This window comes from Aptenodytes patagonicus, chromosome 1 (genome assembly GCF_965638725.1).
Source record: "Aptenodytes patagonicus chromosome 1, bAptPat1.pri.cur, whole genome shotgun sequence".
Taxonomy (NCBI): Eukaryota; Metazoa; Chordata; class Aves; order Sphenisciformes; family Spheniscidae; genus Aptenodytes; species Aptenodytes patagonicus.
Window position 1 is genome coordinate 90050453 of NC_134949.1, and position 234839 is coordinate 90285291.

At 46.7% G+C, this 234839-nt stretch overlaps 5 protein-coding genes across 8 annotated transcripts; 3 read left to right on the forward strand and 2 right to left on the reverse strand.

Annotated features, from left to right (window-relative positions):
* Positions 1-12131: 12131 nt before the first annotated feature.
* On the reverse strand, positions 12132-66878 carry GTF2E1 (general transcription factor IIE subunit 1). 2 transcript variants are annotated; one of them, XM_076348436.1, is made up of 6 exons: positions 66803-66878; positions 66293-66370; positions 58360-58837; positions 22222-22423; positions 17166-17413; positions 12132-13885 (listed from the first exon to the last, which is right to left on the reverse strand). In XM_076348436.1, the coding sequence occupies exons 3-6, from the start codon at positions 58805-58807 to the stop codon at positions 13455-13457; spliced, it is 1329 nt and encodes a 442-aa protein (XP_076204551.1). In that variant the 5' UTR covers positions 58808-58837; positions 66293-66370; positions 66803-66878; the 3' UTR covers positions 12132-13454. The 2 variants fall into 2 exon arrangements, with proteins under 2 accessions (XP_076204551.1, XP_076204558.1); XM_076348443.1 differs by lacking the exon at positions 66293-66370.
* Positions 66879-67013: 135 nt separating this feature from the next.
* RABL3 (RAB, member of RAS oncogene family like 3) lies at positions 67014-79110 on the forward strand. Of its 2 annotated transcripts, none has more exons than XM_076348466.1 (8): positions 67014-67254; positions 67725-67768; positions 69005-69134; positions 72062-72176; positions 73738-73888; positions 74549-74620; positions 75691-75729; positions 78380-79110. In XM_076348466.1, the coding sequence occupies exons 1-8, from the start codon at positions 67209-67211 to the stop codon at positions 78443-78445; spliced, it is 663 nt and encodes a 220-aa protein (XP_076204581.1). In that variant the 5' UTR covers positions 67014-67208; the 3' UTR covers positions 78446-79110. The 2 variants fall into 2 exon arrangements, with proteins under 2 accessions (XP_076204581.1, XP_076204573.1); XM_076348458.1 differs by having other exon boundaries at positions 67018-67254; positions 67725-67816.
* Positions 79111-90543: 11433 nt separating this feature from the next.
* Positions 90544-116381, forward strand: HGD (homogentisate 1,2-dioxygenase). Of its 2 annotated transcripts, none has more exons than XM_076348491.1 (14): positions 90544-90657; positions 96146-96217; positions 98746-98834; positions 100584-100689; positions 104617-104676; positions 105144-105235; positions 105891-105925; positions 107097-107176; positions 107306-107405; positions 109754-109878; positions 110481-110585; positions 111784-111910; positions 115244-115425; positions 116016-116381. In XM_076348491.1, exons 1-14 carry the CDS (start codon positions 90643-90645, stop codon positions 116145-116147), a joined length of 1320 nt encoding a protein of 439 aa, XP_076204606.1. In that variant the 5' UTR covers positions 90544-90642; the 3' UTR covers positions 116148-116381. The 2 variants fall into 2 exon arrangements, with proteins under 2 accessions (XP_076204606.1, XP_076204597.1); XM_076348482.1 differs by lacking the exon at positions 90544-90657 and adding an exon at positions 90680-90705.
* A 3288-nt stretch (positions 116382-119669) lies between these two features.
* NDUFB4 (NADH:ubiquinone oxidoreductase subunit B4) lies at positions 119670-122238 on the reverse strand. Its single transcript, XM_076348505.1, has 3 exons — positions 122005-122238; positions 121581-121727; positions 119670-119827 (listed from the first exon to the last, which is right to left on the reverse strand). The coding sequence occupies exons 1-3, from the start codon at positions 122203-122205 to the stop codon at positions 119768-119770; spliced, it is 408 nt and encodes a 135-aa protein (XP_076204620.1). The 5' UTR covers positions 122206-122238; the 3' UTR covers positions 119670-119767.
* Positions 122239-175758: 53520 nt separating this feature from the next.
* FSTL1 (follistatin like 1) lies at positions 175759-232096 on the forward strand. The gene is made up of 11 exons (XM_076348518.1): positions 175759-175835; positions 175942-176001; positions 216488-216592; positions 218441-218570; positions 219771-219803; positions 221435-221565; positions 224390-224508; positions 225292-225404; positions 226613-226723; positions 228447-228544; positions 228807-232096. The coding sequence occupies exons 1-11, from the start codon at positions 175833-175835 to the stop codon at positions 228849-228851; spliced, it is 948 nt and encodes a 315-aa protein (XP_076204633.1). The 5' UTR covers positions 175759-175832; the 3' UTR covers positions 228852-232096.
* Positions 232097-234839: the final 2743 nt, after the last annotated feature.

Here is a 234839-nt window from a genome sequence, read left to right on the forward strand (position 1 = left end):
ATCAAAACTCTAGGAGTTGTTAGCCACAGATGTTGCTTGGGGGTGTTACAGCCAGGCCCCAGGCTCCTTCTGGCTCCAGCCCTTTTCTTCAGGAGGCTGTACAGCAGGCATCCAGGCACAGCAATGCATCCTTCCCTGCAGAGCCACCACAGCATTTTCTTGGTGCTGGTGTGTATTCAAGCCTCCCTCCTGTGCCAGGTAAGCTGCCTCTCTTATGAGCAGCCACCACCCTTCCTCCGGCATCTCCTAGAGAGCTGAGGATGGACCAGTAGCCCCTTCTTTCTCCTTGAAACCTCTCTCTGGTTGGACTGTGTCTGGCAGCCCTGGCCCCATGTGGAGATACCCAAACCACAGCATTGCTTTAACTCTCTTTCTCACCTGGTTGCAGGAGGACGACATGACCCCCTTGCAGCAGCCAGCTGGGGACCCCCCCACACCACGTCCAGAGAAAAGGGAAGGCTGCAGAGACACTGGAGAAGCAAGAGCAGAGAGCACTTCTCCCTGCAAGGCACGATGGGAAATCCAGCACTTGCAGCCATGGCACAAGGCGCTGGACGAGAGACAGGCCAACACTGAGTGGAAGGAGGCTTTGGTATCTCAGTGACAGGCTGACAGCATTACAGCAGACCACCACTCCTTATCCTCCCTTCCTTCATGGCTCATAGCAAGGTGGGTTGGTCCCATCTATCCACGCGGGTTTTCCAGTACGTTGACCAGGACTCCCTCTGCCAACCCTGTTCCCCAGCTGTGTCACCTGCTGCCTTTCCTTCATTTCCCGTGGATCATTGTTGAATACAGAGCTGAGTCCCCTGTCTCACCTCCTGCAGAGAGAGTCTCAAGGTTGCCCCACCTTCCGCCCCCCATCTTGTTTCCAGCCATTTGGGCAAGGAGAGCTGTGCAGTGTCCTCCACCTCCATGCAGGAAGCCCCCGCCGCTGATCTCTCCATCATACATGAGCTCACAGGTGTCAGAGCCTCTGAGAATAAATTCACCTGAGATCAAAGTGGAAATGAAGTCTCAGTGTCCCTTGACTCCAGCTCAACACCTTTCTTGAGCTTTCCCACCATACCAGCTAGTAGCTCCCCAGTAAAACATCGCTTTAATATAATTTCCCAATTGTTAGTGACTATCTCCTGAAGGATTAGAAACTGGGGAAAGCTTTAATGGAATGCAAAGAAGTTAAGAAAAAGAAAAGAGCCAACACCATCTTCAAGGAAAAGCTCAAGGAAAAGCGGGAGAGCAGACACGTTACCGTGCATCAGCCGGAGCAGAGTACCTGTCCATCTGCCTGCTACTACCCTGTGTAGGAAAGCAGGTATCCCAGCAGAGCTGCAAGCCCTGATGGAAAAATTGTACCGTAATCCATGTTACCGTGGGCTTGCCCGGGGGCAAGAGCACAGTTACACAGAGGTGTTGGTGCTCGGTTCATGCGAGGTGCCTTCCTACCCAAGGCAGTTTGTTTGTGTGCCTGAGCCTCTAGTGCTTTTAAATTGAGCTCCAGAGCCATTTCACAACCTGCATCAGCTGCGGCAACTCTGCCTGCTGCCCCTGCTCTCTGTTCATGAGCTTGTCTCTCTGCGGGAAATACTCCTTACACAGATCCCTCCGCTCCCCATCCCTCCTCTCCCCCGACTCCCACTCGCTGGAGACAGGACGGGATCCAACTGTGCTCTGCCAAGTTACAGGGGCTGCCTGACAGCCACAATGAGGGAGCACTTTATATTTCAGAGCTCTGCGCAATGATTGCCTAATTAATCCCCATCCCCCACCCCTACATCCAGTACAGAGTGAGGACAGCTCGATTTTCTCATTCTCCCGATGGGGGGAAGCTGCAGCACGGCAACCTTCGGTGATGCACTCCCGGTCAGCACGAGAAGGGACCTGGAGAGAGGAAGCTAATGCCGAGACCCCTGCCCCCAAAGTAAAATACAAGGGAATAAAGAAGCCAGCTCATGGGAAGGACTCCTCCTCACCAGCATCCCTCTCCACCTCGCTGTGCTCGGAGGACAATTGAATTACACTGCTGCTTCCCTTTCATTGTGATCCAATTAATGGGGGAATTAATGGGGGCAGAGGAAGAGGCCGCCTTTTCTTTTCCAGGCCCGCATGAAGCCAAAGCCAGGGCAACTGGCAGCTGGGAGCCTTCCTGAAAAACGCAATGCCAGGATGTCTTTATTAGAGAGGAGAAGGGGGAGAGGGGACAGGGCTGCTGTAGGAACGAAGGGCAGATACAGATATCAGCCTTGTTTACAGCAGGATTTTGCACCGGTGCAGCTAAATGCTTCAGTTCAAAGTCCCCCCACAGGCGTCTGCCACCAGCATAGGCTGGAAAAAAAATCACAGCTGAGACTTCTTGGTGGCTGCACGAAGAAGCAAGTCTGCAATACAAGAAGGGTGTTTGGCTCGCTTGATCACGCAGCTCCAGAGCTCACGCAACACCTTTGAGTGATGATTTCCCATTCTTCCCTAAGGACCCACTCCTCCCCTGAGCTCACAGCATCGCCGTCCCCCTGGAGCAGCCTGCAGCAGCCCTCTCCCCTGCTGACAGTGCCACCCCGATGGGTGACCGAGCATGCCACGGTGCCTGTCACCGGAGTGGGACAGCAGGCTGCCAAAAGAGCAGCAGCAGCGAGCACAACGTGGTTTTGTCTAAAATGTAAGGGGCGGTGGGTCTGCACTCCCAGTAATGCTCGAGCAACCTCTAATGACAGTTTGGCACCTAATGCTTGTATCACCCAACCAGAAGGTGTTAATGGTGTGTATTAATGAAGTGTGACTTCTGCTGAGGTTTTATTTAGGTGGTGATGGCATGAGGGTTGTGGGAGACAGACGTCCTAGCCAGTGACCCTCTGAAAGCAAGAGGAAGTGTGCTAGGAAAGGGAGCTGGAGCTGGAGAAACTAATAATGTCACTGACTTCAAAGATGAAGGATTCTCTTTATGCTCTGAAAGTGACTGAATAAAATGACTGATATCATTACTTAGCAAAATAGGATTTTCTACTTGTGTTGGATTATTTTAAAAATCCATTTGATTAGCCTGATTGCTGTTGATGTGTCCCTAAGAAGTGTATTACATTAATTTAGCCTTATATCAATAAAATACTTTGAATTATGATATCATTTATTAACATGATTTGCTTTTTCCCAAGAGACCTGTTAGCTTTGCCCACAGCCCTTGAAGCTTAGTTTTTGGAGATGAGCTCACAGTGTTAAGTTTCAGCCGTGGGCAGAGCTGCCCTCTCCATGAACACCTGCAAGCCACCTGGCCATAAAGGGGCTCCAACCATCCTGTCCACTTAGTACAAGAGAAAGCAGCTAACCCCTCATACCCAGCCGCACTACAGTCACCTGAGGGGCAGGGCTAGTTCACAAGTTTTGGATAAACCCCTGAAATGATAAAAAGCACTGCTTTTCCTAATGTTTTTAAGGAGGAGGAGTTCCCAGGAGAGGAAGGAGGAGGAAAGCTTACTGCAACCTCGCTAAAAGCACCACCAAAGGTGAGATCCTATGGCCCGGGAATGTAGCCAGCATTTAAACCCATTGCACCAAGGTATATGATTAACAATACGTTGTTCCACCTCCAGTTCCTAGTTGTGAACTGTGCTTTTACTCACTGAAACCTTCCTGGTGAGCTCCCATCCGCTCATGGCACCAGGACAGAGATCACCCCTCATCTTTGGCCACAATTTTGGAGCCTGCCTTCTGATTAAAGGGCACCTAGAGACCCAAACAAGCATTTTAAGGACACCCCTGCATGATTCTGTGCAGTTTGTATCAATAACTGATCAAGACACCTCGTAGGATGCTGCTGTAGTCTTTGGCTGCAAAAAAGCTGCAGCTTTTTGCTCATGTGCCTCATGCGTGGGGCCCAGCCCTGAAGGTGGCCAAGCATTGCAGCGAGTACCCATAGCAAAATAAAACACAGACTGACCTTCTCCTCAGGCTAAAAGCAACTTGAGAAGGAGCACCCTGTTGAGTCCATCTGGAATTGCTGAAGGACATACTCAGAGAATGGATTTCAGGATTGGCCTTGGCACCAACAGAGCCAACCCAGGTTATTAAATCCCACGGCCAACTACAAGTGACTGTGGACCTCACTCCTTTGGCTGCCTCTTATAGCCCAGATGCACTGGGAGTGTTCCCTTGTGTCGTCAGCTTCTCGGTCCTGCCAGGTGAGGGAAACATCTCCAAGATTTCATTTAATACCTGTATTTAATCCATTAGCTCTCCCTGCAGACCTCCTGAAGGCTGGGCTGTGATTAAGGAGGAGATAATGCCCTGTTTATTGCTCTCCTGATACTTCTCCAATTTCCTCTCCATTTCCATGGGCAGTTTTTACCCGGCAGTCGTGCAGTGCCTCGGAAATGCGTGTGGGTACCCCCCGCCCCATCCCCTCGGGACAGGTTGAAGCAGGGAGACCCCCCCAGCTCCAGCAATGCAGCTCTCACTCTCCTGTGCCTGCACCAGAGTAAGATGCTCCACTTGTCACAGAGAGGGAAGCTTCACAGGCCATGCCACCAGGCAGCAAGGGGTCAGAGCAGGGAGCAAAACCCTTGCTCCAAGCATCCCTACCTCTGAGCAGACATCCGTATCATCAGGAGTAGCCAGCGTGGATTCACCAAGAAGTCATGCTGGACCAACTTGATAACCTTCTGTGAAGAAGTGACTGGCCTGGTAGATGAGGGGAGAGCAGTGGATATTGTCTACCTGGACTTCAGGAAGGGCTTTGAAACTGTCTCCCATAAGATCCTCATAGAGAAGCTGATGAAGTACAGGCTGGATGAGCAGGCAGTGAGGTGGATTGAAACGTGGCTGAAGGGCTGGGCCCAGAGCATGGTGATCAGTGGCACGAAGTCTAGTAGGAGGCCAGTAACTAGTGGTGTACCTCAGGGGTCAATACCAGGTCCAAACCTGTTCAACATCTTCATTAATGATCTGGGTGACAAGGCAGAGTGTACCCTCAGCAAGTTTGCTGATGACACCAAACTGGGAGGAGTGGCTGATAACGCCAGAGGGTCATGCTGCCATCCAGAGGGAGCTCAACAAGCTGGAGAAATGGGCTGACAGGGACCTCATGAAGTTCAACAAGGGGAAGTGCAAAGTCCTTAACCTGGGGATGGACAACCCCATGCACTGGTACATGCTGGGGGCCACCCAGCTGGAAAGCAGCTTGGCAGAAAAGGATCTGAGGGGTCCTGGTGGACACCAAGTTGAACATGAGCCAGCAATGTGCCCTTGCTGCAAGGAAGGCACGTGGTATCCTGGGCTGCATTAGGTAAAGTATTGCCAGCAGGTCGATGAAGGTGATCCTTCCCCTTTATTCAGCACTGGTGAGGCCACACTTGGAGTCCTGTGGCCAGTTCTGGGCTCCCCAGTACAAGGGAGAGATGAACATACTGGAGAGAGTCCAACGAAGGGCCACAAAGATGATGAAGTGACTGGAGCATCTCTCCTATGAGGAGAGGCTGAAAGAGCTGGGGCTGTTCAGCCTGGAGCAGAGAAGACTCGGGGGGATCTCATCAATGTGTATAAACACCTGAAGGGAGGGTGTAAAGAGGATGGAGCCAGGCTCTTCTCCAGTGACAGGACAAGAGGCAGTAGGCACACACTGGAACACAACAGACCTGAACATCGGGAAATGCTTTTTTACTGTGAGGGTGACCGAGCACTGGCACAAGTTGTCCAGGGACATTGTGGAGTCTCCGTCCTTGGAGATATTCAAAAGCCATCTGGACGTGGTCCTGGATGCAGCCTGCTTGAGGTGGCCCTACTTGAGCAGGGGTGTTGGACCAAATGACCTCCAGAGGTCCCTTCCAACCTCAGCCATTATGTGAGTCTGTGATTTTTGTATAGTTACAGCCCTTGGTGTGAGGAAAAGTTACCAGCAAGACGGACCAAGAGTCACCTGCAACCATCTGTTCTCCTTGATTCCTTGCCATTAAGCTATAGGCTTGAGTATCATCTGTTTCGTTCTCCCAGTTTAAAGGGCAAATTAATTTTTTCCTATTTTCCCTTTTCAAAATAAAGGGGAGGGCTGGGGGAAGGGAGGGGGAAGTGGCCAGGCCCGGAAGGAACGAGAGTAACCATCTCCAGCAGACCACGCTCTGCGTACGGGTTTTTCTGCTAACATGCTCCATGAATCCTGCAGCATGGCCATGGCTCCTGTAAAAACCAGAGAGGACGAGCATGAGTGTCTGAATCACAGCAGCTCCCTGTGCTTCTGCAGCTGTTGCTGCTATGGCACAGACAGCACTGGTCTCACTGAACATTTGGCTCCTTCCAGCGCTAAAAAATGCTGGATTTCCCGGTCAGAGCAATCCATCAGCAGCCGTGGGGTCAGAGCGGTTCCCATTTCTGCTTCATTGTTACATCCCCAAGTGCCAAGGGGTGTTTCCTATGGGACAGAGAAAGGTCCTGTTTCACTGCCCCTTTCTACTCAACAAAGATTATAAATAAAACCTTAATAACGCTAGATTTATTTCCCTTCCAACATGGATTTCCAGTGTTGATGCTCTTTTTATTACTGAGATAGACATGAAGCAGTTTTTATGTCCACTGCAGACTTGAAGTGCGCTAGACATTTTCTGCAAACGGAGCCGTTCATCTCCTGTTCATTGTTTTTGACCACCTGAACAAATGTGCTTCCACGCACAGTATTCATTTGGCTTGTTTTCGGTATTTCTAATGGCTTCACTCACACCTTTCCCGGGGCAGACTCCATTAGCATGTGAATTAGTAATCCCACAAGGAGCTCATTAGTACGGTGCCAAGCCAGAGGTCTTTAGTTCATGGTAGCATCTGGTCCATTGGTGCACTGAAGATGCTAGTGCCCCCTGCATGAGGAGCAAAAAATGCAGAGTTAAAAAAAAAAACCAACAACCAACAATGAAAGGGCTGAAAATGTGGCGGTTTGACACCTGAAAGAATCCACATCTGCCGTCTATGGAGATAAGCTCTTTCATTCCGGACTTCAGACAGGCTGCAATGACGTGACTGTCTAGATAACAAAAACTTCAACTACTATTTGCTGCTCTTGGCAGCAGCTCCTACCTAAATGGTACAAAATTCCTTATCTGTTAACATTCCCAAAGGGAGACATGTTTCAGGAGGGCTGGGCAGCCCTCTACATGACCTTATGTACTTGTTTCCCATACACAGACATAACAGCACACTCAGATGAAACGTTCAAAGAAAGAGGGACTTTTTAATCTGACACCGAACTCATTTTTAAAACTCATTGCTGTGAGGTATTCTTGCACCAAACCTTCCAGCATGGTGAAAGCAGGAGTCAGATCATTCGAACGGACCTGCAGGCTCCTGCTGAAGTTGATTGCTAACTTGGGACCTTCCTGATGCCTTTGTATAACTTCCAAGAGGTTGGCACACTCAGAGCCCTTCCTAATGGGCTCTGAGGAAAGGATAAAGGCACCATGAGCCAAGTCCCTCTTCAACATATTGTATTTTTCTTTGCTTGGAAATGGGACCCATGTGGCCTGGGAGAGTGTGCGAAAGTGAAATTTCTCTCAAGATGCGTCATTTTCTAGAGGCCATATTTCCCTCTAACCCCATTTCCCTCCAATCCTCCCTGTTGTAATGGGGATAGTTTTAATCTCCTGACATCACCAGAAGGGCTGAGAGATGTTGAAAGCACTTCTTCTTGGAAGAAAGCATTGTATGGCAAAGGAAGAATAATTGTGGTGACAGCGCAGGGAGCGCAGATACATCTCCCTAAAAAGATCTTACAGCCTCATTTGCATTAAAAAAAAAAAAAGATTTTTTTTGTTAGAAGCAGCAGGGAAACATCATGAGAAATTCAGCAACTCAAAACATTGCCAAGGGACAAAAGGAACAAGGGTTTAAAAAAAAAAAAAAAAATCAAATCCAGTCCTACCAAATCACATCTACTTCAAGCAGCAAAGATCGCGTGTAAGGGAGTGACCGGCCTGGGGCTGATGCCACTTCTCTCTCCGCTGTAGGAAATTAGGGGGCCTGGTAGGCATTGCCCCCGAGCCCAGCCAAAGCCTCATTTCTGGAGAAGGCATAGACCTACCCCATCCTTCATTAAGCCTTCTGCCAGGACGGGCTACAGCCAGAGGCAGTCATGGCTGAGGCCCGCGTGGTGGACCTCTGCTGCAGCGTGACAGTGCCGCATACCCCCAGAGTGGATGTGGCACAAGCCAGAGCTGCTTGTGGTGGTGGTGGTGGTGCTGGTGGAGAGGGGACTGAAACTTCATTTTAAATTGGCACCTGTGTGTGACTGCAGAGGGGTTGAGTTTATGGGAGCCCATCAGCACTGACCAGGAGAAGCAGAACAAGAAGCACCTTTGCAAAGAGCAGGTATGGATAATCTGACCAAAATGACCCAACCTATGGGACAGGGCTGGTTCAGACACTGCAACCGAAGCGTACGCAGGTCAGCTAGTAGCAACCATTAAATGGTGCTTGGCATACTGCTCTCCCTCCTCCCCCTCAATGTATGTTAAGAGGACATCGGAAAAGCATGGACTCTGCTAACAATGCCTGGCAAATCTGGCATTGGATCAGGCAGATTTCCATTGTCAGAAGCACAGAAAAAGAATGTTTAAGGATAGGAGGTTCCCTTTACCAGGTGGAACTGAGCCAGGCTTCTCAGCTCTACGCACAATTTTAGCTTGCTGCAAAATTACCACTGCTCACCCTCCTTCTTCCAGCAAGTAATGGGATGGCAGAGGCTGGCAGTATGGATTCCAGGTGAAAACTAAGCAGAAGTAATATGCCAGGGCTTTAATCATATCTGTATGAGATGTGATTTTTCCTCCTTGCCAGACGTACCTTTTTTGTACACAGACATTAATGCTCGTGGAACAATATTAGATCAGCCTTAATTTTCAGGCTGGATCCCTGCCTGTTTCTCCGGCTGAGCAGCCCAAGGTTTCCTCCTGCTGCTGTGGCCAGCTCTCGGCAGGATTTGCACATTCATTGCTACGTGCAGCCGGGGTGAAGCGCACGCAGGGTCTCTAATGCACTGCAGTGGAGCCGAGTCGCTTCCGATGCGGCTGGCTCAGCCTCCTCTCTGCCATCCCTGGCTGGTTCATTAGCTTCAAACTGTTCAAAGGGATGTAAATTAAATTATATTTAGGTCAGAAACATATTTTAAGCAAAAATACCTATTATATTTAAAGTATGTTGTTCTGAGACTTTCTGTCTGCTGCTTCCAGGATGGCTGCACAAATACTGCCCTTAATATGTTTTTTAATGGTACAGCAGGCGCTTCCAAAATCCGATTTTTGTTTAAATATAAATTAGGTTCATTCTCTCTCTCAATCTAATTAATGCTGGTAAATAAGAAAGCACCTTCTGGCAGCTCATTTAGGTATCCCAAACAGGCAAAAGACCAGATGTCCCTGGGTAACTTTTAAAGAGGGAGAACATAGCTCTGCCACAGAGAGTGAGGGGGTTGTAGTCCTGGACAGCCCGGCGCTGCCGGTGCTCTCCTAGGAGGGAGCAGGCAGGCAGACAGGCAGCTCTCCAGGAGCACCAGCAGTCAGACGTTGCTCCCCACACTTTGGGCTGCCGCTCCTTTTAGCGTCAGCCTCTCCATGACTCTCTGTGCAATCACATCTTAAACAGCTTCAAGCATCTGGCTACACCTCCTATCAAGGCTGTATGAGCGATGGTCTCCCTGGACTTTATAAATACTGATCGTTATTCTGGAAGCAGCTCAGCAGACAGAAGCTACTCTTCAGCCCCAGCTCCCGCACTCCTGGAGAAGAGGCTGTGTTGACTCACGTTCAATACAGTTTAAACTGGAGTGTATCGTGATGCTTAGGGATGCTTGGCTGTCCATGCTTAGATCAATACTCCAAAGCCTCCTGCGAACCAGCCAGGGACATGGTTACCTCGCCCAGGGCTTCCAATGGCATACAGCAATACCAGTCCTGGAGCAGCCCAGAGCTTTTTTTTGCAGCACTGCGTGACAACCCCCTCCTCCAAGGGACCAAGCCCACAGTCTCATTTGTTTATGCTGATGCATACTAGGGCAGAGGAACGGGGCTGCTGCTGCTGCCTCTCCTCCACAACCCACCCAGGAGAACACACCAGACAGCCCGCTGGCTTGCCCCTCTGCTGACAGGCCTCACGTCCTTCCACCTGCTCCTAAACTTTCCATTTCCATGAAGGCTTTGTCATGCATTTGATTCCTGAGACAATTTTCTCTCTCCTCCTACGGGGCGCAGCGGGAGACAGTGACCCAAGCACAGCTGGCTGCTCCCCACCCCAGGCCCTGTCAAACTTCTCCGCAGCATGCCCTGGCGCTGCAGGCATCACCGAGGCAGGGCTCCTTAGATGTCAGGGAGGAGGTGACGCTATTTTTCCGCCCTTCCTCCAGGGGATCTTCAAATCCCTCGAATCTCACAGAGCAACAGCCTGCTTAATCCGAGTCTGTTTGAAGGAGGCAGGAACACAGGAAAAGAGGAGTTGGATAGACAGGGATTCCCTGGTGGAGGAAGCCGATTTTCAGGAGCTTAGTGAAAAAGATTAAAACATTCCTGTTTTCCAGTGTTGACAGTGATCTTCCCTTCCATCAGCAGCTTCACTGATCTGCTCTGGCCTCCTCTCTGCTGGGCCAGGGAGGATGTCACTCTACTGCGGTTTCCCTGACCCACAATGGAAGCAGAGACAGAGGCAGTTCTCGCACGGCTGCAGAGGCACCCAGCACCTCTGACCTTTGGGGGAAGGAGGATGAGCAGCATGAGAAACACATTTTTCTTTCCAGCCTGAGCTGCAGTGCCCTGGCCTCAAGCGCACTCATCAGATAAAATGCACTTTAGTCTGAAAGCAGACACAGAAACTGGTTTGAATGGGGTTAGACAGAGCATTCACCCAGGAAGGCTTCAGCGCTCGACCACGCTCACGGTGTTATTGGGTTAGTGTTAATGCAGCACACGTGGTCCAGCAGCCAGAGGAAATGGCTGGGGCCTTCCTCAGAACTGATGGCTTTATCCCTTGCGTTAGCACCGACCTGCTGGCAGTGGCTGGCTTTGCTTGCAGCGGCGGCCATCCTTCCTCTTTTGGCATGTGTGCAGAGCCCTGCTTCAGTTGCAGAAAAAAAAAAAAAAAAAGAGAAGAAAAGGCGCTATCGGTTGTACATGCTCCTGTTCACTCAAGCAGTGCTTGTCATGACAGGGCAGTAGCAGCGTATAGTTGTCCTTCGACAACAGCCCTAACCGGCTGGAACAGAGCAGAGCAGCCATCCTTACCGAGAGCCAGAAGCTGTTAGAGAGGGCAGGAAACAATGACGGCATCTGCTCGTGTATCTTGACCTCACCCGTCCTCCCGAGGGCTGCATGTGGTGGATGAGGGACAGAAGGCATGCCCTGCAAACCACCGTGCCGATTCCCTCATGTGCAGGACTTGATGAATGACAAAAATTACAACCACCATACAAACCACAATTAAATGTGTTTATTAAGTAAACCCACTACTTTATGCTGGATATAGATGCAATATCAGTGCTCTTATAGTAAAACACAGTATTTCTTCACTTAACCTACAGCTTGATTTTGCAGGCTAAAAGCTCAGTTATAAACTACTGGTGAGTTCATGAGCATAAGTATCCGCACTGTATTCAGGATTAGCTCTCAGTTTCTGTCTTCGGCTCCTTGTCTACTTGCTTTTCTCCAGTGCTAACCTTGAATTCAACCAGATTAAATCTAGACAGAATTGGTACAGCGCTTTTTTTCTGTTAGCTGATCACTGAATCTGACTTACCAGCTCTGTGGCTTGATATCTAGAAGCTTGATACCAGATCTTGGAAGTCTGTCTACACAAGAGTACCATTTTAACTAGCAATATGACGTCTGCGAGACCTCCGCCATCAGCCTACGGAAGGAGGAAAGGAATGGAAGTTCTGATCAAAAAGGGCCTCCCACAGCACCAGTGTAATAAAATACCCTTCCTGAGAGTGCAGGAGATTCCACGAGGCATTCAAGGAAGCTCTGGCGAGAAGAAACAATGTGCAGTGGGATTTCAAATAGTACTTCCCTCAAAGGAAGGCCTCAAATTGTTTTTTTTTCTTGAATCGAGTAAATCAAAATAATAAGCAAACAACATTCCCAACTAGGCACATGACAAATTGGAATATGACAACGGGAGAAGTTTCTGTTTATTTATTCCTCTTTAAAATGACTTAAAAGCAAATTTAAAACACTATTTAAAGAAAGAGTGGATTCAAAATATCAGGAAGCTGAAAATAAAACCACAAAGGAGGCATTACATGGTTAGCAGAACACAGAAAGCATAGTTAGTATAAAACAGATTTACAGTCTCAGTGAACAGCAAATTCATGCTGCCCATGTAAATGGAACAGCACGTAATACGGCCCCTACCCTCTGGAACACCAAATTCTTTCATCATTTTGTTTTATTGTAGTACTGGATAGGAAAACACAACAATTTTAAAAACCAACATTTTCAATTGAAAGAGAAAAACATTAAAAATATGATATTGCTCTGTAGGCACCGATGTATGTTTTTCTATGGTAAAAGAGCGTGCCAAAGCAGAATTCAAAATTGCATAATTCCTCTTAAAATGATACAGCCCTGGTGTGACTGCAAATAAAAACTAGCTACGCTATTTCTCTGGCACTGCCTGACTGTAGCCCTGCCCACTACGAACCGTCTGCAACACTGGAGTTTGGACAGGGCTAGGCAGAAGCAACAGGCAGCAATACTGGAAAATGAAGGTATCTCCTGGTAAGTCAGAGCGCTCTGACAGCTCAGATCCACGAGGGCTTTCGTTACACTGACAAAGAGCGACTATGTGTGCTTGCCAAGGCTTTCACTCTGCGTGTTTCAAGTTACACCTGACTTTGAGGTGCTGAGACCTAGTAAGGAGCAAATGGGAGCAAGAAAAGGTTGCTGCCTACAGGCCTGCTTAGAAATAGCCACTCCAGTGGCCAGTGGCTGCAGGCAGGAGGTCAGCTACAAGCCCTGCCCAAGCTTGCCATCAGCAGACGAGTGCTTCCCTCTCCTCTCCCCTCACTGAGCACGGGCAGCTGTAACATTACTTACACCCTCCTCTGCAGAGCACTCTCATCAGACTACAGAGCCCTCACGTCCTCTGAGGGCAGGGATGTGGACTTCACTAGGATCTGCAACAAAAATCAACCCAAAGCAATCGGGGGGGGCAGCTGCTGGGGCCTTGAAGAGGGTTAAAGTAGTGCCTGTGCAGGGCACCCTGAAGCAGATCTTTATCTTGCAAGCATCCTCACTTCTGAGACTCGTCCTCCCCTACCTGTTTTGGCACATGCAGCCTTCCTGCTCCCCTCTCTGGTGGGCAAGATGCCTGAGATTAGCAGTCCCGAGCCCCAGTGTCCCTGCGCACAGGGGAGGAAAGATGCACTTCAGTCTTCTGTTTTACTAGGGAGTCTCTGGCTTAAAAAGTCACTTTTTAAAAAATGCCATGGCAGGAAGCAGTTAATCAAACATATCCTCAAACATGCGTCGCCCCATGGCTATGTAAACCTCTTTTTCTTCCGGTGTCATCTGGGCCACCAGCTCAGGGCGCTGGCTCACTTGGCTGTAAGAGTGCGGACGCCCAGCCACTGTGACGGTGGGGTCCTCTGCCACCACCTCAAACTCTTCATCGTCCTCCTCATCCTCCAGCCCGTATGTTGTGGTGGCCGTGGTGGGAGGGCGGGGAGGGGATTCCTCCTCCGACTCGCTTGTCTCGCTCTCGGAGTCACTAGCGTTGGCACTGGAGAGAGGAGCGGCACCTCCAACTGTGACTGTTGAAGCAGAAGGTGTCTTCTTCTCGTGGATAAGCAGGGCACGCATCACCTCCTCGTTATCATCCAGAGCTGCCCGGCCCTCCTCACGCTCCTGGAAGGCATCCAGGTCCCGGCTCCCTGCAAAGAGACACAAGAGAATGATCGTTTCCTCACAGAGATCTGGGTGACGGCCCTGAAGGCTTTCTGGACCCGTATTAATTACTGCCACTGAGCACGCTTGGCCAATTCACATCCTTTCTCTATGTCAGCTCCTCCTCTCCCTTAAAAGTCAAAGAAAGTTATGTTTTTTCTCGTAACAGAGGAGCAAGTATTGACATTTCCTAGGAGCTGGGAGGCCTGGAGTCACTGTGGCTCCCAGCTGGGAGCCTCAGCCAGCAGCACATCGCAAGAGAAGGCAACAAACGCGTGATGGCAGGCACTTGGAAAAGACCCTCCAGGGACTCAGGTGCCCCTCAGCTGGGCTGATGCACTTCCTTAGTGTGGAGCAGAAAGCAGTCCTTGGGACCTAAATCTGGGCTTCCCAGATACACAGACTATGCACCTAATGATGACACTTGTCTGAGATACAGCAAGTATCTTGGTGCTGTTTCACAGGTGAACAAGCACAGGCTGTTTCCTTCTTGTCCCTTTGTTTCCAGGTTGCATGGCCACAGCCTGAAGGACTTGCAGTGATGACCAAGACCATGGGGTGTTGCCGGCACAGACCATAAACACAGACCCAAAACCAGGCCCTGGCCTGTCGAGCTCCCCATCTATAAGGATTAAGACAGAGAAGCAGATGAATCCAGGCAGACAGGGAGTATGCAGAAACCACGTGTTATAAAACAACATTCAAAGTAGCCACGTCTGGTAAGCTCAGAGGTCCACCTACCAGGCAGGAAGGGGAAAAGCTCATTACTGGAACACGGTGGTAGCGAGCAGGATCTATCTCGCAAAGCACATGCAGCTTACAGCCTGCAGCCAAGCCGCACAGCGCAGCGTGGAAGGCTGCGTTAAAACAGCTCCTGCTCTCCAAGCTGAAAAGCAGCCCAGCCAGTCTCTCTGGCTCCCTACCTGGACCTCTTATTTGAAGGGGACTGCAGTTTCCCAGCTGACAGACACACGGCCTATGCTCCTCTTTCAGTAAGCTTGGCTGTACTGTAGCTGGGAGGGTTTGACATGGTTTGGGTAGGCAGGGTGTCTGCAGTTCACAGATTCAAAAGGTAAAATTCTGTTAAAAAAGTGGCATTCTGCAGAAAACTTCTCTTAATCCTATATTTGATGAGAGGACTGTGAGTCCACCCAGCACCAATAAACCTACAGGCAGTATGGAAAAAAAAGAAAAAACCCCAGAACAAAAAATGAAATACGGAGAACCTTATGTAAAAACAAGGCCTAAAAAGTAAGACAGACTCCCCGTGGCAAACTTTCTCTCTTGCACTTAAAGACGCTGCCTATGAACAATTGCTGGAGCTGAGGTGACGGCATTCTGCCTTCATACATTAACGCCACTTGCCTGCTTCTCAAAGACCTGGACCCTCATGGTTTCAGTACCACATCCAGGCAGTTGGCACCCAAGCCTTTCCCCCAGCATCAAAAATGCACTGGTTACCGTTTTCAACTTGAGATGAAAAAAATGCTGAGAAACAGGTGAACTAAGGAAGTAGGTTCTGCATTTAGCACTAAAAGCCAGGGGAGTTTGTGGTCACTCCTTTCCTGTGGTAAAATAAAGGCCAAAAGACCCACCCCTAACTTCACTGGACTCATGTTTTTATTGTAAATGAAGTTGTAGTAACGGGTGATGGCTGCAACTACTATTATTAATGCACTGGCAAAATTCTTGAAAGAAAGGAAGAATGAAGGCGTTGTGTGTTGGCAGCCTTGTGCTCAGCTTGTTGCTTGTGACTGTAGAGCAAAGAGGCTATTGGAGAGCATCTCCAAGAGATAATATCGTAGCTCATCACATTGAGAGCTGTGAAGTGATGACAGCCTGGGGTAGCTCCACAAAGTCTGACTTTTGTGGCTCAGGAGCGGGGCTGTCTTGCTTGCGAGAACTGTTCCTGCCAGATCCAAGCAGTGAATCTTTTCTGTCAACAGTCCCAAGTTTCCTTCCTCCCTGTTGATGTCATCCAAGAGCTATAGAAACGTCTTGCAGCAGCAATTTCAGGCTATTTCCACAAGTCCCCTCTTTGATCTCCAGTAGCGGTGAAGGTTAAGCAGTGACGCCCTTGTGCTGTAAGGTGATATACTCCCCATCCATCTCCTTCAGTGGCATCTGAGAAACATTTATGCTGTGTACACCAAAACTCATCTCAAGGAGCCAATTTAAAACTACAGGTGAATTGAATGTCTAGCAGAAAAACGGGGTGAGAACTCACCATGGCTGGTGAGTAACAACAAGATCTGCTACAGACTGCAGGAGGAGGTTGTTTCAATCACCTCACTTTGTTTAATCTATTTGGAAGAAGTTTTGGGATCTGTACACTTGAAAGGCATTACATGCAAACAATTGTTTCACATTATTGTGAAATCAATGTTCTTCACTTCTGCTATACCTACATATTCCACTCCTCTCCTGAACACTGCACTGGTTCCAGGGTCTCATGCTTACACATGCGGTTCCCTTTTGCCATCTTCTCTTCCTAGGGCATCAACAGTTTCATTCTATAATCCTCAAATGACTTGGAATATTGCATCTATTCATTCACTCTTGTAAAAATCAGAAGGTCTCTACTTCCTATTTTTAGTGCATAAGCTTAAATAGCACACTTACCAAAGCAGAATGTTTCTACTAGTGGTTACAAGATCTTGACTATTGTCTATGGACAACCTGACCCCAACATGAATGAAATAAAAGCAAGGATCATGAGAAACAAACAGAAAGCAATGAAGACTCACCTGCCATGGTGACAGACCTTCCTACTGTACTTCCAGAAGCTTTATTTCTGACATATTCTTCATATAAAACACATTTTGAACAACAATTGGCAAGAAGGCGGCTGGGAGCACAAAAACACTGCTGGTAGATTTGGTAGGCTTCAGAGTGACCGAATGTTAATAAATGTTATTTTTCAGCAGTGACCTATTAGGGGGGCAGCTTTCTAGATGAGACTGAAAGACCTTCGTCCAAAAGCAATAAACTCTCAAGATGGAAGACGTAACAGATAATTAACATTTTAGAAGCACAAACAATTCTGTGGGTAACTCAGCTTTACTGACCTAGATTTCAATCCTGGATCTAATAAACCAGGATTTTTTACATCTGCCTACACATAGGTGCTTTGCACAGCAGAGGGGAGCAGACAAAATCTGGAGTGTAGGGAGCAGCAGCTGTACACACACAGGGGAAACATTTTTGACAGCACTCTAAGAGCATCACATAAGCAGAGCAGTACTTCTGCTCTGTGAATTTTCTTACCATCTTTGATTTCATCAGGGTCATAAGCCCCCTGCACCGTGCTCTCCCGTAGCCAAATTGGTCTCTCTCTGGCCAGCTTTCCTTCACTTGCAGACCGGTTAAGATCCTCCTGGTCCTCCATGCTGATGACAACGTTCTGGGTGTACAAGTCCTCATATGATGGTCCTTTTGTAGTCCATGCTTCCCGATGGTGCCCACCTGCAAGGCCAGCTGCTGTCCCTGAACCAGTACCAGCTGCACGCTCCTTGCTACATAAAAGTCAAAGAGAGAAAAAACAGAGCACTCAGGACAAGCCCTTCCTTGGCCAGCATTGCAACACTTAAACTATGATTAGTTATCTCCCATGATCTGCACTGAGAGCTTGCATTCTGACTTCTAACACGTGGTGCCAGGAATTTCTACACCAGCTTGCTGGTTTGGGGAACTTGGGGGTCTCTAATGGGAAACCCTGCATGAGGCCATGGCAATTTCCACAACAGACACTGAAAAGAAGAGATGGCACTAAAGCTGCTGATGCACTCATGTGAAAACAAACAAAATCCCAGAATACCCTGAAATAAGTGTCACAGCAGCAAAACACAGTTGAACAGTAATCTGGTATTTGGAAAAGTCTCTTTTTGGCCTTTTCACAGCAACCCTATACTGCGTTAAAAAAAAGCACTAAAGTTTAAACAAGTCAGATGATAGGCCCAGAGTCCCAGCATGCTCAGATCTGTGAACCATTATTAATCACAGGACTCGTGAAGGAGTTAACTCACCATGAAAAACACAGTTCAAACCTTTGCTTGAATTGTGAGTGACAATGCCAGTGGTAAGTCACATCTCCTGTGTTACACAGGAGAGCCGTACTATCCACAGGCACAGCCTTGGGAGGACTGGGGAGTCCAGGCAGAAAAGAAGAAAAGACGAGAGGGCACCTTCAAACCAGAGGACTAGGGCTGGGCAAAGGGCTTTGTGTGGTGATGGTGTGTGGGAGGAGGCAAGACAGAACTGTCTTCATTGTGGAAAAGCTGGAGAAAGAAAGGCGATGACTGCTGCGAAGGGTACGGCAGTCGAAGCCTAGCCCTCCCTTGTTTTCTAAGAGGAGCTGCAGCCAGCACATTTTCCTCCAGGCTCCTTTCTAGCTCAGGAGACTGATGGAGAAAAGAAACATTCCTGCTTGGATCCTTGGAAAGAGGACATCAGGTGGAGTATTTTCTGCATAGCAATGGCAATAAGCCTAAAATACTCTCTCTGGCCTGTGCTGCTACATATGCATTGACCAGGGAAAGCAGCTGAATGGAAACTCACTGCTGTCTGGGTGGGGAAAGCCAAACGCGACCGTTCCTCTACTTCAAAATCATATTTCATCTTCTCAGAGAAACAGATCCACTGCAGACTGTGCCCACCCTCAGCCATATAATTTCAGTCATCTGACTGCCAGTGGTACCTAAGGCTTTTCACAGGTAACAGACCTGCCGGGACTCCTCCTCTTGTCCAGAGCAAATCCATCCAGGATACTCACAGTGTTCCTGCTCTGCTGCCAGCTGAGTTGACAGAAGTTGTCAGTGAGCACGGTTCAGTCACTGCTATCTACCCAACGATCTTTCCTCCAACCGAGAAGCTTAAAATAAGGATGCAGCTGGAGAAGACCTGAGTAATATGCAATTTTTTAATTCAGCAAGGACTTAACCGCTGCTTGATGAGCTAATTCTGCTGGATTTTTAGGGGTAAACAGTGAGGGGAAAATACGCAGGTCGGTGATCATCTCTCTTTCCCAGATAAAAAATATTGGTGTGTTCAGCCGCATTGTGGATTAAGGGCTACTCACAGCCTCTCAATAGTGAGTTTACTGGGGTCTGTTAGCAAATACTTCAGAGCATCCGTGTTAACATGTGTCCACACACTAACCAGTTCTCTCCTGCAGCCAGCCCTGCCAGGAGAGCTTCACAGCAGCCTTGAATTTTGGGGCAGAAGACTCATGCACATGTATTGCTTATATAACCTAAGGAACCACACAGAGACCTTCTTCCCAATGTGTAATTTCAAGTGTTGGTACCTTTCAGCTCCTCAAGACAGGCGTGTGTTCTGTGAAAAGCACCACTCTGCTTCCCACACAACAGAAATCTAACTAGCGTTTCCCTGACGATTTTATGTAATCCACTTTCCTCACAAGATACACAATGCAGCTCTCCCCCAGGCTCTCCCTCCCCACGACTGCAGTGTGACAGCTAAATACTCGGTAGTGCCAGGAACTGCCTAATAATACTTTTGCACAGAGGTCCCCGTAAGTGTGCCTGAAATGGACTTTTTTTCCTACACGGTATCATTTAGCAGCAAAACACTTATTCCGTGACATCAGGAACATTTCAAAAACGCAAGTAACAACTCTAAGAGACACCTACAGTACTAATTAATTTAAGCCATCTACTGCAATGTCCCACACTTAGGTGGAACCATCTAGACACTTTCTGTCTACTTTCGGACCCTGGTGAGCTTTGAAAATGTGTCTCAATTTACTTCCTTGTTTGTGGAACTGCATCTTCAGCAACACTGTTGGTAGGAGTCAGCAGCCCCTCAAGACTATGTTAACAGGGGAATACTCCTTGCTGCCAGAAGAGATCTTCAGTGACCCTGTTCCAAAGTATAGGATTAAACACCATGGATCAGGCACCAGCAAAAGGCCAGATGTGCGAGTTGCCTTACAGGCAGCACAGAGCAGATGAAGGGAGCACGCTCTTAAATCTCTCTCTCTCTCTTAGATCCAAGATCTGCTTTTTCCTCACCTAGGTCTAGACTTTGCACGGCCATCCTGCAGCCAGGAACTGTGGCAGTTCAGTGGCCCAGATGTGGCTACATTTGCTCTGTTACCCATCGGTTGTTTTACCCTGGTGGAAATCCCTTAATGAGTGGTTAGCTGCCTTTAAAGGCAACATAAATAAACCTTGACATAGCTGAGGTATAGCCCACAGAAACCATACTATGCAATGTGGAAACAACTTGAAATTTCCATCTCAATCCTGCCCAGACTATTAAGAAAAGGTCTTGCATAAAGGGGATAACTCTTTGTGCCGTGTTTGAAATAAAGCACTTTTTCACTTAGCTGCTCTTAAGAGCTTCAACTTCACAACAGACAACCCATGGTCCTTGATAGCATGACCACAGAAAATTAATTCTGTGAAGATTTTTGTTATATAAAATCATGCAATTCTGACATAAGAAAATGGAGGGGATATTAAAATCCATCTGTTTTAGAAAAGCACAGAGAAGGGCTTAGGTAAAGCAGGTTTATTTTGAAACCTGTGGGGCTAACTCATGCTTTGCCAAGATTAAGAAAATTAATGGCCTCCTAGAAAGATATAAACAAAGATCTGCCCAGTTTCCCACGGCAGGTGAATGACAGTTATGCAATGTCAGTGTGGTCGCTTAGAGCTGTAACTCTCCTGAAAAGACATGAAGTTGTCTGCATTGGTGCAAAGAGACAATGAGGCACTTCGTGACCTATTCTGTTTGTTTCAGAATCACCAAATGTCAGTTTTGTCAATGATTTCAGTCACTCAAGACTCCATAAAAACAGAGGGAATAAATAACCCAGGGTTTGACACTTAAAAAAAAAAAAAATCTCACAGCAGCGCTTTCATTCAATTAACTGCTTTGAATTAATAAGAGTTAATAAATAATTAAATCATCGTATGTGCTGAAGCAAGTTGTGTTCAAGTAAGCATTTAAAAAGCCGCCTATTTATTTTGTCATTCCTTGCACAAAGTAATTAATCATTTACAATGTTTTTTAAGTATTTAAGAGTCAAGTAAGTGGGTGCTGCTATTTAATCATGGGACTGCACCAGGCTTCTGCTGTGATAATTTCCTGTGCACAGAAGGGGAAGACTGAGAAATGACTCTCTTTTTGGTGGGGTTATCCCAGTTCTACTACTCAAACTACAGAAAAGGGTTTTTAAAGCAAAGGCTAGTGATTCAGCTTGGGCATACAGGCTTCAAAGACTCCCCATATCACCAAAGACATGTTGAGTGACCTTGGAAAAATCTCTTCCCCTCTCTATATTGCTTCTGTTTTTCTACCAGAATGATGAGGAAAATTAGCTACCTTCTTGGCTAGAAAAAGACTATGAACAGACAAAGAATTTTTCATTATATTAATTAGAAACTGTCCAGCATGAATATATGAGGAACATTCTCTCTCAAGGTTAGCCTGAGAGAAAAAAAAGAGTATCCTGCTTGCTCTCCCATTAACTAAAGCCCAGCACCCCAAAGCACTGTGGGAATGCTTCCCCCTGTGGTACATTTTGCTCCCCCCCATGTGTTTAATTAATTTTTTTTAAACACAGAGAAGTGCATCATATTTCACCACAGCTGACAAAACTGACAGCTCCCCACATCTTTCTGCATTATTTAAACATCATCTGTTTTTGTACAGCTAGGAATGTTCTGAAAGAAAGTGTCATTTCCCATGGGTAGGAACATTTTAAAGAGTTTTTGACTATAACATGGCCTCCTCCCGAAAAGAAGAGGTGTGTAACAAGTAGGAGAAAATCAGAAGAAAAAAATACCCTTATTACAAGTAATGCCTTCGAACTAGAATGCAAAGCGTAGAATGCAGATAGCTTAGTTTCAAAAGCTGGGTAGAAGCAAAAGGAACAGATGAAAGACAAGGGTTTGAGAGAAAGACAACAGTGTAGAGTAGATGGCACCTTCAGAGCTTTGCCAAATGGCTGCAGTTTGCATTTCTTAAATACTGGGGCAAGGGCTTGGTAAATATACCAGCTGCAGCACAGCAAGCAGCAGGTAATTCGAGTACCCCACCCCACAGAAAACGACATGCAGGAGGCCGACCAGAAGAATAGTCATCTGCCTTGTTTAGTAAAAAATGGTTACGGCCCTTTGTCTCCTTATAAACCGCACATTCCTTGGGGAATCTGTCAGTTGCTTGCACAGTTGGTGCTGAACAAGTAAGTCCTCAATGCAGCCAGAGGCTGCACAAGGTTTGGGAAAGCCTCACAGAGCAGACGAACGCACTACAAGGAAGCAGCGCCGTGAAAAAAGACCAGGCGCATTCCCACCTCTGCTTCAGGGCAGGAATCTCTGTGGGTTCTGGCTCGAGGATTTCATAGGCTAAGTTAATGTCTTCCGTCTCACGAAGCAGCGCATAGATGGGCTCAATCTGCTCATTAAATCTTGCCACGAGTGTCCTTGCATCCTTTTTGGGCATCGCCGACTCATCTTCTTCCACTTCAGTCTCACAGAAAGTACAGCGGAAAGTTCCTAAAATGAAAAAAGCTGCTAAGCATTGGAAGGAAAGCAACAGGCCTGGCTCTTTATACAGCCTTTTAAACAGCACTGCTTTGCTGTTTTCTTAGCTTGATGCTAAATAGCTTTTCTCCCCCTGACAATCCCTTCCCACACACAGCGTACCTGGTTATTATTTAAGCAGACAACAAAGCAAACATTTTGATGCCATCCAGTGATACCCAGTTGGGTACAGTTTCTCGCTCTGAAAAGCCCAGATGGGCTGGAGTACCTCTACTGAGACACCTCCTAATCTCACTCCCTCTTTCTTGCTTCACATTTTAAATGTCAGCTGCGACTGGGCTGTGATAAAAAGCTTCACAATACTCTCAGGAGTTCAAATATCGTCTGTTTCAGGTGCTTGCACTGGTGTCTCCCAGGCCACATGAACTGGCTAATTTCACAATGAAGTAGGGTGTAGTTTTACACTGCACCAACCACTCTGCAGTAACTGCTAGTATAACCATTTTCACTCTGCAACTGATGCAAAAAAGATGGCTGCTCCTTCTGTTCCAGGGCCAAAACATGCAAAATGGTCATTACTGCAGAGCAGCAAATGCAAAAATTTATCCCACCTAACCCCCATATTAACTTCTTGAAATTAAGAATGGCAAGACAAGAATTGTATGAATGGCAATTAAGAATAAGCTCGTTTTACAGACCTCATCAGGATTTATAAAAACAGGTCAAACATAAAGGCAACTGAAATGGTTGCATGGCAATGCAGTTACAAAAAACCTACTGAACTCCTGCACAGCAGGCTTTTCAGTTTCATCTGTGAGTAGGACCCTTAGGGCAGTGCATGCACAGTAGGACCTTACCATATGGTCCACTACGAGGAGAGCAGCACAGTGTAATGACTTATCCTTGCAAGTACTGGGCTGAGAATGTACCTCTGCCTCCTCAGAACGCTTATATCCAGAGCAATGCTCACAGGCTTCTCGATTTCTCTTGTCCCTGTGTGATTTTTTAATTTATCTGTTCTGTGACACCTATACACATCTAGCATCATCTCTCAATACCCCAATGAAGAAAGGAAAAGATCTTTTTACTAATAGGGAGCCTGAGGATAGGTCATATCAGGGAAATGATAAGCTTATGTTTAAAAATCAGTATTAGAATCAGCATTGAAGCCTGCTGTATCACCAATGCTATGTACAAACACAGTCGAAAGAATGGGGTTTGCCCAGGGCACACAGGCATGATGTAGTGAGACAGGCTGGCAAGCCAGGGCTTCTGGTATCTTGTTTTGCTGCTTACACAGATTTGCCAGTCTTGTCACTTCATTTTTCAGTGTACCTCTTTCTCTGCCTGTAAGACAGCGATAAAAACAGACCTAACTTCTTCACTGATGGCTGTGAGGGCTAGACAATGCTTGCACACTTCTTGGAAAACACACAAAAGCACTGTTTATGACAGGAGGTAGATCTGTTGCCTCTCACCACAGTCTGTAGAGATGCAGTTTGCTACCTCGGCACCATCTGAAGTAGCTTTTGCTCATCATTACTCATAAATTAATGCGACTGTGTTGTATACGTGGCCTGTAATACATACACATTTCCTGCAATAAACTCTCTCTTTAGAAAGTTTGTCTTATCTACACGTAAAAGCTAGAGCACCCAAGAACAGTGGTATGCAAAGTAAAGGATAAGTGGATAAAGTGCTCTTCTCTCCCATCCAAGCATGAAACACTCTGCTTATTTTTTCAGGCTGTAAAAATTGCCCCTATTGATTCAAAAATTGTACATTATATAAGCTGTCAGCCCGGCAAAAATTGAAGCCAAAGTTTGGTCTCCTTATCCCACATCTGAGGCTATCGGCATGACAAATTGGCAACCAACTTGAATCAATTTAAAATAATTAGCACATCTCAGTTCCCATAATGGACTTAGTGAACAAACACAGGTTAATGAGGAAAACTCCTCTTTTTACATCCCCCCCAAAAGTCCTGTTACATGTTCCTAAGACAGCTCAGACTTTTCACGCTTCCATCTGTGAACCCCATGAGTATCTGCAAAAGATTAAGATCGTAGGGAGAATGGTTCCAATTCAGAGTATCAAAAAATCAGAAAGTAAATACAGCTCTAATGAAACGGAACTCCTAAAGCTATCATGGATTTGCTGCAACTTCCACCCCTCAGGGTTCTTAATTAATCTATTAACTTTTTTTTTACTTATTATGTAAAGAATCTGGGAATGAGTGAAATGACAAGCTTCCTCCATTAATATGCTGATTTTTTTCGAGGTGATGCAGCATTTCACAAGAGGCATATGTGATTAAAGAACTGGGAAGTTGCTTTGCCATGACAGATGGCATTTATATGTTGCAAACCTCTTCTGTTAGACTTTAAGAGGTCACAAAATGTCACCAGAGCTTTTATAACATGGCACATCCCATCAGCAGTAGCACATGTTCCTTGCAGATATGAATTGCATGTGACAAACATGAAGTAGAAGTCATCCAAAGGCTAAGAATGGCCATGTTCCCACTCCGACAATGTATTTCTTCCTTCAGCCCTTACACAACTGATAGTTTTCCATTCAAATATGCTGCATAAACCAGGACAAGTAGATATCCTGGAGCAAACAGACATGAGGCTTTCCTGCATCTTGGAAATGCTAATGGAGAGCACATACATCCCTGTCTTTCCACACATGCTCAGGCACTCAACAGACCTCTCTGGCTGCACGCTGAAAACCAGCCATCTGAAAGAGATCTCCTCATCTGCTCCCAGACTCTCCAGGGCAGATATGCTGGTAATCTGGCTCCCCAAGGCATACTAAGATTAAAGCAGCTCAAGCTCTGAAGTATAGGGCCAGAGTATTTAGAGATAATTCTTAATGACTTGATTTCACTTGAAAGAAGGAAAAGGTCAACTGCCCACACGCATTGCATGCACGATGTCCAAGCGTGCATGCTACATCTGCTATAATGAACACATTTAACTGGCTACAGCCTCCTCAGTCTGAGCCCAGGTCCTGCTTACACCCTTCTCAAAGGGTTCAAGCCTCATCTCCAGCCTGACAAGGTGTCTTCCTTCCACTCTGTCCTTTGGGATACTGCCCCAGACTCTCACTACTCTGACACTTACAAACTATTTAATTTTCAACCTAAACTTATTCCCATTCATTTCAAAACTATTTACGGTTGTACCAAAACCTGTACCTCAGCTCAGCTAGCTTCCATCTTGCTGTTAATCCTTCAGGCATATTTACAAACTGCTGTCTTATTCATACCTCCCATCTTCATTTTGCAAGGCTCAATAAGCCACACATTTTTCTTTGCCTTTTAAAACTGGACACCCATTCCTTCGACCATGCTGTCAGCCTCCTTGAGCACTTTCTCCAGTTTGCTCTCATCTTTCTGCTGTGAAGCTGGAAGTATATACAAGCGTCCAGATGAGTCTTCCCAAAAGCCCAACGGCATTAGTGCTTCTCTGATAGCCATTGAGACCTTTTAAGATCACAGTGTAACGGATCATGAAAGTGCTGCCTCAATTATCACAAGATCTAGCAATGCTCCCAGACCTTTCCGCCTCCTTTGTAGTTTCCAGTTGATGAGCTCCACATTTATAGGAGACATTTGCATTAGATGCTAGGTGCATGACACCGTACATTATACTATAATCTTTCAGCTCCTTTTTATTCTTCCACCTTCATCCTCATCCAATTCTTTATTCTTGACTGCATCACAAAACATTAAACTAATTTATTTTCAAAATCTCCCACAACCTTCTTTTAGAAGTAGCATTATTACCGTTACATGGAGAGTGAGCTAAGGCACAGATGGCACAATTTCAGAAGTATCTGCTGATTTGAGCAGTACTTGATTCGACATGCCTAAGAAATGCTTTTCGGAAACTTCTGTTTCAGCAAAGAGCATGCAGTATTTTTATGAATCTTCTTCCAGGCTCTAGAATCAGGCATCTCAAACGAGTTAGGTACAACAGCTAATGATAGCCTTTGAAAAGTTTAGCTCAAAATGACTAGTCCAACAACACACAGAAACTCAGCCGGCCTGGAGGATCAGATCATGTTCCTGTGGCTACTACAGCCATTTTCTTCAAGTAATTCCCTGACTCTCACACTGCATGTTTTTCCTTCTTCTGCAGCAAGCCACACGAAAAGTGCTTTATAAGCGCACAGCTCAGCTGTCTCACAGAGCAAAGCACATGTTTTGTGGGGGAAAAAAAATTATGTCACAGAGAAAAAGTTACAGGATGCATAAGCAACTTTAATTTCAGCACTCTCTAACCCTGAATGCTTCATTTGATGTTAAAAAGAGAGTATTAAGACCCTGAGGAAAGGACAGGAGTTTCCTAGGTTCCTACCAACAGGAAGCCAGACAAATGTCTCCCGCTGTGTGATGTTGTGCCGACAGCCATATGGTTAATCTGCAGACCTGGAGCCCTCAGTTCCGCACAGGCCTCCACCATTTGACTGAATGAAATAACATGGAAGATGACAACCTGCTAGTGCTGCGTGGATCAGCTGCAGTGGGAGCAGGATGCCTTGCCAGCTTCCTTCCTGGCAACAAAGGGAGGATGAGAAGGAAACACCTCAGGGTCCTGCTCTAGCTTCTCAGAAGAGATGTGCTTTGTGGGAATCTGCTATCCTACCTGCTAGCCCCAAGCCTGAGGTTTCCTACCCAGCTCTTCCCAACTGCTCCCACCCCAGTTCCTGGCTTTTCCCCACTCTGATGGTCCTGTTCTCCTTGCTAGCAAGTCCTGGTCTATCTAGTCCTGCTTTCTCAGCCTGGGCTTCTCTCACTTCTCAGACTTCCCTGTCCGTCTGACATGTCCATCCTGTCCACTCCTGAGTTGCTTTTTCCAATCTCAGCCTCTCCCCACTCCCATGCCTCTCTGCCCCACGCTCTTTGACCAGTTAATTCTGCTTCTTAATTTGAGCCCTGGTCATCAGATTAATTTCCTGTTTCAAGCCAGAGAGGTGGAAGATCTTTTCACAGCACAACCTGTCATTCAGAACAATGTAACACAAGCAAAGGAATATGCACTTCTCCAGTCTCCTCTTCCATTTCCTCATCAGCCCATTCTTCAAAATGGCCAAACTGTTTTTCGATTACATTTTCCTAAGCAAATTAAACTTAGTTGGATGCACAGAATGGGAAAAACTCAGCATAAAGTAAGTGTCTGACAAAGTTTTGAACAGAACAAAAAACACAGAGCAATTCCTATGCCCGCCCTCCACAAACGATCCAAGCTCATGTAATGGAAATACTTAGCAACCTAAGTAATAGGCAGTGCTGTCAGTACAAGTTATAATTAACTTCCTTTCATTTCTTATTGATTTTCAAGATTTAGAGGACTGTTTACAACAGCACCTAAAGGCATTTCTCTCCTGAATCATTAAAGACAAAAATAGTAGGCCGAGTGGCTACAACAGACCTGGATCATTAGTTACCATAACATACTCCACATTAGGATATAAGGATACTCACCTACTAGAAGTAGCAACTTGAGGGGTTAAATTGAAGCAAAGAGAGTTTTAATGACCTTAATGGACCAAGCTAGTAACCGAGCTAATTGTTAAAACAGTTGATTGTTAACTGGATTAATGATAACGCAGATTAGACTGTAGGAGCTGTTGATCTTTAGTGATTCCCAGACTTAAACAGACTTCTCAGCCCTCATTAAACTGCCCTTATCATCTCAATGAGAAAGCAACCTAGTGTGTCTGAGTGGGAAACGCGCTCCTGCCCCAAGGAAAGATGAGTCTCCTTTCGATTTTATTGGGTAGCCTTCCCTGCCCCATCTCTCTTTTCTCCCCATATTGGAGACCTATAGTCCCAAGTACATTTGTATTCACATTTGACTTCCAAAACCCCAGTTGTTTTAGGCAAAAAAATAGAGAAACCCACTGATAAAATCTGTCTCCTGAACACCACAGCAATACCATTCTCTCTTGCAAGTAATTCAGTGTTTCTACAGATGCATTAAAAGAGCCAATTACAGAGCACAGTGTATTACATAAAATGTAATGCCACATCTCATCTTTCTAAGACAGGTTTCATGGTCCACTGGATCTCAAGCTCTTGAGGACACTCCACAGCCCAGGGCTGACTGCAGTACTCTATCTTGAAACGTGACAGAGAAAGTGTATGTTTTTATATTAGTCCTGTTTGGGATAGTCCAGAGCAGACGCTGTTGTCAGAGCTGCTTACGGCACAAGAACAAACACTGGACCATGTGTAGGAAACGTCAGCATTTTGGGAAGATCTGCTAACCCCACTTCTGGAATAAAACATCCAGCTTTGCCATTGAAACCCAAAAAGCGTCAGGCTTCATCCCAACAGTCTGAAAAGGCTCACTTTAAAATTTCTAACTATAGAGAAGATAAGGTATATTGCAACTGAGATGTGTAACATTGGGCAGAGACGGTGACGGAGCAAATCCGGAACATGCGGGTGATATCTGAAAGGAGAGAACTGAACAGTACACAGGACGACGCTGACCAGAAGAGATGGTCAGCGCAGTGGCTGTAGTTCGAAGCCAAGTATGCAGCACCCCTGCAAACAGCACTGCAACCAAATCGTGACACTCGCCAGATGAGGCCTGAGCAGACATGAACGTGGACTGCTAAATCCAGCATCCTGCCCCCAGAACTGACAGCTCTCTTCTTAACAGGCTAAGAAAGTACAGCATCTCCTCTATCCCTCTCTGCCTTTCCTGAAGAGGTACTACCAGGTACACACAATTAGGATTATGGGCATGAAGGATAGCAATAACCAATACTAAAGGCTGCCTGACACATCCTATTATCAGATCCTAGACTGCAATTTGCTAAAACATCTTTTATATCACAATTCTGCCTCAGATGACTGAGGAAGCGTGTGGAGTGCGCGTTTATAAAATGTCAAGCACAGCAGTTCAGCTAGAAATGGGGCTAGGAACAAATAATGTAACTAATACTGTTATCTGAAGAGAGATTTTAATCTCTTTATGAATTTTTCTATGGTATCTGAATTCCCAAGAAAGTTGTTTTATCTACAGTTTACAAATGAGATCGAGAACCTAAAATGAAGGAAAAAAAAAATTCCTTTTAACTTTATATGCCCCAAATCTAGACCCAGTTTCTCCTAGGTACATACATATTCTAGTACAAACCCTACTGAGTCAACAGCTATGAGATCAATACTTCTCAGTATCAGACCATAAGGTTTTAAGACAGTTTTCTGTGAATTAGAGAACAAGCACGGATCATTCACCTGCAAACAGCTTGTTTTCACTGACTTCAACGTCATATGGGACTCTACAGTGGAGGCAGGAGGATAAAATAGAGTTCAGCAGCAGCATTCAACTGCCTAGCCCACACATACAGCATGTTTGGGAAGGAGTCTTATATACTTCTACCCTCCAAATCAGCCTTCAAAAAAGGTTTATTTTATGAATTCAGTAAGTGCAAAAACCAGCATTTGATCATACAGCTCAACAGCAATTCATAATATATGCACACCAAGATACAGCTCTGACTTTTGAGTACCCGATTTAGAGCCTTAACAATGCTTCTTAAACATTTTTCTTGTTTAATACAGATTCAGAGTATTGAATTGCCCACCAGGTATTAAACAGAGAGTAAACATTTTATTTGGGATTAACGTCAATCAGTTTTCTTTGCAAAGCTTCTATTATTGTAATATAGATGTAGCAGACACAGCATTTAAGGGCACTTATGCAGTAGCACTATTTCTGATTCAGATGAGGTAATTCTGCCAGAAGTGTGTTCAGGAGGGTTCAAAACTGCAACTGCCAACATATGAAAAAAGATCAAAACAATCAACAACAAAAATAAAAACAAGATGGCAACTTATAATAAAAAAAGAGATAAAGGCATACTCCTAAACACACAGCATGATTAGCAAAAGGTGAAAGAAATTTATAATTGCCATTAACCACTGTCTCACTAAAATCAGAAGGAAATTTCACTTAGCCAGTGCATATGTTCATGTATTATTTATTCTCCCTGAGAGCAGTGTGTAAATGTATAAAAATTGAGGGACTGGCAGTCCTGGAAACAGAAGGTCGCTCTGTTAAGCTGCAGAGCGGATTTTACTCAGGCAGTTACATTATCCTAGACATAATTTGGAAAAATGGTGGTTCTGGAATGTTATTACAGATGGCCAAGAATAGTGTCCAGCACTTGTTCTGGACCCTCTCGGCACAAAATGAACCCTGCTATTAACAATAAAAGTAGGAACTGCTAAGATAAGACACCCTTGGCAACACCTTCGAATATATAAGGACAGCGTTTTTCTTCCCTGAAAATCTCAAGCATTTAGGGACAGGGAAACAGAAGTAGGAAAACATTCAGAGAGTCGCTCCAGATTCCCTTTTTTCAGGCAATGGCAAACATTAAAGACTTCCCATGCCTGAGATCTATTTGTTAAACCACACCAGCACTTCTGATTTTCTGGAAGAGATCTATCCTTCAATGTTCGCTGTCACCACTGAATCCTAACATACAACAGATTCCCTGAGGAGAGAGGTTTACAACTCTGGCACACCTACTATGCTACTTGTAGTCAAAAAGGGCTTCAAATTCAATAGAAGGCGGCTCAGAAATGCCAACAACTGAAACCCTTTACTTTCAAATTTCCTTAATGTGTCGCAAGAAAAATTCCCTACTGCATGAGCTTTCTCCACAAAGCTACTAGGGCCACCAACAGAGAACAATACAGATTAATAAAAAAAATTTAAAAATGTCATTTTCTCCTCATTATAATAAACTCCAGTTAAAAAGAAGGGTACCCAAAGGAACATGCCATGGATGCTGAGACTTTGCATTTTAGGCAAATCTGCTCATGTACACACAAGAAATCTATTTAAGAACAAAGAGCAAGAATGAAATCCTTAAACCATTGTCCCAAGGCAGTATTTGAAAGGCTAAAAGGGCCAATGTCAGAAGCATGTGTTTCCATACCAGTGCTTCAAGCAGTGGCGGGCTTTGAGATGGCAGCAGCTGGCAACGGCAAGAAAGAGGAAACAAGGCAGCGAGCTCCAAGCCAGTACATTGTTTCCAGCCTTATTTTCAATAGTGTCGCACGATGGGCCAACACCAAGAGGACAAGCTGCTCTTCAGTCTACTTTTCCCTTTTTGTTTTCCAAGAAGCTTTGGAGGCCCTTCACAACGAACAAAGCAGGTTTTTCAGATGCTGGTTACTTAAGAACAAAGATGGTCTATTATCAGAACAGATGTCACGTTACCCTCCTTCCTGAAAGTCTGGAATAGCTCATGGGCAACACTCGCCAGCTATTTACTGGTGTAAGAGATCATGCTCCTAGCCTGCAGTTTTTGAAAGGTGCCCCAGCACTAAAAAAATATACAACAGTATGTGATAAGAATGGTTATTGCCCTCCAATTGACTTTATGTGATTTACTTTTTGCTGGGAATACTAAGGATGATGCAAACTAGCATTTTCTACTCAACTAACTTGTATTCTCAGCTATACAAAAGGTAACAGATCCCCTTCTGAGACTTGTGCACATACCCCTTGCCTGGAAGTCCCACCTTTTAACTGCTGCCTTACACAGTATTTTTATACATCTATTGATTCTTTTCATATTTCTCACATTTTATCACATGAAGCCTCACTTGTTACCTGCCATCAAGAAAACTGGAATATCCATGTATTCTTTTTTGTACCTTTAGATAGTCTTCTGGATAGTCATGCCACCCCCTGTTCTCTTCTTCTGAATGCTATGCCTTTTAAAAACTCCTTCGTGCAGAAGTTCTTTCTTCTTGGCACTGGTGAGGCCGCACCTCGAATACTGTGTTCAGTTTTGGGCCCCTCACTACAAGAAGGACATCGAGGTGCTGGAGCGTGTCCAGAGAAGGGCAATGAAGCTGGTGAAGAGTCTGGAGAACGAGTCTTATGAGGACCAGCTGAGGGAACTGGGGTTGTTTAGCCTGGAGAAAAGGAGGCTCAGGGGAGACCTCATCGCACTCTACAACTACCTGAAAGGAGGTTGTAGCGAGGTGGGTGTTGGTCTCTTCTCCCACATAACTAGCGATAGGACAAGAGGAAATGGCCTCAAGTTGCACCAGGGGAGGTTTAGATTGGACGTGAGGAAAAATTTCTTTACTGAAAGAGCGGTTAAACATTGGAACAGGCTGCCCAGGGAAGTGGTTGAGTCCCCATCCCTGGAGGTATTTAAAAGATGTGTAGATGAGGCGCTGAGGGACATGGTTTAGTGGGCATGGTGGTGTTGGGTTGACGGTTGGACTCGATCTTAGAGGTCCCTTCCAACCTTAATGATTCTATGATTCTTTACTCTCAAAGGAAATACCTTTCCCCCCTTCCCTGTGAAAACTGGGCATGCCAAATGAGACACCCCAAACTGGTCCAAGTAATGCTGCATGAAGGGCCACCTCTCATGGCTGGGAAAGGATTACAGCTGAGCCAGATCCCACCTGCAGGACCCCCTGTACATAACCTGGTGCTCAGCGCCGTGGCCAGAGCTGGCAGAAGGGAGTGAAGAGAAGTCAAAAGAAGTGAGATGGCATAGCTTCCTCCAAAGACAGTGCACTCAGTGCCTGACCGCCCTCCTTCCCTCTCTGTCCATATGGAGCCATTAGAGTGATGCGAGCGGCACTGAAAGCTTGGGCAGCACTTCATGGCTGAGGCAGTAGCTGGCAGGAAGGACCCCTTTTCTCATTAAGTAGAAAGAGAGAGCAAATGGAAAGAGAGGCTCCCCGGGACTGAGCTGAGCTCCAAACTGCGGGAAGGTGCCAGAATTGCCGTGGAGAGAAAAAAGTTGGCAGTTTCTAAGTGGCAGAATTGCACAGATGCCAGGAGGTAACCTGGAACAGAAAGGGAAGCTAACACACACTAGGCCTACAAAAATGTTGGAAAAAGAAATTAGAGGGGGGAGAAACGTGCAGGAGAAACTGCTGAGGCTGCTCAAATCCTTGCCCATGATACTGGGCAGGATCTCTTGTGAAGCTGGGACTGAGGTCTGGGTAGCTCTCTCCCACGCTGCCTCAGAGAAAGAAGCAACGGGCGAGATTTATTTTTTACCTTCCCAGAGAACGACCTTATCTATCCTATTTCTTTTGACTTGTGCATTGGGAACCACATGGGCCTACACAGGTGAGAGAGACTAAAACAACAGCATGGCCTAGTGAGACAGTCGCAAGTGCCATGGGCACATGTTAAAAAACAAGATTTCTGCTAACAATCCTTCAAAGATCAAATTCCCAGCACTCTCACCTTTACTACCTGCTTGGAAAGGAGGTGCTGTTTTCAATTACTGCTCTTTTTAGAGGAAAAATATCTTCTACAGCTAAGGGCAATCTTTGCCTTCTGTACTGCAGTCTCTCATCACAGGTTTCATGATAAAACTGAGTAACGCTCACCGATGAAGCCAGGCACCTCTGCACTGCAGGGTTTGTACATAACCCCGTCTTATCAGCATCCAACCACTTAAAAAGATTTAAAGAGCAAGCCATCCCATGTGCACATAACTTTCTTTAAACCGTCCTCTCACTCCAGCAACTTGCATGCCAAAAGAAGCAGTTTGGAAGGGCAAGGACAATGAAATAAACTGGTTCCTGAGATTATTTCACTTATTAAAAAAATAAGTAAGACAGGACATTTCAGATGCTAGAGATGCAAAATACTAAGAGTCTGACTTTCCTGCAGTGGCACACAGGAGAACTGATCAGAAACAAAGCCAGCCAGACTAGTTTTCCAGTTCAGCCTGACCTATGCATAACAAGAAATATGCCAGTAATTTATTTCCATTCTCATAATTTGCAACACCAGCAAGAGAAAAGGACTTGTTAGTATCAGGAGTATTTTAACAGTGTTTCTGACCTAAAGATTACTGCTGTTGCAGATAACGCAGTAGTGATTTGCCATCTCATTATGGAACTGTTAAAGAGAGATATTGATGAAGCTTATAGTAATGCCAGACAAAGCAATAAAAAGCTTCCTTGACATCTGCAAATTTTGAGAGTCCAGAGGGACCACCTCTCTTTATGTCATTCTATCTTATTTCTGCTTTAATTTCTTCTTACTGCTAACACCTCAAATTAGATCACCTGAAAAATAAGCCCTGAAGAAGCTTAATTCAGCCTTGCCTTGTCTTCCACTCACTGTTAGATACAGACAGAGCCCTCAGATTATTTTGCATAGAAATACCTCTGCCTGGATATTATCCATAGCCTGGATAATAGAAGCTGAAGACACAAAATAAGACATTTAGTTTAACAAACATTACTAGGCTAACAAAATAGACTGACAGTTTATCTAAGTGGACTAAGTGATTGAAATTTACTGTTGATTTCCATTACAAAACAATAACCAAAAATGCACTCCCAATTTTATGTCTTAATTTGATCAAACAAAACATCTGTTAATGCTTACACCATTTCATTAACCTCTTTAGTCAAACAGAAGAAAAAAAAAAGGTAACACGGATAAACTACCCTTCAGATCGCTAAAGCATCAAAACTCTGAGTTGTACCTCTGATACTGCCTTTCAGCTCAATGGGTTGAGTCCACTTTCGCCTAGTCTGTTTTGTGAGTGTATAGAGAATTAATGTTTGTGAAGTGTTTTGAGCACAGCAAGCATCAAGTCCTTTCCTCTGACACAGACCACAAATCCCAACCAGGCGCATCCATGGATAATGTTTCATACTGTCCATATAGATAGTGCTCATGAAGGTCCTATAACCTCTTAAATGTTTTTATCTCTGATGATCTACAATTCCACTGAGACAAAAGCAAGAAGAAAGTGACCAAGTTTTCCCAGTGGCTTTTTAGGAGCTAGGCATACCTGCAGATATATAAAAGAGTGTGAGTACATTTAAAAAAAACCCCAAACCCTAAAAACATTCCTGTTTTTCTTTTTATATAGTCTTTTCTCCATCAGAAACTTGTATCTTCAAAAACAAGTGCTTCTCCAATAACTCATTTTACAGAGCTGCTTCTCTGCTCTTCCTTCCCTTTTCCCAGGGGGAGCAGTGGCTTCACTGATCATGTGCCACAACAGCTCCTGATTAATTCTGATAGACAACCAGCAGTTAGCTGGCAGATCATCATCACTGCCCTAGGATGAACAATAATCTGCCTCGCCATCTACTCCCAAATTTATTTTTAACTAGTCATCGCTCCCTCCAGTGCGGCGAGTGTGGCAGGAACGGCACCCTTCCCCCTGGAAGTGTTGTGCTGCAGGGTGGTGGCAGGGGGCGCGGGGGGAACATCCAGTTGTGTGCCCCTGAGCATCATGGTGGATAGGAAACAGATGGATAAATGCAGGGTCAGAGGAAAGAAAAATTGCTTCTTCACCACAGGGGCAGGCAACTGCCTGTTCTCCTCCAGCACACAGGGAGTGCCCACTGTTTTTTCAGTTCTTTGGGCAAGTTTGATAGGGTTAAATGGTCCAAGGTGGTAGGAGTAGTAGGGGGAGGTGATGTGTGTTGACCATTTACTGATGGTAATACGCATCCCTGCATTTACTGAGGCCCATGCAAAATTTCAACATAAAAGCTTTTTTGATCACCTCTGAAAGTTAAACCTATACAATGTTCACAGACAGACACTGCCCCAAGCAAGCTGTGCTGTTGTGGCAGTTAGTCTCAACCTATGACATCCCTCGTGTAGCGTGGACTCAATTCATTAACTTCCTTTGAAGAGGAGCACCAAGATGTTACATCAGCACAGCAAGCTAGCTGGAAGCCGTGGGAAGGACATGAGCACAGGCTTGATAAAATCGTAAGGCAGTGAGGAGCTTCATTTTGTAATGGCATGGCCCTGCTCGCTGGCTTCACGCTCACTTTCAGGTACAGTAGTACAGGCCAGGAGGTGACAATTACAGTGTCGCTGTGGCTATGCCAATGCTGAGAAGTGACGCTGTCACCAGCAAACTGCAGGTAGACAATGACATATGTGAGAACTGATGTCATGTTGTAATAGAGACTTAGGAAAAAATCAGGTGAAGCCTAAAGCTTTGTACAGCTGGTAAAATGAGCTATACATCTTTGATATACTGTCAGCAAGATCTGATGATGATTACCCCACAGAAAACAGGGAACTGTTGAAAGCAGTCTCCGGGATATGAATAATTGTCAAAATCTCAGGACAAATACAAAGGGCAAAAAGAGAAGCTCTGAGGGATCTGAGAAAGAGTAGAAACATAGAGGGACCTTAGCAGGTCTCTGGTCCAGCCTCCTGCTCAAACCAGGGCGATCAGACCTGAATGCTCGTGACTTTACCCAGTCATGTCTTGAAACCTTCCAAGGGTGGAGACTGCACAGCCTCTCTGGGCAACCTGCTGCACTTGCTTGACCATCCTCATGGTGAAAAGGTCTTACATCAGGTTGGAACCTCTCGTTTCGATTTAAACCCATCACCTCTTGTCCTCCCACCAGGCACCACTGTGAATCCTGGCTTTGTCTTTCTGGTAATCTCTGGTAAGTGACAGAAGTGACAGCTACTAGATGCCATGCAGTCTGATGCTGGACTGTCCTGCAGAACATCCTCATAAGCAAGCCAGGGAGAAAGGCTAAAGGTGAATTGACAATAAGGAGGATGCACAAATGAAAAATATTCTCAATGAGTAGGTATCAATAATTCAGTATCAGCTGGGATAGCCCTATGAAGTGAGGCCCTGATGACAGGTAACATTTTCTAGTGACTGGCAGATAACTAAATTCTGTGAATGTAGTTCACGGTTTAGAGGGCAGAAGGGGTTACAAATGCTTTGGGAGACAGGATTGCAATTCCAAATGGAGAAATGCTTGGAATAAGTATTATGAAATTCAGTAGAGACAGGTAGAAAATACTGCACTTCAGTTTTAAAAAAAAAAAAAAAAAAAAAAAGGGGGGGGGGGGGGGTGGCCAGAAGGGGAGAATTGTTTCGGCAGCTCACTGCAAACAAACTCAGGTTTATAACAGAGGACAAAATCAGGAACCAGTAGTGGTGTGCTGCAAAAAAAGTAAAAGAAAATCTGGCTGCTATGTATATTAATAACTGTTGTGCAAAGCATGAGACAATAGTATGTTATCCTGCTTTATTCTGCCTTATGAGTACCTCTGCTGATAAACTGGGTGCAGCTTCAGATCCCATATTTGAAGGCGGGGACTGACTATAACGATTCCAAAGGAACAAAATGACACAGCTTAACACATGTTTCATTAGGGAAAAACTGGAAAGACAGACTTGTTTAGTTTTAAGGTGGTGGTGGTAGGAAACAGCAAATTTTGGATATTTAGTATGTTACAGTAATGAAAACGGTGATAAACTGTTCTTCAATTTCACACATATATACAAAAAATTACTCACAGCTTTAATCTGGGGTAAAAACTTTCAGTTAGGGTATTAAGAAAAACTGAGGATAAGCAGCACTGGAATATGCTAGCCATGGAGGTTAACTTGATCCTGCTTCAGAGTAAGATAATGGGCTCTCTCTTCTAGCCCTGCACTGTATCTGAAAATAGCCTTCAGCATATTTGGAAATGCAGATATCTTTTATCGTATACTCATTCCCTACTTTGTACCTACTTTTCAAAGCAAAACCAAACATAACATTTTTAAAGCTGCAACAAACATCCAGCTTGAATTCATTTAAAACACAAAACTGACAACCGAGTAAGAAAAATTCAGACAAAACTTACCTCCCACAACTGAGGGCTGTTTAATAAATAAGATTGCTAACAACAGATTTCCTTGGAAAATTTGATTCTGCATCATCGTTCTGGTTCACAAACAAATGCTTTATCTCTTGTTTTAGGCTTTCTTCTGTACATTTTAATCAACAGATTGCCAATTTTAGGATACGTTGTTCCACTACGCTTATGCTGAAAGCCAGTAAGCCAGGGTCACGGTAACCGAAGGGTACCAAACTGCACACCACCTCTGGAGCCCTATACTCCTTACCGAAACTAACCCATCAGTGGTACGAAAAGTGTCCAGAAAGAACTGGTTCAATATGCAAACTCCATGCAACAGTGTGCATACAGACAGGAAACGTGGCCCTTTTAGAAGACACTGGAATCACTGCAAATGATCAGGTCCACTGCCCTTTTGCAAGCACAGCAGTCATTTGAGAGCCGTGAGATATACCTTTCCCTTGCTGCAGGAAGGAACAACGCAGGCTGCCCTGTCTGAATGGCTGTGTACTGTAGTGATCCTAACCAGGAGGCTACTGCACACAGTCGGTGATCCACAGAACAGTTAGCCTGAGTAGCTGAGGTCTGTGCTGTGCTATGCTATGCTGCATAGAGCACTTGGCCTTCAGCCCTGTGCTGCACATATACCCTGGCCACAGGATAAACTTTGCCAGTTAATCATACCAGAGGACTCTAGGCAGCTCTCATACCAGCGATTACACCACCATGTCTTTATCTTAAAGTGAAGCAGCATGCTCTCATGCAAACTGTCTTTTGCTCAACAGCAGAAATTATTAATAAAATTTTCATCTAAGAAACTCCTGTAAGAACGCTGAAGAGCATCATGCCAGCAAACCTCTCCACACATGGGGTTCTGCACACTGTGCTGTGCCCTGACTGGAGGTCTGTCCAATGCTGCACAACGTGGGATCCCTAGCATCGGAAGGGACGTTAAGATTATCCATCCTCCCTTTCCTTCTTGTTAGTTCCAATAAATGATATTTTAATCAATACCTCACAGAGTCTGAGTGCCTTTCTTACTGGGATCACAGCAAACACTTGTACCAGTGCCTTACACATATGACTGACACAGACCATCTGCTAACCTGTTTAAGTGACAGTCACAGCATTGTTTTTTACTCTAACACAATATTTCATGTCTGACTCGGCACTGAACATCTCATGATGCTCTTGTCCTGTTTTCCCAAACTCCAACACATGCAGGCTGAAAGAATAGTATAAAATTGCAGGTTGATTTCTGTGAGAAATTCTTGATCCTGACATTCTTTTCTATTGCTCCTAGCACACTCACTTACAAGGTACACTGTAAGGCACACACTCACCCTTTGGGAGATGCTGGATAGTGAACTTGCCGATTTGAAAGTGGGCTGGAAGAGAGCTTAATCCAGCTTGAATTCATTTAAATGATCACCACTAAAAAAACCAATCCAGTAACATTCTTGATCCTTTGCACTTTTAAGCACTTTCCGGGGTGAACACAAAAATTTACAAATGAGGAATGTTACCAAAAGCTACCTTCACACTCAAAACGCTGTCCAGAATCTGAGCCAAGATATTTGTGATCTCAGTTTGCTATAAGTGGTTTTAATAAATCAAAATAAAGCAAAGTAGAATAATAATGACTAGCATAAAAAATATTTTAAGATCAAGTGATAGAGGGGTTTTTTTAGAAATAACAAGTTTTTTTAATGAGTAGTTTTCTTAATGAAAAATAAAACCTATTATTTTTGTAGGACAGTTCAATGTCTCTCCTGGATTGGACTGTTCTATACAAAAGACAAGTTTAACATACACCAGACCATATGTAAGCTTAATTTTAACATGTGCCAGTTTAATAGGTCTTCCAGAGTCACAGAATGAAACTGGCATTCATATGGTGCACATGACAGCTAGAGAGGGCTCTTCCCACTGGACTTAAGACACTTAAAACCAGACATAAACCTAGGGGCTACTAGTCAGCAGGGCTCCCTTCACCAGCAGGAGAGAGAAAGAAGCTCCATTACAGACCACTTCTGCCTTGGGTGTCCATGTCTGGTCTGTAAACGCTTTAAGTTAGGAAAGATGAATACCTTGTCTAGTATCAATGCCCATGTTTGGGAGGAATCTCTCTCCCCCACTCTCCTATTTATCCAGTTGTATTATTGGAACATTTCTAAGGTCCTGCAAACACATTTTTAAACAAAACCGGTGTTGAGGCTAATTTTGGCTTCCTTCCAAAGTCTTCAGAAGAGTAGAAAAGTTATATGCATCAGTTTCCTGACCTGCGTTTTATTTTTATTTTAGCAGTATTAACTAATGAAGAGTGCCACCCTACATTTAATATTTTGCAGCACAGGCAGATTAAAGGTTTTACAGTTTCAAACTGTGACTTAAGAAAGAAAGTAACAATACCTCAGCCTTTCAGGTTTTCTCTGAGGATGAGAGTTTGGAAGTCTGAACTCAGAGTCTCTTCCTAGGTTTGTCACCAAGTTATTTCCAATTAGGAACACATCTTATACATATCCATGCAACTTAGGTTTACACATGTATATAACTTCACAAGACCTCACGGTAACACTGACAGTTATTGCCATTAGAGAACAACATTATTCACACAATTATTAGTTCTTTTTAATAAATTAATTTTGCTGCCAATAAGTGCCAGCATATTTTAATATTATACATGAAAATATAGTTTAGTGCAAGCATACACTGTCTGATACACCATACAAGGCAGTAAACTTATTTTCAGAAAAACAATATATTGCATTTCTTTTGAGAAGAAAGGGCGTTTGCATATTGTGTCAGATGCATATGTACAGAAGTAAGAAATAAAGTTGCAAATCTACCTTAACATTGCTAATTTACTGAGGTCTGAGTATCAGTTATCCATTCTTTTTCAATCAAAGCCAGAAAGCTCGAGCACTGTTCTGTTTAGATCTTTTATGTCCATCACTGCAGTAACTTCTAGAGTCTGGTGTCAATAAGTTTTCTTCTCTGCTCTGCCTTGCCTCCTGGAATGTATACATTTTTGAAAAATCTACCAGAAACAGTATTCTGAGTACTTCTCTATTCTTGTATTAAATATACTTTTTTACAGAACAAGTTTCCATCACAAATTTCTCTTCCCACTCAGATCAAGGGTCTTTCCTTATTTACACAATCCAAGATCCTCTCTATCACTTTTGCATCAGCTTTCCTTTTAACAAAAAGTCTGACTTTCCTAAATATTTTCAAATGAATTTTGCCTCATTCACAACAATTTAGGGAATGAAGCAATTTGTTCTGGTTCCATTTGAGCACACGGGGACGAAGGGATGTTTTGCCTTAGAGCTACAACTAAATGAGGCGAACAGAGAATAAAAACAAAAGCAAAACCCCAAGCCACATAACCTCGCTCTGCTGGCACCTGCACCAACCACTTGCTGCACTAAGAAAAGCAGAGCTTTTAAGGGGAAGCGGGCACAAAAGCAATCACTTGTTACCACTGCAATCCCAAACCAGAATACTCTCAATTCTCCTTGGGCACAAGATGAAGAACAGCGCTACAAAGTTTGTGGCATCCTCTTCTGTGTGCTCCAAGGACTACCTTTCAGCTAGTTTCAGCTAGTTCATCATGTAAAAGTCACAGCCATCCCCATTTAATCTGCTCATTGTCTGCCTGATGCACATCCAAAGAGATTCACAAAAACCCGGCGACAGAGGTCAAAAGATGCAAGAGAAATCTCTCTCCATTTCACAACAAAGTATTCAGTACTTATAAAGGATTTACTTCAGGGTCAAGGACAGCCAGACAAAAAATTTCAGTTGAAACAAGAAGAAACATTCAGATTTTTGACAAAAGCAGTCAGCAAGAGATCAAGGTACTTTATTAAAATCCATGCAAGTCTTCTAAAGAGCACAAAACACTGCCTTTCAAATTTATAAACAAATCCAGAGTCTGATTTAACCCTTAAATAACAAAATGATAATGCTCTGGATTTAAAAAAAAAAAAAGGCAAGTCAAAGATCTGGACACTGGGCAAGGGACTGGAAGTTATCTTTGCGAGGGAAGAGAGGAAATTTGAAGCTCCAGATCATCAGTCTCCAAACTTTTTTGATTGCACACCCCATCAGTAAAAAACTTTTTGAGCACACACCCTCAATATAAAGATATTTACTTATAAAGTACATACATGTACTACTGTACTAATATATTATGTACATTATAAAGCTTACATGAAAATAGAAATAGGATGAGATAAATATGGAAAAAATGGTTTACAAGTTTTTTATTTTATTAATGGTGCAAAAAATACTTTCTTCATACACCCCAATGGATTGTTTTGCATGCACCCCACTTTGGAGACTGCTGCAGATGGCCTTTTCTCCTCCTTCCTACTCCCAAGAAGAGTATCTACTCTCTTGCAGCCTATTGAGGAACAGCGTTTACCTTGAGCTAATGCAGAGACAAACAACTATGATGGCAGCAAGCCCTGCGACTGGCATTCAGGATTTGGGGAAGGGTGGAGGAGAGCTGAAACTCACAGCTCATTTTGTTAGAGATTACACTTCATAACACACTCAAGGAAAACTGGAAGTTGGTGGAGGCCAAAGCACGGAAGAGAATTTACTCGTATGGAGGGAACTGAGCAAGAACATGAGTTATTACAGGAAAAAAAAAGTGAGCCCAATCTTAAGTTTTGGAGAAGCTAAAGGATAATGGGAAAAATGGGAAGCAATTATTTTGACTGGGGGAAAGGAGTATGTTCAACTGTTTTGTATGCTCATCAGCAAACTAAAGAAACATAGTCCACATAAATTCATCAGAAAATGATTGCATAACTGGTGGAGAACAATACTTTTAGAAAAAAATCATGGTTCACTGTCAGCCTTAGAGGGTGTTTCAAGGGTCTATCCTGGTTCACTTCTATTTCATACTTTCTACTAAAGATTTTGATTGTAGAATTGTATCTGCATATGCAATGTACTAATGAGACAAAATTGGAAAAGGCTGCAAATCCTTGGTAGAAGACACAATTGGAATGAAAAACTGTCTTTATAAACTACAGAAATTGTCAGCAGTCAACAAGATGATGTTTACTGAAGTCCAAAGCATCAAGTTTTTTATATTATTCACCTATACCAGCACTTTACCTTCTATACTGCCTACAGAACACTATTGTGAGCCTTATAAAGGCACCTTTGGATTGGCAGAATAGGGATAAAAGCAAGATGTCATCTCACTGTTCAGACACTGCAATATTGGGGCACTTACAAGGACCTACACAGGCAAGATCAAAGTGAGTGCCTATGCTTGAGACTACACCACTATGGATATTCTCAAATAAGAGAACTTCTGAGTAAGATACCAATTCCAAGCTTTAACTGCTATAACCTGAAAAAAAAAGCATATCACAAAATATATTAAAGGATTTTGCATCACAGCTGACAGCAGTTCCTAAATGAAGAGTCATCACAAGTTGAGGAATCAATGTTTTGACACTGGGAAATTGTATAGCATACCTGCAAGCAAACACTGCCATTACATTAAAGAAAGTGTCTTTATATAGCCTTCAAAAATTAAAAAAGATCAGCAAATGCATATCTGAAATTTTTTGTCGCACAAATTCTGGTACAGGCAGTGATCTGAGAAGAAAAAAACAACTACGTAAATGAATTCTCAGATTTTCAAAACCAATTTCCTGTCTCTCAGCATTAGGAAGCTTACAGGGTCTTAATGCTCCTTTCAAAACTGATTATAAACAAACATACGGACATTAATTGCAAACCTCTCGGCTCTCACAGGGAGTTTCAAATAGAAGGCCCGCCGTGCTGTTTACTTGCTTTTGCTTTCCCTCTCTTTAAGTACGCACTCATGCTTGGTACCACAAATGCTTCTATTGGAGCAAGCGGAATTGGCACAACTCCAAGGTAAATTGCCATCTTCCTGTTAGAAATGCATTGTGCACAGATTTAACTTGTATTTTACCAGATTTGATATAAGCGAGCTAATAAATTAAAATTCAAATAAAAAGGGGCTAAGAGAACCAAGCTCTTATTCCTTTCCTTCACAGGTGGAAGAGCAGCAGCACACCAATGAACTTGAATTTGTGATGTAACTCATCACCTGTACTCTGAAGAGGGAGAAGCAGGGTATAAAAGATTCATTTTTGCCAAAGATAACAAAGTCTCTTTAAATCCAAGAGAAGCGAGAAAGGCAGAACCACCTCAGAAATTTGTAAACACTTGTTTATAATTTTGTCTTCTAGTTAAATATAAACTATAAAGATGAAATTTTGGAACAGCACTGAAGACTAGCAGAGACTCATTGATATTTCTGAGGCATCAGTCCTACTCATGTGGGATATAGAGGCTCAGAGTTGCACAGAATTGGAGACCTGCAAAAAGTACTTGGTAAGAAAAATTCTGCTTCTAAAGCTGTTGGTCTAACCAGACAAATCAATCAAGTGTGAAAAAAAGGTGTTATACATTTCCCATTTTGAAGATGGAGAACCTAAGTAGTAAGTCATAACGCCATACAAGTATGTGGTAGAAGGGGGATCTCTGGAGCTCATGCCCAGTATGTCAACCTGCAAGTTTCTGCTGTGGTATCTAAATGACAGTCACCCAAGGAACATTTAGGAGGATCCAAAAGTTGCATGATGATGTGGGCATGGGTCAAGCTCAGGCTTAGCCACATCATCTTCGGTTCCACAGCTGAAGCTGTCCCTGCATTAGACTGTAACCACTGCAGTCTTGACAACACACAAGGCGGCAAATCATTAACACTCAAATTCTTGAATGTATACTACAGATTCAGATGATGATTAAGATTACATTTTGGAAGCAAATATTAAACTGCTGAGGAGCACAGCAGCCTTCATTGCTTGAAAGCAGGAAGATCCTGTCTGCTTTACAAGTTACTACTTTTTGAGTCATTGACTTTCAGCTCCAGGCAGATTAAGATGAAACACCAAAGCACTTACCAGTGGCAAGACCCTTGGCCAAGAGGAAGGACTATAGGCAGGACTGAGGAACTCATTCCTCAGCAAAAACATTCCAGTCTGGGCACCCAATGTTCAGTTATCACATAAAAATATTTGGGTGACAGTAAGCAGCTTGACTGTGTGTTGAGCACACACAGATCTCCTCGAGTTAAATACTTCAAAATCCCAAAAAGGGTCAAATCAAGCACAGAACCAGCCCAAAGTTTTAGCTGATACAACATCACATACAGCAGGTGAGGATTATTTCCTCTTCTTTCATCAGCTTCTCTGACGTTTTTAAGATTTTACATCAATATTTTTATACACACATCAGCCAACTTAATTACGACTGTTAACTGACTTCTCATATGAAAAAAATGTGGGTTTTTGTTTTTGTTTGTTTTTAAATTTGGTCTGTTCCCATCAATAACCATATATTCCTGTGATCTTGTTCACATAGCAGGGAGAACCACTGAGACTGCCATCTCTCCATTTCAGCTTGAGTGAAGCATCACAAATCACCTAATCCTATGTCTTTTATGGTCAATTTACATCCTTGTCCTCCACTCACTGCAAGATCCTACAGCTGCTTCTTTTTAGGCTTGAGGGTAGACAAGCAAACCCCCTTTTAATCAGTTTCACCAGCTCAGTGCAATTATTATGGAAATTAAAAAGCAGGTCTCCCTTCTCTCAACTCCAGTGAATTACATTCAGAAGTTGCTAATCTTCTCTTTGCAACTTAAAACTACAGTATTCAAGTAGTCCCATAATCACAGACTTTAGAGTTAATATACTCAAGTTGTGCAGTAAAACTGCTAAATGCATTTATCTACTTGTCAATAAGATTGTTTTCAGAAGCAGAGTGGTTTAACCCTTTTTCTCAACCTGAACTCAGTAAGCTGGATCATACCATTTCAGACTAACAGCAAAGGTAATCCAGAAAAGACAGCCTGCCTTAGCTCCACCTGTAAGCACAACCAAAGAACTTGTATTAGCCACAGTTAAGTCCCCAGGAACAAGCAGGAGAGTAAGAATAAAACTATTAAACAGCCCAGGAGGAAGAAAATTTTTGAGTGCAAAGAGGGAAAATTCTTCCATGATGCAATTTTAGACTGGCATTATCAGAGCGATTTTGTATTATTGAGCTTTCTCCTGTTCTGCCAAAGCAGCTGCCTATTTCCTTCCTACACCCAGATTTCCTTTAATCACTGAAGACAGGATGCTGTGTTCTGACGAAATGCCTTTCCTGGCCATCCCTGGTGGAGGGAATTAAAAAAAGCCTTGCCAATCCTTTTGAAATGCAAATCTTCACCAAGTAGGTTTCATGCCTCCTGCTATTGTTGCCTCTCCCTGAAGAGCAGGTTAGGTGGAAGAATGAACAGTGGACTGTTTACTTATCTTCTAAAATGAATATTGTCTTGCACTTGCAATCCCCTAATCTCTCCATTTTCATTTTCCTCTTTCCTCCCCCCCAAAATCTTACATTTTTCAAGCAAAAAAGCTTGTTACCTCTAGATGGCAAAAAAGCTTGATCCTCCAGCAGCAAAATCATTAATTCTCTTATCTGCATAGCCAATATGGCTTGATAGAATTTCTTTCTTCAAATATTAACTATTTCTTTTACCTGTTGAGACCTTAACAGTATAAACATTCAGCCCAAATGCTTCTTTTCGTGTTATTAACAGAAAAATTCTTCCTCTGTCCCTTTTTGGAGAGCATGGGCAGGGGAACAGCATTTTAATTAAAAAGGAGGAAGACAATTAGAATGAGTAAGAAGCACACCGACCAATAATCTAATATATGACAGGAGAAAAGAAGATACTGAACCTGACCCTCCCAGGGAGCAAGGAAGTGTCAATATGAAGACTCCTAGCATAGTTTTGTTCTTTTGGTTCAATTTCAGCCCACAGTTGTGGGGGACGATGCAGAGAGAAAGATAATTACTTTCAAAAGTGAAAGATAAAAGTTTTGTGCAACAGGACAGAGTTCTCCAGATAAAATCTTCTATGCTGCAAAATATTCTGAAGTCAGTGATAAGGGCTGTCTTGAATCACTAGAATGGTTAAAGCAAAACTGAAAAATACAGTGAAAATACATATTTATGAGCAACTCTATACTGATGGAAGTGGAGTTCAGTGGGTTGTTTTTTTTCTGTATTTTAGGAACAGAAATGAAGAATTTTACACTATTCGACAATGATAGGTTAGTATCAGTAAGAACTTACAGACTCTAATATCAAACTTCCAACAAATTCAGACAAATTTTAATGTTCATAGCTGATAACTGATTAGCAGCATGCTTAACAACACAAACCTTACCTTATTTTTGGCTTTATTTTGTAATGGGACTCAAGAAAAAAAAAAGCAATGGGTATATTACCTACATGCATTCCCAATTGCACCTATTCCTCAGAAAACATGGTTAGCAAGAAACAGGATGAGCACTATTGCTTGTGGAACATTTTTGTTCCTTCAAATATTTTAAATACAAATCTGTTCAACACTGGCGTATACTGTGGGTTCTCCATTTCAGTTGTACAAGTTTTAGAAGTGCAGACAGCCAGGTGCATATCTGAGTAAAGAAAGCAATGACAACCAACATACGGTCTGTACACAAGGAAGGACTCTAGACTAAAAATTCGCACTTGTGTTCCTCCTGCCATCTTTTTTCAACAGTCGCTTTCCCACAAGCATGTGTATCAGGCCACATTTAAGTAGAACCACCAAAGTATAGATCCCTTGAGTTGGCTGCCTCAGAGGCCATGTGACCACATTCAGAAAGAGTATTTCTGAGACAATATTCCAATTCATACACCTAACCTTTTTGAAATGTGCAATAGCTTCAGACACAGTGGACAATCAAGCTCTCTTGTAGCTCACCAGAAGGCTAACAGAAGCAAAGAACATTTGCTTCTCTTCTTAACTTTCTAATCCACTCAAATCTCTGGACAAGTCTCCCGAATGCTGTGCCTACATTTCTCCATATACTATACTGACATTACCTTTATCTACAACACTGATGTGCACACAGCTTCACAGCAGTTGGCCACTCTTTCGGAAAACCACCTGTCGAATTTCTTGCCCCAAAATGTCACACAAGATAGAAGGAACCAGCAACTTTCTATTAAAATGAACTTCAGTATTGCTTTGAATTCGAGATGGCTGTTGGTAACCTCAAACCCATCCACCACATTTAAGAACCACATTCAATCTGACGGGGACACAAATAGTTCTTATTCTTGTAAATGAAGGAAAGCAGATTTTGTGCACTGGCAGGTCACATGTGGATGGCAACTGCAAAAAGTATATGTTTGGCATGTAGGGGGATGGCATTACTGCCAGCTATCAAGCACTTCCATTAGGGCACCTGCTGCAGTTTCACTTGGCATGCTCCTGCAAGCGACTCTGTCCTCACAATACTCGGCTATTGTGAAAACTGGCTAGCAGAAACCATCCCCCTGCAGCACAATTGATCAGCTCGCTACAGAAACCCCATGTTTCTCACTCATTCATACAATTGATATTTCTTGGGAAGTGGAGAAACCAGTCTGAACTGACATGATAACAGAAAGAACAGCTTGAATGTTGCCAGAGGGGAAGTTGTTAATTTTTCAGACAATGTAACAGATTAGTGGAAAAGGATATTTGTCCAAACTCACAGACCAAGGTTCAACTGTACACCTCTTGAGTACAGAATTAAGTGGCAATAGGGACCAACTTTGACTGTCTTTTCAACACATGACAATGCATTCATGTCTTTAAAGTGTGAAAAGCTAAATGCAAAAAAAAAAAACCAAACCCCAAACACCAAAAAAACTCTCCAAAAAACAACCCAAAGCCAACCCACCAAAAAAATCTCAAAACAAAAATGGACACCCCACCCCCAAAAGCAACAACCCACACCAACCTAAAAGGACTTTACCCGACTGGCAAGAGAAAGAGTCTCTTCCCTTGTCTTCCCATCCATCAAGAGTAACAGATTTCACTCTTCTGCCACAACTGCTTTTCATCAGGTTATTCTCATATTCAGGCATCGGAAAAAAGATCAAAGAATAGAAGATTACTTCACTAGACATACTGAAAATTAGGCCCACCTGAGAAGGCATCTTCCTTTAACAAGAAGCAGCTGAACTTGGAACACTTTACCTTGCACAAGGTATGGTATAACATCTTACCTTGCAAGTTGTTACAATTTCTATTTCTGTCTGTAGAGGACCTACTTTTCATCCTCAAAAAAATACTATAAAGCTCCAAACACTCAAACCAAGTAAGTCAAACCATGGAACTGGCTTCAGCAAACCATCTGGGCACCTTTCATTTGTCTTCTAGAGTTTCTGTACAGCTTAGTAATGTTTTCAAGTCTTCTACATCTGCTTGTTTAAATCACATTTTGGTCAGGGCTCCCAACAGACTCCTTCAGATGGGCAAAAGTTTCTGCTGTGTGCCTCACAGCAGAAAGACAGACGTATCTCTGGTGCATCTGAGGTACATGCAGAAAATGGAAAAAAAAAATCCTTAAGTAAAATATTTCCTCTTAAAAAAATACTTCCTCTTGAAGAAATACCAGATGACCACAGATACTTTGCCTTCCCACTTCACCCTCTAGAACTTGTGAATAGTTGAAGTAAAGCTGATCGAATCTACCTAATGAAGCATCTCATGGTAAAGCCCCTGTTGCCACCAATCTTACAAGACTTATAGACTCACGAAGGATTCATACAGATGCCTACTACATTTCACTGTTACTTCATCGTGACCTACCATTTTTGACCACCATAATTATAGTATTACTATGCCATCTCACCACCCATCAGGCAACACTGACAATGCATCAGCACCATGCCTGACCTGCAGTGTGCGTTGGAAGATGTATTTCAGTACAAGATGGACACACTTGGGCATCTAACTTCTACCCTGATAGCACTTTGGGAGAAAACACACCATGCTGTATTACTCTGATCTTAATTTGAAAAACAAAAAGACACTAGCTTTTTCTGGCCAAGGACAAAGTACAGCTATACAAAGACAGTCCAGGGGCCCAATCAGCAGTTTAAAATACATTTCTCTAGAGCACTGTATGGGATACAAGCTAATAAGCTCTGCCAGGGGGCCACAAGCAGGTTATCAGTGGAGAATGAGGCATGCAAGGTGCTCTAAGGGCATAGCAGTGCTGTAACTCAGTTGTGAAATAGCAACTTGATCTCAGCCTACAATGTATATGCAGAATTGCCTATATATATTTATTTCTCGGGCATGGTTTAGGTAGCAAACTCCAGAAAATTCAAAAGATATCAACTGAATTTGCTTCTGCATTTCACAACAACATTAATCTACATTTCGTGCTACAGCTTCCCCTTCCTGCTGACCTGGGTTTGCAATTAGAGAAGGGAAGCAATTTAACATTTAATGTCTTAAAAAGAAAAAAAAAAAAAGAAGCACCTTCAGAACCACTTTATATTATCTAGAGGAACACTGAGCTGCTCATTCATCTCAGTGTGCAGACCATTTTTAGCCCAACTGAATTAAAAATACTGTAACAGAATTTTTGAGCATTCAAAGACATTTCTCTTGAAAAGGTAAATTAAACGTTCAAAAAATGGACTGCATGAGACACATCAACTTATTAATCATTCAGAAGCGCCAGATTATTTAATACATATTCAATATAAAATTGGAAAAGAAGAGAGGAATCCTTTCCTCCTCTCAGTAAGAGATATTTCTGTTCCAGCTCATATGCACAACCTCAGCAGCTCTGAGCTGACAGAGTTCTTCCTTCTGTCCCACTGTGGGTAAATTAAGCCAGACAGTAAGCAGAGAAAGATGCAACTGGACAGAGGGAATATCCAAAGGAAGCTCATTAGGAATTAAAGAACGGGTTTTTTTTTTTTACACTTCAACCAAGAAGACTATGCCAAAATACCAACTGAGCCAACATACTATACCCTCAAATTGCATCCAACAGCAGAGAGACTGCAACACAAGTAACAGGATTCTCCATGAGCTCCTGATCTGACTTACAGATACCCATGCCTAAAAGGATGACACACTTTGCAGATGGTATTACCAAGGATGCAGTTTCAAAAGAACAGCAAATTACTAGAGTAAAAGATAGGAATGCTGCAGTCTAGCTTTCATCACTGCAAGTGGCTTAGCAACATTCACAGATTTTACAGAGATGATCTTGCTGTTATCTATTTCAATTTGCAAAGCCAAGAGAAAAGTTAAAGTGATAACCTTTACTTGAAGGGCAATTATTTCCTACACTTCTAATAATAAAATGTCCTTTGCAGACAAAAAAAATGGTATCAGTACTGTAAGTCAGGGCATGTGTTTATCAGATACTTTTTTTTTAATCTAAGAGACACAGCATACCAGCCAGAGGTCAATGTGGAATACAGGGAAGTGACCAGACAGCACTCTACAGGCAACAGCTTTTCTGAGTTACTCCAGTGACTTACAAGCCTCTGGTCTGATGTTCTGCATAGCACAGGCTCTTAACACTACCTTCACCTGTTTGTCCACCAAGCTAAGAGATTCGTGGTTAGACTAGATGTTCATCTTTCAGACAGGGTGTCCAACCCGCAGGGAATGAGTTCAAGTTACAGATGTAACCTACACAACCCTTTTAAGTCATTCTAAAGAGTATTCTTACTTTTAGAAAAACACGCATTAATTCTGTTATGTTTTTCTCAGTTTGCCCTTCCCTGTGGCTCCAGGCCTTATCAAGCTGAAGCAGAGTAAAGCTGACAGGAATAGTCTTGGAGCCTTTGCCAGCAATTTGAATAGAAACAGAGAAACTAAGCAGAACATGGGCAGTTTCCTTCTGTGGGTGTTTGCCAAAAGCTCTCAGTGGCAGCACAGACAAACAAAATGTGCCTGTAAAGTCAAGAAAAATCACACTGATGGGTTTACATACACTTGGAAAACTAACAACAATAAAAAAAAAATCTTCACAAAGCTTGAAGTTCTTCAGAACGGAACTGCTTTGAATCCTTTCTTTTTCAATGGAAGCTTCTGGTATGCCAATTCACAAAAAGACTTTTTAAGTCCTGATTTTGGCTGGTAAAAAGCTGTGAATTGTTGTAGCAGTAATATCATATGGCACATGCATGGCAGTACATGGTAGACAAAGCTATCCAGAATGTCTATTCTGAAAATCGTTGAACCTAAGGGACAAGAATCAACAGCATAAAGATCAAATAGGATTGACTACATAGTGTGAATATATAGACTAAATAGCTCTAAGTGATTTATTTTTTCTAATGGTTGGAAGGGACAGAACACAAAAAGAGATGTACCAGAAATGGACACAAGAGCTCCACAAGAAAAGGCAAGGCAAAAAACAGAGAGAAGGGGAAGCATAAGAAAAAAATTAACAAAATAGATAGGACAGGCTCAAAAGTAATTTGAATCAGATGAGGAATATTTGAAGCTAGTGTAGAACTTGCCTGAGGAAGTGGAAATTCAAAACAAGAAGAGAAGACAGATGTGTTCTGAATAGCTCACTGGGTATGAAGTGAGAAGCTGAGCACTCAGAAGAAAAGGCAGTAGCTCTAGAAGTCAACACATAAGACCAAAGTAAAAAAATCAAAGACTAATCAAATTTCTAACCTCAGTAACAGGGCCCAAACCATACAAACGCTCAGCTGCATACAGGCTGCCTGAATGCGATATAAGGTGCCTTGTGACAGATACAGAAAACCAGCCTCTGAACACGTTATGTGCAATTCTCTTATGAAGTATACAAATGACATGTGAGAGGCTGACAGTAAAACAAGTGGGGTTAAAATGAAATTCAAGGTGTTGTTTTCCCTTCTATAAAACTGATATTGCCACCTTCAATCTGTTCTTCCCAAATTAAATTTCTTATCAGCACACAGAATAAGAAAGGGGTCCAGAAACACAGTATGTTACTATTATAGTGCATCTTCAGGAACAGTAAGATAGCTATATCCAAAATCATTCACCAAACCAAGAGCAAACTGTGGGAGGGCAAAGAGTAGACAAGTAATTAGCTGCTATGATTTCCAATAACAACAAAAGACTCCAGTGATTACAACTGCAATTAAGAACATCCCAACAGCATAATCTTCCTGATTCACATTACCCACTTATCTTCCATTCTTTTCTTTCCACTATTATTCATGTCTTAGCTAACTGAATGTTACGGTGAGGACACTTAATGTATAGATGTATGTAAGAGAGACCAGTACGTAAGAGAGACCAACTGTAATTACAATTTACTGTTAACATCAAGGTTTTTCTTCACAGTGACAGAAGTGAAAGAAACACAAGACTGGATAAAAATTATATTGCAAAGGTAGAAGAGAACAGAGGAAAAACTACTTCATCTAGCCTTATATTTTCTTTCTAGGATCAAATTCACCTACTACGCTGGTGAGTATCCTGATACAGTTTGGTATTTAGAATACCTAAAGAAATCCAGGGCTGAATAACAGTGTGATGCACTGCGGGATCTCATTTCTGTCACTCCTTCACTTCAACCCCACTCTCCATTTTGTAGTTTCTAGTCACATACTTTCTTTCAAATTGACCTTGAATTTGACAGTCAACTCCAACACCACACTAGATTTACAAATATGATTAGGGTATGAGAACAGGATACATCAGAGAGACCTCCCCCAACCAGACCCAGTTAATCACGCTACAGAACACACATCCATGAACATAATTTCCAGTTTTGTGACATTCAATAAATTAACCAACCCAAGCCCATATGTATAGAGAAAAGAAGACAGCTCCCTCTACTGGGTGAGACCATGCAGCTCCTCCTGTCCTTCCTCCCCCTACTCCGCACAACAGACTTGTGCATACTTAATTCTCCAATAATTTTTTTTTTTTTTAAATCCAATCCACAAGATAGTATCGAGTTGTTTAGATTACTCTGCAATTTGAGGAACTGGCCTACAGAAACCAAATTTCTGTAGTTTCTACATTTAAAAGCACAGAGAAGCAAATTCTTCCCATAGGTCTGTGTAAGAGCCTGATGAAATAACATCCTATCTCTAGGTGAAACACTTGAAAACCCAGTGTCCTTTATGTCAGTGTCCACTGTCAGCCCAGGTCTGGGAATAGACAGAGTTCAGCAGTGTTACTCACAGTATACATTTAACATCTGGCTTCCCTTACTGCTGCTCAATTAAAACTCTTTCTTGTACATCCCTGCCTCAAGAGATAGCCCTTACCTTATTTAAGGGAATGGCTGCAGCTTTCCACCTGCATGAGGCTTCATCACAATGTCAGCTGCATGCAACTGCTAGCATGCAGAACAAAGAGTGATGAAATATCACAGCACAGGTAGACAGCAGACAATGGCACAAGTGAAAGGCAATGATTTTGTATGCATGTACGTATTTCAAGTGCTCATATTAGGATCTTCTAGGAAAATGACAATCTTTTTCCTTTCTCAGTCATCCCATCTGAAACACAAGGCTAGAAGTAACACTTTTCATTCACACAGCATTAGTGTTTTTCTTTCCGTAGATCTCAAAACACTCACAAAAGTGGCTAAGAACCATCCTCTCAGCCTGAAACAACCCAGCCTGCACCAATTCCCGTCAAAGGCACTGCCAGGTCAATAGGCAAACTGCAAATATGCGACCTCTTGAATCACAAAGTTCTTAGCTTTGCTACAAGTTTCCACAGCAAACTTTTGCAAAATAAAAGCACACTGTGTCCAAGCTGTTTGCCTCTAAAAGCAGAAGTTAGCTTCTTTGGAGGCAACAGTAAAAACTGCCAGTGAGGAGAAAGTGTGATCTCTGGAGATCTATTCAAGCACTTCATTTAGAGCAGATGGGGCTAAAACTCATGACCTGGGCACGCCATGCTTAGAGCTAGCAGGCACCCACTGGTCATACAACCAAGTGACTCCTCCAACACGTGTTTCTTTCTTTTCACTTTTCAAAAGATCCCTTTGTGAGTGGAAGAAGAGCAGCAAAACTCTATTTTTTTTCATCACCTTGACTTTCACCATCTGACAGTTTCTTTAACATTACATGATTCCTGTCCTTGAAATTCCTACAAGTACCAGACAATACTTGTTCAACCTTTCACACTATAATAAGTTTTTGGAGCTTTTTTGGGTTGAGATGTTTAATGGCAGAAAAAGGGATGGAGAAAAATCACATAATACTTTTAAAAACAGAGCGATCACACTCTCAAAGTAACATTTATACCATTTAAAATCTACATTTAAAATTACCTTAGTGGCAAACTTGCTGCTCTGTTCAAAAATATTTTTCCAAATTAATTGGATGAACAGCAACCAAAGCACATCTATACCTATGTGCCCTGAAAACATACCCTTCTTACTATCAATTATTTTCTCTCAACAGACACATTTCCACCTTCCAAAAACACCAATAGTCACATCTTCTGATGAAAACAAACACATCAGTTTATTTCAAAATAATGGACTCAATTTACTCCATTTACTCAAATGCAGTAAAGCACAGAGCTAAAAAAGCCTCCATTTGACAGCTGGTAACCTATAACAAACAGACCTCTGCTGAAGCCGAGAGACAGACACAGATGCTGTGGTAAAAATTAAATAGCACTACAGATCCAACTTATGGACAGGCTCTTCACAAGCACTCTTAATTCACAAATTGCAATAGAATGACTACAGTCATGGAGAGATTCTGGAAACCTCCTCACCATCACTGATAAGGAAGGGCAAGAGCAATAACCTCCTCTTCCAACCCTTTCATTCTACAACAATTGCTCAGAGTTTGCATTTGAGTTGTAACTACGGAAGAGGAAAGCGAAGCAGAAGAAAACACAGGACATCTAAACCATCCCCATCTCTGAGTGACAAGGACAACAAGGAGACAGTGAAACAGGATGTCTTTTAATAGATCGCCAATTTAAGTGCAGCCTCGTCTAGACTAGTGCAGAGAATGCCTTCCATGCTCTACCTGCTCCATGGACTAGCAGACTTTGGCCCTGCAGGCCTTTTGATTCACAAAATTTTATCAACATGACTGCAGTCCAGGAGCAGCAGCTCAGGTCAACCGTGACCGAAATTCATGCGGCTTTCAGCTACCCTTCAGCAGTTGTACTGCCATGAGTTTCAATGAGTGGGAGAGGTTTATGTATAGCACTGATAAGGGCTAAAGACATCCTTGGAAAAGGATGGCTATTCACTGTCTCATAAACTTTGTTCCTCTACATGCCTTGTCCTCACGAGCTCCCTCTGTGAAGAGACCCAAAGGTGTCTCAGTTCTTTTCTAATACGAAATTCCAGAGGAGCAGGAAACATACACAGACAACACAATCCACTGCAATATAAAGCAGCCATTCTCACTAAAAAAACAAATTGCTCACTTATTTACCCAGAACGGAAGCAAGCAGTCTCACGGTTTGGAGACAGTATGAGACCTTCTTAAACAGTAAACTGGAGAGCCTTATCCAAACTGGTATTCCATGTAAAACCTCTTGAGAAACAACAGTATCATCATGCACTATCTAGATGAAGCTATCATTGACTTAAAAGTTATATAAGGAGAAACAGAATATACATAAATTCTAGACAGGTATGTTCTTACTGAAAGTAAGTGAAGGTAAACTCGCTACCTTGTTATTTGTATTAATACTGACAGAAACCAACTGCTGGGAATTGCTGGGAAAACAGCACTCAACCTTTCCTTCCATCAGCAAAACACTCCATGTGCCAGTGAATGATTTCGCATTGTGAAGGCAGCCAGTACCTGTACTGCAGACAAACCCTTGGTTGACCTCATCAGTTCCTGGAGCACAGGCCTTGCTGTCAAAGCCGAATCCCAGCATTATTGTTTTTCTGCATCTTCTTGACAGCCAGTTCTTTGCTCTTGGAACTCACCGCCCACATGCCGGGAGGATTCACCTGCGAAGTGTTACAGGTCCCCTTCGGATGAGTGTCTCATGCCCCCCACTATGTTCTCTGTACAGGTTCTCTACTCTTTCCTTACTGAAGCAAACTGCAAAAGCACTATTCCCCTTCAGCCCGACACCCACAACTGTAGCTGCCACAGATAATCGTTACTGTAGAGAGCATGTGTAGTTTCTATACTCAGTGGTGAGTATAGAAAATCTGTGCTGGCACTGCTGGTTTTGGTACTCCATGAGGGAGAGACTCCTACTTGGAGAGCTGCGCTGGATTACAGCAACGATGGTTACTTGACATAGTGGATTCTGCTTCTCTAGTACCAAATATCATTTTCATGGTTGTTCAAGTAAAAGGAGTTTCACAGCTCGTGACCTTTGGAGGCAGGAAAGAGGGAAAATGACAGGCTGAACATTTGTTGGGTGTTTGCCCTTCTCCAAAGCAGATTAGACATCAGTAACCCTAGATTAAAAGCTTCAATACCACTGAACAGTGAATTTTTAGTTTCTCATTATGATAACTGACACAAAGCACCACACTCCAATGTTTCCAAGAGCTCTCCTGACTTTTGCTCTTTTATTTTTGTGGAAAAGTAAGATCAGGACAAAGAATTCAAAAGGAAAAATTAAAAAGTAAAGAAACTAATTCAGAAGGTGGAAGCCTAACACCCAACCCCTGCTCCCTGCCTTGCCCCCAAAATAATCCCAGATTAGACTAGCAAAATAGGATCTCATCAGGTGCAGGTGTTCTTCCTTTTCTTCCCTGGCACAGAAGCACAAAGTATTTGGACTGCCCCTGTAGACAATGGCACCCAGATTCTTATTTCATATGCATGAGACAGATATGCACCTCCACTGAGACTGAGACACACACTTTAAAAAGAATCTTGTTTACTCCCAATCAGACAAGTCTGTAATTAATTTCTCTTAACTTTTGTGAGACTGCTTTACACTGGGGAAACAAAGTTGTACAGTATAATGAAGTGGCTAGAAGAAAATTAAACAGTAACAACTCACTCCTTGCACGACCAAAATTTTTTGCATACCAAAGTCAACTATACATATGCCCTCTCTGCAAACTACCAGTAAGTCATACAGTTTACAAGCAAGACCAGGTTATACTGAAAAAACATCAGCTTCCAACAAGGACAGACTGCCTTATTCACCCTTGAATTCAATTGCGATAAGACCTCCATTTCTCTACTGCTTGTCACTCAAGCATTTTATCAACATTGCTATTTGCTGTACAGACTGTGTAAGTCTGTATACATAACTTTTGTATTTTGCGCAAACATTTACCACCTGCAAAAACAGAGTGCCCTCTAGCTCCGGCCGAACTCAAAGAGAATTTTCCTAAGACTGTTTCCTTAAAGTCCAGCACTTACAGACAAAGGAGAGAGCAAGAGCATTCTGTTACCTGTAACTCTTACCTGTCCTGGGGTCAAACAGCTGGTTGGCCTCCAAGTCTGTGAAAGTGCTGAAGCAAATGGGGCATTTAAAAGAGGCGCGATTGGTGGAGTCTCTTTCATCCGTCTCAATCCTCCTCCTCATGTGGTCCAGCTTGTACTTCACCACATTAACCAGAAGGCGGTAGTTGATGAAGTAGTAGTTATGACGGGTGGTTTTGCCATCTGGAGCCGTCTCTACCCTCATCCTGCATTTGATGAACTTGTCACCCTTGAGGGTGTTGAGGACAGCCCTCAACTGCTTCCTATCAAACTTAAGGAGCTCTAACATGTCCTCTTCCTTCACGCAGGGGTTCCTGATGAGAATGTCCAGAGCCAAAGCATGTTCAATGCCATAAAAGCCACGCACCACGTATTTGGCAAGGCGCTTGAGAGCTGCTGGGACCTCAGTGAGGACGTCTGGGTCAGTCATAGCAGGTTCAGATCTTGAGCTTCATGTATACTGCAATGAAAAAAGGCAGATGGATTCTTAGCTAGTCTTCCGACTTCAGAAGTTTTGATTTATCTCACTTAGAGCTAAGAAAAGGATGGGGTGTTTTCCATTTCTCTTTCCCAAGCCCTGCACTGTCTCCTTAGGTGTTAATAACACCAATGCTACGGAAGTAGAATTAGGAAATAGTACCTCCATTCAAAACAAAATAATGGAAAACTTTAAAAAAGTGCACAAGAAATTGGTACCATAATATACGGCAGATTTCATTTCTACTCAGCCACAGCCAACAGAGCTGGAACAAGAAAGCTGTCTTGAAGCTGAGCTCCAGTAGACAGCTTCATGATCAGCTGAGACTTGTAGCTTGGGAGAAGCAGAAAAAGGCTACAGCAAGAAAGGTCCTACGACAGCCCAAGAGTGGAGTAGTCTTATGGCCCCAGTTGATGTCACTTGATCACATTGTAAGTAGCCCTGCCTGCTTCTACTCCTCAGACATCACTGGGCAGTGATATTGTATGAGGACAGCTTGCTAGTACAGCCTGGTATGCATTCAAGCAAAAGCTCCCAGTGGCACAATGAGAACAGACAGACTTTTTCCTTACTTTCTGATAAATAGACCTTAGTCAACCATCTGCAGCATGAAAACTGTTAGCACTACCAACTCCTACATCACAGACTGCTTCAGCCTTGATCTTAGATGAGCAAATAGGTCCTTCCAAAGGACTGATCCTTCATTTTAAGTGTCTCTCAGGCCTTAGAAGCCCATGGATAATACAGCATGATAAATGAAGTAAAAATCACGACTTAGTGAACATGAAGAGACGATGTGTTTAAAAAGAAAAAAGTATTCCATGAAGTATCCTTTGAGTTACTTGTCACAGACCACACAGTAAGTCGTGATAAGACAATAATTTCTAAATACATACTGTATCTTCACTTCATTTTTCTCCACCTTAACATCAAATGGCACACATGGTCATGACAATTACATGCTTCTGTGACATACACAGGATCATATATAGAATTGTATCATGCAAGGAATGCCTCATATTGTCACCCCTGCCACAGACATAGCCAAAAATCAAACCCCAGCAGAAAACTAACAGCAGTGACTCTTCTGAAGCAGCCAGTTTTGTCCAGCGGAGAGAAAAAGTGAAGCAACTCCATAAGGCACAGAGCAAAGGCTTACTCTCATTTCACAGGGTGGTTTTGCGCATTTTCCCTCCACTCTTTCAAATCTATATGTCTGTAGGCAATAACAAAATTCCCCTCCACTCATAATGCACTTGGATTTCCATGTATGAAAGGTTCAAGGTAAGCATGAAGTAGTATAGGTGCTTTTGAAATACCCATTCAGGGGGTTGTACTTCCAGTTAACTTCAAATAAAACTTTGAATAGCCTTTTTCAATATAAGACTTCTATGCTAGTTTAGGATATGAATAACCATTTCTTAAGCAAAAGGTTCCTTCAACTGAAGAAAAACCCCACACCTTAATTTGTTTGTTCGTCATTGCTAAGCAATTTTTATCTGTGAACTAATATCATAAATAGTAAAACTCTGCCAATCTCAATTTTCATTCCCATCAGATGTTTCACACACTGTATATGTACCTCCCCAGAATTCAAGTCTCAAATAAAGGAAAGAGGAGAGCAACAGCAGAAGAAAGGATCTGGACGGGTATCCTATTTTCTTCATCGTTATCGCAGAACCTGTAATATCCTTTTTGACAAACACCCTTACAGAACTTTTCTATACTCCCCACATTAAGACACCCCCCTGAAATCACCAAGCTCTACATGTAACCAAGCAGCTGATGACTCCTTCCATCAGCTAAGACTACTCAAAAATCTGTGATCATTTATCACAGTAGCCTGCTTGGATTTTTTTTTTTTTTGTATGAGAAACACTGCCCTCTCAAAAAAATTTAAGCAACATTACCCACTGAAGCTTTACTTCTCTCCAACCCCTACCCTCTTCTGCAACTGAGGAGGTATGTTCCTCTCAAGGGTTACGGCCAGTGCAACTGCAAAGCAATTAGGCTGTGGATTGTGGAGTTTAACAGTAAGTACATTAAGATTGTCCTGTCTTTTCTGCCTTTGGGTAAGAAAAGAACCACCTTCATTCTTTTCTTTTAAAATGCTTCCCTGCTTGAGCTTTTCTTTTTCTCTAACTTAGGGCCAAACAGTATTCACAGTGCTCAAATTGAAATGAACAGAACATTTGTTGACTGCTGGTGTGCAGGCTGAGAATAGCTTACAGAAAACAATGCCTGGATGTCCAGCTCCAGCTTCCCTTCAAGGAAATTAAATTAAAATATGTTTATCACGGCATGAATTAGCCATGAAACAAGTACTTCTAGAGTCAGCTTTCTTTTGCATGCCAGATACATAATGATTTATCTCACACAAAGGACAGTTTTATAGAGCTTTGTGTTAAAGGTAAAAGCGTTAGCAATAAAGGATGCCCCATCATGAATTAGCCATACAGTATTTTTGAATCTCTAAGTCAGACCCAATCTGAATACTGTCACAGGACATTGTCCTCGAAAATCAGTTTCATTCTGTTGGTATTTTTACAGTCTTTCAGTCACTTAAAAGATAAATCTTGCTTTCGACTGCATCTGTCAGCAACATACTGATACTATAAAACAATGTCAATGCAGAAGCTGGCCAGAAGCCTTTATTTATTCAAATAGATTAAATCTTATTCAGAGTTTAAGCACAGTATAACATTAATGTAAAGATCAATTTTAAATAAAACCTGGCACCCCAGAAGAGATTTAAAAAGTCAAATTTTGAAAGTCAAAAGGTTTTTAAGTGCTGATCTCAAAAACAAACAAAAAAACTTCTCTCCTCACCAATTCACTGTCCCCTAAAAATTCCTTGCAGAAAAACTTGGCGACGCAACTTGCAGTGGGCAGTGACCTTCAGAACATCAGTTGTAACAAAAAAAAGGAGAAAAGTGTTTTTAAATAAGCACATCTCACTCTGGATACCTCATCTGAGAGCTGATGGAAAGCATTTTCTCTGCAAGAATCTCATTGATAAGACAGCTGCAGATTTCCACAGCCGCTTTCACAACAGGTTTAAGGTACAATTTCCCAAATAATGCACTCAAACAACTTAAACTGAGACCTACAAGGGACCAATAAATAAAACCACTTCTAAAAGTATACACTTTTCCCTTGGTTTTCAGCAATAGTTAGAGATTTAACAATATTTCTTAGTGTCAATCACTAGAAAAAATTTTTTTTTATCTAGTGGAACCGGGAGTTTTTACACAATTATTTCTTCTGCTCTACTGGAGATTTTTAGTGATGTTCAAATCTTCTATATCCTCAGGTGATAGTGGGCATTTTGAGTGTAACACTGGTTGTCTTCCAGGCGTGGATATATGGAAATACAAGCACCCTGAAAACACCACAAACCATTCTTTCTCATTAATCTCCACCTCAAAAAGTTGATTAACAGGGATTAAATTCTAAATCCTGCAGAAGACAGCCTTTGGGTGAGACAACCAACTAGGGTCAGCTTTAAGAAAGAAAAAAAAAAAGAATAAAGCCGCCAAAGAACACCCTTGTCAAACTTTGCTACATGAAAATCAACAATGCTGAACACAACTAACAGCTCTAAAAATGAGCATGGACACATGTTCAGCAAACACCAGTTTTTATATTACATTGAGGCCCAATGCCAAACTGATCAAAAGCAAGGGCTCAAACAAGATCTATATGGTTGGATGAAGGACATATTTTACAACATCACTGTTGATAATCATGTTCTCATATAAGCTACGTGATACAGAACGATGGCACAAGAGTGAGCATATATCGCTGCCAGAACTCACCAGGCCAGGGGCTAACAAATTGTTTCTCTAGAAGCTGACATCTGGCCCACAATGAATCCCAGGCTACAGGACATGAGTGCAAATCCTTACTACCCTTCACCAGGCAAGAAAGACAGTGATCCAGCTCACAAATTGTAATCCAGTGCCACAAGAATATCAGTTTAAAATTCAAAAGCAGGGGACTTTACCACTGCATCCTTGAGCAGTAATTTCACCTTCCATCAAAGCAGTAAGTCAAGCCTGAATTAATTATGTGTGCAAAGAAATATGATAACATCTCCTAACAAGGTTTTAATGGACGTGCATCTGTTTCATAATAATGTCTGTACTGACCTTAATAATGTATGAACATCAAGGGACATTGTCAGGGAAAAAAAACAACAGAAAAACAATGGCCAAGATACACCACTACGCAGTAAGCACCTACAGCACCAATAATAAAGCATGCTGGACAGGATGATATTCAGAAACACCCAGAAGAAAAATTTCAAAATTTAAACATGGGCTTTAATAAAAGAGAGAGCTGTTGGGGAATTGTTCTGGGTAATTACATGAATACAATTCAGTATTATGTGTATAGGAGGAAAGTAGATCTGTCTATGTTATCACAGTAGGACAGCAATCCTAAATACACTTTTTTTTTTTTTTTAAATGCTCTAAATGTAAGAGTAGATATTGATGTGGCTATAAAAGACAACACTGGGAAGAAAGACCTACAGTTACACAATACAATCAGATCTGTTGGGTGAAGAAACTCAATGTACTGTCTGCAAAATGGAGATCATACCTCAGGTTGAGTAAAATGCACGAGGCGTAGGTCTTGAGCATAACTAGAGATGTCAATAAAGAGATCGAGAGGAGAGCAAGTGCAAAAAAACATTCAGTATGATGGAACCAAAGACAATATAGAAGCCAGAAATTCAACTGAGCAAACATCTCCACTGTCAAGACCTTCCTGATGCAGCATCAAAGCAACTGAACTTTTCTTCTCTGTATAGAAAGATTTCAAGAATTCTTTTGAGATCTTGAACAGGAATTGTGCTAAGGATTGTTGGATCTGCTTTTCTTCCTGTTTTTCCTGACTAAAGCTGAGACAAAAGATGAAAAGTGCCAAAAAGGTGATACCTAGAAGCCACAATGTAGCTGAAACTAGAACTAAAAGTTATGAAAATGTAAGTCAGCCAGTGAACTAACCTGAATTTTTATCCAATACTGCAAATGAACATCACCTTGTCTTAACATGTAACTTGGAGGCTTATATTAATTCCATTAGTAATTTTACCTTAAAAAATTTAATGAAGTCTCACTGTTGATATATTTGACAAGGTAAACATTTTAAAAGCAGGATCTTGAAAAAGGAAGCAGACTGCTCTTCAGACTCTTTTGGGTATACAAACCCTTTATAACACCCCAGATCTCTTTTGGAGGAAAACTTGGAGTTGCAGGGTTGGCTGGGAACCTAGGTCTATCAGACATACTGTCCACACTTAGAAAGGTGTTTCCTATTTTCCCCCACACCCAATTTAAATTGTTAATGCTCTTTTTCACTAAATCTTTGAGGCCACAAGGTCTGACCATGCAAGGCAGAAATTGAACAATGCAGGCTCAGGATGTAATTCTCAATCACATTCATAATCTAAACCTGACATAAACAATAGCAAGATGTCAGTAAATTAAAGGTCTACCTATGTACATGTATACAAACAGATGTAATACTCAGAAGTACTTCAAACACACATTGGCGTTAACAAACTTTTTACAGTGGTAGCTGCAGAAAAAAAATGGAGCATACTACTTATGGAAGGCCAAACTTAGTGGCTAGAATGGTGAAGGTACAGTTTCCTGTTACAGCTTAAGTCAAATTGTACCCTCCCTCCCATAAAGAAGTCTTTCTTCTCCTTCCCAGCCTTCAGCCACAACCCCCACCATTCTGTGTTAATTTTGACAGTTGCCTATTCATGTAGCAAGGTGAATCAAGTTGATAAAAAAGTGAAAAACTAACATGCCAAAAAAAGTAGGGTATTTTAGAGGGAGGGCAAGGGAGAAAAGTTCAAGAACTGAATCATTTCTGTTACCAGACTAGAGCCTACGCAAAGCAGAGAGAAGAAAGCATGGCTAGGGATGTAGAAGAGCGAGCTTTCCCCACGTGGTGGCAAAGATGTTAAATTGACTCAACTGTAACGTGAAGCCACTAGAACATTTTAACCACAGACACCAGAAACTCTTACAATTTACACTCCGATTTGAACATATACCAGCAGAAGAATATCTGTTATTTTGGAGACGTCTCAACATTGGCCCTCACATAATGAAGTTGTAAGGTTTTGGTGGGTTTTTTTTAAAGGAAAAAAAGTAAGAGCATTTCTCACAAATATCAAGCCTAAGAAGTCATGATCGCACTGAAGTACAGCATTCCTTGTTAAGTTTCTGACAGGAAGAAAGCAGTAATTGTTTTTCATATCCTGGATTCAATGAGACCTGGAACACCACACTTCTCATCATGATAGATGATGTGAGTGGTATTATCTGACTTTCAGGAATTGCAGAAAGAAGTAAGACAAAGATTTATGAAAGTATTAGGTTCAGAAAAGTTTTAGTGCATCAGGGTGTAGCAAACAAGTGTATATACTGTGGATGTAAGCAATAAAGAAACAGAGAAGCTAAACAGCAAGATACCAGGTTAGCTTTAATTCATGTAGTTTTTGTTTAGAATTCCCTAAAGCATCCTGTGTGAAAACGAGCTGTAAATAGTATCTTAAAGGAATTGGAAGGTAGTAATGAAACTCCCATCATCCCTTTTTGCTGCCAGAACGGTATTTGCTCCTCTCCCAAGCACATGGTTCTGCCCTCTCCCATGCCAGCTCTGGCACTCATGAGACCTTCCTGTGCATCAATTTGCATCACTAAAAGGCAGAAAAATACCTTTTCTTTTTCTTTTTTTTTTTTCCTTTTACTAGGTTTTTCAACAGTTTAATCAGCTAGTGGAAAAGCCCGATGAGCAACAGAACCAGCAGATGTGAGAGGATGCCAGTTCAGCGGAAGAGAAAAAAGAAGAAACTCCACCTTTCGTGGCTGAAAAATGTTAAACCACCTATATTTCATGAAAGTGTACCTTAACTGTGCACTGCTGAACAGCCTTTTCAGAATGCCTATCTTCCTTACTCATTCTGAGCCACTTGTAATGATACAAGTTTGACAGTTGGACCCATTTAAGAGCTTAGTGCCATTATGAGATGTGATGTTCATCTGCTTCTCAGGGAACCAGCAAGCTCATGAAGCCAGAAAACTAATGCACAAAAAGAAAATATCGTGCTGACCTGGAGAACTGAATGGTATCACTGTATGGCCTCAGCCGATGGCCAAATGTGGCACAAAAGAATGAGCTTAAAGATGTCCCTTTTGACAGCAGCAGGCTGTTGACTCGATACACCCAGCCCATTTCACTGCACCCTAGATTTTTTACAGTGTCAATTACTCCTCAGATTTCCATAATCTTGCAGCTTCCTTCAAATCACACATTGCACAGGCTTCCTAGACTATAGTAGCAGACTAAGCTTTAAAGCCAAGCGAAGTAGAGAACCCCTTATACTATTTGCATGGCTTCCTATTCCCTACCCACTTTTATGTGTTGAGTTTTGAACATCCGATTGTGTAGGCTCCTGTAGGGCGAGAGACTTGAGGGGCTCAGCAGTATCTCCTAAAAAAAACAAACAAGAAAACCCCCATAAACAGCAGACGAGGAGAGGCAGACGCTGGTTTGGAGCCAAAGGCGAAGCAGGGCCCCAGGGCAGCGGCCCAGCCGGACAACGTGCGGGGAGCACGGACCCCCGCGGGCGGTGCCGGCGCGCCCGGCCCGCCAGCAGCGCTCAAAACAACTGGAGGGTCGGAGAGCCGGGCCGGGGGGGGACCTCCGCGGGCCGCAGGTATCCGCCGCCCACCGCGGCGAGGCCCCCAGGAGGCGGAGCGGGGGGAGGGGGCGCCCGGCCGTTTCCCCTTGCGGCACCGCGTGAGTGACCCCGGGCGGGGCCCGGGACGGCCGCTGGCTCCGGGACGGCCGCTGGCTCCGGGACGGGGCCCCTCTGGCGCCGCAGGGCGGGCACGGCCGCCGCCCCCCGGGGCCGGCACTGACCTGCCGCCGCTTCCAGCTCTCCCCGCTCCGGGCGGCGCTTTCGGCAGCTCCGCGAGGGCACGTCAGAGCCGCGCGCGCCTGTGGCGTCACCAGGGCGCCGGGCCCCTTGCCCAACGGCGCTGCGCGTGCCGCGCATGCGCGGTTCCACACACCACACACACACCCCCCCCCGTGCCCGGCGTGCATTCCGCTCGGTGACCGAGCGACAGGAAAACGAGCCAATCGTGTCCTCACAGAGCTCCTAGCGTTCCCGCCCTCACACGGGTTAAACCGATCAAGAGTGAAAGCGACGCCGGTAGCTCGAGCAGACAGCCAATAGGCTGAGTGAAGCGGAAGGAGCGTGCGCCGCGATTGGCGGCGCCGGGAGAGGGCGGCGGTCTCCGGGGCTGTTGCTAGGTAGAGTAAGATGGCGGCTTTGGATAGGGTCAAGGTGCTGGTGTTAGGCGACTCCGGTGAGTGTCCCTCCCCCCCCGATACGCGCGCGCACAGCGAGGGCGGGGGGCGTCCCCCTTCCCCCCTCCCCCCACGCTGCGGAGCCGCAGCCTCCCCCTCCGGAGTTCCCGGGCGGCGCATGCGCGGTGCGCCGCCCCCCCTCGCCCGCCCCCTCCGCCCACCCCGCCCGCCACCTGGCTGGAAGCCGCCCGACGGGAGCCCCCGCTCCCCGTGCTGTGCTGCCCGGGGGCTCTGCCCGCCTCCGGTCCGGTACCCTGGGGCCAGGAGTGCGGGCCCCCCCGCTGGCCCTTGGGTCTTTGCTCCTTGCCCCCCTTCCCCCTTTGCCCCGGCCGTTGGGCACTGACCGGTGGCCGTTACCCGCCCCTGTCGGGACCATCCGCGTTTAGTTGGTGCTTCTGCCCGTCACCTCTTGGCCTTTTACCTGCCCTTGTGTGTTCTCCCAGGAGTTGTCCTTTGTGTGCTCTTGCAGGTGTCGGAAAATCTTCGCTTGTTCACCTCTTATGCCAAAACCAGGTATTGGGAAACCCGTCCTGGACAGTGGGCTGCTCGGTGGACGTTCGAGTAGGTGATGTGCCAGACCTCTTTGTAGCCCTTGCTTAACGTGTAAGGGAAGGGAAGGGCCTTGACATTTTTTTCTTCTTTTCATTACTTTTCGCCCCAGAAAGGTGTGTTTCAGGGTTTTCTTTTGCTGAGAGCTTAATCTTTTGAAGCCAGTAGTATCAAATATGAGCCGAGCACTTGTGTGAGCAAGTTTTGACCTTAGAAGGTTGTCAAAAGCTGACAAGATACTTGTCATTTGTAGCACCTCTCCTTACCACAGTGGCCACTGGTGTGTTACAAGTCATGGAGCGGCCAGTTTAAGTCAGAAGGCACAGAACTTAAAGCACGCTTCCCTGAGAAACACTAATGCACAGCTAAATTGTCAGGCAAACATACTGGGGAAAAACAATTTGCTTGTTTAATTTGAGGAGACTGAGCGTGACCATAGGATTGCTTCTCTTCCTCTCTGCTTATTGCAGGACCTGCTATTAGAGGAATAATGATATTAATCTAATAGTTTTTTGGCCCAACCTACAATCCTCATGGGGTGGTGATAAATGCTTTCTTCCTTCATTGCTCTTTGCTGCATTCTCCTTGAAATGCATTGCCATAGGTTAGGAATGATCCTGTCTTATCTATGAGTTTCACCTCAAAGAATGCTGAAACGTATTTCCAAAGTTTCGGGAAAGAAATGCGGCAATCCTGGTTGACTGTGAAGCGAAACTGCCTAGCAGATACTGGGGCAAAAATTGTTGATTGATTAATTCAGTTGAGAAGTCAATGAGAATTTGGAGAGGAAAAAGATGTGGTCAGTTGGAATCTGATGTGGTCACCTATGTTAATATTCTTGCAGTACTACCACCTGGGTTTTAACAACTGTAAGAAGTCATGACCTTACTTTTTCATCTGCTTTAGCAACATGCCATTTCTAAGCACATCATGAGGCATTAGGTTTGTTAATATTGAGGTGGAAAGGATACTCCCTGCTGACTCACCAAGCTCCACCTCATATAAGAGCTGTGGTATCCAGTGGCCACTGCTTGACTCATTCCATCTCTTCTACTTGAGAGATTTGAAATGGTGTCAACATGAGAATTTACAAATTTCTATCCAAGTACAATAATCCTTTCAGCTGAATGTGTAAGTGTTGTGTGGATTAACTCCCGTGAGCTGATGCGGTGGTTATGTATGATGTGAATTTTTCATCAGATCCATGACTACAAAGAAGGGACTCCAGAAGAGAAGACCTACTACATTGAGCTGTGGGATGTTGGAGGTTCAGTGGGTTGTGCCACTAGTGTGAAAAGCACACGAGCAGTATTTTATAACTTGCTGAACGGTAAGTTTGCTTGGTGTAAATCTGGTTTTATCACTGTTTCTGTTACGAGCTGTCTCTTGGTTCTGGGGCAGGATTCCTTTAAGTCTGGCTGAGGGCTATATTCTCTTTTCTGATTCCAGCACACTTATACAGGAAAAAACCTGATACTATTCGTAGGCGGAATTTTATGGATGCAGTTTTGAACTGGAAAGCTATTTTAGGCAAACCTGTGCAGATGAGCTTCATCAGCCTTTCACTTCAGTCTTGTGCAGCTGGCACAGCAGGGAGTCTTTGAAGTTGCAGTGAGGTCCCTTCCAGCTACACTTGCAGACATAAAGGTTGCCTTCACCTTTCCAGGCCTGATACACATGCAGAAATATGATTTATATTTTCTTGTCTGTTTGGTTCCAAAACCTACAGCAGGGAAATAATTATTTGAATTTATATGACCTTTCATAGTTATATCCTACCCTGGCAAATTTGAACTGTTCTCTCATAAAATTGCAATGTGCTGATAACCATCATGCCTCTGCTCATTTAATTTCCAAAATTATTTTTAATAATTGAATCTTGCAACTTGCTGTAGATAGAAAGTAGTATTTTATGCCTTCAGTTGAGATACTGACTTAAAAGCCTACTAGTTCATCTGTACCACTAATAAGAGCAAATAAGAGATTATAAACTTAATAATGCAGTATTTCAATTGTTACTTTTTGGCATCCAAGGATAGTTCACTAAAAATAGATGTATACTAGATTAACAACCGCTTCTGAAAATTCGTCTCAAATGTTCTGTTTGATTCTCATTTCTTGTTCCCAGTCATTTGAGGGCCTTTCAATAATGTGTTTAGCCATACAATAAACATTTTTGCTCTGTGATTATTTAACTAGTTATTTCTTCCTCCTTTCCCAGGAAGAAAACTGTGTTGTAGGTACCTCTTGCTTATATTGTTAACCAGACCTCTGTAGATAAGGTTTGAGTTGAGTTGTGTCCTCAAAGCAAGCCTCTTTGGTGTATGAAAAAAATGTATTTCTTTCTGACACCACATCCAGTGTATGCCAGTGAGTATGGGTTAGACTTGGAAATATCTTAGAGCAGCCCATTAGGAGATGAAATCTTGAACTTATGTGTCTGAATTATAATTGATGATGTATTAAAATAGTTATTTATCTCCACTGCCCAAAAGATATTATTAGGCAGCTTGCATATGAAAACTGTTGACTTTGGTAGTTAGCCTTGGCTCTGGTTTCTTTCATTACATTAATTCCTTCGTTAGAGGAATTTGTCTCACAAATTGCCTCTGTTTGACCTGATTTAAGACGAGAAGATGAATGCGTTCCTTCTGCCTGACTGCTTGTGCTTTCTGGGCTTGCAGTGGTCTGAAAACTGAGATCAAAAGACAGTTAATGTTTGGTTGTGGCAGCATCTGTGCAGGCTGTCAGTGAGACCTGGTTGTTGACAAGGTTAGGTACGGTTTGCTTTTGGTTTGACTGCAGATCTTCTGCTTTGGTGTCCCTGCATCTAGTGTGTGGACTCCGATAGTCTAGGACAGTGACTAGGCAGTAAGGCTGTGGCTTGCAGACCTTAATGGGGGAGGAACATTTCCTTGAGTAGTCATTGGTCCTGCCTGCCCTTTTTTGATGTTGACATAGTCTTTTTCTGCTGGTGCAACTAACTGTGTAGGTTTTCCATGAAGCAGATAAGGGAACTGACCAATCAAAAACAGAACCGAGGAAGAGTGTCTGGAGGTGGAGAGCATTTCCCACAGATGATGCAGCAGTGCCTCTGAATCTGTTACCGTAGGCCAAGTTATGTTGTATCAGGCTTTTTCTCCCTACGCTGGGGGTGGACACGCAGTTGAGTTGCCTTTTTATGCTGTTACTGAGACAAATGCTTTGAAATAGGGCTATGTGATATGCTGGGAACTCTCACAGGAGAGTCTGTGCACAGTCGTGTGGGGTAGTGGAGAATGGTTGTGGAAATGTGGTTTGTTCATAGTTTGTACAGTGGGTGGCACCTTTGGAGTTAAGGTGAAAGATTAAATTAATAAGTTTTCTCCACCTGTGGGCTGTGAAGTGTGCTGAGAACAAATCCTGATGAAGATAAGGGGTATAATTCCATTTTGTCCTTGAATTAATGATGGTTTGAAGTCTGGAGGAAGTGGGAACATTCCACAGGTTGCAGAAGGTGTGAATAAATAGAAGAAATTTGCTAGCAGGAATTGGTAATTGAGTTAGGAACTGTGGTTATCAGAAGTGGGTGTCTGTTAATAGCACAGCTAGGAAGTTTGGCTGGCTGTTTTTCTATCTTAGAATTTACATTTTGAAGGATCATGGTAATGAAAAATGCTAGAAGCTTAATCTTAAATACATTAAATCTTATTAATTCATGTTTCTACCAGCCATTTGGTGGACTGTGAAAGTTTATCAGAATCTGTTTCCCCTTTGGATACCTCCCCAAGTATGTAGCATTAGTTCTTGAAAATGCAGGAAAGCAATAGTGCTCTCTAAACTCTTTGAAACAAAGAAACAGCCTTTAGACTTCTTAGATGGTGTGACAAAAAGATAGCTATGTTTACCAATTAGGTAAAACAGAGAGAGGCTAAATTCTCTGCTGCAGTAATACAGAGTTTCAGTATCATTAGGACTAGACAGAGCAGAATCAGGGAATGCCTGCAAGCCTCTTGCAGGTTGAACCCTGAGGTGGCTGTTCATTTCCTCCTTTCATGAGATTTTTCTCTTAGCTCTTATCCAATTCCTGATAAGCAGCTTTAAAAAACCTGTTGCATACTGATATTTTCAGCTTTACTCGTTCACTGTAACTGAACTGGTTTTATTTCCCTTTCTTCATTCTCACATATCTGGGAACCTGCAGATGTCATTCTGGTAAGATAATGAAAAAAATATATATCATTAAATAGCATCTTGCTGCCTTCTCTTTCACTTTAGGAATAATTTTAGTGCATGACTTAACCAACAAGAAATCATCCCAGAATTTGTATCGCTGGTCTTTGGAAGCACTCAACAGAGATGTCGCTCCAACAGGAGTTCTCGTGACAAATGGGTGAGTGAAAAACATGTGCAGGGTTAAGACGCAGTAATTCCAAGCTGTTATGGAAGTCTTTGTTCATCCCTAAGGCTACTTGAAGGCCATACGAAATTAGATGTGGCTAGACTTTTAAAAAAAAGAAAGAAAAAAATGGATATCAAAGAAAACCACTGTTCTTTTGTTTTACACTGCCAATCAGGCCATTCTGCCAGTAGATTCCCAAACTGTATGGCAGAGACCTTGCTTTAATGGAAAAGATGTTTACTGCGTCCTTCATTTGTCTGAGGCATCTGTGAGAGTGGGTCCAGTCCCTGATACCTGAAGTCTTGTGTGTCCGTACTGAGACATGCAAAGCCCTTGTACAGGAAGTGTCATGGGCTGGCGTGTCTCTGTTCCAAAAGGCTTTCCCTCAATGCACCAAGACTGAGGAAGTTCACTTAATTATTTTTTGTTTTGGGTGGTGAGGGAATTATTTCAGGAGTGTGGCTAAAAAAAAGCTTGGAAAACTCTGCTTAAACAGCATGTTCATAATTAGCTTTCCAACATCTTGTCAAGTGTTTCCTCCTGTATCTCCATGCTCCTGTTATACACGTAGTCAAGGAGGTTTTAAGATAATTGATAAACCTCACACGTGAGCAGGGAAGCAATAATAAGGGGTAGCTTTTTGTGGGAAGAATATCAATTGTTTATCTGCCTGTGCTGGTACACAGGCGTTTCTGTAGAAACATGGGAGAAGGGAAGGAGGGTTTGCACTATATAAACTGCAAACTTCTCCAGTTTTTCCACATACAGGTTCTTCACAATTGTTTTAATTTTCAAAAGCTTAACTTCTGTCAGGGACAGATGCTCAGCCACTAGCAATTGCTTGGTCAAGTTGTTGCTGTTGGTTGTAAAGTTACTTTCTAGAGATCTTGGTTCAGGTAAAAATGAAAGACAAGTGTGAGGGGAATGATTGGAGCTTGGATTTGTGAGGACATTTAATTGCAATATTATTTATTTTATAAAGGCTATCTTTGATCATTATTCATATCTGAATGAAAGCTTGTTGGCATTCAGCTTGTAGTTGCTACCTTTACTTGAATGTAGAAGAATTAGTAACTTGCCGCCACAGAATTGTTATTGCAACCCTCGTTGATCTAAGGTGGAAAGGGGTAGTGTTTCACAGTTGCAATTTATTCCATTGTCCCTCCTTAAAAAGTGTATATGTGTAGGGATTTTAGATGTTCAGAGATGCCAGCTCCCTGATCGGTCTCTGGTGGCTGCACACACTTGGTACAGAACTGGAATTCCTGTTTCTTTCCTGCTTGTGTTAGCATTTCTTCTGCAGTTCATCTATGCTGAGAAGAAATGCAGCTCATGTGGTTTCTTTTCTCTTTCCTTTCAATCCCTGTGTAGTGACTTAGATGCAGAAGCCCTTCCTTAATTTACAGATACAGCACATTCTCACTTAGATAAATAATGACCCTTAATAAATAAATGACCGTTACTTGAAACGGACAGGGGAGCTGATGGCACCCCTGTGCCCATTTACATGACCATCGCTTCATTTGGAATTGTATTTGTTTCCCCTCATCAGTGACTATGACCGTGAACAGTTTGCTGATAACCAGATTCCGCTGCTGGTAATAGGAACAAAGCTGGATCAGATCCCAGAAACTAAGCGGAATGAAGTTTTGACTAGAACAGCTTTCTTGGCTGAGGATTTCAATGCCGAAGAGATAAATTTGGTTAGTATCCTTGTCACCAGTGTTGTTTTTCTTTTATATGGGAATGATTCCGATTTTTAGTAAGTAGAGATGTTGTTACAAAAATCGGGCTTTTGGACATTTTCTCAGTAATGCTGGAGTCATGCACATTTTGATTGGCCATCCCCCTTGCTTGATGAAACGATCGTCTTTGTTTCACTATAGGGAGGTATAGGCAGTGTTAGATAAGGTCACTGAAGCTTAGAATTGGTGGTTGGGAGTTAAGTTTTCTCTTCCCTGTTCTTAGTTCTGACACAGACTATCTTTGAATGAAACATCAAGATCACTTTTTATGTATATATAATGTGTATATATATGTATAAAAATACACGTGCTGTGTGAGTGCTTGTATATATGCACACAAGCACTGTGTAACCTGTACAAATTATTAGCTGACTGTATAGCTGGTGGCAGAAGGAAGATGTGGAACACATAGCGGGGCACTTAGAATTCTCCGGTTGATTCACAGAACAGAAGTTGGGCTTTTCTCTCAAATGACTGTGGAGCAGAAATCAGCAGATATTTTTCCTTAACCGATCCCATGTGCATGTGTCGGGAAAGGGTATGTTGATTTCCACGTGTATGGCTTCCTTGCATTGATTTCTTTGTGTTTGGTTTGTTGTTGTCTTTTGTGTGTTCTAGGATTGCACCAATCCTCGTTACCTGGCTGCAGGTTCATCCAATGCTGTCAAGCTAAGCAGGTTTTTTGATAAGGTAAATCAAGTCAATTAAATTATGTTTTATTGTTCTATGGATTGAACGCTGCTGTTCCATGTTCACATCACAGACAGATAGCTGCTCCTTTCACATTCCATTTTTTGAGTTGGTTCAAGCCAGGTGTGGGGACGCCAAAGATTGGTCTGCTTTTGGAAACTTCCAGAAAATAGCTGATCTGCTTGAAGGTTTGATTCTTGATCTGCATAGAGCAATGAAACAGAACTCACAGATGTGCAAAGACACTCTGCATATGCTTTTGGAGTCCTTTGGCAGGCCAGAGGGTTTGCAGTGTGCTAAGGTGGTAATGTGGGGAGTTACAAGACTATGGTTAGCTCTGTTGCTCCTGGTTAAAGCAAACCTTAGGAATTAAGAAATTTGGCATATTACTCTCCCTTCCTGCGCAATGAGCATCAAGGCCTACTGTGAAAATGACAGAAGGAATGCTCTGGTTTAAGCATCCCCTGGACAAAGAAATCATAGTAGAGCTGATCACCTCCTGTAACACATCATGCTTTAGAGGAAATTTGGCCTGAATTTTCTTTGGAGGAGGGCATAGGTCGTACAGGGTGATACAAATCACTTTTTGATTCTTGGATTGACAGTACTGCCTCCATAGATATCCTACAGGACAGACAGTTTGTGCATCATTCTCAGAGAGCAAGCCAGGCTACCTCTTCTCAAGCATCACCTATGCCCAGGGGCTTCTCAGAACCACTGGAGTTGTTATGCACCTGCAGAATGAGCTTTTGCTAGTGCTCAGAACTGCTGTGCCTGCAAAGAGGGGTGGCAATAACTGACACTGGTGCAGTAAGGAGACACCCAAACCATCACCTCCATTACTAAAGAGGGCTAACTAAATTAGACATGTAGAAGTTGGGGATAACACAGCTTTACTAAGAATTGCTGGAGGTGGCAACTCCTTCTATGTGTAATAGAGCTTTTCACTTAAAGCAATAGGCCTGGAGCAGGGGACATGGGTTCAGACCTTGTCCCAGTGTGAAGTGTTGATTGGAATCTGAGGTTATGCATATGCTGTGCCAGCTGAGATCATTCTCTGTTTTTCCCAGGTCATAGAGAAGAGATACTTCTTGAGAGATGGCAATCAGGTTTGTCATTTTTCCTCCTTTTTTGTTTTGTTTCTCCCTGTGTGATGGGAACTGCTGACAGAGTCCTCTTTAAAACATGGGCTTCATGTGACTTAAATGATAATCTATGCTGGTAATTGAGTTTTTAAATCTGTGGGAGCACAGCTGTTTTGGATAGACAGAAAAATGGCTGACTCTCTTGTCAGTGGAAGTGTTTGTAATGTGATTGGCAGTGTAATAATTAAGTATGCTAACATAGTAGAAGTTGCAAGAGTGAGGTAAAATGGGCAAATATGATCTCTTTCAGATCTGTCAGCTTCAGGCTGCTTGGTTGCAGATTTAGGCCAGAGATGCTGTCCTGAAGGTCAATGAAAAGGCTTTTTTTGCACAGCTGGGACTAGCATTTGATGTTTTGTACAGGTAGTTTTCATAGAACCAGTGGAGCCACAAGGAAAGTGGCAGTATGATACCAGCTTGTAATTAATTCCTAAATGGCTGAACTAACTGTTTTCAGTACAGCTGGTGAAGAACTAACAAAAGGACTCTCCTGGTTTGGGCAGGCCACTTCAACTTTTTGTGCCCCCCACCTTCCCGTGTGCAGTTTACTATGTGGGGAGTAGCGAGGTTCCGCTTACCGTATCTGTGCGGTGCTTGCAAAATACCATGAACGGCACCACTGAAATACAATTGAACGTATCATTAGATGTATCTGTGCTGAAAGCCCCTTAGGGAGAGTGGGGAAAAAATAGTCATGAATTACAAAATGCTTACTTTCTTTGAGCGTTTTTTTTATGCCTCTTAAAAATAAATTTGCTTTTTCCTCTTTCAGTTCTGCATGATGCCATTTTTCTTCCCCTCTCCCCTCCTCCCCACATTCTAGTGAAAGGAAGTCTCCCTTTCATGGGGATGATAGCTTAATGCAGAAATCTGCCTGTGTGCTGATTGTCTTTCATGCATGATGTAAGAATGTTACTTTTCTTATTTGATCATTTTTAGTGGCTAGCCAGGGATTAACTGTATATTTCTCATGGCCGCGTGCCAAAGATTACAGCCTTCTGATGACTACTTTCATCTGCCTCACTGAAAACAGCTCAAAAGCTTAAAACAAATCTCAAGTAGTGGACAGTCATATTTAAAGAGACAAAATCCAGATGGGAACTGGAGATTTCGTTGTGACCTCTTAATGTTATTATTTGAAATTATCTACTTAATGTAAATCTTACGAATGTATTTGTGGGTTTTCTACGATAGGTCTCTTCGATCACTCGTGTTTTGAGGTATTTCTATTACAGACTTCTTCAGGATGAAAAGAATGATAAGTTTCAAATTGCTTGTAGCTACGACTTCAATCAGATCTCTGATAAATAATTGTTACTCTTAATTAGTGACTTTGATATAAAAAAAGCTAAAGCAGATAAGTTTTTAGCTATGGTGTCCTGCTACTTTTTCGTTATAATGATTGCATTTTTCCTTTTCGAATTCCCAAAGCAGTTTTGATGAGACGAACCTTTGTGCAAAATCTGCCTGATTTTACCCTTAGAGATGATTGCTTTTCAGAGATGAACAAAACAATTCCTGAATGAATACCGTGCATATCTGTCTGAGTTTTGGGCCTGAAAACCCTAACTAAATTTAGGTTGTGCTTTTTTAGTGGACTTTTATTTTGGGTAAGCTCTTTAGCTTTCTCAGTTTACCAATGAAGTATGTAACCTAAGCAATCTACTTTGTATTATAAATTACATTTTCATCCCGTACCATCCATACATGCCCATGTTCTCCTGGCGTGATTTGTAGTGCTTGGTTGATGCCTTCCATTTTAATATACTGTATTTCCTATGAGAGTGTGGAATTGTTTTGGGAGGATGTGTTTACTGGGTCTGCTGTTTCTGCTTGTGTGCAGTTAGATATCTAAAAGTTATTCTGGACTGTAATCAAATAATTTTATGATGCCACCAATAGGACAGACACATGGTATTAGAAAGCAGTGCATCTCTTTCTTATGGGGGATTCACAGGTGCATCGGATTGCAAATCTGTTTGAAATACCCTTAAGCCAGAGAAGCTTCTGATGGTTGCAAGTAGACTTTCTTTGTAAGCACTCATTGTCACGGTGTAAGCAGCGTCTACAGATTGGCTGCAAAAGCAGGAGTGCTAATCCTTTGCATTGTTGCAGCCACTTTTATTCTGATGGTTTTCTTAAAGCTTTCAGCAATTGATAAAACTGTACTTTCAACTACCAGTGAAGGGCTGCTGTCTCAGGTTAGAAGGCATAAAGTCTCAACAGCTGTTTAACAGAACTTGATAATACTATTTAATAGTTTTAAAGATGAATGGAGGAGAAATTCTTGTATGCATTTGAATGTGGGGGGAAATACGGACTTTGAAATCTGTAATTAACTGGTTTAGGATTTGCCCAAGAAATTAAGGCTTTCATTGTAACCCTTGCCAAAAAGCCTTAAGGAGCTTCATAGAACAAATGAGCCATACTCAAGTTTTGCATCTCGTTTAATGGATGGTGCTCCTCGAGCAGTAAGCTGAAGCATTTTAGTCCTGATTCTGGAGGCAGCGTGGAAGAGGCATAGCTGCAGTTGGCTTGGTAACAGGGACTCGAATGTGGGCTAGTGGGAGCTCATGCTGATTCTGACATGACAACTTACGTTTCTTGTCTCTAGATTCCTGGCTTCTCTGAAAGGAAAAGGTTTGGAGGAGGAACACTGAAGAGCCTTCATTATGATTGAATACTGAAGAAGTGGAAGATGACTTCTCTGAGTTCCTAACGACACTCCCATTCCGACTGGATGCTTAAAGACAATAATGCTTATGTCAAGCAGAGTAAAATGATACTGTGCTTTGGCCGGGTAGACTGCTGAAGCTACTTTTGCTGGGGAAGACTTGGGGAAGAGTCTAATCTGAAGCCTAGAGTGTTTCTTAGGATTGCAGGCTGTCTGGATATATGGGAACATTTGGGGAAAGCGTGCAATAAATTGAATGCCTCTCACATTGCTGTGGGAAACTTTATCATACACAGCACGTATACGTGACATCTTTGTCTCCATTTTGGAAAACTTATGGACAGTCTTTGCAATGAATTACATTCATCTTACCTCTAAAGGAAAGATGACACTGAGCAGGCTTCTCATTTACAGTAAAGTGAACAAAACAAGTGAGCAAAATTGTCAGGATGGGTAAGGAATGGTCTGGAAAATAATAGAATGCCTTCGTTAAATGAATGGTGTTGTCTCACCTGGAACACGCTGTTCAGCCCTTTTCAAAAGGGATAAAAGAAATAGGCAAGAGATGAAAAGAGATTTGAAGCCTTAAAAAGAAAATCATGAGTAGAAAATAAATGGTATTAATTCTGCTGCTTAAATTAAAATTGTTTACTTTGGAGAGAACAAAGGAATCAGGTACTCCTGTTTATCTTTTCATAATTGAGTGTGGTCTTGTTCTTAAATGAAAAGGCAATGCATGGAAAGCTGATAGAAAACGTATGCTTTTATACAGTGCTTATTTGGAACAAATGTGACGTGGTCTTACTGAGCCTGAGAGCTTAGCGGATTCAGAAAACAGGAAGTGTAAGAACATCCTCTGAATTAGAATGGATAGAAATTTAAAAGAGGATATAAAGCCCTGTAAAAAGTAGGAACTGAGCATGATTAGAAGGAAAGTTCTGTGATAGGGATGTTTCCTTGTCATATTTAGCACTAAGGATAAAGGAGACTTGCCCTGGTCTGATCTACTGTGCAAGGTATTGTCTTCCTAAATAGCCCAAGCTTTGCACAGTTTCTCACCTCCCCATAATTATATGGAGTGGTAAAAGCCTGATTTATGGCAGTTTCTTCTTTCCCCTCCTTCCTCAGTTACGTCTAATGGTTAAGCCTCTGGCAAAGGCTAACTAAGAGCTAGAGTTAGATATAAATACAGATTAATAATAAATGGGGATAGAAGAAATTAAAATGCTGGTGTGAAATTGACAGCGAGCAGAGTTCTGCAGTCTCCAGATTACATCTGCCTGCAGCTCTTCTCTAGCAGCTGCTTGGAAAGAAATAGAAAACTGCCTATTGCCACTAATCAGGCACAAAAATGACAGCTAGGTGCACCAGTCAAACTTACTAAAAATATGGTTACTGTGCTTTTCCTTAGGCCATTTCCAGAAAGCATTTGCAAACATGAGTGCAGTGAGTTTTTAGATGCCTGTATGAAATAGGTTACTAGTTTGCATTTACTTTACAACCAGGGAAAATAAGGTCCCGAAATATTCATAGCAGATAACCCATGTCTGAGCTGTGCAGCTCATGACAGCACCAATGTCTCTCTGCTCCTTTGACAATGAAAGCTGGAATTATTTTCTCAAGGTCAGGTGCTGTCTTAGGGTAATCAGATCTGGGCTCCCTCCAGTTACCAAGTAACTGCAGAGCAGAACAATCAAGCAAGGGCTATTTCTTCCAATTCTCCTAAAGAAGCCATAGGGTGAAGGAAGTGTTGGAGAATAAGGGAGGCCATTTAGTTTAAGATGCTGCACGAAGCAGTGGTTGTACAGATCTTTGATTTGGAGGAAGCAACTACCCTAAGTAGCCCTCTTCAATTAAAAAAGGAACATTGCTCAGCATGCTGTAGGGTGACCTAAGTCCTAGTTACAGCTTATCTGTATTTGTGCATTTCACTCCTGAGGCTCCACAAAGAAGAAATGTCTTCACATGAGAAATCTTGTGAAGATCAGTTCACACTCCAGGAAGAGGAGAGAATGCATAGTTCCTATGCATCAGTGGGACTGAAGGTGATGACAATCAGGATTTAGAGGCAAATTAGAAAAAGATACTGTTGTGATAGGAGGGAGGCAAGATAAAGTGAATAGTACCGAGGAAAAGTAGAGCACGTGGGCAAGCGGTAGAAGGTTAGCAGATTGAGAGGGAAGTTTGCTTGAGGCTGGGGCTCCTGCTCTAGGCTCAGCTAAGTCTGGACGCATTCATACAGCTGTAAGCCATAAAATTCCTCCCAGGATATCTCCATCCACTCTTGAATTGACCTGCTGTGTGGTCTGACAAGTGACTTCATGGTCAGTCCCACTGTCCCATCTGCGAAGTGAAGGAGGCTTCCCTGGAGGCAAGGCTCTGACGTATCTGTTTATCAAATTGTAGTGCTTTCACTACATTGAGAATGACAGAGTTTACCCTTTTTCATTTTAGTCTGGATGTTTAACTTGAAGAAAATGAGTACCAGAGTTGTTCCAAGCTGTTTATGTTGTCGCAATATTTATTCTGATATCACCAACCTTAACTCTGTCCTACATAAACAAATCATTTAACTGCAATAGTTAGTTTTAATGCACTGAAATCCTTTAGGTAGCTGTCACGGTTATAATTCTAAAGGGTAAAGGCTAAATTTCTGTTCTGTACTCTATCAGTAGCCCTGAAAAATGGTTGCAGACCTGTCTGAGCAGGATTACAGTGCTTTAGCGTTTCTGTCCCTGATTAGAATAGATTGCTTTGTAAAACACCTGTGTGGGTTTTTCCATGTATTTTTACCTACTTTTCTTCTAGTATTTCATCAGGGCCGAGTTAAGGATATTAGCATATTCAAGTTATGTTTAAATATAATCCTGAAATTTCATGGTTTTTGCATGCTTGGGGTTTGGATAATTGCAGTATCCCTGTTTTGTAGTTTTCACATTTACATGACTGGCACACACTGTAGCTCTCTTGAAATAGCTCCATACATTTTTTGTTTGGAGTGGTAGCTTCTGTTTTCCTAAATGTAATGCAGAGGCAGAATGGACTGATAATTATAAATAAGCCAAACCATGGGAATTGGCAGAAGCTGTTGCAGGCACCTTTAACCTGCTGACTAGGATTGATGTGTGGGATTAGGTGCATCTTAATCAGAGATAGTGGCTCCATACACAAGTGCCACCAGTTTAGCACCGTACCTCGGTTGTACCCATATTGGTTTTGTGTGTAGAGCAAGAATATCTCACACTTGCTGTGGTATATATCAAATGTCAGGATCCAGCAGGTGATGTGGAATGACCGTCCCAGTTCTTTGCATTGACTTTACCCTTACTCACTGCCCCATCCCTTCCGTGCTTCTGCTTTACTTCTGTCTCAGAATGTCTGAACATCAGTTTTAAATTGTCACTAAAAAAAAAGTGTTGATCTTTCTCCCAAATATTCATTGTCCAGCCAAACCCTGTTTGCTTTTTGGATCACAGGCTTGAATGTAGTGGTTGTCTTACACCTGTGTTAATGTAATGTTGTGAATCCAACATCTTAGCTATTTTAATGCAAATAGGTCTCCAGTCCAGGTTAAGTATCTTATTTGTTTAGATCTCAGCAGGTAACCACAATTATGTATAATTTTTCCTCTTAGGATAAGGTGATGTGTAAAGGAGTTGTGTATGTATGTTGATGATGTTACATTTATTTTTAAAGGAAGTGCTAGCTTCTCATCAGAACCAGGAGTACGTGAGCAGCCGGAGTCAGTTGCATTGCTGTTTGCACCTCACCTGTTTCAGCTGCCCAGAAAAGGTTCACCTCCAGTTTTGGGGCTGTGGCACCGAACACTTTCTCTGTGCCACACTTCACTCCTCCATCTATGTTGTTCATCTTTCTTTTCTCTGCTCCCCCCCCAAGCCCCATGCCCTCTATTACCCTTCTGTCTGTCTTGCCTGTGTCCACCCCCTTCCTCTGTCCCTCCAGCTCCCTTTCTCCCAATTTCCATCCCCCTTTCTCTCCCCACTTCCCATGTCTCACCCCTCCATGTCACTGGGGGTCACAAAGATCCCTCTCCTTGTGCTCCCCCTGTTCCGCCCTCTGCTTCCCATTTTTCTGTCCGCCATGCTTTGTTTCTCTTCCTGTACTACTTGATTTCTCTCTCTGTTCGTCTCTCTCTGCGTGTCTTTGTCTCTCTGTTTTCCTACATCTCTCCTTCTCCTTCTGTCTGTCTCTCTGTCTCTTTCTGTCTGTCTCTTCTGTCTGTCACAGGCACACGCATTTCACTTCAAAGTACTTTTACCCAGTTCCTTTAAACTGGAGCTACTCGATCTCTCCGTGTTATTTCCCAGGCAGAAATACATGCCCAGATGCTGTGTACCAGAGGTGTCAGTGAAGATGGCTCACGCAGGTACATTTGAGATGTGTTAGACTTCCCATGTGCACACAGGTGAAATGTATAGCAAATAAACAATGAGCCTCCCCTCTTCCCGAGGGGCTCGGCAGAGCTTTCTGGTTGATTTATGACCAGTTTGATGACTGAGGGGATAGTCAGAAGCATGACTATGTCCTAAACATGGAAAATCCCCCAAATCTGCCCCTCTTGATTTCCATGCAGAAAAGTAGGAAGCCCATGTGTACAGTAACCTTAAAATCTTAAGTATACGTTTTTGTTCTTGTAGCAACAGGATTGCCGGCTCCTTGCAGCAATCTTTAGCAAAGGTGCCACTGGCTTTAAGCATGTGAAACCTATCCAGTAATGGGGGTTTGGGTGCAACCTTAATACAAATTTTCATTATTGATAATATTTGCAGAGGCAGCTGCAATATGCTCTATTTATGACAAATGAGATATGAACTGCTGTGTCGTAGCCTGCAGTCAATAGATTTTTCAGTGAGGTATAGTGAAGTTGGGGCTTGAATCCTCGTTTCTCAGTTGTTAAGGAGGTGACAGACTTCACCGATCGAAAACCTGCTTCTGCTTTTCAGCAAAGGGAGCTTAATCCTTCTATTTCTTTTGTTAGTCAGCTCTTTCCATTAGAAGTCATGTTCCTGTCTCAACTTTCCTTACAAGGATGCCGGTTACTTTGATTCCTACAGGGTTGAGCAAGTCTGTGGCTCAGTGCAGTAGTTTTCTTTGACAAAAAGCCGTTATCATTATTGATGAACCTGTCACTGGCTGGCAAGTTACCAGGAAGCGCTCAGAGGTAAAGCTTTCCTTAGGGTGTGCTTTGCTGCAGCACTGTGCGTTAGGTCCTCAGACAGACACTGGTTTTGGAAAAAACTTTAGGTAGGTGTCAGGTAGGAGAGGGGAAGGAGAACAAAATCAGTCCCAATCCTCTTTAATTTCAAATGTCCAATCAACTGCAAAGCTCTCCTACCTAGTGAGGGCCTGACAGTGTGGCCAAAAGTATTGTTCTTGGTATTATCCACTTGTGCTACTGTGGGTTTATTCTAACATCTGATCAATAAACGGGGAAAACGTTTCTTTATGATAGATGAGAATACACAGTGAAGAAATTAAGAAGAGTCTTCATCACTAACTGTGGGTACATGGGCAGTGTAAGGGCTTTCCAAATGTGCAGGCAAAGCTGCAATAAACCCTGATTCTCAGGACCTGAGTCTAAACGGATCTTGAAATTAGATGTCATTCCCTAACAGTGAGAGTGATGACACCTGAAATGGTTAATGGAAGAAAGCAGATTTGTCATCGATTGGGGTTTTTCAGGGTAGAATTAGTAGTTTTCTGAAAGATGTGCTTTAACACAGCTTTGAGGAAAAGTACCCCAGTATGTTTGTAAGGAAGCTGGTTTAGATGATCAGAGCTATCTGTGGCAGCAAAGAGACTGTGAAATCTAGCTTTGGCAGTTTAGCTGCTTAGCCAACCCCTGCTGCAAATACTGTTAAGTACAGAAATGTGTTCTCTTTCTCCTGCTTTTGCATTATATCACTGAGATACAGCTTGTTGTGCCCCTTGGGCTTACCAATGCACAGAAACTCTGGTTCCATGCCTACTGAAATTGCACAGGGAAACTTGTTCTCAGCATACCACTACGGACTTCTCTCAAAAAGATGCGGAATACAAGACAAAGCTCATAAATAAAAACACACACTCTTTCTTAACTAGATCAACCAAACGGAAGTCTGGGCTGTGTGGGCAATCCAACTCGAAGTTCAGTCATTCCTTTTGACTAGGAGAAGGAGCATGAAGTGAAATAGTGTGTGATTAACCCATGCTATGTTCCCTTTGACCCGAAAGTTAACGTTTACAAAGTGGAAACACACTGCTGGCTTTGGGTTAAAGATTTATTAAAGGACAAGGAGGCCCGGTAGCTTTGAAGGCTACGTTCAGAGTTTTTTATCTTGATGTCTGAGACCATCCTCTCTTCCTGAGGCTTGTTCTGCTGTGGCTTACGTGGGCGTGATGGCCTGTCCTACCCTTGATGAATAAAAGGTCACATCACAAAATTCAGTGACTGTCCAAAATTAACACTCTCCTTAACCGTTGCACCGGAGTGAGGAAGGACAGAACCAGGCAAGGTGACTAAATTTTCTCCTGACTCCTAGGAGTGGTTCTTCTAGCCTGAAAGCAGAAACATCACATCAAGGTGAGCAGGTAGTTTCTCCAGCCTCTTTTCATGCAGCATCTGCTTTTTGGCGACAAGGAGTGTGTGCTTTCCACTGCAGACAACTTTTATGACCTTTCCTGCACAAATAAATGATTAACCTGTCTGGCATCTGCTGCTGAATGGTCCCAGAAAAATGACAAGGACATATTTCATAAGACCTACTCTACAAAAAAGTACATGTTATTAAAAAGACCCTTTTTTGCCGCAAAGCTGTTGGCAGTGATAAAAAAGTATAAATATTATTGCTTTATTGTCTTACATTGTGATGAAAGGTTCAAAAAAGAGGTTAAATCCCCTGGTACTAAGTAGTACACTAGCAGATAAACAAAGACAGCTGCTCTAGAGAGCTCCTGTCCCATTTGGCAGTGTGTAAAGGGTTAACAAACGGAGAAGAAGTGCCAGTTGGGGAAGCTGAGATCGTAGAGACAGGAGTGAATGAATACATTCATGAATATGTAAAATGAATGCATTTTGTCTGGATAAAGATCGGCAGGAGAAGTGGTTGGTCCTTTTAGAAACGAGATACATCACTGTGAAAAGCAGTGGGCCGCTGCAACAGCAGGTCCGTGGCCACATCAGAAAGGATCTGCCTCTCTCAGTTGCCTCTTACATACGTTGTGCACGCATGCTGAATCTGGCAATTTAGCAGAGTAAAATTCCCAGACGTTTCAAATCATTCACTCCGAGGCAACATCTGTTGTGGTTCTGACTATTCTGCAACATCCAGTCGAAGACGTCGCACCGGCTTTCTGGCAGGGCTTGTTGCCTTCACCAGTGGCAAAACCCATCAGTGCTGCTCTGTGCTGCTGCATCAGCGGGTGGCCAGCTCGTTCTGTTCTGCTAGTCCCCTTTTCCAAGCCTTATGGACGTGTTCAGATCAACACGCACAGAACAGAAGAGCTTTACTTTTGGGATTGGACAACCACCCGCTACAAGAAGTGATGGGGAGCCGTGATCCAGTAATTGTACTCATCATAGCAGCGCTGGCAGACTACCATTCGTGCTGGGAAGCACTGTGCTAAGCACAGAGTAGAAATTTGTGAAGATGTAGGCCCTGTTCTGGAAAGCGGGTACTCTAATAGGCAAGTATTAAGGTAAAGGGACAAGGAAGAATATACAGCCTTGCCTCTGCCACGTGGCATGAAATATGCATTGCATAGGAAAATGCTAATGGAGAGCATAGGGAAGCAAAGGGACTACCGCCCCTTGTCCTTCCCTCCCTTTTCTCTCAGGAACCCAGGTCATTCACCCATGCAGTGGCCCACCACCTGGACTTTTAAATGGCAGGAAGCGAAAGGCCTTTTAATGCACATGCTATGAAGTTGAGTCATTTGAGTCCCCTTTGTCTATTGGATCAAATATAAGCTGCCTCATCTTCTATTTGAAAGGCTTCTTCCATTCTCCTCCTCGTCTTTCAGTCACCACTGAGATGTTGAACACTAGATGCCATTTTTAAGCCGTTAAATTTTCAGTCAAGCCCCTTGGTACTTTCTCTCATTCTGCCTCTCTGACTTAGATGAGCTCCTTTCGTATCTCCATCACGATGCCTGTGAGAACAGTTCACGTCTAATACGCTGCTGGTATGAAGGTACCATACAGTTGCATATACATCACGTGGTAGCAAATACTGTTGCATTGATGTCGTATGCTTTTTTACGTACCTCTTTTGGGTTTTGTTATGTATTTCAGCTGGAATCTCTTTGGGGTAAAGGCCATGTGAAGCCATGCACTGCACAGATGTCATAAACCCAGAAAGATAGCTGAGAAGACACTGGACGCTTTTAATGCTCATTCTTCCACACTTAATTCATTGTGTTTATGAATCATGTTCATGTGATAACGAAGACAGTTCTAAAATATTAATGAAGTACATCTATACTTAATGTTTCATAAGATCTATTTTTAAGAGCTGCTGCAACTAACTAAAGGGGTTGTTTAAGCAAATCACAGAATCACAGAATCATTGAGGTTGGAAGTGACCTCTGGAGATCACCTAGTCCAACACCCCTGCTCAAGCAGCATCAGCTGGAGCAGGTTGCCCAGGACCATGTCCCGTTGGGTTTTGAATATCTTCACAGCTGGAGAATACACAACTGCCCTGGGAAACCTATTCCAGTGTTTGACCACCACTTAACATTCACATTTAAGGGCAAAAAGGAAAGTCCACAGAACTACAGGCCGGTCAGCCTCACCTCCATCCCCGAGAAGGGATGCTCCATCCCTCCAAGGGATGCTCCATTGCTTTGAGGCAACTAATCTTGGAAACCATTTCAAGACACATGAAGGACATGAAGATGATTGGGAGTAGTCAGCATGGATTTATGATTTCCCTCTTAAATGGGATGGGCTAGGTCAGAAACACCACAGAAGTGTTAAGAAACCTTTTCTGTATTTCATATAATTTGGAGGTCAATAAATCAAGTTTCAGTTCAACAGGGTCTCATTAAATAATGTTTTTCCCTGTATGGAATGGAAAAGCAAGGTTAGGCAGCCTAATAAGCTTTAAAACATTTACATGGCTGGCAAGTGAGTAAAGTGATAATATTTTGTCCTTTCTTAGGAAAGAGAACAAGCAGGAAGTAGGTCTACACATAATTAAAAAGCAACACCTTTATTTTTACCTGTCCCACAGAAAGAAAACAAGAGAGCAGAGCCTGTAAAGAGGTGTGAGCAAGGTGAAACGTAGGTTCTCAAAGGGGAATGTAAGCTAAAACGTGCTGTTATCTGTCCTGCTGTGTGGCTCAGGGGAAGGGGAATCTTGGAAATCCCTGAAACTTTGCAACTTCGGTTTCCAAAACTGTAGTCAAATGTATAATTCTTCACTGTTGGAAAACAAGTGAGATGAACTCTTTACTCTTAAATATTGTCTGGTAGGAAAGGAGTCTCAAGGGTAGGTGGCACGTGCTGGGTACTTTATTTCTTTGGCAATGATGAATCACTGCTCAGGGTGAACTAACATATTTGCAATCTCTGCCTTGAGCTGGAGAATTCCCCACTGCTGGTGCGGTTTTTTATGGCAAAGCTGGAAGAGGCCAGGGTATGGAGAGAGCCTTCCTGGGCAAATGGGAAGATGGCAAGCAGTAACGGAGACCTAAAGAAGACTTATAACTTGGAGATTACTCAGTCTATATTCTTCTAGAGCCTAACACAAGGGAGGCCAGGTCTACAGTTCAAGACTTTCAGGTACTGCTGTAATAAAATGACGGAAGTTCCCAGTTGTAGTCATCCTCAGCGCACCCACATTATAATGGGGCTAAATTTTGATCCGTTTTAGAGAAAACATTACCTAATATTGTAGAGCCAGGTTAGCTGAGTCTGTTTCTGGTGACTATGTGGTAAAACCATTAGTGTCATGAAAACAGAGGAGCCCAGCTCAGCCCCTGAACTGTCCCTAAGCTGGGGGAGTTGGAGGCAGTGGGTGAAGGTGGCTCTCAAGCAGGCAAAAAGTCCCGCTAGAGTTTAGGAACGGATGGGATGCTTGCTTTCTCAGGTCATCTCTCCACAACACTGTTGCTTGTTGGTTGTGAGGCACCAGCTCCAGCCAGTGCTGCCAATAAATAAGTCTCGCTACTTTCCAGGCAAGTCTTCAACTGCAGCTCTCTATCTCCATTTCCAAGTAATCCCCCCCCCCCCCCCCCCCCCGCCATGTCTCCAGGGCTCTATCTGTGCTTGCTGTGTTGCTATTTGCTCAGTGTTTGTCCTGCGTGAAACAGTATGCAAAAATGACGACAGAACTGGCTCAAAATGTCTTAGCTGTGTAGACAAACGAATGAAGAAAGAAAGAAGAAGCAGGTGAGGTGTTGTGGCCTGCCAGGGCTGTGGTGCTCCTGCTCTAGGGAGACAAGTGTTGTAGGGGAAGTGGAGATCCTGTGTCTGGTTTTGGGGTTTCCAACACAGGAAAGACCGATCAACTGCAGCAGGTTCAGCAGTGGCCAGCCACGCTGGTTGGGGGCTGGAGCCCACATCTTGCGAGGGACTGGGCTTGCGCAGCTTGGAGAAGAGACGGCTTTGGGGTAACCAGACAGCAGCTACATAACCTACGGAGAGGTTACCAAGAAGATGGAGCCTGGCTCTTCACAGCGATGCATGGCGGGAGGATGAGAGACAACTGCCATCAGTCGAAACAAGGGAAGTTCAAGCTGCATATAAAGAAAAGCTTTTTGACCATGAGGGCAATGAAGCAGTGGAACGATCTGCCCAGTGAGGCTGTGCAGTCTCCATCATTGGAAGTCTTCAAGACAAGACTGGATAAAGCCCTGAGCAGCCTAGTGTGATCTCAGAGCTGACTCTGCTTTAAGCTGAAGGTTGGACTAGTGACCTTCTGAAGTCCTTTCTGACCTGAATTATCTTATGACCCTGTGATCCTAAGACCAGGGGGGACAGCCAAAGAAAACTAGCTCTCCCTCTCCCCTACCAGTAACCACTGTCTCTTCATACACCCCATCTTCTCCCTTGTAGCAGCCAGCCTCGTTTGCCAGACCTTAAAAAGCAGCAGCTCTTGGTGGCTCTGATGTATTACTCAGGGTGGTGTAAGGAGGTGCCAGTTTTAGAGAAGACAAAACAATTAAGACCTGTCCCTCCTGCAGCCCGAGCTCTCGCTGGCTGCTGTGGGGGCCATGCGAACTGGTGACTGCTTTGGGGAGGGAAGGCTTCCAGGATGCTCTAGGAGAGGAGGAGATGTTAAGTCCAGGGTCACGTTCGAATTTCAGCGCGTGCCTCCTAGAGATTTCCTCCTGGCAGGACTTATAGTAGAGCAGTCGCGGAAAGGGAAAAAAAGATTGCCTTTTTTTGGTTTTTTTTGAGGAGAGATGAGAATTCAAAGTAAAAAAAATCAAATAAAATAAATTGATTTTTCCCCCTGCAACTTCTGGAAATGCAGAGCAACTTTCATTAGTATTCTGTAGCTAAATGTTTGCTGCAACTCCTTCCTCAGCAACAGCTTTTGTGAAAAATATTAATATTTCAGAATTTATAAGTTCCCCTCACTAGCTCTAGCCACAGGAATACAAAATCCTCCCTTACTTTTGGCCCCAAACTCCTGTGTAATGTTGCCACACGGTGTTTCACAAATATCACTACCTTCACCAGGACAGGGATGTAATCCTTTCTATCCCCAGTGTAACACGGCTCAGAAGCATAATGAACAAATATTTGTTACACATTTAGAGGGTTGTATATGAAAATTGCTAGAGGTATAATTTATGAAAGAAGCATATAAAACAGTTGCAAAAATGGCTTTTCTTTGTTCTTAAACACCTTGTTCTTTTTTCCCCCCATGTGTGGGAACTACGACCCCTTTTTTAACATCTAAGGAGGAAAAGGAGCTGTGAAGGAACCCAGTCCCCCTCACCCCCCGTTTGTTACCTTCAAATTGATCCTGAGGTTGGTTCTGCGGAGAAGGGCTGGCATTTGGTTAAACACAGACTGGGCTGAGCAAACAGGTTGAAAACTCCCTTGGACTTTCTCACTTCCAGCACTGTCAGCCTGCCACCAGCCCGGCTCAGTCGACCAGCTAGCAGGCTTTGCTCAGCAGGCTGCTTCGGCCAGATACCTGCTCGGGGTCTGTGTCTGCTCCAAGAGGAGGAGGACCAGGAGGAGGATGACGGGCTTGCAGGTAAGGGGTCGGGCGCGGAGGACCAGGAGGAGGATGACGGGCTTGCAGGTAAGGGGTCGGGCGCCCACAACCCACCAGTGCTGGCTGTGGACGCCCCTTCTCTGCTGACACCAGATTCTTGGCATCTGTTTCATTTCCATGTGCCCCTCTTTTGTGTTTCAAGGTGTGTTTTTAAAGCTCTCTTGGGATAAAGGATTTTGCTGTGTTTTGTCTATAAACAGGCTTTTCTCTCCCTGTTCTCCTTTGGAAATCATTCTTGGTCAGGCTGTCCCAGCACAGGACCTCTTAATTTGGATTTGTCCTTCCCCCACCCTCCGCATGCACCCCTCCTCCTGCCCTGGCTGCCAAGGAGGTGTTTCCCCCTCAGCCTATGAAATCTGGCTGGTAACATCTGCCCAGATGTTGCAACCCTGGCCGCCATCTTCCCCAGCAGCCCAGGGGAGCAGCGTCTCCATCCCAGGGCAGTTTCTCAGTCCCACACAGAGGGCATGCCGGCACACCGGGGCTCCGGCCGTGCCCTCCTCTCCGAGCCCCAGTGGGGCAGCCAGGAGGAGCTTTCCCTGCTGCCATTTGCCAGAGCATGGGGGAATTTGGGGAGAAGGGAGGGACGTGACGGGTTTATGGTTCATGCGTAGGACTGCCAGTATCACAACCCCGAACCTCATCGACACCTCGCTGTGGCAGCACAGGGGGCCAGCCACCCCGGGGCCATCGGGGCATGTGAGAAACGCTGCAGCAGGCAGGAGCGGCAAGGGCTCACCCCAGGACCGCTGCGGGTGTCGAGAGCTTGTGCAGGACCATCGTGTTTCTCCCCAGACTTCGGGGCTGTCATTGTTACTAAGCCTTTTCCTAGCTCTGGATATGCCTGACACATACGTGTGTGGTCCTTCACCGCCTTCTGCGATGTTCATTATTTTACATAGTGGTCTTACAAGTCTTCTTATTCATCTCTGAAGAGTCCTGCCTTCTCATACAGTAAAATTTCGCCATGCTTCTTCCTTGCTTGTCCCTGACCCCCCCCAACTTTCACCATCCTCTTTCAGCAGTGGGGCAGCCTAGCCCCCATACCGCTCCAGATGAGTGGCCTGACAGCACCCTCTGTCTCTGTCTCCGACTCATTCCTAGCAGACCCTAACACCTTGTTGGCCGGTGTGACTGTGGCTCCAGGTTGAGCATAGGTCTGCCCAGAGCTGGCCATGGGAACGGGCTGCTCTGCCAGTGCCTTCTCTCCAAGACATCATATGCATCCATACCCCATCATCACCTCTCCCTAGCCCATCTTCTCTTTGCATCTTTCCTCCAAAAGTGTTGCTTCACCCTTCCTCTCCGCTCCTTCTGGCATCCATCCTTCTCTTCCCTCCTCCACCAAGTGCCCTGACCCACCTTGGAGCTGGGCAGGTCCTTTCAGGAAGGGTCTGGCCCTGGACCATCCCCGGCACTTTTGGAGCAGAGAGTTGGCGAGACGTCAGGGTGATGGCAGCTCCTGCCGGGGATGTTGGCCCTGCGGCACCAGGGCAGCATCGGGGCAGAGCTCCACTTTGGGTGCTTTGGTTTTATCCCACAAGGAGGCTGTGGAGCCCCACGCAGAGGGTGAAAGACCCGCCCTGCTCGTTGCCCCGAATGCTCATGTCCCTGTTTCTGCGGGTTTGTGTTAGACGCTCCGGTGTTGACTGGTCTGAGCTGATACAAAGTGCCATGCCTTTTGTCTAGAGGTGAATGTTGTTTTCCTGTGTCCTGCAGCAGGAGCTGATAGAGGAATGTATTATGCAGCATTTGAAGAAGGGCCTTAATTATTTTGCAGTCTATGTGTTCAGACTTCAAATGCGTTTTTCCCATGCCTGCTGTCTAATCCAGTGAACAAAAGGTTATGGTTTATAGGTCAGAGCACGATACCCATTGCGAGCACTCTGCTTTGCATCCTGGTTATTCCAATCAATGGGTTTTGCTGATTTTCTTATGCTGTGCTGGGCTTTTATCTCTCCCATTTTATTGAAAAACAACAAAACAAAAAACAAAGTGGAGTCAGATGAATTCCTAAGATCCCGTTTGCTTAAAAAGCAACAGAATCACAAACAAAATAACAACAGTAATTAAAAGCAGAAGTGAAAACAAAGGACCACAGAGAACTCTTTGTTTTACAGAGAAACCACCTGCCCAATTACCAGAATAGTGCCCATCAACCTACCCAACCTGGAGATACTTAGAACATGGCTAGGAGCTGTGGAGACCAGGCGGAGACTTAGAGGGAGGTCACTTTGGACTAAAAACACAGTACCATTTCATGGAGAAGGGTCGGTTTCCATCTTTCCAGATTTTTTTCGCTCAGGAAGGATGCTCTGGTGCGGGTGCGGGGCGGGCAGAAAGGGGTCATTTCCCCTGGCTTGGGGCCACCCTGTGCAATGCAAACTGAGAGGTGGGAGGTGGGCTCAGAAGGTCAGCAGGGAGAAGGGCCATGCTGTGCCTGGCCCCTGTGCCACTGCTCCCGACTGACCTGCATTGGCAGGGTCCCCACATGGTGCTCCAGAGCCCTGGAGCACGACACCTCTGCTGCACGCTGGGAGCTGGTGTGGTACAGCTATTTTTGGCAGCTCAAGTAGTGTTTGACACTGACCCCTAAGGACATGGAGAGGAGGGAAGCCTCTCTGAGGTCTGCCACAGGGAAAGACAAAATGAGTGAATGAGAAAAGCCACACCGAACATCCAGGCAAAGCCTTGGAGCCACACTCAGGGTGATAAATCACCGGCAGGACGACATCCCCCCTCCCGCGGCTGCAGTCTTGCCAATGTCTTTTTTTCAGCCCTCAATGCAGTTACCTGAGGATTAATTTTTTTTTTTTTCTTGGCAAGGAAGAATTGATTTGACCAAACAATGATGCAGCAGCTTCTGCCACCACCCTCAGGGCAGCGGGACGATGCCACCCTCTCCCAAACACTGCCTCTTCCCTGCCTCAGCTCCCCTGCCCCAGACCACCCAGCCTCCTGCATCACTGGACGGTGACCAGCGGCTCTGCAGCCCCCGGTGATGCGCAGCCGAGGAAGGCAGCGGCTCTCCGTCCAGCCCAGGGGGAAGCCGCCTGCATCGCTGCACTTGGGAGCCAGCCACCCGTGCAGGGCCAGGCGAGTTGCTGTGCAGCACCAACGTGGGCACGGAGCAGCTGCTGGCACGAGATGCTTGCTGCCGAGTTGGTTTTCTTTCCTTCCCCTGGCCCAGCAAGCAGAAGCAAAGGGGCTTTGGGGGATGCGGATGGGCAGGCCAGCTGTGCAGGTCGCCAGCTTTTTAGCCTGAAGGATGGGGGATGGATTTCTCACAGCAAAATCTCTGTGCCTCCTTCCCCCCTTGCCCCCAGTGTGGCAGGGGGCTGCCGGGGAGCACACGCTGGTTACCAGATACACAAACCCACCAAAGAACCACAGGCTGTGCCCTCCCAGTTCTCCACCAGCTTTAAGTTGAGCATTTTGCAGGTGATGCTCAGCAAAGCAGCCTGCATGTTGCATTAACCCTCTCCTTGCTGTGCTAATGGCAGAGCCTGCTGGGCCTTGCTGGCTATGCCTCCAGAAAATCAGCATGCCCCCCTTCTCCTCCTCTTCCCCCTTTCCTCCCCTTTTCATCAAGGCTGCCCCGCAGCAAATGCTCCCACCACCTTTACGTTGCTGGCAGAGGAAGATGCAGTGCAGAGGTCTCAGTTAATTCTGGAACTGCTGCAGTCCCATCAGATATTGCTGCATTTCCGTTTAAAAGAGGGGAGGAAAAAAAGAAAAAAAAAAGAAAGAAGTGCTCCAGTACAATACATTTGCCAAGGCTGCTTAGGTGACCTGCTGCTTTGCATATCAATATACTTCTTGCAGAACCCAGTGGAGAGCAGAGTCCTAGCGATGTACGTTCATTTGTAAGAAGGAGAGAAATATCCTCCCTGAACCAACGGAATCCGAGATGTTTTCAGGTTCAGGCTAAGCAGGGCTTCCAGCCAGCCTGGCTCCCCCTGGGAATGGACGTTTCTTGCAGGTGCCTGAGGAAAGCACACGGAGGTTTCAGGTTTGCTCTCTGAGCGTCTGCTACACTGGGAAATTTCTAGGGGGGCTGCAAATTGCACAGGGCTGAGAACCCCTGGGGGAAATAATCCAGGCACTATAATAATATAATAAACCAGGTATAGGGTCTTTGTCACTCCACCTTCGTGTCAGACCTCTGCCTCCCGGGGTGTCGCACCGTACTGAGGGTGGGTGCCTGCTGCTTGCTGGGGTTTCTCAGCGCTGGAGCCCCCCAGCAGCTGCAGGGGCACAGCAGCACTGCAGTGCCGCAGCCACCCCGTCGCAGCAAGCGTGCATGTGTCAGCCAAGTGTTGGGACTCCTGGGCTTTGCCATCCCAGCGCCGCTGTGTGAAGGCAGACAAGTAGCCCGGCTACTCTTGCAGTTGATAGAGGGGAGTATTAATATTTAACTCTCTCCCCAGGCCACGGAGCTGAACCATTGATCGCTGCCAAAACACCTCTGCGTTCACGCAGAGTTCAACAGAGTTGCTTCATGCCTTTCTATAGCATCTGAAGGGACGGTATTTACATTTCTGTCAGTGCAAAGCTAAGGTCTCTGTTATACCTGCTTCCCTTGTGTGTCTCAGGTTTACTGTGGGGCTTTTCTCAGTGCCGCAAAGCTGAGAGCCGCATCCTCCGGGGTCCTGTGGCTTTTAGCCACGCTCTCCCTCAGACCACAGCAGCTGTAGGCAGAGCAGGGATGGGAGCAGGTCTCGTCCGTCCATGAGTCTCTCAGGTATACATCGCCCTAGAAAACCGGATTATCACCTGGTAATGGATTACTTCTTGCTTACTACCATGGTGGACAGTTCATGCCCAACTGGGCGATACTCATTTAGGGCAAATCAGTGACATATAGTTTAAGTCCCAGCCGAGTTTCCTTTCCTCCCCCATCCCAACTGCGTCCTGACCTTTTTCTTGATGGTCATGGGGATGTATCACAAGAACCTGACAACGAAACAACTCCCAGTTTCAATCCCTGAGCGTCCGAGGGCCATGACTCAGTGCACGAATTTGCAAAGCAGTCTGCAGATTTTGGAAAATCCGTGATTCAAATGAAGTCAGATTTAATTCTGATGGTGCTAGCACACCTCCATAATGTTGTTGCGCAGTTCTTCTTCCTATACATCACCCTGTTGTTCTTGAGTCTGACTGTACATGTGATATTTGGCTTATTTCTCAAGTGCCTGCACGGTGCAGAATGTGGTCAAAATGTACATGCAGATTTAGCAGAAGAGCAAATCCTGTCTCTGCTTCTCAGTCCACCATGCGGTTAGCTAATGAAGCGAACCCAGGAGCTGTGAAAATGGTCTGTGGCAATACACAAGTAGATCACTTGAGAAAGTCTTAATGCATACAAAGAGCCTGAAAAAAAGCATGGGAAGTGGTGGATGGGTTGTCTGGAGAGGTTTTGCTTGTGTTTTCAAGAGACTGATGAGTTGTGTGGTTTATTTTACAGTACATGTCGGGATTTGGAAATGAACATGTTTCTGAGGATCCACGCTGTCCAGGAGCTTTACCGGAGGGACAGGTACTGAGTTTTTTAAAGCGCTTTACTAAAATGACATGGAATAGAGTGAATATCTGTTCCCTGGGCTTCTTTTCATCTTAACATGTTTCCTTTCTCTCTGCCACCACAAAAGTCTCTAGGAGCCTTCTTTATGCAGGACTGGAATAATAAGATGCTGGCAAAAATCAGAATTAAAGATTTCCATTCATACTTTCTATTTTTAAGTTACTTGTGAGCTTCCAAGTTTCACCTAGGGGGTTATGACCTGCCTAAATTACCTCCGCTCAACACCATTTTTTCCAAAAGGAGTTTGCAATAGAAGTGGCTCAGCCACACTGAGAAGGAAGACATCGGCTCTGGAATAAACCGGAGCAGAAGTTTGAAGCTTGGCAGAGAGACATGCTCACGCAGGAGAGGCGGCTTTTGGGATTTCTGTAGTAATTGGGTTCGATGAAGCTGGCTTATAAGCCTTTGGCAGGAGAACATCTTCTTTGCAGGGAGGGGACATGAATGCCTGTAGTAATAAACCGACAGATTCACTCGTAAAAGTAACTTCTGAGCATGTTAGATTAAAATAAATTATGTTGAGTTTTTCTGTTTTAAAGAAAGGAATCACGACCCATGTGATGCTAGCCACTCAGTCTGCAGAGGCAAGAACGAAATCCTGAAGAATTAGAGCTCTCTCATCTCCTTTACACTGGTCTCCTTTACACCAGCACACATTTTGAGGCTGACTGTGCCCTCCCTTGGATGCCCTGTAATCTCTTGGACTTGGATGGCAGCATCTTACGCTCAGTCAATGACATCCCTTGGTGCAAGTCAGCTCCTCTTCAGCCTCTGTGCAAAGAGGCCAGCAGAATTAAGGTCAAAGAGCGAACTTCGCCCTTCGCTTTTCCTGAGTTTTCTGGATCTCCCCAGTTCTGATGTTTTACATGTTGTGTGCCAGTGTGGATAGTAACACACAACACTAGAACACGTTAAATGCGTATATATGTCCCCTAGGTCTGCATTGCAGACTATGGTGTGCCCACAAGAAAGAAAAACTGCTGTGCTGGATCAGACTGATGGCTCAGCTGGTGCAGCGTCTTGTTTCTAAGACTGGCTATAGCAGATGGGTGCAGAAAAGATGTAAGAAAGAGGCACCTTAAAACTGGGAGATCAATAGCGGTGACTGCTGGTCGGAACAGGCAGTGGGCTGTGGTGGATGTGCTCCTCGTGATTTCCCAGTGCAGCACCACTTTCCAGGCGAGGAGACCCCTCGTGGGGTACCCTCACATGGACAGAGTTTGGACTCGGTGTCAAAAGAGTTAATAGAAAAATCTGAAAACAAGTTAGACAAAAAAATCTCCAGTCCCAGGGGTGGATCCTTTCTCCTCTGCAGTATTTATAAGACTGGCATCTGCGGTAGTGCTGGCTAAGATAAAAATGACAAGGGCTATTGATCCCCCTGCTTCACTGCATACCCATACTGACAAGATGGAGTTTGAGGGCTGGAAGCTACGTGCGTTATGAGAGCTTTACCTCTTCCTTCTGCCCACCTGTCAGGGCAGTGTTTGATACTGTGTGGATGGCTGATCTGCTCAGCCGCAGCAGGATGACAGGATGCTAAACTAGACCTTGCAGGAGGGAGATGGGATAGCAAATGGTGTATGACTGTCTCACCGGGGTATTTCCTGCAGTTCTTGGATGCCTTTGCTTCTTGCTGATCTCAAACAAATAGATGCTGGCCTACTTAGATCAAAATGTTTAGTTTCTGTTCTCTGAAAAGGAGCAATCTGTCCTTCAGTTATGAACTCACAAGAGCTGCTAAACCTGTGCTAGTCACACCTACGGCTCTGCAAAGGGGAAAGTGCCCCCTTTGTACTCCAAAGGAGGACTGTCACTGTGCAGAAGCCCTGTGGAAAAGCAAAGGCTCCCACACAGGTCACTCCCGCTCTTGGGCAGCAAACAGCGCTGGCAGGAGGAAGCAGCATGCCGCCGAAATGCCTGCTCTGGGCATCCCTCCCAGAGGGCAGGAGAAGAAGGGGGCATTTAGTGCATAGGAGGGAAGAAGCAAAGGTGCAGCTGCTGCGAGTCTTTATCAGCCCTCCGGAAAGCCAGACAGACATGATGCTCCGCAGCAACCCATCTGAACACTTGCTCTCAAAAAAATTTGAGCATAATAATGGTCTGCTTTGCAGCCTGCAAGCATTGGGAATAATCCCCTTTTCCCTGACATTCCTGTCGCCGACCCTAGCGAGCACTGCTCCATACAGCTTGCTCTAGCAGCGGGCGTGTTGCCCCAATGGCTGTTGCCGACTCCTTAGGGCACTTCTGTAGCCTCTTGCATATGGGAATGGGTTTTGGGGTCTGGCTGGTACCCACGGGGCATCCAGCCTCACGGGAGCAAGAAGATACGACTACCGGGGCTGATGCACAGACTCAGGAGCACAGTCCTCCCCATGGCATCGGGGTGCTGGGTGCCTGCCACAGCCCTCTGCTGGGGGTTCCAGAGCTAAACCCTGTGCCGATGCCTCTCACTCCTTATTTTTCCTTCTCTTCCCATTCAGAATAACCCACAAGTCTGCCCGTACGGCCTGTACGCTGAACAGCTCTCGGGCTCTGCCTTCACCTGTCCTCGGCCCACGAATAAGCGAAGGTATCGTGACCCCTGGCAGTGGATGGGTGATGTGGGGCACTTGGGGCGAGCAGTGGGCAGCGATGGAGAGACTACCTCTGTTCCACCAGCGCTTTCTGCGAGCCCGGGCGGGTGGAGGCGGTGAAGGATGCATCCGAAAACCTCCACTGTGTGCTGGGAGAGGGGCAAGGGCAGAAAACCACAGGAGAGGGAGAGGATGGTCGGGTGGGGCGAGTGGGTTGTGAAAATGCTGAGAAAGAGGGTGTCAGGATGGGGAAGAAAATGGTCTTCTGAGCGAGGAGAGGAAGGGGAGGGTATGTTCACGGGCGCCAGATGGTCCTGAGGGGGCTGTGTGCTGTGCAAAACAACCTTGGGGTCTCAGCCCTGATGCTACTGCGAAAACATCACCACTGTGACTGGCACTGGTAAGCACCTGATGGACAGTGTCAAAACCAAGCCTCTGAGCAGGACTCTTCCCTCCTCCTAAGGGATGCTCCTGCATGCCGGCTGGGGCCGGTGAGGTGTTAGCTCAGGTTGTACCTGTTTTGGGGCTCAGACCAGCGCCAGGCACCCAGCACGCTGCTTACCACCCCACGTTCCCAGCAGTGCTAGGGACAGCTCGTTCCAGCTGGCAGCAAACATCCCGGAGCTCTGTCCTGGTCATTGTGCTCCAGCCATGACCAGGTTGCAGAAGATGGGTTTCTCATTTTGCTTCTTCCATGGCGGCTTTTCTGTCCCTTCTGTTGTTCATTCAAATGAAAGGCAAATGCATCATCTGAGCTGCCTAGCAGAGCTCTGCTCTCCAGGCTGGTGCCAGCTCGCAGTGTGCGTGGGAAAGGGATGAATCATTGTTTGCCGCACGAAGATGTCCTTGATGGAAATTTTCCAGCTCTCAAGGGAGAGCTCCCTCCTCCCCTCTCCCACCCACCCAAACTGCAACCACCGCTGTTAACACATCAAAGGCATCGGCAACCCTGCCTAGCTCAGGCTTTCCTGATTACCTCTGCTCTCCAGCCTGATTAAAAGCCCAGCTTCAGGCTTGGCTGCGCCTGTGCACGGCGTGCGGATGCCGGCCGCAGCCACTGGAGCGGCGGGGGTGGCAGGGGCTGCAGCCATGGGCACAGCAGGCAGCAAGGAAGGAGAGTGATGGTCCCAGGCAGTGATGGAGGCATGGGGGACCTCCTACAGCAGTAGGAAGCGTCATCCCACATAAAACTCTGGTCTTCGCTGCATGGGCTCGCTGGTGGTCCTCTGGGCATGGCCAGCCAGGCATAGGATGCTACGTTCAGTAATCCGTCCAAATTCAGATCCTGGCTGTGACCTTCTGTCTCCTGAAAGCTCCTCTGCACTTTCAGTTAGATACTGTGCTCGTCCCTGTCTTGTCTGAGCTGCTTTGCAGCTGTGTTTAAATAGGCTTTTTTTCCACCTCAGACATTGCTGTATTTCAGCTACAGATAAAGCTGTATTTTTATTTTTTATACACATCTATATATGTGTGTGTTAATGTAAACATATGTAATTATATGTAAACAAACATGTAGACGTTTACCTACATAGAACAGCATATATTTGTATTTAGAGCCTACAATAAAAAGCCATCTCTCTGGAAGTCTCTGGCTGTGAGCTGGTGTTTGATATTTAATACACCTTTTGGTCCAGTGGCCATCAATGTAAATGTTATTCATGCCTTTAAGAGTTCAATCAGCTGACAGCCACCCAGAGGGTTTAACCTCTTCCCCAGGCTAATCCAGGTCTTTTCCTTCTTTGTAGCTGGCTGTATCGGATCCTGCCTTCAGTCTGCCACAAACCCTTCAAACCTCTCGAGGAGGGCCACTTGACACACAACTGGGATGAAGTTGAGCCTGACCCCAACCAGGTAACCATGCTGGAAAGGGCCCTGGTCCTGCCAGGAGGACAGTCAAACATTAAGCTAACCAAGGGTGCAAAGGCACTGAGCTGCAAGAGGTCTGTGGAGAGCCGCAGGGAGCTGGGGGTCTGGCCAACACAGGAGCTGGGTTCTGACTGCCACCCGTTGTTCCTCACCTACGGGTCATCCAAGGAAGGACAGCCCTCAATGTGATGCTTGTTGCTTCCCACCTCGATTGATGCTTGTGCTGCTTCCCAGCACGGCCGCAGTGTCACAGGGTTTGGTCTGTGCTATCTAGCATCTCCCTTGGGGGTTCCTGTTGGCCACCTCTCAGGCTGCTCTCTCTTCCCCCATCAAAGGCTCATCATGCCCCAGCCTGTCAGGCAGAGCAGCAGCGTGTCTCTGCCATCCATCCCCTCCTTCCCTGCGCTTTCGGACAGGCTGCTGGGTGCCAGCCCGTTTCTCTGCAGCCCTTATGGGAAATCAAACTTCATTCTGGAGAGTCACGCAGAGACACAGCATTTGTCTTCCTCTGTTATGGCCTTGCCATCATCTTTAATCATGATTTCTTCCCTGCCAGCCCCAGAACATTTGGCTTTGCTAATCTGACTCTCTCCTCCTGCCATTCTCCTCTCAACATCACCTCGTGGTGATCGGATTTTACTCCTCTCGGGTTTTGCCCTTTAATACATCATCATTAGCTAATCTCCAGCCTCCCGGCAGCCTTGCCATTTGTCTAAATACTTCCCCAGTTCTGCTGGAATATGTTTTCCAGCCACTGACCAAGGAGCGGTAACAGGCTCATATTTAGGTCCCTTTGGTGCTCCTTCCCAAATGAAGCTCCGATGACTTCTGTTACACCTCATCCATCCCCGATGCCCTTTCGCAGCCTGCATCTACCACTACGGTTATTTATGATTACAGTAATTCCAAGATGCCCGGCTTTCAAGCATCTCAAGCCATTTATGTGTAGTACCTCTTTTACCTAAGGGAACAGCAACGAAGCTCCTGCCCACTCTCTCTCTCACTGCTTTCAATGGCAATCATCAAGCCCAGAGGGGTTATTTCCTAGCAGCAAGTGGGAGCCGTCTTCCTGCTTTCCTTCTCATCCTCTCTGAAGCAGAGCCAGAGACCAGGTTCAGTTTGTTGGACAAGACTGACGCTTCCATGCAGTGCTTTGTGTTTCACCCAGCCCACTTACGGAGCTTTCCCGATTGTCATCCATCTAAAAGGATGGCCATATGGAGCCGCCTTATGCAAAGATCATTGAAGTCAATGGGAAAAAATACCCTTTAATGTTGCCCAAAGACAATGGCAACAATTATAAAGGGCACCGGGGACAAAACAGAAAAGGGGACAAAGGTGATGAAAAAATATGGCATGACATCCATGCAAGAAATGCTGAAACAGAAGAAAGCTCTCCAGCCTGGAAGAGAGATGACCAAGGGAAGATATGATTGAGAGACAGGGAGAAAATGAATACCAATAATGAATGTCACGTTAAAACAAAATAAATGCATAAACTGTGAAACTTCTTGCCAGAGGATCCAGGTGGGTTCAAAAAGTGATTGGACAAACCTTGGAGAGAGAAAACCTATAAAGTAATAGTAAGCACAGAGGTGCCATAACTCAGGAGGCTCACAGATCATACAGCAGGGAAACACTAAAAGCTTCCCCATTTTCAGCACCTGGTGCTGGCTGCCGCTGGCTATCTTGGACTGCTCTTCTGGCTCAGGGAGCTCATTCTTTTCTTGCACCGGTGAAACCCAAATGCAGGAGAGACGGGCCGGATGAATGGCCTGCAGAGCCGGGCAGTGGCTTTGCAGTTTGCCAGCGTTTTGGAGGAGAGGGGCCAGACACCATTTTCAGTTGTGACCAATGGGCTGGATGACAAACCGATTTCCTGCTCTCCTTGTCCCACAGGAATGACAACCGTGGAGGTGTCCTCAGGGACGAAAGTGAAAATGAAGCTGTTATGCAGGAACTGCACTATACTTATTACTTCAGCTGCAGATTTACTGTCATCTTCCATTTTCCTCAGTGAGAAAAATTGCTTCCCTTTAGACCATCTTTATACCTGACATTTATTTATCTTCTTTTGCCTGTTCTCCCTCCCTCTCTCTCTCCCCCTGGTCTTCAGGGTCTTCTTTCTTTGTCCCTCCGTGTGTCCTTTCTGTCAGTATTTCCCAATGGTTTTTGTCAGCTGGGTCCCAATTCCCTATCCTGAAGGGTTAAAAAAAATCATTAGAGGAACAGTTCACGTTGAGATGCCACTGCTGGCCTTCACAGCTGCCACGAAATGAACGGGAGCTGGGGAAGGCCCCACTGCTGGGGGTAGCAGCAGGCTCTGGAGCACCTTCTGACCATGCTTTGCATTGGCTCTGGTTCATGTCTGGAAGGCTGTCTTGGAAACCAAAGGAAAACATGCTTTAAAGAAGTCCGAAAGCAAAACCTGAGGTTCAGCATTATCTCACTGGCTCATCTGTGAGGTGTCGATACCTCGCAAGGGTCACATCTGATCTGCTGGTGGGTGTGTTTGGTGTCTCCATCCAGAATACACAGCTTCTCCAGCAGCCTCTTCCCCTCCGCCCGGCACCCCAGCAGTGTGACCCTGAGCAGGCACCGGCATGGAGCTTCCCAGGTCTCCCGGGGAGGAAAACGTGCCTCTGCCCGGCAGCAAACGGGATGGGGGGAGGAAGGGACGAGGGATGGATCCAACCCAGGATCCGACCCAGGGCCGTTGCGAGGCTGTGGTGGTGGCACACCCTTGGGAAGCAGGTGGCTTCGGAGAGCAGAGCGGAGAGGGCCAAGCTGTGGGGCCAGGCCTGGGGTGCAGCTGATTAAATAGCAATGAGCCCCTGCTTCGCTCAGCTTTACTGGCAGATGCACTCGCTGGGCGCAGGTGCCTGTTTCCTCCCGAGGCCGGCTCTCCAGGAGAGCCTGACAAGTTGCCTGGGCACCCACATTTTGATTTGGGTTTGGAAAACTTCCATGAGGCTTGGGGGAATTTAATATCTTTGTATCCCTTTCAAATTTAGCTGAAATTTCATATAGTTCAAAATTTTTGGGAGCGGCAGGCACAGACACGGAGTCCCATAAACTTTGTTTTCTCAGGGCACCAGCCTAAAAACATGTCAAGAACCGCCAGGTCAGGTAGATAAAAGCAAGAAAATGTTCTTGTGGACGCCCAGAGTCACAGGCACTTCCATCTGGGGTCAAGTGTATCGATGCAAGGGATATATCTGGCATCTGGCCACGTCAACATCCTCCTAATTTTGGGTGTTTGGGTTGGTCCGCAGTGAACCCCCCCCGCTGAGGGGCTCTCAGCCACAGCACCTCATTCCCAAGAACTGCAAAGACCCTTAATATGGTATTAGCAGTAATAAATACTTTGGACTCCTCTGGCCCCTTCTGCCTGGGGATCTCGACAGGCTTTGCAAGAAGTAATTAGTGCTGCTCGCAGCTCCCACTCACGCAGGTAGAGATATTTCTGCTTCGGATGTGGGGAAAATGAGGTGGAGGAAACAGGAGTGTTATGCTCGGGCCATGGAGGGAGTGAATCATCCAGCGCGGAGTGGAGCACAGGACCGTGACAATTTGGCTGTGGAAAGCCTGCTCATCTGAATGTCTTTGCTCTCAACAGAGTTGTTAGTAATAGAGGAAAAGACAGCTTTTAAACAGGCTTTTTTTTAACCTTGGCACTACACAGGCCTGCCAATTATTTAACAAAATTATGATTAAAACCAAAAAAAAATCTCCATAAATCAAAAGAAACCTGGAAACCAAATTAAGCAAGGCAAAGAGGAAAGAGAAAGCTACCTCAGCTAGCAGAGGGCAGGGAAGCAGGGGGACGGGGGTCTGCTTTCTTTTGAATTGCCACTGTTTTCGTTGTAATGACTGGCATCGCTTTCTTGCTTTTTGTTTGCTGCAATCTAGCTGCGATGGAAACCTTTCGAGATCCCGAAAGCCCCTCAGAATAAGCTGGACTTTGTGAGCGTAAGTCGGGGGGCCAGGGCATCCGGGCATCCTCCATCTCTGCTCCCCCTCGGGGGGTAGCGGGGCACACGGGATGCTCAGCATTGGGCTAACAGCAGCGGTTTTGACACCGCTGGGCTTGCGGAGCATCCATGGGAGGGGAGAGGATCCCAGATTTCGACCAATTGACAGTGGACTTGATTTTCTTCATTGCCTTTCAAGGAACTCGTCAAAAAAAAAGCCCCAACCCTCAGCTCTCCCCAGTCCCTGGGCTGGGAAACACCAGCTTACATGGATTTTTAAGAAACCCTTAATATGTTAAAGAAAAGCCAACACATTTGGCAAAGGGCCATACATGGAAAGGCTGGTAACGGGAAGCGGGGAGAGGGGGTGAGCCCCTGCAAGGGGGTGGGTTGAGGGGAGGAGAAGGGGCTGGCCCCTGCCCCGCTGCCTGCCGCTCACTCCCAATGCTTTGGGTTTGCCCGTAGGGACTGCACACCTTGTGCGGCGCTGGTGAGCCCAGAGGACGCAATGGCATCGCCGTCCATATTTTTGTCTGCAACACCTCCATGCTCAACAGGTCAGTGACTGCTATGCCGGAGGCTCGGGCTGCCCCAGGCTGGCTGCCTGCACGTGTACGTCTGTCGCCACTGTGCCTGAGTCCAGCTGTTCCCAGCGTCTCTGTCTCTGTGTCCCTGTGTTCCTGTATGCACAGGTGAAGGTGTTCACGGTGTCCATGGCAGGTGTTTGTGAAGCAGGTTGTGCTCCATGGCCAAGCACGGGGGGAGTGGGTGGGGAGCCACCAAGAGAAGGAGGGAGCTGGACATGGGGATGCAGCAAGAGGGGATGTGTTGGATCCAGATGCTCTCATCCCAGGAACCGGAGCTGCTCCTCAGAGGTCAACACGTATGCAGCCTCTGATGGGCATCGCTACCCATGGGGGAAGTCAGCCCTGCTCCCCAGTTTACAACACCTGATGCACCCATGGCCAAAAAGGCAGGGACCTGGCAGAGGTCGGAGGAGATCCTGCTTCCAGGCCATGCACATTAAACCTTCCTGCCTCCTCTGCACCGGCCCGTATATTAATAGCATTCACTGACCTGGAAATAGCATTTCTGGTGCCAAAGGGGAGACCTCTGCCATGCCAATCTCCCAGCTCAAAACTCCCAGCTGTGGTCGTGGTGTGTGCCTGGGGCTTGCAGCACCTTGACCTTCCTGTTCTCCTTTTTCTTTAGATGCCTTTATAATTCAGATGGAGACTTCCTAATTGGTGAGTTGATGCTTCAGCTTTTCCTTTCCCCCATGAGGGTCTACCTGGCTTGCCACCTGCCTGCCTCTTGTTCCTCTAGAGCCCTACAGCCAAGACTTGGAGGGGAGGGTTGGCTTCACCCTCATGCCATCCAGATTTGGTGGTCTGGCACCAGCTGGGCTGCTGGGTGGGTTGCACGTCTGTGCCAGACCTCAACTTTGGTTTTGAGCAGTGACCCTACTTCCTTAGCATGGTGCTCAGGGAACGTTCCCCAGCACTCCCCAGACCGGTATTAGGCACACCACTGGCGGAGGTTTTCTGGAAAACATAAGCCTCAGGATTTCTGAACAGTTTACAGCTAGATGCCTTCGTTTCTTCAGTCCAAGAGTATTTGGCATTGCAGCTTAGCTCCCGTGCTCTGCCAGCCTCAAGCAACCAGACTGCCACGATGAGTGTTGAGGTTGGCACATAAAGTGCACTCATGCCGAAAAATATTCTGAGTGGTATCAGAAGCCTGACATTTGCTCGTATCTTTCTTGACCGAGGGACAGAAATGCATTGGGGTCACCAACAGAAACAATTCTCCCATAAAATAGCTATAAAAATGTTCTGACTCACCTCCCTCACTACTGTGAAGTAAAAGTGCTAGGACAGGGTTTGTAAATCTGCTAGCTTTTCAAGTCAAAATGTGAGCTCTCCTGTGCCAGGACAGTCCAGGAAAATAATGCAGATGTTAGTATAGCATTACTTCTACCCTTAGGAAGCAGGGAGAATTAGCTATTCCCAGACATCTCACACTGCCGGGGTCATGACAAGGATGGGTACGTGCACCATTTTACATGAAGATCATGATAAGGACAGGTATGGCCCCGAGTATATCAAGACCCATTTATCTGGACTTAGCGTCTGTGGCACAAACCCTACATCAAGGGAATGCGAGGTGATGGACGGCTTAACCTCACGCAGGCACCTGCTGTGATGTGGGGGCAATGGGGCTGGTCTGGAAGCTCTCCTTCCAGTGCAGGCATCTCTGCTGCAAGGCTCTGCATGGGAGAGGGAGCCCGGTCCCGCTGTGAGGCAGGGTCAGAAAGGCCCCATTGCTCTTCCTTGGAGCCCGGGTGTTCTTGGTGGACAGAGAGGAAGGCATTCACCACATCGCTTCAGCTCCTCTGCCTGCATTGTGTTTCCACAGTGCCCCAGCAAGGGAAACTGTTCATCACAACCGAGTTTGGGAAGATGCTAGTGGAGCCCAACGAAATCTGTGTCATCCAGGTAAGGGCTGACTGCACCTTGCCTGTGGCTCAGAGCCCGACGTTGGAGCAAGCCAGCTCCTGCATTCAGCTTTTCGTGGTTTGTCAGGAAAGTCCTGGGATGATCCTAGTATCTTCCTTTATTTTCCAGCAAGGAATGCGTTTCAGCGTGGAGGTGTTTGGAGAGACCAGAGGCTACATTCTGGAGTTGTACGGGGCACACTTCGAGCTGCCTGACCTGGGACCCATTGGTAACAATCTCCCATCAGACCTACAGTGAATTTCATAGAGACAGCCAGGAATTACGAGCCCCGATCCATCCTTTTATCTCCCACATAATAAATCCTCCCGTGCACACACTCCTTCCCAAAAATGCTTTCCATCCCGGCACTGTTATTCCCCAGCAGAGCAAGCATCCCCCCAAAAAAATGTGACACCCCAGTTGTCCCAAGATTCCCCTGGGACTGAAGGGACCATTTCTCTCCCCTTTTTCCCCTTTCTCTCTTCCCTTCTGATCTGGGAGTTCCCATCTGCTGGCTCCGAATCTGTTCCTACCAAAACAAACTCAAAAGGCCATCATCACTGATGCCCCTTACTTACGGACATGGCATAAACTGGAGTAATAGGAGATAATTTACCCAGTAAAAGGAAAGGCAGATTTCAGAGGCAACAGATATTCTTGAAGCCCCATTTTAGATTTAATCAAGTGTTTTTCCCCCCACCTCTGTGAACAGAGGCACCTTAGAGCTCTAGAGCCTAGAGTGCCTTAGTGTCAGAAGCTGTTCTCCTTGGAGAATTCAAAATCAATAAAATGAGCAGCACAGGACTGGGATCAGCAACACATTCGCATCTCTGTGTTGTGCTGCCAAGGTGGATCTGCCTTCACTGAGCACAGGTCTAGCTCTCTCACGGATCCTCTCTGCCAGCTGCCTCCTGGTCTGTGCAATGTCACAGATCGCAAAGGCAGAGCCTCTTGCTGCCACGACAAAGATATTGCGAGGGTGCACGGCACCTGAAGCCCCGCCGTCCCTGCTGTGATTTCCCAGCCAGCTTTCCGGAGGTGCTCAGCTCAGGTTATTTCACCTTCCTTATCCCTGGAGTACTCGCCTCCAAACTTTCCTTGCTGAGAAAAACACCTCCTGGTTACTGCTACTAAGATCGTCTCAGGGAAACAAGTGAAACTTCCCTTGTAACAGCTAAAATAACAACAAAACCGGTACCAATAGTTCTCCACTTTCAGACTGGTGTTTTGGGGTTGGGTGTTTTTCATTTTAGGTTGGGTTGGGTTTTTTTCCCCCCACTGGACTGGGCTTGTTTTATAGCTCTCAGTGAGTTCTAAAAGACTGGCCATGCTTGAAGTAAACTGACTAGGTGTTATCAATTAGTAACAAGCTTGGCGTGGCCCATCTGCATTCAGAGGGCCTTTGCAAACATCTCATGGCCATAACAAAACTGAAGCCGGTTGTTCTTGCAGTAGGGAACCAACCCAATTTGCAGCCATTTAATGGGACCCCACTCGAGCATCTCTCCCATGTGACGTGCTGGGCACATCTCTTTCCGCATCGAGCCTACAGTGATTTTTCAGGAGCTTTCCTTTCAGCCAGCTGAGGTTACCTGCCTTCACCCATTTCTTGCGCTCTGTGCCTGCTCCACTTGGTTATTGATATTATTGCCCCAGCCCGTTTGTAACAAGTTTTCCCGTCAGCTAGTTTTTCAGACACTGTTGGACTGGGGTGGGGGTGGGGGGTTGGGTCTCCAGAAGGCAGGAATCTATTATAAGGTTTACTTTCTGGAGAAAAGAAAATGAGTGCACTTGCCTGTAAACCTTTTCAGGAGGTGGTAATTATGAGCTCCTCTTCTCACCACCTACCCGCCTTCCCCTCAGAGACCAAGATCCTTTGTATTTCAGTCTTACTTTATTCTAACTTCACTTTTCACTTGAAAAATGACAGCTGGAGAAAAGCACTGACTGTTAAACCTTAGCAGCAGGTAGTAATGTCTGCATTTTTATCCAAGAAATTCCAAACCACTTTGTAACAATAATACTAATGAGAAGAAGAATAATACTTCAGCACCCGTATGGTGCTTTGCACTTTGAAAATGCACTCCTCACGCTAACCAACCCCTCAGTATGCCAAGAGTCTGTAGGTATCACTAGCTCTTACTTTATTACTCTTTTTGCAAGCATTCAGAAATGTATTTGGCCCCCTCATGACATGCCTTGTAACTTCTGCACGGCTAAGTGTCCAACCGGCAGGATGTCCAGGAACAGAGAGCAATTCACCCTCCGTTTTTTGCTTCATTCCTAGCTGTTACATGCTTTTAATTGAGGATGAAGTACTAATCTTGTTCAAAAGGGAACTGGGGGAGACCTGTCTTAAATGACTTAAATGACTTGACTTAAACGCTAGGATGTATTACAATTACCTACTCACAGGAGCACAAGAAGTACATGACTATTTCAGGTTTCGTAGTGGGCCAAGAAGCAGTAAGGTCATTCAAAGGCAGAAGGGCACCCACGAAGCCAGGAAATTGTGCCAGCCTCTCACTTTGCTTGCAGGTTGCCCAAAGAGCTCTGGCATCTCTTTTTCTTTCACAGGAGCCAATGGCCTGGCCAACCCACGAGACTTCTTGGTGCCCGTCGCGTGGTACGAGGACCGCCAAGTGCCGGGGGGCTACACGGTGATCAGCAAGTACCAGGGCAAGCTGTTTGCAGCCCAGCAGGTGAGGATGCCCCCGGGAGAACAGGTAACACTGAAGCGCAGCGACTGCCAGTGCATGGCCTGGGATGTGCAACTCAGTAGCGTGCACGTAGTCTCGGGAGGTCCTGCTGGGTTAAGTGGAGCAGGACTGAGCTCTTGCCTTGTTGGGTCACTCATCTTCCCAGTTGAGGCTCCTCAGTCTGGAAAAAAGTGTTTGTGAAGACTTGGTTGCCCAAAGACTCAAGGATGGTCTTTGCCTCACTGTTTCCATACGTTTATAGTGACAGAGTAGAAAAGAGGAGCTGGGGCTGCTGTGAAAAGCCAGGGTTTCCTCACCAGAGAGCCAGTGTTGCAGCTGGCCTTGTTCAAGCACTGCCTGGGCACTCGAAAGCCCTTAGAGACCACACCCCAGAGGGAGGGCCGAGGCTCACCAAGTGGAAACGCTGAGGAAAACCACATCCTCGCAATGTCGGGCTGTGCCTAAAGGGCATCGTGCTCCAGGCTGCCGGTGTACCTCTCATCAGCACTAAACCCATTTTTAATCTGGGAGGGAGCGGTGCCCTGCATACGTGCAGCAAGTTGGAAGGCTGTGTATGGTAACCTTCTCTCTCTCTGCTTTGCTAGGATTTCTCCCCCTTCAATGTTGTAGCCTGGCACGGGAACTACACGCCGTACAAATACCATCTGGAAAAATTCATGGTCATTAATTCCGTTGCTTTTGACCACGCGGTAAGTTCTGGAGCTGGGCAAGGCAGAGCAATGCTGTGTGGATGCCGTACCATCCAAACTCACCCTGAGCTCCAGGGGCTCAGCGCCTGTTAAAAAATATGTTGTGCTCTAAGAAACAGTGTGAAATCCCTTGCGCTGCTTTCCCTGGGCCCAAACCAAGCTCTTATAAAGAAAGACAACCTCCTTTGTGGTACGGTACAAAGACATAACTGGAGATTGATCAGCTTCTTAGCTTTATGCAGCTTAGCATAGAATTTCTGCACCCTGGAGGAGAGCTGAATACTGAAGCCAACATACACCGTGCAACTCAGCAAAAAGACTTTTGCTTCGAATTCTTGCCTTGATTTATTTCTTGCAATTGCACAGACTCCTTCCCCTGGTTCCTCTGAGCCCAGCACTGAAATTCGTTCAAAGAGCTGGCAGCTTTCATTGCAATAATTTCTAGATCTTATGGAAAGTAATTAAAGCCAAAACTAATGTGAGCAGCTCTTCTAAAACGGAAGCCAGCCCAGTGGGAGAGGTGCCCGCAGTGATGCCATCTCTCGGCGCTGCTTCTGCAAGTGGGTGTGCAAGGAGACTGGAGCATTTCTAGTGAGACAACCAACAGAAAGTATTGTTTAAACTCTAGAAAAACCTGCCAAGAGAAGGATGGTTTTGGGATCAAAGCCCAGAAAATCACTTTACTGGACTAGAGGCTTCAAAAATCCTTGAAGCAAGCCACAATTCCTCTGCACTTTGTTCTCCCTGTTTGTAAACGAACAGGGCTGTGAGGCTAGATGCCTCCAGCAGGATGTTCCTGTCCTCTGTAACCGGCTGAGGAGGAGGTACAGTTTCATGGTAGGAGGAGTGCTGGAGACTGCTCCTGGAATTACAGTACCCCATCTTGCAGGGCTGCCCCTCCCCTGCATCTGGGCTGCTGGCTCCAAGGGCATCATTGCTGGGGCAGGGAAGGCTCTCCAAGGCTGCCTAAAGGAAGAACCGTCCAGTCCCATCACTTTTGTCTCCCACGTTCAGCACGGGATCGAGATGCTGGGTGCTGTCACACAGGGTCACAAATCTCACCCGCACCAGCAGGTGCAGGTGGTAAAAGTGTTTTGGCAAGGGCGGGGCTGTATCAGTCAGGTTTACCGGCTGGATGACCTGAGCAGATAGCTCTGAGCCCTGCTCTGTTTCATGCTTTTTGCTTTGCTTTTTTCAGGATCCTTCTATCTTCACTGTCCTGACAGCCAAGTCGACCCGTCCTGGAGTGGCACTCGCTGACTTTGTCATATTCCCCCCGCGATGGGGGGTAGCTAACAACACCTTCCGTCCACCATACTACCACCGTATGTCTGCTTTTTGTTGGTTGTGCTTGAGTACAGGACTGCAGGGAAAAAACAAGCCTCCATTTATTTGAGAGCACACACAGGGAAGAAGCAGTCTGATTTGTTGCCCTTGGCACAGTTAGAGTCAGCTTCTTGGAGTCAGCCAGTCCTCCCTGGAAAACGAACAAACCCAAAGATGTTCCTATTTGGAGCATCTCAGGAAAACTCAGAGGTGATGGGCTGGTGGTGTCTGCATAGATGGATGCGTCTGTACTCAAGGGGCTCCCACTGAGACCAGGTGCATATTGAACTTGGCATTTCACAAATGCATCAGAAATTGTCCTGCCACCCAGCCATGAATAGCTTAATATCTCATTAGAGTACATAGATAAAGAACAGGAGAAAGGAAAATACGACATCACAGGTGGTGAGAAGCAGACGGACGTAGAGCTGCCCAAGGCCACTCACATGGTGAGATCAAAGTTACAGCAAAGGATTGAACTGGCTCTCCTGAGCCCTTCTTCATCACCTGCACAGTGATGGAGGTACCTCTGGCATTTAAGAAGCCAGAGATCAGGAACTGGGCTCCTTCTCAGGCAGCTGGTTGATTTTTGGGGGATTTGATTGCCATCACCAGAACCGGTTTCTTTTTGGCAGTTTTTTGGTTTCGTCTTGGCAGAGCATGGCCACATGTTGCATTGAACGGGTGCTAGAAATCCAGTTGCCCACATGGGATTGCCCTTCCAGGGTAGGGATGAGGCAACCTGCTCTATGAGACTGAGGGGGAAAGCTTGCTCACGCTGCAGCCCTTCTGTTGACAGCTAAAAGGCCCCACCATCTCAGAAGCTATCAAGGTCACACTATGGTCACTTTGAAGTGCTGAGAGGCTTTCTGCACACTTGCTAACCACAGTTTAATAGCCAGCTCTTCCTGCTACTTAGACATATTTCCAAGCATCTTGGGGGCTGGCAGAATTAGTGGCGCTTGCAATCACAGTAGGCAGCTGTGCTGCTGTCCGAGTAAATCCCACAGGCAAAGTCCTGCCCTATCATTCTGCTTTCATTCCCAGTAATGAGTGTGACATGGAAACATGTCTCCTGACCGGCTGGGATAGTGCCAGGTCACAGTTACCTCTTTTATTAGACCCTAAAAGGTGAAACACACAGCCGGTTTACCACGATTAAGTTGCTGCGCATCAGCAGAGCTGTGCGAACTTTCCACAGACACGTTGTGTTGAACAACATGAACTTGTTCAACCTTGCTTAGTCTGTGGTAAAAGATGGCTGAAATAATAACTCTCATTCTCTCAACTGTGTTGTGAGCTGAGAGTACCCATGCAGACAGCTACCACAGCTACTCACTTGACCACAGTACCTCGGCCATAGGCTTGAGCACTAAATTCATGATGAGCAGGTTGGTTGTCTACTCCAGCCCAGCCATGGAGGGGCAGAACTTGAGTGGGTAAGGCAGACATCGCAACAGTCAATTATCAAGACACTGCATGCTAGTTCCCTCTGAAATTAGTGTGGTGATGAGAATCTTGTACCACTAGAGAGGTGCAACAGGACAGAGCAACTCTGGGGTAGGAGTAGCACAAGTTCAGTGCTGCTGAACGCTCCTCTCTGAATATTTTACAAGAGGCCTATTTTGTTTGCCAGAAATCCCCTGTTGCCTCCTCTTCTCAGGCGCAGTGGAAAGCCTGTGTTCAGAGAACTTTGGTGCACTCAGAGTCACGATTTTCGTCTTGCCTTAACTTTGCCCCAAGTGCAAATATAGCAATGGTGGTCCAAGAATTTCCCCCTAGACACTGTAACAATTTCACATACAAAGGTGGCTGTGCAGCTCATAAATACTGACTTCTCTTGGTCACCTTTCTACATCCCTGGAGGCTGTGAATTACTCCTAGGGTCTTTAGACCACAGGTTGGAAATGTGTCTGATACAGCTTTTATACCATATATTGCATCTGTGCCTGGGAGAGTACTTGTGTGATTCTCATTATGGTGAGACCTAGTATCTAATGGGCACTAAAGGATTTTAACTTCACAGCATCCTGCTTGTAGAGGACAACGCTATTTTACTGATAGGGAATGGAGGTGCGCCAAAGTTCTTGGGGTGACGCAGGAAATCTGTGAATGAATAAGAAACCGCACTCAGCTCGTCTCTTAAGCCCTAGCCTGGTTTCCTACTCACCAGCGCATTCCTCCTAAGCAATAGTATGAGTCCTGTTGCAGACGCATTGGCAATCCAGCTCTTAGGGTCTGTACAGCAGCCTGAGTGTGCCAAGCACAGTACATGAGCGAGTTCAATGAAAAGCCCATAACAATCCGGTCTTGCATGAGATACTGACAACTTGAGATGAAAATTAATAAATGTTTGCATACTTATATAGGCCAACTCTGCTTTGAGCTAAATTAGTTTTGTTACTAAACATTTCAGACCCTGGATTGTACTTAACGAAGACCGAACTAGAGGTTAAAAAGGGCTATGTATAACATAGCTACAGAAGCGTGTCCTGGTTTTGCAAAAACTGACCACTAAGCAGAATGGTGCCATATTGTTTAGTCACATCAGGTCTACTAAAGCTGAAAGCTTGGGATGGCAGATGTTAAAGTACTTCCCTTACAGGGAGCATAACTCAGTAAGTACCGAATGATTAGATATAGCCATCCTTACCTAAGTTAGTGGTGTATTACTCCATTGGTTTCAGAGGGTCTACTTAAAAGTGTTCTTCCTTGGGGAAAGACAAATTTGGCCCCTTGTCTTTGGGCATACAGTGGCTCTCGAGAAATAAGTAAATAATGCACGAATCAAAAGCATAAGGTACTGAAGCGCCTGGCTAGACTGGAGGTGGTAGAAGAATATAGAACAAAATTATTTCAAATTTATAACCTGGGACAGCAGACCGGGCTCTCTCACCAGACTACTGACCAGGCATTTTTGCCTCAGTGCCCATAACACAGGGATGATCATACTAAACTTTCTTTCCAGCGCTTTAAGATCTCTCACCCGAGTCTGTAAATATCAGGTTACACCATGCAGTCCATATGCAGGTGTAGTACTTACACAGCTCGAGGTGGTAGGAAAAGCACAGGTCTACCGGCATCAATGCACCTTCATTAGGGAGCTCTCAGTTTCTGAATCCAGATAATTAAGAGCAGAATAAAACCTGTACAGCTTTACAAGTATCGTCTGTAGGTTCCCTGATGTCCTCTCTTGTGATGCCCTGCTTAGGAACCTCCACTCCACCCACTGCCTGGCCCAGCTTAGCTCGTGGGTTTCAAGGAGCTCACAGCCCAGCTGTGATGCCTCCCAATCACACTGCGTTGCAACCTCTTCTCCATGCCTCCTGCAGGGAACTGCATGAGTGAGTTCATGGGGCTCATCAAAGGCCACTACGAAGCAAAGGAGGAAGGCTTCCAGCCTGGAGGGGCCAGCTTGCACAGCATGATGACTCCTCACGGGCCAGACGCTGACTGTTTTGAGAAGGCAAGCAAAGCCAAGCTGGAGCCTGAGAGGGTTGCAGAAGGGACCATGGTAAGGAGCCAAGGGAGCCAGTAAGGTTTTGAATACAGCACGGCATACTGCGCCTGTGCCACTCTCAAAGTACAGCCTAGCTTCTTGCTGGCAAGTTGGACCAAACGGCTGCAGCAGTCACCTCCCTTACCGATCAGCACCACTCAACTCCCAGGAGCTCCCCTGGAGATATACGATGCCAGGCAGCTTTGATCATCTGCCCACATAAATTGTCGCCTGAGCAGGAAGCTGGGAATTTTCGTGCTGATTAATTTAATTTTTGTCTTAGCCTATGGACAAAGAAACGAAACCCCTGACTGTCCTCCTTTCTCCACCCCCTAAAATCTGATGATGATCATCAACAGAACTTGAACTAGAGCTTTTGGAACAACCTGGCCTTCCTGTGTATGCAGGGAATCCAAAGTCACTCCTGAGACCTGGTTAATACCAGCATTGCAATGCCAGCTCTGAAGAGCTTTCTCCCCCCGGGTTGATCGGGCTGGAGGCAGAACTTGGCAGGGCTGGACCATGTTTGTGGCAGAGCAGAGCCACCTTGCCTGGATGCAAACTCTCACTCTCTTGCCCTAACCTACCTTCCCTTTTCCCAACAGGCCTTCATGTTCGAATCGTCCCTCAGTCTGGCTGTCACCAAATGGGGTCTCCAGACCTCCAACTGCCTAGATAAAAACTACTACAAGTGCTGGGAACCTCTGAAAAGCCATTTCAACCCTAAGCACAAGTAAAGAGAAGTATTTGTTGCTTGCAATATGTGAGCGAAGACGGAAATCCAGCATACCTACATGTGGTGGCACAGTCGACTGGGGCAATGCAGAGCGCTCCAGCACAGAACGGCATTTCCAGCAGCCACTGAGCCCCGAAAATGATCATCCCTATGTAACTTGGGAAATGCAGTAAAAACCCACCATTATTCTTAACTTTCAAGTATCCAATTAAAGCTTTCCTGGTGACACGCTGAAGCTCAAGTACTAGCGTGGCTCTCACTATGTGTAGTTGGTGTGAGTGCTGTACCTTGTGCGGATACGAGGTAACAGCCAGCCCCTGTTCACAGGGCCTCCTGAAAATACGACCTGGTGCATCTTTCACAGGGAGAAACTAGGGATCAGTAAAGCATTTTATGCTGCCTGCAGGGGTAGAGCTTTCCAAACAGAGCTGAAGGCTCTAGCAGACCTAAGTCTCCTATGAGAGCAGGCCATTTCAACTTGCTGCTCTGTGGAGGGCTGCCAAGGAAACGCTTGATTATCAGAAAAGTAGATCGCAAATTAGAAAAGGTTGGAGAATCCAAAGCGCTTCACTGCTAAGTGAGGGAAAGTTTCCTTTCCGACCTCACGCTCTGGCCATCCTTCAACATCAACTTGTTTGTCAGCACTTGACAAATTCTCTCCCTAGTTAAGTGCTACTTTGCAGCATAGCAAATGCGAAAGGGCTTGTCTGGCCAGTCCAGGCATTTGTTTCTGGGAAGGTACCTGGAAGTGCAGACAACATCATGGAGGACCTCAAAAATTCTTTGGAGTATGCAAGCCTCACCTCCAGGTGGTGAGTTCCACAGGGCGGAGGCAGAAAGGAAAGCCCCAAGTAGGCTGGAAACCAGGGCCCAGGCACCCCAAACCTCAGGCCTGTGCTTTAGCACATACCTACGTGAAACAGTTACTAAGCTTGGTGCCATCAGGATCTATGTTTCTTACTACCCAAGAGAAGCAATCCTCAATTTTCCAAAAGAGAAGGAAATGTAGAGCTGCAACACCTAACTTCAGTCAGTTACATCCATCATCGGTTTTGGATCTGCACCAGATCCTTGGGGAAAAAAAAGCATCAGCTTTGAGCAAAGTATTACATTATAAAATCTACAGGGAGATGTTTACTCTAAAATAGCCAGCTCAGAAAAGGACATTCAGGACAATCAATTTGCCAGAAAAGCTGATTTAATCAGACTGATCCAGGGATAAATGAGGTCTAAATGTTTCACAGGCAGAGGGGAAAAAGCTTGTTTTCTGTTTGGGACCTAAATTACCATCCAGTGAACTGCAGGCTTGAGTTTCTCTTGCTATAGACTCATCACTGAAGCAGACGCGGGTGGTAACATCAGTCAAGGGTAAAATTCCACGAGGCACGCTCACTCTCCTGTCTTCACCCTACATTTCTGAAGGGAAACTCCCCTTTCCTTCCTCTATGCACCCAGCACCACTGCCTCAAACCACCCACCCCACCTCCAGTAGCATAGCACGTTCGTTCCTTGCAAGAAAACAGCTTGGAGAGTTCTGCAAATAATGAAAGAAGTAGGGCAGCCTTTCCCCAAGCACCACGCTCAAATCTGCAGGGACATAGCATCAGACACTCTCATCTGCAAAGGAAAGGGCTGTGGCAGGTACCACGAGCATCGATCCGAGGCTGGCCTAAAGGACTAGAGGTGCTGTGCTCATCCACAACCCATCCCAAACCATTTGCTCAGCTGGCCTGAATCAAATGCAGCTGCAAGGGAGAATTTACATGTGTGGCAACTCAAGTTCCAATTAGCTGAGGAAATCGGTCCTGGGAGTTCAAATTAGTTTGTGGCAGCAAGAAGATAGTTAATTTAGCATGCTCAGACAAACAATTATTTCTTTCCCTAATGACCACTTTCTCTATGCATTGATGTCTCTCTCTGCACTGACCCACAGCCGTATCTTGTAATATCATTTGTGACAGTCTTTTAGAAGCTGTTCTGCAGAGAGAATAATCTGGGTTTGCTTTAGTTAAGCTAGCAGAAGAACAAGCTGCAGAGACAGGTGCAAGATGGTTGTTGAGAGCACATATGGGATAGCAAAAGCAGGCCATGGCTTTGCACAGCTGCTGCACAGAGCCCTAGCGCCAAGCCCCCACTGCCTGAACATTTCACAACCCAGACAGGAAAGGGAAGAGCTACAACAAGAAACACTTTCTTAAAAAAAAAAAAAAAAAAAATTTTTTTAAATAATCAGGAAACATATTTTTACCGTGAGAGCAACTGAGCACTAGCACAGGTTGCCCAGAGAGGTTGTGGAGTCTCCATCCTTGGAGATACTCAAAAGCCGTCTGGACACGGCCCTGGGCAGCCTGCTCAAGGTGGCCCTGCTTGAGCAGGAGGTTAGACCAGATGACCTCCAGAGCTCCCTTCTAACCTCAGCCGTTCTGTGACTTTGTGAAAAAGCTCATCAACTCACTCTGACGGACTGCAAATGGCCCATACTTACATCCTAATCATGCAGAAAGGGACTTAGCAGAGCTGCTCTTGCTGACTTCACTGTCAAAAACACAGGCTGCTTTCCCAGCAGGCAGAGGGAAGCCTTCAACTTTTGCATCAGACCGAGTTTTTGGCATCGACCTCAACATTTGGGAAGAAACCGCTCCTGTATAATGTCTGAAGAATGAGGGTTGTTTGGATCATGATGGCACCTACAGGCCGTGTGAAAATTCAAGTCTGAATTAAAAATCTTTTCCTTACACTCACATTTCAGTACTTTGGCAGTAACAATTCCAGAGCCTCCTATACCAGTTGACCTGGGCAGAAAAGACTTGGGTTTCTATAAGAATAAGCAGAGAAGACATCTTTGCAGGCACAAGGTTCAGTTACACTTTGCGGGTTTTGTTTTTTTTAATCATGGCCCATTTGCAGGGGTGAAATGGAATTCTCCTGTACTGTAAGGGAATCTGTGTCAAAAATAGAAATCCTTGTATTTCTACTTCTTGTCTCCCACTCACAGGAATCACAGAATTAGTGGAAATGCTAGTCACATATAGCACGACAATGTTCAGCCCACTATTTCCAAGTCTGGTACGGTAATTTTATCCAGGAGCTTATTGCAATAAACAAATGCATGTTTAGGCTTGTATTTTATTAGGGGGGAAAAAAAAGTTAACTCAACTTATTGAGAGCAGTCAGGCAGGCTCCTAAAGTTATTAAAAATGTATTGCAGAACTTGCCTATTATCCAATTAGGGCAAACTACATAGTCAAACCGACGCCAGGAAGAAATACCTAGTAGGCAAGCAGTAGTTTTTTAGGAAGCTGCTTTGGGCTTGTTTAACATTTTAGCCTGCTACTAACTTTAAACTTCAGCCTGTGCTGCTCTTGACAGCAGCAACTTCCACAGATTAAAAGGAGCCTCTGCATGTAGACCAAAGGAGTACACTGGTTGAGTTCAGGACATCCTCTTCGTATCTATCTGCGTTAGATATGAAAATCCTGCATTTTTGCACTTTCCATAATTGTTAAAGATGCAAGACAACCAATGATCAATTAAGATTTATTCTTATGAAGGAGAAACCATCAGCACACAATACATGTTATTTTACTTCTATCCCATGAACAACACTGCAATTCCAGGAACTTAAAATAGACTGAACGGTCGCTTGTATTTACCTTCTTGGATAAGCTTCTCTTTACGATCCTGTGGAAGAAAGGGAACATGCATCATTATCCTATTAGAGAAGAAGTTTCAATCAGCCTGGGATAAGAGAACAGCAGTTCTAGTATCTCAGCATGGACTATAGGAAGATAGCACCACATATGAATCTTAAGCGTCTTTTCCAACCTTAATGATTCTATAAGCGCAAACTCTGGTAATAGCTGTTGTGGTTAAAAAGTAAAAAAGAATAAGGCATTTAGCCTCACCTTCCAGCTAGGGAAGACGGGCTCAGATTGACCTCTCTGCACATCTATCCACTCTCACAGGCCAGCAGAGACCAATTTCTGTCATGTATTTTTCACCAAACTAGCTGCGTCAGTTAATTTCTACATTTAGTTTCTACCTCCTCCTTCTGGCTGAATAATCCAGTTTAGAGATCTAATTATGGAGAGACTTCTTAATAACTTGCCTAAATGCGCCTGTGTTCACTTTCAGCCCATTTGTATCTCACTCTGCAGTCATGTACCTTTCTGACAGGTATTGTTACAGTACACAGACACTGCAGATACTGCCCAGATTCCTTCTGCTGGATAAAACCAGATGACTTCCTTAAGACTTAGCAATTTATCTTTGGCTTTCCCAGACACACAACAAACATTCCTCAGAGAAAAGAGTATAATAGTTATTGTGCTTTATATACTACCAGAAAACAAAGAAAAATCCCCAAACATCAGTAAGGGAACTGGAATAAAGGAAAACAAACTGTCCTGGAGACTACATTAAAGACTTCAGCTTAAATATTCCCAAGCAAGTATGTCTAGATTTCACTCACACAGCTTTGTTTTCAAGCACTCACATGCTAAGCCCCACTTGGTGGCTAGGCCCTGCTTGGCGGCTAGGCCCCAGTGTGGCTTCATGTACAAAACCAAACCAGCATGACAAAATACTGCAGAGATGCTGAAGTCTCAACAACGTTTATATCAACACGCTTGACGTTTCCTAAAACCTGTATTTTTGATTCATTCTAGTACACAGCATTCCCTACAAATATTCTATTAATTTTAATTGATGTTTGTGCTTCCCTGTTTATGACTTGATCTAAAAATGCTACTTTTGTGCAGAAGAGGGAGATAAAAGTGTTTTACAATAGCCACAAATACACTAGTAAAAACAGCCACTGTCTGCCAGTCACCTAGCGTTTTCTTATGTGCCTATATAGCTGAGTATTTTCAGAATGATCTACCATTGCTCAGATTCTGACACCCACATTTCAGGAATCAGAAGAGAAGCAAGATGAACCTTCCAAAATCTTAAAAATCCAGCTGAGATCAGGCACTGTAATCAGCATAAGTACTCCTCCCCATTTGCTTCATGAGATTAGAGAAATGGTCAGGCAATTCACAGAGACGTTGCTAGGTCTGTCATCCATAAGCTCCCTATTTATTTATTTTAGAAGGCACAGTTACTGCATGTCAACAGCTGAAAATAATAGTCTCTTATGATTAATTTACAGTGTCAGTGCTACAGAGAGCTTTATTATAGCAAAATATCCTGATCAGGGAAACTGTGACTGGCCATACCCAAGGGTACAATACAGGGCTCTTAGCACAAGAGGACTTTGCAAGCAGTTATGAGGCTTTGAGATAGCAGGCTCAGTATCAGCCTTGCTTCCCTCTTTACTTTAATGGCATTAATCATTCTTAGGTGCAAGAGGATCCCACCAATTAAGTCTCCAGGCAGATCTACATTTCACAATTTGGTGTTCGCTGATACTCAGTGCTGTCAACTGACTTACCCTGTCAGCTTTGAAGACAGCAATCCAGAAGAGAATAGGGCCTATCGCAAAAAGAGCTCCCAGAAAGGACGTCTTGGGTGTCGGGCGGAAAGTAGGGTAGACGTTCTGCGTCCTAGCATAGGCCCAGCGAACCAAGGCAGGATCTTCCTGGGTTGGAAAGAAAACCACAGTGAGGTCCCAGGGGCCCTGCAACGCCCACCCGACTCGGCGCAGCCCCGTTTGCCCCCGCCGCGGGGCTGGGGCCTAGAAAGCCCTCGGCTGCCTCCCGGCCCGCGCCGCGAAGGGCACCAAGGTCACGGGGAGGGCAGCGGCCCGCCTGCACGGACCCAGGCCCAGGCCCAGCTCCGGGACGCCGGGCGAGGCGGACAGGCCCCGCGGTACCCCCTCCCCCGCCCCGCCCGCCCGCCCCCCCCTCCCCACTCACGATGATGGCCGGTGGGTTGGGGTTGTTGAGCTGCAGCTGGTACTGCCGCTTGAGCCGGGCGCGGATGGCCAAGCGCTCGGCTTCGGCACGGCGCTTCTCCGGCGAGGCGTCGTAGGTGGCGGGGTCGAGCTCGGCCGGCAGCGAGACGAAGCGGTTGGGCCGGTACGCCTCGGCAGCGGTCCGAGGCGGCCCCGCCGCCATCTTGGAGAGCCGGCGCCGCGCCGCCCTGCCGACGCGCAGGCGCGGGAGGCGGTGCCGGCCTCGCGCCGCCGGAGAAGCCCCGCCCCCGCGGGGCGCGCGCCGGCGCCGCGCCCCCTGCCGGCTCGCGCCGGGGCCGGCGGGAGCAGCGTCCCCCCCCGCCACGATGGGTCGGGGGGGCTCAGGCTTAGCAGAGGGGGGGGTCACGTCAAGGGAAGGTGGGTCCCTTGTTAGCAGCAGTCCCGGCAGGGTAAATGGCCTGTCCCCTTCCCCCCGGGACAAAAAGGACCTCCAGGGCAGAGCTGAGCTGTATTTCGTGCTGTTGAATTTGTTGCGTGCCCAGGGGATGACGGGGTGGCCATCGCTGCGCTCTTTCACGGCCCGAGCCTACGCACATTTAAATAAATTACTCAATATTACATAAGTGATGTATCGCGGGTGGGCTGGAAGTTGCAAAATCCCGCTGTCATCGGTTTTCAGCTTCCAGTCGTCTCTTTGATTCTTTAACCAAGGCCGGGCTGGTTGGATGAGCCACCAGATAACCTTGGGGATTATCGTGTGGTGACTCACCGCCCCGATAAACTTTACTGACAGGTTCACAGATCACCCTCTGCTGATTAACACGAGGCGAAGAAAGGAAGCTCTGGCCTGGAGGTTTTGACTTCGGGAAGTTTCTGTCTTGTCGGTATTAAGAGCTTTGTTCTCCAGAGATGTAAAAAATATATGCAAATTGTCTTTTTGGAAACAGACCTGCCAGTAAAGAAGTTTCCTGCTGGTTTTTGTTCTTTTGGTATACAAAGCAATGACAGGAGTTATGCTGATTGGAACCAAGTAAGTTAATGGCTGTGTATATATAGTTATGGCCTCGTTTACACAGGGGTAACTCTACAGACTCAGGAAATGTTGGATGAGGGATTACAGTTTGCTCCTAAGCACATACAAAATAATATTGCTGACTTTATTTAAGATGCTGTGCTTTGGCACTGCAATAATAGAGCAGAAGCGCTGCCTCACATCTTATGATTTCACTCTTATTCTACCTAAGCACTTGGAAAATAGATTATCTCCTCTTGGTCTGAGCAGCTAATTAGGAGTTGGGGCTTTGTGACTTGCTTCCAGCAGGATGAAATACGAGTTGGATATTCCTGCAGTTTGTGTACCTTGAGCACACCAGCAGAGCAGGAGGTACTTTTCCCTCTCTCAAGTACAAGCCTGCAGTCCTCTCAGAAACTCTCTCTTGGTGTTTCTCCAGCTTTTCCACCCTCATTTTCTTCACAAACACGCAGCTGCAAATCCAAGTGAAAACTTCAGCTGCTCCATTCGAAGTCAGCTGCCAAGGAAGTACTTCTTACATGCCCTGCTGCTTTGTTTCCCAGGGCTTTCAGCTTGGGACGGTGGCTCTTGTTGCATGGAACAATTTACTCCCTTTACTTTCCCGTTTCATGACCATCGGATTTAGTGAGCTCTGTGTCTCCAGCTCCACGATTGTCTCTCTCCATAAGGGGCGTGTGGAGAGCTACATTAGCAGCACAGTATGTATGCCAGCAGCACTGCCATGTGGCACTCCTGTGGTACTTTCACCTCCGAGGGTTCCCAAACATTTAGCACTCTGTTTCCCTGCTCGTGCATGGCCTGCTTCTTCAAAAGCTGTTCCTCCCTGCTCTCTCTTATTTCTTAATAAATGACACATGCAGCCTAACGGAGAGATTCCTGGCAGGAACGGGGGTGCAGGTTGGATTAGCATACTGGGAAGGGATAGCTGCTCTGTGGGAAATGGTGGGTGTTTTTCCCCTCTTTGCTGCATCACGGAGTGGAACAGAAAACTCCTATCCCTGCGGATCTCCCAAAGGACTTCGAAACAGCCAGATGCTTTTCCCCCGATCTGCTGGCTTCTGAGGTCTGTCTGTAACAGTGTGGGACAGTTCCTGTGGGCAGGAGCAAAGATGGTCTTGTGGTGAAGTCACTTGGCAAAGGCAGCGGGTTCAGCTCCCAGCCCTGTTGCAGACTCTTTGCGATCTTATCTGTGCGGGTCCAAGCTGTGCCTTCTCCCGCTCCCTGGAGCTCACAGCTGTGAGTGTGCATGTTTGGCATGCAAACAGTGCTGAAATTAATTCTACTGGGAGAATAACAGAAGGTGCAAAGCTACATTTCCATTAGCAATGTAATGTACTGTATTAGAAAATCGAGCAAGCAGCCACTCTGCTGAAAACACCTTTGCGTTTCATCTCTAATCACTAACTTATCCTCCCTCCCAAAGGATCAAGTTCCCCACAGGGAGTCTTTTCTGAGCGATGTCGCTTGTTTCATGGAGTAAGAAAGTAACTAAATCCCTTCCAGAGAAGCATATTCTCTGACACTCAAGCCTGTGCATTGCAATTTGTTGTTTTCAGTCCTCCAGAGGTGATTTTGTGCATTTTCTTCATTTCGTAACAGCCATGTGTCTAACTTTAAAATGCTATCCTTCAGCAAAAGCCCAAGACACCAATAGTAAGTGTCTAAACCTTGCATAAAACAATGTAGGACAAAGACAGAAATACTGCAGTCAAAGCACTTGACTGAAATCAGTGATTGGTTTTCTTCCTGCTGACAGGAACTGCTGCACACTGTGAGAAATGCTGCGGTGACAAACTGGACTCCTGTGCAGACCTCCTGCGTCATCTGCTCCTTCTGGGCCACCCTACAGCAGACTCTGAACACAGCCTGGCTGCTACTGCAAACCACCTCTGAAATAAAAGATTTTGCAAGAATGAACAAGACCCTTCTTGTCCCTGTTTTTGCCAGCCAGATCATAAAGGTCGTTTGACTCTCCTCCTGACTGCTAGTGTCAGGGTCTCTTACTTGACCTAAGACAAGCAGCAAGAATATAAAACAGGCACGAGTGAGAGTGGGGCCACTCCCAGTAGGGCAACACAGGCTTGAACTAGAATATGCTGGCCATAATACTACGTCCTGTGGGCTCAAACGCCAAGACTTCAAAGGTAAGACCCGAAGTGGTTTTTTCCTTTTTAATCAGGACTATTGAGTATTGAATATTTGAGGTTGGAAGTATTGAATCAAATTGACAATTCTCATATGAAAACGTCTTTGACATTTATGTCATCTGTTTTTTTTGTGATCAGCAGTAACCAAAATGGAGAGAACCAATCAAGAAAATTAATCTTTGTCCAGAACCCTGGGGTGGGTTGACCTTGACTGGCTGCCAGACGCCCACCCAGCCGCTCTCTCACTCTCCCATCTCAACAGGCCTGGGGGAGAAAATGAGACGGAAAAGCTCATGGGTTGAGATAAATACAATTATTAAGAAAAGCAAAAGCTGCACACAGAAGCAAAGGAAAGCAAAAAGAGGAATTCATTCATTACTTCACATCGGCAGGCAGATGTCCAGCCACATTCTGGGAAGCAGGACTTCAGTACATGTAGCGGTTTCTAGGGAAGACAAATAACATAACCACGAATGCCCCCCCCATCATCCTCCCTTCCCTGAGCTTTTATTGCTGAGCATGACTTCATATGGTATGGGATATCCCTTTGGTTGTTTGGGTCAGCTGTCCCAGCTATGTCCCCTCCCAACCGCCTGCCCACCTCCAGCCTACTGACCTTTGAGATGGTTGCTGGTGGGGGGATGTTGGAGAGAAAGCCTTGACGCTGTGCGAGCACCGCTCAGCAATAGCCAAAACATCGGTGTGTTACCAATGCTATTTTAGCCACAGGTGCAAGGCACAGCACCATACGGGCTGCTGTGAAGAAAGTTAACTCCATCCCAGCCAGACCCAGTACAAGGCCATCTTGAATACTGTCCTACACACAGCTTAATTTCTGAAAGCATTCTCCTCCAAATCAGAAGTCTGAAATCAGGCGCATTTCTATGTTAGACTCTTTGGTTGAAGCTGCAAATAACTTCCAGCTTGAGTTTAAAGTAACCCAAGATACTGACCTTCCTTTCGGACCTGTGTGATTTTGTTGGTGACTTTTCAGTCATGCGCCAAAATATACACAGACTGAATTTGTTTGACTGTAGACACAAAGTCACATCTTTTCAGAGTGGCCAGGCTAAGTGACTGTGCTTCAAGTGAATGAAAGGAAAATTAACCTAAATCACAGACCTGTCTACCTGTCTCCGAGGTGATCGTGCATGATGCTTTCAGAAGAGACAGGTTAAATGTGCTGTCATCTTGAAAAATACTTGTGTCTGTCAAACTTGTGCTGAGTGCTTGCAGTTGCCCTGTTTGCATCAGTTGTCAGGTTGGGTCAACATGTTGCTGGGCTCTGTTTTGAATTCTCGCTGACCTTTTGCAAAGAAAGCAAGCTGGAAAACAGGGCAGAAGCTGACAAGATCACTGATATCACAAGAAGGTTCTTGAACAGAGGTCCCTTGCTTCTAATACCCACCTGTAATGGGCAAGAAGGGTCTTTTGGCTCCTGTTCCCGTTCCATATAAGTGAGTGAATACTGATGTGTTTGCTGCCGACCTCCTTCTGAGGGGAATCGGTATCAGGCATCCATCTGCATGGATACATCCATGGTAAAAAGCATAGTAGATACAGAAGGAGAGCAGTGTAAAAGGTATTAGGACACAGCATAGTTTATCTAGGCTCAGGACAAGTGTGTCTAACTGCAGCATACGGCTATGCTAATAAATTGTCCAGATAAATGTAATCCATTCTGCGTTAAGAACTGAAGTCCCAAGTATCTTTATCTTACAGTTGTTTAAAGGAAACCTGGCACGCAAAGGAAGGAGTTAACATTGTTAGGGGAATTATGAATAGTTCAATCGTTATTACAGCCAACAGGCCACCCATAAATGTGTATCAAATGTTGAGCTCAGCAGGAGTTAGCTACAAAACTAGGACATTTAATGAGTCATAAAGTGCCAGGAATAATGAGAGATGGCATTAAACAAACCATTTCTGCCTCTCCTGGGCTTGTCCACAGACAGTGACAAGAAGCCCTGTGCTGTTTCAGCTTTTCCTGCTGAAATAAAATTTTTGGCTAACACTGAATTATAGCTGTGGCCGAGCTGCCCGAGCCAGGGAGCTGGTGCCGCCTGGGAAGCTCTGGTGGGAGAAGGAGAAGCTGGCAGTGAGCATCTCTTCTCCACTCCTTTGCAGGGCATCGATTGTAACATTTTGTAATACAATTAATTCCCTTAGCTCTCCCTCTGTTTCCAGCTCCTTGCAGGAGAGGCTATTAATAGTTGCGTAACATCGAAGCGTGGGAGAGGAAGAGGTCTTAGAATAAAGTGTGGTGGCAATTAAAAAGCTGGATGTCTGAGGGTAAGTCCTGTTATTGGCTAAGTGTTAGAAGTGCTTAACCAGCCAAGGGATAATGTTATTCCTATGCTTCCCCTCGCGATGGCTGTCACCAGCAAGCTGTCATTGCCCCGACCAGCCTCTTCTGGACCCTTCATCACTTGCTGGCCCAGGGGCAGCGTTGGAGCTCAGTCCCTTGGCCTTAGCTCTTGCCTGAGCTGTCTCGAGTATGTGTTGCATCTAGACTTGGACCACGGTGACTTGAGTTCCCAGCTTGACCTCAGACCTTCCTTGTCACTTTGGCCTTGCCTGGACATCACTGGACTGTGGCTGACCATGGTTATTGCCACTGGACCTGCCCTGCTCACCTTGTTTGGCTCCCAGCTCACCTTCCCCCGAGGAGCAGCCCAGTCTTGCCATCCCTGGACTGCACTGTCACTCATGGAGCAGTGCTCAACCTCATGACCTTAGGGAGTGTATGTGGCACCAAGGGTGGTCTCATATTGACGCCAGTAAAAATTCAAAAAGTGGTTGCAGTAAGAGTCAGTGAGAGAAAACTCAAGTGTTGCAGGAAATGTCTCACGCAGGGTAAGGGGAGGCATCTTTTCTAGCCTGTTGCTCCTGACACAAATCACCACCAGCAGCTGACGTCTCTTTTTTCCCCATTTCTCCCCAGGTGTTTTGCTCTGTCCACAAAAGAAAGGATAGATCTGCCTCGTTCAGTCTATCGGAAAAGTAGCGATGCCCGCTGTGAACTCTGCCTGCATCTCTCTGACACGATGGAGGAAGCTCCAGATGGGGAGTCCTCCTACCCTAAGACATGTCTGAGAGGCTGTGAGCCAACCCCTGGAGGTCCTGTCTTTCCCCGTGGGCTGTGGAAAGAGTCTAGTTTAGCCCAGATACTTCCCAGCCCCAGGAGTACCCAATGTGTGTCAGAGTGCCAAATGTTACACAGCCTTTATTGTACCTGGAGGATGCTCCTGTAAGTTCTGCCCAGACCCATGGGTGAAACCCTGGACTTGCTGACAGCAAAGGAGAGCCCTACAAAAAATGGCTCTGGCCCACAAAGGCGTCAGATTCCCTGCAATGCCTTACCTGAAGTTACATCATGGGTTTAGCTGGATTTCCTTTCACAAACAAAATCAGAGAGTGAGGAAAAGGCTACTGTGTGAAGATCCAACCAAGAGGGGCCAGTGAGACTTTAATCCCCAACAGATATGGCCACTCCTGCTCCTCAAGACAGAAATACAGTGCCCCAAGGATTGGTTCAGCGTCAGGGACTTTGTGTGTCCTGGTGGGGTCCACTCATGAACACGATCTTGAGGAAGCCTCACTTTGTGGGATCATCCAGTCCAAAACTTCTCCTCAGCCCGAAGTTCATTTTTAACTGGAAAAGGAGCAGGACTTTATAGACAGCAACTCTTTAAGAAGTCACAAATTTCTCCTTTGTACATGAAGTCACTCAAGCCCTGTGTGGGGAAAAAAACCCTGCTGGAAATCTGTGATAGATCAGTCTTGAAGGAGAGGCAACTCCATTGTACAGCTACGTAGAAAGAGATACTTTATTTTGCTTTATATATTTTGTTGGAAGTCTGGAGCTTAAATTTTAAAGCAATTCTTTGGGAACACACTGTGAAGCAGACCGTCAGTATGAATAAAATATGCTAGCAGGGACATGTTGAATTTAGTGTGACTGTTTGGCAATCTCTGTATCGCAGTGGGGAAGTACTTAGTTGTGGCAATGCAGAGTGGGTTTTTTTGCTCAAGTAAAAGACAGAATACAAATGAGGCTGTTGCTGCAGAATGCCAGCTAGTGGGAAAGATATACGGTGTCCAGCCTGGGTATTTCAATGTTTAAAAAAAATGACGGCAATACTAAAACCTTAAACTTCTGACCTATAGAGATAGAATGGCAGAGCAGTGCTTTCCTTGGGCTCTTGTTATCATTGTATAAATCAGGAACATTAACTAAACAAGAAATATCCCTTAGTATTGCAGAACCCTGTATCCATCAGGTTTCATCTGCCTTGTTGGGGAGACTGGATAAGGCAGCTGCCAAGGTTAAAAATTGCCTCCTAAATTAATGTCTCCATACTTCTCTAGATAACCTTTTAGCAGAGAGGTTTGCTCTTTGGGTAAACCACTTCCGTTTACAGTGGCATGCCCCCCTAATCCAGCCAAGGTAATTGTGATTTGCAACCCCTAAAAGAAAGATTTCTACCTCTGGTGTGACCCTTGCAGGGCCCTTTAGACACAGTGCTTTCCCCGCTCTCCTACTGCCCCTCACTCCATCCTCTTACATGCATCTGCTTCCCCCCTACTCACCAGCAGATGTTTTTCCTCTACCCAACCCTCTCCTCCCACACTCCCCCCACTGCTGAGGTGCTCTTTACTCTTTGAACATACTCTGACTTCCTCTGCCTCCATCACTTGCTGCTCAGTCTTCTCCCTGCTCTCCCCTGGCCATATCTCACTCACTTTCTTCCAAGTGTCTTCACAAGAAGCTCCGGTCGTGGTGGCAACCAATTGCAAAATGCTTAGCAGATAGCAATTGCCAACCTTGTGGCACTCTGCTCTCTGTTTCCTCTCGTCTTCTCTGTGTCAAGCAACCTGTACACAACATATTTGGAGCAGAGGCATTCATGTTCTTCCTACTTTGCTTTCATTTACTTTAGTCTTCCTGTGGCCTGAAGCCAAGGGAAGTGCAAGCAGCTATCATCCTGCTTGCTGGTTCTCCTCAGCACATGAGGAGTTTAGTTTTACAGACGGGTGACATGGTGAAGGCTATGGAGAAGGACCCATCCATCTCTGTACAAATGCCTTGCATGGTTAATTCTTCGTGTGCCGTTGTACCGTCAGGAGTGAGTTTGTCTTTGCTCAGGTACAGGCATGGTATCTCCACCTTCTGTTGCTGTGTTGGTCTTGGTTCCACAGCGCATGGTCACAAACTGAATGAGTCCAAGGGAAATGGCAAAGCCTAATGCTGTTATGTCTGTATCAGTCTTTCACAGCTGGCTGGTATGCCTCTTCTGTTGGACCCATTAATAGGGAGGTTGCGTTCCTCCATAATTTCCCTGAGGACTGAACACATCCCACCAGCTGAAGGAACAAGGGCAGTGACTCACCCTCAACCTGCCTAATTCTTTCCAGGATAGTCCTTCCCACCAAGGATTGAGAATGTCTGGGATACGCTCACGGGAGAAGCTAATATGCCAAAATCTGTTTGTCTCAAATCCAAATGAAAATTTGAAATACGATAAATCACTTGCTCTGCACAACAGTCACCAAAGTAAAGTGCTTTTTCTTTACAGTTGTATAACTCCTCCGCAGCACAGAGCAAGGCCCATTTCCCATGCCTTTGCTTTGCCTTGTGGGACAACATCAGCTCCTTGACCGTTCCTTGTTTTACTTCAGTGTAGAAAGAGCTTGGACAAAGCAGGAAAACTGAGATGCTAATCTTAAAAATCTCCTGCGTATTTTTTAAGACCAGTGAAATTATGAAGCTGAAACCTTTGGTTTCCTTGTTCTCAGGCATAGTTTTTGCAGATGGGTCACAGGGGTGAGATCTGCTCCTGACAGCAATGCTGCCCTCTTGTCAGGCAATGATGGAAAAGATCTTTCTGGCCTGCAGAGCAGTCTCAGAGCAGAGTTACTTCTATCTATACCCTCCCACCTCTGATAGTAGTCAAGCAAATCACTTCAGTTGACAGCTTATGGATTTTTATTATATTTTCTCAGAGCACAACCTCTTCCAAATACCAGCATCTCTATCTTGTCTGAGTGGACCTATATTGCGTCTGGCACCAGCTTTATCAAACATTCGGTAAACCTGTCCAGCGGCTACATCTAGATTTGTGAAAAGATTTGGGACGAATTCTTCTGACTTGCTGATCATGCAGCATGCTGCTCATACAAACTTCTCAGATGCCCTGTCCATGATGCACAGGTACGCAACTGCAAGATGTGATACTGTGGTGAGAGGTCTCTTCCCTGGAATCTCTTGGAGGGAGAAGCTGTCACAGCGTGTTATCTTGATCTTGTTCAGAAGCAAAGGTGCTAAAGTATTTCTTGGTCCTAGAGTCTAGACAGCCACATCTTTGATCAGTACTGAGTTTAAGCAGTTTCCTACAGAGGATACTGGCCTTTATCCATTGACCTAAGGAGACCTTGGGGCACTGCATACAGCCCAGCTTCCTGCAGGGGGATGTCCCTAGCAGTTTAGGGCTGATGATGTTGTTAGCATTGGCTTGTCCTTGCCTGATACCTTGTTCCTGGAGGAAAGGAAAAGTCAGGGACTGGGTGAAATCTCTCTTGGTCAGAACATTAGTTGATCAGAGTAGAGATATTTCCAGGTGACTTCTTCTGGCAAAGGTTTACTTTCTTGCTTGAGAGTTGCTTGTTGTTTGCGCTCTGTGGCAGTGAAAGATCAAGATGTGATGAGGAAAAGGTGGTCATTAGTCCAGGGACAGGAGCAGTGAATCACCAGCTCCACAGCTGGAATTGCCCTTGCGACACTGCTTGACGCCCTCCTGCTTTTATGGCCTGACCCTGTCTCAGGAATTGAGGTCTCTGGATCCACTCCAGGACTTCTGAAGAAATCATCAGTCTTTCCTAGCAGTGAGAGGTAGCACTGAAAGCATAGTGGGTTAATGATGATGGTGATAAAAATACCAATAAAAATAGTCTGACAAAATTGCCCCCAACAACCACTTTCACGTATTTTCTATTTTGATGCAATATTTCTGTTTTGTTTGACAGAAACAGAAGCACCCTCTCTCCCTTCTATTAAAAAAATACTTTCATTTGTTTATTTTTCACCTCCTTTTCTCCTCCTTATACCAGTTGCAAAGGAAAAGAGGAGTAAACAAGAGGGAAAAGTGAGAGGGATAAAGGAGAATAAAACATTTCAGGTTTTGTTATTTTGAATACATTTTTTTCAACGAAAACCAGAAATATCATTATGATAAAAATATGAGAACACTCCTTTCAGCAAAAGCTGTCGGTTCTCCATGCTTCCTCAAATCAATTCCTGCTGCATTGTGTGTCCCTGAGTGTAGCAAAGGCAGGCTAGCATGAGGCATCCAGAAAACGTTGGCTCCTGACAACATCCCTAGTTCAGTTTTAGAACTGCAGAAAAACAATGGTAAACAGCAAATCCTATTTATTTTCTTAACAATTATCCGTAACTGGTGCTTCACTTTACAAAGTGACTTTAGGTTGCTCCTTTCTGCACTAGCAATCAAAGCCTCCTGAGACTCTACATACGCTGGTCTGGTAGGTGCGCTGCAGCCTGGCCAGGTTTGCTGGAGCGTGCTTGAGTCCTGCTCCAAGAGGACTATTACAGATGTGAAACCTCAGCTGCCTTTCCTGAGATGAAATCAGTGAAGCTCTGCAGAAAGCAAGAGGTGAATAGCAGTGACGCAGCAGAACTGTTTCCTGGAAAAAATCTTTTCTACAAGGGTTCACGCTGCCCTGCAGAGACCAAAAGAGAGTCAAAACAAGCTCTGTACTCCTATAGGTGGTATCGAACATCTTGTAGCAAAACTATTCTTCTTTATCAAGCTCTAGAATACTTTTCCATTAGGTAGTCAACAATTATACACAGCTGAATGGAGAAGGGGGTTTGAGCAATGCAGTCCCAAACTAGTAAAATAGTGGAAGGGTTAAAAAAGGAAGGGATCTCTGATCTAATTCAAAACTTAATATATGTTTTCAAGATGTGTCTCGGCTGCAGCAGTAAGAGCAATAAGGATCAATGGTAATTCTGCCCAGTATGCTGGGTTTCAGGCCAAAGAAAAATTCCTAGAGGGGAAAAAATAAAGGTTTATAATAGAAGCACTGGCCAGACTGGAGCTGTAATCAGTAATGCTGCTTCTTACACCTTCATTCTTAACCCTGAGCTGCTTTCTGTGGGTGAAAATAGCTGCTGCCAAAATGCTAATCACTTTAGAGAAGCTGCAGTGCCATCGCTTCCAGAGGAACTTCCTATTGTTTCTGTGTACATCATTAAAATAAGCATCTGGTTCAGAAAATAATGTTGGGGTTGCAATAGAGCTCTTCCAGCTGCTGTTTAACTTTCCCAAAGAAAACAACGTAGGGGAAAAATGAAAATACAAGAGCCTTACTTACACAGAGCCCTCTCTTCACTGTAGGCAACACTGAATACATAAGATCTTGAGCTGAGCTGAGACAGAGCTCCGGGAATCCGCCCAGAGGGGTCCCTGGCAGAGGGCTTTGGGGGGAGTCAGTGACAAAGGGAGGCTAGCATCTCATCGGGAGTGCAGTGAAGCTGAGGACTCTTCACCAGAAAGGACAAGCTGGTGCGTTGGCCCTGCAAAAAGGCACAAAGGAAGAAGGACAAAAGCAATCTCTCTCTGCTTGGTCCGGTAGCCAATGCCTGTCATAAAGATGCAATGCGTGGGAGGGTTGGAAAGAGAAGAAAATACACTGCCAGGCCCCAGTCTTGGTGGATTATTGAATGTCGAAACACCTTGCTGTCTGATGATGGGGTCAAAACTCATTCTTAGGGCTGCTTTGAGAGGCCCATGCACAACACGCCATGCTACGAAAGGGTGGATAGGAGCTCTGTACCATTTCTTTGGGCAGAAAAGCTCTCAACAGGGCAGGGCCGTGCAGCCCTGCTGCCTGCTGGGAATGCCAAGAGGCTTTGTAGATGTTTTACCATCAACCTGCATGATGGGCTTTGCCCGTGATGTGCAGTCCAGCCCATGGCCCCCGTCACCATTATCAGTGGGACAGTCAGGTTCAGAGATGTCTGCTGTTCTTACCCATTAAACCAATGTGACTGATGAGCATTTACAGTGATGGCTGTCCATCTCCTTTGTGGGAAGTGCTCCTTTGTTCCTCACCACTACCAGCTGCAGCCTAGTGGGTTGTGTCTAACAGCAAGCAGCGGGGGGCCTGATTTTGCTCTTGGCTCTTTTGCTGACCTTGGGAAGTCTCTCCCGCTGCCTGCTTCAGTTTCCCTGCCTGTACAGTGGTAATAATATTTTTATCCATTTTTGTTGACAGTTTTGGGAATTATAAGCAGACCGCATCCCATATGCTGGAACTTCTTAACAGAGATTGCGTGTTTGGTTTTCTAGGGAACCCAGGAGTACATCTGGAGTGTCATGGTTGCTACATAATCATCTTGAGGCTTGACCCTGCTGTCACAAGGGAGGCATAGCCCAATGACTAAGAGCTGAAGCAAAAATTTATCCATGGGAAGCTCAATAAAGATCCGCTCTGGTCACTGCAAAAGGACCATTAAAGCAGATCCTCCCAGGCTAAAAGGCTGTGTAGAAAGAGAATTCAACATCCGAGTTACCTAGCTGCTTAGTGCACAAGGTCAGGAGACAGTCCAGCTTCTTCTGAGTTCCTAATTCAGAAATTTTGCCCAGGGAGATTTCAGATTACTCACATCACCTAATATTTGGAAATACATATAGAGCCATTTATAGCACCAGACATTTTCATCCAAGATTAATGCAGCGGGACCGCAGTGCTGCCAGAACAAAGTCCCTCAGTACGATCTATATTGTGCCTTTGGCAGAGAAGACTAAGAGCCATTTGGCAACTGGAGGATATAGGTTTAAAAGGGGACAGAGTGAATGGTTTTAGTTGCCTCATGTCGGGCAGGAGATACCAAAAGAAATCAAGGGTCACATCACAGGGGTTTTTACCATCATGATGATGATGATGATGATGATAATGATGGGTTCTCATTGCTACTGCTTCTGGTGGTGGGACTACAGCTCCCAGGCTGGAGATCGAACTTGGAGTAGCAGTAGTAGCTGTATCGCATCGTGGGCATCTGCCCACTGTGTCCTTGGGGCCCTGCCTTGGGCTTTTGCAGTGCTTCTGCAGCCCACAGTTTTAGTGCCCAAATTTCATGCGTCCTTTAGGATGAACTCCACCAGTCTCCTGGGAAGGCACCCCTTAGTCATGTTGTGCTCCTCTTTGCTGGTGATAATTGCCTTTCCCTTGCTGAGTCTCCAGGGCTGGCTGCCTGGCAGCTCCGCAGCCTCGGAGGCATCTGGTGCTTGTAAAGAGACAACTTGTCAGGGAGAGGGGATGAAAACAGATGTTTAAGACACCCATTAAAGACCTGCTGATGCCTGATGGTGAGCCTTCATGAAATGCTGATTTGTATATTTCTGCTTATATAAAGCAGATCCTTTCAATCTCCTGGTATTTTTAGTAGGTTGATCATTTGCATGGGAATACAATCTTGGTTGCTTGGGAAATCTGTACGTCCTAAGTCACTGCTTGCAGACTCCTAATCTTTTCCAGCACAACGGCCTCTGATACCTGGCACTTGGACACAGCAGTATCTTAGAGTGTCTTTTATTTTTGCTTTTACTACTGAATTGCTAAATTCCAATTCATATCCATTTTATCTGCTATCTGAAAAAAATGAAAATAATGTTTATTACTGTTTTTCCTTATTATTAAATGACTGCTTTGGTAAGATCATGTTTGCTTATTTTGCATGGACTTTTGTTCATATGGGTGGAAAATTACAGTTATTTGTTACTCCATACATATTTGTATCTGAACAATTGTATTAATTGTGATCAAAATTAGTAGTAATTAAGGATAAACAAAATCTTAGTTTGGCAAACTAAAACAAAAAGTTTCACTAATTCAGTTTTTGTTTCTTCTGACTTCTAATGTTTAAAAACAAAGTTTCATTATTCTAATCAGCAATCCAAAAAACTGACGATGCCACTGTTGGAGACCAGTCATATGTCTCTTATCAGGAGCAGCGAACAATTTGCCAGCACCTCACAACCTGAAATACATTTGCATAAATTCTTGGATGAACACTCATCAGTGAGAAATACATCTGGGAAATTAATTCTGGGTCCGCATACAGCATCAAAAAACCCATGCTGCTTTGGAAATCCATTTGTTAGAGAAAAGGTGGCCAACTTTGCTGCAAGCTAAAATTTTTTGCTTCCCAATGGCTGTTGGAAAGCCTCACTGTAAACTGAGTTGGCCTGAGCCTCAGGCTAGTACAAATTACCGTGCACACAGCGTTTCTTCTTTGTTTTACTGTCAGTGTTCCTGAACTCACCTTATTCTGACTTCCCAAAGGCGTCACTAACATCCTATGTTTTAGCCTGTATTTTATTTATGGTAAAAATAAAGAATAAGACAAAAATGGTTCAAATCCGTGGTTGCTCTGGTTGGATTTCTATCGTCACCTCAAAGCAGAGGATATGCTGGTTGTCACACTGTGCTGGCAGTGGCTGCTGAAGAAGAAATAAAACAAAACAAAATGTGCTGTTTACCAAATGGTCTTTGCAGAAAAAAGGTCACTGTCCTCCTATTGCTCTCTGCCTTGCATGCCACGGTTCTGAAATGGCCGTGAAGGAGGAGTGAGCGTCTGGTTCTGTACCCAGCTCGCTTGCCCCAAGGTCAAGAGCTGCAGCAAGCCTCACCTACCCATGCCCCTGTCTTTGCCTGACGGCGGGGTGTTTTTCCAGGGGGATGAGGCAGAGGATTATGACTTCAAGCAGAAAATAAGTTGCAGATGGCACCCAGTGCCATCTTCTAAGTACAAGCCCATTTCCAAGAGCTCTGGGGGACAAAGAGGGAGATCCACTGCTGGGACTCTTCATTCTTCATCCTGCTATAATAAGGCTTTTCAGACATAGGGTGGCATCTCTCCTTTGTCACAGAAAGGGACAGTCCCTGACATTGAAAACAGGGCAGTACAGGCTTGCACAGCTTGTCCTGCGGTGCCGGGAAACATCAGTGACACCGAGGCAGGGCTCTGATTACCACACAAACCATGGGGTCCACGTAGGATCGAGCCATATCGGACGCTCTCCCAAGCTACGCGAAGTGACAGCCGACTGCCTTCCCTTTTGCCTCGGCAAAAGTTCTCAGGTACTTTCTTCTTCTCAGACAGGGCTTTAGGTCCAGCCAAGAGGTTGAAAAGCAGGTATAGGGGGAGGTGGGAGAAAAAGGACATCAAACTTCTCCGGCAGGCAACGCCCCTGCCCTTGCTGGCTGATGCTTCCCCTGACAGAGAAGGGAGCCGTGCCCTCTGGTGGCAGAACGGGAGAAATAAGTTTAAAACCTTTCCAAATCTCCAGTCCAAGGGCACCAAGGCAGGATCTGTACACTCTGACCCCGGCCAAAATATTTGGCCTCTGATTACGTTCGTACTGCCCTTGAAATTCAAGCGACTCCCATGTGCAGCGGGCTCCCCCGCTGCGGTCAGGGTTTCCTTGCTGCAGCCAGAGGCTCACCTGTCCTGGGCACTCCATCATCCAGCCAGGACGGCAGATTTCAGAGGAGTTCTCCAGCGACTCATTGAGAACATGCCCCACTGCCCACCTCAGCTATTGCAGCTCCGAAGTACGCAGCCAGGGTTATCAGCATTTGAGCGCTTCAATACCGGCTCTGTCTCTCAGAGCTTTGTAACACGCCCGTCGCACTGCACGGTTAGGAAGCTTTTAACAGTTCATGCTGAAAGATTAAGTTGACTCAGACGCAGATGCGTGTGAAAAGCAAGCAGAAGAGTTTTGCTGCTTGCAGGGAGAGTCCAGACCAAATGGATTTTAGTAACAACACCTGTGATTAGGGTGAGTGAGCTGTTTATCAAACTGTGAAGCTTTTGTTTCCTATGCATGATGTCTTTATGCTTCCAGAGCAATCTTCTGCACAGTGGCCACATTGTTCTTGGCATTGGTGTCCAATCCCGCATGGGACTGTGGCTTCACACCCTCCTGGGTGTTTTCCTTTCATCCTCACTTGCTTCTTTGGGTGTGAGCTGCAAGTCACTGAAGAATGAGTTTCTTACGGTTGCTTTTCACCTAAAGGAATGTGGCAAAAACATCATATGTGAGCTACCTCAGCGCAGCACCTGAATGTCGCTCGAGCAACTGGCCATCCCCTTCCATCATGCTACAGGTGCAGCACAGCACAGCACAGGCAGGAGCCACCACTGTTGCATCCACTCCTGCTGACATGACCTTGCAACCTAGGTTTGGGGATCCTCCGCCTGCAGACTGCTTGAATCCGAATGAAGTGACATTGTTGATCCTAGGCACACAGAGCCTCCAAAAAGACTCTTCATTCCTATTAGCTTTGCCACTAGAGGAGGTCAGCAGCACCCTTTCTGCTGCAAAGCCTTGGCTGCTGAATGCTCCCCTCCTGCATCGTTCTTTGCACAGACAGTTGGGTGCAGCCCACACAGGGTCATGCCAGAAGCCAGTGAGATTAGGGAGGGTGATATGGGGAGTTAGGAAGGGATATAGAGAGGGAACTAATTCCTGAGCACCAGGTCCCCGGAACTGTTTCCTCATCAGTACAGTGATACATTATCACTAGCTGGAGTTGAATACACTAGACCTGCTGACTTTAAAAGGACTTTCCAAGTTAAAACTCCGCCCAGTCTCCCCCTTTCTGGCACACCCTCAGCACTTCAGCAGTATGCCAAGCTTGGTGCTTGGCATAACTCTTGTTACTGATGCTACAGGGACATGAAACATGTTCGTAGGTATCTGAAAAGGTTTGCAAAGGTACCTCATCAAGTGGAGCTGTCTGTGCTTGGATATTGTATTTCGGTGGTTATTAAGATGTTCTGTTGTGGAGAGCTCAGGAGAGCTTAGGTATGTGTCATGCACCATATAGTACCAGAAGAAGGGGGGGGGAAACGACCACTACTCAGACTCCACAGTCAAGCAGGTGCTATATGGTGACAGTTTATTATGAGAGCCAGAGTCCTTAAGCAAGCATACAGGTTCACGAAATAGTAACACATAACACAACACAACTACTTACACAGGGAGGGTAATACAACCTGTGGATAAGGATCAGGCCGGTGGTCACAGACGGTTCGGGGATCTCAGTCCAGCTGAGAGGGAGCTCCAAGGAGCCTCCTCCAGTCTGCGTCCTTTATGCTTTTGTTGCCGCATGGTCTCGGTAGATAAGCCCTTGGTTGGGTCTTATCTTTTACTCAAATGCGCCGTCTTCTCCCCTTCCCTCTTATTTTAATAATGAGGAGCCATAACTGCTAAATCACTAAACTAAGTGCTCAGTATCACAGGTTGGTTTTACTTTTAACTTTATGCGGGCAAGGTTCTCCTTTTACTTCCCTGCCTTAGGTTTTCTCTCTCAGTGGGTTCAAATATGTTTCAGAGCCTGGGTCTTTAGGCCCTTGACGTAAGTTTAGGCCTCAGAACTGCGAGAGGTGTGGCAGAGTGCCTCTGGCTTATCAAGGATGACCGCGTCCGAACAGGCGAGAGCTATGGGGCCTTCGCTCCATCCTGTCCCCCGTTTCTGCACAGTCCCTTGTGTCCAGCTACATGGGGGCATGGGCATCACAGGTATGTGTATAGCAATCTTTGAAATAATTAAAACAGCTCGTGTGAGAAGACTATATGGTCAGTCACACCTGAAATTAATTGCCAGGGGAGGCTGGTACAATAGGCTGTTAGCTGAGAAATGATTTCTCTAGCTCCATGCATAGCGGGCTGCTCAGTTCGCTAAGCCCAGTGGACCTGGGAAGATTGGTTTCAAATGATAAAATAGTAGATTGAGATTTATTTTTAAAGGCGTCCCACAAACAGGAACAGAGTGCACAATCGTGGGCTTTTTGTTTCTTCACAAAAATGTGTTAAGAGCCTAAAACTGTTGGCTTGTTGTTTTAATATTTTTTCTGCTTAATTTTTGCTTCCAAGTGGGAATGCAAAGCCTGAAATTTCATTAACTTTGTCGAGGTTTTGCTGAAGCTTCGGTAGTGAAATAGGGATGTTGTCAGATCTGAACTGAAAGGCTAGAAAACATATCTATTCCCCTAATTGTTTGTTTGCCGTTGGAGCTAAACTTTTTTAGCATAAAGCAAACAAAAGTCATTTTAACAGATTAATAGCAACGGAAATTACTTCACAATTAAAATTTGCGCTCACTAGTATATTATCTTTGTGATAATACTGCTAATTTTTCTGTTGCCCATAGAAAGTTCAAGAAAACAAAAAGTAGGAAATTCAGAATTCATAATGTAAGCAACCAGCAGGACAAAAAAAAAAAAAATTGTTGTTTGGAAGAGGACTTCCAGCTTCTCTTTTTGCACAAGAATCAAAAGCTATTCTTGCCATTTGGAAGCAATTTTTAAGGATTCTTAATTACTAGAAAGGAGCACTTTCAGTTTCCATTCTACTCAGTTTTACATAGATTTTTTTTCTTGTTTGGGGACTGTATTTTTGTCACATGCACTCAATACGTTAATCCCTTCAATTATTTGTGTATTTCATGGTAGATTTAGAGCCATCCTTTTCCACCCAAATACCCATCTGGCCTACGTAGTTTCAACTTGCAAAGGGATTTTTTTATAACTAGGTATTAAAATACTGTCTGGGTTCACTGGTCCCCGTAGAATCACAGCAACAATGCAGTAGCAAAACGTATGGAAAGTCTGTGTCTCCTTGCAGCTGATGGGGAAACAAGATTTTGCAGAAGATGCTCCTTTTTTTATGCAGTGGAGGACCACAGGCAGCAGCCTGCTGCTGGGAGGTTTTTTCTGTCTGAGAGGTAACATGGGTGATGGTTCTGGTATCTTATAATTCGTTTACTTGTAATGCCTGCTTCAGCCACACAAAAACACCCCTTACAGTGCCAGACTAGTCACTCATGTGCAATCTGTCGTATATAAGGCATTAGAAGGTGTGTTAATAAACAGTATCAGTCCTCCAGGGAAGACTCCTGTATTTCCTATAGTGTCCTATATACTATAGGCTCCTATAGGTGCCTATGTTTCATTGTGTCCACATTACCTACAACCAGATGGCAAGAACAAAATGCAAAAGTCCTCATCTCAGGCAGGTTTAAATCCATGTTATTTAGATGATGTTGCAATGTTGTGTCATCTTCTCACTCTCAAAGAACACCCTCAGCTTTTGAAAGAAACTTCACACTTCTTCCTGGCCATTTTCACCTGCTTTAGCTGCAAAAAGGCAAAGATGAGACTGGAAACATCAAGTTCAGTCCCTTGCCCTGCTGTAAATCCCCTTCGTGGTCCTTGGCAAATTGTTTGCTCTTGCTGTGACTCGGTTGCTGATCTGAAATAGAGAAACAGCATATTACTAACCAGTCTCCTGGCGTGTGGGGAGCAAAACTATGTGGCTCAGTTACTATAGCAATGAGACCCTGAATTCCGGCACGTATTTTCATGGGCATGGTGCTAGACACCCAGAGCAATCCTCGGTGGTCTGCAAAGCCCTGCGTAGCCTCTGCTGCTGCCTTTTGCATCTCCCCTGGCCTCATTTCACCCCTCTCTCTTGGCAGATGTGTGTGCAGTGAATCCAGCTGCGTTTGAAGCACATCATGTCCTGCAAGGGCAAGGTAGCCAGGGTCTGGCCAAGCTCTTGCTGCCCAGTACCTGCAGGACAGGATGGGACAGGGTGGAGGACACGTCAGGGAATGACTTTGGTCTGTGGGAGAAAAAGAAGGGCTTTCTCAGTTTATTGTGTTTTTTAGCATAAAGCTTAAAAGAGAGAGAACGGGAGGAGGTCTAAGGAGAAGAGGGTAACAAAGAAATGTAGTAAGGAAGGTTTACTTTTAAAGCAAAGCTAGGCTGCCCCACACACCCAGGCGTTGATTCCCATTGCACCCCGTGCTGCGGTGGGGGTGCCCCCAGGCTTCTGCAGGAGGGACTGGCAGCAAAAGTCCCCACCAGGCTTGAATGCAAATTTAGTGTTACCACCCCGGGGAGGGGAACTGTCTTGGCTCCTCTGCCACTTGCATCTTGAACATTTCCCTTCTCCACCTCATGCTGGCTCCGGCACAGGGACCTTGTGGGAGCCGGCAGCCATCTGGCTGGACTGTCACGTCCACACAGGCAGGCAGGCTTGTCTCTAAGGGTAAAGCAACTCTTCTTCCAAGGGTCCCTTTTGCAGTGTAACAGGATGATGAGGAGAGGTGTACAATGCCTAGAGAGCCCCACCTGCCAGCGCCTCCGTTTCCCAGACTGCTTGGCTGGGGGGAAAGTAAAAGATGCGGCTGCCCTGCTGGTGTGAGCCTCAGCAGTACCAGTGTGCTCCCACCTTGCATCTGCCTCTGCGCTGGAAGAGTGGACTTTTGCAGAGGCGAGGGATGAAGTGCAGCAGCAGAGGTTGGTGAAGGAGCCTGCAAAAGGTCTGCCTCTCCTATGGCTCTCCATGAGCAGGTCTTCACCTCCCTGAGAGGAGGGAGCGCTGCTCCCTAGGATGGCAGAAGCACTTCTTTTGTTTCAACAGTTTGCACTGACTGGGAGGGAAAAGATAAAATTTGAAGGAAAAAGAAATGTTTTGGAGCTGTTCCTTATTTCAAATGTGCCAGCCTGCTTCCAGTCTTAAACAATCCCTTTGTTCACAAGGCTGGGACATTTCCCTTGGCCAGGAGGGAGCTGAGACACTTCAATTTGCAGCTGGTACTTGACATATGGTTTTGCTGTTGCACGCAGAAGAATGAATGAAATGAGCTTTGGGCTTCCAGGAGACCTCATGGCATCGCAGCCAGGGATATTTATTATGCCTTCCCTGTGCTAAGCAATTCTGGTTGGCACGCACACAGCCCTACGTTTTAGCTTTTAAGACAAGCTAGTTTTCTTCTAAATATGTTGCAAGAAAAAAAAAATCTGTTTATTGTAACAGCCTGCTGTTACATGTCAGGGGCATGGTTTGCCCTTGGCTGATTGCACTGGGCTACCATTGAGTCAGAGCCCCTGCAGAAGTGCACCAGTTTGGCCAGCTGTGTTAGCAGAGGCTTTGTCTATACTAGTGAATCTGAACATCTGTATGGCTTAATGGTTAGCGTGCTCCCTGGCCACGTTTTGGCCTGTGCCAACCAGCTCCAGCCCGGAAAAGGCCCAGGCACCGTTTGAGTGAAAGCTTGTGCAGAGACTCTTCTCATTTATTTCTTTATGAACTGATTAACCCTGAGTCTGGTCTCAGTTTCTGTTCACGTCAGAGCCCCCTGGACGGTCCTGGGATAAAGCCCAGGATTCACTTTTAAGGCTCTGAAGAACATATTGCATGAATACAGGTAGCACCTTTCCTGCTGTTTGACAGCATCTCTACGGTCTACGGACACATCAGCAGGCAAGAGGGGTTTGGACACTGCCATCCTGTTTTGGTGGATAATTTAGGTGGCTCGACATGACTCATGCTGTGCCCCTCAGCCCTTGGACCTCTCATCCTTTTTTATTTAATAACATAGACGCAACCAGACATGGAGCAGGCCATTGCTTAGCTAGAGCAGTGGTGAAGGCAACACCTCCCGGGTAGTCCTGCTGCTGCCAGAAGTACAACCCTCAGATGCACGGAGGGATGGCAATGGCCTTTGGTCACCAAGTTGGGGCCAACACAGGAGACTCGTCTGCCTGCCACGCAGCAGCTTTCATCAAGTCTCATTTCACTCTGTAGTGCCAGGCTGGCAACTTTTGTGATGGTTTTTGGAAGATACTTCTTTTTCAGTTCCCGTTTGGCCTCCCCAGTGCAGATACAAGTCTCCATGAACCAGACTCTGCATGACCTGGATGGAGATAAGTTTACACAGGTGAGATTTTAACACAAACAAAATCTGCAGGTGGTTATAGGATTAACACTGACCCTGAAGACAACAGGGGCTGCTGAGCCTCTCAATGAGAAAAAGGAAAAAAATGGGAAAATGAAGAAGATCAGGTTAAGAAAACCAACTCTGCTTCACTCAACTAGAAAAATTAAGCTGAGCAAGCCTGCGAGGATGGCAGAGGGTTCAAGCATAGCAAATGTTCTTGTTATCAACTGACCCCAGCTCACCTACACCCTTAATAAATAGCGTAGCCTGGAGAAGAAGCTGGTGACAAGGAGCAGAGGCAGGTGCCATAGTCAGTGGCATTCCAGCCCCAGCACCGAAGGCAGATGTCTCTGGCTCTGGTAGGAAGGCAGGCAGGAGGGCAGCCAGGGGCGAGCTGCTGCTGTAAGACAGCTCTCTCTATCTCCTGCTGCTGTCTTTTTCAGACTCGCTCTTGGTTGAGCAGAGCTGACGTTTGTTCTGGTCCCATCCACTCTTCGCAGAGCTTTCAGTAGCAAATCCAGCTATGGCAGCCTGATACTGCTTCACAAAATTAGCCCTCAAAAGGCTCTGGGACAGCTGCTGAAGGGAGAGTGCCACCTCAAAGAGTGGTACAAAGCTGCCAAGAAATGGGGTGGGATTGCTACACATCCACGACATATGGACACATTGGCCATAGGTTTCCTTGACACAGAGTGGATGCAGTCAGCTCTCTGCTCCCTGCAGAAACCCATAGCAGGTGTTATGTCCTCTGGGCAGCATCCAGCCCAACAGTATCCTGGTTCTCAATTGGGTTTCTGCGATATTGGTGACATATAACCAGAGCTTCCTTTATCTCTGTCTTCTATGAAATGAGGTGTTTCAAGGACTCCTTGACACCTACAACAGGCATTACTGGCTTCTCCTCTCACATCCTGCCCATGGCACGGTCCAGTGGTCTGATCTCCACATGCAGAATAGAAACACAGGTGCACATAGCTTTGCCATGGGTTTCAAGGTTGTAGCTACAACCACAATGTTATCTCCCTTGCCTCCAGCTGTTCCAGGCTGTCAGGATCAGATGTGGTGTCCTCCACAGGAGCATGGCACTCTGCCCATTCATACCTCCAGATGCCTCCTCAATCAAGCTAAGCATTGTCTTAAAACCTGGGAGCCCCAAGACAGCTATTATCTGCCTGTTATTTCAGCAAGCCCTTGAAGAGCTGTTTTGTTTTCATTTTACAAGGGTACCTATACCAATCTGCTCCTGGTATAAGCCTTCAGGGATTTCAGTGCACAACCTGAATTCCTCTCCTTCTGGATGCCTTTAGAGATAAAAAATGTCTCCTTTCTTAGTCATATTTTGCCTTGTTTTCATTTTGTAGCTGGATGTTGGTTCACCTTCCTTTTCGTTGAAATCTTCCTTACAGTGAAAATGCTTTATTCTGCTTAATGCCCACACTTTTTCCAACACACCTTCTAAAGTCTTACAGTTTCTGTGAGAGTGACATCCACTGCAGATGATGCCTTCAGATGAGAGACAAACACTTCTCTGTTATTCACTCAACATAGAACAGATGCAGCAAATTCCTCACACGCTCCTGTTTCCTTTGTGGAGGCAAGGGCAAATGCCAGAGAGCATCTCTTTGGGGATGAACAGATGCTTCCCAGCAGATCAGGATGGTGTAGCTAGGCTGTGCCGTACCTGTACAGTACCCAGCCCATATTGCAGAAGCCATCTCCTGGAGCTCCCGCTCTGAAAGATGAGGAAGGGATCCCTGCCTGTCTGCTGGTGTAGACCTGCTCTCAACCCCTGTCCACGCTCTTATACTCAGCCCTAGGTCAGAGGTACTTTCTGCAGCCCCAGCCAGTCTCTGCAGTGCAGGATCTGTGCAGCAACAGTTCCCCTGTTCCCCCGTGGCTGCTACAGCCCCAGTGTCTTTTGGCAGTGCCTCTGGGATGGACGCAGTGTGCCGCTGGCCATCCTGCCTCCACTCCGGACGGTTTTCATCTATTGCCAGGAGATTTCTGCCCTTCTGCTCTACCTGCATGGAGGACTAGGAAACATATCTGTCGGTAAGCCAGCCTGTTTTCCTAGCTAGGAATAAGTAACTACCATTCCCAGAGTTACTGGTGGGCAGGCATTTTATTCTTTAACATAAACCTAGACAAAATAGTTCATCATAGCTATGCCTCTGCCACAACCTACTGCAAGAACACCCCACCTCCACCTACTAGATCCTCTCTAAGCATCTTTTACGAGTATTCCTCCAGTTCCTCCAAGCTAGGGATGAGGGCTGAATTTAAGCAAGCAGACCATGTCATCTCACAAAAAGCCTTTGCTCTCGAACTGGTTTGGATGTACAGCAGGCTGGCCAACCTTCACAGCCCAATACTTTTCAGATAGCTGTTCGGCTTCCATCGGCTATCAAATGAAAGTATTGTAGCAGATGAGATGATTGTCCCAAATTTACACAGGTAGGAATGAAAACATCTTGCCTGGGATTTTCAGATGACTAAAGTGACTTTGTGTTTTCAGATCAATCTGCCAGGGAGTGACAGGTGCAGTGGAGAGAAGGCAAATTTCATCCTGGGATGTCACTACACAAATCAACCGAACTCAGATTATAAAAGCAAAGCAATAGAAAGGAGTTTGGGAAGGGGGAGAAAGGGTGAGCCATCTCTTCAGACTGTGTACAGACTTTTATTAATGTGGTATTCAAGAGAAGTGCTATTGTCCCCCTCCCTTTGCAGCGTCCTTTGCACAAAACCTTAAGGAAAAATTGCTTTGGCTCTGTCAACATGGAAATTGCTGCTACTTTTGCTCAGCGTCAGCTCTGGTGGCACTGGGCACTCCAGGTTTCTTGCTCCACGTCTGTCCAGTCCCACTGCACATACTGTCTGTCTGGGTCCTCAATTCCCTGTCGAGACCCAAAGGGAGACCTGCGCACGTACCCACGGTGATACAGAGATGTAGGTGATAGCAGATAAGCCTCCTGCTACCGTGGCCCTGCTATGAAAAAAGCTACTCAGTTGAAGAACAGGAGGCCACGAACTGGTGGCAGAAGCATTGTCGGCTGGACCGGGCATCTGAGTGCTGGAAACTTTTCTCACTGCAGCCTTTGAATGCCACCTCCATCTAGCGGTACCAGCCTTGCTCCCTCCTGGAGCACAATTCGGTCAGCAGGAGTGCTTTGGCCCATACAGGTTATGCTGTTTCCCCAAAGAGAGCACAGCTCTCTGGCCAAAAGGATTTTCTCGCCAGCATAATCACATTTACATGAAGGCTTTTGCCAGCTTTGCTATGTTGGTTGGGGGTAGAGAGCAGGTTGAAGGTAAACGGCACTTTTAGACATTGAGCTTTGCCAGAAAAACTTTTAGTGTGGCTTAGTCTTAACAACTGCCATTCTGGTGCTATATCTCTGGTTATTTTTAGTTTGCCTTTGCAATAGACAGACCCGTACCTTTCTCATGAATAATGTGAAATTTGCCAAGTTCAGAGGGCACATTTTAATTAACTCAGTGTTTGCTTGGAAGAAAATGATATTGCTGCACTTTCATTTGATAATTCAAGTAATACTCGGTGGGTGTTCACTCCTGACCTGCAAGCCCTCATATTTAAAACAAGCTGGGGGGTGGGGGGGGAAGAAAGGCATTTTTTTGGCAAGGAAACTGCTGCCCTCAGGCTATTAATGCATCTTAATCCTGAACAGAAAATGAAATCACTTTGGACAGGTGCCAAGCAATACAATGACTTTCCTCTGATTTCAGGGAGTTCTTCCTGAACAGCCTTTCCCGCGTGAAGTAAGAGCCGTACTCCTAGGGCTTCGTTCTGCTCTCACTTTACACCCATTTTATACCCCTACCAAGGCTGTGTCCCAGCAGAGTTTCCCCAGATAAACAAAAGAAAAGCAGACCTCATTGGTGCTGTTATTTATTATTTGTATTATGGCTCAGGGCCCGTATTTACTGTTGCTGACACTGGACTTCATGCCTGCGGAGCCAGAGGGCACATTTTTTCTTCTGATTGTGCTTTTGAGCATAATTACCTCTAAACTGCATCATTTGCTGGTCCCCTGATAGTGTTACTCAGGAAGAAAGATGTCTGAACCTCTCCCTGCAAGGCAGAAGACCAGTGATAGTCATCGGGCTGCTCAAAGAAGCCAAATAACATCCCCTTGTCGCTGATTTGTCCCAGGGTGCAGTGCGTGGTCCTGTTTAGCTACCCTGATGCTGCAGGTCTGACAAAAGGGGCTGTCCCACTTCTCTTCTCCTGCTCCCCTGGGGGCTTCTGGCCACCTCTTATCCCCCCACATGGACCTGGCACGAGAGGCTGCGGTGTGAATCAGATCAGCTCACTTATTAGGCTGGAAATTAACCCAGGAAAATGTCTGCAGGGTGAGTGTGCTGGTCTGAGTGGCTGCCCGGCCGTGCAGTGATGGGGAGAGGTGCAGGAGCGGGATGGCTTCGGTTGCTGGCAACCCACACTTAAATGTCCTCCGAGTGGTAATTGGTAAGATGTTTGCTCCCTCCTTGACGTGGGCAGAAATGCGGGCATCGTGCGAGAGGGGAGCAGGAGGTGAGGGGAGGGAGCAGAGGGGAGCAAAGCAGGGGCAAGGGGGATTTCTGGAAAGACAGCAAAGGAGGTGGGCTGGAGCTGAATGCTTTGTGGGTGGCAGGGACTGGTGAGGAACTCAAGGCAAACAGACGGGAGACAAAGCGAGCTCAGAGGGAAGGGACTGGAAGGAAGCAAAGCACAAATCGGGGAGAAAAAGTGCAAAAGAAGGCATCCAGAGCATAACAAAGCGTGAACAGAGGGATGTGGCAGGGAATGGACACTACTGCCCCCAGACCTGATCTGACCCTGACTTGCTGACCCCCCTCCCCAGCTGCCCCCGCTGCTCCCTGCCACAGAGTGAACAAGGCTGGAGCACAGAAGAGCTTGGATGGGTGCTCCTGAAGAGGGGCGAGCACAAATGGGGGGGAGTCTGCAAGGGTAGAGGGTGAGAGCAGGGTCCTGGGAGGAGCAGAGTGTGATCATGGGTCTGGAGGGGAACAGCACATGTACAGAAGCTCTCCAAAGGAAAACTTTTCTGCACAAACACAAATTATCCAGGAAAAAAAAAAACCTGGGCAAGATGAGCCAGGTGGTGAGTGGACAGCTGAGGCTATAAGGAAAACTCTGCTTCGACAAGCAGGAATGGTATGCTGAAGGAGAAGGTCCTAACAGGGTCAAACCAGAAAGGGGCACAAAGAAAATTAGTGATGAAGAGCCATTTAGCACTTGAACAAAGAGGGCTCAGAGAGCACAGACATCTAGAAGAAGAATGTGGGATGGTGGTACCTCATAAAACAGAGAGCCAAGGACAGCAGAGTGCCATAGGCATTGCTGAGAGAGGAGGGAGGAAGCGGAGGGCCTGAGCTACATCCAGCAATTAAAGCAAAGCATGCAGCAAAGGTACGTCAGCAGGACATCGGTGCGATGCATTGCACTGTGCAAAGCAACAAGCAGACCTGGCTCTGAGGAGTCCAGGTGAGAGCTCGTCATTCGAGCAGATGGAAGGGTACCTGGCCTTACCCACACGTGTGACTGTGAGGGCAGCAATTCAGCAGCAGCGACGTTGTACTCTTTCTGACATGGCACAGAGCGGGAGAAAAGCAGTGAGGCATCTCTAATTCTGGTAACAGGGCCTAGGAGACACACTGGTGACATTGGATCTTCTCATGGGAGCACAGGCCAGCCGCCACCCTGGGATGGAGTAAAGGAGAAGCACAGCCCGAGCCACCCCGTGAACACCACCGCAAGACTGGCGGGATGTAGAGACCTGCATTTGGCACAGCAGGGAAATGCAGTGTTTCATGCAGGTATACATCAATGTGTCAAATATCTCCAAATTCCGTGCTATAGAAATGCCAGCAAAACCGGTCCTGGGACCAAAAGCCTTCAGTCCCTGAAATCCGATAAAAAATCTTAAAGCCTGCCTCACAGTAGAGAAAATCAAATGCTTTCCTGGATTTGAAGGCATGGGATAGTGTGGCAAACATACACCTCATGAACAGTTTGTCAGGGCCCTGAGTGCACTCTCCCCCTTCTAAGATTTTGGCTGGCAGCTCCAGACCAGATGGCTGGTCAGAGCTGGTAAAGAAAAAAGAGCTGGAAGAAGCTTTTGTGGAGGATCCCCTGCATAGCTCTGCTGAGACGCTTTCATGAGGGGTCCCCCCTCCTTAGCCCGGGAACCACTTTTAAGTCATGGCTCTCTCACGCTTGGCCCCAGCATGGGATGTGCCGTGGCCATGTTCACACCAGGCTGGTACCCTGCTGATGGGAGCCCTGACCCTGCCTCCGGGTCTCCACTCCCTGGCTGAACCTTGTCACTTTGGGCGTTGCTGCTCCCTGCTATGGTTTCATTGCGGCTGCCAGGCTGGGGCAGGGGCGCTTGTCCAGCAATGGAGCTGTGCCGCGGCGGGGGATGATGGATGATTTCTCCTCTGCTGCAGGGGAACTGAATTGGCAGGAATCGTTGAGGATGACATCCTAGGCTCCCTTGAGATTCCCTCATCAGTACAACCCCTCCCTGTAAGAGAGCAGCGGCTGCCTAAAATTATGAACCCAGCGGCACACACACTGTGGCATCCACCACTGGCCAGAGTCAGAAAGGACTGGGGAGCAGAGCCTGTGCCTCAGCTAAAGGCAATTGAGTGAGTGGAGGAAGCACTGGAATGATTTTGCACAATAATCACAGGGAAAGAGAGAAACATCATTATAATCTATAGCTGCATAGACTATTGAGACACAAAGAAAGCGATAAGAGAAAACATTGCTCTTTACGCACCCAATATGAGATCACCTATCTGCTCTCTACAGCAAATATACTCCATGTACTAAACGCACTGGGCACTAGTAGTTCAGGCTGGGCCAAGAAAGCAGGATGTTAATGACTTTAAGAAGACAACATTTCAAGTGGCTGCGTTTTAAAATACTGCCTATCCTCGAGATATGCCCCAAAAGATTAATGAAATTACACAAAGCCGGTGAAGAGCAGGAGTCACTCTTGATGACATTCTTATGCATGACAGACCCAGAGAAAAATGTGACAAAAAAAACCTAATAGCATTACCTACAAGCAGCAGAGAGTGCAGCCTAAAATTGAGTCACAGCAAAATGCAAATCCACACAGAGGAACTGAATTATTTTGTCCACGCTGCAGAAAGAGGAGGCATCAGATTTGATTCAAAATAAAGCAAGCAGCTAATGAACAGCAACTTCCCTCTAGAAGTCAGCAACCGCATGAGGAATATTGAGATACCTATCAAGATTTGTACCACGAGCAGCATAAATGCATGGCTTATGAACTGGGGAAGTGTACAAATGAGGAAGACTAAGAAGTGGTAGTAGCAAGGAAACCTTGAACAAGACCTCCAAAGCAGTTGCTTTGAAATCATGCTAAATCAGCAAAAGCAAGGAAAATACCATGTCAGACACTTCAAGTAGTAGGAAGGAGCTCTGGTAGCGTATGGGTGAACTGAAGCCAATGCCGCAAAACTGTATTCCTAGAAAAGCACTTGTTTGCCATTGTCTGAAGGTCAGTTTTCTCTGGCACATACTGGACCACAGGCTAACATTGCAAGAGATTCACAGTCCCCTAGGAGATGTTCTTCACAAGCCTCACGCTCCTGTACCACTGAGTCATTAGCACGTAATTCTAAAACTAGAAAGATTCAAATTGAAAGGGAAAATATAATCAGGGGAAGACAAGTTCTTCTAGCATATCTTTCTTGAAATTTCTTACAGAATAGGAAAAAAAGAGCAGGAAGAGTTTGAGGAAGGAATCCATAGTGATAGTCCGACACTTTAACAGTATTCACAAATAAGAAATAGCAAGAGAAGCAGAGTGTGGCGTGTGCTGGATTTTAAAAAGAAGCAAAGAGAGCAGGGTGACCCGCACAAGAATAACAAGCTCCCTTGGCTATCACAGACTTTTGGAATGAGAAAAACATTGTCTGCAGAGAAAAGACTAAGGCTGAAAGGTAAGGAGAAACAGTGATTCCTAGCAAAATGGATACAGAGGACCTGAAAAAAGATGGGTAAAGGGCATTTTGCTATAGTGCTTTATAAAAAGAAAGTAAAATAAAACATAATTTTTTGACATGGTGTGAAAGCACGGGTAGAAAGAAATATCGGACGTTGTTGCTCAAACAGAAACAGTACTGCAAGAGATGAATCATGGTTTGTGTTATTGGCAGCAACTGACAATTGATGCACTCAGAAGAAGAGATACCACAGCCTACTTACCGTGAATTATTGTTAGAAGGTAGGTTTTGTTTAGCTACGCCATTAGCTAACAAATTTTCTGGCACTATGTCAAATCCGATGAAGGCAATATTCAATCAGTATACAATGATGCCTGCAGTTCTTCAGATAAAGACAGTGGGGGGAGATGGTTCAGGAGAAGTCCCTGGGATGTCAAGTGCTGTCTGCGTGACTAATGCGTTGTGTGTGGGGGCCGTGAGGAGCTGGGAGCCAGCTATCGACGGAGACATGCACAGAGTTGTTGTGCCGTTAATACTTGTTATCATCTACAATTTCTGAGCTGGCCTTAGAAATGTTGTCACCAGCAGGGAGGCCATTTACACCACAAGGGATGTGCTCACTAAATGACACAGTACAGTTCAAATGCAATGGCAAGCTCTTCCTCTTCTGTCCACTACCTCCTCCAGCTGCCCCTTATTTGAATCAAATGGCAGCATGTGTCATGCTCTGAGCTTTTTTTGTTTGTAGATTGGATGTAAAGATGGGGAGGTGAATTTTAAGAGAGACTCAGCAAGTGGTTCTGGGATCCCATTTCCTCTTCTCTGTGTACACGTGTATGTGTGGAGATGAACTGAGCCATGGGGTGGGAGGGAGGCTTGAAATGTTGACGATTCAATGATGATCACTGTTTGCTGAGCGTAATTGCAGCTAAGACAGTGCAAGACTTTGGGTGTTTGATACAGTATCAAAAATGTCAGAAACTGACTCCTGAAATTTAGGGACGTGGTTTAGTGGGACTTGGCAGCGTTAAGTTTATGGTTGGACTCGATGATCTTAAAGGTCTTTTCCAACCTAAATGATTCTATGATTCTATGAATTTTGACATCCATTAATTCAAAGAAGAAACCTGGGGTTTCAGATCAAAAAATGGAAATTGTGACCCAGCTACAACCAAAGACTAAAAGACAAAAGAAAAACTTTGCCAACTCTTCTGTTTCTCTGAAAGCCCAACACGAAGCCCCCAGATTTCCCACACCTCCACGAGGGGACAAACAAGCCCTGAAGCAAGAATGGCTCTTCATCTGCAACAGGTGTCAGAAGAAAGAGGCAAGGGTTTTATCTTCTCTTTGAACACCAAACAATATTTTGCGTTGGTCCCAGCCGCGATCTAATTTTTGGCCCATCTCAACAGAAATACAGCAATTTTGCAAGGGGAGGGAGATGGCCAGCAGGACTGTGCAATCCCAGTCTCCAACCTGAGCATGCAGGGAGGAGAAAAGAGAGCTTATTTTAAAGGTGGGCTAACCAACATCACATACAATATGCAATATGCATTTGCAAAAGACAAGTCAGTCCTGGCCCACACCGAAGTGCCAGGCTCACCAAAAATATCAGCGCCTCATGGGGCTTTTGTTGTTTTCAAAGGTCTGTAATTTGAGCATTTTAGGACATTGAGGAATGTAAACTGTTTAGTGAGATTAAGGAATCCCTTTGTGGAACTTGTGTTGCTTTCAGTCCTGCTGCATTGTCTTTGAAGGGTTTAGCCGATAGGTATCTACATGCTGAGCTCCCAGAGAGTGGGGTTACTTTAACTGGGAGGGCTCAGATGTCTCAGGTACTAGTTTTAGGAGACCGAGTTGGTGGGCAAGAGGGTCCACATCCCCAGAATGGGTGTCACACAAGGGGGATGAGTCTGGGAATATGCACTTACCACTCCAGGTTATAAACCGTGAGATGACTCTGTTCAGCTCCCTCCGGCAAGAATAGTTGTGAGACCCAGTGACCAGATCTGCTCACAGCAGACAGGTGACCATGCAGTGCAGCACTGGTCCAGGATGTAGCACAAACTAGCAGCAAAAGGAACGAATGCTCTGTATTTACTTTCTGCAAATCAAGGTGCTTTAATCAAATACAAGTTAAATGCTTAGGACAGCAGGAGCTGCATGAAGTTTTGTGGCTTTGAGTTATGGGTTACCCAACTGTAGCCGCGTGCCAATCTCCCACCCTGGCCAAACCTCAGATATAAAACTCTGGCTGTTGAAGCAAATCTCAGTCCTGTTGTTTGTGAGGTCCTACAGTTGCAGGTATTCAGAGTCATAGAACTATGTGGGTGGGAGGAGGCCTCTGGGGGTCTCTAATCCAACCCCCCACTCCCAGCAGGGCTAATTCTAAAGTTAGATAAGGTTGCTCAGGGCCAGATGAGTCCTAAAATCTCCAAGGGAGGAGATTCCCCAGTCTCTCTAGGCACCTATTCCAGTGCTGAACCACTCTGCCCTGCCAAAAAAATCCATTGGGATTTTTTTTTTTTGTTAAATCTAGTTGGAATGTCCATTGCTGCAATCCACGTCCATTGCCTCTCAGCCTTTCACCTTGGACCTCTGTGAAGAGTCTGACTCTCTCATAATCCTCCCTTTAGTCAAAGACAGCAAGTAGGCCCCCCACAACCTACTCTTCTCCAGGACGAACAAACCCAGGTCCCTCAGCTTCTCCTTATACATTATGTGCCCCAGTTCCCTGATCTTCTTGGTGGACCCCATTCAGTATATCAGTATCACTCATGCCCTGGGAAGACCAAAACTGGAAACAGTGCTCCAGATGCAGCCTCATGAGTGTTGAATAAAGGGAAATAATCCCTTCCCTTTTCTTGCTCTCTTGCTTCTGCAGTCCAGTACGCATTTGGCCTACATGGCTGCTGAGGTGCGCTGCTGGGTCTTGTTCAACTAGCAGTCTTCTGGGAGCCTGAGGCCTTTTTCTGCAAAGGTGTTTTCTAGACAGTCAGCAGCCAGCCTGCACTGGGAATGGGGGCTTTGCAAGCAGTGCAAAACTTTGCATTTGTCATTGTTGAACTCCATGAGGTTTCTGCCAGCCCACTTCTCCAGCTTATTCTCCTTCTGAATGGCAGCGCTGCCCTCCAGCATACCCACCACTTCTCTGAGTTTGATATCATCTGTGAACTCCTTAAGGTGTTCTCTGCCTCCTTTTTCTCCTGTAGATGAGGATGTTAAATGGTATTGGTCCCAGTATTGACCCCCTGAGGAATGTTACTCATAACTGGCTTCCTATTACACTTTGGAATGTTGACCTCTATACACTTTGAGCTCACCTGTCCAGCCTGTTTTTCACTCACTTTGTAGTCCACTCATCCAGTCCATACCACCCCGTGCTGGCTACAAGGATACTATGGGCCAATGTTCTAGTAATCCAACACTTCATTTTGGTGGGGGAGAAATGCGCACGCACCTAGACATCAACCATCAAAGAGTTTTCCTGTATCACATTTGGCCACATCTTCTCTGCTGGCAATAGATCAGCTGGACCAAAGCTCTCTGGAAAGTGGTAGAGTGGGACACAGGACCAGAACTTGCGCATGGCAGTAAAATTGTCAGGGAGTTATGGCAAGTGGCCAGAACCACAAGCTGTGCTATACCAGTCACAGATGGGAAATGGAAATTTGTGACATTTTGTTCTTCAACCCAAAATCTGAACAGGTTTTCATGAGACAACATTTAAAAAAAAAAAAAAAGTTATCTTTCTCTGCCTGACTTAGGTACCCTGCCAAATTTCATAGTCTTGCTGCAACACTGCAAGTATTGCAAGAAAAAGGAAAGTCACAAAAGGGTGGGGGAGGAGCTTTTTTATTTTATCTTAAGGAATGTGCCAGGCTGCCAAGGTTTAGAGTGTGAACTCCTCTGTAAAATCAAAGGAATCAGGATCCAGTTTTCAGCCAGGGCCCACTGGTTATTTCTACCAGTTGGCCACAGCAGCCATTTAGCTGTAGCCCAGAAAGACTAGTATTTGTGCTGATAAATTCAAACACAGCTTCCTGAGGGGTCTGATACAGTCAGCTGAGGATCTGAAAGAAAAAAATGAAGGGGATGGCTCCTCCCTCTCATCTGAAGTTCTTGCTTCAGCTCCCTGAATTTCTACTCCTTTCTGGAATGGTTGGGAAAACAAGTCTGCACTGTTAAAACTGTTTTTTTCCCAAGCCCCTTTTCAGAAAGCAAGGATGCTATTTCTGTAAGAACTTAAAAGGAAATACATGTCTGAGACAGAGAGCAAGAATGGAAAATTTCAGTACAAACAAACGGTGAATGTTTGGCAGCCAGGAGCTGACAGGATTTTTTAATATGCTGTAAGAGAGGGGTTGTCTTGTTGGCTCTACCAACAGTCAGATTTCTAAGGAAAGAAAAAAATGTGCCTGTTGGAATGTTTTTTCTTTTGCAGAAAATGCTCCAAAAGGCTGTTACGGTGGAGAAGTGGCAGTTATTTTTTCAGATGGAGTCCAGTATGTTCCCAAAACATGTCTGTCCCCTCCTTTTCTTCCTTTTCCTTGTCCCAGTCTTGGCCGAACTCTTTAGCCACAACTTTTTTCTTCCTCCTGCTGTATTCAGCCTTCCCAGCTCCAGCCCACTTCCTTCTGCCTTTATTTTACTGAGATCAGCCTTGCCAGCAGTGTGGAAAGGGAAACAAATGGTTTTAGCTCGTGTTTTCTGCACTCTACAGGGCTGTGAAACAACGGGAAGCTTTGGTGCAACCTTACCTGTTGGTCAGGAAGGTCAGCTGATGTTAAGGACCGTCACTAGGAATGCAAGACTGCCGCCACCAAGTTTCACAGCCTTTCCCATCTCCCATCAGGAAATGACCTGAGGATGTACATTTCTCCACAGATCATCTATTGCTTTTCCCAAGGATACAAAGCTGGTTATCTTAAGAGGGCTTTGCTTTATTATGTTTCCATACACAAACACTATAATGAGGCATTTTCACTACAGAGCAGTACTTTTGTTTGAAAGGTAATCAACCATTAGAAGGTAAAATGGAGCTGTGTCTGAGGAGGAACACAATGTCCATATCTCCATGTCATGACATCAGTTGAAGGCCATTGAGATGGCCTGCACACTTCCTGCGTGCTGGGTGTGTGCATGGGTACCAGCTCTGATCTTCACAGGTTTGGGTGAGGGCAGCAGCACGAGCGTCTTCACAGGGTGGACAGGTTCGCCTGTTTGATTCCCAGCTGGCGGCAGGGAGCCTGTTATTTCTGTGCTTTTCTGCTGCTTTTGCCAGTTGCCCAAGCAGCTTGGAGAAGGAAAGGCATTTACCTGCAACGCAGAACAGAGTGGCGAGGACCAGATGGGAAGAAAAGGGGTTGTATTGGGACAAGCTTCTTGGGCCTGAATCAGGGAGAAGGCAATGACTATAGGTGGCAAAGGGTGACCAGGGATATGTAGGACAGGAATGGTAGGATCTGGACTACTGGGGGAGATCAGACTGGGAGTGGGGAGACACAGCCAGAAGCAGCTGAGGTGGAGGGGCTGCGGAGAGCCTGAGGAAAGAGACTGGGAGGTGGGTGACCGGACAAGGAGATGGAGGAAGGAGCCTGGGAGCACGAGATGGATGTTTGGGGGAATGCCGGGGAGAAGAGGAAGGAGACTGAGCCTCAAAGCTGAAGGTAGCCAGGTGCTTTGGGGGCCGAGTGGAGAAAGCAAGCAGGGAGTGATTCTGAGGAGTGGAGGCAGTGACCGGAGAGAAAAGAGCACTGGGATGAGAAACCAGCCCTGGGTACAGGAAGGACCGGGGCAAGGCAGGAATGAAGGAATCAGACTGGGAAGCTAGGGCTGGGTCACACTGTCACCAGGAGTGGCTGGGCAGCAGCCACCCATCCGCTGCCCACCAGCCTCGGTGGGATGTGCTGTCAGCGCACGGGCAGCATCCTCTCCTCCTGCTGGTCCATTTACAGAGGCTGTCACTCCCCGTTGCTAAAGCCTCCAGCTCCACTGTTGTTCTTGGTGGGTATCCATCTGATACCACGGTGTGGGGGTTTGTTGTTGTTGCTGTTGGGTTTGGGGGTTTTTTACTTTATTGTTTTGGAAGATGGGACAGATGAGAGTCTTGCCAAGTTGAAATGCTTTGAACCGTCAGGACATGGAAGGTTATTTCAGATTGTCCCTTGCATTGCAGTGAAACCCCAAGTGACCCCCTCACATCGGTTGCTCTTCAGGAGCTTCATACATTACCTCTGCCAGCCTGCATGCTGTCACCTCAGCTAGGACACCCCTGGTCCCCACTTCCCTTTCTCTTCCCTCCCCTTTTTTGTGGGCTGATGTCTGTCTCCTCTGGGTGACACACTCACCTTCTTCCCTGAACAGGAGACACCTGTGTGTGCTTACTCTGTGGTCTAACCACGGGCTGCTCCGGAGCCAACCGGTACCTGCAGTGATTGCAGTGTGCCCTCTGCTGTCTTGCTCTCCATGTAGTCTGGCATTTCTGAGATTTACAGAAGCTGAGCCTCTGCTCAGAAGCAAAAGCATCTGTGACCCCCTGCCCTTGTACCGCCTCAGCAATATGTTGTCAGAGGTGTCCTCCTGAAATGAGGGAGGCAGTTCCTAGCTCAGAGCTGCCGTGGAAGGTGCTCTGCGAGCGGCTTTGCAAGGGCTGTACCTCCAGGCTACGCCTCACGCAGCTCAGTCGATATCAGCGTGGCTCTCCTGCATATGCACTGTGCAACCTGAAAGGATTGCAAGACCCCAACCCTGAACTTTTGTACACGGACGAGGGATTAAAAGACATTGAAATGTAAAGAAACACATTTTTTTGAAAAGTAAAACATCCCATGCAGGTGGGTCATGTAATCTAGTTCTGTTAACTACCCTCTTACTTCACTAGGTATCACCCTTCTGCTGAAGGACAGAGAAATATTTTTTTTTATTCTTTCCTTTCTGTGGCTTTTACCACCTGTCCTGTCCTCGCACTCTCTGATGCATCCCTCCAGATCTGAATTCTCCCAGTTTATCTGCCTCAGTTCTGTCATGGGTTTTTTTTTTCAAACATCAGTATTTCCTTTGGGTTTTTCCCTTTTTTCCCTATTGCCTGTTCTTGCTTCTCAGTTGCAAAAGCTGGTATCTCTCCTTGGGCATCCCATATCTCTCCTTAAACATGTGTGAACTGACAAATGATCTATCGCCTTCTTAACAGAGTGTCTCATCTGTTCAGAACAGTTTTCACTCGGGCAGCATTTCCTGGCAGCCAAGGAAAAATCACCATTGCGTTGGGGAAAATGTCTGATCTTTGCTCTGACCGAACAATGTAACTAAGTTGGTTTTTAATTTTGTTTACTTTACCATTGCAGTATTATGTTGGCAAGAAGAGGATGAACAAGATATGACCCCCAAAGGGGAGAGTGATTCAGCTAGGTGAAGCAGTATACCATTAGTTGTAACAATTTGCCAGGTTTTCCTACTGTTGCTGTATCTGTGCTCAAAAAAAAAAAAAAAAGAAAAGACGCCTTTATGCCTGATCAGACCAGATCAACAGTAGCAGGAGGTGGCTCTGTGCAGACGAATGCATATTTGCATATTTACCCACTATTAATGAAAGAAATGCAAGTGGAGGAATTTGTAGAAAAGAATTAATGTAGTTAGTTATGTATTTCCAGTCAGCGTTTTAGGTTATTTTTAGGTTTGTGGCAAGTTTACACTATTAATGCCTGAATACAAAACTATATAATGACCATAACTCCTAATTTGGAGCCATAGCCTAAATTCAAGCTAATTCCCGATGTTGAGCAGACTGTAGTGTCAGAATCGCCAGCAGTGACTCAGGTCACCTGTGGCCAAGATCCATCCAGGTCCAGGAAGTTTCTCAGATCAGTCGACAGCTCCATTTCAGATCACTGATCTCCTACATATGAAGACCCCTACAGATGTTGAGGAACCGCCATGTCAGGGGACATGGAAGGGGGTGAGGGTAAGTTTAGGGAGGACAGGAAAACACTAAAGGCTTCACTGGGACAGTGGTGCGGCACTGGAACAGGTGCCCAGGGAGGTGGTGGAGTCCCCACCTGCAGAGATTTTCAAGATTTGGCTAGACAGAGGCATGGTCAACCAAACGTGTGTTGGCAATAGCCCTGCTTCAGGTAGGAGGCTGAACTACATGACCACTGAGGTCCCTTCCAAGCCAGCATTTCTGTGATTCTGCAGGACCGCCCAAATCCCCATGGAGGCCCAGCCACATCCCCTTCACTTTGATAGTCAGTTCAGCGCTGCAAACAGCTGCCAAGGAAGTAGTTGCTCTCCATCTTTTCCCATCTAACCAGGTGCTTGGAGCATTTACCCAGAGTTGGTGAAACATGCTGCTAGGCTTAGGGCGGCGAAAAGGAGAGATGAGGAATTTTCCAACACTTCCGTTGAAATCATGGGGCTTGCGAGTGAGAATAAGTCAAACTTATCAAGCCAGTTGAAACGAGGTCTGGTCCAGAAGGTAGGGGTCATGAGCTCTGATCCTGGAAACCAGGCCTGCCTATGCCTTTTGCTTCCCAGAAGAGCCTGATAAAATGCAAATTATAGCATTGGGAATAGCATACCTCTGCCCAGATCTCCCTTGTCCTAGGGCAGCCCTTGCTCATGGAGCAACAGAGCCCCACTCCTTCCTGGGTAGGGTGCTGACAGAGGAGTCCTGGCAAATCTTCCTGCAGCAATATAAGGTGTGGTTGTAAGTATCTGTTTTACATCTCTGCTGTAGCTTTATTTCAGTTCCTAGAGCTGAGTTGGCTGGAAGGGCCCCTAAGTATGTGCTGTAGGGAACCTAATTTCATTTCTGGATGGTTCTCATCCAGTGGTTCCTTAACTTTCTTGCAAACATGAAATAAGGCATTGCAAATATTCCTTCTCAAGGCAGATGAGAGCATGATGTTTGGAGAAACTTCAGCAGAATACTCCAAGGACCAGAATGGCAAAGTTATGTGAGGATGCAGAAAGGGGCTTCGCGGGTTCTTCAGATGGGCCCTCCCGGCTTGGTGACTTCCTCTGCAGCTGAGCTTGATGGGACGGGGAGTCTGCAGAGCGGAGCCTGATGCCATTCCAGTAGCTGGTTTCTGTTTGCAGGAAGGGAGTTGATCAGGTCTGTGCAGTAGGTAGGTGGTCCAGCTCCAGGCTCCATACGTGTGGTTCCCCCCAGCAGAGGATGATGCTTTGAGGAGGGGAAAGAGGAATCCAAACAGAAAGCCTCACTTGAGTTTTCTTTCCCTTCCTCCACCCCCCCTTTGGTAGTTTTCTACAGCGAGGGCAATTTGATCCCCAGACAGGGGGATCTCACAAAATATGAGTAGGTCTCAAGGGTGCAACACAAAGGCCCTTTGTGCTGTACGCTGCAGAGTTAATCATCAGTCACAGTTGTCTACCACCAGTCTCTATAGCCAATTCCACACAGTGTGATTATACCTCATCAAAGTTAATTTACCAAGCTGTTTAAATGACTGTACAGTAGAATGAGCCTCCTCCCACCACTAGCATCTTTTTCAGCTGCTCCCCTGCTGAGGATGCTTCAGGCTGGGTGGTCCCAGCAACACCCCGCAGCATTTTTCAGTCTTGTCAGCAGCCTGGAATAGGGTCCTTTCTTCTGAGCTCTTGGCTTCGTTTCCCAGCCTAAGTTACAGGAGTCCTGTGGAAAATGATTTGGAGGACAAGAGGCAGCTCTGATAATGGGAAACGTCTGTGAGGGATTGGAACATTGGCTTGTAATCCCCGGACAAAACTGCCTCATTCAGAAAAAGCCGGGGGGGGTGGGGTGGGGTGGGGAGAAGCATGCAGAACAAAGATCTTATTTCACTTCATGAAACAAACACGTGATGTTTTATCTGGAATGCCTCGCTGACAAACGGGCCCAAATTTTCCAGGGACCATGGCTTTTATTTAGGCTCAGACAAGGCCATAAATGGCTGAAAAATATGTAAATTCACAGCTTATGTTAATTTGTCCTTTCCAGGCTCGACACTAACTCAGAGCCAAGCCATTGCCAGGTTTGCATTTCCTGGGGAGTGGGATGGTGGGAGAGGCCGCTAACACACCCGCCCCAGAGCTTCTGGCCAGATCTTGTGTACATCTTGTACAGCTTTGCATGGGGTCAGAGTTACAAAGCGTGGTTCCATCCAGACCTGCTGTGTCACCTGTCTGCCAAGCATCTCCCACCAAACTGGGAGTCAGAACCAGGACAGATACCAACAGCAGCCTGTCGTGGTTTAACCTCAGTCGGCAACTGAGCACCACGCAGCCGCTCGCTCACTCCCCCCCGGTGGGATGGGGGAGAGAATCGGAAGGGTAAAAGTGAGAAAACTCGTGGGTTGAGATAAAGACAGTTTAATAGGTAAAGCAAAAGCCGTGCACGCAAGCAAAGCAAAACAAGGAATTCATTCACTCCTTCCCATGGGCAGGCAGGTGTTCAGCCATCTCCAGGAAAGCAGGGCTCCATCATGCGTAACAGTTACTTGGGAAGACAAATGCCATCACTCGGAATGTCCCCCCCTTCCTTCTTCTTCCCCCAGCTTTCTGTGCTGAGCATGACGTCACACGGTATGGAATGTCCCTTTGGCCAGTTTGGGTCAGCTGTCCGGCTGTGCCCCCTCCCAGCTTCTTGTGCACCCCCAGCCTTCTCAGTTGGTAGAGCATGGGAAGCTGAGAAGTCTTTGGCTAGTGTAAACACTACCTAGCAACAACTAAAACATGGGTGTGTTATCAACATTGTTCTCACCCTAAATCCAAAACCCAGCACTGTACCAGCTACTAGGAAGGAAATTAACTCTATCCCTGCCGAAACCAGGACACAGCCAAAACTGCCAAGCCAAGTGTTTTGTCTGGAGCGGATGACCTTATACCTGGGCTAAATGGAGATAGGTGCAAGCTTGTGAAAGATATTGGACGTCTGGGTTCAGCGGAGAGATTTTATTCAGCATTTTGGGTTCTAACAGTGCTATTGCTAAATGGCTGCACCTCTTGCTATGGGAGCTCACAGACATAGACATTTAAATGGAGTCAAAGGTTCAGATCCAGTGAACAGACTCCGTTTCTAAAGGTAGGACTGCTCTAGTGTTAAAGTCAATGATGTCAGTTGTCCAGCTGGGATTTGAGAAGAAGATGATACACTTCCACCACGAATCTGTCGCCTCTCTCAGCCTCCCAGCACCAGGCAGGCCCCTCCAAATCTGTGCCATTCAGCTGGAACCTGCCTGTCCCCCTTTCCAAGCCCTCTGATGGTGCTTTCATCCTTTGCTTTTGCTCACGGCTTGCTTTGCTCATCTCTTCCAGTCTGTTGTGCTGCCAGAAAGGTGTCTCTCACCTCCCTTGCCCTGCCATCTAAGGTAGTTCAGTGGTCTCTGCAGCACTACGCTGGCGCAGAGTAGTGAGTACGATACCCGAGCTCCCCCGCCCCGCTCTTCCAGTTTCCATTCTCCTGGGACAACTCGTCCAGTTTGCAGTCACAGCTTTTTATCCTTATTGCCTCCTGTCACTAACATTTCCAATCCAAAAGCTTTCTCTCACACAGGTTGAAAGCAGTGACCTTTTCCTTTGGATTGGCTTTGTTTACAGCTATTTATCCTCTTCTCACACATAAAAGGTCTGGCATAAATCCTGACCCACTGGGGCAGCTTGGCTGCAGCAATTAAAGGCCAACATGTTCAAGTATGGATGTCTAAGGTCAGACACTTTCTCCATAGTTAGAACCTAATGCAACAGCCTGATTTGCAGGTGCTCAGCAACTGCACTTGCCGTTGCACTCTGTGGTGGAGCTGAGGGTGCTTAGCATCTCCTAGGGAATGAAAACTCTGGCTGAAGACAGGCTTTGCACCTCTGTATGGGGGAAAACTAAAAGCCCTTGGTTTCCTCCACCTAGCCCGGGGCTGGGAGGGGAACCTATGATTTCATAGCATTGCTAAGCAATGACAAGAGCTAGTCTCTAGGGTGAGCGGTGTTTACTAACACATTGCACATTTTCTTGCTTAACAGTGCAGTTTCTCATTTTATAAAAGTCCCTGAGCTAATGTTTGTGTCCTAGATCAGCTGTCCAAACTTACATTGCCAACTCCCAAGCTTTCTCATAGACCACCAGAACAGCCATCCTGAATTTGTGTACTGAACATTGCAACAGTCAGTTAAATAAGGCTGTGTGGACCTCTCCTCCTGGTCTCACAGACCCCTGGTGACTCACAGAGCTGCTGTTCCACACCCAGCCCCCACTGACCCAGGCACGACTCACACAACTCAGACAAATTTTGGGCAGCAAAATTCCTGAACGCCTTCTAGCAAGCATCCCAGGCTCTGCCAAGGGCTGGAACAAATAGCTAAGTGTGTCTGAGCATGTTCTCTGCTAGCGGGTTGCCCATCCTCGGAGGATGAGAAATAGCTAGCAAAATTATTCAGAGTGTGGGTGGGAAAAGCCAGGAACTTCTGTCCTCTGAACCTTATGCCTGACCCGCACAGTCCATGAGAGGTTTTTATATATATATATAATGTAAGGGTAAGGAGTAGGTAGCTATGGGAAGTGGGTTTGAGATACACTCTGACAGTTCTGTAACAGTGTTGAGAGCCAGGATCTGCTGTGGCAATTGTTTCAATGGATTGGTAGCATCTTGAGGTGCACTCAGTTTCCATCACCACACAGCTGTGGACAGATTATGCAGGTTAGGAGATATACCCACACAGAGCTGCTCTGCAGAGGGTCACCTCAGACGTCTCTGAGCTCCCATCTGTCATAGATGGATTGCATGGTGCTGAGGCACACAAAAGCCTCTGCACGAAATCCCCCCCCATCTCACCAGGCTCATTCGCTCTGTGTCCATGCCCTCCCTTCCCAAAAAGGGGCTGGCTCCACATACCCCAGCATCTCCTGTGATGCTCATATTAATCCAGGTGCAACCCAGTCCTGTTGCCTCAGCTGTGGGAGATCTGACAGAGCTTTACTGCCAGCATCCTTAGTTTGAAGAAGCTGACTTCCCCAACCAATCTGCCCCCACCAGCAGACACTTTTTCAGCATGCTCCGAAGCATCCTCCTCCAGAGGCTCTTCCACAGCACCTCCTCTGCCCAGCACTGGAACAACTCTTCAGCTTTGGTTGCAAGCAGTGCTTGAGGGGGGTTCAAATGCTGCAGGGAGGGGAGAAGGGCACAGCTGAGAGAGAGTGGGAAGGGGGCTAATCAACACATCCCCTTGAAATGCCCTCTGGCTCTTCTAGCACTTGGCGCTCTGACTTGGTAGTCAAGAGCTGTGGGTCCCACAGCCAAGCTGCAAGTGATGACTGTTGGTTGGTGAAGAGAGAGCACCTGCTTCTTTACAGCAGGATGGCAGGCATTAGTACCCCTCTGGGGAATTTTGCCGGGTATTTCAGTCAAACGTTAAGCTTGCCCCTGCGTGACAGCAGCGATTGAGAGGTGAGACAACTGAGTGGCATGTGGAACACTTGTGTTTCGTTGCAAGTTGCAATATAATTGATACATTATAATGGCCTGTGCCTGAGCTCAAGACATCCTGGGTTGATTTCCTGCTACATTCATGAGCACAAACCCTCTACTGCTTCAGCTAATGGAGAAAGTGCTCTTAATTGTGTGAATTGGGATTTGCCAGTGGTGGACAACCGCTCGCTCTGCAGCAATAGTGTGTTGGGGATGGGGTGCCTGGGATCATTGTATGGAACGTGGCAGAGCCAAGTACATCACTGTAGCTCAATGAAGCAAAAAGACAAAGTAGCTGAAATTTCAGACTGCCACAGGAAAGTCCTGGGTTTGACTCCATGCTCTACCAGAAGTGACCTTAGCAACTTCTCAGTGAACGTATCTGTAAAATGAGGGAGATAGATAGTGGGAAAGGAAGTGGAAAGAAGTGATGATAGTTTCCTCAGTTACGGAGGAGAATAATGTCATATTTAACAGTATGCACTGTGAAGTGCATGCAACATTAGGAGGTGTGGAGGCGAGTTGGGACTCCCCCTAGAAGTGTATCTCCATGGCAGTATGTACCTTCGTGCTGGTTTGTGATGTAGTGTTAGAAGAACTAGAAAATCCACTAGAAAATCCATCTTATGAACTGTATGGGCCCATTCAGCTGCCTGTACAATGGACAACTCACCTTACCTTGATGCCGGTCCCAAGGCTTATTTTGCAAGACTCCTGCAGTTGCCCGTTGCATTATCAGACCTCTCTGAGGGGCTTGCTGAGGTCAAACTCCAATGAGCTGTGACAGCAGCACATAGGCGAGGACCCCCCAAAATAAATGTGGGCACAGGTGCCTCGCTAGTGACTGCCTTGTTTGGATGGAATAAGATTCTTGCTTGTCTAAGCCAATAAGCCACATCTCCTCTGCACCAGTGCAGATGTGCCAGGCAGTCTCTATGAACCAATCTCTGTGACCAACCAGCATCTACACAATGGAGGAGCTGGGATAGCCCTTATTCCACATGAGGATGGAAGGTGGCCCTGTAGGTGCCAGTAGGGGCCATGGGACTGCCCGGGAACCCTGTTTCCTTCATGCCAGCTATTGCTCCTGCTGATGTTCATTGTGGGTAAGGCATCACAGTAATTCTGACAGGACCGTATCCCCAGAGCACAGCTAATGGGTTTGTCAACTCTGAGCTGTTTGGCCATGGGCTAGGAACATCCTAGGGAGCTCTTTCAGGGGATGGTACCAATCTGCTTCTGGCTGGGTAGGACTTCTCTTGTGAGAGGGCTTTTAGTTTGAAGGCTGCAGCAAACTTACAGGACCAAACAAGTTCATTGGATAATTTGGGTTGGAAGTGACCTCAGGAAGTCTGTAGTCCATCCTCCTGCCCCAAACAGGGTCTTTTCTCCAGGCTAAACAAGCCCAGTGCCCTCAACCTCTTTACAAAGGGCATGTGCAATAGCAGAGTCAAAAGCAGGAGCATTGCACTTACCTGTGCTGCATCATGGCCTGGCAGCAGCTGCAGTGAACTAGCATGAGGAACATGCTGAGACAGAAGCATGTTACGCTATTCAGGATAGAGGGACTGTTTCCACACTGAGGTTTTGAGGCAGATTTTCCTTTCCTTTTCCTAGATTTGAAGGGGGAAAGGGATAAAACCAGGCTTGCTCGAGATAAGCCTGAGGGCGGCACGCCAGTGTTTGAGGGACGGTGTGCTAGCAAGGTCCTTCGGTATGCCATCTCAGTGGAGGTAGGGGATGGAGATCCATGCAGCAGCAAAGATGCAAAGGTTATGAATGTGTTAGAAACCACAGAAGCGCCTGAGAATGATCACACAGTAATTAGGGTTTCTCCCCCGAAAAAGGTGGCGGGATCAATAGCCCAACTGAAGTGCACCTACACCAATGCACGCAGCATCGGCAACAAACAGGAGCTGGAAGCCATTGTGCAGCAGGAAAACTATGATATAGTTGCCATCACGGAAACACGGTGGGATGACTCACACAACTGGAGTGCTGTAATGGATGGCTATAAACTCTTCAGAAGGGATAGGCAAGAAAGGGGCGGCGGTGGGGTAGCCCTGTACATTAGGGAGTGTTTTGATTGTCTAGAGCTTAATGATGGTGACGAGAGGGTTGAGTGTTTACGAGTAAGAATCAGGGGAAGGCCAACAAGGCAGATATCATGGTGGGAGTCTGTTATAGACCACTCAACCAGGATGAAGAGGCAGACGAGATATTCTATAAACAGCTGGGAGAAGTCTCACAATCGCTAGCCCTTGTTCTCATGGGGGACTTCAACTTACCAGATGTCTGCTGGAAATACAATACAGCAGAGAGGAAAGAGTCTAGGAGGTTCCTGGAGTGTGTGGAAGATGGTAACTTCCTGACACAGCTGGTGAGTGAGCCAACTAGGGGAGGCGCCCTGCTGGACCTGTTGTTTGTGAACAGAGAAGGACTTGTGGGTGATGTGACAGTTGGAGGCTGTCTTGGGCATAGTGATCACGAAATGATAGAGTTTTCGATTCTTGGAAAAGTAAGGAGGGGGGTCAGCAGAACTGGTACCTTGGACTTCCGGAGGGCAGACTTTGGCCTGTTTAGGAGACTGAGTCTAAACAGAGTCCCTTGGGAGGCTGTCCTGAAGGGCAAAGGAGTCCAGGAAGGCTGGACATTCTTCAAGAAGGAAATCTTAAAGGGGCAGGAGCAGGCCATCCCCATGTGCCAAAAGACGAGCCGGTGGGGAAGACCACCAGCCTGGCTGAACAGAGCGCTTTGGCTGGAACTCAGGAAAAAAAAAAAGAGAGTTTATGACCTTTGGAAGAAGGGGCAGGCCACTCAGGAGGACTACAAGGATGTCATGAGGTTATGCAGGGAGAAAATTAGAAGGGCCAAAGCCCAACTAGAACTTAATCTGGCTACTGCCGTAAAAGACAATAAAAAATGTTTCTATAAACACATTAGCAACAAAAGGAGGGCTAAGGAGAATCTCCATCCTTTATTGGATGTGGGGGGGAACACGGTGACAAAGGATGAGGAAAAGGCTGAGGTACTTAATGCCTTCTTTGCCTCAGTCTTTTATAGTAAGATCAGTTGTTCTTGGGGTACCCAGCCCCCTGAGCTGGAAGACAGGGATGGGGAGCAGAATGAAGCCCCATAATCCAAGGGGAAATGGTTAGCGACCTGCTACACCACTTAGACACACACAAGTCTATGGGGCCGGATGGGATCCACCCAAGAGTACTGAGGGAGCTGGCAGAAGTGCTCACCAAACCACTTTCCATCATTTATCAGCAGTCCTGGCTAACTGGGGAGGTCCCAGTTGACTGGAAGTTAGCAAATGTGATGCCCATCTACAGGAAGGGCCAGAAGGAGGATCCGGGGAACTATAGGCCTGTCAGCCTGACCTCAGTGCCAAGGAATGTTATGGAGCAGATCACCTTGAGTGCCATCACATGGCACGTACAGGACAACCAGGTGATCAGGCCCAGCCAGCACGGGTTTATGAAAGGCAGGTCCTGCTTGACTAACCTGATCTCCTTCTTTGACAAGGTGACCCGCCTAGGGGATGAGGGAAAGGTCTACCTGGACTTCAGTAAAGCCTTTGACACCGTTTCCCACAGCATTCTCCTGGAGAAACTGGCTGCTCATACATACTCTTTGCTGGGTCAAAAACTGGCTGGACGGCCAGGCCCAAAGAGTGGTGGTGAATGGAGTTACATCCAGTTGGCGGCCGGTCACGAGCGGTGTTCCCCAGGGCTCAGTATTGGGGCCAGTCTTGTTCAATATCTTTATCAATGATCTGGACAAGGGGATCAAGTGCACCCTCAGTCAGTTTGCAGACGACACCAAGTTGGGCGGGAGTGTTGATCTGCTCGAGGGTAGGAAGGCTCTGCAGAGGGACCTGGCCAGGCTGCATCGATGGGCCGAGGCCAACTGTATGAGGTTCAACAAGGCCAAGTGCCGGGTCCTGCACTTCGGCCACAACAACCCCATGCAGCGCTACAGGCTTGGGGAAGAGTGGCTGGAAAGCTGCCTGTCGGAAAAGGACCTGGGGGTGCTGGTCGATGGCCGGCTGAACATGAGCCGGCAGTGTGCCCAGGCGGCCAAGAAGGCCAATGGCATCCTGGCCAGTATCAGAAATAGTGTGGCCAGCAGGAGTAGGGAAGTGATCGTGCCCCTGTACTCAGCACTGGTGAGGCTGCGCCTCGAATACCATGTTCAGTTTTGGGCCCCTCACTACAAGAAAGACATTGAGGTGCTGGAGCGTGTCCAGAGAAGGGCAACGAGGCTGGTGAAGGGTCTAGAGCACAGGTCTTATGAGGAGCGGCTGAGGGAACTGGGGCTGTTTAGCCTGGAGAAAAGGAGGCTGAGGGGAGACCTCATCGCGCTCTACAACTCCTTGAAAGGAGGTTGTAGTGAGGTGGGTGTCGGTCTCTTCTCCCACATAACAAGCGATAGGATGAGAGGAAACGGCCTCAAGTTGCACCAGGGGAGGTTTAGATTGGATATTAGGACAAATTTCTTCACTGAAAGGGTTGTCAAGCATTGGAACAGGCTGCCCAGGGAAGTGGTTGAGTCACCATCCCTGGAGGTATTTAAAAGACGTGTAGATGTGGTGCTTAGGGACATGGTTTAGTGCTGGACTTGGCAGTGCTAGGTTAACGGTTGGACTTGATGATCTTAAAGGTCTTTTCCAACCTAAACGACTCTATGATTCTGTGATTCTTGCACCATGACTTGGATCTGAGTATAGTTCAAGGCTACGAGACAATGGCAAGTTGCCCTTGGCCAGGCTGTGGCAAATGCAAAGTGGATATGATTACGCAGGCTGGACACGGGTGCAGTTCTGTGCTTTGGATACTGCTGGTTGGCAGGGCTTACCTGGGTTATCACACCTGGGTGCTGGGGCTGGATGAAGTCTGTGAGGAAATGATGCCTTGGGAACTTGTCTTAGGTTAGAAAACCTAAAAATCTCACCTTGAATAAGGGATACCAAGGGTAAATAAAGTTGAAGGGCCAGGCTGTCAAAGGTATTTAGGCATTTTACTGCTCTAGCTAATGGAATATCCAAAAGCCCATCAAATGCATTAACCATTAGAGAATGCATTTTAAACAAACCACATAGCCTGCTAGTGCCAGACTTGTGTGCCCTTTGGTTAGCAATGTCCCCAGTAAAACCTGCAAAATAAAGACATCTGTTGGGGGGTGAAAGGGGGAAGGTACAGCACTTTACTACACCAGGTCTGAAATACAGCTTTAAGCAATCGTGATTAGTACAAATGCTGCAGCCGGAGCAGGAGCAAGGAATGGAGAAACCACAGTGAGAAACAAAAATTACAAGAGCAAGGAAATGAAGGAAAAAGCAAAGCTAGAAGAATATAAAAGAATAGCTGTATTTAACAAAGCACAGGCTGGAAGGTGACCAAACTACAGGAAAGTGATATGGATGTGAGAAATAACTGCGCTGTAAAAAAAGGAGATTTAAGTTATCTGCGTGTCATGTTTGTATCCTCACATCATGGTTAATCACAGTTACCTCTTAGCCGAGTTTGAATTTTGGTTAGAAAATTAACTCCCTGAGTTACTCTCCCTGAGCCAGAGAAGGCTTAGACTTGAGTTAGTTCACCCTGCTGGGTACATACACTAGAGGCCCATCCTATTTCAACTTAAGAGTTTGGGTGGTGCACTGCAGGTAAGAAGCTGGGTAATGACAGTCATCCAGCATCTTCCAAAAATTCAGGGTAGGAAGCTGCCTCCTTACTTATGCACCATTTACTCCTACCAACCCGCTGCTCCCCGCTCACAGGCTGAGAGCAAGGTCCTGGTAAAGCTCCTCAGGGGAGTCAGGACACGGGATGCTCTGAGGGTGATGCAAAGTCAGCACCACCACGTCAGGGGGACACCTGGAAAAGGTTGCTGCAGGCTTAAGTTCTCAGCCAAGGCGGTGAGGTGTCTGCATGCTCCACGCGTGACAGCCCTGGGGACTCTCACACCAGCCTCGTGGTCACCCCAGCATTCATTCAGGTCTGACGCCTGCACCTTTGCTTGTGTAACCCTGCTCTAGGCTTCCCCCTCGTCTCGCACTCCTGGCCTGTTTCTGCTGGGAAATCCCAGGTGTCCTTTGGCCCTTCCTCAGGCTCCAGCGCAGAGCTGCAGTCTGGTCCATGAGGAGGCACTGCTCACGCAGCTCAAGATGACATGGATGCCTCCACTCCCACATGAGCTGAGCCTTCTCAGCTACGACCTTATGCACCTGCTATTCAAAAATAATACCCTGCTTCCTAATTCCACTAAATAATGCTGCTGCAAATTTCTTACTCTTCAGTGGGATAGGTTACTGCTCCATCATGAAGGCCACTTGCCAAACACCTTAATTAATTTCTTGAATTGTCACCTAAAATGCAGTGCAGGCAGGGCGGTCACTGACTTCAGCACAACACTGCAAGCACAACCCCATCCCTTAGGGGTGATGTTTCATACGGCGGGGGGAAAGGAGGAGACATGAAGGATGTGGGTGGTGGATGGGAGTGAGGTAATGTGGAGAGGGTGATATCATGGTATAGCCACAAGGGCTGGGTGAGGGCTTAAGAAGTAATTTATTGGCACGTTTAGCTTAGTTTCCCTAGGAAATGAGGCTTACACAATCACTTTGGGTGTATATGTGTGCACATGCTGTAATAAGGGAGAGGCTGCGGCATTAGAGTAACCCTCATGAAACACCAGAGAGTCCAGGGGAGTGATGTTGACAGTGCCCCAATAATGGATAAAGCTTCAGTTGGAGCCTGCACTTTATTAAACACAGGAGAGTGTATCCACCCATGAGTTGTACACTTGCATGAGTCCAGGCTTCATTTGCTCTGCTTCTCAAGCAACAGCTTGTTACTGAATTTTGGTTGTGTGGCCACTTGGGCATATGTGTGTGTGTATCTCAAAATTTGTGATCCTGTACGTATAACAAAATGTTTGGTTTAGAAGTAGCAGTGACTGGAAAGTAAGCATCAGCAGAAATGAAATATTGATGTATGTAATAGAATAACATCTTCCCTGTAGAGCAATGATTCCCAATTTCTTTGGCCCACCAGAGTATTGCAACCTTCAAAATTTCAGGCAAGCATCGTTCACCTTTATAATGAAGCTTTTAGCTGAAAGCATTTTTATGATACTACTTTGGTTGTGTAGCCAGCGATGATGAATTACCATATCCATTATGGCCACAGCTTGAAACCACAACTGTAAATGCATTTGCTTTCCCCTTATTCTAGTGCTTCTGATTCAAGCTCCTTGTTATGGGTCCATCACAAAAGAGCAAAGATTCCTGGCAGATTTATTTCTTATGCACTCAGGTAGTACACACTGCTTCTTTGCAGTTTACAGTTTTAAACGGTGAAAGTTTGGAATAAAAGTGAACAGTTTGTCAGATATCGTGTATTTGGTTATAAAATGTGTGCCTTTGTACACAGTGTTAAGGCTGTGGTGTCTGTGCCAAGATTGTTTTGTGCTGCCTGTGACGGAAGAGATAACACACCTTTTCCCTGCCTCTAAGTTTCCTGACACAACAGACCTCCATGCTCCTACAAACAACTTCAGCTCTGCAACCGTCATCATCTTTCCAGAAAAGGGCTAAAGACTGTTCCCCCCGAGTCTACCAGAGATACTCAGGCCTCGTCTGCACACAAAAGTTTTACTTGATTTAAGGGTGTAGCTGTAAAACGCCTGTCTCCCCTCGTGGGCACCTGTCCTCCTGTGGTAACACTGCTGCTATCATTAGAGATGCCTTTTGGTTTTCACCTCTTTTACTTCTACCCATTTCCACATGATAAAAACTAACTTGAAGAAATACACTTTCGTGTACCTGAATGCCAACGCAGAACAGAGGATTAGTCCTTTACCTTGTGTTTCGTATTCAGTCCTTTGATTACACAGAAAAAAACCCCACGCTCATGGCGACCTATATAATCCAGCACCGTGGCTAATCACGCTTACATGAGGTGACTGCCCATGGTATCAGGGAGCGCGGGAGCTGGGAGACCCCTGCTAGTGCTGTGTTCCCAAGAGTGGTATGAGTCACTTTTACCCTCTGGAAATAGAGAGCCTCCTCGTGTAGCACTGCTTGCGCAAAGCCGGGCGTCAAGACGCCAGAAATCGATGAATCTTTTAAAACGTATTTATCATTTGCCACTCGTTTTTTTCTTACCGTGGCACTCGCATCAGGGTGACTTAGGGTGAGCCTGATCCTATGATGCTTCTGCAAACAAGAGGCCAGCTGAGTTCAGCCATAACTCTGCCTGCGCTGTGTCATGAGGAAGGCAATCAATGACTCCAAAACAAAGAGGTACATTGTGAAAGGTGAGTTTTAAAAAAAAAAAAAAAAGACAATGAAAACCACATCGCTCAGCATCAGCATTAAATTCATAGAATCACAGAATTGTTTAGGTTGGAAAAGACCTTTAAGATCATCAAGTCCAACCGTTAACCTAGCACTGCCAAGTCCAGCACTAAACCATGTCCCTAAGCACCACATCTACACGTCTTTTAAATACCTCCAGGGATGGTGACTCAACCACTTCCCTGGGCAGCCTGTTCCAATGCTTGACAACCCTTTCAGTGAAGAAATTTGTCCTAATATCCAATCTAAACCTCCCCTGGTGCAACTTGAGGCCGTTTCCTCTCATCCTATCGCTTGTTATGTGGGAGAAGAGACCAACACCCACCTCACTACAACCTCCTTTCAAGGAGTTGTAGAGCGCGATGAGGTCTCCCCTCAGCCTCCTTTTCTCCAGGCTAAACAGCCCCAGTTCCCTCAGCCGCTCCTCATAAGACCTGTGCTCTAGACCCTTCACCAGCCTCGTTGCCCTTCTCTGGACACGCTCCAGCACCTCAATGTCTTTCTTGTAGTGAGGGGCCCAAAACTGAACATGGTATTCGAGGCGCAGCCTCACCAGTGCCGAGTACAGGGGCATCTCTTCAGGATAGATTTATAGGCTAGTACCACTCACAGATAGAAGCAGAACTTGCTGGGGAGGATGCTTTATAAATGCAAAATTAGTTAACAGTAGTCCTAAAAACAAAACAGCGTGAGGAAGCAGAGCCTGAGGAAGCACAGAAAAATGGCACTGCTGCTGTGAACAGACCAGATGCGGGCTGATCCAGGACAACCCTTTCACAGAGTTTGGTCCTTCCAGCAGGAGGCTGGAATAATCTTTGGTCTTGGTGAACGATGAGGGGACATATGCCAGCATCTCCCATGGCACCCACTTGTGTTGAGGGCACAGAAGAAAGCAGGGTAAGAAGATAGACAGCTTATGGGAATGCTTGGTTACGGAGCAATGTGCGTTTTCAAAGCCAGCGGTGTCATTTTTGGTTACAACCAACCTCAAAACTCAAGGAAAAGCCATCGACAGCTGGTGTCCTGGTGTGGCTTGCTGCAACAGCAGAGATTTCTGTATGTGTCCCAGACAGTCAGTCTCTTCGCATTGTCAGATCCTGCCTTCTAGCTACCAGCAGCTTCTGAAATTCAGAGACGAAGAGGTTAAACAAGAGCATCACAGCTATTCATAAGCAAATGAGCATCACCAGGCATTTCAGGTGGGATTTCGGCCCCCTGTGCCTGGCACAACACCCCGGATGCCTGTTCCGCTCAGCCAACGCCATTTGGATCCTAACACATACGGGCTTAAACCCTTATTTTTAAACCTCGCTGCATCGTGACACAAATGGCACCTGTAGCTGTGGCCGGGATTTCAGCGTGGCCTCAGGGCTGGAGCATGGTGGCAGTGGTTTCTACAGAGCCCCACCTGCGGAGAAGCCACGCTGTGCCTCAGTTTCCCCTTTTTGTGACAATGTGGGGGGCGGCTGCGACCCCCTCAGAGGGGCGCTCTCGGCCGGGCTGGCAGGCAGCTGTGCCCTGGCATGGCTGCCCCCCGCTTTTCCTGGCCCCCCACCAGTGCAGGGCTGGGGGGGGCCTCCCCGGACCCATCTTCTGCCCGGCCGAGGGTCTGAGGCCCGGTGGTGCGGGGCGGCAACCCCCCCTCGGGCACTCGTTGGGCCAGGGGGCCCGAGCCCCACGGCCACGGGCCGAGCCAGTCCCCTGGACGCCCCTTGGCCTTCAGCAGCCTTCAAAGGCGGCCGAGGTCCCCCGTGGGGCGCCGAGGGGCCCGGCGGCGGGAGGGCCGGGGGCATCGCCGAGGGGCGGTGGGGTCCGGGAGGGGGCCGCCCCCTCACGGCGGGCCGGGAAGGAGCCGGCCCCGGGGCGGGGGTAGGCGGCGGGGGTCGGGCCGGGGGTGGAGCCGCGGGCTGGCGGGTCGGGTTGAGGGGGAACCCTCCCCTTCCCGAGCGAGCCGGAGCTGTGGAAGGCGCCTCCGCAACTCCTCCTGCCCCGCCGGTGCCGCCAGCCGCCCGCAGCATGGTGAGCGGGGCCGCCAGGCGGGAAGTTTGGCGGCGGCGGCCCCGGCCCCGCTCGCCTCGGCCCGGCCCGGCCCGCGCTCACCGCCCCTCCGCTCCCTCTCTTGCAGATCTGGAAAACTCTCCCGCTGCTCTGCGCCCTGCTGGCCGTCGCCCGCCTGCGAGCCGAGGTAATCGCGGGGCCCCGCCGGCGGGGCGGGGGGCCGGGGCCGGCCGGGGTGCGGGGGGAGCGGGGGTCCCTTTCTGGCGTTTTCCACCGCGTCCCCCATCTCCGGCCGCGCCGGGCCGCGGGCGGCACCCGGACCGGGGAGGGGGAGCTGCCGGGACGGGGGAAAGTAGCAGCCGGAGCGGGAGGGAAGTTGAGGGGCCGCTGGATCCCTCCTTGGGGCGAGGGAGCCGCGTCCCCGGCCGGGCCGGCCCCTCCACCCCCAGCCAGCCGCCGGGCCGGGCTCCTCTGGGCAGCCCCCTTCCTCTCCCGCTCTTTCTTTCTCTCTCTCTTTTTTTCTTCCCTTCTTTTACTGCAATGACGTTGAAAACCATTGAAAGCCCCCAACTTGCAATCCCCCAGCTCTGTTGACAGAAAATAAACGGTGCCTGAATTCCTGGTTGCGGTGGCCTCCGTAAAAGTGAGGTCAGAAACAAAATATTTGATAATTACGGCAGGGGAAATGTGGAAGTGATTTGAGGAAAATGAACTCAAGCTGGGCTGGGGAGGGAGGCCGAGCCTGCTTTCGGAGGGAAGCCGTCCCGCTCGGGGGGTAGGGGGCGGCTCGTCCTCCCTGCCTGCATTTTTTCTCCCTACATATTTCTCCCAGATGGTGAGCCCCACCCTAGAGCATCGCAGTTTGGCTCTGCACAAAAAAATGCATAAACACGTCTGATTTCCTACAAACAGTTCCGTCTTTTTCTGCCTCCCATCCATGGACCACGCTGCCCGGGTTGTGGCAAAGAGGGGGGCTTAGGGTGAAGCCCATTGCTGTTGCTCTGTCCCCATAAGCAAAGCTCTTCGGCGAACTCCCCGCAACTACCAGCCACTCACTGAAGGGATGAACAATGCAAACGCTGGGGCATGTGAGGAATGGAGGTGAGACAAGGTGGTTGTGAGCCGACACTAGCTGTAGCTCTAGTCGTGGCTATCGTGAAAACCGAGGGGAGCGGGACCGAGCTGTAGTGTGACCTAGCGCTTCACATCTGCCTGTACATGATAATATTGTAATACATTTTTTCCCAAGGCATGATATGCTTCTGTAGTCAGCATTTCCATGCATCCTCTCCAACACCTTCCTGAAAAAGCCAGAATGGTTTTATTCATTTTCTTAGGAACACTAAATAAAGCTTAACCAGTTCTGGTCAATGTACAGCGAAACCTCTGTAGGAAGGAAGTGCGCAGCAGTGAGTCCATAAGATGAATGATAGTAACAGCTAAGTAGTGATAGCAGTGAGTCCATAAGATGAATGATAGTAACAGCTAAGTAGTGATGGCAGTGGTCTGAGTAAAGCCTCTTGGAGTCAGTAATCAGGAGAAACATAGCCAAGATATGTTTGGCCCTTGATTTCTGATTTCACTCGTGCCACTAACATTGTGTTGACACAGTCAAAGTGCTAAATCCTGTTTTTTGCCTAATGTACTCTAATTTGGAGTACCTGGATGGCTTCACAAGTGTAAGTACTGTCATGCCTCTGTGCCTCATCTGCAAACTGAAAGTAAGAAAAATGTACAGCTGTCATGTTCAAAACTTGGTTTTAAAGGCCAGTTCATGCTTGCGTGGATAAATGAATGATTTGACTGTTTTCAGGGGTGGTGGTCCAGGTGTCAAACCAGTGAATGTTTTGGTTCGATTCCAGTCTAGATTCAGCAAAACTTGAGAGTATGAGTGAGGTTTGGGTCCGGTTTCAGGGAAAATTGACACCTCAGACAACTTCTGTTTTGGGGTGCAGTTTGATTCCTTGTTGCTGGTAGCTGCTGAATGGTGAACATCAGTTCACTCACAAGTAGTATCCCACCCTCTGGGATATCTAGACCTTCTCGTTTTCTAGGGAGTGGGCTGTGCTTGCATGTGAGCTGCTTGCATTTCAGAGATGGCTTTGACGGTTGCCCCCTTCTAAATGTTTCTTATTACCACTCTCCTGCATCACTGGCATTTAGTAAGATTAGTATGGGATTTTCCTGTGTGGCTTTCCCTCATCCAGATTTTGGAAGTGATAACCTCTCTGTTTCTTCTGTTTCTGCTGCAGTTTGTACTTTGTGCCTTTCAGTATGTTCGGAATATTAACACCGAGCCTTAAGCTTCTAATCCTTTTGTCGGCAAAACTGTATCTGAACTGTACTGGGGTTTTTGTACAGCACTCATTTCTACAACATTGTTAGGTGCATAATTAGAGTCTTTAAAGAAAGAAATTGCTTCAGTAAATGTTCCTGGCATGATTTTGTGCAGACTGGAAAATCTGAGACGTGCCAAAACTTGGGAGCTTTTCTTGGCCTGGTTCAGTAATAGTCACAAGAGCAATAGACGGTGAACTGTACTCCTCGGATGGAAGCCAGCCACCAGCTTCAGACAGCCCTTTTTATCTCTTTCTTCCTGGGTCAGAGCCTCAATGAGGCGGCCGTTTGCTAGTATTAACAGGGACGCCACGGAGGTGAAGTTGCTTGTGTTCTCAGCTGGGGCTTTCTGAAGCAGATGGAGTGATTTTTGGGAAGCATCCATTGCGATAGAGGAAAAGGGAGAGGCTCAAAATGTCTGATGAATGTATTAAAAGTTGATCAGTTGTTCATATCCTGCTGGAGTAAATTACCTAGTTAATGCTGGAGAGGATTCCAGTCGCTGTTTGACTCTGTCCATGAGGTCTGAAGGGTGGCGTGCGGGAGCACTTCCACTGGTGGTACCACTGTAATTATACCAGCATCATTATATGTCCTACCAGGTTGCTTATTTCAAACTAAGAGTGAGGGGTTTTCTTTTTTCATTTTGGCTTAAACCTGATTCAGAATCATCAAGAAAGTTATTTTCACCATGAATTTTAGATGTTAGCAAAGAGGCTTATGCCAGCATGAATATATTGGTGTGGGCTGTGGACAGAAGTCCTTTTCCTGAATCCAGCCTTGCCAAGAGGAGAGGTTGCTGCCCTGGCCTGCCCTCCGCTTCTTGCCAGTTTTCTGGCCGTTCAGATTAATCTCTGGGACCTGTAGCTGTTCTCCTGAGCTATCCTTAACCCATTTCTGGCCAAATGAGCCAGCCTTTGGAAAGAGTTATGTAAACTCTGACGTCTCATTTTGGCTAAAAAGGGCTAGAGGAGGAGGGCTAGAGGCTCTCCTCTTGCGAGGAGATCTACTGACAGATCTGAGGAGGCTATAACCCCCGAGCAACACAGCGATGACAAGCATCTGGAGGCAGATTTATAACCTTTTCTAATAGCACAGTGTTTGCAGTGTCTACATCTGTTGTAACCCTGGGATTAATTTTTTTCACCCCACCTCCTTTTCCCTCAGTGTAATTTTTCCATGTGAAAAGCCGAAAAGGGATGTTATGGGGGAGAGAGAAAAGACAAAGGTTTCGGCTAAGTTCTGTTTGCTTAACTCACCTGAGCGCTTCCTCTTGATCCGACTTGACTGCTTTTGCACATAGGGAGGGCAGCACTCAACCTGGTCCACGTCCTGTGCCCCTTTTGCCAGCAGAGTGCTCGTGTGCCCTGGGGGAGATGGAGCTGGGAGTTCAGCTGGTCTTCATAAAGCCTGGCGTACTTCCTCCCGTTGGGCTGTTCACAGAGTCTGGCCAGCATCGTCAGCTTGCTTTGGTTAATCTTTTCCCACGTTTTTGCAACGGTGAAGACTAAAAACTGCTGTCTTAATAAATTGAACTGAATAAATGAAAGTTGAGATCCTGATGTAATTGCATAGCTGTATTTGGCCCTGAAACCATCATTTTAAGAAGGGTCCATTTGCCTTTGAAATTTAGTGATAGAGACTTTGTAGGTAGTTCAGTCCTTCTCTCACTGATATTTTGTCCGTGACAGTGGAAAGAAAAGACACCGTGGTGCCAATCACGTGGGTAACTCGGGCTGTTTTTAATATGCACTGGCTTTGTGCAATAAAACCCAGCAGTCACATGTAACCCACTAATGTAATAAAACTAGCTTCCCAGGTCTAATCTAGCAGGCACATCCTCAGTGGAAGGAAAAATTGCATCCATTTTTCTCCTGGTTTTGGAGTGATAGGCATCTTCCTTCTTGAAATCCTGCCCTTGAGTGCCAGACCAGGCATTGCTGGAGTTGCGCCTCAAGGCGATAAGCATATTTTAAATGAGGAGGCAGGGAAAAAGTGATTCTATGCTGTGCACACAGCAAAGGCTTATCTGTGCAAAGCCTGGTTTTTAAGGCGCGTGCTGTGCCGTCGGGCAGCTGCTGTGCTGCGAATGGTCCCAGGGATCAGAGTCTGGGAGACAAACCAGGCGGTTCTGTCTGAGGCATCTCGTGCCGTGCTGAAGTCACTGGCCAAATGCCCCATCTATAAGTGTTTAAACAACCTGCCCGGCAGTTTCGAAGGGACCAAAACCTCCGAGCAGCAGCGTGCGTGGCGCAAGCTCTGAAGCAGAAGAGATGTTGCGTAGCACATAGGTGCGTATGGCACCCTGATGCTTCTTCTCGGATGGAGCTGCTGTCAGATCCGAGCTCCTTTGTGAAAATGCGCTGTAGCTGAGCGAATGACTTTATCTGCCAGAGTGCAAATTCCTTGCCAGTAATTAACAAGGGGGCTGCTGCTGGGGGCTGCCTGGGAGGCAGCTCCGCTCCCAGCACAGGAGGAAAGGACTAGCTGAGAGTGTCCTGTTGCATTTTCCAGCTGCTGTTATTGGTACAGCTGCTTACTCATCAGGAGGTACCGGGGCACCTTTGATCTTTCTTGCGTGGTGTTACATGAGCTGGGGAATGTTTCTCTTTGTACAGAAGAGAGTTTGTCACAAATCTCAGCCAGATGTGTCTTTCCGGGCTCGTGAGACTCTATTAACCAGGCTGTGTTTTTGCCACATATCCTGTGAGCGAGATGAGATTGGTTCCCAGAAATGCCTTATTTAGCTGGGTTGCATCTATCTTCGCAGGGGGGTCAGCTTCTGCTGTCCTATAATGTCTAAGCTCATCTGTCAATAACCAGCATTTCTTCGGAGAGAATTACCCCTCACAATGTTGTCTCTGAGCTTAGCGAAAGAAAAGAGCAGACCACTGTTACGCTGTGAAGCGTACCTCCTTCCAGACCTGCATCTGGGCAGCAGACATGGGGAGATACACCCCTTGACTTTCCCAGAGGTTCCAGATTTTGCCACAGCTAGTGTACTAAGTTAGATGTGAGCTGGTTAGAGCAGGGGCTTATTTCTTCTTGTGCTATGGGGCTCTGATTGCAATTGCTAGGCACTGCAGCAGTAAATAAACAAATGGCAGATAAACAGGCCTGGAGGCTTCACTGCTATATTAAAGCACAGATAACTGTAGCACGAGCAGCAACTGCATGGAATTTTCGTACTACTTGCTCTCAAGTGTGCTCCAGTTCTGATCTGGGCTGAAGACACCAGCCAGCAGTAATGAGTGACTACGTCCCTTCTCTGCCGTGCAAACCAGCTACCCAGAAATGAAGTTCATACAAGTTCCTATGAAATCTTACTATCTGCTCTATTGCCTTAGCTCTCTCACTTATTACACTGTACCTCTCGGTTTTGACATTGGGCCTGTGGTTGCTTGGGGCAGTGGATTAGATGTAGGCTGCCTGTGAGAGATGATGAAGAAAAGCAAGCTTGTGCTCCAGTCTCCATATGTGGAATTTCTTGAGACACGTGCACCTTGTTTGGAGTGTGTCAAGGGGTCCATAGCCTGGAAACAATTTGGAGGCTCCTCTTGGACCAACACGTTTGGAAAGAACAAGGGGTTTAGGGTGGATGATCGGGGAGGGATTTGGTATCTCATTAGCTCAGCTGTAGGTGGATCCCACATTTTCACTGTTTGACAGCTAAGCAAATATTTTGGCAGAAGAAACTAAACACTGCTTGAAGATTGGAATCTGTTTTTTGTCTCACTGGGGAGAGGGTGCCAGTTCTCCTGTGCTTCTGAGGAAAATACCCAATGCACCAGGAAAACCAGGAGGCTGAGAGGAAAGACTTGTTAGAACCCATCTCATTCATCTCTATGGGCATTGCAGGATGGCTTTCTGTACAGCGTTTCCCTTGGCTGTACCCTGTCAACTGCTGTCCCAGAGATGGACCTCTAACCACTTTCTCTAAATACTGTAACACTATGTAATGGACCCCACAGTAACCAGCTTTTCTTGTTGTTCCTTCTCCTTTATCCTTCCCTCATTACATTTTGCAGCTCTGTTACACAGCACTAAAGTTGTAAGCGTATGGGTTTTTTTTTTTTTCTCTTTATCATATCTCTGTAGAGGGCCTTGCAATGCAAAGAGCAACAAACCAGCTTGAGGGAACAATAGAGAGAAACAGATTAAAACACCAAGTCAGAGCAGCTGGGTTTCAGTGGTAGGAGGAGAGGATTTGCACACCTTATGCGCCAAACCAGGGTAGCATTGGGCTTGGAAGAGCAGAAGGACCAGTTGGACGGCTATTTGTCACCCACTGCTGGTTGTCCCTAGCCAGTACACGTTCCTCCTGATCCCATCCCTGCTACTAGCTCAGTCCTGATACAGGATCAAGAGGCTTTGGGAATATGGATGCTGGTGGAGCTTTCCATGCTCAATCAGCTTTTCCCCACAAAAAAGTTTGCAAGAAATAGTGATAGCTTCAAAGATTATCTATAGCCAGAAACAACTTCTTTGTTTCTTTATCTGTGAGGAGACCTTGGGAGGTAGTGTAAGGACTTGCTGCGGAGGTAGCTGTGGCAGGAGTAAGACTCAAGCCTGAAACTGTCTTCTCAAGCCATCCAAGTCAGGGGAGGGGAGAAGAGGGCATTAAAATCTTGGATAAGAGGGAAGCAAGAGTGGGGTGACAGGGGTGGGCTGGCAAAGGTACCTGCCTCTGATGGAGAGATGTACTGGTGAACCTTGTCCTAACACAGGAGCCCATGGGCTGGGTGTGCCTCCTGCCATCAGAAATGTTGCCCTTGGCCCCTCTTTCCTCATCACCCTGCTACCAGGGCGAGGCATTTCGGGGCTTGAGCGTCAGAGGGGCAGAACAAAGAGTTTCTGTCCATCTGCTGGGATGGACGGAAGAGGGGAGCGTTTGGAAGGCGCTGGCGAGGAGCCAGGTTGGCCTCCAGTGCCGCGCTGTCCAGGAATGGTTTTGATGGCAGAGTTTTCCTGACGATGAATCGATCCGGAGGATGGTGCCTGGGGGTCCCCCCTCCATGCTAGAGTGGCCCCTGCCATTTAAGTGCTAGTAATTGTAGCCCGAAGCCAAGAGCTTTCCTTCTGCATGACGTAACTGTTTGCATATGTACTCCTTGCTGCTCTGGGACTTTCTTTCCCTCCTGCGTTTTGGCCACTTTTTCATGTTTATGTTTGAGGAAGCTTAAGTATGAGGGATTGGAATTGTTGTCTCGTTTCCTATATGTAGGAGGAAGAGATTTCCTCAGGGAATTTTTGCTATGTCTGGATCGTTTTGTTGTCTGGGTGAGTAAAATTCCTCAGGGATAACCGAAAAGGTTGTGACCCAGCTCCGGTCTGCAGCCTGAGCAGTCAAACTCAGGGCTCTGGAAGATTAAGGTGGCAGAGGACCAAGCATTCAAGTCGAAGGCACTGCCTTCAACTTGGCAGAAAAGCCGTGGTATTCCCGTCTGAGGACAGCGTGTTTGCTCCGCGTGATGCAAGCTCTGGGGTATTCCAGCCCCTAGACAATGAATGCTGTGCGAGTAATATGTGCCTAATCTTCTTCAGGCAGCACTCCCCTTCTCCAGTTGCCCTGTGGGCAGACAGCGGAGAAGTCGGGTTGCAACAGAGGCTCCATTTCTCATGGAGCTCCATTTCTCACATTCCCAGGACCGGGTTCCAGACCTGTTGGTAGAGGATGATGTGTAAGGGTAAGGAGGGAGTACTTTTTTAAATATTTTTTTTCTTTTACTTTAACTGCCTGATTTATAGCCAGTGTGCAGATAAAGAGCAAGCCTTGGCATCTGGGCTTGCTCACGCACTGAGCTTTGCTCAGCAAGTGCCGCATTGCCCTTCCCATGACCAGGGCTGGGCAGGTGGCCTGTGCTGTCCCTGGCAGGGACCGTTCCCATATTTGACCTGCTGCAGGGTCGGGGCTGCAGTGTGGCCGGTGGCACACATCGGTGGCTGCTCGCGGTGCCTCCTTGGTCACATCACTTGCCAAGCTACAGATGGGGCAGTGTGACCAGCCCTGCCTAGCTGAAAGGAGCATTTTTCAGGAGAGTGAGAGGCATGTCCTCAGGCCTTTGTTCACTTGAGAAATGTTTGCGGGAAGACGTGCACACGCTTGCAGGATGATTCCCCGCAGCCCATGTGTTTCACAAAGCTTTTCAGAGGGGCTAGTGACAAACGTGATAATGCTTTTCAGGATCATTCAAAGCATCCCCTTTTAGAAAAACAGGCTGTTTCTTCTACAAGGTATTGCTGCGTGCCCTGGGATTAGTAGCTGCTTGTACAAACCGTAGCCATTAGTGTCTTACCAAATCCAGTTTTACACATCCCTGATAAGTGATGCCCCCTTCCTGTTCTGTGAAAAATGATACCATGCTCTGGAGTATCTCAAGTCAGTAAGTTTATCTTCATGGTCCTCTTCTATGAACACGTAGACCATAAATCTTCTTATTCCGTTCCAACGGTCCTAATTACACCCCCATGTTCAATGATAATCAGTGCCTCTGCTGTGCAGTGATCTACACCTTGTACACGTAGCTGGTTTATGGGGCTCCTCAGCAACATGCTTAACCCACCTCTTTTAATTTCCTTGTAGCTCCCTTCCCCCTGTCAAAGCAGAACACTTTTCCCTGGCTGCCTAAAGAAACAGAGCTTTATGTGATCTTATTCTCTGTTTGTTGGTACCTTTGCACCTCCTCGAACAGCTTTTAAACCCAACAGCCAGTTTCAGCCATGTTTAGCAAAGTATGTTAATTTCCTACAAGATACTATGTTCCTCTAACTTTTGTAAAAATAGACACTATGGTACAGTAGTTACTGCCCTACCTGAGGGAGAAGCTCCAGCATGAGATCAGCTTTTACTACAGACCAGAGAAGCGTTTTATGAGTATTTCCTGTTGATTGTAGTTCATACTTTCGTAGCCACCAAATGCGATCAGCCTCGAGACAGGAATCTGTGGGAAGCAGCTTGTAGAACAACTTGTTGTTGCTCAGCGTCGCACTTTATGGTTTGTCCTTCCCTCCTTGGCACTCAGACCTGTGTGCATTCCCCCAGGAGGGTGTTGTGGAGGAAACTGAGCCAAAGTGTGCTTAATCATGGGGCAGAAAACGTGGTTTGTTACCCTTCATGTGCACGTACAGACACACACACAGAGCCACCTTACTCAGCCCTGTCACAGAGTAACTTGCTGGTAACTCCCACAACCCAGACCTGGGATGGGGCAGCTGAAGGGAGCGCAGCAAAATCTGCAATCAATGCGGATTACTTGGGGATTTCAGATCCTACTGGGTGAGTGTTGAATCTTGCTGTGGTATATGAATAGCCTGAAACCGCACGGTGTCAGTGCAGTGCCTGGGCCACTCCTAACTTTGTGCACGTGAAAACTGAAAGAGACGGGAGAACAGCTGGGCGTTAATATGTCCTCACAAATCACTGCCAAGCTTGTCTGCAGTGCAGCAGCATGCATCCAGACGCTGGGGTGAGTTAGGCCATCCTGGCTGCAGATGCAAGGTCAACAGTAAACCAGCATTAAACAGAGACAACTGTTGTTTTGGTTTTGGGTTTTTTTCCCAGGTTTATATTTATTTGCTGTGGGGTTTTGGCAGGGTGGAGGGACTAAAGGGGACTCTAAGCATATGTGGTTCAAACAACTTCAGAGCCTGTAGGCATCAAGAAAATACAAACTGACTTTTCTCTCCAGACCTATTTTTTCCTCACTCTTAGCATCATGCCATGATTTGTATGTAGGCTTTGGGCAAGGCACCCAATTCCTCTAAGCTGTGGTGTTCACATCTGTAAAATAAGGATAATGATGGTGCTGTGCCTCTCAGAAGGGTTTATGAAGCTGAATGCATTCCTGTTAAGAAAAGTTTAAAAGCCGTCTTGTAGAAGGTGCAGCAGGCATTGCAGAGGGTCATTATCCTTATCAACAACGATAACAATAGTAAGGAAAACGGAGATAAAATGTGGACTAGAATTGCTGTGTGATACAGCAGTTTCTTGCCAGGCAGTAAAGATGTGCAAAGAGGGCTTGTATGGGCCACATTTAAGATGTGAGCCGATGGCCAACAGATGGGAAGGAAGAGATGGTTGAATGTTTTTATGGAGCCAGAGAGAGAGAGAAGAAGGGCATAAGGTGGGAGAGCTGGGGTGTCTTGCAGGGGGTCTGGATTTCTGGAGTGTTTGCTCTCGGAGGGGAGCAGCAAGCATCTCTCCATCCGTTTGTAGCTCAGAGGAGACAAATTGGAGATGTGCTGTAAGGGGAGCACTTGACATTATGGCAATGTAGATTTCCTAGTGAGCTATATGTTGTAGTTAAGTAGAGAATCTTAACACGGGGCATAGTCGCTTGCTTTCCCTGACAGGTCTGCCAAAGGTTGACAAGGGAGAGAAGATGGGTTAGAGATTTCCATTGGTTGTCATGGTAACTAATGGAAATTACTTTTTTTTTTTTGGTCTGTCGTGTATGAAGATGTTTAAAACAACTAGGAAACATTCTCTCTCTCTCTCTCTCTCTCTCTCTCTCTCTCTCTCTCTCTCTCTCTCTCACACACACACATTTTAACTGCTGACTTTTGGTGTTAAAAAGTACATTGTTACCAGGCATTTTCTAGGGAGGTTGTACAGAGTTGTTGAGTGCTGTAAATGGTGTACTGTACTGTAAATGGAGTGCTGTACTGGGGATGAGCCTCCGGAGTAGGCAGCTGCTGGGCAGTTCTTTGTGCTGACCTGCTTCCCATCCCAAGACCTTCTGCAAGGTGCCTGCATGAATATTTTCTCACCAAAAGGCCTAAAAGTAGGTGCCCAAGATGACAGGTAGCCTGAGTGTCTCCCATGTAAATGGTAAGCAGAGGATTAGCTACTCTGGAAAAGTTCAAGCTGGATGAAAGGGGGATGACAATGCCAATTTATCAGCCAGTGAGTTGTCAGGCTTACTGACATAGTGACGGTAAAGAGCTCAGAGAATTCCAGATTAGAGGTGTGGGTGAAACACAAGGTATTATTATGACTATTTCATGTAAACATCAGCATGTCTTGTCACTAAAAATATGGCTGTCTACCAACCCCACTGATGCTAAAAGGGGCAATTTTCCCTATAGATTAGTAGATGGTGAGGCCAGAATGAGCTCTTGTGCTTTACTTCTTCTGCCCTTTTGCATAATACAGCCCATATATCCAGCTCTGATTAATTCCATTTGCTCTGGACTCTAAAGCGTGTCTTAAAAAACATCTAGTCTTGATTAAGTAATTACCACAAATGGAAAATACCACTGCGTTTGGTATGTTGCTGCACTGATGAATTACCCACATTCTGTTACACCTCATTTCTGGCTTGCATTTTTCTAGTTTTGATCTCCAGGTGCTGAATCTTGTGTTTAATCCGCTAAACAGAAGAGGCCTTTAGTACCGCGCATCTGCTCCCCACCATTGTAACTGTGGTCTGCGACAAGGGCCACTCCCAGTCTTGTCTTTGGCAAACTAAACAGTCTGAGCTCCTCAAGCCGTCCCCTGGTAAGGTATGTCTCCTAATCCCTTGCTCAATACTGGGAGTCAATACTCTCCACGCATTGCATCCCCTTTCACAGTCTGTTAGCGCTCCCTCACCACGTGATGACGGGGCATCCCCAAGTGCTGTTACTAGGAATCCATACAGCCTGGGGCAATATAAGCTGTAAAAAGAAGAAAGGCAAAAACAGTATGAGCCCTACTTTAATATTAGGGAGTTATATACATTAACCCACACACCATCAGGAAGCATAGCTGGTGAGGTTTTCATAATAGGAGTCTTCCCACAGTACGCAAATGTGCTGCTGTCGTTACCACCTAAAGCCTTGGGTTTAAGTTTCCTATAATACACACTTAAGTTAAAGCTCAATATTTAGAGGCTTCTCGAGCCTCTTGACCTCACAGGTGAGATTTGACTGGACAGGGGGGCCAGGGGGATGCGTGCTCAGCGCAGCTCACGCCCTGTGGTAGGCAAAGGGCCATATCGCAGCACTGTGGCCAGCTGGAGCCTGTCCTCTGGCAGGCGCTTCACTCAAGCCCTGCTAGAGCTCGTATGCTCCCCAAGCATGGTGTCTCTTCTGTCGCAGGGCCCTTTACATCAGACCAGTTGGCTGACAGGCTCGTGGGCCAGTTTGAGTGCACAGGCTCAAACTCTCAGGGTGGGGAGAGCAGCTAACATAGTCTGCTAACGCATTAGGCATAGTAGTGAGGAAATGCATGGTCTCTTGCATGCCAACACTTCAAGTACCTAAACCAAGCAGTGATAGTTTGCAGAACTGGGGCCCGAGAGCCGTTAAAGGCTGCATTGGTGACTTTGGTGAGCGTGTCTCTGTGCACTGTGAAGTCCCATGCGAGCGCCAGCACATACTGCTGTTGCTCTGATTCGTATTCCTTTTCTCATGGCAGAGACTGGCGGATGAACTAGGCTTTGTCAGTAGGGAGAGCTCTCTCTGATGTTGGAGGCTGGGTCTGTTTCTAGGTGTGGCTTGGTTTGTTTTACACGCAGGCATCAGTCCTGGGACTGAGGGGAGCACGAAGAGCATGCAGGCTGCCCCCCCTCTAGACAACTCAAGCAATCACCCGCGAGTCTGACCCCCATTGGATACAGTTAGAGGGGTGGAGGCAGAGCCAGCTCTCTTGCTGTTCACTCCACCCTTCTCAAACAATCCATTTCTAACCAAGTAACAATACAGGATTTTTTTCCAAGAGCAAATCTTGCTTGCTTGCTGTCCCAGGGGCATGGACTCTCTTCTGAGATGTGTTTGTACGGAGCTTGTCACAGACTGGGCTGGATCTTACTTGGACCTTGGGAAGCTTCTGTACTAAAAATGCATAATAAAGATTCAGGGGTTATTAAAATACCACTTCTTTGTTTCTCTTTCCATTTCCAACTTTGTTTTTAAATATGGATGTATGGGGGTTTTTCCTCCTCTCAGAGAAAGTAGAAAGCTCTCTGCATTTCTTGTTCTCGAGTCCCTTCCAGTTCACACCTCAGGAAGACTGAGTAGGCGAAGCTGAAGATTTGTGCTTTTGTAGCACAAATTGAGGCATCTTCCTGCAAGGCAGCCTTAACTGGGTAGCAGAGGCATTCAAATAAAGAAAGCTCGTGCACTTTTTCTGTAGGCAAGCTAGTTGGAAGTCCTTTTTCCTTTGGTCGCTGACGAGAGGTGAGAGGAGGTGGTTCCCTCTCCTGAGGCAATGTTTTCAACCTGTGTTCTGCTGGGAGCTCAAACCCCATTTTTATATAAAAGTCTGGCAAGAGGCAACAAAGCCCTGTGTTCCCCAGGGCTGTGATTTTTTTAAACTTGGAGCCAAACTTCCTTGCAACCGACGTCTAAAGGAGCGGTTTTGCAGCAGGTGCGAGCTGCTCTGCCCATGAGCTGCTATGGAGAAGGGTGAGCGCCCCCTCTGCTGCTTTCCCTGTGTGCTCTGTCTTCGTCCTTCTCTGCCCCTGCGTAGCTGAAAACTGAACTCTGCCCAAAAAACCTCCAGTTGATAGGGAGGAGGGGGTACATAGCTTTTCTTTTTTTTGTCTTTGCACAGGCGTGAGAGAAAACGTGGAAAAACAGAGCATGGGGAGGAGAAAGGAGGTGCCTCCCTCTCTGCCCCGTCCTGTCCCCTGCTGCTGACCACAGCCCCCGCAAGAGAGGCACCTTTGCTGGCTGCTCATTTTTTTGGATGCAGGAGAGGTTTAACACTTTCTCAGAGAAGCTGTGGCCTGTCCCCATCGTTCCTCTCATACAAAACCTGCGGGAGTCACCATGCATTGCTGGAATGGAGGAGCGTGGCTAGACGGGCTCCTCCTCCAGTGCCCACCCTGCCGGGGGGAACATGGTGGCTCAAGGGGAATGGGCTTGTGAAGGTTTCAGCAGCTTTGGCAGCTCCGAGGACAGGGCCTGGCCAACAGGTGCTGGGGTCCGGCAGGGGAGGCGAGGAGTGTGGCCGGCATGGCCTGGAGCTGTGCCGCAGCTTGTGCTGGACGCGGCCCAGGGATCGCTCGCCCGTCCCTGCTGCACTTCCCTGCGGTCAGCAGAGCGAGAGGCTGCCAGAGCCCTTGGCTGGGGCTGCAGCAGGGCCTGGTGAGGCCTCTCCTTCACAGCCTCCAGCAGTGTACAGCAGCGGGGGGAGGACGATTTCCATCTGCCCAAGGGGCCATCTGCCCATGGGGTGCTTCCCTTGCTGGGGTGGGGGAGTTGTCAAGCGCTCGTTTATTGCAGAGATGGACCCCAGAGAGCACTAGGTGATGTACTTAAGGATACAGGGAACCACGACTGAAGGATGGATGCTTCTGCATCCATCAGCTTAATTCTGCGTGAGGGAGGCTTTGTGTCCTTGCTTGTACTCATGCAGGATGTGGGCAGGGTAGTGTCATGGACCAGCTGCAGTTGTTGGTGGAGGAGTGGGGATGTGCTTACCTGGCAGGACTGGTAAGGCCCAGTAAGGGCCTGTAAGGGCCAGTTTTGCTTCCCACAGACTTCCTATGTGGTACTGGATAAGCTGCTGAAACCCAGGGCGTTGAAGACAGATAATATATCTAAGGTTTACGGTGAACAAGGGAGTTCATCTATTAAACGGTGATATGGGTCTGGGACCAAGTACTTCAAGGTGGATGCTTTGGTAGGACCCCTGGTCCTACGTCAGTGCAATGAGATTCCTAAAGGAGAGCTTTCCACCTCTTGGCTGCATTTAGGTGATAATGTGGTGCAGTTCATGCCTGCCCTCAGGAAGCAGCTACCTGATACAGCAGCTGAAGAACGTGCATACAGCTATCTCTACTTTCAGACCTAGGGCTGTTCGTTTAGCCAGCAGGTGTTCACACAGTAAGTCCCGAATTTGTTCCTTTCGGCCTCTGTCCCATCCAGCGGCATTATGTGTTCCTAAGAGGTTGTTGAAATCATTAGGATGTCTCGGGGAGGAGTGCCCGTATTTGCATCATTATTTTTGATAGAATTTAGCTGTTAGAAGCCAGGCACACGATGTACTGCTGGCTGCTGTCCCAGTATTAGTATAGTCTGATCTCTCTGCAGTTGCATGGTTTCCGACAGGGAAGGGGGGGAGGGGGGAAATTACAATGTCTTGGCTCAGATGAAGATACAAAACTCAGGTAAGATGAAGAAACACAGTAAAGTCCATGCATGGAGCATGCAGAAGTAAAGCATGTGTCTCATGGACTGTTGCTTAGTGTGTTTGGTGACATGTGAGAAGGGGAAGAAATGACAAGATTTAATGGGACATTGATGTGACTGAAGGAACAGGGACCTTACGGCAGGGCTGTACTGACATCCTGGTGTTTTGGAGGATGTGAGGCCCGCAAAATTCAATTGTGTTTTGCTGTAACAAAGGACTTGGAGGATTAAACTCAGGCAGCTGAAGTGCTTCGTGACCCTGGACATCTGCTCCGCCCTTTGGCTGAAATTGCCATCACGCAGCAGGGATGACTGCACAGGTCACAAAGCGTGTCTTGAATTGCTTACAAGGGAAACAAGCAGTGTCCCTTGTAGATACTTGATTTTCATCTGGTGCTGCACCCTGGACTTGATGCTGCTGACTGCAACATTAAAGGCTTCTCGTATAAGTGATCACTGCTGGGACTGTGCTGGTACTCAGCTGTGTTTATGTACAGGTTTCACAGAGTCAAGGGTACCAAGTGCAAGAGCAAGTAATACTTGCATGGGTAAGGATTTTGTGGTTCATATGGTGAGAATCAGTGTCAAGTCCCCATGAGTGAAAACCTCTTACAGATCAGCACAGACGTGATAGCCAGTCATGTTCGCTGTAAGATACTTAATCCTTCTTTGGTCAGGGCTGTTTTCTTCTGAGTTAGCACACTGAAATGACTCGGGTCTTATATGTGCTAGAGCACTTATAATTCAAGGAGGGACATACAGCCAGCAGCTGGCTTTGCATAGGCTGTGATAAAGATGTAAGATGTTGTGATTCCAGTAAATCTTTCATTGCAGGCTAGGATTATTTACCTTATCTTGCTTTTGCCATAGGCTAAAGGAGCACATACATACTGTTCCTTCAGCTCAGCGGGATAACTTTCTAGAGCTGGTATCTTACGTGTGTGTCTGACCTGAAGTTTCTACACCCTCACAGGGTCTAGGCATTTGGCAGGGAAAGACCGGGGCAAGCTTTGCAAGTTTTATCCTAGGAGGGCTGTTAGACTTGCAACAAGGAGCTTTTGGGGCTTCTTTGGGAAGCGGGGTTTTTTTGGTTGGTCTTTTTTTTTTTTAAATTTATTTCAAACTGAGCTAACCCAAATGATTGGGGAGCTGAAAAGTAAGGTTTGTTTTCTTTGAAAAACAAACCAAGAGGCTTTACTCAAAAACTGAAGTGCGGTGTTGTGTTACCGAACCTTTCATTGCACGATATTACACTTTCAATAATTGCAAAACCTCAAGGTGGCCTGCAGCACCCTACATCTATTTATTGTAGCTCAGGACATTGTTATAATATCACGTTACTTCTAAAATCATGTGGGGTGAAACAGATAGTGTTATATTTATTTCCTAGAGCCTGCACGTTTGTACAGGTAGCATCTAGTATAACTTTATTCAGCATGGCAAGCATGACGTCCAGTACGTGAGAATAATGTCTACACATACACAGTGATATGTACTTAAGCAATTTGTTCTCAGTATTCAAAAGGCTACCACTGGTTTCCTGGTGTGCTTGAGTCAAAGCCAGCTCCAGGAACACTTTTTAATAAACGCTTTGTGTGTGTGAATTTCCTGGATTTTCTTAAATCTTTGTTGAAAAAGAAAACCTATTGTCCCTTCTGAGTTTCCTATCTTAATTTCTTTTGACACACACCATTTTACCACAGAATTCTCTCCTCTGCAAGAGGGTCTGGTTACATTAGGAATTGTAAAAATAGACTGCTTATACATTCAGGAGATGTCATTCCGGGAGCAGAGCCCTGGAGAGGGGAGGATGATGTCAGAAGTGCAGGCCTTGGGGTCAGGAGAGCTCTCGGCTTCGTTATACCTGCTTCTAGCTGGAGGCGATGGAGGATGCTTCTACTCTTGCAGCGGGCTCTGGGCTAGCGGGGGCGTGAGCAGTGGTGATAACTCCTGCAGACCTTTATCTTCTGCCCCTACAGCTCCCTTCCCCCTGGAGCGAGCAGTAGATAGCCACACCAGTCTTGCTAACAGCAAAGGATGCAGAAGAGAGGTGCTGCAGCAATTTCTGTAGAATAAACATCTTTCATAAGTTGTTTAGCCCCTTTATTTGCCCATTTTCTTTCAAGTCTCTTCTAAGCCATTCACAGCTAGGGAGACATTTTGTTCTGTTCTTGTCTGCTCTTCCTCTCCTTGGGTATACAGCCGCGAGTCTGTGATCTTACTGAAAACCAACGACCGTCAGCAGTTCAGTCTAATACACTGGGCTGCGAACTGCAGCGGCTGAGGCACAAGCATGTATTTCTTTCTGCTGACTTTATTAGAGAAGCAATAAATTCTGGCTGGCCAACAAGGTGGACGGCCAAGGCTGGCAGACAGCTGTGCAAGCTAATGTCTTAAACTGCTACACTTGGATTTGCCAGAGGCTGCCTTCTGAAACACTTAGTCTGCCTCAGTTTTATGTCTATCAGAGTTCATTTTTTCCCCCTCTGAAAGTAATGGCAAAAATCTGCTTGTCTTCACTGGGTGCTGCAGGAGAACCTACCGTCCCACAGGAGTATCTCCTCTCACCTCCCCAGTTCAGCCCCGGCTGCTACAGAGCCGCTTAACTCCACACACGGACTTTGCTAATGGTGCAGCAGAAGCTGGGGTTGTCCTGTGCTTAATTGAAACTGCAAAAATAGTGTGACCTTCTTTCCAGTTACTTGTCCCATTCATTAAATGGGAAATTTTCTCTGTCGAATACCAAAATTGTTTATACTGCATTAAGTGAGGGAAACTTGCCAAATATTTTATGCTTGTTTGACTTAAAATAAGTCCAAACTCAGTGTGCTCCCCGTCTTTGATTTGATTTTGACATAAAGCATGTAAAACACCAAGTTTCAGCCTGCCACAGATATCTTTGTGGTGTCTGTAGAGTTCCACAAACAAGGGGATTTGTAGAGAAACATTAACTCAGCCATTTCTACGTTGTTGCTAGCAAAGGGAGAGCATGGCCACTGCCCTCTCTTTGCGGAGCTGAGCGCCCCAGATCAGAGAGGATATTTTCAGGCAGTGTTAGGCTGGTGCTGTGGGCTGGGTTTCTAGCGGGGCTGAAGGCTTTTGTTTCCCTTCCCTATCACTAAGTGTTTCTAGCATCTGTGAACATCAGGCTGTTTGGGGAAAAACTCTGCCCTGGCAGAAGAACCAAAGTAGTTCTGATAATTTTTTTTCTCTCCAAGGAAGGAGGTTAGAGGGAGGCATGAATACAAAAGGTAAATAGGAGAACAACAGTCTTCTGTAGCACGGTTCCCAAGAGGCTGGGAAGCCAACCTCATGTGGTCAGTGGGGTCACCTCCAATTCAAGGAGGAGTGATACACGGCAACCCCAGTAGTTGAAAGCATTGGTAGGGTTGTGTTTGCAAGTTGCATCACAGATACTCCTTCTGATTAGGGAGGCCTAGCAAGAATTCCTGATGTCTGGCTTCTTGCTGTTATATGGGAAAACAGATACACACGAAAAATGTAATCGATAAATGAGCAAGCAAAAAAAACCCCATGGAAATAACCTGTCCCTAAGCCAACTGAGCTGGCTTTGGTAATTGGAGATCTGTTGTTTGTGCAGAGATCTTGGCTTCCACTGCCGCTATAAACTTTCAGGTTTCTGGGACGTTTCCCAGGGTCTGGCACAATCACCTGCACTGCTCAGGGAGGAATGGCTGCTGTGCAGGTACTGTTTACTTCTGCATGAGCCACTGTCTTGTCATTTATCTTGCTCCACCACCTTTGTTATGCCTTGGATGCCCCCCATCTCGTGTTCCTGAGCTCCAGGGCGTAAATCCACCGAGCTGCAGCTCCAGCTGCCGTGAAAAATTCATTTCTCTTGGGAGATACGTGCTGCTTGGGCAGCTGCTGCTTGTGTGATCAGGGCAAATGGCACTCGGAGACAGTGCATTGTGTTGGCAAGACCCAGCTGCCCAGAAGGACCCTGGCCCTTCTAGGAGTGAGTACCGTAGGGGGGTGCTGTTCTGCTGTTGGGGAGGAAGAGATCTGGGACCCGTAGTGCTGAGCTCTGGCTGCAATTGGTTTGGCATTCCTCAACGCTGTTTGCCTCTGTGGTACACAGCATTTGTAATTATATTTTGCCATCTGCTGCATCATCTATCTCAGCCCATTAGAGCATTTGCTGGTTAATTACTTAAGTTGCCATCAAACCTCTGTAAGGTAGGCTGTTACTACATCTTTCTCACTGCAGACAAAAACAAGCAAATGAAGCCATCACCTCAGGTGGTCTTCATGCTCTGTCTAGACATGTGGCGGCAACCGTTGACTCTGGACTGCCAAGAGCACAGGGCTATGCTTCTCTTTGAGAATATAAAGAAAAAACAGTTGGAGGTCAGAGATGAGGTGTGAGTCTTCCATGTGCTTGGCTCTTGGATCCACAGCGCTTGCTTACTGAGTGACTGAGAGGGATAGCGGTTTCATCAGTGGAGCAGCAGTAACTCAGCCACCTTCACAGGCAAAGGGTTTGTAGTACCTGCGCATTCAGACTGGTGCTGGTACTCATTCAGGCTCTCAGCTGGATCCCACCATGTGCCTGGCTTGATGAGGGAACGTAAAACACACGCTGGGACCTGCTGCCACAGGATCCAGGTCCCACATCGGGCTCTAGCACCAGGGGATGGTCATGTCCTATCTGGCATGCCCTCTTATCTCTAGTCTCAGTCATGTCCTGAGCCTGCCTCTTCTATGCAATCTGCTGATTCAGTTCTCCACCCTTGTACTATTTGTCCTAAATTCCTGTTTTCTTCTGGCATCAGACCTGCTGGCTGTAATGACTAATGACCTGCAAGAGAGATGTAGTCCATTGCCTTTAATTTCATCGCTCCGTGCTGTACCCCAAGCAGCAGCTGCTTGTGAAATTCTGCAGTCCCAGAAGGGAGCTTGTTTGGTCATTGTGTTCAGCTAGTGTTTGAGCAACGTAATCAGGATCTGTGAGCCATAAGGGGAAGGATTGTTCTTAGCAGGGGTTGAAGTTTCAGAAGTAATCAGATGCTAGAAAGGTCACTGACTCTGTGTAAACTGGCGATTTCCACAAAGACACACTTGCTACAGTCTGAGAGATGTGGATAGTTCCCCACAAGCAAGAGGCACCAGGGTGACTCTCCCACCAAATTCAGGCTCTTGCAGAGATGCTGAGGACCGTTCTGTATTGTGAGCACAACTTTAACAATTCCTCGAACACAGACAAAACAACTTAATCTTGTTCTCAGAAACCACTGACCTTTTTCTGTTGACACTTTAAAAAGGAAAAGTCAGCCTAAGGCAAACACCTGGCGTAGAAAATTTCAACCTGAGCAGTTCAGTGCTGGCAAAGTTCTCAGCAACAGAAAAGATGGTTTCATAAGGGGAAGCATCAGGCTGCTTTCAAGCATTCGGTTGCTACCCATTCCACCCATAACGTGGGGTGACACCTTGATTTCTGTGAATCAGCCAGCTCAAAGGCTCTCCATTCCTCTGAGGACCTTCAGAGGAGGTCAGGCCGTGAAGTACAAACGCAAGTGAAGTTGGAGGTGGATCAGAGTTGCTGTTTCAGATACACAGCTTGGTGTGCCTTGGTTTTTTCCAGCCACAAGGATGTCTTGCAAATACCAGATGCATGGAAAACTATGCCTTTGTCTTGGCCATTACTAGATTTCCCATCGTGGTGGCTTGACTCCTCACAGGTTGTGGCTGATATTCTGCCATGGCTTTGGCAATGTCTGCATTAAGAAATTAAACATGCACGGGGCTGTTTGCTGACTGTGAGGCCATGTGAGACAGAATGGCCCACATCTACGCTGTTAAACTGTCTTATCTCCTAATTAGGGTGGCTGCATGTGAATTACCTCTTGGTTACCAGTGGTCTGTGCTAACCCCTAAACCGTGTCTGAGAACTTGCAGACCACACCGGTGGCCCTGCTCACGGTTTAACAGCCTAGGCATTTGAGCTTGGGTGCCTGGGATTTTCCTGTTAGTGCCTGGCCCTCTTGAATTTCCCAGGGTAAGTGCAGGCTCTGAGCCTCGGTGCTCTGTGCCCATCCCAGAACCGCCCAGTTCCCTCAATTTTCTTCTTCTGCGTGGTGTTTGGGGGGGGGGGGGGGGGGGGGGCTTTTAGTCAGCTGTTTGTGGCATCTGCTGCCTGGGGGTATTCCTGTCACCAGCTGAACTTCAAGCAGCTTTGCTGGGATTAGCCTAGACGTGGAGGATTACTGAAGTATCTGTGATATCTGTTATGAATTCACTCCATCTAGTACTCTAAACTCTTTCTCCTTACTCCTGGGTTAGTAGTCTTAGCTATTGCTAATGAGTTTGTTAGAAACACCAGTATGGAGATGAACTGATGCTGATGAATTGACATAGTTTGATGCATGCCATGGAGGAGTCTTCGGACGGTTACAATTTCTAGTTATTGGTGACACAACTGCAAGTAGCGCAGAGGCAAAAACTTGCGTAACTCAGTTATCCGGCGTACGGGTTGGGTCCCCACTACAAAATCTCTTCTGTATTTCTGAGCAATGGAGATCTATGCAGTAAAATAAATCTCCCATGAAAGCTGCTCTTGTCCTCCTATGTCTCCTTGTAAAATTGCTTCACCAACAGCTTCAAGGACAATGCTGCATTGCTGAGGTGTTTAATACTGTAGAATTTGTCTTGGGGAAATAATATAATTGTATTTTTTTCATAACAAAGCCATTATACTGTCAAAAGCTTAACTTTCTGTTGCATTAGCCGACAGCCAGCAGAGATTGCTGGGAAAAGAAAGTGCTTACCTTAACCTAAATTTTTTACTGGCAAGAAAAATGGAATGAAAGGAAAATGAATTTATAATGAAATGGATTTATTTCTGGGCTTTCCGATTGTGCTTTTGTTTGCTTTCTTTGAGGGCATTTAGAGCTGATGAGAGCCCTGGAGACAGAAGTCCATTATTTACCCAAAGAGCAGCCAAGAGTGGAGACACAACAATGCAGCCTCCCTCACTTCCTTTCTCTCTACTCCATCCTCTGCATCCCTCCTGCATTCCCAAAACGAGCCTCAAGTTTGTCCTGAAGGGATCATTCTTCGTCGGGGAGAGGACAACTAAGTCTGTGTGGTCTGCTGCCTTCTGTTGGAGATCCCAGCAGAGACAGAGGATTTGCTGGAGGCCTCCGGCTACTCAGGGTCAGATCCCCATGCTGGGGAGAGTATGGGACGCCTTCCCGGGCTGTGGGAGGTGAAGGGCTGGTGTGGGTGTCTGAACCCATCTGCACTTAACCAGCCTTCTTGGAAGCGGGGTCACAAGGACTGTTCAAGGAACAAGGAGGAGGATGAACGTGTGGTCCCGCTGAAGAGATTTTTGCGAAAGGCTGCACAAAAAGAACTGTTTCTTTCCATGGGAGTTAAAGCTAGGGGAACAAAGTGGGAGAGCCAGATGTGAGCTGATCTGTGGCAGCATCCCTACCCTCCTCCTCCTCCCTCTCTCCCAGGAGTTGCTCCTGAGCCCTTCACATGCTCCATCTGTGGGGGCACGGGCACTTAGATACGTGAAGAGATCCCAAGCCTCCGTGGCAATTGTTGCCTGTAGCATGGTGTTTTTAATTGCAGGATATGTAGCCCTGGTTTATTGGAGAGGGTTTACAATGTGGGGAAAATGCTGCCTTTTGTCTTTCAGCTGCCCATTGAGATAACAGCATGGCTAATAATGGATATGAGCTCCAAAACAGTAGGGGACTTGGTTCTGGAGGGGGCTGCTCCCTCTCTGAAGCACAACTAAAGCTGTCTCCTGTTAGGAGCTGTTGTTCTATTCGTTCCTAGGCTAATGCAATCAAGAGCAAATCCCTTCTACTTTATGTCTCCATCCCTAATCTTGCATGTCACATCTTGCTGTACAGAGGATTCTTTTTCCCTGGAAGGAACAGGAATTTGGCGGTCATGACTTACTGTCCTGATTATACTTTTGGCTAAGCTTGCACCGTAGCAAAAATATTAAATTCAGTTTTGAAACTTTTCTTTGCCCTCTTCTGGCCCTAAAATGGTGTTAAACTGCATATTTTCACCCCTGATTTGGCCTGTCCCCAGATTTCCACTGCAATGGAAGATTTTTGGATCCCATGCTTCTTTAAAAGTGTTGTTGATAACAATCAAAACAGAGATTACTTTTATAAAAGAGCATTATTTATTAAGACAGACATCTGTTACTGCTGTCTATTTTCCTCCCTTATGCTGGGCAGGACGAGGGGATGAAATGCCAGGGAGGGAAATGTGCTGTTTAAGTTGAAGTATAGAATTCATATGCTTTAAGTTAAGTTAAAGCATAGAGTTTATTCATATGCCAATATGAATAAATAGGTATGAATTGGCCGTGAATACAGTCAGTCTTGACATTAGGGGAAGGCTCACAACTGTAAGAGGGTTTTGAGACCAAGCTTTCAATGGGTGCGAGGCAGGCAAAAAATAACATCCTTTAATCAGTATCATGTAAATGGAGTTGTATGCGGAGGGGGTGCTGGTAGCGTGGAGATGGACTTGGTGACTCAAGAGGTGCCTCCCAGCCCTATGTGCTTCCTACATGTGTGTGATCCCATTGGGAGCTTTGCAGTGAGTCTTGTCACTCAAAGGCAGGCATTTGTGATGGAGAGTGTTGCTGGAGGGCAGTAGGACCAGTGCCTTGGGAAAGGGGGCGAAGCAAGTCATCTGGAGAGGCAGGGAGTGGGGAGCCAGAGCTTGGCGGGGAGGCAGGACACGATCAGACCTGTCGCTGTGGCCTGTGTTTCACCAGCGAGTCCTGCCACTCAGGTCTTGTGAAGATCTTTTCTCAGTCTTCAGGGAGACTCCTGAACAACAAGCAAGATTTAAGCTTTTATTTCTGACCTCTTCGAGAGAATGTGGGCACAGTGTCCAAGTGACCGTTGCTAAAAAAGAAAGGGGAGATCCGGTTTAAGTTTCCTTTTGACCAAAAGAGCCAAAACCCAAATTCTTACTCCAAAGCATTAGAAAGGATTCAAAGACCATGACTGACCAAATGCCCTTGAGAAAACTAAAGGCTCCACCAGTACAAAGTTACAGGAGTAAAAATCAATCAAAAGGGGGAAAAAGCAGTCTTCAGTTTGACAACACAGAGCAAGGAGAGCTGCGGGCAGCTGGAGGAAGTTTGGCACTAACAAACAGAAGGTCTGGCACTCAAGAGAGAAATTAAGCAGCCGGTGGACAGCAGGGAAGATTGTGTAGCAGAGAGACACGCCAGAGGACTGAGTTTACTACCAGGAGTACCGTTGCTGAAAACACCATGCCGCAGCAGTGGTGTGAAGGGGACGCAACAGATTTCCCCTCTGGGCTGGTGCCTTCGCTGCTCCTGCTCAGGGCTCCCTCGTCCAGGCCAAGGCTGTGGATGGGAAGGACAGTGCCGGGGGGACCCAAGGCTCAGTAGTGCTGAGATGCAGGGACAGAGCTGTGCCAGCCACAGGTCCTACAGCAGCCATAAGTTGAGTTGGTGATCAGGTGGGTGACACAAAGCCACCTTTTCTTGCACTGTGATTTCTGTGAGGTGGTGTAGAAGGGGGCTGTTTGACTGCCTGTGCGAAGTGAAACAAGAACGGTAATTGTCTTGGGGAGGTATGGGGGAAAAGGACCCGTCTAAAGAGGACACCCAAAAAGAGCCACATCTTTACTCCATCTTCCTTTACTGGCTATAATCTGCCTTGTGTGCATATGACAGTAGTGCAGTTTATACACTCACAGAGAAAGCGCGTGCAATTAATTCAGCCCACCTCTGAGTCATGACAGTGGAGAGAAATAGGGGAGCACTTGCCTCAAACCATATGATACACACAAACTGCAAGGACATTGCTTTTCAGAGCATTCGCAATAGGAGCAGGCCAGCGCCAGCAACAGGGGCTCCCTTGCACAAAGAAATGGGCATAGTGGCCAGGTAAGGGAGTCCCACGGTTTTCTAAGTGGTCCCTGCCCTGAGTCTGTTGGCGTGCCTCTGGTTTGCTGGCACGAAGCAATGAGGACATCAGGATCCCCCCAAGACAGGGGGAGTTTCACCTCTCATTTCAATGAGGCCGAGATGTTTTCCCTTTGGATCTAGCTGGTTTGGTGGTTTCTCTTCCACACTCTCTGGTGGTTGTGTTTTTTTTTTTAACGGGGAAGTGTTTGTAATTCCTTGTGTGAGGGAGCGAGGGCTGCAGCTGCCAGCCAGGCTCTGAGCTTATCTCTGCCAGCAGCCTGTGCCGCAGGCTGGTGTGATCCTTGAGAGCCGCCTTCGGCCCTCCTGAGCTGTGCCAGCTTTGCCCTGCTAGAGGGAAGGGGTGGGTTTGGAGGGGCGCAGGGGAGGCCAACGTGCAGGGAGGCCCCTTCTCTTGCTGGTTGTGAGGGTTAAGGCTGAGCTCCTGCACCAGTGCCAGAATTTAAGTGGGAACTACTGGTGGGGACAGTATGTTGGGCTGAAGTCCTGCCAGACTACTGGCAGACTCTCCCTTTAACACCGTGATGGGGCTGAGCTGCACGCTGAGACCACGGGTGAGCTTCCCTCCAGTGTTTGGGGTTGGGAATTTGGTTTGGCTTGTGCCGGAGCTGGGCAGGGGAGATGGGGTGCATGCAGATGTCTGCACTGCAGCCCCCCAAGCTCCTGCTGGCCACTCTGGTATTGCAGAAATCCTGAAGTTTCTGCCCAAGATCTCACGTGCTCTTTGGGTTTCCTCCCTATAGCACACGTTTCCCAGCAGTGGGCAGTGATGCTTCATGTGCTCGGTCTGTGATGCGCTCTGGGAGCCGTGGGGACAAAAGAGATGAGAACCACATGTTGTTGTTAAGCAGGTTTGCGTGCCGGTAGCATCATGCCCTCTACATCTTGCACTGTGTCTCCTTAAGGCTGTCGTAAGCCCTTAGGGGAAACAGGGGAGCTGCCTTGTTTTCTGCTGGGCTGGTTGGGGGCCCCGGGGGGGTCGCTGCTGGCCCCAAAGCAGAGGGGTTTGTGCCGGCACCTTGCAGCGTACCTGGCAAGCACGGGTTTGCCAGCCGGCAGAGTGGCAGCCCTCTCTCCGGCAGCTCCTCCTCCCCGGCAGTGCGCCCACAGCTGCTTCGAGGAAAGCCTGCGAGCCAGGAATGCATAAGGATGCCGGCGTCTGTGCTCAGTCTTGGCCTTTCATCTCCGAAACACAGCCTGGCCAGGCCACAGGGCAGAAAGCAAAACAACCTGGGAAGAGCTCAAGAAGTATTACAGAATAGTTCGTGCTTTTGGAGGTGATACAAGCAGTGATCCCTCTTCTAGGAACGTGGGCTGCGGGAGGCATGGAGAGCCTCAGGGTCACTAGCAGGGCTCGGAGCCCTCTCCTTCTAGCCCAGGGCAGTACTGAAGTTCATAGCAAGTCCCTAACGCCTCATCACTGTCTCCAGAGCAGTAAGAAAAGAGAGACAGGCAAGTGCTTGGGTCATCATCATTGCATCTGGCTGGCACTGGTTGCCTGCCCTTACTGGTTTGGGGTCAGTAAGTTGAAGTACTGAAGTTCAAAAGCCCCATTTTTCAGTGACTGTAGCAATGCACTCAGGTCCTTTATGTCTGCAAGTTGAGTCACCTCTGGGTATGTGTATAGGCAACAACAGCAAGTCTCTTGAAATCGCCCATCAGGGAACGAGAGCTGGGAAGGGGACCCAGGCACCTGCTCCCCAGCCGCAGACACTGTGCAGTGTTATCTCTGCATGAGTCCTGGGCGCTCCCCGCTTCTCAAGGAGAGCCTGAGTATCTCTGTACCGCTCCATAGTGCGGGTATCAGCCTCCCATTTGAGCTTGTGCATGCAAACCTCCTGATGCCCATTAGCTTGCCAGCTGGGTTTGGCTGGTGCCAGCAGGGGGAATGATATTCTCCTCTGCTGAGAACTGCAGCACTCCCTGTGTGTCTCAGCCAGGAGGCAGGAGCAGGCTCCTTGGGGTCTGAGGGATGGGAAGCAATGGGACGGGACTGAGCATTTGAGAGGGGACCAGAGCAGAGCAGGGATGGAGAAGGGTGTTTGCAGCCCTGGTACAATTCGGACTGGGAGCTGCCTCATTAAATCAGTGCTGTTTGCTTTGCCAGAGTGACTCAGAGGAGAGGATGCTTTCCCTGAAGCAACATCTATCTGGGTTATCATAACCACCAAATGGAGCTGTGGCTTTATTTTTCTGTTTGTTTGTTTTTTAAAGTCAAGCCATGGGAGTCAGCATCAACAGTCTTCCCAACTAGACAGGAAAAAATTCCATGATTGCAGAGAGAGAAGGAGAGAGATGTCTGCAACAGTTCTTCGTTATTTCCAGACACAGTCACGAAGAGCCAGATGGAAGGAGATAAAAGAATGAGAAAAATAGGTTGCTTTAGACAGCAAATAACGATATTTTAGGAATAAAGCCATGGGAATTTTTTTTTTTTTAATTCCCTAGCTGAATCAGAGGGTCAAACCAAAAATTTCATTTCAGGTCAGCTGAAATTCATTTTTTATTCTCAACAGAAAAAAGGACTGACCAAACAAAAAGTTGCTAAGCTTATCAAAACATGTTTTTATTTTGCTCTCTTTGACCTTTAAGTTTACATACAACACTTCATGAAATACATTTCAAAATAAAAAAGGGAAAATAGTTCACTTCATCTTAGAAATAATTTTGGAATCAAAGCTGTTCCCCGAACTAGGCACAAATTTCCAAATAGTTTTGGTCAACCTCAAATTGCATTTTCTAGTGAATTAGTGCTCTGTCTGAAAAATGTTACCCAGCCTTATTTAGGAATTATAGGAAATCAATAATCACTTCTCTTGTTTCTTAATCACAGAAGTGCCTTCGGGCTGCAAATGCTGGTGAGTCTGTGCTGTCTAGCACAGAGGCCATAGGGTGATGAGGGGAGCTCTGCTCCGGGAGAAGTGGGGGTGACTGAGTCTGCTTCCCTGAGACTACACACCTGAGTATGGGGCGTGCCACTTCTAATGAGCACAGCAGAGGTTATTCACTACTCAATTATGTTTACCCTTCATTTCATCTACTGCTCCGGTGCTGTGAGAGGGAAGATAGTTGTAACAGGTATATCGTGAGAGCAACAGATTGTAAGCTAACAGGTTGGGGGGGTGTCAGGGAAATACCATGTGCCTTCCTCACTGATAGCCTACACAGCATAGTTTATCTCCTGTTCCCCTTCTGTTTATGCTGGGTTAAATCAGGAATGAGACGGGGGACCCACGAGGACACACCAGTGTGAGCACAAGCAGCTTGCCTAAGAAAAAGCCTTGGTGTTTGGCCAAGCATCTTGAGCAAGAGCAGGTTCAGCGTGAGCTGCAGGGAGCAGTGCAGGGGCAAAAAGGCTGCGGGCGGCTGTGGCACCGATAGCTCGGTGCAGTACGCATCCTTGGGGCGTCCATGGGAAGGCTGGAAACCCTCAGACTTTGGAAGTTTTCTTCTTTCCTCCCAGCTGTGGCAGTTACCATAGTGACTGGATTTTATAGTGTATTGCATAGTGATGCTACCAATTTTCTCATGGCCTTCTCCCCTTATCAGAGCTTCCTCTTGGCTGTCTCAGTAAAGAGGTCAGCCATTAACCACAAGTCAGAGAAACTTAGAGCGCTTTCCCTATTGCAGAGGGAAGCCTCTTCAGGATAGGTGTGAAATGGTGTTAGCTCTGCACAGGGATGGTTTCAGGTGCTGATGCCTGGGCTGGAGGCTTTCTGGGGGATAATAGGGGCAGCAGGAGTTGAAAAGAAGTAGCTGGTCGTAACTCAGGGGTCACAGTTCCCCTTGCACTGAGTCCGAGATGGCCCAACACAGCTACTCTGTGGTCCCAGTGTGGGGCCGCAGGGTAACTGCCTTTGCAGTTTAATGGGATTTGCTTGTTGCTGATGTGATGTTTCTGAGAGCAGGGAAAAACACATGTACATCTATCCCTGTAGTTTGTATGCTTGTGCAGCCCTCCCCATGTTCCGCTTGCAGCAAGGATTTTCACTTAGTTTTTACAGCAGTGTTTTTCTTCTCCTCTTTCCAGTACAAATGAGTAGGCACACGCACCCTTCTGCCAGTTGTCAGGTCTCCAGTAGTAAAAGCTGAGGTTACAAGAACCTAGAGAGCTTTCTTTGCATCTGCCCACCTCCTGAAATCCTAGTTTGCATTTTGAAGGTTGTAATGTGGCAAAGCTTTGGCAGACTTGCCTTCAGCTCCCTCTGGCTACACGGACACAGTTTAACCTTTGATGGAGCTGTGCCTTTTTGGCAGATATACCACTGATACGTAGACTCCAGGTTAGTTCCCCAGCCTTCCCAAACTTATCCCCTCTTGCGGGTTTGTTCTACCCATCTTGTATTTTCAGATTTTCCCATTAGTCTGATAACTATTCCTGACTGTATGGTTTCAGGAGGGGGATGCTCTGTCAAGACCACGGGCCAAGAAAAATTGTCTAGACAAAATAATGCCTAATAATGGGGTTTATTCTGACCCTTCGTCACTGCGTAAAGGGGATCTCATGACTTTTCATGTGGTAAAGAAGCTTCAAAGGAGAGAAATGACTGTGGCAGAGAGCACTGTCCCCTGGGGATTTGCTCTTGCAGACCCATCTCCAGCAGAGCCATTGAGTGGAGCAGCCCTGAAGCTGCTCTGCATTAACAAGGAGCTGAGCAAATTCTTGACCAAGGCTAGAAGATGGGCGGTGCAAAACTGGCTTGCTTCCAATTCTGTTCTCACTCTCCCTCCCACACTGAGGCTGACTCAGTGCTTCCCTCCAATTGCACAGCGATTTCCATTGCTCTTTTGCAGTGCGCTGTGGTAGAAAGCGGGTAAAGAAGGACCAAGGCACAGAGCTGGGAAGAGGGATCATCAAATCCATTGTATTAGTGATGGGAACAAAACTATCGAGGTCTCTTGCGCAAGAAGCCGGAGGCTGCTGGTAACCTCAGCATTTCCTGCACTCCGTGTTCCTCTTGTGTATCCAGTTACTGGAAGAGGTGAGGAGATGCCATAGAGTTGTAAATCCTAACTTGCCTCCAACTGCTCAGCTCGCTCTTCCCTTCCCTCCATTGGAGCCAGGTAATGGCTGAGAAATGTGCCAGATTTGGATCCCATTCAGAAATAAATCATCCCAGCTGGCCAGAAAAAGAGGCAACAAAATTTACTGGCAGGACCAGTAACATCTGCAGGACTTCTGAGTGTGGGAAATTAGGGGGCCGAAGGATGGAAAAAGAGGGACTGCCATGACACAGAAAGAGCTGTGGGTCACCACAGACTTAGGGGTTGAAAGGGAACATTTGAGGTTGTATATGGTACAAAAACCGCCTCAGGGTGGGGGGGGTGGGGGGGGGGGTGCCGAGTGAGTGCATCCCAAAATGGGGCAGAAGATCTCAGGGCTCTGGTGCTGAGCTCCATGGACTTGGACTTCTTCCGTCCTGCAGGGGAAGGAGCATGCCTTTGGGAAAATGCCGGCTGGCAGAGAAACCTTCCTTTTACTGCTGAGCCTGGGTGTGCTTGGAGAAGGAGAGAGGTCATGGGGTCTGTGTTTAATAGCTAGGAGTCTGTAATCCACAGCTCTGCTTGGATTTGGAGGCCGGGATGGTGCTCCACCTCTGCCTGCCTGCCCCGACGAGGAACTCCTCATCCTTTTCCTTCACACCTTCCTGTCGGCAAGGGCTTCCTCTGACCACTCCTAAGGTGCTGTGACTTGTCTCATGTGCTACCTGCGTACAGAACAGCCCCCTCCTGTTGAAATTCAGGAGTCAATGCTGGTCTTGTTTTTAGTTTTATGTCTTTAAACAAAACGGGATGGAGAATTGTGGTTCCCAGAAGCCCAGCCATGGCAAAACGGAGCCTGGCCCAGGGCACTGAGGGTCTGGGAAGGATGGTCGTACCCCAGCAGGGACTGACTTGTGTGTCAGATTGCGAAGTGGTCCTGGCCCCGGACCAGGGAGCAAAGGGAGCTGAGCTGCTGCCTTCTGGTTGTTCTCGAGCAAGTCCCTTCCCTTGGGCCTTTCTTTTCCAGTCTGTCACATGAGGAGGATGATACCAATCTCATCCCGCAGGTCCTGTGGGACTAACTTCATTTAGGACATTTCATGTGCACTGAGATCCTTCCCTGTGCACGAGGGTTATTTTCTTATCCAAATACGAAGTGATTAACTGGATTCCTCCCCCTGAGAACCACAGTGCAGCAGCAGCAGCAGCAGCACCTCCTCTCCTCCCATGGGACTGACTCTGCCCTGCTTACAGCTGAAGCCTCTCCAGCTGGCTTGGCATGTGCAGATCAGTCTCTGATCTCCTGCCTCCATGCCTTGCTGGGAGCCAGCGCTAGCAAGAAAGTTCCTGGTGGCTGCGGAGGAGCTGGCAGTTTCACCGCATGATGTGGCAGGAGGGAATCCAGCCCCTTCTTCCAGAAGTGCTGTGGGGATGGGTGGAGAGAAGAGTGCTAAGAGACAGTGCAGTTTTGGGCCATTACATTTTTTGAGGCTGTGAGTGTGAGGGGGGTTTTAGGGTGAGCGGCAGAGCAAGGCTGCAGCAGGGAGAGCGCTGCCAGTTGCAAGCTCCCTCCCTTTTAGCAGCCATTTTCCAGACTTGTTTGTGGGAGAGATTTCCTCTTCCCCAGACTCTCAGGTCATTGTTCCCCTTATGGGGCCTCACCGGTCATTGCCTTGTGGTGGAAAATATGAGGTTGGGGGGGCCAGAGCACAGACGTTCCTTCCAGTCTAAAAGGGAAAATGGAGTCCTCGTGCAGTGGAGTCCCTGAGAGAGGTGTGCCTGGCTCCGTAACTGTTAGCAGCATCGCACTGTAAGAGAAATCAGCTGTTTGGCAGATGCCTTTCTCCTCTTGATTAGGTTGTGGGGAGAAAAGCTTTCTTCCTTCCAATTCCTGCTTCCCTTTCCTTGCAGGCACCAGCTCCTGCCTGCTTGCTCTGGGACATGAGAAAACCATGGCTGGTGTGTTAGGGCTGCAGTCCCTGTCAGGGGGCCACGCCATACACCCACTGGGGTCAGTGGGGAGGTAGAGCTCTCTGTATCCACCCCACTATACTCTGCAAGGCAATACTGCCAAGGCAGTCTTTTTTGTAGCAGTAGTAGCATCAGACGTCTTCATCTCCCTGACAAGAGCCATGGGACAAATACCCACAAGCAGACTGCCATGGGCAATGTTGTTTTTCCACAGCCTCATGCAGAGGTCACCGACATGATGGGCCCCTCTCATCACAGAGGTCAGTTAGAGCCTCACTGCTCTCCCTCTCGATGCTCTGATATGATGGACATGGCCAGTTCATGGATCGTGGACTGAGCAGCCAGCAAGGCAGGAAGGGTCACACACAAATGGGTGAGGTACGGGTTTTGCAGAGAGGGAACCTCCTCTGAGCTCTGGGAGTTGCAGGTCCCTTCCTCTCTTGCCTGCTTGTCTCTGAATCCAAGTTTTCTGGGAACACACCCCAATTCCCAGCATGGGCAGAGGTGTATGGTCTGCCTTGTTTCCCATTAGTGAAAGTCATCTGTCATTAAATATTCATCTATCAAGCATTCAAAAGCCTTTAAGGGGTTGCATTTTGTTGTGTGATGTATTTATAGCAACCCAGTCCTGGATGTCAGCTGAGAATAGGAAGAGATAGAGGGAGAGATTTGGGAAGGGGGATGGTGACTGGGGACTGGACTGGGGCATGTGCTCCTCCATGGCAGGCATCCTGCAGGGAGTGCAGCAGCTCGCAGCACTGTGTCCGGATGGCTGTCCGCAGCCCTGGATTGCAGCTGGCTGAAATACCTCAGCAGTGGAAGCTCCAAGGGACAGATGAAAGCAGAAAAGAGATGGGGTCTGTCCTCCAATGCAAAGAAAACCTTGGGGAGGGAGCACTAGGGTCAGCATGGGGGGGACTGGAGTCACGGCAGGGGAGCTGGGCTTCCCCCAGGGCTGCAAGCGGTAGTAGTGTTGAGTCAGTCGAGATGAGAGGCTGAGGCAGAGGGGTGTTTAATGGGGCTCTGCAAAGGAATTACAGCGTGGTTCCCTAAGGAAGCAAAGCCATGTCAGCAGGCCATCTGCGCCTGCCTGCCTGTCTCTTGCATCCAGCGAGTCTTGAGTCTATCGGCCTGTTTCCGCCACAGCTGATAAAGCGGTGGAGGCCTCCGAGATAATGGGATCCAGCTGGTTTTGTGACTCTAGGTGACTGGCTTAATGAGAGGGGCCTGTGAAGACCCTCTCCGAGGAGGGAGTCCATACGCGGCCCTGTAACTAGCTGACAGGCAGGCCATGCGGAGAGAGCTGTTGGAAACTGGGCTTCATTAGTTCTGCTGCTTGCAGGATGGTTTTAGGATTTGGGGGAGGAGGAATCCTGAAGTTTTAATAGCACTGGACCTCTTTGCATCTAGCAGAGGCCTCATGCTGACATCCTTCAAATAGGATATTGTTAGCACTGGGGACATTATCAGATGTGTCTGGTTGCCGTGCCCTGGGGAATCCAGCACCGGTCCAGACTTTGCCTCACAAACGTCTTTCCTTTTCCTTTTTAACTAACTAGCTTGGGGACAGCCTGTTTTCGAGCCTTCTGAGCTGCCCATCGACACCTTTGCTGGTCTGAGCCGCAGGACATGTACCATGTGCCTCCCAGAGGCAGCAGGGGTGGCTCTAGAGGGTGCCACTTTGGGACTGGATAACACCAGACCTGAGGAAGGGTGCAGCTGGTGACCCTGCACCAGTGGGTTCAGCAACCTCTGATGGCAGGTTTCCTTCTAGAGTAGAGGATATGGATCACTCCACAGCCCACTGTGCCGTCCTAATAGTGATGATGTCCTGGGAAGTAGGTTTTATTGGAGAGCTGAACTGGGAATCAGACGTGGTTCAATCCCCACATGCTGGACTTATCTCTATCTTACCTTTGACAACTGAAAATCAAACCTTCCAAGTCGGACTTAAAGGTAATTTATGTGGGGTTTCTTCCAGAGTCTGCAGATGTCCTGAGGAAATAGCCCTAAGGAACAGAAATTGCAATGTTCGCCTTACCTATCTATTTATGGCAAACCCAGCATCGGGGGTGCCTGCTTGTTTCACGCTAATCTGCTCAGTTTACGCTGCTGCCAAATTTCTGCCCCGTCACATCAGAGTGTTAGAGGATCCAGGGAGCTGCCGCAGGAATTAGGTCAGGTTTGCGGGGAGGTTGCGGGGAGGGACGGGTGCTTTGCTTGTTAGTCACAAACCAGAACAACGAGACAAATGGCCGAGGTGACAGGCTGCCTACCCGTGCGTGCCCTCCAGCGAACATGGGATCTGTTCTCCCTGGAACTCTGCAGGAGGGCACACTGCCAAAAGAGCTGTTTTGCCTGGAGGCACGCTTGGGTAATGGGTTGAAATGCACGAGCCAAATGCTTTCTCAGTGCCATCGCTGTACAGGAGTTGCTAAGTTTTCCTGACCGCCTCAAGTTGCTCTGCTGCCCAGCCCTCTCTTTGGATATCACAGCACAACGCAGTGCTTCTCCCTCCCAGCCCCACGACAGGGGAGAAGGGAGGTTTGGGAGCCTGGAGACGTGACTTCTTGTCTTAGCTTTCTGCATCGTTGACCTAGCACCTTGTGTCTCCAAATCTTTCTACATTGAGGAGAAAACATTGCCAAGACAACAGCTGAACGAAGCGCTAGATTCCATGGCTGATTGTTGAGTTGGTTTAGAAATTGTGCAGGCAGTGCTGTTTACAGGTGGCACCTTAGTGCGTTTGGAGACCCATTTTATCCCTACTCCTGTGTCAGTCATGGCAGGGAACAGGTAAAAGGGATATGGACAGGAAGACATAGGGAGGACTGGCTGAAATACGTAGCTGCAAAGCTCATTTTTCCCTGTCTGTGTGGAGGGAGTCTGTTGTGAATTGTGTATCTGGTTATATCTAAAAACTTCCTCCCAGCTTTTGCTGCTGCTTCCCCTGAGGCATGAGAATCTGTGCAAGTCCTGCAACCCCAGACATCATTTTGGTGCCCTTTAGTTTTGCCTTCTCTGTGTGGTACTCAAGTTTGTATAATACATGGGATTGCCTCCCAGAGGAGCTTTCAGTACTACAGCTCTAGAGCACTTTGATTTCCTTGCACATCAGGCAGGGCAAAAATGCAAAGCCTTGATTTTACAGCAGACAGTGCAGAGCATTATATGAGGGGTCAAGTCATTTTACGGATTTCCGCAAACTGATGCCATAAGAGGAAAAAGACCTGCAGTCACTGCTGATAGCAGAAAAGCTTTTTACTCGGGTCAGTAGGAGCAGGACAGCATTTCTCCAGTGCAGCGTGGGCTGCTGAGAAAGAGACTTCTGAGATCTTCAAGAGGAGATTTTGTATGGAAGGATGTGCAGAAAGCAAAAAGCAATCTGAGGGGTTGTTTTCAAGCACGTTAACTCCCCACCTTGTGGCAAGGTGGTCTCCCTGCTGGTTTCCCAGAGCATGCGTAATGGCAGAAATCCCTGCTGCTCCCTTTGGGCAGTGGAGCACCGTGGGCTCAGCACAGGCCAGGGGAGGGAGCGGCCAAGGGAGAGCTGCAGCGAGCAGGCTCCCTTGCAAAGCCAAGGAGCTATGATGGCTCTTTTCCTTCGTGCGTGCGGTCTTTCATATATCTTGCTGCAGACACCGCACTGTTTTAATGCAGTCCCACCAGTGCGGAGCAGGCACGGCCGCTCGTAGGACCTTGGGACCCCATGCAGACCTGCACGTGGCACGGTGTGTCAGCGCATCGAGCCGCGCTCAGTCCCGGACATCCAGGCTCAGGCAGGGGCTCGGAAGTGCTCCCGACATCTGTGCTTACGCTGTGTTGGGGGTCTGACTCCTCAGTGCTGATTGGTGCTAGAGATGAGAAACAGCCCTTCCCGCTGCCTAATTTTAGCTCTCCACCTTGAGGCCCCGCATTGCCAGTTGCCATGGTGATCCCTCACCGCCGGCACTGCCTCTGGCTTTCTCGACCAAGGGCGCTTTGGAAATGTCTCTTTTTCCTCCTTGCTCCCCAGGAAGCAACACCTGAGGCAGAAGCATTGCATGTGGCTCGCTGCACTGTCAGTTCAGGTCTTCTGCTTGGCACTTGCCTGTTTGTATGCAAGAACCCTTCATCCATGGGGTTACACTTCCCAGCCCCCCGAAAGCAGCATGCGTTCCCATCCCCAATTGGCAGACAGTCTGGGCTATGTGTACGTGACGCTGCCCGGCTGCCCTGAGTTTCTGGCCCGTGAGCCATAGCGAACAGCTTTCTCCATGGTCTTTGCCCGAGAAGATGTCTGAGGAGGTTGTGCCTCTGCAGAGGCCACGGGGTGAAGAGTCAGGAGTGCCCCTGTGCCATGGCAGATGCTTGGAGTCCAGGCGCTCCTGCCCTGGCTTCATGCTCACCGCCTTCCCACTTGCTCTCTGGCTAGCAAAGGAGTAATTAAAAGCATTGCCCAAACGGAGAGAGCTTGGGCATCTCACCCAAGGCCGAAGAGGGGAACTGCCTTGTCACGGCTTGCGGTGTAAATGCCACCATGCAGCAATTAATAACGATTCTCTGCCCTTTCCCTTCCGCCTGCCCGAGCACACTGTGCACAGGGACAAGTGACACTTCCCAAGCCCACAGTGACAGAAAAGGCAATGGCAGCTTGCAGGGAGGAAGCAGTGTAAAAAACGTGATTCCAGCCCCCAAATCCTGAAATCAATTTAAGAGCTATGGCATTTAAACACATAATACACTGTGGAGTGTTTTGGGTTTTTTTTTTTGATGACCTGGCATTTAAACTTTTGCAGTTCACATTTTCAAGCTTTTACATGGCAGGTGCAAGGACAAGCTATTCAATACAGAAGTGGCAGCTGCCATCCCCGCTTACTCATATGACTCCAGCAGATGGAGCTTTATAAAGAACAAACATGACAAGGTCCAAGGTAGGATCAGAATAGCTATCACAAGAAGCTAGTTGGGCTGGTAGCATCTGGGAGGTTGCCAGAGAATCAAGGTTGAAGATTATAAAGCCTCATTCGCAGACCCCCACTGTACTCTTCCATTCATCCATCGCCATCTCCGTTACACTCCCAGTTACGCACAGGAGATTCAGGCATTTGCCGGGAAGGTGGCCGGGAGCTGCTAGAGCAGGGAGCTCCCACCCTGCAGTATGCTGTGAACCACCTCAGAGCCGTGTGGCGATACCAAGCGGTAGCGGTGGCAACTGCTAACTTCATCTGTGTGCAGGCTGTCAGAGGAGAGTGTTTTCTGGCTCTTGCAGGAGGTGAAGGCAGGATCTGCAGCAGCAGCTGCTAGTGCCTGGCAGAGGAGCACACCTTGACCTGTGAAGCAGCCGCAGTGGGTCAGGTTGCAGGTGCAAGGTGGGTAGATGTAGGCTAGGAGAGGCGATGTCTGGTGAAGAAAGGAGGTGAGGTTCTTGGGGATTTGGGGGGGGGGGGGCATACGAGTAGAAGAGGCTATGGTTTGTAGATTGTCGATGGAGAAAGTACAGTTTGTGGGGTGAGCACTGCAAGGATGGGGGGCACAGGGGGCTGAGTTACTCCTCTGGGAACTGGGGTGGAAGCTGAGAGCTGCTTTCACTAAAGGTGGAGCCAGCACCCAGCCTGGTAGCTCCTGCCATGGCCGCTGCTGCCAGGAGGGAGGATGAGCAAGCTGAGTCTGAAAAACCCTGTGCCAGAGTGAGAGGGCAGGCAGGCAGAGTAGCTTGATTTCTTTCTTTCTCTGTCAAACCCCTGGGGTGGAGACAGCCGTGCTGGGATGTGGCAACCAGTTCCAACCCACTGCCAGCCTAGGACAGCTTAACAACAAAGCAGCAACCACCAAACCGTCTTGCTTTGATTAATAAGAAAAATCAGAATATCATGGCTCTCTAGCCTGGCAGGAGGCAGGTTGTCCTCAGAGGCTGTTCTGGCGGTGTCACCCTGCCGGCATCCCTGCCCCAGGTCCCAGTGGGAGAGCTGTGGGACGGCTCCTGGGCTCCGGCGCTACAGGGGAGGGAGCTGTGGCCAGGACAGCTGCGTCACGGGCCTGGTTTCCAGCGAGCTGGCGAGGGGAGAGGAGTCTTGCAACTCGAGCTCGGTTCCTGCGGACGCCTGCCGAGGCCGGCTGCGGTTGCAGCAGTGCAATCTCAACTCAGGAGGCAAGAGCCAGGTTTGGCATTGGTGGGCACGGCCGGGAGCCTGCTGCTGGCAGTCCTGCCTGGCCATGGGTAAGGAGAGGCAGAGTACTGCCATCTATTGCCAGGCACCGAGATTACAGACCTTGGTGGGTGGCGGTTCAAAGCCATGTCTAGCTCTTTTTTTTCCTGGTCTTTGGTTCGGTGAAGGGGTGGGCGCGTTGTTTGAAACCCTTTAAATAGATCAGCACTTAGGTGCCTACAGTGCATTTTAGGTGTGGGAGTGCCCTAGCCAGACTCCAGCCTGGGAGAATTTGGTTTTCCTTTGTGCTTTTTGCAAAATGAGTTATTCTTCCTTTCCTGCCCTAAGTTGTGTGAGGTTTGCTTTGTGCAGTGAAGCACTCATGTTGCTCCATCCCACCCCAGAAGCGCCTAGATAATGTACTCCAGCCCTGCACCAGAAGGCAACTAAGGAGAGGTGAATGCAGCAGAAGGGGCAAAGTGTCTTTCATAGCTCAGAAACAATATGTGAAAGGAGGACGAAGGGGCAGAGGGAGGATAACAGACTGTCTTCATGGGGTGAGCGGGCCTGGGACACGGTGTATGTTTCTGAGCTAAGACTGGTGTGTCTGAATGCTGTAATTTTATTTTACAGGATAAGCAGCGAGATAGGAACATTTGCAGAGAGTAGGAAAGGTGTTTGTCGCTATGCGAACCTGGAGGGAATCCTGCTATGCTTTGAAAAGACCTTCTTGGGCTTGATGACTGTGCAGTAGGCCAGCAGACAAAATATTCTGAAGATGGGGGCAAAGTCATTCGGAAAATGATCTGGCTGTCACTGTGGGCTGTTCAGTAAAGACAACAACTCACTGTGAAATTGTGGTTTAAAAGCAAAACAAAAAGAAGAAAATTAGGATAAAGAAGCAATAGGAGAAAAAATGTGCTCAGCATTTGTTATTAAATGTATCAATAACACTTGCTCCTCAGGCAAATTCTGCTCCTTTTTGATCACCTACTTTTAAAAGTATATGATGGAGGTACAAAGATACCACAAATGAGAAGAGGTTACAAATAATACTCAGATGAGAAGGTAAAAAACCCTTTGTCTATTAGAGAGAAGAGTCACAGCCTATCCCACTGATTATTTTACATTCCTCAGTCTTCTGTCTCTGATACAAAACTATTGAGGAAGCCAGTTGGTGAGCCTGAACCAGATACTTAACTTCCAGGTGGAAAACGTTAGATGAAATGAGAGTCACAAAGGAAATTAATGACAAAGTAGGGAATTAAACCAGGGTCTCCAAAGTCTGAACCCCTGGAACAGTCTTCTCTTTTAAAAGTCTTAAAAAAAAAAAAAAAGACATTAAACTGATAAAAGTAAATGGTGGTTTTATTGAAAACATGATTAACCTGTGGAAGTCTTCCCTGCTAGGTGTCACCAGTTTGGGAACGCAGTGGGACTCAGAAAAAAAGGATTCAACAGTTATGTGAACAACAAGAATACTTGCAATGACTTTAGCTGGGAGAAAACTGTAAAGCGTATAAATTGTGCTGCAGGGCATAAGTCAACTGCTGGCTGTCAGGGACCAGGAAGAAATTTTCTCTGTGAGAAGGTTACTGTATAATTACCTATGACAGTGTTTCTTCCTTTGAAGTGTATAATCTTGACCAGTGGAGGCAAGATAATGGGTCTTGTAGTTTTGTGAGGTTTTTTTGTGACAGGGGCATTATCTGGTGCCTGATGGCGATTTCTTCTGTCTGTTTGGTATCACACCTTTCTCCAGGGTTATATTCACCACCTTCTTAAATGTCTCAAGCAAATACATTTCTGCTCCCTACCCTCCATGAAAAAAATTTTGAAGATGGCAGTCCTTGACATGAGCGAATTATTCTTGCCATTCGTGCTAGGCTTTCTCTTGCTCATGGTTGCTCCAGCTCTTCTAGGTGATTTTCCAGGAATGACCTCAAGGAAGCTCTCTATCGCTGGGGCTGTAGCCCTAGTTCTTGTGTCTGCTCCTGGTTATTGTCTGGGCTGTCCATCTATTGCAGTCATGTCTCTTGTTCTGTAATCTGTGCCTTATCACCTTGGTGCTCTTTGGTCCAGTCTAGAAGTTAAATGTGTTATTTTTTAAAGCTGTGTTGCTGCTCTTCCGGGTAACTTGATGTATTTTGTGTCTTTTACTTTGTATCTTGCAGGAAGAACCAAGGAGCAAATCCAAGATCTGTGCCAATGTTTTCTGCGGAGCTGGGCGGGAGTGTACAGTGACAGAGAAGGGAGAGCCAACCTGCCTCTGCATTGAGGTAGGAGGGCAGCACAGCTTCTGTGTCTGGGATGGGTGTCACCACCACCACCGCCACCCCCCATCTGGGTTTCGGTTGCTGGAAGAATCCCATGATGGGATGAGGCTATGGCTGTTCTGGAGCAGCTGCAAATTCCCAGTGGCTCTTCAAACAGCAGGGCTTTTCCCAGTGAGGTGTGGGGGAAGAGCCCTATAGGGCAGATATTGTCTGGGGCTTGCAGCTGTGCTACTCGCACAACTGCCTAGGGTCTTTACATGCACAGGAGACTTGGCTGGAGGTCTTTTGTTGGGAAAGCCCAGTGGGGTATTGATATGCAGCTGGCTTTGGAAGGCACTATAGGGCGTGGTCCGCGAGCTCCAAGACACCTGCCTTCACTGGTGTCTTGTTTGAGGAGGTTACAAGCACCCTACTAAAAATCAGCTTTTGTAAAATGGAAATAATTGTGGTAGAGTGCTGTGAGGATGAATAGCTCCATCCAGCAGGGAGCTGCAGATGATTAGAAGAGCCTTTCCCAGCTGTAGAGACACAGTGTCTCCATACTCCACTCTGCCCCGTGCTTTCGAACCATTCCTGCCTGGCTCCTGGGAATGGGTGTGAGGCTCTTTGTTCCCACTTCCCTCAGAGCCTGCAGCTCCGATGCGGCCAGCCTGGGCACTGGAGAGTGAAATGCACTGTTAACAGGAAGGGAGTCTGTCGCTCTGGGTAGGCTTGGCCAGACTGAAAGGGACACAAGAAAGAAGCTCACAGCCTGAACAGTGGCCCTGGTGAACTTTCCCTCTGCTGTAGGCTGTGCTGTTTGCTCATGGCTGATGGCTTATTCTACATTCGGTTGCAGAAAGGTGGAGCAGAGTCTACAAAGACATGCAACAGAGCTGAGCAAGCAGAGGTGCACAGAACAGATTCACAGAAACACCCCTGGACAGGCACATCCATGGTACACAGAGCAGCACTTGCGGGATTACACTCAGTATTTATGCTGGTGTTGTGGTTTAACCCCAGCCAGCAACTAAGCCCCACACAGCCGCTTGCTCACTCCCCCCGCAGCGGGATGGGGGAGAGAATCGGAAGGGTAAAAGTGAGGAAACTCATGAGTTGAGATAAAGACAGTTTAATAGGTAAAGCAAAAGCCGCGCACACAGGCAAAGCAAGATAAGGAATTCATTCACCAGTTCCCATCGGCAGGCAGGTGTTCAGCCATCTCCAGGAAAGCAGGGCTCCATCACGCGTAATGGTGACTTGGGAAGACAAACGCCATCACTCCGAACGTCCCCCCCCTCCTTCTTCTTCCCCCAGCTTTATATGCTGAGCATGACGTCATATGGTGTGGGATATCCCTCTGGTCAGTTGGGGTCAGCTGTCCCGGCTGTGTCCTCTCCCAACTTCTTGTGCACCCCCAGCCTACTCGCTGGTGGGGTGGTGTGAGAAGCAGAAAAGGCCTTGACTCTGTGTAAGCACTGCTCAGCAATAACGAAAACATCCCTGTATTATCAACACTGTTTTCAGCACATACAAGCTACTATGGAAAAAAATTAACTCTATCCCAGTCAAAGCCAGCACAGCTGGGCACTGATTTCTCTGCTGGGCTCTGCTTTCAGGAAGGCTCTTGTGGTGGTGGTGGTGACGGAGGCTGGGATAAAGTGAAGCCTTTGAACCCACACCCACGGGCTTCTCTGTGTGGGTTTTTTTGGGGTGGCGATGGGAGTGTTCAGCCTGCTCCAAACACCTTTTGGGCTAAGAGGTCTGTGTCAAGGGCTTCTGTTGAGTTGGGCTGATGCTGGGACTCACCTGCCTCCCTCTAGCTGTTCCAAAGAGGCAGGTACAATGCTGTCTTCTCTGGCTCTCTCACAGCAATGCAAACCTCACAAGAGGCCTGTGTGCGGTAGCAATGGCAAGACGTACCTGAACCACTGTGAGCTGCACCGTGATGCCTGCCTCACTGGCTCCAAAATCCAGGTGGATTACGATGGCCACTGTAAAGGTAACCCTGTGTCAGGGAGCAATGAGGGCCTGCTGCTCTCTAAGGGAGGGAGAGATGGGAGCCAAGCGTGATAACAAGGCAAGGCAGAGGTCTCGCCGGCCAGGACCCTGTACTACAGTTGCAGATCAGGGTAAAAAGGGCAAGCCTGGAAACAGTAGCCAGGTTCAACCAAGAGTCCAGATCACCAGGCAAGTTTGTGGTGATGAAGTAGGCCTGAAGTCAAGCCATGAAATCAGGTCAGGATCAGTTCTGGTGATGGTAACCAGGATCAGGCACACGCCAATAATTGCTAGACAAGTCCATAGTGATGCAGTCTATAGCAGGTCTGAGACCAAGGTGGGAAGACAGTCACCAGGTCAGGGCCTAGATCAACAGGGTCTATGGCAGGTATGGGAATGGTTGCAACAGAGCTGGAGACAGGCATACCTGCAACATAATCCCAGGCAAGGACTAGGGGCCAAGACGTCAGCTGAAATGGAGCTCCTGGGCTCATGGGTAGAGAGTGTGAATGGAGGCCCTAGGTGAGGTTGGCAGGGCCATTAAGGCCCTCATTAGTGCACTCAGGTCCCTGACACCTTGGCTGTGGCGGGATCTTGGAGCTTCTGTCTCCCTGGGTTGCTGGGAGGGCAACTTCTTGCTCCTGCCTGCCTCGCTCTGAGCTCATGGATTCAGCCAGGCAGGTCTCTCAGTCTACCTGCTGGGGAAAGGTCAGACTCTTGGGATAAACCCCCAAAGTCCATACGACCATCCATGTTCATGAGGGACCTCAAGAACTTTAGGAGCAAGGATTTTGTCTCAACGGTGGGGCCGTTTAACTCACTGCTACACCAGCTGCACAGTATAGAAGTGTTTCCTTATGTTCAGACAGAATTTCATGTGTTTAAATAATGTGCCTGCTGCCTCTTGCCCTGTCACTGGACACCACGGAGAAGAGTCTGGCTCAGTCTTCTTCATTCCCTCCCATCAGATTTATAAACACTGATGAGATTGCCCCTGAGCCTTCTCTTCTTCAGGCTAAACAGTCCTCAGTCTCCCCTCGGGGTGACAGATGTTCCAGTCCTTTAATCATATATGTGGCCCTCATGTTTCCAAAGACTCCCAGGTTCCTCTGCTCTTGCCCAAGCGGCTCCCGGGGTGGGAAGAGGTTTGTATTGCTTCATGTTGCATCAGAGGTGTGCTCTTCTGTCTTTCCATAAACAGAGAAGAAGTCTGAGAATCCAGCTGCAAGTCCAGGTAAGAAGCCATCCCCTTTCTGGCTGGGGCCTCTGCATGAATCTGGGAAAAGAGATGGGGAGGAAGGTCTGCTGGGGGAGTTGTACAGCTCTGCGTAAAAGTCATACCTCTGCACTGGCTGTAGCAGAGTCTGAGTTGATAAATCAGCTGAAATATGATTGCCCAGCTCTTTACTCCTGGGTAACCTTTCAGAGCTCATACATCTCCTGGGCTCTTCATGTGCTGGGATGTCTCAGGGACTCTCAGTATGTACAAGGTGCAATGAAACCCAGTTTGCCCCTAGGGACACAAGCTGTGTTCATCACCCAGACTGAGGGGTATCTTTTGCATAATTCATTGGGGATCTAAGACACAATAACTGGGGAGCTATGTCCCCAACTCCAAGAGCACTCTTTTGAAAGGAGACTTCGCTTCAGGAGTGATTAACCGATGGGCACAGGGGCAGAGAGACAGCACTATGTAATGGATGGTGCATCGTCAAGGGAGTCAGGAGGTGTAGCTGAACCTCTTCTCCCATCAGCCAACAAGTCTCTTCAATTCCCTGTGCCTGGTTTCTCCCCTTATGCATTGTCTGGTGTACTTAAACTATGGATTTTGGGGCCATGGCCTGTGCTTCATCAGGGGACCCTTTTCCCATCCATGGCCTCTAAGTGCTGGAGCTGTATAATCATCAACTTCAGCTTCCTAGGACAGATGAGAGCAAACCTTCGTACAAGCTTAAGGGAAAGGACCATGTCAGGGCATGGCCACCACCTTAAAGCGGTTTTAAGGAAGTTCAAAATTCAACATGCAGAATCCTTACAGGTTGTTTTTTTTTTCCATCTGTCTGTCTGGTTGTGATTGTAGTCGCTGGATTAAGAAGGAGATCTTTAGTGTGTGTAAGTGACATGAACACACACCGCTTTCCCTTCTGGCTCCATTGACCTCTGGGCACGTGTGACAACTCACATAAGCCAGAAGATCTAGGCTTTCAGTTTTGCTTGTAAATGCATGGTTTGGTACTAGCACACAAAGTGATATCCACCTAAAGAAACCTGTGACTGTGGAGAGCACTGTGAACAAGCCCAACTTGACCCCCTCTCATTTCCAATCAGAGTGGACAAGTCAGGGCTTTGAAGAAATGAAATCTCCTGAGATAGCAGGCCCTAAAATTCAAGTCTTGGGGACAGCGTGGTGGAAAGGCTTGCTCAGTCTAGTCTTTGCCCTTGCAGAGGATGGAGGTTTTGGTACTTGAGGGTTGATGGCCAAATGCCTGTTCTGCACGGGATTGGGAAGCCTGGGGACACTGTCAGTCACCTTCCTCCCTCAGTCTGGGAACTCTTCACACCAAGATGAGTCAGCTCTGGATTGTTCTTGCACAAGCTTCAGGGACGGGAAGGCAGAAGAGCTTTGGCAGAAGTGTCGTTTTCTGGCCTTGCCACATGATGTCACCCACAGCCCATCTGCCGTTCAGCACGTGGCACCTCTGCTTTGATCTGGCAGTGGCGCATCTCCAAGGATGGAGGGGCCTGCAAACTGCCATTAGGGCTGGCTGGCTGGCTTTTATGTCCAGTCGTCTCTCTGTGGTCTCCCTGCCAACTTCATTTCTCTCATCCTTGCTTTTTCTTCTGCTACACCTTCTCCCATTACAGTTGTCTGCTACCAGTCTGACAGGGACGAGCTTCGTCGCCGCGTCATCCAGTGGCTGGAAGCTGAGATTATCCCAGATGGCTGGTTTTCCAAGGGCAGCAACTACAGTGAAGTCCTGGACAAGTATTTCAAGGCAAGTAGAGCAGCACCTGCCTCAGAGGCCAGAGAATATTTCTCGCCCTGTCACTGCAAAGCAGCTGCCATGCCCCCACCCAAGAGGCTCCAGTGTGTGATGGGCCTGTCAAGCTGGGGGCCAGAGAGGTCTGGTATGTCCTGCAGTGTGGTGTGTTACGGGCTGCCTGCAGCAGCTGCTGACAGAGCCATTGACATGGCTACATGACAGCCCAGACCTGGAGCGTCCCTGGGGATCTGACCTGCCCTGGGGAAAAGGAGGAGGGCAGGCCGAGTGTGCCTGTGGCAGGGGAGAGAAGAACTGATCTCAGGGTACAAAAAATAGCCGGAGGAGAAAAGGTGGGTGAAAGTGCTGGAAATGCAGGTAGAAGGAGCAGGAAACCGGGGCAGGGGCTGCTGATCCTTTGTTCCAGACAGTCCCAAGGCCATGTTGAGGTGGGGATAGGGGACACTTGGGGGCTTCAAGGTGAATATTTGCTTGCAAGGAGTATGGCCCAGTTGTGGCTGAGAGCTGGCAGTTCCCTAGCACTCTGCAGAGAGAGAGAGGAACTGCCCGTGAGTCTCGGGCCCTGCACTAATCCCGTTCCCCTTCCCTCCTCCCTGTCAGTCTGTCCCTCAGCCCATCCCCACACCCTTCTGTAACCAGCAGACCACACGCTTCTCCCATGCTCCTGCAGCATGCACTGCTGCGTCCCTCCCCCTCACGCCCAGCTCCTGATAAAGACTTCAAAGCATTCAGGATGGAGCTGGAGGAGCAGGTGGGGAAAGGGGGAGAGTGTTTAAATCATAAGCTGTTGACAGCAAGAGATTAATGGTGCCTGACAGGAGTTAGTGCTGCAAGCAAATTTGCCATGGCAATGGCACCCCCTGGTGAGATAGAGGAGCTGGTCCCCGCACCCCAGAGAGCATCTATGCCTTTGTAGTCGTTAATGCTGCTCCGTCTGCAGAAACCCACTTGTGGCCCACTGCCTCAGGCACCCCCACCGGCGCCTGCCAGCACCCAAAAGCTGCGGCATCCTGTGGAGGGGAGCTGCGCACTCCCTCCCCCTGCAAAGGTGCTGTCCCCAGCCGCCTTTGCAGTCAGTCTTCCCCGGGCCATGGGCTTTGCTGAAATGCATGAGCCAGCCACTGGCTTGCTCCACTGCCACCGCACCCACTCCGGTCACCCCCGCTGGTCCCATGCCTGTCGGGGCACTGGTGAAATCCCATGGCCACAGCTTAGAGGCAGACAGCCTCATGTTCTCTTTATTGTCCCCCTTTTTCTGGAGCACTGATCCCAGGCACAAGTGGGTGAAAGTTTCCATGACAAAGCTATACCTTTTCTCAGACCAAAGGGGGAATTTCCTTCTCTGTCAGGTGGTAGTACACCATATCAACAACCCTTAAAGCTTTGAAATACTTTTAAAGCAGAATTCAGAGCTTGGAGCAACTTGGGACAAATACAAGCAAAGCAAACTAAATGGGTTCAAACACACAAATTTGTTTCACCAATGAGACTCCGCTGTAGCTGGAGAAATTCTGCCGTGCCCAGCCCTGGGGCTTCTCGCACTGCCCTTCGAATGGCCTGATTTCTGCCCTGCAGGTAGTAAACACTGGAGACAAAGATGACATGAAGCTTTTCCCTTTTCTCTCCTCTGGGGAGGTTTGTAGATGTGGCATTAAGCTGTTTCCCTCCTGGAAGCCTGACTTGTGTGGATCACTGGGATGTGGGTTGTACATCAGGCAGGCCTTGACTTTGGAGGACGTTATTTCAAGAGGAGTGAGGCCAGTAGTGGGAAGCTGCTCTGTTTTGGAGGGTCACTGGGGGAACATGTAAATGCATACCATAGTATTGAAAGGCAAGAAAACTAGCTTCAGTGAGTCTGGGTCATTAAGGGAACTGCAGCCACTTCCACAAGAAATAGCGGGACGAGAAGCTTTAAAGTCTAGTAGAAGTTGAAACATGTTAGCGGGGCAGTTATACACAGGCTACAGCATGCAGAGTAATTTTCCTGGCCCTACAGGTTTCTCCTGAACCACACAGAGGTCACAACAGGCAATGTCTCTTCCAGCATTCCTGGAAGCACTGCACGAGGAGACACAGTGACCTGCCCCAAGTCACACAGCAAAAATTAGCCAGCAGCAGCCTGTGTGCAGAATTCATTTTCCCCTCCCTGCAATGCAGCTGTCTCTGAGGGGGCCCAGCAGTTCCTGCTGAGTGCCCAGCACTGTGAGATGACATCTCCAAACAGGAAGGCAAAATGCAATTACTTCTTTGGGAGTACAGCCAGGATTTCAGGGCTAAAAATCCTGCTCTTCAGTGCCAGGAGTCCTGTCAGGACCTTAAGAAGTTGGTGGCGAGGTGTTGTGCTGTCGCATTAAATTGTTCCTTCTTTGGGATCAGCAGAAAATTGCTTCCTGTGATTTTCCCTTTTGTCACTGTCACAGTCCAGGCACAGCTTTGGATTTACACGTATTGGAAAGCTGACACCTCCTTGAATGCAACTGGTCTGCTTTAAGACAGGCGGTATATAAGAAGGCTAAGAGTTGGCTGGAACAAAGAGAAGAAATGGGGTTAGAGCCATAAATCAAGCAGCAGGAGGTGAATGAGAGGCAGTGTAGCTTATCAGTGAGAACAAGGCTAGGATCATGTCTCCCAGTTCTGATGCTGGTATGGATATGTTGCTGCTTTTTTTTGAGCCTCTGTTCTTTGTGTAAAACAGGGATGATGCAACCTGTTTCACTAAAGCTTCAAAAATGCTAAGTACATATGGAAGAAGGAGAAGGAAGGGGTACCCTGAACTGATAAATCAGACCCTCTCACATCTTCCCATCTTTCCCTACAGAGCTTTGACAATGGCGATTCTCGCTTGGACTCCACTGAATTCCTGAAGTTTGTGGAGCAGAATGAGACTGCTGTCAACATCACCACCTACGTGGACCAGGAAACCAACAAGCTGCTCAGGTGGGCAGCGGACAGGATATCAGAAGGAGGACCAGGGGGCCAGATGTGGTAGAAGGGGGCATGAAAATCCACTCATGGAAAATACCAGTTAGGTCTTGGACTAACAAAGATAACTGTGTATGAAGTGGCTTCTCACTTAATTAGGTGCAAATACCACCAAAAGGAGCGGTCCCACCCCTACCCTTCACGTTAGGCGGGTATTCCAACCCTCTTTTGCCTTAAATGTAGTAGGTGTGCAGCCAGAAGGTGAGTTGGGTGACGGAAAATTTGTTGTCTTTTTTATTTCCTAATAAATTAGCTTTCCAGTGGACTTTAATCACCTCTTGCCTGGTAGCTAGATCCAGTGCAAGGAAGATGGGGGGAAAACACAGCTCATGGGCAGCCTGCAGTTAGAGCTGGTGCAAGCATCGCATGAAAATGTACTTTGAGAGGTTTCCATTTTTCTGTGTGTGCCCCACTATGTATGAGACTGAGGAGAACAGGCTGCTTGTGGTTAGGCTGTGCTTGCATCTGTACTCATGTAGATGTCAACAGGGTCCTATTCTTGCTGTTCTGAATATCTCCTCAGTTCCCGGCCCATCGACAGCCAAGAGAGTATTTTGTGTCTGTTTTTCTTTTGTCTATATGCAGTGAGGTTTCCTTAGAGAAGCCACTTCTGCCAGGCATCTCAGAGTCTTCCTAGTTATTACCGGTTTCACTCATCTGTACTCTGAAGCCAGTAGAGCAGGGACCTGCCTGGTACAGACAGCCCTGTGCAGAACATGCCTCTGTGTTTCCTTCCAGGGGACTCTGCGTAGATGCCCTCATCGAGCTGTCGGATGAAAATGCTGACTGGAAGCTCAGCTTCAATGAATTTCTCAAGTGCCTCAGCCCATCCTTCAACCCACCAGAGAAAAGTAGGAACTCCTCATTATATTGGGGAACCAGAGGGGTCCTGGGAAGGGAGGAAAGCAAAGAGACCAGCTTTGGGCCAGACATCGGATGCTGTAACTCCACTCCCAGAGATAATGTTGATATATGCCTACCTCACAACTGACAGCACCCCTTGTCCCTGCATTGTCAAAAGTACTGTTTTTCTGTCCCAGAGCTCCCACAGCTCTTGTGATGAAAAAGGTTTGGATTTTAGAAGCAAGGGCATAGGTTGAACAGATATGGTATGCTTGGAAGGTCAAGGCATGTATTTAACAGCACGGAGCTAAATCATGTGAGGAGTTCACGTCTGGATAACTTAGGAAAGTCAGACCAGACCAAAGTCCTGCGATGCTCTGCCTTTCACACAGAGAGCCTCCGTGATGAACATCTCAAAGTTCACTACCCTTCCAAATGCTGCTTAGTACTACAGTTCACATGGAAGCAGCTTAGTGTTCTGCTGACCAGGCGTGCCTAGCCATTCATCTAATTGTCTCCTCAGGGGGTGCTGGTTCAAAGGTGCTGGATTTACATCCCACTGCGGTGGCACCGAGGAGCAGACAGAGGCTATGCTTCTTAGGGAATATTAAGTTGAATTCTCTGTTGCCTATTTCAATGGGAAGCTAGGGATGCTGCACCTCCCCCAGAAAACATGATCAGCTGGCTTTCACTTAACACCATATGGGCCCTTGAGTTCTTTGGGGGCCTCAACTTAAACGTATAATAGAGCTGTGAGAAGAAATGTGAGTTGAAATGAGAAACTCCCCCCCCCCCTTCTTTCTCAGGGCAACAGCAAATACACAAATCGTTTCCCCAACTTCTCCCCACCTGGAATAGGAATTGTTTCAGAGTAACCAAAACTTTCACTTTAGGGGTTCTCTTCTACGTATAATAGATTAGGAAATTCAAACAAATCCAATATTGAGATTTCTTCTGGAATTGAGAAATTGAAATGTGTTCTTTTGAGGAAGCAAAATGAAGTGTTTGACTTGCCCAAATGATTTTTTTTTTTGGCTGATTTCACACACCAAATTCAGCATGAATGTTTTAGTCATTATGAACCTTTTGGTGGTTAGGGGAAGGAAGGCCTTCTCCAAAACCATGCACCTCTTCTGTCTCAAGGCATCTCCAAAGTATGTTGTCTTTAGCCTGCTCGCTATCTCACAACCACTGCCCTTGTTTTGTGCCTCTCTAGAGTGTGCCCTGGAAGATGAAACCTATGAGGATGGAGCAGAGACCCAGGTGGAGTGCAACCGCTGCGTCTGTGCCTGTGGGAACTGGGTGTGCACTGCAATGACATGCGAGGGTCCGTATGCTCTCCAGACAGTTACTGTATTTGGTTTTGTACAAAAGGGGGTTTTGCCTTCTATCTTTCCGAGGGCACCAGCTATCCAGATTTCTTCTCCCTCTAGCTCTTCCTCAGCTTCTCTGTGGGTGGCTTCTGCATCGCTCCCCTGTGCTCCATGTTGGCCAAACCCAAGCTGGTTTTGTTTTAGAGGTCAGAAGGTGTGTTACTGGGTTGGGGGTAATGCTGCTGGGGTTTGTGGTTTGGATTTGGTGTCATGAAAGTTCAGCACCAAACCTTCCAGACCAGAGATACTCTGCATCCAGCTGGCTTGGGGCATGCACAGACCAAATAGGTCACTGTCTGAAACCATATGTGTAGGTGTGAGCAAGTCAGCTTTCCTGTATGTGTGTCAGTATCCTCGCTGTATCTGTGTTTACGGTATCTGTAAAGCAGGAGCTAGGGTCTTGTCTTGCCCCAGAGAGGAGATAGGAGACTTCATCTAGTAATGTCAAGAAAGCACTTTAGCTTCTTGCCCTAAGAACTGAAGAAGTAAAAGAAAATAATGGTGATGGAGATGAAGGGAGGTGGTGTTCATAGTAAGGCAGGGTTGTTGGTCTGTCCTTCCTCTGGAGGGTCCTTTTTAAACTTGCACAGCCTTGTTACAATTATGGGAAGTCATGGTGGGGTTGTGAACAATGGCGCTCCATTTTGCCTTCTCACAGACAGTCCAGGGTCAGTGGAAAGCCAGCTTTCCCCTGCCTTGGGAAATGTATGGGTCCTTTTCAAGGGGCCACGTCCACCCTCCCAGCATTGCGCTGCATTTTTCTGGCCTTCTTCCCCAGAAACCAGGCCTTTGCATGAGCTCAGTTTTCAGTGCTGTGCGGGAGCTGTCAGCAGTATGTTGGTTCAGATCTATAGCCAGTAGCTTGGGCAGATGAAGGAGAGAGGGGAACAGCAACAAGTATGTACAGAGTTTCTTTCACGTTTATCTGGCCTTCTGCAGCAGAGGCTTCGTGATCACCTCAGCCCAGATTTGGCTGTGGCAGCAGGAACTCACCTCAGAAAAGATACCTGTAATACTAATAAAGCTGCCAGAGGAGCTGTGGATGGGTCTCAGAGGTTAAGCAGCTGAATGAGAGGCTGTTTTTGCTGCCTTCCCAGAAACAACCTTCAAAGTTGCTATGCAACACCCGGTCTTGCTGCCTACTTTGTTCCCTGCATCCATGGCAGAAGCATGCAATGGGACAACAATTCCTTGACTTTCTGCCCTTGTCAGAGCAGCAGAAGGGTTAGAGGCTATTGTTAGAGGGATGATGAAACCAAAGAATCAGATCAGATACATCAGCCAGTTGCATCTCCACTGAGCGAAATTACCTCTTCATTAAGCATCAATACTTGGATAGCACTGAGCTTCCATTTATTCCCTACAAGAGGCCAAGATGTTTGAACTAATTATAGGTGCTTCTTTTAAATAATATGCAGCCTCTTCCTTGTGGTTTTATGATTTATCATCACGTGGGAGGGGGAGACAGGGACAGACGGGATACCCAGGTTCTGAAGTCCCAGGGAGCCACAAGGCCCCATTCTCTTTCTAAGAAGCCAGCCTATACCTTCCTCCAGCAAAGCTTTCCTAAGCTTGAGGTTGCTGTGGCCGACCTGCCTCTTTTTGTTCTCTGTGGTTCAGCCTCTGAAATTTGCATCCCCCGTTTGTGGTAACGCTGAACTCCATTTCTGTTTGCAGGGAAGAATGAGAAGGTGCCTGCTCAGAGACAGCGACCTGATCAAGACTTGACTGAGGAGGAGCTGGCTAGATACGTTCAGGAACTGCAGAAGCATCAGGTTAGCGTGAGGCTGGGGAGGTCTTCTTGCACTAAGTCTCTCCTTGCTAGAGGGGTTCCCTCTGCTTCTGTCACTTGGAGACTTCTGGTAGAAGGGGGAGCACACTAAAGGGGGATCCCCGTTGCCTGTGGGGACAAATACAGGTGTGGGGCTTTGACGTATAAGCCAGTGTTGGCACTGCTTGTGGATGGACCAAAGGCTTCAGGGCACTGCCAGCTCCTGTGTCAGTGCAGAGCTTCACTTTTGTGCTCTCTTTCTCTAGGAGACGGCCGAGAAGACCAAGAGAATGAGCACCAAGGAGATGTAAGGGGCCTCCACACCGGAGGAGCCCAGGAGGATGGGCCCAACCTGCCGCCCTGTCCTCCAGTGCTGATCTCAGTATGCACAAGTGTCTGCTACAGTTGCCCAGTCACAGATATTTACATTGTATAGCGATGGGTTATTTGTTTTGTAATACACAGAGAATGGGGCCAGGAAAGGGGAGCAGAGCCCACCTGTTCAGGGAGCTTCATTGCTGGGGCCTTGGAAGGCTGGGAGGGACTTACAGCAGCCTCTGGGACCCTTTCCCAGAGCAGACAGCTGCTCCCTCCAAGAGCTAACAGGGATTTCTTGTTCCCCTGGATCTGGGGAAAGGACGGAGGTCAGTGCTGGATGGAAAAGGGGGTCTTCAATCGATACAATTGTCAGTACTGGCCTTGGCTGCAGAAATACAGGCCCGGCAGTTTTGTGGCTTAGCACGTGTACTGCAGGGCATCACTAGCCAAGGACCTTGCCCTGCTTACCCTCCCCTTTGGTCCGAGCTCCTCAAAGCTGGTCAGCCTGGTGTGACACCTGGAAGTTGTGGTGCCATGCTGCTGGCATGAGTCCAGCACGTTCCTCCTTGCTTTCCACCAGACTGTCCCCAGCAGCTCCTCCAGTACATTGTGGGCTCCAACACAACATGGTTCCTTTTGACCTCATCTCACTCTTACTCTCCCTGCCCCCTCCTTAGAGGTGCTATCATATTTTTTTCTTATCACATTCACATGCTGACTCCCCCTTTTGTGGTTTTTTTTTTTAATTACTTTATTTCCTATGGTAGTAATTCAGCTTTTGTATGTTTCGTAGCTCTAGATCTTTCAAGAAAACCCAGCCTGTGGGTTTTTGTTATTGACAGTGCTGTAATGCCCATGCACAGTTTGTATCGCACTGCGCTCAGCCACCGCAAACACCACAAGCAACTTGTGAGCCCTGCACTACAGGGTATTTCCCAACTGGGGATAGCAATGTCTTCATGGGAAGAAGAGACAGGGCTGGATGTAATGAGTTTCACCAGGCACGGATTGACACTGCAGCTCTCTCTAGCTCTTGCTCCCTTAGCTAGCATTGACCATGTGCTCAAAGTCCATGTTCATGCCTCTCTAAATTGCCCAGAGGGAAGTGCCAAGTAGTCTAGAGGCAGAGGGACCAGGCAATCCCATTAGTAGGGTATCTTAAAAGGCTTAACTACATAGAAAACTGTTTAGTTGGAGTCTGGGCTGTTAGCCATCATTTTGGGCTTTCCATCTCCTCCTGGGGTGAGGCAGCAGCATTATTCTTTGATTCCAGGTCTGGGTTTGGAGTCAGGGCTGGAAGCCTCATTACTGGCGCATTTCACAGTGTCTTTGATCAGACCATCTTTGACCACCCTCACATCCCTTCATGGGTCATTTTCATCTGACCCGTTTCTCAGAGCGTTGGTCCTAGATATAGATGAAATGCTGCTTTGTTGACAGTCACCTCTGTAACCTCAAGCCCAGCTGATTTTCTCCTGTCAAGTGTACTTCATACACTCACACACCTGAACATCCTGTTTCCCCATTCCCTTCACGCCCCTGCTGTGCATCTCAAGCAGTTGCACATACCCTGAGTCGAGATGACTGCTTGTGACTCCACCTTCCTGTTTGTGAGCAACTTCAGCAGTTGTTGCCAGGTGTCCTGCAGTCCCTAGTGCTTACTCAAGCAAAACTTCACTTGCATTTGCAAAAGCATGTTCTGCTTGAGTGAAGATTAGCAGGGCTTTTGTCCCAAACTTCCCCTTTTTGCACAGTGCTTTCCTTGGAGAGGAAGAATGAGCTGGTACCTAGCAAGTGTAGGCAAAGAAGAAAGCTTGGTCCCTCCTGCAGTCTCGCCCGTGAGCCAGATTTGTTAAAGGCTGTCTGGTCTTTGAGCTGTTTTCCTGATGTGAACCCAGAGGACTTCCATTGACTTTGGCACAGTGCCACATTTCCAGTGAGAATCATAATCTACCCCCCACGCTCGGAAGTTTTGGCATAATAAATACAGAAGGGGGCTGGTTCTTTTCCCGTGCGGGTCTGGATTTGAGAAGCTGTCACCTGTGAAGGTGAGGGCAATGAGTCCATAGGAGCTGAGGGTAATGTGGGCAGCGCTACACTGGGATGGAGTCATTGTTTGTGTTCTGGTAGCACTGGAGGAAGTGTTTGGTGGAATAGGAGCACCCATTGGACGTATGTCCTCGCTCCTCCCCAACAGTATGAGCGAAACAGCTTCATGTGCTGGATCTGGAGTCACAGGAACATTGTTAATAAATGTTTTGCTTTATTCCGACCCTGCTCTGAAAGGTAGTTCGTGCCTCCCAGCTCACTTCCTTCCGGCTTGGATCATTAAAGTGCCTTAGAGAAAACACAACAGCTTGCCTTAAAGGCTTTCCCTGGATGGGGAGAAGATCTTATTGTCCAGTCAGAAAAATCTCCAACGGGGAGAAGCGGAGCATGTGCAGGAAGGGGAGGCTAATCCATGGCTGAAGGGCTTCTGTAGGCTGCATTATGCGATACGTTCTCTAGTCCCCTTCCTGTCTCCTGTGGATGTGCAGTCTACGAGGATGGCTGGTGGGGACAGCTGGAGAGGTGGGTGCTGGCAGTTGAGGTTTACAGAGCTTGCGCTTGCACTGAAGGCAGAGGGATGGGCTGCTATCTCAGGCAAGGCAAGCTGAGCTCTCCGGCAAGCCATACAACATATCCTAGGATAGCCTGGGGCAGCAGGGTAGGAGTGCAGTGAACGTGCCTCCATGGAAAGTGCTGCCGCCTGTGGAGCGGTTTCCTCCTTGTGCCCTCAAAGGGAAACGCAGCTGTGGAGAGCGATGCCAGTTCTAAGGGCTACGGTACCCAAAGGGGACCAAAACATCTCGCCTCCCCACACCGAGGGGAAGTGCAACCGTTCGGTGAGCGATGCCCAGACTACCCTGCAGTAGGCTGGTCGGTCGCGAACTTCTGCGGGGTGACTTGGCTGCTGGGGAAGGAAGTGCTGAATTCCAGCCATTGCCCTCTGGGACAATTGCTGTACAGACTGCAAGGGGCAGGGAAGGCTTTTTTTTTTTTTTCCCAAAAAGCCAAATTTAAGCAACAAACAAAAAAGTCCCACTCCTCCCTCTATATTCCCACCTGTACGTGTGTGAAATTTATCAGTATTCTGTAGGTTTCCTTAGTGCACTTATTTTACTTGATTTTGTAATTTTTTGAAGCAGGGGGGTTTGGATATTACTGCCAAATAAATGAAACAAAATTTAAAAAATAACGTGTTTTGTTTTATTTCTCACAAGCCACATTCCTCGTTTCCCTCTTCCAAAAACAAATCGGCTGTCTTTTTGCACATTTATACACGGATCTCAATGCGCTTGACAAATGTGAGACACGGCTGTCTCTGTTTTATAGCTGGGGAAACTGAGGTACAGCAGGGAGAAGTAGAAAGTTGCAATCGTCTGGCGAGCCAGTGGCAGAGATGCAGGTGGCAACCATGACTCCTGCCTCCCAGCCATGCGCTTTTAATGATGAGATTGCGCCACAATCCTTTCAGTATCCCCCATTCGCTCCCCCAGCACACGCTCCACCTGTGCCATCGGGAAAGAAAAACCTAGCAGCTCTCCATGTGTGATGTGATCACAAGATGAACGTGAGTTAGGGTCATGCGGCCGATACAAAGGCAAACCATTGTAGAATGGGAAGAGCACAGAGGGACACAGGCAGTGAAGTACGGGACAATCGCTCTGTCCTGTGTGGCATCGGGGGAGCCTCAGCTGAGTACCTTCTGGTTTGGGCAGTGCCTTTCACAAAACGGGTGGATCAAGTGGCAGGAACCCAGAGGCAAGTAAAAATAGTAACTAAAGGCCTTGAAAACGTGGCTTACAAGGACAGATCAGAAGCCTTAGGCACAGTTAAGAAGGAAAGCTCTAAAAGTTTGGCTTCAGGTGGAGACTGCTACCAAGATGAACATACCCATCTCGCTGTGGCGGATGGGACACTACCTTCAGTTGCGGCAGCCAAGGCAGATCTAGATGAGACATCAGGGAATGCTTTTGAATGCCAAGGTTAGCAAAGAACTGGAAGACGCTTCCTTGATAATTCACAGACTTCCTCCCTGTATGGATTTTAAGACCAGACTAGAGTAACAGCTATCAGGAATAGACCCAAGTATAGCTGGTCCTACCCTAAGAAGGGAGAACAGGCTGGTGACCTTCCTGAGGTCCCTCCTCTTTCTGATAGGACCTTATGAAGACAGGGCTGATTGATTGACTGATGCCACCTTTGCTGAACTGAATGATGAAATGGCCTTTAATGGTGTCGTGTAACAGGAGGATAATGTCTTACCATTCAACATTGCCTCTTCAATGTTACTTTTCACACCAAATGGCCTCTTTAGCATGTACCAGCTGCTGTGTATGCACTCTTAACTGTGGCACTCCGTGCCCGTTCACTGCTCAACTGCAAAGTGGGTCTGCTTTATTACTTTAATTTCTACTGCTAGAATTTCCCAGGATTTTAAGAAGGAATGAAAGGAAGTGTCAGCCACGAATTTAGCTAGATGGCACTATAAATACTTTGCCTTGTGCATCATGCATACTTACTGAAGCGAAATGGTTTTGGGGTGGGAGAGAGGAAGAGCAAAAAGTCTGTTGCCCACTGCTAGCAGAGGCCTGGCAAAAAACTCTGACCTGTCTGTTTATGGAGTTAAGCACATCTGAGTATTAGCAAGTTGCTGCACTATAGCTACATACACTTAATCAGTTCACAATTCTCCAGCACTGTTAAGCTTCAAAGTGAGAAATAGGCCATTTAAGTGGTTGATCAAGACTCTGAACTGTATTTGAAAGGTATTTATTAACTTTAATTCTGAAGATGGGAGGGAACTGATCTATAATAAGACTCGGTTCCTGAAAAAAACTGAACCAGTTCACAGGACACAATTTTGGGAGAATACAGGCTTAAAGCACTGCAGGAGACAAGAGCAAAATCCAGATGACCTTACTCTTGTGCTTACATAAACCCTCCTACAAACTATCCTGATCCAGCTGAAACAGCACAACCTTTATAGAGTGGGCAAAATTATACTGAAAAGAAATAACTATACTGAAAGAAATAACTATGCTGGTAGAGTGTCTGCTCTTATGCAGCTCTCTCTGGGTTCACATCAGGGGTTGCTTCTTGTGAATCCATAGAGCCTTATAAAACAAGTGAAATGAGTCCAACGGAAGGTGACCTGTTCATTCCCACCTGCTACAACACCCTTTCTTGAAGGCTGGGCATAGCCCTCACAACTCCCTGCTCTGCCACTTCAGAATATTTGTAGTGGTAAAATCCAGTGTTCATAGGAGCGCCAAAGGAAGGACAAGTGGACCATGAGTTTTGTACACACTATTCCGGACACCTTCGAACTCAGCGTCATTACTGGTTCACGCATTGTTTTTAAACTCTTGGCTGGTACAAGCTAACCATGGTTTGTTTGCATTTCTTCCACTCTGAGATGGCAGAGACTTTTCTGTATATGAAGTGTTTTAAGCGGGTGGGAGATTGCCGCTCCCTTCTTTTTGGTTCCTGTATACATCACAAGGAAGCAAGTCTGTTTCTTAAGCCCAGACTTTGCCAGGGCAAAAGTTCCCTTGGGCTGTTAATCTTCTCATTGTCATCACACATTGCTGCTGCTTCTTCTTCCAATGGATGATTACTGATTACATCGCTGTTAACCTGTGTCCAAAGGGCGATGAATTGAAATCACAAATTTCACGTTGCCTGTTCATATCTGGTACAACCAGGGCCCGCTCCGTATCGGCCTGTAACCTGCATCAGGCCTCTTTGCCTGACAGACTTAGGTGTTGTGGATTAACTCCTGCCAATGCCCTGGCTCAAGATTAAAGCTGTCTTTTCACATCCAGGCAAGGAGATACACCAAGGTACTTCTGGGGAGGCACCTCTGTTTTGGTGCCCCACCAGCAGCAGGACTGCAAGGACCAAAGCAGACAAACCCTGGACAGAGAGAGGCCTTG

What these genes read in the sequence shown, in the direction of transcription:
- GTF2E1 (XM_076348443.1), bottom strand. Translation starts at nt 58,807, where the DNA reads ATGACTGACCCAGACGTCCTCACTGAGGTCCCAGCAGCTCTCAAGCGC. An exon ending in GCTGTTTGACCCCAGGACAG is followed by an intron (nt 22,424 to 58,359) that starts GTAAGAGTTACA and finishes TTTTCATTTTAG; the next exon opens with GAACTTTCCGCTGTACTTTC. An exon ending in ATTCCTGCCCTGAAGCAGAG is followed by an intron (nt 17,414 to 22,221) that starts GTGGGAATGCGC and finishes ACTTTTATGTAG; the next exon opens with CAAGGAGCGTGCAGCTGGTA.
- RABL3 (XM_076348458.1), top strand. Translation starts at nt 67,209, where the DNA reads ATGGCGGCTTTGGATAGGGTCAAGGTGCTGGTGTTAGGCGACTCCG. An exon ending in ATTTTATAACTTGCTGAACG is followed by an intron (nt 69,135 to 72,061) that starts GTAAGTTTGCTT and finishes CTTTCACTTTAG; the next exon opens with GAATAATTTTAGTGCATGAC. An exon ending in TCTTGAGAGATGGCAATCAG is followed by an intron (nt 75,730 to 78,379) that starts GTTTGTCATTTT and finishes TCTTGTCTCTAG; the next exon opens with ATTCCTGGCTTCTCTGAAAG.
- HGD (XM_076348491.1), top strand. An exon ending in AACACCTCCATGCTCAACAG is followed by an intron (nt 105,236 to 105,890) that starts GTCAGTGACTGC and finishes CTTTTTCTTTAG; the next exon opens with ATGCCTTTATAATTCAGATG. An exon ending in AGCTGTTTGCAGCCCAGCAG is followed by an intron (nt 109,879 to 110,480) that starts GTGAGGATGCCC and finishes CTGCTTTGCTAG; the next exon opens with GATTTCTCCCCCTTCAATGT.
- NDUFB4 (XM_076348505.1), bottom strand. Translation starts at nt 122,205, where the DNA reads ATGGCGGCGGGGCCGCCTCGGACCGCTGCCGAGGCGTACCGGCCCAAC. An exon ending in CCAACCCACCGGCCATCATC is followed by an intron (nt 121,728 to 122,004) that starts GTGAGTGGGGAG and finishes TTTCCAACCCAG; the next exon opens with GAAGATCCTGCCTTGGTTCG. An exon ending in CTGTCTTCAAAGCTGACAGG is followed by an intron (nt 119,828 to 121,580) that starts GTAAGTCAGTTG and finishes TTTCTTCCACAG; the next exon opens with GATCGTAAAGAGAAGCTTAT.
- FSTL1 (XM_076348518.1), top strand. An exon ending in CAACCTGCCTCTGCATTGAG is followed by an intron (nt 216,593 to 218,440) that starts GTAGGAGGGCAG and finishes GCTCTCTCACAG; the next exon opens with CAATGCAAACCTCACAAGAG. An exon ending in TCCTGGACAAGTATTTCAAG is followed by an intron (nt 221,566 to 224,389) that starts GCAAGTAGAGCA and finishes CTTTCCCTACAG; the next exon opens with AGCTTTGACAATGGCGATTC.